The 225,478-nt window shown below is 40.0% G+C and overlaps 8 protein-coding genes across 16 annotated transcripts; 5 read left to right on the top strand and 3 right to left on the bottom strand.

Annotated features, from left to right (window-relative positions):
* Positions 1 to 25,306: 25,306 nt before the first annotated feature.
* Positions 25,307 to 27,452, top strand: LOC128074941 (uncharacterized). Its single transcript, XM_052671321.1, has 6 exons — positions 25,307 to 25,517; positions 26,020 to 26,112; positions 26,394 to 26,463; positions 26,579 to 26,692; positions 26,777 to 27,225; positions 27,361 to 27,452. Exons 1-5 carry the CDS (start codon positions 25,353 to 25,355, stop codon positions 27,130 to 27,132), a joined length of 798 nt encoding a protein of 265 aa, XP_052527281.1. The 5' UTR covers positions 25,307 to 25,352; the 3' UTR covers positions 27,133 to 27,225; positions 27,361 to 27,452.
* A 312-nt stretch (positions 27,453 to 27,764) lies between these two features.
* Positions 27,765 to 29,845, top strand: LOC128074945 (uncharacterized). Its single transcript, XM_052671326.1, has 5 exons — positions 27,765 to 27,816; positions 27,944 to 27,984; positions 28,152 to 28,292; positions 28,688 to 29,572; positions 29,764 to 29,845. The coding sequence occupies exons 3-4, from the start codon at positions 28,208 to 28,210 to the stop codon at positions 29,368 to 29,370; spliced, it is 768 nt and encodes a 255-aa protein (XP_052527286.1). The 5' UTR covers positions 27,765 to 27,816; positions 27,944 to 27,984; positions 28,152 to 28,207; the 3' UTR covers positions 29,371 to 29,572; positions 29,764 to 29,845.
* LOC128074946 (maestro heat-like repeat-containing protein family member 2B) lies at positions 29,750 to 33,349 on the top strand. The gene is made up of 9 exons (XM_052671327.1): positions 29,750 to 29,886; positions 30,022 to 30,177; positions 30,397 to 30,519; positions 30,828 to 30,907; positions 31,165 to 31,300; positions 31,417 to 31,509; positions 31,871 to 31,966; positions 32,131 to 32,254; positions 32,453 to 33,349. Exons 2-7 carry the CDS (start codon positions 30,022 to 30,024, stop codon positions 31,892 to 31,894), a joined length of 612 nt encoding a protein of 203 aa, XP_052527287.1. The 5' UTR covers positions 29,750 to 29,886; the 3' UTR covers positions 31,895 to 31,966; positions 32,131 to 32,254; positions 32,453 to 33,349.
* Positions 33,350 to 36,645: 3,296 nt separating this feature from the next.
* PSPC1 (paraspeckle component 1) lies at positions 36,646 to 94,931 on the top strand. Of its 4 annotated transcripts, none has more exons than XR_008203523.1 (10): positions 37,349 to 37,824; positions 39,595 to 39,896; positions 42,248 to 42,343; positions 43,997 to 44,193; positions 48,222 to 48,306; positions 49,536 to 49,644; positions 67,046 to 67,103; positions 71,060 to 71,229; positions 92,801 to 92,904; positions 93,645 to 94,628. XR_008203523.1 is itself a non-coding variant. In XM_052671319.1 (9 exons), the coding sequence occupies exons 1-9, from the start codon at positions 36,646 to 36,648 to the stop codon at positions 74,608 to 74,610; spliced, it is 2,382 nt and encodes a 793-aa protein (XP_052527279.1). In that variant the 3' UTR covers positions 74,611 to 76,704. The 4 variants fall into 4 exon arrangements, 1 of the variants encoding a protein (XP_052527279.1); XR_008203522.1 differs by lacking the exon at positions 93,645 to 94,628 and adding an exon at positions 94,644 to 94,931 and having other exon boundaries at positions 37,375 to 37,824; XM_052671319.1 differs by lacking the exons at positions 92,801 to 92,904; positions 93,645 to 94,628 and adding an exon at positions 74,425 to 76,704 and having other exon boundaries at positions 36,646 to 37,824.
* Positions 94,932 to 97,195: 2,264 nt separating this feature from the next.
* Positions 97,196 to 115,889, bottom strand: MPHOSPH8 (M-phase phosphoprotein 8). Of its 3 annotated transcripts, none has more exons than XM_052671314.1 (14): positions 115,599 to 115,889; positions 111,957 to 112,112; positions 110,228 to 111,076; positions 107,525 to 107,621; positions 106,257 to 106,502; positions 105,687 to 105,812; positions 105,512 to 105,600; positions 104,629 to 104,769; positions 103,765 to 103,851; positions 101,889 to 102,043; positions 100,457 to 100,611; positions 99,590 to 99,717; positions 98,847 to 98,930; positions 97,196 to 98,559 (listed from the first exon to the last, which is right to left on the bottom strand). In XM_052671314.1, the coding sequence occupies exons 1-14, from the start codon at positions 115,872 to 115,874 to the stop codon at positions 98,518 to 98,520; spliced, it is 2,631 nt and encodes an 876-aa protein (XP_052527274.1). In that variant the 5' UTR covers positions 115,875 to 115,889; the 3' UTR covers positions 97,196 to 98,517. The 3 variants fall into 3 exon arrangements, with proteins under 3 accessions (XP_052527274.1, XP_052527275.1, XP_052527276.1); XM_052671315.1 differs by having other exon boundaries at positions 110,276 to 111,076; XM_052671316.1 differs by lacking the exons at positions 97,196 to 98,559; positions 98,847 to 98,930; positions 99,590 to 99,717 and having other exon boundaries at positions 100,496 to 100,988.
* A 458-nt stretch (positions 115,890 to 116,347) lies between these two features.
* Positions 116,348 to 158,768, bottom strand: PARP4 (poly(ADP-ribose) polymerase family member 4). Of its 4 annotated transcripts, none has more exons than XM_052671287.1 (35): positions 158,557 to 158,768; positions 157,336 to 157,468; positions 155,561 to 155,756; positions 154,482 to 154,605; positions 153,678 to 153,747; positions 152,985 to 153,098; positions 152,207 to 152,356; positions 150,186 to 150,323; positions 148,066 to 148,239; positions 145,204 to 145,364; positions 144,716 to 144,853; positions 142,773 to 142,871; positions 142,367 to 142,550; positions 141,807 to 141,969; positions 141,140 to 141,264; positions 139,058 to 139,189; positions 138,746 to 138,832; positions 138,099 to 138,263; positions 137,205 to 137,251; positions 134,378 to 134,459; positions 133,825 to 133,962; positions 133,054 to 133,249; positions 132,771 to 132,841; positions 131,587 to 131,774; positions 129,059 to 129,158; positions 127,622 to 127,792; positions 127,165 to 127,245; positions 125,274 to 125,354; positions 124,221 to 124,316; positions 123,251 to 123,406; positions 121,654 to 122,259; positions 121,042 to 121,143; positions 119,097 to 119,199; positions 118,079 to 118,211; positions 116,348 to 116,810 (listed from the first exon to the last, which is right to left on the bottom strand). In XM_052671287.1, exons 2-35 carry the CDS (start codon positions 157,459 to 157,461, stop codon positions 116,660 to 116,662), a joined length of 4,848 nt encoding a protein of 1,615 aa, XP_052527247.1. In that variant the 5' UTR covers positions 157,462 to 157,468; positions 158,557 to 158,768; the 3' UTR covers positions 116,348 to 116,659. The 4 variants fall into 4 exon arrangements, with proteins under 4 accessions (XP_052527247.1, XP_052527245.1, XP_052527246.1 ...); XM_052671285.1 differs by having other exon boundaries at positions 158,669 to 158,765; XM_052671286.1 differs by having other exon boundaries at positions 134,378 to 134,456; positions 158,669 to 158,765.
* A 1,886-nt stretch (positions 158,769 to 160,654) lies between these two features.
* On the top strand, positions 160,655 to 177,467 carry CENPJ (centromere protein J). The gene is made up of 15 exons (XM_052671305.1): positions 160,655 to 161,634; positions 162,615 to 162,738; positions 165,091 to 165,223; positions 166,621 to 166,726; positions 167,067 to 168,660; positions 169,977 to 170,109; positions 172,259 to 172,424; positions 173,375 to 173,617; positions 174,345 to 174,444; positions 174,822 to 174,916; positions 175,560 to 175,664; positions 175,766 to 175,906; positions 176,006 to 176,090; positions 176,181 to 176,301; positions 176,888 to 177,467. The coding sequence occupies exons 1-15, from the start codon at positions 161,200 to 161,202 to the stop codon at positions 177,078 to 177,080; spliced, it is 3,774 nt and encodes a 1,257-aa protein (XP_052527265.1). The 5' UTR covers positions 160,655 to 161,199; the 3' UTR covers positions 177,081 to 177,467.
* A 2,626-nt stretch (positions 177,468 to 180,093) lies between these two features.
* Positions 180,094 to 225,135, bottom strand: RNF17 (ring finger protein 17). The gene is made up of 38 exons (XM_052671289.1): positions 224,967 to 225,135; positions 224,755 to 224,843; positions 224,095 to 224,168; positions 222,049 to 222,107; positions 220,500 to 220,555; positions 219,103 to 219,199; positions 217,111 to 217,191; positions 216,177 to 216,277; positions 215,265 to 215,436; positions 213,948 to 214,024; positions 213,214 to 213,288; positions 211,979 to 212,247; positions 209,256 to 209,333; positions 206,888 to 207,049; positions 205,546 to 205,735; positions 204,919 to 205,075; positions 203,588 to 203,778; positions 202,876 to 203,014; positions 202,237 to 202,390; positions 201,408 to 201,523; positions 199,112 to 199,232; positions 198,244 to 198,358; positions 196,415 to 196,636; positions 195,858 to 196,008; positions 193,937 to 194,055; positions 193,009 to 193,099; positions 192,404 to 192,519; positions 191,825 to 192,114; positions 190,536 to 190,699; positions 189,662 to 189,781; positions 188,563 to 188,643; positions 187,780 to 187,905; positions 184,744 to 184,854; positions 183,023 to 183,179; positions 182,162 to 182,297; positions 181,087 to 181,276; positions 180,623 to 180,724; positions 180,094 to 180,264 (listed from the first exon to the last, which is right to left on the bottom strand). Exons 2-37 carry the CDS (start codon positions 224,832 to 224,834, stop codon positions 180,626 to 180,628), a joined length of 4,737 nt encoding a protein of 1,578 aa, XP_052527249.1. The 5' UTR covers positions 224,835 to 224,843; positions 224,967 to 225,135; the 3' UTR covers positions 180,094 to 180,264; positions 180,623 to 180,625.
* Positions 225,136 to 225,478: the final 343 nt, after the last annotated feature.

The following is a 225,478-nucleotide window of genomic DNA, read 5'->3' as shown; positions in this document are numbered from 1 at the left end:
CCCTGTGGTAAAAATAGTATGTGATCTCACCATTGAAGGACTGTAGTATGGTACATATATTCCAGGAGTTTGAATTGATTTTTTGCAAGCAGCTTGAGCTCTAGTGTTCTCTACTTTTTGAAAGTTCTACCTTCTTGTAATCTTAATATTCTCTAAATTACTTTATGAAGTAGTATCCTGAAAGGTAATCCAGAAAAGCACCAACAGAAATTCTATTTTGTAGAAGCAAATTGGCATATCTGGGGTTCATCCAAAAAGTTCAAAACTCAGGAGTTCCTACAACAAATTCTATTGACCTGAGCTAATAGCAAATGAAAGCAGCAGAAAGCTATCATCTGTGACTTCTGTGGAACCCAATCATTAGGAGTAGATAAACTAACGTTTTATGTTGTCTCTTTGCCAAGTAACTCATGAATCCTGGATCCTAATCTGCATTTGAAAGGACCATGCATTCTGAGAGACATGTGGGGGAAGAAGCTTACAAGATCATCTACAGGAGAATGTTTAATCTGAACATAAGATATACTTTTTTATAAATCCCTTTACAACACAGTTGAAGGCCATACATTATAACTTTTTATACTTTACAGACCTTTAATTTAATAGGAAAATTTGAAAAGTCTAGAGATAATGAGAGAATGATGCCCATTAAGCATATGACTAGGGCAGCAGAGGGGGAAATGGTAAGGAATCTGTGAATGGGAAAGGAATGAGTATCAAAGAGTTTTCTTACTCTGTACCTATTAGATCACTTATAATAACAAAACTCGTACTGATGGCATAAGTTAGAGGAACTGTTGCACAATGTGATCCAATAATACATTTTCTATCAGCAGTTTATCTTTGCAGGTCCATTCCAACTGAACTACTCTATTTATAAAATGTAATGGGGAGTCTTCTTTGTTTTCTATAAACTATAAACTAGTTGATTAATACAGTTAATTTGTAAGGACATGTTACATACAGAATGATATGACTGCTTAGTAAGGGGGTATAAGAAAGAAATATGCTTTTTAGTACTTTTACTTGCAAGCTTATCAGTCTGGTGGAAATGTGCCAGTCTTTCAGAGGCCAGGTGGCTCTGTGCTGTCCAGTGCTAACTGGGCCACAGGGAAACGTGGTCCTTCAGCATGCTTTTGTAGGCAAGAGGACAACTATAATCCTTAAAATATGAGTAAAATAATGCTAACAGGTTGTGGTGTAGTTATATTACAATTGTGCAAAGTACTGTTTGTACTGTAGAATGTGGTCCAAAACATGAGGAAAAATTAGAGAATATTAGTGAGAACATTGTGGAGAGCAAATAAAAGAGTGGAGAACTGTCCTTACAACATGGCTTTAATCTCACAGTACTGCAGTATCCTGTAGACAGTACAGTATTTCATCATCTACTTTTCTCTCACCATTGACTCTAGAGGTAGTTGTGACACTTAGTTATTCTAAATGCCAAACTTTTAAATGTCTGAAGTAGCAAATCCAATTTGCTGTGGGATACAACATTGTACTGGGAAGCTCAGCTGGCTCTTGCTTCATACAGATTCTAACTTTGATGATTTCCCATGGGAAACTTATATTTGGTAGTACCAGAGCTCCTTGTGCATTGCTTAGACAATGAAGTAGGACTTGTTAGAGCAAAATAAGGTATATGTTGCACTGGAAGTACTTATCAAGGTTTGTTGTGCATTCTTCATCACTACAAATCTGTGTTTTAATCAGAATTATATATTTTTTTCCCCTAAATATTCTAACCACTCACACAGGAGTTAATTTGGACAAAGTCTTTTGGTCTGTGTTGAGTAGGCAGCCAAGCATCTATTCTGGAACCAATCAGGAGAAGGGATGCAACAGTTCATTCTGGCTTTCCAGTCAAGGAAAACGTCATGAATTATCCTTTTCTCATTTGCACTGGGCCCAGGAAGTGTAACTAGAATCAAGAGTTAGGAAGAAAAGCAGAAAAATGTCCCGTGACAAAATGTCCTGTGACACCTAAGCCACATGTGGTCTAATTAGTTTGTGAAAGGAAGACTGATGAGTTTCTTATTACTATTCATTTAGATGTGAGAATACATATGTAAATGTCACACCAAAGAACTGCAGATCAAAGAATTTAGAATGTAGAAACTACTAGAAAAGGGTTACCATCATCTTCTTTTTCTTCCCTTATGGAAGATAGAATTGTTTTTATGTTAATCAGAATATGTATTTTTTAATTTCTTTGGAAGTACGTGGAATTCCATCAAGAAGTAACTGACTCAGTTATCAGTTTTTCTTCTGGAGGGAAACAAATCAAGACCCAAGCTTGGGTTAACTGCTGAAACTTTATAATGATAATGAGTGTTTTCACTCAGTAGGTTTCTGTTGACCAATTTCTAGGAATTACTCATTTTGGTGACAGATCTTGCTTCAAGGATGATTAAACTCCAAAATAAGCACATTTATAAAGAATGGTTCATAATAAGTGTCAAGTTTTGTTTTATTTTCCAGAAGTTTATCCTGGAAGTTATTTAAAAACACCTCAAAGACAATGCAGACATTGATCAAAATCAAGATGGGTTCATGAAGGGAAAGTCATGCCTTACTAACTTAATATCCTTTTATGACAAGGTTATCCCTAACTAAATGAAGGAAAGATGGGTTTTTGGACTTTGGGAAACATTTTGAGACATCCTCCCTTAGAATCTTGAATAAACTTCCAGCATACAGCTGGGCATGTACAGAATATGATATATGAACAGTTTCTTGAACAGTATGGCTAAATGTTTGGCTTCAAAGAGTTGCAGTAAATGTAATAGCAACAGTCTGACTGCCAATCAGCCATAAAGGCCACCTGGTCCAACCCTCTGCAGTGAATAGGAACACCTACAGCTCGACCAGATTTCTGAGAGCCCCATCCAGCCTGACCTTGAGTGTCTCCAGGGATGGGGCATCCACCACCTCTATGGGCAACCTGTGCTGGTGCCTCACCTTATTGAAAACAACTTTCTCCTTATATCCAATCTAAATCTTCCCTCTTCTACTTTGAAACCATTTCTCCTTGTTTCATCCCAACAGACTCTGCTAAAGACTCTGCTAAAGAGTCTGTCCTCTTCTTTCCTACAGCCCCCGTTAGATACTGAAAAGCTGCTCTAAGGTCTCCCTGGAGCCCTCTCTTCTCCAGGCTGGACAGCCCCAGCTCTCAGCCTGTCCTCATAGGGACACGTTCCTTCTCTTGGATCATTTTTGTGGCCCCCCTCTAAACACTCTCCAGAGCCATAAAAGAATAAAAGGCTCCAGAGCAGTACAGAAGTATTTAATCTTTTCTTTTAGAAAAGATCAATGTGATTTTCTTCTGCGTGGCACAGGATTTTTAAACACAGAAATGCAGTACTGCTTGAATGTGGAACAAAGCTAAACCAGTACATTTTGTGTTGTAGACAAAGAGACATAAAATTTAACCTCTTGCAGCGTTCTTGATTTATATCCAAGGTTAACTAATACTGTCTTGAGATCAACCCTCTTTGCCCAAAATGCTGCATAAATTTGACTTACAAGCTGTTGACAAGTGTTATTCTATCTTCAGTCTAGCTCAAGTGGATAAAAGTAGCATTTTGAAATTAAAACCATATACATGTTAACAACTGTGCGTATTATTGCTCAACAAGCAATAGACCATGTAAAGTAGACCACAGCAAAAACCACAGGGTTTCACTGTAAATGAAGAAGCAGATGCTGAACTCAGGAAGCCAGAACTGTCAAAGGATTTGCCAAACTAAGGAGTCAATTATGAGTTTGTCTGCTGACAAAGATAAAAAGAAGCAAAGAAAGCTGCAGCATGTGCAGGGAGCAGGAATGATATGGTCAAAAACAAGTGTCAGTCCTGGAGTGGGAAGGGAGAGAACACAGGACAGAAAGCAGATCTCAAGGATATAATCAATAAGGACTCAAAAGCAGAAGTCAAAGCCTGATTGCAGCTGAAGTACACTTAAAACAGCGAAGAACAAATAGTACAACTCCAGCACACGTGGAATGTATGGGGGAGATCTTGTAATGCAGGGGACGAAGCTTCAGGGCCAGCTTCTACCTTGTCAGCTTGTCAGCTGTGATCATCCACAGGGTTCTCAGTCCACAAGGTGAGTCCCAAGTAATCTGACAGCAGGGCACAACAGGATGTAATTCTTAACTATTGATGCTATTTGGACCGTTTACTCCTCAGTGGCACAAGTGAGAAACAGCACTTAATCCAAAATGTGTTTTGAAGTGCTCTGAGGATGGTCTTACAGCAAATGAAGCAAAAGGCTTCAAACAAAACAAAAGTTCCACTGTGGACTGTGGCAAAACCGCTGATGAGTTCCATTGGGGAGAAGCTGTCTTCAGTCATTTTGACTGTATAGTATGATTTGTTTCAGTTCATTTCTGGGAATTAAAGTCATTGCAGCAGTTCCATTACTTAACACTGAGACAGAGTAGGTAAATTCAAATGAAATATACAGTCGAGAAAAAATCAGTTGGGCTCAACAGACCAAAGTTTTCAATTATCATTACACTTCTGTAATCCAAAACGATTCTTTCCTATATTACTAAATATTTGCATATACGTTGTCATCATTCTCTGGAAACAGGATAAGCAGTATTTTTGTACATGGGTCACTCCAGAAGTAATACCTCTATTTATTCCCATGGGAACTACAACAGATACAGAGAACACAATAACTCTATTTGATATTATGAAATGTTATTTTGCAACACAGTTGCTAACGCTAATGGACCATTTTTGCTAGCAGTGAACATGGCCCTGTGCTGCAAAAGTAAAAAAAAGGTTGTAAAAATCTGCACCAGAAGTGACCCACAGTCGCTGCTCACCACTGCTGGAATGCACCACCCACCACCTCACAGTGCTCACAGTCACTCTTTGATCTCCACAAACCTTCAGTGGGTGACGATATTTCTGCATAGAGGAATTCAAACCTTTGCTTTATGCTCACTTCCATGTCAGACACCATTGTGTCAGACTGCCCCTCTGCTGCCATCTGTCACACAGCACCAACATGTAATGAAATACTGGTGGGGAGGTTCAATCACTGCTGCCGTACCTTCAACATCTGCCTCCAACGTTGTGGGCCAACATAATAAAATAGGAGGCATTACTTCTGGAGCAGCCCTTGTATATCTGAAGATGATGCTGAAAATGTTTATACTTCTATATTTCTTTCTGTTTCTACAGAAAACAATCAAGTTTAGATTGATTCAGAAAGCACCTTGCTGCATCTGTAGGTAGCGTCTACAGGTTTTGGTTCTCATGGCTAGAGACAGCTCTTATGATGAATGGGAGCTGTATCCATGTCCCCTTTTTATATGCCACATGATAGAAAGAGTGTAGCTCAGCTACTGAGTCGCGGGGAGGGATGCAGGGAGGGATGCAGCTTGGACCTTCCTTCCTGATGTGTAATCCAAAGGAGGAGTTCCTAGAATGGCAGGTGTACCATTAGAGAAACAAGTGAGAAACAGTTATTCCTGGGAAAACTAGTTTTGGGAAATTTATCACAGGGAGTGGTAAAAATGGCAGTCAGTGTCATAAGCACAGTGTAGTATGTTCCACAGATAAGAAGAAGTGACAGAATCAAGGAGAATGACGGCCATCAGACATGCACAATAAGTTGTGCTGCACCTTTGGGAATAGCTAATTACTCTGTAGCAGCCTGTGCACAGTGAGGGATCAGAATGGGTCAGTGTGTGACAGCATGCTGCACTGGCTCTTTTTAGAACATCAAACACACATCCTGGCACTTTCCAGATACTCACTGGCGAATGAACAATTGATTCTGTTTCAGCTACTGTGCTGAATCTTCATATGCAAAAGGTGCCGAAAGTAGTCATAAGTATTTTATGCAAATTCAGACATTGAACTGGAAATAGGAAAGTAATAAGGCCTAAGAACAGGAATTCCCTGAACAGACTGTAAGTGACAATGGCTCACTTCAAATACGAGGAGTTCCAGCTGCTTTTCAAGGAAACGGTATCAAAGTGACACATCAGCCTCTTACCCTCCTGCCATGAATGGATTAGTGAAATGATTCGTTCAGTCATTTGAGAAGGCAATCTGTGCTCCATGCCTGCGTGTTATTAGGCTTCTAGCTCAAGCTAGTTACAAGACAATCGTCTTCTGTAGGAACACATGCTCGTGCTGCTGCTTATAGGACTTAATTTATGGCCTCACCAGGATGTCCTAATCCTTCATCTATAGAAGGATACTGAAAATAAATATTATGACTGACTTGTCACAGCTAAAAAACATCTGAGCAAGGAGTTTTCATGTGGAAAATATATATATATATATATATATATATATTCCAAAGCAATTTCAACAACTGGAATAATTAGGACAGAAACTGGCGCTCTGCTTTACCAGGCTGAAATCTCATAGCACTAATTAAGTTGCAGAGAAAACAAGGAACACTTAGGCTGAAAGGGCTCTCAGGGTCATGCAGTCCATCACTCCAGCCCAATGCAAAATTATTTATATCTTTGTCATTCCTCAACTGCTCTTTAAAACTTGTCAGCTTGATTTTAAACAACCTCTACAAGCTTATAATTTTATTTCAACATCTCAGAAGTTCTCCCTGACGCCCAATTTGACTCTTTCTTGCTGAAAATCAAGACCATTTATGTCTCACCTTGTAAAAATGGACAGAGAACTTGGAGTACTACCTTCCTCCAAATATTGCCCATTGATCTGTTTGAAATCTTATGACGTGTATCTTTCTCAAAACAAATCTCTCCAAATTGTATTCCTAATTTCTTTCAGACCATGTTTTCTACACCTACTTGTTCTTTAGTGTCCTCTAGACACTTGCTAATTGACGTATGACTTTGCTAAGTGCCCAGAACTGTACACAGTATCCAGCTGAGGAGTCTTTAGTGCCACGTAAGATGGGATTATTTCATGTGTCTTGTAGACTGTATTCCTGATCTATCTCAGTATTGTGTGGTTTTTGTTTTTTCTTTTGTTGGTGTTTTTTGGTAGTGGTGGTTTTTGTTTTGCGATGCCATTACATGTGGATAATGAATCAGGAGTCTCACATCCTTCTTTGTAGAACAATCATCTGAGCACATCGTTGTTCTCCATACTATGATGACTTTTGTCCATAGGTAGCAGTTTACACTTCTCCCTACTGGATTATATCCTTTGTTTCCTGCAGGTTACTTCTATAATTTACAAGCACTCTTGAAATTATAAACCTGACTAAACATGGTTAAAATCTGTTCAATTTTGTGTTGCCTGCAAGTTCTTATCTTCTCTTTAACTACTCAGGTGTTTTTCGGAATAGTGAGCCATGCCAGCTCAGCTCCTGCAAAACCCCAGTCAATGCACTCTCCACTCACCCACTTGGACAGAGAACAATCAATAACAACTTTATTAGTACAGTTTTGCATTACAGTAGTTTGATCTAGGCCATAATTCTGTAGGTTATTTATTAGAATTTCCTGACAGGATTATCAAAAACATTAAAGTCAACATGGAAAACTTTGACTGCTTCTTCATCTGTAAGAACAATTAACCTGATATAGTAAGAAATTAAATTATTTTGGTATGGTTTGCTTTACTGGTATGATTTGGCTGTTACTTTTGTTCTTTTTTGTTCTTATGGGTTGCTTATTCCAGTGTTTTTACCCCAAAATGCATTAGGCTGATTGGTTTAGAATTCCCTGATTTATCTTTTTTCTTATTTTTTGCGAGTGTAAATAAGGAGTTTTTCCATTTCAATCTTTCATTACTTTTCACAACCTGTCAAAGATAACTTTAAATATCCTAGATCAAAATTTCTCAGGCATACACTATTTGAGAATCCACAATTTAAAGTATTTTCTGATCCATTTTTTCTAATTTTAGGCTGAATGCTTATCCATAAACTACAGCACTGTGCCACCATCTGACTCAATCATCTGTGGTAGTAGAAACTGATGAAAAAAGGTGTTAACTGTTAGATCTGTTGATCACTTTCTTCTGTATTGCTCAGTGAGCTAATGCTTTCCTTGAGATTTGTGTTACTGCTGATGTCGTTAAGTAGGCACGTACTGTTCCTCGATGTTCTTAGTTCATTATCTCGTTGTTGTTGTTTATGTATGTCCTGGCCTCTCGTTTTTGTATGTATATACTTATGCAATATGTTTTTATTTCATCCTTGGTAATTTGATCTTTTCGGCACTTGCTCTGTGGTTCTTTCTTTTTGGAGAAGAATCATGATTTAACCAGCTTTGTCTGTTTGTACACTCTCTATCTTTCCTATACAATGAAACAGCCCACATTTGAGTATGTAAAATATTTGTTTTAATAACTGGCAGCTTGTCTCCAATTTCTGCTTTTTTTTTTTTTTTTTTTTTGCTAAAGATCTTGGATTCCTACTTTCAAGGTTCTCTTTCCCAAGTGTTCCCCTAACATCCCACTTTCAACCAGTTCCTCACTGTTGGCTAAAGATCTATCTTGTAGAAGCTTCCTTTAACATGCTTTCCTCTTCTATATCAAAGTGTTTTCATCAAAGGGTAGCCTGTGTCCTACTGTGCTTGTTCTCAACAAATAAACCTAATTAATAATCGCTGTTACTATTAAATGGTTGCTCTGAACCACTTGACCACTTGCCACCAATTACTTACAACTTCTGGCTTGCTAATCTGTAATAGGTTCCCACCATGGTAAAACCCATACATATTTCATTTATTCTTTGTCCAGAGTTCTGCAGCAGAAGATGTCCACCTGCAGCTCATGACAAAATTAAATCTTTGCTTATTTCCTTATCTGTCTTTCTGCAACAGGTTTTACCCCATTAGCATTATAGTTTTCTGCACAACTGTACAATCTATCATGCCAATTTGATCAGAACTCAAATCATATATTAAGACTTCCAGGTCTTCAAACACGGTCACTTAGGAATTTTTTGTATTTAGATGGAGAAGTTCATCTTCTAAGCACCATCTGAAGGTTGAAGATTAATTCTTGCTCATGGTAACCATGAACACTCACTGGGGCTTCTGGTTATTTTCAGATCTTCATGTAATCCTGTAAGTTCCCATGCTGCAAGAACCTGGAAGCTTCCCTGTACTCTTTCTGCTTCTACAGTAAGGTTAGAGAATTCCCAGAGAGTTCCTAGAAGATTTGTCTGGCAAATCCTAGTTGTATTGTTCATATATTTTTGTGAAAAGGAGGCTCTCCACAGCTCACACTGCTCTCCACAACTACCTGAAATGAGGTTGCAATGAAGGTATCTTTTTTCTGAGGTGACAAGTGATAGGACACAACGAAACCATCAAAAGTTGCACTAAGGGAGGCTTAGATTGGATATCAGCAAGGATTTTATCATAGAAAAGGTGGCTAGGCACTGGAATGGGCTGCCTGGAGGTATTTAAGAGATATGTGGATGTTGTACTGAGGAATGTGTGTTAATGTTGTACTTGGTAGGGAGACGTGACGGTGGGATTTGAGCTTAAGAGCCTTTTGCAACCTAAATGATGCTATGCTTTTGGAAGCATCTTCTCCTAGCCTTTGAAGTAGCCTATGGACTCAGGTACAGCATGATGCGGGCTCCCAGCAGCTTCACTGGTTCACAAGCTTGGCAAGAACAGTGGCGTAAGCTGTTATCTCCTCTCAGACAAGCCCCAGGGGTGCCTCCTCTCTGGGACAACACAGTGACTGCAGGAATCCATTTCCCTACAGAAAAGCAGGTGTAGGACTTCTCTGCAGCCCTGCTATGTGTGTCTCTGTGTGTGAAAGAAGCCATCTGTGACTTCTTTTGTCTATTCAGAGTTCTTTTTCTAAGTGTTGGTTGCGGCTCTCATTTCTTATTTAGGTTAGGAAATAAAACACCCTCAACCAGTCATACCTAAATCATGATTTTAGTATTATTTTCTTCACAAATACAAGACTGAAAACTTGCTTTGTAAGTTTTAAATACAGCATTTACACTGCTACCAGAGGTAGAGAGCAGGCTCTGGGGTCTAATATCTATGTTTAATCCCAGTCCAGATAAATTTAGCTCTTGTTATCTTAAAAACTTTAGAATGCATTATTCAAATCAGATAGGTTTTCTATCATCCTATTTGGAAGACTAGCAGTAAAATAGTGAGATAGACGTCGTATTTTCAAAAGTGACACGCTCCTGACAGTTTCTAATGCACTTAATGGGAGCTGTTGATTCAAACTACATACATGAAACCATATTTAGAAACTGAAATATGGACATAAGATACTAATTTCAGATTCCCATTAGAAAACTGTCATATTTTTAAGGATCAATAATATATGACTGTACAACCAGTTTCCAGCATACCAAAGAACTTCCATGCCCTGTGATTAAAAAATGGCCTTTGCATGTGGCACATCCTGTTGTGAGAATGAAAATTCACTTTAAAATATCCCTGTTTACTTTCTCAGTACATAAGCTCAGAAGCATTCTTTCTAATAAACTTCATACAGTACTGCTGAAATTGCTATTTAGGTGCTTTAATTTAAAATACTATCCTGTGGCTGATTTCTGAAGATGCTTTTCCTCTGATTGATTCATAGAAACAAGCCATAAGGCCATAGTTTCACAAGACAGTCAATCTCATTCTAGGAAGCCTAGTAGTGGATTAAAAGCATTGCAGATGCATTATGCAAAATCCTGAGTTCATACAAACTCACCATGCAACTTCAAGTGTACGTAAAATATGTGAGGATTAACTTGGTCCTAGAGGATTTGATACTGGAGCAGGTAGCTCACCAGGCTACTTTTGACTTCATGCTGAATCAAACATCTTTTGTCCTGCTGTACACAGTGTAAAAAAGGATTGCTAATAGAAAAGTACCACAAACACTGTAGCAAGTGCTCTTGTAACATGATAGAAATGCCATGCTGTAGTAATGCTTGCCCTACAATAAATTCATACTGTAGGGTGATCCAATATGTATAAATTTGGTACCACATCCTGAGACTTCTGTTGATATTTGTAAGTGATCAGTATTCCAGTAAGTGACTGGCTACTAAACTGCTCTTGAAATACACTCATCGTGATTATTTATACTTTACAACAACTGTTTACATGGGTGAATAGTGATGGGACAAGGGGGAGTGGTTTTAAACTGAGACAGGTGAGGTTTAGGTTAGATATTAGGAGGAATTTTTTCACTCAGAGGGTGGTGATGCAGTGGAACAGGTTGCCCAAGGAGGCTGTGGATGCCCCATCTCTGGAGGCATTCAAGGCCAGGCTGGATGTGGCTCTGGGCAGCCTGGTCTGGTGACCCTGCACGTAGCGGGGGGGGTGAAACTAGATGATCATTGTGGTCCTTTCCAAACCAGACCATTCTATAATTATGATTATGATTCTACGATTACTTAACTACAACCTCTGTTCAAGCAAAACATTCCATCCATCATTTTTTGGGAATTTTAGGAGTGGAAGGTAAGGTAAGGTAGAAAATGATCTTTTCAAATTAAGGGGTCTTAAGTTCCAATCTTGTATTTTATTTGCCTATAAAACTGCATTTTAATATTTTCAGTATTTTGGATCAAAGCAAGTTTACACACATGTCAATACTGTGCTGCACCAGGATTTCTTCTCCATTGTTTAGAACTCAGAGCTAGTCAGTCAAACTTTTCTGACCAAACATATACTAAAGTAAAACACTGCAGGACAAAAGACAAAATTTAGATGGAACCTTAATGGTACTGACAACAATTCTAAAACTGGGTTGCACGTTTCTCTACAGTAAAAGAACAGTGTACTGTAGTAAAATAGCTAGGAGAATGGGAGATCAGATGGTTAAACGGAGGTACAGCGTTCTGCCTCCTAACAGTCAGTTAAGTAACTGCAGTTTCTTTTCACTATATGGTTACCACCAAACAGTCTAACAGTTTCATCTGAGAGGTGAACAGAAATTGATTTGTATTTGCATCTAAAAAAATGTATACCTTTGAAAACCACGTTGTCTAGAATATCTGGCATGTGGGACACCAGGTGTGTCTTTGCAGGTGAATAGCTTTGTGACCAGATCCCAAGGAGACCCATACCAGTCTTTAAATTGGACTAGATGACCTTTGAGAATCTCTTCCAACTCAAACACTTCCATAATTAAATCCACTAAATGGAGAAAAATGCAAAGATAGAACATATAGTCCTAAAAAAACCAAACTGGCAGCAGCTCTAGCCTCCAAGAGTGGCAGCTAAGTGGCCTGATGGATGCTTTTCATTATTTCACTCTGTAGCTCAGGTAGCTGACTGAGTAGTGATGATCACTGAACCATTTTTTGCTACAGTTTGTCATTCTACATAAAACAACTTTGCATATCAAGCAGACCTTTATAATCTTTGCATTTGTTTCTTCTCTGAGACTTCATTCAATCTTAATCCCTCTATGTCATTCATCCATTTATTTAACTTCCTGGAAAGTAAGTTTTGCAATTCATAGAATCATAAAATCATAAAGTCACAGAATGGCTTGAGTTGGAAGAGACCTTTAAGCCCAACAAGTTCAACTCTCTGCTGTGGGCAGGGCTGCCACCCACCAGCTGGGGCTGCCCACAGCTCCATCCAACCTGGCCTTGTGCACCTCCAGAGATGGGGCACCCGCAGCTCTCTGGGCAGCCCTCTGAGTAAAAAATGTCCTCCTCATATCTAATTTCAATATCCCCCTTTTAGTTTAAAGCCATTCTCCCTTGTCCTATTACTATCACATCATGTAAAATGTCGATCTCCTTCCTACTTCTAGATTCCCTTCAAGTACTGGAAGGAGTTTCAGTCTCTTTTCACAACTTCAGAAAAAGAATACTTGCTGCCTTTGAAGGCCTTATGGCATTCCTCCGCATACTGTGGCCCTGTTCTGAACTTCCACAGTGTATTCAGTTTTCTTTTCTTTTGTGCTGTTTGTTCTTCTGATCCTTAAACTTTTCTGTTGTGAGAAATAATTCTTGATTAACTAAAACTTTTGTCACACTCTCAAAACAATCTGCATCTGAGGATATTGGAATTGGCTCCCCTGAATTGATTTTGAAATACACAAAGAGTGTTTTATAACAATAAATACAGTGCTTCTCACAGGCAGCTCTTCCCAAGGCTAAACATTCTCACTGGGTGGATGGACTGCAGTCTGTGTTCACAGATTTAAGCTTATTTTTCAAATGCGGCGTCACCCATTTTGCACAGTATGGTCTTCTGAAAGTTCATTTGGTAAGAAACAGTTCTTACTAAGTATAAAGTGTGAAATCTGGCAGTAAAGTTTTAAATTAAACCCAGCTTTTTCTCATATTACATCCTGGCAACTGCCATCTCACTAAAAAATAGCAATTAGTAACCAGTGTTATGTATAGAGTATAAGAGTGTGTAACTGAGTGCTCATCCTTCTGCATTTAATGCAATTTTATTTCATAAATTATGAGGTCTTACAATGCAGTATTCAGTATACTTGTGCTGGTAACAAGATAAACTGAATAGTATAAAGATATACTTAATGTTCTATGTGATTTGACAGACTTTAAAAATGAATTTGAGATATAATAATTTTTTTGAGAGACTTAATGTTATTTTTATCTCAGCCTTATTTCAAAACATCACCCCAATCTGTCTCATTAACTAAAAAACAATTAAATAGTAAGCATATAGTGCATTACAGTTTATATGGTCTTTGAAATTTTTGAAGTTCAAGTAGCTTTTCTTATCTTCTACCTTTAAAATCATTGTAGAGTTTACACAAGTATGCAGACAAGTGGTAAGAGTATCAGTACATGCCCTCTGTTAGGTGAGATCCATCAGCCACAACCTAAAACCTGTAGCAGTTGGAAGTCCAGATTGTAAGTGCCTCATGAAGCTTGATATAATAAGCTTTCCTTTAAAAGTTATTTTGATGAGTAGCACTTAAAAAAACGTGTGCTTCAAGAGCTGGTATTAAATGAATAAAAGTCAATTGTTCCATCCTTCTACACCCTATGTACAAGGCACACTGAACATGCAGCACCATAAAAACGAGCTCACAGCTCCTGCCTCACTCCATTCTCCTGTAGGGACAATGCTGTCGGGTCGCTGGCTTGCTGGGCACTTGGCATTGCAGCCGTTTCTTTAAGTCAGTGTACCCAGAGCCAGTCTGTGCTGTGCACAAGGCAGCAGGAAATAGGCCTGGAGTGCCTGCAGCCCTCTCTTGAAGGCGCTGTGAATGTTCTCCAGAAAAATATGTTAAATGGTAAAGGAATCTGTAAAATAACTTTATTATCTTTCATTGCCTGTTGCAAAAGCAACGATTCTCTCAGCTGTATAATGCAAGTCTAAGCACCCAAAGGGACAAGGCATCACCAAGTCCAGTGAAGCTCAGCACTGACAGCTGATTGGATTCTGTGCCAGGAAATGGCCACTGGCCCCAAACTTGCCCCAAGTCACCAGCATGGTCGCTGCTTTACTGTCCTAAAACAGAGAATATGTTTCCGAAGACTTGAGTGCTTTCTTCTTGAGTACAAAGCCCATTATAAAATCATGTAAATCAAGCCTAGCAGTTAAAATTAATTGTATTAAATTTTCTATGCTGTGCGTACACTTACTCTCCTAAATTTTACCCTCTTACGAAAATAACGTGGATTCCAGTGTTGTTGAAATCTGCAACCTACGCCAGTTTTGAGATGGTGGCAGGTGCCCATCCCTCACAGCAGGAGGGGAGCCGCCATCACCCGCGGGCCGCCATGTTGGGAGCAGGGCAGCGGTGACCTCAGCCCTGAGAACAAAGGCGCGGGTGGCTGTCCTGGAAGGAACGCTGTCAGCCTGTGAGCTCAGCCTGCTGAGATGAATGGAGGCGTTGGCATGGCGGAAGGGATCAATAATTCATGAGGATCCTTACAAGACCTTGTGTGCCAGCAGCTGCTACAGATAAGCCTGCAGCTACAGGGGGGAAAAGTCACAATTAGAAAATAAATTGGACCATCAGCGCAAAATAAGTATTTTAAAAGACAACTTACGGTAGTACATCTGCTAAAAAGATGATAAGAGATGTGTGATGCTATAGAAGGCTATACAGTTGTAGAGTAACGGTGAGAATTAGTTAAACCTTCTGTCTTGTATGTGTTTAATTGTTTCTGGGAAAGAGGGTAGTGTGATACAGCCCATGCCAGGCAAAATAGAGTCTGCCCTCAATGTAGTCTGATATTTTGACAAACCACCTCCTTGTCCCTCAAGCAGTCTGTCTTGGCAGTAGTCAGCAGCAACACGAAGAGGTAAGAGTGCTGTTCCCTTGCTGTCATATGTAACACTTCCATCCAGCTTCTGTACATGTTGGTCCTCAGCACCGTTCATGCACAATCTGTTTACTTCCCTTCCAAATCAGGGCAGATTACAGTGCATTTGTCATCACTGTTCTACACGTGGCCCTTCTTTGTCTTGACAGGTGAGATGGATTTTCCATTTTGTCATTATTATTGACCTGTGTAGCTTCCTCTTACAATTTATATGACAATGCAGTGTGGAAAGTTCCTGTTTGCCACTTTTAAATGCAACATGATGGCTAGCCTCATCATATGCTCAGCAGTGTGTAGCAACATCAGATCTTTGTTTCTGATCATAGCAGAAAGTCTACTTTGCCTTGTCTTCCTAATTCAAACATACTATTTATGGTTCTTAGTTGTTCTTCCTGAAAATAGAATATCACATTTTTAGCCTACCGATTACCAATTTTTTAGTCCCTGAAAGGATGCATACCAATGGTTTGAAACCACCAAACCAATGTTCCATTTCTCCACTTAGCTTTCAATATTGTCTTGCAGCTTATTTATGGCCAGTTATGCATATGCTCTGATTATGTTCAGTGCAAATGCATTTCGAGTCTGCTGCAGTGGCTGGGAGAGCATACTTTGCCTTAGTGTTGCCCTTCTGGGCCTGGCCACCAGCCAAACTGAGGTAACCTTGTTAGGGCTAGGTTACATAAAGATTTCACTTGGTCACTTCATAAAGCGAAAGGAAAACCAATAGCAATCTTAAAAGAACATGATTTCTTACTTTCTTCTGAGCCGTACTAAATACTGAAACAGAAAACATTTTCACCACAGAGTACTCAGGCTAGAGTCATCAAGTTATCCATAGCCAAACAAAGCAACCTTCTCTCAATAACTCTATTGTCCCTCTGCAGGTTTAGAAAGCAGTATTCCTTCATACCTGGACTCCAGACAGTCCATTTTCCCAGCTCAGCTGGCCTCTCCTTTAGGGGCTGACTAAAGATTGTCTTTGAAAATTTGAAATATGCCCAAGGAGAGTCTCCTCACTTCTTTCTATATTCTAGCACATTTAGTATATTGTGTGAGCATTGGGCTTAGCTTTAGAGCAAGTTGTTCTACTGTTCTGGTCACATCTCTCCTTTGAGTATCCATCAAGAAAGTCAATCTGTAAAAAGCTAAATTATTGACTTTTTGTGAGCACTTCCAGTCTGGTTTGACAATGTCTAATGAAGTTGTACACAGGGCATTGGATATTGCAGGCTCTTGGAATACCACTAAGTTTGTGGTGCTCCTGGATCATCACATATTTTCAAACTGCACAGTTTTACATGCACTGAAACTAGGCACTGATTCCTAGCTGGTAGGTAGAAATCCTTACCTAGGCTCAGGCATGTGTGCATCCTATGGCGTAAACGCTACTGGCTGTTGGTTTTGCATACATGTGGTGCTTTGTACCTTATTTACATCGCACATACTGCAATGTAGGCTGCATCAAGAATGCCTCATTGTGAGGCACTGTGATCACATGGGCTGATTTGTAGAGTTGCAATAGGGAAATCTGGCTATATTTTTTTAATTCTTTTGTGTTCCTACGTGCAGTACATTCAATCCTTTGCCTGATAAAGAGAAAAAAAAAATGACCACAGTGTCCCAATTTTTGTCAGAATTGGAACACCTAGTGAACATTATTTGCTTTGGGCATTGTCCTGCTCACATTGCTCTTATAGAATAACTGGGATTCTGTGTGTGATAATATACTATTAATCATGGGAATTTATACTGGAAGAGTTCCTTTCATTTGAGGATTCAGAGTGCTTAGAAGTTAATTCATATTACATTACATTACCCTTGTGAAGCAAGTAAACATTTCCCTCAGTGCAGAAACTGAGATGTTAAGAAGATGAAGATTTTGTAGACTGTATGTCTTATAGACACCAACATAAAAATGGCCTCATTTTTGAAGGTAGTGAATATTTACAGCTTCCACTAAGATTAACCTCTAGCTTTTGTCACCTGCTATTGAAAATTCACTTCAGTAAATTGCCTCGGTGACAGGGTAATGCAGTAAATGTGTCTGCAGGAAGTGTCTGCCTTTGCTTGATCTGACATTCAAACAAAATCCCTCCCTTTACATTCTTCACTGTGCTTACATTCCAGAAGGAAAACAAAAACAAAAACAAAAACAAAACAAAACAAAAACCCGCAAAAGCCTCATACACATCATTGATCTGAAAGTGATGTTACACATTACTATGAGGTACAATTAGGTACAATTTCTAACAGATTTCTTCACTGCTGGTCAGCCAAGCAGTCTTGCTTTTCTGCAGATGTAACCAGTGACTTGCAGAAACTGTCCTACAGTGTGGTAGTGGTAGGAGGACACATGAGAGCAGCTCTGTAAATGTTGTGTTGGCAGGGAAGCACTCAGGGCAACAACTGCCTGCTATAAGGCTTAAATATGCCACCCAACAAAAAGAACTGGCTAGCTACAGGAGGGTCATCCTGAAGTGAAAGATGTTTTTCTCTAGATCAGGCTATCACTGCAAGTTGCTTGACCTGGAGGCATATAGAGTGGTGATTTACTGTGTTTGTTAACTGAGCTAAACTGCCCCTCCATTTATTTAGGGATTAAAGCTTGCTTGAGAGACTAATAGGGACACCTGTGGTCCTTTTTTTTCCGGTCTGGAAAAAGAGAAAATTATATTATATGAACTATATTGTATGGACCATAACACGGGGGGGGAGGGGGGAGGTAGGTGAGGGTGGAAGTGTGTCTACATTTAATGATTTTAGTGATCTCAAAGTTTTTGGTTAATTTTACTGCAACAATTCAGCACGTTAGATTTCTCTGCAGCCTGGCTGATGGCTGAGCTACTTCCTTGCCAAGGTAACTCTACTTAAATCCATGAAGAGCTGGTAGCAAGAAATACATGCTTCATTTGTTCCAGTTCAGCCTACTATTTTAGCTCATGTCCACTTTGACAAGCTGTGTACCAGAAAGCAGGCAAGAAGTGGGAGAGAGATGGCTCTTACTCTGCTTTAAATTGCAGCAGGATGTGCTAGGCTTCCTCCTCAGATTCCTCAGGTGCAGTTGTTGCAGGGACAGACTCTTTGTCCTGCTCAGACAGACGGATACATCCGAATTCCTGATCTGGAAGGCGATAGCATTCAGGGGCACCTTTGCTTTCGGGAGTGTTTCTTTCCTCTTTGACAAAGGCTGTTTCAGACACACGTAAAATGTGGCACTACATTTATTTATCAGCACCTGTTGAAAACCACCACTCGCTCTTTATCTCCCCCACTCCTTTATTTCTTTAGCTGGATTATTTCCCCAGTCCCATTAATCTGTGGCTCTATAAGAAGCTGAGAAAAGTGTTAAAAAAAAAAACAAACAACCCACCTGAATGAGACAGTAAGAAATATCAGGAGAACAAATGGAGCAGACATTCTTTCAAACAGTGTAAGTGGCATTAGCCACGGTCACAAGATTTAGACTCTCACGAGTTTCATGAAGATGAAATGATTCTGTTCCCTGTACAGTCAGCACTTTTTTCTTAATCATGTGGCAAAAGACAATATGGTGAACTAAACAAGCTTTGGAGCCTCTCAATTACAGCAGTACCTGAACACCTGTGTGCTAAACTACAAACCACAGCCCACCTCAAAAACAGTTCAAGAAAGTGAAATTAACTATGAGATACAATCATCAGAACTGTGTTTCAGCTCACCTAATTTCACATTTCAGAGTTTTGAATAGGTAAAATTTTTAGGTCATTGAATTTTTAGGTTAGTAGAATATTTTGACCTGTAGAAAAATGCCCAGAGATTATAAATACTATTTCTTGTCTGGTGGTAAGAGTGATTGATGGGTAAGAATGAAATAAAAGATACTTAGGTAAAAGCATTAGATAAACTACTGAAAAATGAATTCACACGTTTCTGAGTTAAGTTACTTATCTGTGTAAACACAAAACCCCATCCTTGACTTGAAAATGAAAAAAAAGTATGCAGATAAATATCTCATACTTTTCCAAATCATAGTCACTGCCTACTGCAAAGGTTCTTAGATTATTCAGATTACAGAACATTTTCAGCTCCAGTGGCTGAAGCAAGTCAGCTCACAGAGAAATATTTCCAATTAAAAAGGAAGATGAAAATGTATTACTGTACCTGTATGAATCATGTAAGAAAATTTACACCATAATTTTCTTAATCAGAGATTAGAGAAGATACAAATAATCAAATGCAAGAAATACATTTCTGCAGATTGTGAGAGAAAGAAATTGGAAAAAAAAGACAACACATGATGAGCCATCTACCACATCCAGACTACTAATGAATTGCCCTCTAATTAAATGCAAGCCTTTAAAAGCCAAACGGTTCTCGCAGAACCACGGGGTGGTGGAGGCGGGCAGGAACCTCCGGATCCCTCTGGCTCAACCCTTGCTCCAGCAGGGACGCCCAAAGCAGCGTGCATAGCGCCACATCCAGGCGGCTTTGCAAGATCCCAAGGAGGAGAACGCACTGCCTGAGGGCAGCCTGTGCCAGTGCTCCGCAGAAAGAAGCTCTGCTGGGGCAGAATCCACTCATTAATCTGCATCCAACCACCACTCTTTGATTCAATTCACTAACTCAGCAGTAGTTGATTATGCAGAAAATTTCTGTCGGTTAGTGAGCTAAATAGATGAATCTGCCAAACATGAGCCAGCATGAGCCAGCAGTATGGCCGAGGACGAGAGGAAGGCAGGGAAGAGAGTAGCAGTAGAGGAGGGAAAGGATTGTTTACTCAGTCTTTGCTTTGCTTACTCCTATGATGATGAACTATATCAGATCAGATCCTCTGGTTGTGGAAATGTATCTTAAGCATGGTGTGAGCATTATTACTCGATCACCTTCTTCCTTGCTTCACCAAGGGCAGATCAGTCCTGACCAATCTGGTGGCCTTCTATGATGGAGTGACAGATAGGGTGGAGGGGGGAAGGGCGGTGGATGTCATCTACCCGGACTCTGCAAGGCCTTTGACATGGCCCCTCACCACATCCTTCTCTCTAAATTAGAGAGGTGTGGATTTGAAGGATGGACTGTTTGATGGATTAGGAATTGGCTGGCTGGATGCAGCCAAAGGGTTGTGATCAATGGTTCTGTGTCAGGGTGGAGGCCGGTCACAAGTGGTGTCCCTCAGGGGTCGGTCCTGGGACCGGTGCTCTTCAACATCTTCATCAGTGACACAGACGATGGCATCGAGTGCGCCCTCAGCAAGTTTATGGATGACACCAAGCTGAGCGGTGCAGTCGGTGCATTGGGAGGAAGGGAAGCCACCCAGAGGGACCCGGACAGGCTGGAGAAGTGGGCCCATGTGAACTTGATGAGGTTCAACAAGGCCAAGTGCAGGGTGCTGCACTTGGGTCAGGGCAATCCCAGGTATTTATACAAACTGGGGCAAGATCTCCTGGAGAGCAGCTCTGTGGACCCCAAGTTCTAGTAGATGAGAAAATGGACATGAGCCAACAGTGCGCGCTTGCAGCTCGGAAGGTCAACTGTGTTCTGGGCTGCATTAAAAAAGGGATGGCCAGCAGGGAGAGAGAGGTGATTGTGCCCCTCTACTCAGATTTGTGAGGCCCCATCTGCAGCACTGCGTCCACGGGCACCCTAGCTCAAGTAAGATATGGAGCTCTTGGAGCGTGTCCAGAGGAGGGCACTGAGATGATCAGAGGGCTGGAGCTCCTCTCCTGTGAGGAAAGGTTGAGGGAACTGGGCTTGTTTAGCTTGGAGAAGAGAGGGCTCTGGGGAGACCTCATTGTGGCCTTCCAGTACTTGAAGGGAGCTTATAAACAGAAGGGGGAACGGCTGTTTACGAGGGTGGACAGTGATAGGACAAGGGGGAATGGTTTAAAACTGAGATGGGAGGTTTAGGATAGATATTAGGAGGAAGTTTTTCACTCAGAGGTTGGTGATGCACTGGAACAGGTTGTTCCAGAGAGGTTGTAGATGCCCCATCCCTGGAGGCATTCAAGGCCACGCTGGATGTGGCTCTGGGCAGCCTGGTCTGGTGGGTGGTGACCCTGCACATAGCAGGGGCAGTGAAATTAGATGATCTTTGATTTCCTTTTCACCTCAGGCCATTCTATGATTCTGTCATCAACATATTGTGCAGACTAGGAATCCATCCTTTTAATTAAAGAAACAGAACATAGACAGCTCTTTCAAAGCCCATCATACTTCTTGCCTGCTAATGCAGTGAAATCTTATTCAAAATCACTGGGGCAAGAGAGAAGGCCCTGAAAAGAATTGCACACTCTCCCTGTAAATCTTCACAGTAACAAACTGCGATAATCTATTTTTGGAACAACATTAACATCAACAGTGTAATCACCAGCTATGTCTTATGCTTAGCTATCATTTGAGCATTAATTGTCACTAACATCTCCAGCCTTCCTTCTCCATTTCCAGCCACGCTGTTTCACGCATTTGCCATGATACTCCTCATCATGTTTTGGACCAAACAGTATTTCTCACAGTCTCTCAGTGCAATGCCACAGCTCTCTCCTACTTGTGCTCCAGAGGGGGTGAGTCAACACTTCTCTATGCCCTTCATCTAAATGCATCATTGAGCAAAAGAGCCATGTTAGCTCTGCATCAAAATCTGTGCTGCATTTACAAGGCTCATCCTCGGTGGCTGGTAGCAAAATCCTCATCTTCTGCCCAGTGCCCTTCCTTTATTTACATGATGCCAGTGACAAATTCTTCCTACATCATAAATGTTGTCACAAGTACTGAAATATCCAATGGGTGACGGAGTTAGTATTTCTAAGTGTGGTACCAATGGCAATTTTGAGCGATTATTCCACTGCAGAGATCACTGTAGCAGGTTTCCATCACCATAGCTTGTGATTATTCTGATGGCAGCTGTTCTGCAGAGGTCATAACCACAGGCAGACTGGTGCTGGGTGCTTTCCATACTGTGCAAAACACATAATGAAGAACAGAAGGGAGTTTGGGGATTTGGAGCAGCTCACATCAGGGTTAAAGAGTCAGTCTGTTTAAAGTTTGCCCATGTCACGTGATTGAGGAGGACTTAAGAGATGGGCTTTGGGACCAGAGGAGTGCAGATTTACACAGTAGGAAGTAAAAAGGGGAAAGCCTTGGTTGCCTGCAGGTTATTTTGATCAGGTCAAGTGCCCAGATTTGCAGCAAATTGCAACTGCTTGAGTTTGCCTCAAGTTCTTTTGACAGAAACCACCTGAATAAAGCATGGGTGTGGTGTGGTTTTCTTTCAGCATTCACAGCCCTCTTCCTCACCTACAAATTGCTCCTACTGACTGATCCCAGAGCCTGTTAGGAATCTCTGATGTGCTGACAATGACTGCTTAGAGAGAAATTTAAGGCTGACTGTATTTGGGGAATGCTTCCTAAGGCTTTAACTTCTCACTTTTATTAGTGAGAAGTTCTAGGGAACAGGTAAAGGCTGTATGCTGAAAAATAATAAAAATTTATTGCATTGTATGCACTGATTATAAATAGTGAGTAGTTTTGGAAAATCAGAAAATTTTGTCAGCCTAAATGTCAGTCTGAGATACGTTTTACAGACAAAGATATTTACATATCTTTTCAGTCCTTGTTTTCCTGAGACTTTTAAGGAGTAAGACTGATTTTCAGATTCAGATAATTCTGAAATACTGGATTGTCATTCATTAATATATATACATATAAACTGTATGCCGGCAGGTAGCTACTGACTGTTATGTTACACAGATTATTTTAGAAATGTGATTCATACATTTTTCTCTTCATGTCAACACAACAAATCTATCTTGTTGAAATATGCTTGTATTGAGGAGAAGAGAGAAAGGAGGCCTGCCTACCTGGTTTAAAAATAGAAAATCCAAGTCATCCTGTCCATCTGGGATCAGAGAGATAATTCTATGGTAGGCTTTCAATCTTTATTTTCATTTGATGTATTCCATTAAAGTTCTTGTTGATAATTCCACTGTTTGTCGCCAGATGGCAATGCAATGACGTTATCTTGTAACCACTCTTGAGTCCGAGCAGCAGCCGGGCATTCATCAGGTAATCACACAGTATTGCTCACTGTCAGATTGCATTAGGCATTATTTCTCAATACAGTCACGCTTATACCTTCAGAGTTGCTGGCACTGCTGTGATAGCTAGTGTTTTTAACATTTGTAATGCAACTTCGTAAGAATAATTAAATAATTTAGACCAAGACCTACACCAGGCTTAATTTGTCCATGTATTGCCATGAGGGATATTGCAGACAATCACTGTCTAATTGTAAGAGATGAAGAGTAGCAGCAGCTCCTGCCTGTGCCAGGTCTTGCACGCACCTGAAAGAGGTGTGCCTCAATTCCCTTGCCCACCCTTCTGAATGGGTTCCCAGCTTCTGACCATCAGCCACTGCCTATAGCATTTCCTATTCTTTCAGTGCACAACTTCATGGCTCTCCTTGTTTCTCTCTCCCTGTCAGCTCTCAGCTCTAGAGCTCTACTGCTTCCTGGTATATTCTGTCACGACCTTCTGCTACAGCTTGACTTACAAGTACAAATCCAAACCACAATGTAATGCAGGAAGTAAAAAGAAGAAACCTGGGAAGTAATAAATGTGTTGAACAGTAACCTACTACTTGCCGCCTGATCCAGGGCAATCGCCTCTGATGAAAAGCTGGCTAAGGCAGTAACGCTGCTATCAGTGCTGTTATCTGAGCAATCAATCACTTCGAAATTGTTTCAAGGGTAAATAGATCTAGTTTGTGATTTTTATTGCAGATCAATGTCTGTCTCCTTGATTTCCAGCAGACTCATGCATTTGGTAGGGAACTAATGCTGTGATACAGGAAATGAAAAGACAGAACAGTTGCCTCCGACTGTCTCATATGGCACAAAGCTGGATGGAGTGTGTCTTGGACATGCAACAGAATCTCTGGTTAGTGTTAACACTTCAGCATAGACTGTGCAAACAGAATGATAAATACTGGTGAATTTCACAATTTTACATTTGTTTTCTACTACTAAAATGATCTTGTTCTCATGTGAATAGTGATTGTGCTGTGGACAGCTGTGCATATGTGGAAGATTGTATGTCAAGAAAATAACAAACAGAACTATTTGCTAGATCATAAATCAAAGCTATACATACTGCAGAAAAGGGAGTCCAGTACCTCATGGAAGCGTGGTATATTCCTAATGCAAAAAGTTGCAACCTTTTTCTGGTCTTAAAATAAATTCTATGCCCAAATCAGTTTTGTTAGTACACAATTAGAGATTTCTACTCCGTCCTTTCGAATGTCAAGTTGAATAAAATTAGACTTAAAAGGAAAAAAACCAAAATCCAAAAACCAAAAAACAAAAACAACTCTCTTGAGAATTAGAGGAAAAACAAATTGCTGTGTGATCATAACTGTCATTCCTTCATTCTTCTGAAATGACTTCCTTGCAGTTCATCTGCATACAAAGTATCAAATGCAATACCAAACTTATGGGGTGGGTGGAACGGTTTGGCAGTGCTCCTCACATTATACAATTTGCTACTAGTAAGCCGTAAAAATTGTTATGGATGCTCATAGCAGAAGGAAATCATTGTAATGAAGGATCCATTCTGTCCCCTTTCAAAATGTTTTTTTTTTCTAACTGATGTTACACCTCACCACAAAGACTCTGGGCAGTTAGGCGCCAGGTGAGCTCTGCAGTTGTTCATATGAGCAAATCTTTAAATAATACAGCGTAAAGGAAGGTGAAGAAGTGTTTAAATATAGCAAAAATGAGGTTATTTTTGTATATCATCCTAGAATGTTGACTGCAGTGCATGTACAATGGACATGAGCCAGCAGGGTGTACTTGCAGCCCGTCAGAGGCATCCATGTCAGCAGCTCTATCTGTGCCCAGTGGGCTGAGAGCAGAGGGGTGACGAGAAGGAGTGGGCTGGCTCTGCAAAGGGCCCTGAGCTGGCTCTGTGCTCAGGGCTGGATCTCCCTGCCAGGAAGCAGCTGCATGTCACACTATTGTGGCGGGGACAGCTGGGAATGAGGGTGTGGGGAAAACCTGCCTGCCCATCTCCTTCTGGACATCGGGCTATGGGGAATGGGAAGGAGAAGGGGAAGGGAAAGAGAAAGCCCTCTCTGTAGGAAGGGCAGACCTTCACTCTTTGATGCTGGGCCACTGCCATCATCTCCAGGACAAACAGGCCGTCCTCGAGGCTGTGACTGCCATGATGGCTGTCCTCCTGCAAGAGCTGCACCGAGAGCACGTCTGGGAGCAGCTCCTCTGGCTCGTGCACCCATGTCAGGAGGTCCAAGACACCATAATGGCCAAGGTGAGATGTTGCACAGGGCTCAGTGTGGAGCCCATGCAAGTGCCATGAGGGTCAGAGGGATGCGGGAGGAGGCAGAGAGCAGTTGGAGAAAGAAGGAACAGGTGTTCAAGTGAGGTCTGAGGCTTTCTGAGTTCTTCAGTAAGGAAGGAAACGTGTGGACAGAAACCAGGAGGGAGCCAAGAGTCACTGGGCTCATCTCCTGGGGATGGGAGGCTTCACCAACACCACCGTGGGGCTCTGAGTACCTGAGGAGCTCTGTGCTAACAACTGGGAGGACCACATCCAGTTGCATCTGGTGGGGGAGAAGAGGGCTGCTGGGTGGGAAATGCCTGCAAACAATGCCCAAGCATGGCTCAGTTGAGAGCATAGAGACTCTCTTGGTGCTGCTGGGAGGGGGCACAAACAAGAACACCTGTGCAGGAGCTTCTCCCAGCAGACAAACCACTGGGAAACAGTTTTCCGCTCCAAGGTGGCTAGATGTGGCTCTCCTGGTCTCTTGCAGAGCCTCACTATCTTCCTGGAGGCCTTAGAGGGAGTTGAGTCTGTCATCCCAAAGGACAAGTTTCTGGACATCACCACTGCCGTGTTCTACCAGGTAAGGGGAGCCTATCCTTGCACCTACAGCTGTTTCTCTCTTGCTAAATCTCAGGAGGACTGTAAAACTCCGAGCCTCTGATGGCTGCTCAGCCTTAGCTCTTGCTTGCCCAAGGCTGCACCAGAGCCATGCGTGTGCCCCTAGGGATGCTCTGGGGCAGACTGGGTTTTGTGTGTGTGTCCTCTTCCCGAGAGTACCAAGGGAGATGAGAGCTGGCAGCACAGTGTCTTTTCCATCCTTAGTTCCGATGTGATTTTCTCAAATGGACCTTGTTCCCACAGCTCTCTGATGACATCAAGCAGCACAGCGAGGCTGATAGCAGAGAGCTGACCCACTGCATGCTGCTGCAGGGTAAGGAGAGGAGCTTTGGCGATGCTTGCCAGAGCCCTGGCCAAAACCTCTCTCTCAAACCTCACAAGTGGACATGAGTTGCTCGCTAACATAGTGTGGGATTTCCTTCCTGCAGCCCGAATCTGCCCAGAGGAAACGCTCCTGTTTCTGCAGTCACAGCTGGGCGATGAGTGGGAGGCTGGACGTGTGGCAGCCCTGGGTCTGCTCAGTGCTCTGGTTTGCTCTGATGGTAAGTACCACGAGTTGGTACTTCCAGGGATCCCTTTGCCATCTGGGTTGTGCCTCCATGCATGTTTCTGTGCACCTCTTGCAGAGCCTGTGATAACGGAGATGCTGCCCCAGGTTGCAGAGGCTGTGCAGCGTGTGTGCAATGACTCCAGGACCCGGGTGAGCTCTTTTGGGAAAGGAAAGTGTTTTTGGGGTGGTGATGCTCCTACTGACACGGGCAAGGCAGGGGTGACCAGGGAGGTTGCTGGGGCATTGACCACATGGTCACTATGGCTCCTGTGGGAAGAGCAGGCAGAGAGGAGAGGACGGGTCCCTGTGCTGTGCATGGACCTCTGCTCTTGCTGTCTCTGCTCATGCCCAAAGGGCTGCCCTGATGAGCAGGTGGCTTCCCTTTGCCTTCTGACCAGAAAAATCACACCCACAATTGACCCCTGCAGGTGAGGAGGGCTGTTCTGTATTTCATCAAGGATCTGCTCAGCTTGGGATGTGGTGGGGCACATCTTCAATGAGTACAGCCACGCCACGGGAAGAAGGGTAAGGACAGTAGGCAGCACCTTCTGTTGGAAGACCCCGTGCTGTCAGAGAAGCTCCGGTGGGGCCACACGTGAGCCTCCTGAGAGGCTCCTGAGAACTGAGAGTAACCGGTGTTTCAACACCACTGTTGTGCAGGCAGCCAGAGACCTTTCTGCCCAGGAAGCCAAGGAAGAAGGAGCTCTCCAGGAGCTGTGCATGGGCATCCTGGAGTCACTGGATGTCTCTGTGAGAGGGATGTCCAAAGTAAGTCACATTTGGCCCTCCTGATGCTCCTTGCCTTCGCATCACGTGTTCCTCATCCCATTCCAACACCCCAGGTCTCTCCTCCAACGTGCTCTGAAGCACACAGGACTCAGGGAAACTCACTGAGTCCTCTTCATCTTTGAGCAGAGGCAGGAATGCTGTCATGCTCAACTGCCTCATTCCCTACAGCTCCTGTGGCCTCAGCTGTTGCTGTTTGTGGTGCCAGCCCAGTACAAGGGCATGCTATTCCAGTCTCCCGTTGTGTTCAAGCCCTGGCTGAGAGAGAGGACCTGACAGGACGGCAGATAGCAGATCTGGATCCTCATTTTGTCAGCTCCATGTTTCAAGGTAGGAGCAGAAACTCCCCCATTGAGCTCTGCTGATCTGTGTTAGCACCCAGAAGGGACAGAGGAGGTGATTGTGGCAGGGCATGGAGTGTCTTGGAGTCTTACTCAGCACTTCTTTCTCCTTGCAGGCCCACTGCTGACTCCCCAGACACTGCTGGCACGCCTGTTGGTGAGTAGATGCTCCAGAGGCCAGTGCCATGAGCCCCCCCCCCCCGGAGGAAGCAGCATGGCCATGGGCAAAGCTGTTGGCTGCTCCTTGCCCGCCAGGGCAGAGCCAAGCTGCTTCCCTCTGCTCTTGCTGCAGAAGTGACCCTGCTTTTCCTTGCTCTCGCTGAGATGGTGTCTGGGACCCTGTTGCAGGCAGCAGACTCCAAGTCGCTGCCTTGCTGCTGATGCAAAACCTCCACAAGAGGTTCCACAGAGCTGTGGGGGCCATGTGGGCTGCTGAGATCCCCCTGCTGTTGCAGTGTCTCCAAGGTAAAAAGCGCTGGTGGGGAGGGAGAGGCCAAGGCAGGGAAAGAGGGGGGAGTGAAAATGCAGCTCTATAGCATGGCAGAGGGGAAGCGTTTCCTGCAGCCCGGTGCTTGCTCTGCTGCTGTTCCCATTCCAGGGAGACAGCGCTGAGGCCCAGGGACCTTTCCCCCCAGGGATCTGCCTGTTCCAGAACACGGATGTGCCCTTCATGTCCCCTCAGACAGCAGTCTGAGCAGTTAGTACTGCATTCCTGTGGGGACAGTTTTTGAGGACAGGGACACTGTGGAGGGAGTGTGGGTCCCAGCTTGGCAGCGTCGAGTGCCCTGGCCAAGCCAAGTTTGCAGCAGCTCTTCTGACCTGACCCCAAGTAAAGTCTTTTGCTTCCTATTGCTGTGCAGGGAAAGATGAGAGCTTCCCGGACCCTGCAGAGTGGGAGTGCCGTCTGCTAAAGGTACAGCAGTGCTGGGAGGCGCGGTGCAGAGAAGTGCTTGCCTGCCTCAAGGAGCCCTGCTCCCATATGAGCCACTGCGGGACAGGAACAGCCTCTCAAATGCTGCAGCAGAGCAGCTGTACGCCTTTGTGGTGCTGCCTGTTCCTCTCTGTCCCAAGCCCGGGGGGTGCCTTAGGAGAAGAGAGGCAGGCGGCTTTAATGGAGGGAATGCTGGGGCAGCTGGGAGAGAGACTGTTCTTGCAGACACTCTCCCCAGAAGTCTGCAGCAACTTGGGAGCAAGGGAAGAGGCAGAGGGCAAGGGAACTTTGGCTTCTCCTGTTCTCCAACAGTTCCTGAGGGCGTCGCTGGACACCATCAGTGATGAGGCCTGGATCGAGGCCCTGAGCTGCGAGCTGAGCCGGTGGCTGAGCAGTTCTCCCAGCAGCTCTGGAGAAAAGGTGGGTTCCCCCTGGCTCTACCCAGCAGTTCAGCTGCAGGTGCCCTACTGGGGCTGGAGCTGTGGCTGGTGCTCTGCCCACGTGGGCTGCTCATGCTGCTTCCCTGGTCCGTGCCCCCCAGAGGGCCTTTCCCTGCAGTCTGCCCGGAGGCTGCTAAAGCTTGGCCCTGCAGCTGCTCTCAGTGACTCCTAGGAAGTGGGTCCTTCCCACCTGGCCCTCTCCCAGCAGGTCAGGCTGCTGCCACATCTCGGCTTCTTCCTTCCCTTCCCATCAGGCTTTCCTGTACAAGGCTCTGGGGACAGCACTGGGAGCTTGTAAGGGAGTCCTCCATGTCCAAGAGAAGCTGCTGCAGCACTTGGAGGAAGCAAATGCGTAGGAGCCATCGGAAGCCCAGGTGAGCTCTCCTCTCCTTCAGCTTCTGTGAGCATCCCTGCTCCATCCCTGGGGCAGAGGGCTTCTCCTGGCCCTGCTCCAGGCCTTTTGATCTCCTCACTGCTGCCATTTCCCTCAGGCAAGGACCGGCCCGGTCACCGTGGTTGGCCGCACCAGTAGGTTCAGGCCTGCGCCAACTGCTCTTTTGTGCAGGGAATAATTTCTCTTCTCAGCCATGCTGCTGAGGGCAACTTCCACCCAGTCCTGGACACACTCACCGTGTTTGCATCCAGGCTGTGCAAAGGCTGGAATGCGAGGATTTCCAGGCGCAAGAAGGTGAAGTGTTACGGGTTTCTATCTTGGCATTCTTCTGCCTTATTTTCACAGCAGCTCCTGCCTTGGGAGCCCAGGTGCATCGCGGGGCACTGGGGGCCATGGAGCAAGTGACTCAAGGCATTTCTCCCCACACAGATGGACCTGGACAGCATGAGAGCTCATGCCACACGCAGTGCTCTCATGCTCGCTCATGGCAGCTTGGCACTGCGTGCCTCCAAGGAACAGCTGCTTGTCCACCTGGAGGGAGACATCGTGGGCAACATCCTGATGCTCTACAGCTGCAGCTGCCAGGTGAGAACTTGAAGTGTGCCAGGGTGTCTGAGCACCCGATGCAGCCCCTCCAAATGGGGGGATGCTGAGATGGGCCTTCTCTTTTCAAAGGTCCCTTGGGGGACCATCTGTGCCAAGATGAAGATCCAAGCTTTCCCTTAGCATTGCCCACATGTGTCCCCCTTGCAGCCCTCGGCCCTTCCCGCAATTCAGAGAATGTTCTTCTCTCTTGGGCCTCAGGACTTGCAGAACAACCTTGCGCTGGTGCAGAGCATCACCAACTTCAGCTCAGCCTTGCAAGCTGTGGATGACTCTGCCTGCTTTAACCCTTCCTTCAAGGGCAAGCTTCTGGAGATCCTGATGGTGAGTGCCTAGAGACAGGGCTGTCTGCAGTAGAGTTCCGGGCTGTGCCACGGGGCTCACTTCTCTGGAGGCATAAAGGTCTCCTTCAGCCACGTCTCCAGCTTGTGGGGACCTTGTGTGCTGGCAGGCAGCAGCTGGGCAGCAGGCGAGGTCCACCAGCTGTGGAGATGCTGCATCCTGCAGTGCCACCATGGAAAATGTGGGAGTGATGGGGCTGGTGTGTGGCAGTTGTGTCTGTCTCTGGGCCGGACAGAACAGCTCTCGTGTGCTTCTTGCCCACTTTGACACTGTCTCTCTGGGACTTGCAGGACTTGCTGAAGAAGTACTACTCAGGAATCCCTGTCTCCCCAGTGCCCTTCAAGGTGGTTCTGGCCCTGGAACAGTTGAGGTAAGGTCTGGGGTTGCAAGGCAGGATAGTGGTCCCCATTTTGGATAGCTGCCAAAGGCCTGGAGGGGGTGGGAGTGAGAAGCTGCATCTACAGGAGAGATAGCTGGGCTGTTGTGCCCAGAGAAGCTGAGATTCTGGGCAGGGAGAAATGCCCTGGTGCTTCTGTTCCCTTGCAGGGAAGAGAAGGGAGACCTGGGGTCTCCTTCCCTTCAGAGCAGGAAGTAGTTCACTGCTTTCTCCTTTTTTCCTCCTGTCAGCAAGCTGAAGCCCTCTTTAGAAAGCAAGGATACGCGTGAAATATTGGTTCTGTGCTGCAAGAACATTGTGATGCACCCTTCGGCAGAGATGATGCTGAAGATCAGAAAGTCACAGCAAGCAGCTCAGTACCTGCAGGTAACCTATCATAACTTTCTCGGCCACCTCTTGGTCAGAGCCCTATCTCAGCACACACAACCTATGCTCTGGCAGCAGCCATGATGCTACACCTCAATCCCCTCTTCTGCTTTCAGCTTCAGCAAACATCACTGAAATCTTTGGGCCAGCTTATGGCAGTTCTGCTCAAGACAGAGCCCACCCGTGGCTTTTTCCAGAACACAGTCCATGTGAGTATGTGGGGGGGTAAGGGAGAAAGCATGGTAACTGTCAGCAGCGGAGACAGAGATCTGGGGACTGAGAGGGCAGTCAGAGGGGGAGAAATCTCCTGCTGACACACAGCTCACTGCAAGCTCAAAAATGGGCAGGGAAATGGGCCCTGCAGGGGGAAAGGCAGGAGCCCATGCCTGGGGCAAGCCACAGCCAAGGAAAAGCTCCTGGGTTAGGAGGCAGGAGTGTCTGCAGAGAGCAGGAGCAGCAGTGGTGGTGCGGGGGGCCCTGAGGGAAAGCGTCAGGAAAGGAGGGACAGGGAGAGGGGTGGCAGGAAGGGAAATAAAAGACATCCTCAGTGAGACAGATGCTCTGCCACAGGTCCTGCAGAGATCTATGACATGAGACAATGTGTGGGAGCGCAAGAGGGCCCTGCAGACCTGCTCCCAGCTGCTGACTGTTTGTGAAGAGTTTCAAGTGAGTAAAGAGCCCCACCACGTGCCCTCTGCTCCCGCCCCTGTGCCCCTGAGCTGGAAGGCGAGCTCCATTCAGCTGTGCATGCTGTGTCACAGTGTGGGGAAGGCACAGGCAGGAGAAGCTGGGGCCACCTACAGCTTTGTTCCTGCCTCTCACCCCTGCAGAGAGGAGATGCCTAGGAGCACTTTGGCTCCTTGGTGGGATTGCTGGCACCTCTGACATGTGGCCCCATGCCCACATCCCACCAGTTGGCTGTCACCTGCCTCAGCTCCCTTCTCTGAATCCAAGGTGAGTAGAGCAGGCGTGCGCCAGTCCTCTGCCCTCCTCCGCAGCACTACCAGAGCCCCACGGGCTGGGTCCTGTTTACAAGAGGGAGGAGCTGTGCACAGCTCTCTGCTTGTCCCCACCCTGTCCTCTGTCTTTCCCTTGGAAAGCAGTTCCATTTCCAGAAGCATGACTTCCCTTTTCTCCCTGTGCTCTTTCCAGCCAAAGCAACGAACAGAGACATTGAGACAGGAGACATCAGGAGCCTGTGTGAGGGGCTGCATGCCTGCAGCGCCATCTGTCAGCTCCAGACCTCATCCAAAATGGCAAGGATAAGTAGACCCAAAAAAGGGTGGTGGGATCTCAGTGCATGGGCTTCTGCACAACCCTGCACTGATGACAGCAGAATGAACTGTCACCCTGAGACTGCTTTTCTCAGCAAGTAGCAGAAGGCTCTGAGCTATGCCTGGCCTTCAGGTGCCCAGTGCAAGGAGCTGACTCCATGTGTGCTTGTGTGTGACTGTGGCTGCTGAGAGGTAGGCTTTGCATGTAAGCAAACACCATGGGTGGAGAAGCTGAGAGAAGGCTCAGCCGCCTTCTGTGTAAACAGCAGGGTACAGACAGCAGGAGCATTGTGATTGCTGCATGAATGACTGGCAAGCTGCTGAATTAAGAATGCCCTCAAGACTGCTTTATGTTTTGAAGAGCTGCCGCAGAGCAGTGACAGGATCTCTCTTGCTTCTCATTTCTCTGCAGATCATGTGCAGAAACTTCCCTCTAGAACGCACCGTTGACTTCATGATGGCCATCAAGGAGACCTTCAGGAGAGCCAAAGGAGTGCGTGTGCGTGCTGCTGGGAAGTGGATGACCACCTTTCTGCAGATGTACAGAAAGGATATCTGTTGGGATGTAAGAGACTTTCTTCCACGTACCTTGGACTTTTGCTAGCTGTTGCACTATGTCTTGTGCTGCTTTCCTCTTGTGCTAAAAAAGCACAGCCTGAATGCAGAGCCAGGGCATGGACAGGGTGGCTGGCATGAAATTTAGGCTTAGGCCTTGGCAGCATGTCAAGGGAGCAGGCACTACTCGTGCACTGAATGGCCATGGTTACTCCTTGCAGAGTCAGTGGTCATCCTCACAAGCTGTCACGCAGAGGTCACGATTGACAACTTCTCCTGGCTGCTTGGGCCCACAGACAGGTACTGGCACTCCTGCTTTTGCTGTAGCTGCGGTCACAGTTGTAGCTTGCCTCTACCAGAGAGATCCTGGGAGAAAGCAGCACTTCTTTCTATCTCTCAAAGTCAGCTTGAGAAGAAAATTACTCAAGTTGCAACTCTCCTATTTCTAGTGAGACGTGAAGGAGAATAAGAGAGTTTTCTCTTCAATGGTGGAGCAGGTAGAAGCAAGGCAAGGCGGACAAGCAAGGCAGAAGATTGGGATGGAACAAAAAAGAGAATGAAGAGGGAAATTTAAAAGGAGGAAAGGGGAAAGAAGAGAAAGAAGAGAGAATGAGCTAAAAAAAATTGTATTATTTATTAAAAACTATCTAAATGCCAGAATCTTGGCCAAGATGTGAAGAATATTTTTTTTAAACAAGTCTTCATTTTAATAGTTGCTTTCTCTTCTCCATATCATTTACAGAATCACAGAAGGTGTATAATCAATTAATATTATGATGTTATAATTACAAAATAAACAATAGAGTTTGGTAAATGAAATAATGATAACAAAAAGAAGGATAGAAAGCTTACCCACATCCTGGACTCACTTACAAAACTTTAGCAGAGCAGATCTCCAGAAGACATCTTTCCCTACTTGTAGCCAACTCTTAAATAGGTCTAGGAGGGTTGGAGACTGGCTCCACCCCTGCTGGCAGCACAGGTGAATAACCTTCACCTGTGCTCCTCTGGCTGACTCATTGCTCTCCTCAGGTGATCAATCAGAGGTTCAGGCCGTAACTCAGCACTTCCCATACAGAAGGAACCTCTAAAACTCATCTAGTGCAATCCCCTCACCTTAGCAGGAACACCTGGATTAGGTCATAGAGGAATGTGTCCAGGCAAATTTTGAGTGCCATCAGAGAAGGAGACCCCACAAGCTCTCTGTGCAGCCCGCTCCAGTGTTCTGTTGCCCTCACCATGAAGAAGTTTTTTCTCATATTTATGTGGAACTTCCTATGTTACTGCTTGTACCCATTGCCCTTGTCCTGTCACTGGATGTCACTGAGAAGACTCTGGCTCCATCCTCCTGACACACACCCTTTACATATTTATAAATGTTAACGAGGTTACCTCTCAGTCTCCTCCACGCTAAGGAGACCCAGGTCCCTCAGCCTTTCCTCATAAGGGAGATGCTCCAGTCCCTTCATCATCTTTGTGGCTCTGTGCTGGACTCTCAAGCTCTCTCAAGCAGTTCCCTGTCCTTCTTCAACAGAGGGGCCCAGAACTGGACTCAATACTCCAGATGCAGTCTCACCAGGGCAGAGTAGAAGAGGAGAACCTCTTCCATCTACTAACCATGCCCCTTCTAGGATGCCCCAGGATGCCATTGGCCTTCTTGGCCACAAGGGCACAGTGCTGGCTCGTGGTCACCCTGCTGTTCACCAGGACCAGCCAGGTCCCTTTCCCCTGTGCTGCTCTCCAACAGGTCAGTCTCCAATCTGTACTGGTACCTGGGGTTGTTCTTGCCCAGATACAAGTCTCTACACTTGCCCTTGTTATATTTCATTCAGTCTCCAGCTCCACTCAGGCGTGTCAGCCACTCCTCCCAGTTTTGTGTCATCAGTAAGCTTGCTAACAGCACGCTCTGCTCCCTCATCCAAGTCACTTATAAATATATTGAACAGCACTGGTCCCAGTATTGACCCTTGAGGGACTCCACTAGATACAGGCCTCTAACTAGACTCACTCTGTCCCATTGACCACAACTCTCTGTCTTCTTTCCTTCAGCCAGTCCACCTCACTACTCAATCAATTGTCCAGATCACACTTCCTCAGTTTAGCTGCCAGGATGCTGTGGGAGAAGTGTCAAATGTTACACTAAAACAAAGACACGCCAAATCCACTGTTTTGCCTGTTATCTACCCACCTGGTTACGTCTTCATAAAAGGCTATCAGGTTGGTGAAGCATGACTTCCTCTTGGTGAAGCCATGTTGTCTGCTCCTATTGACCTCTTATCCTCTTATCCTTGATATGCTTAGAGGCAGTGCCAAGGATAAGTTTTTCCATCACCTTTCCAGGGATGGAGGTGACGCTGATCAGTCTATAATTACCCAGGTCCCCCTTCTTGCCCTTTTTGAAGACTGGAATGACATTTGTTTTCCTCCAGTCTTCAGGCATCTCTCTCATTCCCCACAATTTACCAAAGACAATAGAGAGTGGCCGTGGCCCAGCAATGACTTCCACAAGCTCCCTCAGCACCCATGGTGCATCCCATCAGGACCCATGGATTTATGGATGTCCAGATTGCTTGACTGATCTTTAGGCCAGTCCTCATCAACTGAGGCAAACTCTTCCTTGATCCTGACTTCCTCTGGGGCCTCAGGGGGTACGTAACTCCTCAGGACAGCCTCCATCTGCATAGGCAGAGGCAAGAGAAGGCATTCAGTAATACTGCTTTCTCTTTATCTTCTATCACCAGGGCAGTCGTGTGTGTGTGTGTGTGTGTGTGTGTGTGAACCAGCGTGCATGCACGTGTGCACGCCTGCTTATGTGTGCTAGTGCCCAGTGGCAGCAAAGCTCAGACTAGCCCCTAGCTTCTCAGGGCCACGCAACCCCTTAATGCCAGCATCTATGCCATCCAGATACAGGCTGTCAGATTTTTGGAAAGAATCATAGAATCACCAAGGTTGGAAAAGACCCACAAGATCACCCAATCCAACCATCCACCTATCACCAATAGGTCTCACTAAACCACATCCCTCAACACAATGTCCAAATGTTCCTTGAACACCTGCAAGGGCCAGTGACTCCACCACCTTCCTGGGCAGCCCATTCCACTGCTTGACCACTCTTTCAGTCTGATTACAGACTGATTCTTGGCTGGTGCTGCGTGGAGCCAGGAGTAGGACTCGATGATCGTTACAGGTCTCTTCCAACACAGGACATTCTGATTCTGTGAAATTGCTCAGCAACGTGCTCACGCCTGCTGCAGAGCTAACTTCTTCAGTATCACGCTTATTGCTACTTTGAAAAAGAACAGCCCACGTCATGGATTAGCTAAATAAATACTAATCACAGAAGGTTCTCTACAGGTGCTGGTTTTTTTTTTTTTTTTGTAATTGTTATAGCTGTATAAATAAAAAAGTTATTTTCTTCCGAGATCTTGCTCAGGCTACAGTGGGAATTGGAAGCAAGAACAATTTATTTTACCAGGTCCCTCCGAGGCCGCAGGCAGAGCACAGCGCTTTGTCTGAATGAAAGCCGCCCCCTCACAGGGCGGCAGCGGCCGCGCAGGACAGCGCCGCGCCGGCATCCCGCGCAGTAAGGCCTGCCCCCGCAGCCGTGCCGCCCGCACCCAACAGTGGGCGCGTTCCCGCAGCCCGAGGCCCTCCCTCTGCCTCCACAGCGCTCGGCTCTTCGTCTGCCTGCGCCGCTCCCTGCAGTCTCCTCGGCGTCGAGCGCGGGTACCGCCGCCCTCCGCCCTCTGTTCGGCGCAGAGCCCCGCAGGGTGTTCTCCCGCCTCGGTACGGACCGCAGCGGAGCGCGCGCGATCGGAACGCGCCTCAGAGCACCGCTCCGCCGAGCACGGCCGGATTCGCGGCGGGCGGGTAAGGCCCGAGGGAGCCGCACTGGCTGAAAGCGGCGGGGAAGCTCCCGGCTGGGCTGAGCCCCAGGGCCCCAAAGATGCGAAGGCCGTTCTCCCGCGGTCCGACGCGGGCTCGCCCGGCTCCCAGAGCCGAACGGTGACGACGGCGCTCGAAGGAGACAGGCCCGCCACGGCCGGCCGCGGCACCTCCGCAGCCCCGCCGTGCCGTGCGGCGGAGCGCGTGCGCAGCCCGCTCCCTCCTCCCTGCGAGGTGCCGCGGGGAGCGCGGCACGCAGGCGTAGCGGCCGGCGAGAGAGAGCGGCCGCCGGTGGGCGGGGCCGGCCGCGGGGACGTTGCAACTCGTCGGGGGCGGCTGCGGCGCCATTTTGAATCGGCTGCGGATCGGAGGCGGTGGCTGCCGAGCGCGGCTCCGCACCCCCTGAGAAAACCGGGGAGAAGGGAGCGAGGGCTGAGCATGGCGGCGAATCGGAACTTGAAGCAAGTGCGGATCGAGAACAGCTCCCCAGCGGCGCCGCTGGGGATGGTGGGGGGCGGTGGCGGCGGCCTGAAGGGGCTGCGGGGCCTGGAGACGGAGAACGAGGCGGCGGCCATGGCGCTTGTGCCGGGCAAGGAGGGCGGGGATGAGGAGCAGGAGGGCGGGTTCACAATCGACATCAAAAGCTTTCTCAAACCCGGCGAGAAGAGCTACACGCAGCGCTGCCGCCTGTTCGTGGGCAACCTGCCGACCGACATCACCGAGGAAGATTTCAAGCGCCTCTTCGAGCGCTATGGGGAGCCCAGCGAGGTCTTCATCAACCGGGACCGCGGCTTCGGCTTCATCCGCCTGGTGAGCTGCTCGCTGGGCTCTGCGGCCCGCCCTGCCCTGCCCCGCCCCAGCCCGCCCCGCTCTCCCCGCGGGGCGGCCGTGAAGCGCAGCCGCTGCCCCGCGTTCTCTTTTTGTCCTTCGCTGCTCGCGCTGCTCTCCGCCCCTCTCGCCCCGCGCTCCCCAGCTGGAGCCGCGCTGTAAGCCCTTGGCGTTCCCCCCTCGGGGCCGTGCGGGTTTCGGGTTCCTCCCCCGGCCCCGCTGACGTGCTGCTCGCCCTGTTCCCGCAGCTCGGCCAGCGGGAGTTCTTGTGCGATCTGCTCCATTCGTTGAATACACGTAAAACGATTTTTCTTTCGTTAACTGGGAGCGTTTTATTGTACTTTAGGACTCTCGGTGCCGAAGCAAATTTCGATCTGCGCGGTTCTTTATGAGTATTTCCTCATGCAGTTAATTTTAAAGATTGCTTGGATCTGTTTTGAAATACCATTGCTCACACGTATTGAAAGCTCAGAACATGTAATTCACGCTTGTACCGAATTGGAAACTTAGAATTGTCTGAATTTAACGATTCTCGGGCTCATACAATTTAACCAGTATTATTTCAAATCAAGTGTTCAAAAAAGAAATCATCCTCAAAGCGTGTCATGCTGCATTTACATTTTTCAGTTCCATGTGCAGGACTAGTTTTCCTGACTGCCACGTCTAGGATGCTCTGATTTACTGAGTTCAGAGAAAAGCTTTAAAGTGCTTTCTGTGCCAACTGTACTTAAGATTTTTCTGCACGTTTTGCTGGTTAGGCTTTTTTTTTGTTTTTTTTTTTTTTTAAACATCTTTTGCTTGTCACAGGTAAATGTGGCATCCTGCTATCTGTTTTTTACTGTGACAGAGTTCTCGCAACCTGAATTAACAGTTTCCTATAGGGAGTGCAATATATTTGCGTACATTACTCAGTTCTGCACGTAGTAGAGATCAGTATCTACCCAAATGTCCCTTATGCACTATACTAATAGAGTAATATTTTTAAGCCATTTGTGTGGTTGGTCAAGGTGTGGAGAAAATGGCTGCCATTTTGAGAATTATTTGTTTAAATATTTGGGATTGCAGGTATAAAACTAGTTGAGGATTTCTGAGGTGAGAAAAAGGCAGTTATTGAGATGGACTTGTCTCATGGATGTGGGTGCAGAAAACCTGTAAGCGTGAGAGGAATTAATACAGCAGTTGCAATGTGATTTTGTCAAGAAATGATGAGAATTGGACACACGTGGAGAGTTTATCCAATGGTAGCAACAAGCAAGTTGTTTTCAAAGCATATTTTCATCGATTTAAAAAAAAAAAAAAATAATCCCAGAAAGCAACCAGAAGCACTGGCCTTTAGATCTTGTAGTGCAGTCTCTGGGGATACTGTTCTGTAAGGAACAGCTCCTGTGTGAAGCTAAGCATTTCAGTAGGTAAATATAAAAAGGCGTCAAATTCTCAACTCTGCAGAAAGCCTTTACAGTGCAGTGCAGGCGTACTGGTGATGATTACTCTAATGTGTAAGAAAAATGTGCATCTAAGTAACTTTTTTTAGACTAAATCGTACGAGATGAAAAGTGCATATTATGGCAGTCAGTGGATAGGAACTTTCGGAAGGCAAAAATGAGTGCTAAATGACCTTGATGAAAATGAGCTCCTATTAAAGGAAGAAAAAATGCTACTTTTCTGGGGTTTGAGGGGAGGAACAACAGCACAAAAGCTATGTCTGTTGTCTTTGTAAATAAAACATATACAATATTTTGTATCTTGAAAAAGGAATCTAGGACACTGGCCGAAATAGCAAAAGCAGAACTTGATGGTACTATTTTGAAGAGCAGACCACTTCGAATTCGATTTGCTACGCATGGAGCTGCCCTAACAGTCAAGAATCTTTCACCCGTGGTTTCTAATGAGCTGCTGGAACAAGCATTCTCTCAGTTTGGACCCGTGGAGAGAGCTGTAGTTGTAGTAGATGATCGCGGCAGAGCTACAGGAAAAGGTTTCGTAGAGTTTGCGGCAAAACCTCCGGCACGGAAAGCTCTAGAAAGATGCAGTGATGGTGCATTCTTGCTAACAACGTAAGTCCACGGGATTTTGTTTGCGTTTGTGTCGAGTATGCATTTCTCATGTGAAAGAAAAAAGCATTCGTGGGCATTCCATAGTTCTTATTTTCAAATCATGAAAGCCGTGAGATCAGAAATTAAAGGTGCTTTACGTGACTGCCTGAAATACGTTGTTCTCCACACTGGAGAATAAAAAATAAAGCCACTCGTTTGATTACAAGTCTTGTAATTTTGGATTCCAGCCTGTTTAATAGGGCTCTTCTCAATGAGTCTTTATTTTCACTGATTGAGCTCTTCCTGATCCCAGTACTGATACCGTGTAAGGATGTGCTTCTTGGCTAAGGGGGGGGCGCGACTTTGCTGATATGTCTTTAAACTTGGGAAAATGTTATTTGGCTTTTTGTCTTCAAGAAAGCTTTATTTATATCTTTCAAAGCTGTAGGATTTTTCTTTCTAATGTGAACTTGTTTTGCACAAGTTGATGGCAGAAATTTCTGGAAAAATTTCAAGGTCAAGCAAGCTTGTGGATTATGGTACTTTGCTCTACCATCTCTTATTTTGGTACCCAATGAAAAGAGTTGTTAACTGCTGTGCTTTTTTATACGGTAGCTAGGGACAGCTTCCAGTATTTTCATAAAGGCTGAGTGAAATGGTAGATGTTCAGGAATGTTTTTTTTTTTTTTTTTTTTTTTTTTAACCCCATATAATTTGGGAAAATAGGGCTGCAGTTTCACAGTGTCAAGGCTTGCTGCCATACTGTTGGGAAGTTGCAGTTCTGATTCAGGCTGCTTTTACCTTCAGAGCTGTTTGATACTTCCAATAGCCACCTGTGCTTAGTGAAAAAAGGAAAGGTATGTGGCTGCTTTTGTTACGTTCATTTTAGGCTGTTTTAGAAAGTCAAGGTGCTTGCTCACCTGGGTATTAAGAACACCAGGTTCAGCTGAGGATAAGGCAGGAAAATATGTTGCTCTGATGAGATGGCAGGTGGAAAAAGGATTTGGAACTCCTCTTGCTGATAATAATATCATAAATCGTATGTGTGACTGGACTGAATTCTGGTGGATACATAGTAAATTCAGTCTAAGTCTCTGTTATTATCAGTAGGCGCTGGCAGTTTGTGCTTATTTGTTGTGGATTTTCTTGGCATTAGTGTTTGAGTGGAGGCATGGTGAGCCAAACCAGGCAACTAATCTAGTTCAGTGAATGCTATAGTGTTACATGAGTACTATTCTTGGCATGAAAGATGTGGCAGGGGGAAAAAGAAGCTGGATACGAGGGAGGATATTCTTGTTTTAGTAGTTGCTGGCTAGCTTTGTTTGATGGAAGTGATCATCTAACCATGACTTAGTGAATAAAAAGCACTTGATCTTTGTCTTTTAGCTGCACAGTAGGAAACACATCAGACTCTTAAGCTAATGTAATTAATATGAATCTCCTATGATAGTTTTTGTGCTGTGATGGATTTTGTTTTGCTTCAAAATTAGAAACTTGATATTTTAAAGGAGAACTAAAATTTCTCCTTTCTATTCAGAGAGGAGAAATACTTGAAATGCTGTACACTACGATTCCAGGCTGTTCCCCCCTCCCCCCCCCCATGATGCCTAACGATTTTTTCCAGCTGTCCATGTTCTTAAAATACAAACATTTCGTTTTCTGTGATCTGCAAAGGTTTTTTTTTTTTTTTTGTTTTAAAGTGTGGAACAAAATCCAAAGTGCTGGTGTTCTGACAGTAGGACCTTTGTAGCTCGTAAAATTTTAAGATATTATTCAGATGCTCCCAAAACTGGTGTAGTTCTTACATACAATTGAAGATTTTATTGTTATCCATCGTTAGCTAATACTTGACTCTGATTACTTCAAATACTGCAAACTCCAAGAATGCACTCCACATTATGTAGAAGTTATTCTAGAAATAGAAAAATCATTGCAAAAATATCAAGCTGTTTTTAGTTGTAGAGTAACCATAATTAGAATCTGTTCAGAGTGAATACTGCTACCTTTTGGCTTTGCTTGGTGCAGTACTGTTATAGTGATGGTTCCCACACTGTCTAAATAATTTGTAACGTTTTTGAGATTTTTTTTCAGCTTCAAATATTCCTGTATTTCATGGCAGCCAAAACTACATGAAGTTGTATTTTCTATGCAGAATTGCACAGCTGGTTTTGGGTGTAGAACCAGTTGTTACTTTCAAAGATGATTTTTGAAATTAGGATTAATTGGAATTTTGTTATTTCAGAAGAATTTGCGGAACAGGACGGTGAGATAATATGTATGTTAGTTTCCAAAGGTGCTGCTTCAAAATACCAGAGCAGCTTATTTTACTGTTTCTTTCATTATTCAGTTATTCAATTGGAATTCTCTTCCAGAACACCTCGACCTGTTGTTGTAGAGCCAATGGAGCAATTTGATGATGAGGATGGGCTCCCAGAGAAGCTAATGCAAAAAACACAACAGTACCACAAGTAAGTTCGGTTTGACTTTTAACTTTATAAAATGAAGATACTAAGTAAGTATTTAGTAAGGTAATATTTGTATTTCAGGTTTGTGTATGTTTATTTTGTACAGCCAAGAGGAAGCCAGATGTTAGGTCAGTTAACTTTTTCCCACAGAAAAGCGATGTGTCATTTCTGTATTCAGAATTGGCATTAGAATAGTTCAGTTGGAAGTGGCCTTCAAAGATCATTGAGTCCACTGCCGGAGCCCTTGAGGCTGACCAAAAGTTACAGCATTATCCAGCTGCCTCTTGACCACCAACAAGCACAGGGTGTGAACCACCCTCATGGTAAAGAATTTTTTTCCTTGTCTCCCATTAGTCATTGGTTACTAGAGAGGAGAGCCTGGTACCTCTGTCTGCACTTCCCTTCCTTTTCTCTAAACTAGATAAACCGTGTGTTCTGCCACCCATAGGATGTACCCTGCAGTCCTGCCAGCTTTACTGCCTGCCTCTGAATGCTTTTGGATACCTTTGCATCTTTTTTATACTTTATAGCCAAGAGCTACATGCAGTACTTAAGGCTGGGCTGCACCAGTGCTAAATACAGTGGGAGAATCGCCTCATGGGACTGGCTGGCCATGTTGTGTTTAATGCTCCCCAAAAGGTGGTTTGTCCCTTGGCTGCTGGGGCACTGCTGGCTGGTGCTGAGCTGCTGTCACCAGCACCCCCAGGTCCCAGCTGTTGAACCTTAGGATCTTTTAGGCTCCTTCCAACCTAACTATTGTACTGTTCCACTGATTCTAAAGATTAACAAGCAACTCTTTTCGTTTTCCTAATCATAGTAAAATGCAGTCTTGTCGGTTTAGCATTCTGTGATTTTACTGAGGTAGAGATTCCTGGTCTTGTCTGAAATCAGCTGAAGCTTACTGCCAATCACTGATAGTTTTTTGTGAGCTTGGGTTGTGGTCTGATCCTGCAGAGATATGTACACCCACAGAATTTTATCCTCTTGACTAGCACCACCTTCTCTGTAGAGTCACTGGGGTATAAATCTTGGCAGCTTCTGTGATTTGGATGTAATTTTGAGCAAAAAAGAGTCTAGCATGAGGTGAAAGAGGGTTTTCCTTCGTTAGAGAATATTACTTGTAACATTCAGATCTGATTGCTATTTAGAAATGTTGCAGCTTGAAACTAAAATACTTACTCTGGTAAGCAGTTAAACCTGTACAGTAATACTTGAAAGAAAAAAATAATTGTTCTTTAAAGCACTAGTGTTAGAATGTGAATGAAGTATTGGCTCCTTTAGATATTTAAATATTCTTACTAACAGTCTGAACTGTTTAGTAAGCTTTAATATGCATTTAATTTCCTATGTGATGTGACCACTTTAGATTAGCTGGGTTCACCCTTCTAATGTCACAGCTAAATGTTTTGTACCATGGTAATTAAACGTTTCTGTGTTGATTATATAAATGGAGTAGATATTTATTTGCAAGATTTCTCTGATCAGATTACTTACCACATTAACAGCTGAATTAAACTGACAAACTGGTTTGCGACGCAGATCTGACTTGGCATCAGATTACTACATTTGAAGTGATTGTTTGTGAATTCTTTGGCTGTTACAGCTGTTGATCTTAATGTGTCCTTCTGTACATTTTAACTGCAAAATTTTTATTAGGGAAAGAGAACAGCCTCCACGTTTTGCTCAACCTGGAACATTTGAGTTTGAGTATGCTTCACGTTGGAAGGCTCTTGATGAGATGGAAAAACAACAGCGTGAACAGGTTGACAGGAACATTAGAGAAGCCAAAGAGAAACTAGAGGCAGAAATGGAAGCAGCTAGACATGAGCATCAGCTAATGTTGATGAGGCAAGGTAAAAAATCAGATAATGTATTAGCATTAATTCTTTCTTTTTCACAAATTTTCTGTCTGTAGCATATTGAGCTGTTTGTTAAATGCAGAGATTTCTGGCAGATGCTATTTAATTAAATGCGTTGAACCAAGACAAAGGAAGTAGTATTTTTCTGTTTGTGTAGTCTTTGAGGGTTTGCAGTAATGGATTAAGAAGTTGAGAAAGGGGAGGTTGCCTAGATGTATTTTTTCACTTAAGTTTTTGTGCTGTAAATAGTTTATATCACAAGAATGAATGGTAGCCTCAAATTCATCTGTAAAATTTTTTTTGTTGGTGTTGTTTATGATAATAGATGGGACACAGCACTGCTTGTGTGTCCTGGGCAGGAAAAAAAATGTAAAATGATGGCTCATAGTTACAGCTGATCGTGCCTCTCCAATACAATCCAAAATAATTTTACTTTTTTTTTTTTTTTTTTTTTTTAAAAAAAAAAAACATTTGAAACCCAACTGAGAAATCTGTATGCATGATTGTTGTAGGCAACTCAAAGTAAGTGACAGTTGTCATTAAGCTACATTATTCTTGGAAGTATAAAATGGTGCATCACTCTTATTTAACTTTGTGGATATGTTCCCTTTCTGTAGTTTTGGGGGAAAGAAAGTCCTTTAGAAACTGTTTTCAAGCCCTACCTTTGGGAATGGAGCTGAGTTGAGCTTGTATTTCTGTGGCAAAGCAGAAACAGGGCAAGTAGCTGATATTTTCTGCCTGTTAGTCTTTTCCCAAAAAGCTGGTGGCCCATAATTACTGCTGTTTGCATTGCTTTCAGTTGAGAACTGCAGGACACCATTTGATCTTAGTTTTTAAAGTTACTAGTTTTGCTATGACTGGAAGTTGTTGTTAGGAAGAAGTTCACCTATCCTCTTGTTTCTCAATGAGCGTGCTTGCACTAAGTGAGAAACTGTGTTTATGTAAGATCTGGTGCTGCAATACAGAGCATAATAAAATAATAAGAAAAAACAACAAATTTCAAATGCCAAATAGTTACTGTAGCTCCTTTTATGGATGCTGAAGGAAAAAGTTCTCATTTTTTGGAATATTTTTTAAGATCCACTTTTACACAGAAAGAAAAAGACTATTTCTTCTGCTGAAGAGCCACTGGAATAAGGATGTTTCTGGTGTCAATATTCCATTGAGAAGATTGGCTTTTTGTTGCTGTGGGAAGAGGGTTTGTCATTCCTCTTTGATTATAATGGAGCACTTCTTTGGTACTAAACAACCTGGAATTTTGTGCAGGTGCTCAGATTTGAGCTTATTGATATGCAGGAATTTGAATAGCTCAGCTGTCAGCATGTTTCTTGTTTTTTTTTTGTTTTTTTTTTTTCCTCTTACCAGCTCTTTAGCTTCAGTGTATATGAAAGTAACCTGATGAGATTGAATTGTGTGCTTTTTAAGAACGATTGCAGTGAAACATAAAACATCAGAATCAGGAATGACTATTTTTGCATACCTGATGCACAAACGAAATGACTGGTTGCAAAGGTTGTTGAAATAGTTATTCTGAAACATGGAATGTAAAACTATAGCATAGTAGTTAGCAGGAGCTAAAAAGATGAGAAGAATGAGTTTCCTACAATCCATATACTTCAGCAGACAAAGGAGAACGAGTTTTAATGAAATTGCTTTATCAGAGGTGTTGGGACTTGCACTGGAACATGCTGGTTGAAGTACCTGAGTTTTCATGGCATGGTATTAACACTGAAGGTAGAGACTTCATTCTTTCAACGTGTGTGATTTCTCACTTTTAAGTGTCACGTTTTGACAGATTGAGTCAGAAGTAATTTGTGAAGCAGAATACATGCTTCCATCTGTAAGTAAATTGGCATGATATTTCTGATCTGCATATTGCTGGTACGCTTTAGAGTTGTGTAAATATTTCTTCATAATGACAGTGAAATAGTTTGACAAAGTACTAGAAGATTTGACTAGATTTAATCAGAAACTTCATTCTTCTGCATGGAAAGTGGCCATTTGCTTTCTGTTTTTAGAACCTGAAAAATTAGCAGCTAAAACAATGCAACTTTTTGGTCTTGGTATGGCTGCGTGTAGGATTAACCCCTGAGATGAGGGGTCACTTTCACCTTCAGTCCTTGAATCTGCAAGAATTTGAATATTGAAACATCTTTTTTCTTTAGGCATGAGAAGATGAGGAAGGCAATAGTCATGCTTTCCATCTGTTTCACAGCTATCAGCTTCAGTGCAGTTTTTTTTTCTGTTCAGAGAAAGGACCCGTGTCCAATAAATGTCAGTCCAGAATCAGCAGTATTGCAAATCCTCTAATATGAGAGGCTCTGCACAGCCCAAACATCTAGATCTTTATTTTTGTCTAGCTAATGAAGCTTTGTGTCAAGATTCTGCCACTGTTGGGTGGTACCAAACCTAATTGTTATGCTGAGCTTTTAAGTTCTAACAGTTTCAGGAAGGACAGTAATCAGAAACAGGCCTTGAAAATTTTTAGAAATGTGTGAAATTAGGGCTGTAGAGCTTAGAGGGGAGAAAATGATAAATTCATAGCAGCAGTAGAGAGAAGGTAGAAACTGTTGCGGTGTATTAATGTAAGGAAAAAGGGGATGATAGGTAAGTGGGAAATAGAATGAAGACAGGTACCTTTTCCCACAGTGACCAGTGCTGAATGCACAGTGGGTTCATTCGTGATCTCATGATTACTATGAACCAATCTAAATGTTACTTTAAGGAGTCTGGCAGAGTAAGAAGATAGCATTGGCTAAGCCTGCTACAGTATGCACTGTTGTAAGGAAATGGTCCTGTGACTTTTTGATTTGAATGAATCTTTGCTTTAATCATTAGTCCATGTAAATACATTGACTTTGCAAAGTTGGTAAAGGCAGGCCTGCAAAACATGAGAGAAGACTTACACTGTCTGTAAGGATGTTATCTGGTAAACTTTATTAAATATATGGTAAAATTCTGGTGATCTGTGTTAAAAGAAAACAAATGCATGATATTTTGGTAAACGTAGCAGTGTAAAAGTTTATAATAATATGTGCTGCTGCAAGCTTGAGTTTTTTGCAGAGTAAATAAAATGATTTAATTGATGTGGTGAAAAAATGCGTGTAAAAATGTGTGGAGTAGTTGAACTCAAGCATGAAACACATCTAATGGTGTCTGTAAATAACGTGGCCAATGTTATGAAGATGGAATATGCAAACAGCTGCTTTTATTGTGGCAAGAGGTGGAATTAATATTCACTCAAGAATGCATGAGTTTCCAGACAGAAATCAGTGGTCTGACTGGGCAGCATTAAATAGTGCTAAAGTAATTATTATTAGTTCTGGCTTGCTTTTTAAGAGCGTTTTAAAGTGTTTTCTAAGGAAGAATGTGGCTTTTCTTTCTGGTAGTGTTAACAGTTACAGTTATTTCTAAGTGACTGTAAGACCAGTCATGATTAATCGCTCCAGAGGTTCAGATCACGTGCACCTCAAGTTCATTTCACTTGTTTGTGGTGTGTTGTGCAATTGTCTGCAGTAGAATCATAGAATCACCAAGGTTGGAAAAGACCTAAAAGATCACCCAGTCCAACCGTTCACCTATTCCCAATAGCTCCTACTAAACCATGTGATGATGGAGAATATGAATTGCACTAGTTTCCTTGCTAAAGGGACTTGAGCATTATGCAGCACTGTGAGAAAATGGATACCTTGCCAAAGCTGCAAAACCAGGACGTGGTTAAAGTGATTGCGACTTTTTCTTAAGCTCCCCTTCTCCTTGTTTTAGGGCTTCAAATTTCTGCATCCATCACCTTCTTTGGAGGGCATAGCCAGTGCAGTGCCTTAGCGTGTGAGCCTTGGGTCCTTGTGGTTTTTCATATGGCAAGCTTGGCTGAATGGGAGGGAGCTGCTTAGACGTGTTGAGAAATGGCTTTAATTTTAAAATTGATTATTGTTAGAATGGTAATCTGATAGTGATTTTGTTGTTGTTACTGTGTTGTTAATTGAGAGCTTTTATATTCATTATGTTTTGAATCCTGGTAGATCTCATGCGGCGTCAGGAAGAATTGAGACGTTTGGAAGAACTTCGGAATCAAGAACTTCAGAAACGCAAGCAGATACAGTTGAGGTATTTTTGTCTTGTACTGTATGAAGATGTGGCAGTAATTTAAAGTGTGCATCTGCTGTCAGCCCGCACAAGTTTAGATACTTTGGTGTGCAGAGCTTTTAATACAAAATATGAATGTCTACCATTTAAAAACTGTTTTTCAAAATCATAACAGGAAACATTTCTGTTAACATTCTTGCAGAGAAGAATGGTCACTTATGCTAATACAAAAGACTAGTTGCAAGTATTTCTAGTATTTTTTTCATTTATTTCAGCTCAGTTGTTTTGTAAATATGAGTTTTCTAACAAGCTTAGAGATGCTGTAATGTGAATGTTTCATATGATGACTTATTTTTCAATGTGATGGAAGCATAGTTGTAATGGAGCTGTAGTAGAACACACTTGGAAGATTGGGGGGTATTCATCTACTGCGTGTAGAAGTGTAGCATTGCAGATTTATAGTCAAGAGTTTTGGGAGTGTTTTCTCATCTTACAGTAGTGCTTTGTGGCACTTTGTTTTCTGATGTATTGCTTTTCTCTTTAAGAGCTGATTCTTATGAATACAGGGGCTGCTCAGAATGTAATTCCTCCTATCTTATGATATTGGCCCATGATGTCTGAGGTGGATGTTGGTGGTAAAGCAGTAGAGGTTGAACCTTTGCACCAATATTCTGTAACATCTGTGGCTGTGTGAGAGTTGGAGCAGAGGGGTTGTCTGATGAAATGATGTCTGACATGGAAGTATGTATGAAGCTGAGTTGTCATTGAATAACTCTGTACAGAAAAAATGGCACCCAATGACATTCCTTGATGCTTGCTGGACAATTTTGGGGACCAAATAGTGGGTATGAGCATACTGAGGTGCTGGGTGATTCATTTCAGCATTGGTTTTGAAGCAATATATGTATTACTTACAACTACTTATATTAAATGTCTCAAGAAATGGAGAGGATACAAAAGAACAATATACTGTATAGAGTTAGCAGTTTGGCTGTAGGCAGTCTTGAAATATTGTAATCCATAGAATATGAAGAAGAGCAAGAATATTGGTGTTGTGGATACCTGAATACTCGTTAAACAGAAACATTTCAGTAATGTTCAAGCCCATCAGGTTGAGCAGATTAGTGCCTTACCCTGTATTAAAAGCTAGTAGGTAGTTATCTTACGTGCTGATGTTATCTCCTGAGACTGGTTATGAGCCCAAACAGATCATGAGTCTTAATTTATGTAATTCTTGAAAAATATCCTAGACATGAAGAAGAACATAGACGGCGTGAAGAGGAGATGCTACGCCAGAGGGAACAGGAGGAATTGAGACGGCAGCAGGAGGGAGGATTTAAGCCAAATTTCATGGACAACGTAAGTAGAACTTTGACTAAAGTTGAAATAGTAAATATTTTACTGTAGTTTTCAGGAGTTTTTAATATTTTGTCTTATTGAATTGACATCTCATGTGCTGTTTTTCCTTCAGAACTCCGTTATTCTCATGAGTGGAATGGCACAAATTCAGTAGTGTAATTTTTTTGAACTATGACTTCACTATCTTGTAGGAAAATAAGTAATTCAACATTTCAGCTAATTGAAGGTGTTCAAATTATCATTTTCCTTTTTTATTCAGGAAGTTAAGTTTTCCAAGAAATCATTTAGCTTTTTTAAGTGGAAGGTTAGAGACTGGATAGTTATGGGCATGAAGAGGTGCCTTAGTTGAGCTGACAAATTTAGTTTTTAAATGATTCATACTGCAAAGCTTCTTTGATTGCTTATTATGTGTTATGCTTAATTTATTATTAATCATATACTTTAGAAACAGGCAGTGGAGCTTCACATGAAACCTAAAATCCCTTTCTTTGAGACCTTTCTGTTAGACTAGATGAGGAAAACCTCCAGATCTGTACTGAAGATGACCAAAATGTTCAAAGGAAGAAAAAGATCTTTGCCACAGTTGCTACATTAAATAATGTAGCAGTAATGTATTCAGGTCTATTCAGCCTTTGAAGTCTCATGTGGAGGGAACAGCAAAATGGAGATATCAGAGGAATCAGCTTCCTAAATTTTCAGGATGATCTCTTTTGGTCATGGTTATGGTTTCTACCAACCAGAACAGTGAAGTGAGCACAAAACAGTTAAGTGCTTTAATTTTATGTAGTAAAATACTGCTAAAATAGATTTTAGTGGGAAAGCAGTAAGTAATGCACATAGTGATCCTCTGTACAGGTTCAACTTGATGCATAAAATGGAAACGAATTGCTGGTTTCTCAGCTGCTTTCTGATTTGTGCTTTGTGGAAGTAATGTTTATTTTACATGCTATGCAATACCTCTGCCTGTAGAACACTCTGAAGAGTGTGCTGAATATGTTCTGAGACCTCCCAAGAGAAGATAAAACAGGAATCTTTTATTTTTCCTGTTGGATTTAGGATTCTTAGTAAAGATAGAGAGGAAGCAAAGTAGTTCCTTTGTGATGTTACCAACTGCTGTCAGTTGATTTTGCTGATTGTTTGAGAAACTCGCAGCTGGAAATAGGTGGTAATTTATTTCCCTGCGTGCTCTCACTGTAAGAAAAACTGTGTTTAAGCATACGTTTTTGGGGGGATGATGATCTAGAACTGAAAACTTAAAATATCCTTTAGTGCATTCCTGTTACTAAACTGGTAAGTCATATTTTGCAAAACAGGATGTAGCAATCATCTGATGTAATCTAGAAGTGATACTGAAGTGATTCTGACTTCTCTAGAGCCAAGTATGTAATTTCATTTCATGTTACTATCATAACATCTTTTGGGGGCAGTTCGACTTTGTGATTGTGTAAGTTATGTGTCAAAGTAATCCCATGGCTGAGCTACAAGATCCCTGTTGCTCACTGCTGAGAGCTGCAGGAAAGAGATGGCAGCAGCTTCCTTCAGTTCCTTTTGCTGTTGGATAGCAGTGTTTTCCCTGCAGCTCAAGATGGAGGGAGTGCTGGATAATGCTGGTCACAGCAGCCTCTATTTAATTGCTTTTTTGCAGCTCTTTGAGGTAAGGTTACTTAGTCTATGAGCTTGAATTGCTTGCCATCCTCATACTGTTCTGCATATTTAAATTTGGAAGCTCTTCAGAAGCTCTTCAGATTGTGGGCTAGACATAGGAAAATGTCATAGCGTAAGGAAGAAAGAGGAATAGTTCAGGTGGAAAGCATTTCAATCACTGTAATTTATGTGATTTTACACACTGAAATTTTGTGGGAAAAAGAGTTGGAAGGAATTTCTAGAGTGTGTGGAGCTCTCCTACTGAGTTTCGTTTGTGGGGATTTTATTCATTCATCTGGAATAACATACGGTGTGAGATTATATAGATGTAGTTGTGCAGTGAGAAGCCTGCCAAAAGAGATACAGGTCGACTGAAGGAATATGAAGCATAGCCATCTTCTTTTTATATCATGTGAACTCAAAGTGATGTATACAATAATTAATCAGTTTTCCCTTGTTTTGAGGAGTGTTACAGTCATGTGATGACTACTTTGCCTCCAGTTTTAATTCTTCCTCTTTAAGGGCATTGGGAGTGATTTATTGCTTACTTACTTTAACACCTTTCTAATAAGGGCAGCTATGAAACGAAGCATGACATATCATTTCACAAGCATTTGTTACAACATGTCTTTAGATCTGTGTTGAGGTTGTGATGTATGAATGGAGGTTTGAAAAAGCCTTTGCATTTTGGAGCCAATAAGAATTATAAATCTTATCTGGAGGTAGCAAAATGATGCATCTTCTACTCTATTTAATAGAACTTATACAGCTGAAGTTTTTTTGATTTATTCTTAATTTGTTTATTGTAAACAGAGACCATGTGGTAGTTTCATCTAGTCCTAGATTACCATTGTGCATATGTTGAAAAAAGCTAATTTCAGTTTTGAGAGTATAAAGTTGCTTCTTTGTTAGCACAACATCTTACAGAACTGGGGTGTAGTTTTTAATCATATCTGGTCTTGATGAACTCTTTTGACTTAAATTATGTAACACGTTGAAGTCTTCTGCCTACCGTGTACTTAGAAGGCAACCGATAATTTTCTAATGCTTGTTTTTGTTTCTTAAAAGCCTTGAAAAGTAAGCTTCCTTCACTTATATCCTATTCCTTATTACTGTTCAGTGTAAAAGGAGGACATAAATGGTAAGTGCGATGGCAACCGGAGTTGGAACTTGTCATACAAGCTGCTGTATCAGGCTTTCCTGTTTAAAGCTTCTTTCTGTGTCTTTATCCTAACTTGTTAAACTTTTATTTTTCAGTGTGACCTCTTTTAAAAATTTATTGTAATGGAACTTCATGCAATTAGCAGTTTGGTTTAGTTACAGTTGGTAAATGTTTTCTGTATGAGCGTTGTCACTGCTGTAGCATTCATGGTGTTGTTGTATGTATATAAAAAAATCTGATTGCATTGACTGCTAATCCAGTGGGCTTCCTAGTGGTGTCCAGACAATTTATCAAACTAGTTGTGCAGTCTATAGTAGGTAAGCTGTTATTTACATTTCCACATCATTTAGAGTTTTCTACCTTGCTACATAAAGGATGTTTAGTTGAAATCTGCTATTATACCTGACCATATTTATGCATTCTAATAAATGATACGATATCTTTTTCCTATAATTTTTATTTTGCGTATGTCTTTTCTCCTGAAAGGAGAGCTTGGAGATAGTGATTATAAATAAACAGTGTTTTTCAGCAGCACAAATATACTTTAAATAAAAAATATTTATTCTATTTCTAAGTGCTTTTAATATATTATTTGCTGTGCAGTGGTTAGTATCCAATTGTGAATGGCTTATGCAGATACACATTTTTTCTGAATTGGTCTTTTTGCTAAATAATTTCTAAATAATTGCTAGGGAGTATTTTTTTTTAACTGCTGTCATTGATGTAGAAGAGTGAGAAGAGAATAATTTACGTCTTGTGTATTGAAATAGTTCTCAAGTGTTTACAAAAGAGCCCCGAATTTGTGGAAATACTGTTCTTTTTTGTGGAACACATGTTTATTTGCAAAATGATATTGTGAAATGTTATAAGGTAGATATTGTACTTAATGAAACAGTAGCTACAGTATTGTCCTTCAGCAGCTCTTCTTACTGATGGTTTAAAGATAGAACTGAGATTTTTAGATGCCTCTCTCCTCTTTTCCCATTCCTGAATGGGGACCTTCCCCTTTTCAAGTGTAGCTTCACAAATAAGGAATTGTTTTTTGACAAACAGTTTCAACTTCTGAAAGCTTACTGCTCCTTTTGTGGGAGACTTTTTATTCATACCTAATTTTTTACACTTCTTATTTTTGTAAATGAACTCTAAGTTTCCTGTCCTTTTATTTTCTTAGACAAAAGCTCCACTGCTGAGTATGTAGCGTTAATAGCAGAATGAAGTGGCAGGCACTCGAGCAGTGGAGGTTGCTTCAACAGTGCAGATATAATGGATTTGAAAGGTGTAACACAGTGGAGGGTTAAAAAAAAAAAAAAAAAAAAGCCATCAGAAAAGAACATGTCAGAACAACAGCAAAGTTTGTAGTTTGAGGAATGCCGGAAAGGTGGTTAATGCAATTTGATGTCTTTGTCCTAAGAACTCTCTCCCTTTAGAGCAGTTTTTAAATGAAGCTTCCTCCTCGCTCCTATCAACTATTTCAAACCTGCTGTGGTGTATCTGAGGAATGGCTCGTTTCTACATTCCCATACAACTTAAGTGATAGATTTCTTTGAGAGAAGAATGTTAATTGGATTTTCTTACACCTCTGTAATTCAGCAGTCTGTTTTTGGACATCTAGACTCTGCAGTGAACAGAACTGAACAGATTTTGTTCCACCTTCTAATCCATTACCAAAGCACCAGTTAGACAAGAAGTTTGCATTCACACTGTATGCAGAATTCTTTCTTACCTTGTTCAGGAGAAAACGAAGTTAAGGCAGTTTTCCAGTAATAAATTCATTAACAAAAATTTCCAGAGATACATCTTATTCCATAAATTGCTTTGGTATTTTGGAGGTTTAATTAGCGTTAGTTCTGTGACCATTTTTAGCGTGATTCATAATTGACATTCTAAATTGATGTGCATCTAGGAGGTGATTTTTCAGTAATGGAGCAAATTATCATTGGAATGTTAGATTTTATTCGCAATTCCATATTTCAGTATGTGCAAACTATTAATATTTTAGATACATTATCTTTTTTCCCTATGTTAAGCTTTATTATGAATATCTAACACTGTAAAATTTGGATCTTCTACCTGGTGCAGTAATGCTTGCACAGAATGTTTAGAACATACTAATATTTACCTCCTGTAAACTTGTAGAAAGAACAAGAGACCATTCAGAAGTCATTTTTGTTCATTAATGTGCTATATCAAATACGCATAGATCTCCAGTACAGATTTACTTGTAGGCATTCCTGAGCTTGTTCTCATCTACAGTTACTGATACAGATCTTTGTCCCTGGTGTGTTGTTGTTTTTTTTTTTTTTTTTTTTTTTAGGTTGTTTCTGTTTATGAATTAATTTTCAGTAAGAACTGATGGACCAGGAAACTTAAAAGAACATTTTTCTGCAGATGGTTTTTATACAATGGCAAACGGCCATCAGCCTTTGTCAGTCATAGTTTTTCATGAGGCCTTAGAGGAAACAGATGCTTTTTTTTTTTTTTTTTTTTTTAATTATTAATGGAAAGAGTTCAGCTGCCATCTAGTGCTTGTTTATAAAATACTCAACTTGCTTGCTTAGTTTCTCCTTGCTTAATGGATTTTGCAGGTGCAATTTAAAAAGCTCCATTAGAAAGCAAATCTGAGGCTTATAGTCCATATATTTAATGTAGTTTATGAAACTTATTACTGCTCACAAGTTTTAATAAATCTACCTAACAGAGTTCCACAAATACTGCTAACTATCTAACAAAGTTCCACAAATTTTCTGCCTTCTGACATACAAGAACGAAGCATTTGTAGAATAGAAAAAAAATCTCGTATTAATGTAATTGTTTTGTTAAATGCTATACATATTTAAGAGACTAAAATTAACATTTGCCTTAATCATTTTCGTTTTCTTTTCCTCAGCTACTGGACTTAAGTTTAACTTGGAGTTTTTTACATGTGTTTATCCAGACTAAGAAGAGATAACGTTCAGTTTCAGTTGTCTACTCAGTACCTATTTTGGACTTGCATCCACTTGTGTGAATCCTGAGATCCTACTTGAATTGAAACTTGCAGCCAAATAAGTTCCTGTACTTAGCTAAATTTATCTTTATTCAAAGGGTCTGCATTGAAGGAAGAACAAAACACCTAAAGAGTGATAAGTGAGTCCATAGAATTCTAGAGGAACTGCTGGATGTGAGGAGAACTTATTTACACTCCTAGTTTCTCTCTCTTGGGATGCAGTGCCTTTTTTCTCAGTGCGAGCAGTAAGACCTGACCTTCTGCTTAGCCTCTGTTTTGCTTCAGTAGCTGGCAGAATGGAAGACTTCGACAGTGATAACACAGTGCACTGCAACCTAGAAAGGAGCTTGTTTCAGTGAGGCTACCTCTCCATTCATATCAAGCTGAACACTGCTTAATATTCTAAAGTACTTTTTTTTTTAATGAGCCTTAGACAAGTCTAATTGCTGCAGTGTAGGCATCGAGCAGATTTACCTCATTAATTAATGCTTGTTTTGGATGACTAATTCTTCTGTGAACAATACAAAATACAAGTAATATTTTTATTTTCTGTCATATTTTTCTTAAGGTTCCACTACATCTTTCCAGAGATCTGCTGGTATTCTTAGGTACATTGATGTTTTTATTAGTGGTTTTTTTTTTTTTTTTTTTTTTTTTTTTTTTTTTTTTGAAAACACCAGATATGTGCATCTTCAACTGGCAAGTTTAATTAATTTTTTGATTAGTAGAAACTCACTTAGGTAGTTTTGAACGGATCAATTATTTTCTTTACGATTTCTCATTAAATAAGTTTTTCTCAAACATGATTTCTGCAGCAGCTACTGACTTGTTAACTTAGCTTTACTGTTGAGTAATATGGAAGAATATTTGTATTAGTTTAGTTGTGTACAAGACAGGAAGTATGCTGCTTTCCTAATGGTGCTGAAGGCAGTTCTCTTGATAGTTACACTTGTGGCAGGTTAGCTCTTGTTACTTCTAAATATATTCTTGCCCAGGATCTGGCAAGGATAGTCTAAGGTCAAAATTATGTTGCTGGTTCTCTTCTGCATATGTGTTAGAGCTTTTGTGGTCTTTTTTTCACTTGGTTTCGCTTGGTGTGTTTGTTCCCCCCCACGCCCGTGTTCTGAATTACTAAGCATCTATTTATCCTCATGGAAACTTGTATATTCTATTAAAAAAAAACTGTCTGTTTTCTTCTTTGTTCTTATTACGTTGGGATTCCCATTGTCTCTTTTCAACTTTGTGTTCTGTATTGCATATAAACGTAATAGTTGTTTAAATATCTGTTGATGAAGGCAGACACTGTAATTCTCGAGTTACTGTATATATACTTGAGTCAGGAAACTTAACTACAAAGTAGTGCTTTTATAAACCATTCAGATTTGTTCAAATGATCAGTTTCTTAAAGTTCTTAATGAAAGTTCTAGAGCTGTTTAGTTCCATATATATTGAGTTCTTTATTCGGAACTCTGTTTAATCAAATTATTAGTGTACCTCATCTTCCTCCTATTTCAGAGTAAATGGCTTCCAGGTTGTATTAAAATGTTCACTGGGAAGCTTTGCAGAGATATGGGGCCTGATGTTGTGCCAGGATGCTTTTTTTGTTTGTTTTGGATGCATTAAGTGCTGTTTGTGGACTGGTCAGAACGTTCCTGATGAACTCTTAAATAGTGAACGATCCTGCCTGTTAAGAGCATTATAACATGACATAACATATGTAACATTATTTATAAAGGTAGTTCATGTGTTTATTGAAAGTTTTTCGTATAATGTTGAGGAGAACACGCTTTGGTCCTGGATTAAAACATCCACTTTCAGCGTTTGTTTTGTAAATGCTTGTGCGTAGTAATCACCTGTTGCCTCTAAACAGCTACTGAATGGCATCAGCAATTGGACTTTTAGTTACAGTTCAGTTGATAAATACCATATTTACTAAGGGGAGAAAAAATAGAAATACAGAACTCAAAAAAGAATCTTTCTCAGGAAGATCACTGTGGCTGTAATTAGTGCTGTTGTAAAAGTTACTTCAAGGTGATTTTGCAATGTTTTATTTGACATTCAAATTCAAAAACTTATGTTTTTACATAAATATGCACTTCATGATACAGCTATATTCTTGGCTGGTTAATTTGTCTTCTAAGTAATTATTGACCACTTTCACTTAATCTCATAATTAATCTTGTAATTGTAATTCTTGAGAATTGTAATTTTGAGTCATTCAAAAACATTTTGAGACATTCACTGTGATAATTTGCGTAGGGTTTTTAGATGTTCAGTAACAACTGAAATGTAGCATCGTCTTAGAACACAATTTTCAGTTAAATGTTTAGTTTATTTCTACATGATGGTACAGTTAATCTGGACTGGGCTACTGGTTAGACAGCCCTTTAACTCTCCATCTGCCAGGATGAATTGTGGAGTACTTAAGTAGAACTTGCTCTGTGAAAGTAAGGTTTGTTTCCATGGATGTGTCCTAATCTATGTTGATATTTACCTACTCTCGTGCAATTTCTTTTGTTAAAATAACGATATAAGGCCAACCATATATAAAATTATCTAATGTGCCCTGACTATATTGTGAAGTGGTCTAGAATTAGATGTGGATGTTGGCGGCACTGCCTGTGGCTCAGTGGTTGGAGCTTGATGATCCTTGAGGTGCCTTCCAACCCATTCTATGATTCTGTGATTACTCATAGCATTTGTGAACTGGGACGTGTGGTAAATATTACTTTATGTTTTACAGGTAAGTGAGCAAGTAAGTGCCTTAAATTGTTTATAAATGAAAAAAAAAAAAAAAAGGATAATGTTCAGAAGTTGAAATGTATTTCTTGTATTCATTTCATTATCATTTAAAAAATGAAGATACTAGAAATAGGAGTGTATTTAGATACCAGTTCAATGGATCCAAAGTGGTTCATAACTCCTCTGGATCCGAGTTAATTGGCAGAATGTTGTACTGAGGAAGTTACAGTCAAGAGTTAATATATGGATATATGCCTTTTGCGTAGAGGATTTGCAAAGCTGTTAGTGGTTACATTCTTTACACATGTTTGTCTTATGAAAACTATTTCTAGATTTTACACTTAATTATTGGAGAAGCACAAGTTTACCTTCCTTGTGAGCGTTAGTTGTTGGATCAAGGACAAGTTCTGACAGAACACTTCTGTTCCTGTTGCTCTCAAATTGTTCCCAGTGATGGCATCTGAAAAAAGTCTGTCTTGCGGTTGTGCCTCCTGTGCTTTATTGGCATAACTACAGACAGTAAAGGGGCTTGGTAAGCTTTTCCTTTAGTGGAATAGCTGGAGATGATGGTGATTGACTGAAGCGCATAATTAAGTGGATTTTATTCCTAGTCATTCTGGATTATACGTTGTTTGTTTGTTTGCCATGTTTTGCCATTTGTTTATATCATTTTGTCTGCTGAGTAACATTTTCTACAGGTTTTGAAAAAGTGAGGAACTACAGTTAACATGCCTTTTTTTTCTGTGTTGTTGAGTATGCAGTGTTTTGTTGTATAACAAAGAGTGGTGAATGTGGTGGGAATGTGGGAAAGAACTATACATCATTGCACTGTTTTTAAACATAACAATAGCATGCAGAGAAGCAGCAAATAACTGTAAGATGAGCAGAAAAGACCTGAGTATGGACCGTTTCTGAATTTTGGGCATATAATACATCAGTCTGAAGGTATGAACGAAGTTCCAGTAGCTTAGGTGATAAAATATTGTAACAAAAAAAACACAAAATTTTCAATGAACATGTGTTTATATTAGTGCTTTTATTCATATTATTGTTTTTTTTTGCTAATTATAGCATTCCTCAAGATCAGTATGTAAGGTCACTAGATAAAGATGCTGGAAAATTATCTGCTATAGGAATGCAGACAACTTCTTTAATAGTAATGACCAGATTTTAATACTAAACATGGGTGAATGTCTTTGATCAGAATTGGAATCTGAATTATCAGTTGTCTTCACAGTAATTCAGAATTATCTCTTCATAAATGTCTTGAATAAAAACAAAGACTTTTTGCTACCTTTTCTGTCTCAGAGGATGCCTTAAAAAAAAAAAAAAAAAACAAAAAACAGCAGTGGTTATTCATGTTTTTTCTACATTGCAGTTTGTTTCTACTTCATTTGCCTTATTCCATGTAGTTCAGCACAGTGGTTATTTTCTGCTTCTCTTGACAGCAGTGAGAAAATTTCTCCTACCTTTCCACAATTGCAAATATTTTGGTTTGTTTTCCTAATCTATTTTTTAACTTTTTTCCTCAAACTTTTTTTTTTTAAAATCAGATTTTTGACATTATTTAAACTAAAACTGGCAGTTACTCTACTGCACACACATTCCACTCTATGGTATTGGATGTTTTCAGCTGCTTTCTTGAAAGTTGCTTTCTTGAAAGAACCTCAGCTCTTAACGTTGCCTTCTTCCATCAGTATTTTTTCTACAAGTTTTCCTTTCACTAACTGTGAAATATTAGCTGAAAAACACACTCCTAGTTTGGAAACCGTAGTGTGCAAAATGGAAATTGATGAGTAGTGGAGTGTTTGGGAGTTCTTGGTTGTGGTTAAAAAAAAAAAAAAAAATACTGATTTTTGTCATGGTATTTTCATCCATATTTTATAAAATGTGTTTTATTTTTAATTTTGATTAAGCGAATGCTCATGTTCTGCAAGATGTCACAGGTTTACTCTCTTAGAGATGGAATTAACTAGAAAATTTTGGATTTAAAAAGAATCAAATGAGAGAATGAGAGAGACACCTGAAATGTAAGTAAAATCTAGAAGATAAAATATTTGCTCTTCTGCATTATAAGTAAAAGAACAACAGAAAAAAATATTGGCTAATGTGTAATAACAGTAAGTATTAATATGATTGGGTGTGCTTTAGGTTAGATTGTGAGGTAAATCTTACAAGTCATTTTGAAACTAGTCTTAGAATTGCTTGCAGCAAATAAATTTGAGATTTGATAGAATGTGATGAAAATACACAAGAAAGCAGTATTAATGCTTAACAGATAATAAGACTGATGTTACTGATGTGATGTTAGTCACTAATAAGACTGTTGCTGTAGGTGACAATCTTCGAGTGTTAATGTGAAAAATGAGATTGTCAGAATAGTGTTTAGTAGAATTGTTATAGGATTTCTCATTGTTCCTTGGTGCTTACACATTTGAGGGAATCATTAAATGAATCATTAAGGTTGGAGAAGACTTCTAAGACCATGTAGTCCAACCATCTACCCATCACCACCATGCCCACTAACTGTTATATCAGTATTGAACACATTCAGTAGATAAATTGACAGTATAATTTGCATTGTACAGCTAGTCAAAGACTATCAATTTAAAAAAAATTACTAAAATCATATAGTTATATAATTACTGAATTATTAAGGTTGGAAGAAAGCTCTTAAGATCATCCTGTCCGACTATCAACTCATCACCACCATGCCCAATAAACTATGTCCTTCAGTGCCTCATCTACTCATTTCTTCAACTTCTTGGCCAAGATATTGACTCCTCCACCTTCCTAGGTAACACATTCTGATACATAACTACTCCTGCAGAGGAGAAATTTTTCTTAATATCCAAACTGAAGCTCGTGTAGCGCAGCTGGAGGTTGTTTCATCCAGTTGCTGTTATCTGGAGGAGAGGCCAACCCACAACCTCGTTTCACAGAGTTGAGGAAAGCAGTAAGGTCTCCCTGAGCTTGTTTTCCAGACTAAACAATCCCAGCTCCCTCAGCTGCTCCCATAAGCCTTGTGCTCCACCAGTTGGATTTAGCTCCATTCACCACTGCTCTCTGGGCCCAGCTGTCCAGCGAGGTCTTTACCTGGTGAAGACTGTGACTATCAAATTCATGGGCTACCAGCTTCTCCAGGAGAATACTGTGGGTGACAGGATCAAAAGCTTTGCTGAAGTCTAGATTGGTTACATTCACAGCCTTTCCTCATCTAAATGGTGGAAGGATTAGTTGATGGCTGTTTCCTCTGTATTAAATAGTGGTTTATTTCAGGGAACTCCTAAATATAATTATTTAAGGAGTGAGTTGTCCCCTAAATGCCTTGATAAAGTGGAGGATAGTGCAATTAAACTGTTTTATTTTCTGGAGCTGGCAGTGTAGACCTGACTTAAACATCACTCAGCAGTGTATATTGAAATTAGAGTCAGATTCTACATTGAATCTAGCTGTAGGCGAATGACTTAGCAAAACAAAGCACACTGGGAGGGTCAGAGTTATTCAACACTGTGTGCTCTGCCAAAAAATACCAAACATTGCCTGCTTTGGTAAGTAGAAACTAAGCAAAGTGAAGACCTTAACTTGCTACTCAGATAAAGGAAGACTTTAAATTGTCTCCCATCTTGTAAAGATCAGAAATAACTGGTATTAAATTAAGATGAATTTACAATAATGTAACTTCTTTAAAACAGTTTCTTATGAGTCTGTAGTAGAGGTGTGTGATCTCTCCCTCCTGCCATTTCTGTCTACAGTCGATCAGCCTGCACCAACGTGTGCTAAATGATAGTAGCACTTAGTTCACTAGTGCCTAGTAAGTTCTGTGATAAAGTGCTGTCCTCTTTGCTTGTTTATTCTGTATGAAATGGTTATGTTAAGACTGATGATATGATGCTGTCTTGCATGTTTAGTAGTAAATCTAGTATTCAGTACATCTGACTAATGTTTAGATGGGAAGTGATTTTAAAATGTTGCTTAAAATGTGTGTTTCTTAGAGAACAGTTTCATCTTAAATAGCAGTAAATATTTTTGACTTCAAGTACTTTTTTATTCTGTGGTGTTCAGGTGCTGAGAACTGTCTGCAGTGAACTGAGTGTGCCGGACTAATCATGCGTCTTTTTTTCATAAGGGAAATGTGTTTTTTTTTTTTTTTTTGTGAACAGCCAAATAATAATTTTTGCTTTAATTAGGAATATTTTTCCAACATTTGCACATATTTCATGTAATTTTTTTTACTTTTTTTTTTTTTTTCTGACATGATTCTTTAATCATTTAGCTTAGTGAGTCATTTCAGTCAACTTGTCATTACTTAAATCACTGAGGAAGAAACTACCTGTTCTAGGCTTGATGCAGTGTTGTGGTTTGTTTTTTTTTTTTTTTTTGCAGTGACCCAGTCCAATTTGTAACTTATGAAACCTGATTTTATTAAACCATTCACGTATAATGTATGTTTTAAGGCTACATTTACTTTATCTAGTTTAATGCATTTGTATGCATAATTTTACATAATGTAAGGGATCTTTTTAAAACTTTCCTGAGTGGGAGCTGTCATTCACAGAATTATTGTTTGGGCTGAACAAGATCCTTGGAGGAATGAGTAGCTCTGGATTTAACATTGGTCAGGAGTATAAGAAGATCTTGCATTTTGAAATAAAACTGGTATTTTCATGTGACAGAATAAAGGGAAATATTTTGTAATATTATAACTTTCAGAATCTTATGTGTAGGTTTTGATGGAGAAAATCTAAGAGGGAAAGGCTGTCAGAATAGGTTAGGCAGAAGGCTTTTCTTCAGCTCTTCACTGGCAGCGTAACTTCTAGTGAGTTGAAAATTGGAAACACTGGATTGAAATGGTAGAATATTGTGAGGGGAACAGTTTGTAGTCAGAAGTATCCCATGTACTCTTATTTTTGAGTGCCTAATCAGTGATGTTAACTGCTTAAGTAGTCTCTATTTAAAATATAGATGGCTTTGTATAAATGATCTTGTGTGAGGATGGAGGAAGATTACACCAAAATTACTTGGGCTTCCTGTAGAGACCAATGGAATTTTTTTTTAAAAACTGAAAGAAAAAGATACTTTTGAAGAAAGTAATGATTTACACTGAGGCTGAGAAATGTCTTATCCAATTTGTCTACTGTAAAGTCTATAAGGGAGTTGAGTTCATTGAAAACAGATAAATATGAACATTTGCGTGAGTCATATTTTATTTTATATGTAGAACTCGGTTAACTGTTAATATTTCTTAATGCTCAAACTTGAGTTGATGGGGAATTTTTTTATAAGGTATTGTTTTGTTGCTGTGTCCTGTTGCTTTGGTGACTATTCTGTAGCTGAAAGGTGAGTAGTGGTATGTGAATTGTGAAGCTTCTGGCCACTGATACTTGAAGAAAACAGTATGATCTACTTTCTTGATATTTATGTTGGTGTATATCTGGTATGGTCTCCTCTGTCTCTTCTGAACTATCTGTTCAGAACTGTTAATTTCATGGTTTCATAGAGTGCTTAAGAACATACTAATATCTTTTAAAAACCTGAAAATTATCTTGGCAATTTTCTATATGCTTAAGACTACTATCAGTGGAGATGAGGGTGCAAGAACATGGTATGTGATAACGATACAGTGCTTGAGAAATACTGATTGTAGTATTTGAAGAAGGGGGAACCTGTACTGTACTATAAACACAATATATATGCAATTTGAAAACACTGTTAATTTTTTTTGTATATTTGATTTCTACAGCTAACATTAGAAGGAGTTGAAAATGTGAGGAAATAAAATTTTTAATGCTTGCACCTGGAGTGATTAGCAGGCATAGTGCTATTGCTAGTTGTCATCATAGGTTTTTCTGAAAGCAAAATGTTTGGATAAATCAGGCCCTTTAGATTTATTTGTGTTAGTGAGTTGTGAAATATCTTATGAAAGTCATTCAACAGGATTGGAAGTCTTCTGACTTGTAGGAAGAATTGTAAATTGAAAATAGGATATTATTCATTGTTTGCATCCTTTCTTTTTTTGAAAAAGGAGCTTCTCAAATTGTTGTTCATTACTACTCAACTGTTGCCTTAGAGATTTTTTTTTTTTGTCTCCCCTGTAACTGCATGTCATCATTTTTTCTTGTTCTCTTGCAGTTTAAGTTGTTTTTTCCAGGTACCAACTGACTTCGGAGCTTCTTAACAACTTGCCTGTGTATTTCACTAGCAAAAATCCTCTTGCTGCTGAATTTTACCTCCCTCTAATAGATGGTTAGGGGTGGCTTCAGGGAGGGCCTGAAGCAGGCTGTTGCTCAACAGGACAGTGGGTAGTCACATAGTGAGGAAGAGAAGCCCTTAAAAGGCAACCTCATTACCACTGTGTTCAACAGAATCAGCCAGCAGTGATTCAGCTGCTCTATCAGAACTGTCTGCTGATATTCTTTTCTTTGTTTCAAATAAATGATGTGGGATAGTCAGTCAGATTTACCTGTACTCTTTTTTCATACTTGCATAGTAAAAATCTGTTGGTTCACAATTTTTGTGGGGTTGGACTGTATCTGGACTCCTTTGAGTAAAAGCTGTGGTAAATTAAGTAGAAGTTTTTATATTTAATATGTCAAGCATTTAATCACTTTCATGATATACACTGTCAGTTAACGCTGAGTATCTCTTGATAGGGGATTTACTTTAACTGTTTTAAATTTGTGTTAGCTGTATAATTCATGTCCCCATTACGAAAACACACAAGAATGCCACAAATTGTAAGCATAAAACAATAGGAATAATATTTCTTTGAAGTACATAGATCAGATAGAGATTCGAAGTTCATGGGTCTGAAGTCTACACCAGAAATGTTTTTATATAGTAGAAATTCATTGCTAAAGCTGCAAAATGATAATTAACTTTATTGTAAACATTAGCAAGAGACTTAAATACAAAACAAAATGAAATATGGGTATCAGTCCTACCCTTCCTTCCTCTTCTCTTATACTGACTGTTAACTAAAGACTTGTACAATTTAAAGCTGAGAAAAAACAGTAGTTTATTGGGTTGAAGTGTAGTGTGTATTATGTAGTTTGCCCTCTGTCTTTCTCAGGAAAAAAAACCTGCTTATTTCTAGGAAGCAGTAATTTTGTAGCTCTGTACTTGAAAGTTCTCATGTAATTGCCTTTGTATTTGGCTCTGCGTTGTATGACACATTTCAAATTACAAGTAAGCAAAAAAACCCTTGCAGCTTGCAAAGGCATCGCTCCTGATTTGATACTGCAAGAGTTGGAAGCCTCCCAAATTAGATTACATGCAGTAATTCAAAATGCTGTGCATTTGTAGCTGTTTATAGTTTTTAAAACTACGAAGAAGCAAAGTTTTTATTCATAAGGAGACATCTGGGCATGCATTTATGGCATGCCTGGTCTGATTCACAGAAACCTTAGCCATGATACCTACTATGCTGGGTGAGGGATTGATAGGATGGAATATGCTGCTTTGTTTCTCAGAGCTGAGGTTTAGTAGTAGGCTCTTATCAACAAGATTGTATGCTCATTTTGCAACTACATACATTGATCCAAATTGAACAGATGATGATATATTAAAATGTTGATTAACGTTACTCTGAAAGATGTGACAAAATAGTTGCATGTTCTTCTATAACAGAAATGTAATGTGGGTTCTAGAGTCAGAAGAAATCTTGCTCATCAACCAGTCTTTTGTAGCAGGGCCTGGAAACCTGGCTTTATCTTTTAGTTACAAGGCCTTATTTTCTTCATGACCACTCAAAGTCTTATCCCTTTCAAAATTGTCATTTTATATTAAAAATGCTATCATGAATGCATTTTGAAATCACAAATATTCAGTTAAAAATGGCTTTTAACATGCTGGCTTAATCGCTTAAGATAATAAAGTTATTTACAGAGTGTCTAAACTTGTAAATCCTAAGAGGAATGATGTTCAGAATCAGGTAAATTTTTTGTATTTATTCTCAAGATGCATGTATATTCACTTGAGGGCAGAATATATTTTAATGTTTCTTCCAGAACATTCATGAGAATGTATTTCTTTGGTGTAAGTTTATTGTTTTTCATGAACTGTGAATTTCCTTCTTCGTCTTTTTGATATGAATTGTGATACCAGCATCTCTTGCAATCTGTGATAGGTGAACTTTTTCTCGAAGTAATGATTTTTGCATGTTGTTTCACAGCAGGACATGGTCCATGATCAGTAGTGTCAGAACTTCTTAGATGTTGGATGGCTGAGCATCAATTGAATCAGAATCAATTTCACTTATTTCTCTGTTTAGTTTAAATGCATGTTATACTGTTTACGTTAATACTACATTTCTGTATTAGTTTCTGAACTGAGGCAAAAAAGTTGTACCATCGCTTAGTTAAGTCAAAACTATTTGAGCAAAGTAGGATTGGCAGGTTGAATTTGCTTACCATAATGTAACACATCAGACCTTGGTTTCCACTAAAGCAGTTGGTTTAAGCTGTAAAGACAGATTTAATTGTATTATTGAACAGTGGCCTTTAGGCAACAATGTAATGGGACCTTCGTTGGCAGTTTGTATCGCTACTTAATGAGGAACATCAACTGAAGTTGGAGTCATTTGCAGTTGATTATTTAACTTTTTGGGAGCTGAAGATTGCATTTAATAAGAGAAACTTGTTTTATAAGACTAAAGGTTAAATATCACAATTATTCTGTATTGTGAAGTTGAATTTCTACATTTGATTTTATACAAGTAGAGGAATATATTTAACTTTATCCCATGTACATTTTCATAATTAATGGAAACCGTAAAACCGTGACATTTTTCATTTTTATTGAATAAATGGGAATGTTTTCAATTCTAATAATGATAGGTTGATCATGAAAATTATGTTTACTTACAGAGAGAACAGGAAATGAGAATGGGTGATATGGGTCCTCGTGGAGCAATTAACATGGGAGGTAGGGATCTGAAGGAAAAAGGCTTCTGTAATGTAAAATCTTTTTCTTTGGGACTGTACATGTTACTCAAGTGTAATTCATTAGGGGCAACTACTGGTAAAATGGAGTAAACAGTATTGGGAAATAGGAAACAAAAAATTGATTTCCTTACAAACAGCTTTTTTATTTCCAGTTGATGTGTTTTAAATACCCCTGGGACAAAAAAGCTGTGTGCAAGGTGAGAGAAACTAAGAGGCAAGGAAAGATAATACTCTAGAAATTATGCAATGCAAGACAGGAATTGTCTGTTTCAAAAGTGTTCGGTGCTCTTCTAGAGGGATGAGAACAATTGGAACTGTAACTGCGCAGTGAAATGATGCAGTACTTCAAGTAGGTCAGTTCTTGACAAAAGTTTAATAATTGTGCCCTGTAAATTTATTGCGAATCTGTATTTGCAAGTAATTCTCCCTATGCTTTTGTGGCTTAAACTATTGTCACTGCTAAAAGCTTTGAAATTTACAAGAGTACTGGCTTAAGAATGAGTATTTGCCTTTGTACGCTCAGACTTGAAACAGCTTGGAATATTACTCAACTGGAATATCTGCTTTTAAACAAGACTGAAATATAGAATATTAATTTTAAAATATCTTTAGGAAGCTTCTTGACTAATATTAACTTAAAAACACTGAAGTAATCATTTTTCCTGTATTTCTATATTAAATTTGAATGCGTGTACAAAACTTAGGAAATGATGTGGTTTAACTCAGAGTAATGTGAATTGGTTAATAGCCGAATGTACTTGCTCAGTCTCCATTTTAAAATACATTATTCACCACTTGCATTCACTGAAACATTTATAACTGCAAAATGGAAGCTGGCTTATTCATTTGCAGATGAATTTTAGAATTAATTCCAAAGGAAGACAATGTCAAGATCAGGTTTCTTTGAAGTAGTAACCTGGAGCATAAACTGATGACTTTCTAATTTTGTAGTTAAAATTTTGCTTATTGGTTTAGCGGATTCTTGAAAATCTCAAAGAGGCATTCTGAATATTGATATTGTGCATCTTGCCCACCAGCATTAGCAGTTTCCACAAGATATACTTGTAGAAAGGAAAAAAAAAATTCTAGAAATAAGTGTGTGGTTTCAAAATAAGCTATTGTAACAGCTAACCCCAATTTTAGAAAGGGAAAAGTATTCTGAATAGGTAAAAACAGTGCTTCTCTCCACAGTATCTGAATTTTAGGTTAACTCCTGGTAGAGGGTTTTTTTTTTCCCTGGCCATGAACAACATTACCACCACTCAAAAAAATAACCCAAAAATCCCAGGAACCTCCATAAAATTACCAAGAAAGGGGGGAAAAAAACAAAACAAAACAAACCAGAATTTAAACCTTTAAATAGTAGACCTTTAATTACTGATGCTAGCATACTTTCTCACAACATTTCTACTGGAATTGTAATTTTAAAATGGTTTTTACATGTGCCACTTGTGACTTTTCATGATGTGGGGAGCTGAAGTATCTTCAGTAATGGGAAACCTATATGACAGCAGTATTTGAAAGCAAGACACCTCTGAGATGGATTTAACTAGTGATAGACTGACATTTGCTAACCAGTCATTTTTATATTATCTTTAGCCAGTCTGAGAGACTCCATAATACCATATCATAGCACTTAGCTGTAACTGTGATGCTACAGGTAGCTAATAAATATTCATCTAAGCTGGGAAAAACTGATTTCAGGAACTACCTCTGGATTGATGAGAGTTATTGATTTATTGCCTACTGTGCCAGACCTTGGCATGTACATTTTGGACACATAAAATACATTTTTTCAGCCGTGCTCAGAGATGTGCATTAGTCTCTGCTGTGGCATGAGCTCGATAGACTGCTTTCTGTCTGTTTCTATACTGCGTCCAGCGAATAAACTGCCAACATTAATGTGCCTCTGAAAAGAATTAGCAGTTAAGCGATTGGCTCTTAAGATTTGTTAGAGAGCTTTTCTGAGGTATAGAGAAGAAGCTTTTGTGGCCTCTTACGCTCCCCAGCTACCTTCCTTCTATCATAGCTGGCTGAAATTGGCTTAGTAGTACAGAGAGACTTCCTAGCATGGGTTATTTTAGAAGAAGCGTGCATGCATTTGTATGGTAAAGAATCATAGCATCATAAGGTTGGAAAAGACCAGTAAGATTATCTATTCCAACTTCCAGCCAATCACCCATGCTCACTAAACCATGTCCCTCAGTGCCGCATCTACATGGTTCTTCAAAATCTGGGGGACAGTGGCTATGTAGGGTAAGAATTCATTGCTGTTGAAGAATGACTGAACAATATCTGCATGTGTGGCAGTCTGGCTAAGCTTAATGAGCATACTGGTAAACAGGCTTTAACAGGTCATTGAGCATTGACTGGTTTGAGTTGTGCTGAGCAGTGCCATCATTACAGTTATATAGGATATGATTAGCCTTTAAAAATAGAGGTTTGTCCTTATTTTGTCAATTTAAATTCCTCCTTTTCCTTCTACATTTAATTCTTGAATGATTGACATTGAAGAACAGTTTCATGAGATTTTCTGCTATAATTTTTTCTTGGATTATAGCACAATCTTTTACTTGCAAAATGATAAGTTCGTGGGTTGATAAGAAGTATCCAAATTATACATGCCTTTATTTTGGCTTCATGCTGTAGGGAGAAGTCTTGGAGTGTCAGCACCAAGTTTAGGAAAGTACTGCTTTTAAAATTACAAGGTTTTTCTCTCTAGCTTTTGATAACCTTCATATGCACTGCTGCATTGCTTAGATTGTTCTTCCTACGCAGCTTGCAGTTGCCTAAGTCTTAAGTTTTAGCAACAATATCTTAATGTGGTGATTTCTCTGACTGCTGAGATGAGATGGGTGCTCAATACTGATAATAAATATGCAATTTTAATACATGCAGAAAATCAGAGTACTATATTTGCACTGAATGAACTGTGTATAATGATGAACGTGTATATTACTAAAATTATGAGGTGAGAGATTGGTATGTTGGAATAAAAATGATGTATTTTAGTCTGGCAACATGTCTTAATTTCTTGACAGGTTTTTTTTTTCACCTTGTGTATTGCCAGGACTTGAAACATGCTAGATTCCAAAGACGTGTTTTCTTTCTTTGTGAAATTTTGAATGCAGGCTTCTGGTTGAATAGTGTGTGTTATTGTGGGGGGGAAGAAGTTGCATCACCATGAGTCTTAGAGTTGATGACATGTCGTAATAGCAGATATAAATGATTTATATAATCTGATCTTTCTTATAGCAAAAGCTGATGCTGGCAGAGTGGTGTCTTGTAACTCAATATTATAGCTAAATAATCTCTTTGAAAGAAGTTCTTAAGCAATGTGAATCACAGTTTTGGAGAAGTTTTCATCTATAACTTTTAACACCAAGAAATTTTTTTTGTATTTTTACTATATTTCTTCATGTTTTGTTGCTGATAACTCATTATAAAGTTGAGTATCGTCATTGCTATTGTTATTATATGATGTTACAGTATGTTATTTTAACAGCTACCAGTAACATTAGTGCAACATTAATGCTGACAGAACAGTTTTTGCGAATCTGTATTTAATACAGTAATCCTTGAAGAGCCAAGTTGCCTATTGGTGTCAATTACTGCACTTGGGATTTTTTTCTAAATGTAGAGTGCACGGTGCATATATATGCTATGTGAACACTTCATGTTCTGCATGGAAACAGTACAGCTATATTTAGCTGCAAAGTTTAGGCTTCTCAGCCACAGAAGGCAGATGATGTAATACAAAATTAATCTGTTTAAAAGCAGATGATTGAGATAAATGTACAGTCCCAAAGAATACATATTTTTTTATATTTCATGTATTGGAAGTCTGGTACATGTGGGTTTTAAAATATTATAAATTGTTTGTTTATTTTGTAAAATTCAGATAGGACAGCTCTAAGTGTAGATTGTTTTGCATAGATGCGTTTAGCCCAGCACCTGCTGGTAACCAAGGCCCTCCTCCAATGATGGGTATGAATATGAACAACAGAGGAACTTTGCCTGGCCCTGCAATGGGTCCTGGTCCTTCCATGGGACCAGAAGGAGCTGCAAATATGGGAACACCAATGATGCCAGATAATGGAACAGTGGTAATGTATCACAAATTTAATTACTTTAAATAGCTGTCATGTCTCATGACACGTTTTTATTACCAAAGATATTTTCACACTGAATAAGACCACGTTAAAAGTTTTGACTTTGTTAAAAATAACTGATAGACTTGTTCACTGAAATACATTGCAGAAGGAAAATATTTAGTATTAAAATAGAATTAGGAAAATTCCTGTTTCTTCAGGTGAGGAGGAAATTTTTTGATCAGTAAGCAGTAAAATCGAGGTTAGATTGCACAGTATTTGTGGTAAAACTTAGTGTGTATAACCTGCCCTCAAAAAGCGTGATAAAGGGAAATTAGATGTGAAGAAGCATCTGTGTACCTGAGTAATCTGTAAAATTAGGCTTCTGCTGTTTTGTTTTTTTTTCTTTTATAAAACAAGATTGCATTACCGGCTTTTTTTAAAAAAAATAAATAAATACTGGAAACTGTGTATAGTGTGAAGATATCTTTGTGTAAACTACTCAATTTTTTAATGTGACCGTAGTATTTTCTACTTTCTTCCTAGTGGTGTTGAAAGCATAAGTTTGACAGTAATCACTTGGAAAATAAGTATGCCAACAGCTGCTAGGCATAACTGTCAGGTCAGTGCAGGAAAGTAGAATTGACCAGTTGCTGAAGATGCTATGAGTGTAGGACAGGCATCTGGATTTCTTTTATCAAGAGCAGATATGCCATTGGGCTGCAATTAGAGCACTAGCTATTTTTGCTCTGGTCTTATAGCCAGTCATTTTTCCTAGCTGTAATGTCTTATGTAGAGAAACAACCGTGTCATTTTAGATCTCACATTTAAGCATTTTTCTGTAAATGGAGACTTGAGGTGTTCTAGCGGTGGTGTGTTATAAAGAAGTATGAAGTACAGCAGTGATTCCATTATAATTTCATTGGAACACTGAAGCATTTGGTGGCTGTACTTTATGTATGCCTTCTAAACGGTATCAGTCTGTGACTGAGGTATCCATATAATGAAGTTGTGACAAAATCCTTTGTTCCTTAAGGGAAAATGATATTTTGAGTACAAAATGTATGATAAGTCTGTTCTTTCCCAGTGAGAGGAGTTGGTTGTGCTTCATATCATATGATGGACTCATTTTATCAGTTCCATAACTTCTCACAGGGATGGGGGACAGGTCGCACTCTTCAAAGAATACTATTGGCAGAGATGCTTTTACTGGAAACTCCTGTGTTACTGACCAGTCACCTCTGGAACATTATTTTGTGGTTATATAGATGCTGAAAAGGTGTGAGGGGAAAAAAACTGGAGTTACGAATCATGTTATCTATCTGAAATTGTTGTTTTTCTACAAGGTCATTCCAGTTATGAAAATGAAGGGAAGGGCATTTATAGGCTTTACAAAATACAAACTAAATATGAAGCAGTTAGTTTTCATTTTCTTCTATGTGTTACTGAAGGACAATGAGATGCCCTTTCATTTTGGACTTTAAGGGCTTTTAGTCTGGGTGACAGATGCCTGCAGCAGGGTATGTCCTTCTTCTGTTGGCATTGGAAAGACGCTTCAGAGATTGTCTGAGCTCTGTCCCCTGAGGTGCTGTGAGAGTTGTTTTCCGTTTCTCTGGAGAGAAACAGAGAATACGATTTATAGACCAGAAGTGTAATTTTCATTTTTAAATCTGACTTTGAATTTTGTTAAGTAGAATTTTTTTCTTGTTGTTCTACTGCCATCCTTTAAAATGTCTTTGAACATAATGATTATAAATAGCTTTTTCCCTTATACTTTATTGTAGGTAGGTAATTAGTGTAGTTTTCTCTTTAGCTGGTTTGAGTTCTCCTTGTTAGAAAGAGTTGTTTTTGTCCAACAATGAAATGGTAAATATGACCATGAGTATGTGATAAGAATATGTTGAATTTCATAACTGTTGCTACCAAGCTATATTCATTTAAGATACTTTTCTAAACAAATTCCAAATAGTGCTGTAGATTTTAGGCTAATTTGGGACATTAGCAGATCTTTATGCAGCTATTGAAATAATTTTTGATGAGCTTTTAAGTAATGCATATATATATATATATGCACAACCATGATCTAAGTTAAGTAAAATTTCTTTAATATAGATACCAATCTGTGTTTATCATTTAAGTGCCTTTGGAACTCTTGAGCCCTACTGTTACTACTGGAGTTAGACTTTCGGAAGAATTATTCTGTTTCAGGCACATAAATAAAGTGGTAGTTATTAAAGCTCTTTTTGAACTCTCATTCCCCGGGCTGTTGTATGGCTCTCTGTTCAGAGGAATTTCTTCTGAAAGTGTAACTGTCCTCAGTGGCTGAAGAGTTATTTCAAAATCTGTTTGTTCCATACATCTATGCATTTAATGGTTTGTCTTATGCTGAGGTAATGTTTTATACTTCATTATGTAGAATTCTGTTTTTAAACACTTAAATGGTGAACTATAAGTATTCAGATGCATGTTTTCTGTTTCAAGCCTTTATTGCTGTAGCCGAATAAACCTAAGTACGTGTATCTTTATTAATGTTGGATAAGGAGCTAAGGTACACATGGAACATTAACTGGATTTTCATCTTTTATTCATATTTCAGATGATACTTTATTTTTGAATGAAGCATAGTCTATGCATTTTATAACTAGTGTATTTGATTTGGGCTTTGAAAGTCCATTTAAAGATTACTAAGGTTCATTATGAAAGGCTAACTCCAGGTCATGTGGACTGAAACTACAAATAGGTGGATATGTAAGTTCTAAGATTGTTTCACTATTAGAAGAATGAAACTGTAGTCTCTAGAAATAATAATAAAAAAAAAAAGTTGAACTTTTTCTAGTTTAACAATGTTTATGTGCTTAACTTCTTTGATAGAGAAGTACTGTGATTAGTGTATAAGGCAAAAGAAGACTAGGGTATAAAATTACTGTTCACTCTCTTCTGTTACATGGAATATATTACTGCTTTGTGTTGAGCACCGGAGTTGGTCTTAATTAAAAACTTAAGAATTTACAAAGTCAGAGCATAACATTAGCAGTCTCTGATTTCCACATCCTTTTTGATAATAACTAATTGAATTGCTCCTTTCTTCCCTCTATGTGTGATCCTGATTCTGCTGGACTATCTGCTGAACTTCCTGACAACATCACTTGTGTAACTCACATCACTTTTGTTTAACTTACATTTGGCATGTTCCAAATGGACTTGTTCTAGCATAATGAGAGATTCCCTCAAGGAGGTCCATCACAGATGGGCTCACCTCTGGTTAGTAGAACGGGCTCCGAAACTCCTCAGCCGCCCATGAGTGGTGTAGGTACCGTGAGTGGTGGACCTGGTGGCTTTGGTAGAGGAAACCCAGGGGGCAACTTTGAAGGACCTAACAAGCGTCGCAGATACTAAAACTTACTTCATTCCTTGCTGTTAAGAAATTCCAGTAAACATATACAGTGATATGCCTTTATAATTTTAGCTGTTATCTGGAAACGGTTTTATTGTTACTGTAGTCTTTAAAACAGTTTCTTTTGTAAAACTTTTTTGTATTCAGTCATAGGCTTTGTAGTATAGAGCAGAAATTATGCAGATCATTATGTAAGGCAATGTGTTTGTGACTAGCAAAATACAGTGTGTGACTATGCTGTAAAACATGCGGTTATCTGATGACAATAAAATATAAAATTCACTTGAAAGGATTTTGGGAATGTTATTACAATACTGAGTGAGAATAATTTTATGCTTGGTTATAAGTGGCATCATTTTCATTCTTCGTATGCAGTTTCTACTTGTGTGTCGAAAATTCCGTTCTTAGTGAATCTGTTCAGCTTGAAGTGCATGTAGCAGTACATACTATGAACAATTTACATTGCAACTGCTTAAGTTTGCTTCAACTTCTGAAGAGCGTAAAGTTTTATACAAATTGTTCTTATGAGGATACTGTGTCTTTTTATCTCAGCTTCCCTCTGCAAACTTAGTCTGACAGTGTCTGTCCTTTCAATCGCTGGAAAAATTTGAGAGAAAAATAACCTCTGGAAAAGAAACCTGTATGTTTACTTTGTTCACGATGGAATGAATGAATTTATCTAAGAAACATTGTTGTGATGTGTTCTAATGATTGTTAAAGTATCTTGGCATTGCAAGGGAAGGAAGCATTTGTGCAAGCTTGTTTAAAGCCTTCTGATGTATGATGTATCACTGTAGGTATACATGAGTACGTACTTCTCCCAGTGGTTGACATGAAACAAATCTGTTATAACGATTAACTGTTAATTCAAAGACAAGTGTTCTCTGCTGAAATGATTGTTCACTCATAGGTAGACCATTCATATGCTTCTAGAAGGACTGCACATTAGTATATGATTCTTGACGTGGTTTTACTGAACAATGAATTTGGAAAACACTCATTTTCAACGTTTCAGGCTAGCTTTGCTGATTAGGTCTTAAGATGGAACTAATGATAAAACTGCTAGGAAGCTTATATTCAAACTTCATCAGTTGGGGAAGGTGATGGAAAAGGCCTATTGGTTCTATTCCCATACTGGCAAGAAAGCTGGGATGTTTTTTGGTTATACTGCTTTTTTTTCCTGTGAAAGTATTAGTGTTCTGTTTTTATCTGTTCGCTTCATGTTTTCACAAGTAGAAAAGATGAATATTATTTGCATGAGTAGTGGTATTAAATTGATTCAAAACTAATTTGAGGTAATGTTGTTCCCTGATTATATAAGGACAGTATGTATGTAGCTCAAAGCATGAGATGCAAGCAGCAGAGAGCATGCATGTATTATGTTCTAATGTAGCAGTGATGGTCTTGATAAACTGTGAATAAATAGTAATGGGAAAGATGCATTACTGACATCTTGGAAGCACACTGTTTAAATTGTCGATGTTGTATGGCCAAAGATAGAGATTGTTTTCATGGAATTTAAATATTACCATATACGTTAGATACTCACTTGTGGCATTACTAAGCATTTTCCTCTCAATCATGTCTAATGATGTATTTTTTTCTGCTCTCATTTAGATGCATGCCACATCTTTATAGTTTGTATTGCAATAGTAAGATAGATTCAAATTCTGAACTACTGCTCCCTCCTTGATACATGTATCATATTATAGTGCTCATTCTTTACAAACAAACGAAAACCTTATAACCAGTTTTACTAAGTATACTGTTCCTAAAACTGAACATTTGGGAAAACTGCTATTCATTAGGTGTGCACAAGTATTGGTAGCAAATGCTTAAGCTTTCTGCTTTCATGTTCTGCATTCAGTTGAAAATACAGTTTACTAGTGTGTGTAAGTATTAGATTACTTACATCCTATCTCATTAGGCCTTGTTTTGAACATGATGTTTTTAATGGGGGTTGAGAAAGATAGTATTGGTCTGAGTTACTTGGTAATTCTAAACTGCAAAAACCCTAAAAGGGAGCTTGGCTTAAATAAGGTAACCTGTACCATGTTTATGAGTTTTGTTCTGGTTTTGTTTTTGTTTTTTTTTTTGTTTTTTTTCCAAAGAAGAAAACAGTCATTCAGAACTTTTAACCGACTCCTGTATATTTCAGGTGTGTAAACCACCATCCCTGTAGTGTCTGAACATGTTTCAGGAGCCCAGAAAGCATACCAAACCTGCAGAAGTGGTTCGTAATTTCCTAGCCAGCCACAGACTATTTTAAGTGCATGTACTTGTGCTGCATTTTTTTGTTTGCAAGCCAAGACAATTTGAAGATTACTGTAGATTTCAATTGATACTGGTGATTTTCATTCTGTAGTTGAGAGCCATTGTCAGTGTAAAACTGTGGTCTGCTAGTGTAAGACTGCTGCATGCTAGTGAGTTTGTCTGCTGCCCTTATTGCAGAAAATTGTCTAATCCATGAACCAAGCCTTTAAGTTCAGAAAAATACAGAAATGCTGAATTTGGATGCATCTAATGATTTAATGAATCACACAGAATGGCCCAGGTTGGAAGGGACCTCAAGAAGCTCCAACCCCCCTGCCACATGCATGGCCACCAATCTCCCCGTTTAATACCAGACCAGGCTGCCCAGGGCCCCATCCAACCTGGCCTTGAACACCTCCAGGGACGGGGCATCCACAACCTCTCCGGGCAGCCTGTTCCAGCACCTCACCACTCTCTCTGGAAAGAATTTCCCCCTGACATCCAACCTAAATCTTCCCTCCCTCAACTTAAAACCATTTCCCCTTGTCCTGAAGTTATCTACCCTTTCAAAGAGTTGATTCCCCTCCTGTTTGTAGGCTCCCTTTAGGTTCTGAAAGGCTGCAGTGAGGTTACCTCACAGCCTTCTTTTCTGCAGGCTGAACAAGCCAGCTCCCTCAGCCTGTCTTCACAGGAGAGGTGCTCCAGTCCCCTGATCATCTTTGTGGCTCTCCTCTGGACCCTCTGGATTTAATGAATTCCATCTGTAGCTAATGACAGGCTCCCCTGTCTCTAAGATGAGTTTTCTTAGCATTATCTGGCCATAGAATCAACATGATTGTATACTGCTCAGCAGCAAAGGCAATGTTTTTCATTTTGCCATATGTGGTAGTGAATGTAGCTGTATGTATAATGTACATATGTACATATACATATATATGTATGTGTATGTACATATACAACATACATATGTACAGCTGAATGTACAATGAGTATATAATTTCCTCAGAAATTACAGAATTAGAATTTTTTGCTTGAAGATAATGCCCATGCGCTCAAAGCGATTCATCGAGATTAAAAGGAGTTAATCAGTTTTTCTGTGCAAAGATGTGCTTGGGTTTTGAACTCCTTGGTATGTTAGACGGGAAAGAACAGTGAGGTCCTGACTGCTGTGGTCTGTGACAGTGTGAATAAGCTTGGAAGTTGTGTGAGACTGATGAGGAGATTGTTTCTTTTCTTTGTATTTGAGTTCTTAGGTTATTTATGAATTCAATGTAAAATGTGATATATGATTTCAGTACATGCAGGCAGTAAAGCTTTAATATTCCATATAAATAAAACCAAATAAAACCAAACAAAATCAATAATGCAATTCCTCGTAGAACACTACTGTGTATTCTATTTTTATTGGAACAAAATGGAGCACATTTGGGAATAATGAAAATCACTCTTTGCTCGTTTATTAGCTTGTCGTCCGTGAGCTCTTGGTGTTTACAGTGTGACAGCAGTAGGTGGCTGCTCAGATTGGGGGGAAAAAAATTATTCCTGGTTAAATGTTGACAAACATCCAGAGTTGTCTGACGTGGCTCAGTGCATTTTTCCTCTCTAAATATTATGTGGGCAATTGATTTAAAATATTTGAGAAACGCTTCTCTTGAGTACTCTTTAGAAAATTGTTAGGAATTTGTTTGGTTTTGGTTTGGTTTTCTTTGCTAGTGGGTATGGGCATTCATTGCTGGGATGAAAGGAAAGCAATGAGAGCTACTGAAACACTGTGAGAAGCTGTTACTGCAGTTCAGCAGCATTTTCAAATGGTCCAGCTTGTTAATGGCATTTGCGTTTATTGCCATGGTCACTTGAAGAACAGCAAAAAAGTTGATTTGTTTATAGCTCTTCATTCCAGTGTCCTCATTATGTAGAACACGTGGATACCTTGGGAAGCTCAGTGGTGTTTCATATACTTGAACTGCATTTATTTTGTAAGAAGAACATTAAAATTGCTGTGAATTATCTAACTGTTCTTTATTGTGCGCTCCTGTATTCTACGCAGTCGAACCTAAAGGCACAGTAGAGTGAGGACCTTCATGAGGACGGGGGTTGTAACAAATGGCAAGGACTCAATGGGAAACTAAATACTGCATGGACTTAATTTTAACCATGATCTAATAGAAGTTTATAGCACTGACTCGTTGAGTGGTGTTCTGATCTGAAGTATATTCTCATATTTTCAAATTTATACCTTGCTAATTTTCCCTTTGTTTTTTTCTTTATTACTGTAAAAATAGAACAGTAATTAGTGATTCTTTTAATAAAGGAACTACATTAAAGATGTACGAACTTCTAGGAAGTGCTGATTATTAACCTGTTACAATCTGCCTATAGACAATTGCTCAGTAATGCTGAAGTAACTGACCTGAGGGACATTCTCATGTTATTTAAAAAAAAAAAAAAGTCCACACAGCAACGTCACATGTTTTTGGTTTAGATATTCAGCAAAGAAATAGTGTGCTCTGATGCTGTGAGGCTCAATTTTTTTTTTTTTTTTTAAGTTGTGAGAACTAATTTATTGGCATATATCTTAATAAACATATTTTAACAAGTTACATGATAATTCCTTCTCATTTAAGATGACAGGTATTAATATACAGCAAGAGAGCTGTTGGAATAGAAGGGTTGGCCAAGTGGTGACTGATGAAGTCACTTTACACTGAGCCTAGGTGTGAGTGGATTCCGAGTTCCATTCCTGAGGTTTGGAATGGTGCGTTGCCATGCATCTTCTGACACTGTCTGCAGCCGTGATGCCTTGTTCATCATGCCTCACACCGAGACTGTGGGACTTGAGAGAGCATTTGAAATAAGTGTTATTTCATTGTGTTCTTTGGGATTTGGTGCTTTCTTTAGTGCATAGGCTTCTGGCACAGTGTGGTATCACTCCAACTTCCAGATGTGTCAGTAGTGAGGAGGCAATGAGTGTGGCCTTCAGAAATCAGGAGCTGGACATTGCTCTGTGAAATTATTGGTTTGTATGAGACTGGACCATCCCCAAAGCGTTTGTTCTCATTAAAATCAGTTTGATGAAGCATGAGAACTTAATAGCAGGAGCGACTAAGAACATGTAATGCTGAGTCATACATAATTTTTCCCATAGGACTGGCAGTTTGTTGCCTTTTGGAATATGCTGTAAAATAGACATAGGTCGTCTCCCGCTTTGTCCTTCCTCTGCTGTGAAGAAATCTGTTGTGTTGTTTGTTTGTTTCCCGAAGAACATTTTAAAAATTGTAGTTAAAGGCATTTCAGATTTGTTTTGTTTTCATAGTCATCTGCAAAATACTGAAATTTATTAAAAAAAAAAAAAAGTTATCTGTCTAAATGTAATTGTAGGATCAACGAAATAAACTGTTAATTTTTTGTGTAAACAATGTTCTTGGTTTTTAAAGCATGTGAAAGCCAGCCTTGTGTGTGCTCATTCTCAGTGGGATAGATTTAATGGGTCTTTTCCATCTTGAACTTCCTTAAACTGTGTTTAATGTAATTGAAGTTTGGTATTTATTTGAATGACCATCCTGATTTCTAAAACTGGTAATAGGTGGGTGTCTTCAGAAAAGTAATTAAGGGCAGGTCATTGAAGGAGACGTTTGGAACAGTTTTAAGTTTAACGATGAATAGAGGTTATGTAATTGAATAGAGGTAAAATCATTTGTAAAGCTTTTCACAGTTTTTTATATACAAACCACAGTATCAGAAAAACAGCTCTGTAAATGTGAGTAAACACTGATTTGTGTGTAATGCCTGAAATAGGAGACAAAATGCTCACAGTAAGGTATGAGATTTGAAAGGAATTTAGCTGTGTTATTGCATACAAGTGTTGGTAAGACTTATTGCTTTGTGTCAGAAATCAGTTTGCCTACAGCTGTTTGTAGTTTCACTGGCGTGCTTTTATGTCTCCTCTCTCTAGAGTAAAGCATAGCTGTATAATATGATGGAATTGACATGCTAAATGTGTGTGGGGCTTGGAAGAAGTGCAGTCAGAATAAAGATGTCGTTCTTGCCATTGGTTTCTCAGTTTAAAAAAAATCACACAAATTTGAACAGGAGTAAATGTGAAGTCTTGTATGTAAATGGAAAATGGGGTGGGGGAATAAAGAAACATTAAAAACGGGAGAATTGTGGTTTAATTCTACGTCTACGTAAGATGTACAAAAGTAACTTGAATCCTTTTTTTCTGTGAAACCCACAAACTCATTTTTAACAGGAAAGACAGAAATTTCTTGGATTTTTTAAACTAGGAGCTAAGTCTTCTGCCAATGAAATTCGTAACTGGAATAACAGACAATTGGGTTCTTTTTAATATTCGTGAGCTGTAGGAAGGTCGTAGCAATTGGATACATTTCTTCTTCTTTAGAAGAACTTCACCAACTTCTGTAGGACCTGTATTTTGTGGCTGGTTACAGCAGCTGGATACAATGTACAAGCCTCGCATTTCTCTCTTCTCCGACCAGTGGAAATCCAAACTTAAGCTTGTGTATCATTGCCAGCTAAGCAGCAAGCGGAAAGTGTGAAGGAAAGTAAAATAGTATTTACTGTGAAATGTGGAACAGGGCAAGGATATTTTCATTAGATTCTTTTGCTTTTATTTCACTGTAATCATTCATTTATGTGGAAGAGAAAGTAATTTTATTCTCAGTGAATACTTGAAAAAACCAAATGGTTTTCCCTCTTCAGATGACCATATATACTTAAGCAAGTGAAAGATGAAATGTGATAAATTTTGAAAGGTGCAGAAACCATAATTTTTGCAGCTGATTGCTCTTGGTGTCACTGACATTCTAATATGCTTTTTTTTTTTTTTTTTTTTTTTTAAAAGCTCTATTATTATAGATTCTGCTTTGCCTTCATTATTTACTGTAAAAGGATTTATTCTGCCTTGCTGTTGCCAAGCTTAAAATATTTGATCTGGCATAAAATCGCAGAAAGAAGAGCATGCACAGTTACTGTGATGTTGGAGAACACAATTACTCTGAACTCAGAGCTGAAGTTTTTTTTTTTTTTTTATCTTTTAAGCTGCTTACAGATGTTTTAAATGTTTGTATGAGAAATCTTGAACAAATTTGAAGTCTTTATGTACATATAAAAAGAATAAGCACAGTGCCTGCAGACAGGAAGAGCCTTTTGCTACTTTCCTGCTTTGTGCCACCCTTACATCTCTGTGCCCATGCTCACTGCTCTGAGCAGGGTAAGGGAGCCTCATAATGTTACTGATTGTGCTCATTGCATGGTGAAGGAAGGAAGAGCAATGGGAGGGCAGTGAGACAGCACGATAGCACGTGCGCTTGGGTTAGTTTCCCTGTATCTACATACTGCAAAGAGAATGTGATTTTATGTATGTTCTCATCAAGTGAAACTGCCTATCTGTTCAGTACTTCAGTACTGTGATACTTCGAGCAATATCTTAGCTTAGAAACAGATGAGAAATGTATTTGAAGGCTCAGATCTCTGAATAATGTGGTTCCATTTTGCATTGTTAAATACTTGATCTAGGAGGGCAGCTATTCAGAATAATGAGGAATTGGTTTATGCTAAAATGTTGGGCCAAAGTCTATACAAGCTTAGCCTGTCCACTTTCTATGGTTTTTATGGTTGTATGCTAGTCCATAAAACATGGAAAATAGTGTTCTTCATGCTTTCTCCAAGAAAGATAATACATACAGTTGCTTTATGGAAGCAAACCTATTCATATGTATTTTTTTCTTTGAAGAAAACTTGAATTGCAGTTACAAAGATGGGAAATCTTGTCTTTAGAAAGCTGACGTTCTTCATTCTTTGATACAGTAGCACTGCATTGTTGCAGATATTCTTGTAAGCACTTCTAAGGGGCGGAGCATATGAAAGGTAAGCTGCATCTCCCGTTTTAAGCAACTTGAATCAAAACCTTTTCCAGAAAGCACAGAAGGAAAAGTGCAGCAATGAAATGGTAGCTCCTCTTCTGTTTTGTTCTGGCGTGGAGCGTTGTGCTTCTGGGACTCACAGCATTGTGCTAGTTGTAGGTCCACATCTGAAATGTTGAGAACCAGAGCTGTACCAAATGATACAGAAGTTGCTTCTGATTTAGCATGTGACAAATACAGTGATTACATTTCAACAGTGGAAAGTTCAGAATTTTGAAATAAAATCTATGGAGTAATTGTCATATGTTACATAACTGGTCTGTAAGTGAAAATTGTCAACTTGGCAGTTGAAATTAGAGCTGCTTTGTATATGTGCTGGTTGATTGTTGTCATGTTATGCTTTGTTCATAGTTTTTGCAATACAGCTTAATGCATGTTCAGTTTTGTTAATTCTTGCATCACACTTGTGTACAATCTCACTTTGTATTACAGTGCTGAATGCAAAAATGCAGGAGGTGGGAACTAGAGCGTTTGTTCACTCTTGTGTAACTGTTGTTTAGAAGTGTTTTTCCTTGCTAAGCTTGCTTTATTTTGTGTTCACTTTGCTTGTTCTGTGCAAAATACGCTTTTCCTGTTGCATGTGGGGAAAAAGTATCAAGTCATTTTAAGTGTGTTTATTAGGAGAGTGAGCTGGAATTCTGAGGGTGCTTCTTACTGTTTTTAAGCTTAGAATAAAATAATTTGGAATACTTTTCTGCATGTCTACACGTGATTTTTTTTTTCCTGCTTAGGACTATTTCAGTATTAATGTTAATAATAAGAGGGCTGAATTTGCATATATCTGTTTTCAATCACAAGCACGCGTGCAAGACAGTAATGGAATCACGAATGACTTGATGTTTGCTCCGAACAGTGCTGTAACTCCTTGACTTATACTAAATGTAACAAAAATAATTCTATCATTTTTAAATTGAAACATCAAAAAATTGTATTTGAGAGTACAACTGTCCACTGTGGGGAAAAACAGTACAAACTTGTGGAGAAATTATCTTATTTGAGTTGTGTTTTGTTACTAGCCTGCATTTTCCTCTTTGCACAGAACTGTTTGTTACAAAGAGTTAAGAAAAATAACGTTTATCTTATTTTATTTTGTCTCAGTCATTAGGATTAACTCGCTGTAGTGGCATCTGGAAAATAGAATTGGTTGGATTAGGCACACGTACCTGAGTGTAGGTGAAGCCATGAGGTATAATATCATAAATTATCATAAATAGGATAATAGAAATGATGGTAGTTACTGAAGAGTTCTGCTGTGTTTTACTTTTAGGTTGGACAAAAATTGGTCTTAAGCATTAGTGTTACTGTACCTTTGAAATAAAGCCACGTATCTTGTAGTTGACCATAGAAGTGAATTTTTTAGGTGTCTGATATCGCTGGGAAATAAACACTGATTAAAACAACCGCTTACAGTGGTGGTGCTCCATCTGCACTTCTCCTTTATTGCTGTAGTCACAGAAGTGCTCACAGGTTTGAAAGTGTTCATCTGTAGATGTTCTTACGGGAAAGTATGGGATTCTTTCAATGCGTGCTGCTTAATTACTGAGGCCTTAAACTGGGAAAACTCGTAATGCAGAGAATTCTTACTGTAAAAAAAAAAAAAGTGATCTTCAAAACTGCAGTGTCAAGGCAAGCTAATGGTTTGCTTTTCAAGGTGAGAAAACGTTTGTTTTTTTTTACTAGAGATTGTAAACGTTTGTGAAGTGTTAGAGCTCTGGGTTTTCCACTGGCCTGACACAAGGCATTAAGAAGCCCAAATCTTTGGTTACTTTTGGGAGAATTTTGTGTTGGTTTTTTTTTTTTTTTTTTTCCCCTGCTGCAATCCATAGAGCACTGGAAGAAGAGATGTGTGGAGTGGTGTAATAGACAGACTTCAGCGTCAAGCTGAACCACGCATCTTTGAAGGTTGTCACCAGCTTCCTTCAGGTGTCCTTATCCATTACGTTTAGGACTTTGTTCCCTGTTCAGGTTTTATTTATTGTGAAAGGCTGAACTTTTCCTGATGATGTGAGCTGTGTGAAACTATTTGGGTCCTACAATACTAAACTTGATAGAAATAGGTTAGAGTAAAAAGCATTGGCAAGTTACTTGGCAAGTCATTACACCCCAAGTGTTTTATTGCTGTATCATGACCTGATGTATGGTTGAAAGGAGGTTTAACAACGCTTCCTGAGGGGAAGAACGTGGTTCTTCTAAATATGTTTTGAAATCTCTCTGTCTAAATCAGTACACAGAGTTAAGTGACAAAATGCAGGAGAACTTCAAAATAGATAGCTACCCTTTCTTGACTCCTTAGTGCGTGCAGATGGTAATATGGAGAAGTCAGAAGAGATGCTTCCTCTGTCTGGATTTACACATGGAGGGAGATGGCAATGTGGAAAAGCAAGATGATATCTTCTAGTTCCTTACATCTAAAATTCTGGAGGCCATCATAGAAGTAGAACCACCAAATATGATTCCTGAATTCATCTGAATTTCTTGAATGTTATTTTAGAGTTCTACAATAAATGGAACTAGTTCCATGTAAATATGTAAATGAAGTACACACATTAATGGACAGAATAAGTCCTTAGAACTCACATTTCATGAAGATACAAAGACTGATGTCAGTGGCGAGTTGTTCACATTTTCTCCTGACGTTTTGTCTATATGTCATGGTTTTATGGGCTGAACCATGACAGTATATAATGTAAAGGAGGAGAAATTGAAATTTATGAATGGAATATAAGGAAAGACTGCACATGCAAACCAAAATCATGCTGGAGGGGGAAAAAAAAATGCAGAAATAGGTAAAACTTAATTTTCCACTTATTGTAGTAGGTAACTTCTGTCATGAGTTTTGATGAGTTCTTCAAAACACAGGTGCAAAACCTACGTTCTGCTGATTTGTCTTGGTTGTGACCAAACAACCAGAATGGGACTATCAGGATTTCCAGTTATGATTCACATAATTATCTTGCCACAGTGTTACGTTTGAGGAATAGATAATTGAGGGCCAGTGCCTGAGGTGGTTTGTCAGCTGATTGGATATGAAGGCTATTGCACAGCTGTTACTCTGGCAGTCTGTTAGAGCCCTTGCATACCTCAGCAGTTGCTTTACCCACTTCAGGTAATTAAGTTTCTTCATGGCCGTATGGATGCTTTTAAAAGTTTTCTGCCTCTTTGGCTTAATGAATTTAATCTGCACAGTGGCAGCTGCTGCAGTTTGGGTGTTGAGAGTGGTATGATCATGGAGTACTTTGCCCCAGCTGCAATCCATTTGGCTTTCACCTGTTCAGTCACTGCAGTTCACTTCCAAATAATGCTTTTTATGGATTACAGATGTGAGTTCTCAAGGAGGTGTAATACAAAGCTGTTACATTTGTACTGTCAACAGCATAAATTCCTACAGTAGCTTCAGACAGATCACAGAATCACAGAATCACCTGGGTTGGAAGGGACCTCAAGGATCATGTAGTTCCAACCCCCCTGCCTAGCAGGGCCACGCGCTAGAGAAAACGAACCTGGGTGATTATTGTAGTCCAGTTCTCTAATTATATAATAAAATATGAGCTGGTTCTAATTCTGTTTCCAAGTGCCGTTTCATCTCCAAACTATTTGGATATCTGCATTCATTCTAGATTACACACTATGGTGCAAACTAGAATTACTCAAGTGTATGCACAAGCATACCATGAGGCACAGTCAGGTGCTGATCAGATGAAAGATTTTGTAGATCTTGAAATTGAAGCTAACTGAAATAGATCTTAAATAACAGGGAAACAAAGCTTTGAGAAGGCCACAATAAAGAGGAGCAGAAGAGAAAAGCTGAATATGAGCTCTTTTGTTGCTGATCCATAAAAAACAATAGGTGAGTCTGATGCTCTGTTAACACAGTTGACTCGTCAGATGGTGCACTGAGGTTTGGCTTGAAGTACGGACTTTGATGGAGAAACTTCTGCTTGCTTGTATGGAGATTCTTTTCAAAACAGCAAATGAAATTTGCAGTGCTAGATGGATTGTTTTTTTTATTTTATATATTAAAAATGGAAAACAAGTAATGAAGTAACTTCAGTTTTAGGCTATGTTCATACACTTTTTTTTATTAATGTGTTGGTATGTTTGAATTTCTCACTTCTCATACTTTTGATAACTGATTTTAAACATGTGAAAATTACAGCATGAGCTTACATGTTGAAATCAGAATCAACTCCAGTGAAAAATAAGTCAGTTTGTCTTGGACTCAAAACATTTTCATCTTGAATACGATGCCATCTGACCTACCTTTGTATGTAAGTCGATAACAATAGGAAATTCCCTTTTTCTTGTATGTTCTTGGCTTAGCTCTGATCAAACATGGTTTCATTATTAAGGTTTTTAGGCTTCATTGTTTTCAAATGAAGGAAATTGTAGCTAACTGGGTTGTCGTTTTAAGGGATGGTGGGAGAGGAAGGGTTAATTTAATTACTACTCCTAAAAAGTACCGAAGTGTTATGATAGTTAAATCTGTCACTCGGAATTACTATTAATATCATGCTCTTCTCTTCACTAGGTGTTAACAGATGCTTCCTAGCTCTGTACGAGACATGAGACATAACGCTTTTTTTTTCTTTTTCATTTACCTGTCCTAACTTGAGTAGGCTCAATAGCTTTATCCTACAGGTGGAAGCCACCCTATTAAAATAGGGCAAATAAAGAAGCAGTAGAAAGTTGAGAAATGTTAGCACAGCATCCAGTAAAGTACGTCTGATTGTGCAATTAAGGACCAGCTTACCAGATGATAAAGATTGCTTAGCAGTCACAAGTTGAGAATCTCTGCTCATTGGTTTTATATGGTGGAGTTCACCATATTACATTTGCTGCATTAAATTTTTTCACAGATTCCTTATTCTGACTATGCACAGCTTTCAGCCCAGGTCTGAACAGTAATCTGGACTGGAGAAGTACTGGCAAGGACCAGTAGTATTGTATTGAAGCAGATAAGTAATGCCCTCATCTCCACAAAACACAATTTTCATGAAAAACGTTACCTTTATATTCAGCATTGGTTTGTGTTTTCCTAAGCAGGTAAGTCTTCAGGGGACTAGCAGGACATTTGCAAGATACCTTGAAATTTGTTAATGCTGCTTCATCGTCTTCATCTTGAAGTACAGATTCCATTTTCTGTGTAGTACAAATCTAGTGTTTTTCTAACAAGTATGGCTATATTGCAATGGAAGATAGAAGTAGCTAGTCTTTCTTTGTCACGATGAAGCAAATGGAAATAAAAATGGTCACCTGGCAGATTTAAAAGCACAGGGAGGAAATTTCTTAATTGCACAAGGTTTTTTAATAGATCAGCAGCATTGGGCACAAACTGGAGCACAGGAGGTTCCCTCTGAACACCAGGAGCACTGGCACAGGCTGCCCAGAGGCTGTGGGGTCTCCTCCTCGGGGATCTTCCAAAGTCACCTGGACATGGCCCTGGGCACCCTGCTTTGGGTGTCCCTGCTGGAGCAGGGCTTGGGCCAGAGGGACCCAGAGGGTCCCTGCCAGCCTTAAGTCTTTGATGTAAATAAAGCTTTGCTGTTCTTGGTTTGTATGAATCAATGTAACAGGCTTTTAATGTTAAGTACTTATTTACTTCTAATACAAAAGCATAAGTCACTTAGTATTGCTATATTACGTTCTCAAGTGGAATGCTTCAAAGATGAAAGTTCTTTGAGTTCTTTGAGAAACTTGAATTGCAGCTCTAGAAAGACTGTACAACTGCAGCCTTGCCCCCAACGCAGTCTTATGGCTTCAGAAGTTGTAACCCCACAGAGATCACTAATTCTTCTCTCATTTTGGAAGAGGAAGTTAGGACTCGAGCCTAACTTGGCACCTGCTGCAAAAACGTCAGGTAAGGAATCTTGAGGGAAGGGGGGACATTGTGTAAAGGTATATTATGCAGCATTGCTAACATTTCAGAAGTGCTCTGTGCATCAGTTTCATAATTCCTTAGTAGTGCTGTCTGTTTGTTTTAATATTGAAGTTGGATTATGCAAAATCCTGGAAGCTTCCCTTTAAAAGAGATTCCCTCCCCCTAGTTTTCTGAAGATCTAAAATATCCTGAAACTATCAGATGATCACGTCCCAGCTACGTGTAAAAATGCAAAGCTTGTGCTGTTGTTCAGTTGTGTTAAAATGTAAAATCTGAGAACAAGCTTGTAGGCTTTGACTGTATGCATCCTTTGTTCCTTCAAACATTTTTACATGGTTTGTAAACCAGGCTTAGTGAGCTTTGATAAAACTACGCATATTTTCTTCTCTAGATTTTTAAGTGGCTGTTTCATCTCAGCGTTATTGCAATCTTGTTTGGGCAGTGCATAGTACAGTGATGACCTTTGTTGGAGCAGCAGGTTGATGCTGATTGTACTCAATACATGCTACATGCTGATCTAACTGTATTAATTTACAGCAGACGTAATTTGTTCTAAGCTCTGTACGTTATCGTAATTGGCTGAAGTTGCTCAGAGTTTCTAGAACTTAACACAAGTTCATGAAATTTTAACAGTATCTTCAGTGCTGACAGAACTATTTTTGATCAGTCGGGTTTCTTGTCTATATCTCTTACTAGGTGAAAGATATGGTAAGAGTTAAAGGTTTTTCCCTTGTTCCTTCCAGCAGCTTTGTACTTCTTAGCTGCTTGTGATAAGGTAAAGTGTGGTAAAGTGCTCAGGAACTTTGCATTTGTTTTAGAAGTCATGGGAGTTCTGAATGAAGAGAATTGTGCTATTGCTTGGACTCTGCTCCAAGCACCTCCACGTGAGCACTGGCATTGGTAGTAGAAATCTGGACATCTGAAGACATTGTTGCTGAATTAATGATGGTGTGCGTAGAATGGATAATTGTGAAAAACTGGAACCAGATATTCTGGTACTTCAGGTACCAGAGGTGTTAGTGAGCCACGCAGGGGGTGGGCCAGCAAGACAAAGTGTGGGATGGAGTTGCTGTTTCATATAAGATTATTTTAATGAATGTATGACTGCAGCCTCACAGTTCACTAGATTTCATAGAAACAGAATGAAGTAGAATTACTTTGTGCAGTAAAAGTTTGTGATGTTAAGAACTGAAGGACTTAGTTCCCTTCTGCTGAGCAAACATGGAGTTCTTTGCAACTGTAAATCTTTAAATTTTACCAAAAACTGGATTTGCCTTTCTCATTAATTGCTTAGTCTTGCATTTAGTGATGAAATGACTCTTTAAGAAGATTACAGTGCACTTTTGTTTTCAAATTTGGGCTTTGTTTGAGCAGTGCATATGAAATCTTTGTCCTTTTTAAATACTTGCAGATGTTTGTAACTCTCCAAATACAGAAGAAATACCTCTAATTTACATGTGAGTGAAGTTTTGTTACATAGGCCAAACAGGAAAATAAATATCCCTTGATTATAGTGCTGTCACTGATACTGCTATATTTTCTGTTACATAAATAGTAGTGGTAACTATGCTAGTAACTGCCACCACCTTTTCTTTTTGGGAATCTTATTCCAAAGAACTTTCTTTTCTCTGTGTAAGATATAACTGCAGATACACTGTAGTTTATAAATAAGAAATAGTGAAGTAGATATAAAGTGCTTTTAATAGTCAAGGCAAATGAATGGCTTGATGGCTTGGTTCAAGTAGCATTTTCTTTCTAGGAACTAAGTCTTCCTCCTGAGCCTTAGTTTGGTAGTACTCAGTTACTTGTTTCTAGTTGTATGCAAGGATATGTTCTGAAGCAGCATTTTGGGAACATGAGATTAGAAAAGATGACATTGGGTTCATCTCCTGTGATTGCTGGCAGCCATGCAATGACGCCCAGTTAACTGGTTCACTCTCCAGTGTGTTGTTGTAGTAAACGCATGCTTTTATGCACAGCAGTGGCTGTTTATGAGTAAGGTGAGCAAGGCTTGGTCAGACTTGATTAAAAACTGAGGGAATGAAGAGAAGATGATTTCTTGAGCATTTGAAAATGTCTAGCACTGTCTTCAATTAGTATATCAGCCAATGTTGTTACCTGTTACCTTTTGGTAGGAAAACCTGAATGCAGCTCTGTGGATCACCTGTCTCAGGTTCCCTTTTTTTTGTAATATTAAAATATAATCTGAAAGAATGGCAGTCTGCAGTTACAGTTTCCGTTTAAGATGTACTTATTTATTTTTGAGTAGCTGAATTAGCTTCACCATTTGAAGGCACTGGATGCTGTTTGTTACCGTTATTTCTCTAGATGGCTGTTCTAGCCAGACAGCCATAGCTGTGGCAATTACTTGTCTTTGACCAGTTAAGGATTTTAGTATGAGAACTTGCAGAATGGCAGCTTTAGTTAGCAAGGGTTAGTAGTACAGGCTGTGCACCACCTGCTTTGTTAAGAAGATACTCATCCGTCTGTTATGGAACAGGTAACAGCTTTTAAAGTTGGACATGTAGGAAACTGCACTGTGTATATGGGGGGAGGTGGGTAGATGAAAAGGAAATGAGAGAACTGATGAAGTTGTCAGCACTTTAAATAGGACTGAAGGATTACATTTTGTCAGCTGTGCTTCATCTGAGATTCCAGCATCTGCCATTCTTGAGCTGTATCTGATAAGGTAATGTTACCTTCACTATAATGTTCATGGTTGTGTTGCAGTTTGCACCTAAGTCAATTCTGAGTTGCTCTTGGAAGCTATCCTGTAAGTGAAGCCAGCCTAATAGGTATGCCTTGTGTGTGGCTCTCCAGAGTCGTCCTTTGTCTAACATGTATTTTACATGTGTGCCAGGTTTTCTGGTTGTCAAGCAAGACCTCAAGATGGTGGTAAGCTGCTCTAAGGAGCCTTTATCTGAGAGATACAGAGCTCTTCATCCTGTTGTGCTGCTGTAATCAGGATCTTTCCCATTAGTCTTCCTCTGTATGAAGGCTCTGTCGTGCTCCTTAGCCCTGCAGCACGCTTCCAGGTCTGTTTCCCCAGCCTGAGCAATTCACTGTATAACTCATCCAGCACAGCAGCTGGATCTTAAATCTGTGGCATTTGGGGGGTTGTTTTGAAACTTGTTTTGAAACCTGAATGTGTGGCACAGGGAAGTACTGTATTTTAAACACTAAGAGCTTTTTCATGTGGACTGCAGAAGAAGCAACGCAGAGTTCAAGGTGAATATCCTCATTAACATTTTGGGTTCTTACCTACACAATTCTGATTTATTTCCAATAGGTTGTAATTATCAATTAATAGGAATAAAGTTACATTCTGGTTTGCTCCTTCTCGTGTCTGTGCAAGATCTAGCAGATCTGTACTAGATCTATACTAGCAGATCTATATCAAGCAGATCTATACTAGAAGCTTTGAAATAACAAGTCTTAAACTTTTGCATCTGTTTCCAAAATCAGTGTAGAAATACATTTTCATCAGACTTGTGCACAGCTCTGCTCCGAGTTGTTAAAGCAGGACGTTTTACTCCAGTTGAATTTTCACGTATAGCTCTGTTCCTGTTATGTGTCAGTACCACAGCTGTCTGAGGAACAGGGAGGAGGCTGCCTTTCTGCTTATATACCCTCACCACAACCAGGCTGAAAGTAGAGATGTCAGTTATCATTAATAGCAGTGGGCTGTGTGTGTGGATCCTAGTTATCTTAGTGGCAATAATATGATAAAGATGAAGCCTGGATTTGGCAGGCCTAGCAGAAGAACGTGCTTTGTTTCAGTGCTTTGTTTCGTGCTTTGTGTCTTTTAAAACCATACAAAGAGGTGACAGGACTGTGGAACAGAACTGCATTTACTCAAAGCTGAAGTATGATAATTAGGAACTTATGTTCTTGAACCAACTGGTTTTTAACTGCGAGGCAGTAAAATTCCATTTAAAATCTTAAAACCAAAGAAGTGTCTAGGAGCAACTAAGGGTAAGAACGAGTACAGAATAAATGGCTTTTTCTGGTGGTGTGAAGTATTACTGATGTTTATATCCTCATTTTATACACGTGGGTATGTGAAAAGAGAAAACTGTTTTTTCTAGTTTGTGTCACTGCTGTCTCTTTATTTTTTAGGTTACTGTTAACATTTTAAAATGCTGATGAAGACAGCCTTCTGTAGAATCCTTCTGCTGCCTTATGAATACAAAAGGGAATTCTAAACCAAGCTTTAGTACAAGGTATGTATTGTAAAATATTGGGATTTAGTGATTACTGAAATTGGGAGCTGGCTTTGTGTTCACACCTGCAATTTGATGTAGTTCTACTCTACTGTACTTGGCAGTTCCCTGTTGAACGTCATGAGGTTCATGTCAGCCATTTTCCCAGGCTGTCAAGGTCGTCTTGGGATGACCCTCTGGTGTGCCTGATGCCTGTCCCCTCATCAAAATAAAGATTTTGAGAATGACTGGCCCCAGTGCTGACCTGGTGGCATACGCTGCTCATTGCTGGGATCCAAGTAGGCTTTATGCCACTGATCACGACCTTCTGGGCCTGCTCGGCCACTGCTCAGCCCATGTCGCTGCTTACCCAGCCTGTGCTTCAGCTCCTCAGTGAGGGTGTTACAGCAGATAACATCAACCCTTCCTCAAGTCACGGTAGGCAATATCCACTGCTTGCCCTGTATCCACTGAGCTGGTCACTCATCACAGGGGGCTGTCCCAACGAGCTGGTTAAGGCCTTACACATCACCCCTCTGTAAATGCATGCCAACTATTCCCAGTCATCTTCTTGTCTGTTCTGAGTGGTGTTTCATCTCTTTCTCAAGGCTTTTCCCAGTTCCCTGTAGCCCCACTACTGAAGCCAGGAGCGGTTTGCCTCAGGAGCCTCTCTGGCTGCAGCCTCGCAGTGGCACCAGCCCTCTCCCTTGTTCTGTGGTGTTGCTGTGCCTTTTGCTAAGAGGTTCCCTGTTACTTTCTAGGTGCTGCAAAATCACAGTCTCATGTACACCAGGCTAAGGAAAAAAGTGAAAGGCATTTAATTAGAAAATCTAAAAAGTAAAAAAGAAGAGAGTTTTCAGAAAAAGCGAAAACAGGAAAAGGTGAAGAAAACCACTTGATGTATTTCTGCGAGGTCTAAGCCATCATTTTTTTCTCTATCCAGCTGCCTTCTTGTCATGATGAAGTAGCTGTTGGGAACTCAGTCGCCTTCCTTTCCCTCACGCATGGGACTACCCTTGAGCAAAAAGGTTGTTTGAGAGCCTCAGTGCCGGCCATGTTTCCCAGGCACTTCAGCATCTTTCTGTGCTCAGTTTACGCTTCCTTCCTGCTAGGGGAAGAGAGGAAGGCCAGGGCTCCCTGGAGACAGATGTTTCTTTGACTGGCTGAATAGTGACTCCTTGTCTCAGGGCAGTGATGAAACCCTTTCCTTCTCTTTCTCCCACTGTTCATTTGTGTGGGTACCCTTCAGATGGCAGTATGAACCTAGCTGGCAAAGCGTAGTGATACAATTAAATGGCATTAAGAACTCAGACAAGATTAGATTAAAATGTGAGTGATCACATGATATTTGAGGCATTGTGTGCAACAACAAACTTAAAGCAGTTGCTAAGACCATGAGTCGGCCAGATCTTAAACACTTAAAATAATACAACTTACACATGGTCAGTAAAAGATTTCATTCAGTTCTGCCATACCAGGAGGGGTGCCTGGCTCCAATTTAATTCCCAGAGAGGTCAGAATGCTGTCAGTGTGCCTTGTAATCCACATAACCTCAGCAGTGCTAGCTGGGATGAGCATTTCCAAATCCTTTATCCAGCTGTATTTGCCAACGTGTTGCTCTGTAGCTTGCTATTTGAGTCCTGCTGGTTGCTGTACTTTGTTTGCAAAAGTGCTTTTTCAGGATTTTTTTTCTATAATTTCAGTATCTAATGCCTCAGGCTGAGCTACTTATTTACTAACAGTGTTCTTTATTGCATCAGGGTTGAAGGAAATCTTGTGGTGGCCGTACAGCCTTATCCTTGAAGAAGGCTGCATTGAATCCGTACAAGTTCATCTCTTCAAGTTACAACTTAAAAGATCACCTGAGGTGAGAAAAAAGTGATTTTCAGGATAATTGGAACAAACAACAGCGATGCTTGTGAGCTGTGATGACATCTCTTCCCCGTATGCTGGACCATCTGTCTCTTTTGTGTTCTTCCCCCTAGTCCTTGCTCTGTGTGCTCTTGGGCACAAGAACAATGCTGCTATCCAATAAAATAGCAATTAGAGCAGTGGCTCTTTGATCACTTTAGCGATCTCTGCTATTTAGCTTTCTCCTTTGGGCTGCGTTCTTTGTGCTTGCAGACAGGACCAGTAGCCCTGCAAGACCAGCAGGCAGCAATGGGAAGTTTACCAGTACAGGACTGGGCAGAAGATGCATCAGAAAAACAGCTGCTGGCAGCTCCTTGCACCTCCTTGCACAGGAAAGTCCAAACTGCTGATACTGGGATGTTCAGTCTCTAGCATTCAGCTTTTAATGCTTTATATAGCAGAGATGATGGCTGACAACTCAGATGTGTACCTGAGGTCTTGCCTTTCTTTTTACTGAGTGTACTGGGAACACTTTGTTTCTGGCCCTCCAGTACAAGTACTGCAAAAGGGTGCTCATAAAGGCTTCACAGCTGTACGTTCTGGAACAGGAACCACAGTAAGTCATATATTAAAGTATCATTTACATGACTGCTTTTGAATTTAAAAACACTGATTCTGCTTAACTCCAAGGAGGATGATAACATTATTAAACACTAAAATGTGCCAAAACAGAAATAACCATACTTTGCCATATGTGAAGGAAAAACAGTGAATTTGTGTTGAAGTTGCAGCATTCACACAGCACTGAAGCATTAGTTACCTGGAAAACTCTGAACCTGCAGCAACAGCCTGGAAAGTGAGCAGCTGTTACCAGGAAGATCTCAAGTAGTTCCAAGGCTTCACCATCTAGGCAGTTGAGTTGGATGATTAAAAAAAAACCTGTACTAACAGTTCATTAGAAGGAAAAACAATGAATAAAGCAAAATGAAAAACGTGGTTTTTTTGATGCCATGAGGTTCCAACTCCCCATTGTAATACAGCAGTGCTGTAGCTCTCCTTTTTTCAGAGTTTCTAATGAAACTCTTTCATTAGAAACTTGTTACTTGTGTATTAATTTTGTTTCCTGAACTCAAAGACAGTGAATGTGAACTGAGCAGCTGATGGGAACCTCTTAAGAGACAAAGCAAAGTCTTGTGGGCATAGAATAACTTAATGCAGTAGTGCAGCAACATCATGGAAACAAACTGAGGGTCATGATGGCCACAGGGTAAGGATGGAGACCACCAAGGACCCTGCAGAAAGACACCATGTTACCCACTAAGCTCCAGCACCTGTGAGAAGCCAGAGTGCAGCAGTGAGAGCAAATGAGTTCATCCTTTCAGAGCCATGTATTTGTACTGCAGAGAGCAATCCCTGCTGCTCTGCTTTGCTAATAAAGAGCAAGAGAAGAAAAAAGCAAACAAGTATGTAAAAAATACTTCTGCCCAGTGCCTAAGGTGATTTTTATTGTAGCTGTCTCTTTACCCTTTGTCCACCAAAACTTCTCCCTTAGCAGCTGGATAAAAAGGATGTAGTAAAATCATACAGAAGCCAGCACTGAACATTTTTCATATCTCTTCAGTAGGAACCTAAAACTTGAATCACCATCAGAAGAGGAAGACGGCTGCAAAATCCATCCCTCAGTAACAGTGTTATGAATGCAGGTTTTCTTCCTCTTTCCTGTAAGCCTCCCTTCTGCACCTTGAGCTTGTCAAGATAGGAAGAAGTATTAAACCCAACAACAGCCCTAACAAACCAACACCATCCGCCACCCTCAGTACCACCTCTGACAACTTACTTGCTACATCAACCCTTGGAGCAGCATTTTGGTTAGACTGTACAGCAGTTCTGCACTGCTTTGAGATAATTACCCAGACACCTGTTCAAAACCTTTTTGGGCCCACCTGCACAGTCCTTCAGAGCTCAGCCCCCTCCCTGAGGCACACTGTACACATGTATTCCTAAGCACACAAGGCAGGGACAGCCAAGGAAACAGTAACCACAGGAAAGCTGTCATTCCACCCTAAGGAAATGCTGAAGAACATCTCCTATCCACATTCATCTTCAGTGACTATTTCCTAATACCTACACTTTGAAATTCAGAAGAGAACCAGCAGCTGCTGGTAGGGACGGTCCTGATTCTCAGCCAGTGCTTTCTGTGCACTGCAGTGTTTATGCATGGGAGAGGGAGGCATCGCAGGTTTCAGAAAGATAAAAATCTATTCTAAATTCAGACTTGTTAACACATCCATCAATCTGCTTGATTGACTACCTTGAATGACACCAGAAATGAGCATATCATGGTGCTGGTGTAGTTTTACACAGAAAATGTTCCACAGAACTGAGATAGATGATGGTGTGCTTCATTACTAAGATTTGGCATCTCTTAGTATCAAAGTTTTAAACTTTCAAGAACCAGAACTTAAAAGTGGTAAGCTGAAAGTTTTAATATAAAGTCACAGTTCTTAAAAGGGTACAACTGAGTGCTCACCATCAAAATGGTGCAAATACATTATTTATCCCCAATAGTTTCTTAAGCAATATAGGCACATAGTGTCATGTAAACTACTTGTGGCAACCAGAACAGCAAAGGCACAATCTTTCTTTCCTTTACTTTTCAAGATGTTGTTTAATTTACAAAGAAAAATACTCTACTTCAGGCAGAAGTATTACATTTGTATGTTACAGCACAGAACCATTGCAGAACTGCTGTCATCTGATAAAATGGTCACTTAGAGAAATAAAAAGATGGATAGATAGCAGCTCTTTGCACACAGGATCTGAGTTCTGAATGAGGGCAGCACCTGTTCTCAGCAGTCAGGATGAGAACATCTGAACTCCTCTGTACCTTTTAGCCACCTAGGAAAGCATTGCTCACAGTTAAGGTAGCAGTTAACACATCTTCTGGTTTGCTAGTTCCAGCTATTTGTTTTCTCACGTGCCACTTGACTAACAACTCCAAAGTTAAGATGCCTGTATAACTATCAGTTGCTTCTCTAACACAAGATTAGTTTTAAAGCACTGATGTAACTAGGAACCCAACCACAGTGCTCTACTCATTGAGCCTATCTGGACATCCCTGTTCACTCCTGCAGACCTAACTGTCTGTTAAAGGGAATCACGCAGGGCTTTCACACAGGCAATTGCTCCTGCTCTCCCACCAGGAAGCAACTGCAGGAAGAGTTTCGAACCAGAATGTGATCCCCAGCAGTTCATGCTTAAGCGATGCAGTGGCTTTCAGGTGTAATTCCTGCTCACTGCTCTGAGAATACAACAGTCCTGCATTTTATACTGAAACATGTCAGTTATTTGAGTAAGTAGAAAATTGTAGTTTACAAATGAAAAAAGATCCTTCTATTTAAAAAAAAACAAGACATTTCATTTAGTTACCTTAAATAGTTCTTGTGTGCACCATTCCACATTGTGGAAAAGCTGAAATATGCAGTCTGGACTCAACAAGTTAAAGAAAGACAGCATTGTATGTACTGGCACAAATACTTACATCTATGTCTGTACAAATCAAAAAAGAGCTGACAACCCTGTCCCAACCAGCACAGCGTATTCAGCTGCTCTCCAACACGTATTTTTCTATATGACTGCCAACAAACAACATGAAGATGGGAACTTGGGACTAAGAGTGTGGTGCCAAAAAGTTCCAAACTGCTTTGTCAGTCTCTAAACAGAGGACTCAGAAGAATATCCCAGAGGTGTCAGGCCGCTCTCAACAGGCTCGCAACTGTGAGGTCACTGCAGCTGTACTCTGTATGCTCCTATTAGCAGCTTCACCTGTGAAAGCAAACACAGGTTTGACATGAAGATGGGAGCATCCAACAAACCACGTGGCATGTTTAACTGCAAGCACACAGACTGCAGGAGGTATAGCACAGCAGATCACAGAATCATAGAATGGTCTGCGTGAAAAGGACCACAATGATCATTGAGTTTCAACCCCCTGCTATGTGCAGGGTCACCAACCACCAGGCCAGGCTGCCCAGAGCCACATCCAGCCTGGCCTTGAATGCCTGCAGGGATGGGGCATCAGATCAGCGTACACAAGTGAAAGCATTTTGTACCTTGGCTGTAGGAGCTTCTGCTAGCCGGATAAAAAGCTTGTTAAGGCCTGCAGTTGGGCTGAAGGAATAAATAAAGTGACTGTCCTAAAAGAGAATTGATAAAGTTAATGGCAGGATATGGTCCAAAGTGCCGTGTGAGTCAAAGAATATGACAAACTACAGTTGCTTTTGGGCAAATTTAAATAAACAAACAAACAAATAAAATATAAATTTAAATACATATATATATTTAAAAGTTGTGTACATTGCAGAGAACTTTTAGTGCAATCTGAATCACAGAGAAAACAAGAGGACTTCAGTGTGTGGACAGTGATACATTTTATAGAAAAAACCAATAAATTTACATGACTCATAAATGAGAAAGGTCATTGAAAAGATTACACTAAAGAATTTGTGTTAAAAGGCAGAGAAGCAAGGTGAGCTGGGGAAAGGATACTCCTTCAGGTGCTGAATTCTCACCTCTCTGCCCAAAGCCTCAGCTCTGGCATCACGCAGTCACAGGATAGCAAGGCTCTCTGCCCCCCCCTGGCCCAACATATATATATATATATATATATATATATATATATATATATATATATATATATATATATATATATATATATATATATATAAAGTTTCATTTCAAAATTAAAAGACACCACTGTAGTACTCAAAATCCAACTCTAACATCTGGCTCTAATATCTGCCAGGCTGTTCTGCAGACAGTTTTACAGCCAATTAGTCATATGAAAAATACTTACCAAAAATACAGGGAGCTGGAATTTGTCATTTAAAACCACAGCTTGTACACTGCATGGTCCACAGAGCCGAGCAACGACTTCTTTACCAAAGAAATTTGCATGGAAAATAAAGAGAAGAATTCCAGATCCTAGAAGGGAAGGCAGTTCACTCACACAAAGCTGAAATGGGATCCATGATTTAAAACAATTGCAAACACCAAACTTTTGAATGCAAGCAGCGAGGTACCTTTAGTGTCTGTGTAAATATGAAGCTCCAAAGGAGCATCAAAGCAATATGTAAAAAGAAATCCAATCTCGCAAGCCAGTGAGCCCAAGCAGAGAACACAACTGAGCTGCTCACAAGGCTGAGGGGTTTTGGCAGCAAAATAAACCTTATGCAGGGATCAGAAAGGAAAGCAAAACAGATGCATCTGTTTGGGAACATTGTGTACTTTGGCTTATCTTTTCTCTTGGTAGGGAGTGCTAAGCTCAGTCAAGTATGGGTGTTTATGAACTGCGCTGAAATTTAGGAAGCAACAGTATTCAATATATACAAGTACCCCATTTTAGTATGTAAATTTATATAATGCTTCCTAATTCAGTAAAGTGTATCATAAAAAAATGAGAAGATGTTTACATCTCTGAATAAACTGAATAAACCAAATAAAAACTGGACAAACACCTCAAAATCCCAGTTTAAGCAGTATTTCACCCACACTGCATGAAAATATTACTCCTGCATTCCACAACCTGAATATAGGGAGCACCATTAATATCACGTACTGCATTACAACATGCCATGCATTTCATACAGCAGATAATTAAAAGGGCAGATTCTCAACGCACTATTTCCTATTTTGCTTTTTTTTTTTAAGTACAGATCCCTACCTTCTGGCACGTTCTGTGGGGGTTTATAGTTGAAGTCTGTGGAGAAGTCCGGCCCTTCACAGAGACGGTGACAAGCAATTGGGAAGACTGGCTCCAGCAAAACAAGGCGAGCTTCAAAATAGTCCCTGATGGTATCTTCTGCTACTCTTGAGAGTCTACATGAGGAAATAAGCGAGGCCTGTACTTCACACAGAACCATTACTTCAGCAGACAGTCTTGAAGAGAGATTACACAAAGAACGATTCCAGATCTCCTTTCTGCATTCCCAGTTGTCAGGACTTTATCACCTACATTTATGCACAGATGAGCCCCAGGTCCAGACATTTTGTTAATAAAACATTTTCTCAGAGACCTGTTTGTGAAATTCCATCTGTCAGACCTCAGCGTTTTACTTTTGTGGACAAGGACCCTACAGCAGACACCAGAAGTCTCAGTAACCACATACTTCCTTATGTAGAAAGGTGTTGCTGGAACACCAGTAGGCACCGCTGGCTGAATGGGAACAGGCGACTGCTTCCCCCCAGTAAAATGACTGCAAGTGCAGGGTAGAACAAATCACACTTTTTACTGGTTGTACTATTAGTGTAATGCAATTCCCAAATTAAGCTTTATTAAAACCACAGATCAGTAAGGTTGGAAAAGACTACTAAGATCATCTAGTGCAATTGTCAGCCTATCACCACCATGCTCACTAACCACATCCCTAAAAAAAGCAACAGTTCCATCATTCAGATAGTTTGGGATGTGGAGGCTATTTGGCAGGGTAGGGGGGCTGCCTGTACAAGCAGCCAGCATTTCACTGGTAAAGTCGTATGTTCAAGATCTTACAAAACATATTTGGTGGCAGATTTTAAATAGCAGATGAACTGGAGAAAGCATCAAACAGTGAATGAAAGAAAGATTAAGTTCACTGAACAGCACGTGCTAAGCTTTATCTGCATACTTCCTGTTGTCTTCAAAAACCTAACTGAACACGTGTTACAGTTGGTGTTACAGCTACGAAGATTATCGTGGTGAAAATGGGAAAAGAAGCAGGGAAGGAACGCTCACCCGTATCCACAGATCTAGGTTTGTAGGAAAGACCCCACAGAGAAGGGACCTGCAAAAAGAGATCCTTCCCCAGTGGCAGTCAGCCCTTAAATAGGGTATAGGAGAGGTGCAGCCAGGCTCCACTGCTTCCTTCACCTGTGCTCCCATGGCTGACCCGCTCCTTTCCTCTGGTGATCAATCAGTGGTTCAGGCCGTGACTCAACAGCTCCCATACAACATACTGTGATTTCCTTCTTAGAAGGTAGGGAAGAACTGGCACACTCCATACTTTCCGTACTTTCTCCCGCAAACCTCTCCCCCTTCCCCAGCTTAACCCAAGATGATTACACGCACAGTTAATTCACACTTCCCCAGGCCAAACTTCCAAGTACAGTTTACTCACGTTTCCAAATGACTCTTGAGCTGTTCGTACACCAGGACATTGTTAGACTGCTTAGCAAAATGCAGTGCACTGTTCTGATGCTTTGACAAGATGTTACAGTCCGCTCCGCTTTCAATCATAAGTCGCACAATGTCCGAATTTCCTCTTTTACATGCCTGTGCCAAGCAACAAGGGAGAATGGACAACACCACAAATCCCATTAGAGAAGAGCACGACACTGAAGAAAGCAGAACTGCAGAAACACACTTCAATCCAAAGTTCAGTTACAACTCAGAAAACAAGTGTAAGCAATCGCCAGGTGAATGCTAACAAATCACAATGCACCTGATCCCACAGAAGCAACACTGGGGTGACCAAATGGACTTAGTTTAAAAGAAAACTGAGTTCTTTGGAAAGATCTAATCTGCAAGATTACACTACCTATAAGCTGGTCTGAATAAATGGATTTCTGTAGAAGCATTCAGAATGACTGAAGGAACACTTCCAAGTGTCTGTTTCTAAGAATTTCAGTATAAATGTTACTTCAGAAAAGGAATGGAATTTGCCTCACATTGTCACTTTGTTAGACAGTCACTGTATCAACTGCACGCATGCCCAAAGCCTTCAGCATTACCTACAGCAACAATGCCCAGGTGTTTAGGTGAACACTTGAAAAAGGCACTGGAAGATCTACAGAAAGCTTTGTTTTGAAGAATGCAAGCATGCTCTTTACTGCTTTCCAAGTACCTCAATACAGAATATCCTTATTAAGCCTTTCCGAAGTCATCAACTGCCATTTGTTTGAGACCTGAACTTTCATATGCACTCTTTCAATCCACAATCTTCCATCAACAAACAAAACCAAAACCAACATTCGCCCTTAACAGATAAAACAAGAAGAAAAAAAGAGGAACTGTTGAGACTTTTCCCCCCTTTTTAGAGGTAAGAACCAACTCCTACAGTTAAGTAAGAGTGTCCTGATAAATGCAATGGTACGTTTATTGAGACACAGCTAAAGCTGTTCTAGTAACTTACTGGAAACGAAGACACTACTCTTCAAATCTGCACGGCAAAACAAATAAGTGCAGTAAGGCTCCACGGGCTCCAATTAGAGGGCATCAAACACTAAGAAAATACCCTTGAAAAACTATGAAGGTCAAAACTGAGGTTCATGGAGGTGGTCAAATAAGGAGAGATTTTGGACTTCAGTGACAGAGGAAACCACAAGTGCGTCACTTTTCTGACAGAAGACGTGAATCCCCTCAGCCTTGGGCAGGTTAACAGAGAAATAACACCACATTGTCTGGAACAGAAGAGTTCTTGTAATCTCTGCTGTAAACAAACTGCCTTAAACAGCCTTCAAAAAATACAGCAAGTTCACCAGGAACACCAAACTTTGGCGGAATTAATGGGTATAAACCAAAAACCTATTAAGAAGGGCACAGACTGCTTTAAGGGTCTTAGAATTTTCCCATTACAATAAAATAAAAAGCAACCATGACAACCAACCAACTGACAATGACAGAACACCATTCTCCTACAAAGACAGAGGCCAATCACAGTATATTCCAGTGGGTTTTGTCTCTGCAGTTTTTATTTTCCTGCTGACAGACATTATTTCACTTTCAGGACCATCTCCACATTTCTTTGACCCAAGCAGCAGAAGAAACCAAACCACACTTAACCCTGCATTGCACTGTTGAGATACAACAGTAAGTTAGAAAAAAACAAACTACTAGAACACTGCCTCATGTAAGTGAGAGCAGCACTTGTATTTCAAATGTAGTACATCTCCCAGCTAAATCAATTCTGAAAATAAACTTCTGTCTTCTATACACTATTAATAATCAACATAACTGGCAAACTAAATCACATGAGGAGAAGTAACTGAGTTTACCTTCATTAACGCAGTTTCACCGCTGCTCTGCTGCATGTTCACAAATGCTCCAGCCTCCAGAAGAATAGCTACTGTTGTTAGAAAATTCTTTAAGAAAAAAAAAAACAAAACCACAAGATAAGTAGGTATAACATATTTAGTTTTCATTTTAAAATACAAGCACAATGCATGTCAGAATTGATGCTGTTCTCTTTCATTGCTCATAAAGATCAATTCAGACTGGGGCAAATGCCATGTGCATTTACAATTCTTACTTTTTACTTAACCTTGTAATAACAAACACCCCAGGGGAAAAGACCCAAACCCAAACAGTATGTTTGCATTAATCGCCAAACAGGAATCAAGTTCTCTTCTGGCCACAAAGCTCCTCTACTTGGAAAAGTAAGTGAACTGACCTGAAACCACCAAACATCCTTTAACGTAGCAGTCAAGTCAAGCCGGCCTTAGACTGAGCAGAGAGTGTCACTACCTCTATTCCCCTGCTCTCAATTAGCAAACTCTGCTTAATCAGAGATTTGGTCTCCAAGTTTCACAAGTCTGGATCCTGCCTATCCAAAGAAAACAAGCAATTCTACTGCAAGAACTTCAGCCCCATGAAAGGGAAATTTAGAGATAGCCCTTGCATCAGCTTTCCTTCGAAGTTGCCCTGTGACATTCCCTACATAGACAGGCTTTACTATCACCTACAGAGTTTATTTAGCCTACAGTAACCACAGCCACCAATACTATGCAGAGATGGCCATCATCCTGCTGTATCCTGCTAATTATTTAAGGATCGCCCACGGGAGGTGGAAAAAACAGGATACCACTTTTAATTTAAACAAAAGAGTCAGGAACTACAAACACGACAGTGACCGAGCCAACCTTTTCAGCTGCGTGTATCAATGCAGTTGTTCCATTTTTCTGCCTGCCATTAACTTTAGCTCCCTTCCTGATTAGGACCCGGAGGAGATCGTCATGCCCACCAGCAGCAGCAAGCATTACCAGAGTCATTCCACTGGAATCCTGCAACAACATCAATCATCACCATAAAAATCAAATATCTGAAGACAGATCACAGCCACAAAGAATGCAAACACAGCAACAGGTTTCACAAGATTCCCCTCCCCTCTTCACACACGCACAGCTGCCAGACACTGACAAACTATCATCACCACAGACTCCTCTCACTCACAAACATCACACTGAGCTCCAGAAATACAAAGGAAATCAGAATGAGCCAGAATAAGAGGCAGCAAAGTATGTGGCAGCAAGGAAAGAGCGAGACAATGGAGAAAGAAACTGGCAAATGCTGGAGAAAAAGCCCGAGGGCCCGAGCCAGCTGCTAGCACAACACTGCTTTTGGATTATACCTGAGTAAAAATATGAAGAGATTTCTGTGAGCAGCCACTCTCCCCTCACTCGCTTTTACATTTCCACCACACACTACAATTCAAAAAGCACATGCTTGCCTCAACACTTCACTCAGCATCTTCTGTTCTAGCATGCAACAGAAGTTCTAGCATGATGAACAGTCCTTAAAATCTTCAATTCTCAAAAATGGGCAAATTTGGTGCAAGGTGCTTCTATGAAAATTCACTTCTTTCAAGGAAATAGGGAACAAATACTGATGCCTTTTCTTTTGTGCTCCTCTTTCACCCACTGTGCTTTTTGCATTAAATGAGCTACTGGTCAACAAGAGAGAACTTCTCAAACAGTCCAAATTTGTACACTCCCCCACTCAGTAACTCTATTATGGAAAAGTTACCTCTTGATCCAGATTATATTCCTCGCTTGAAGAAAGTGCCATCTTTACTGTCATATAATCTCCACTTTTGACAGCATCCCTCAGGAGTGCTAGAAAATAAATTTAATGCTGGTAAAGCACATCTCACTTTGTGATGCTGGATAAGGAAAGTCCAGTCCTCCCAACAACTACTTACTACTGGATACTGGTTCTGCTGAGATGTGATTCTCATCTTCTCCATCGAGATGCTTCTGAAAGTCTTCTAGTGTTAGCCATTCTAACTGCATGTCCATACCCAAACTCAAAACTTGTTGCTTGCCATCTATCATATTTATAAAAGAAAACAATAAAATAAGTAACAACTTACAAATTACAAAATCATTCACTGCTTGCCATTACTTCAGCACTCAGCAGCACAACATAATATTTTTCATTCAAACGGACTTTGGAACCCAACATGAAATGATTCCAAACAATGAAAGCTGTGTTGCAAGCACAAGAAAGGCTTTTACTTGAAAGAAGCCACTTGTTTGTTCCACGACATTAGGCTAAAGTGATTGGAGATGGCAAACACTGCATAACTGTAACAGCAGAAATATACTGGGAACACACTGATAGGCTCAAAAATTAGCAAGAGTTTCAAAAGAAAATACTGGTTCAGCCTCCTGGTAAGTAAGAACTGGAGCATTAAAAGATGCAAGCAGGAATGGAGTTGGTATTAAATGCAAGCGCTCATCTTTCTCCTAGGTTTGGTTCTGCAGCTCACCAGAGTTCTCCATCTGACACACATCCACTGCTTCTCGAGCACCTCCTGCAGCAGCGTAATTCCATGTTTCTGCTTCATCTTTTATCCTCCTCTCCTTGTGCACTTTGCTGTCTTTTAATTTTAATTCTTCTATGAATTTACATTCTAGTGAGGGTTCTTCTCTTTTGCAGTTATTCTCAGAGCATTCCTTTTTTTCTTCTGAAGCTACGTTACACATGTCAAGTGCACTTTTGATGTCCTTATAGCCTAGAACATTAAGACAATTACCAAGAATGACTTCTTGAGCCACTAAAGGCTTTTACATAACAAAGTTTAAATAAGTGACCAGAGTCCATTTAGTAAAGATCTATTCTCTCTTCCTAAGTTAATCACTGCTGAAGCACAGGAGCAAGCTTAACAAAAAAGCCAAAATCGGGGACAGCTAGTTCACCTTCAGTGACCCTGGTAAGTCTGGGCTCTGACTGCTTTCTACTTAGTATTACCTTCGTAAGAAATTTAATTTAGAATTATGCATTACCACTTTGAAAAAATGTTTCAGTACCGGTGACAACCAAAGAACACGTGCTCTGTACAGAGCAGGAATTAATCATCTGCTGGCTACTTTTCTTCAGCTGTTAGCATCTACTGTCCTTTAAGTAAAAGCTGTTTCTCTGCCAATAGCTTTTGAAGCACCACAGCTCTTCCTATGCCCATTCAGAATGCCAAAAGGAGAAAATTCACTCAGAATTTTCCTGAGATCAAGAGTGCTAACATTAATACCCCATCACACAACTAAGAACAGAAGTCCAACCCAGACCTTTCATGTTTCAAGTCACCTTGTTGTGTTTTTTTAAGGTTTGTACAGTAACCCATTACAGTGGCTAAAGCAAGAGGCATAAAGTTTGCCTGAAGTGAACCTCTACCAGCTAACTCCAGAAATACAAAGTGTGTATTTATAATGATATCAAAATGCTTCTGGAATAGACAATAGTTGGATGAATTCACCCCCAAAAGACGGTTGTCACCGGTGTGATAAAGCGACGTAGTTAACAATACTAAATGAAAAAGGGCAAAATCTTGACTTGTCTATAAAAACATTACAGGCATTATAAACTTTCATGCCTCAGGCAGCCTTCTTGCAAAGCCATAAAAAAGTTGGCTTTCATTTCTTAAAAGAAACTGCTTTTCTAGCATGTATTAGAAATGCTGCTCTGTATCTGCTCTTATAGGAATAAGAGGAGAATGCCTTGAAAGGTGCTCCCTTTCTCTTTTCAGCAATTAACACTTACTTTTTAGGACCTTCTGTTCTTTTCTGCTCTGTTCTTCTTTTTCAGACTCTTTTTTTACAGATTTTTCTTTCATTTCAGTTTTCTTTATTTCTTTCTCCTGTTGTTAAGAAAAAGGATCAAATGAGAGCGGTATGGAGAAAGTGGAAAATAACACTACTGAAATCTTACAGACAACAGACTCACAGACACAATCCTAAGAAAAGAATTAAATGGGTGAGATAGGAGCTGCTCTGGGAAGCCTTCTTCACTAAGAGGAAAAGACCTTCCCAATGAACTTCAGTTTGAGTTCTGCAGCATGCCAGCCATGTGAGGCACTCACACATATCAAAACCAGCATACATTTACAATGAGGCTGTGTTACCATTTCCTAAAATGACACATAGCACACACAAAACACACCAGGAAACCACTGTATTTAATATTCCGAGTCTGAAATGTTAGCCGGGGTGTCATTCATGTCCAAAGCAAGCAGAAACCAGAACCCTCCCTTAGAAGTGTTCTCTCTACTAAACCTGAGATACGACAGCTGAAATCCCAAGGTACCAAATAAGGAGACTACAACTCAAAGAGGCACAAGTAAACACTCACGTCCTTAAATGATCACAGAATCACTAATGACACCATTTCTTAGAAAGGTAAAAAACTAAATGAATTCAGCACATCATGAAGCCTTCCTTCTCTCCCCTCAAAACTCTGCCTTTTGGTGACAGACATCATTCCAGGCAGGTGCCCATAGTAGGAGCAAACAACTGACAAGATTACCAGATACTGCTAAGCACAAGGGCTGTTAAAAAACCTGAGTTCTGTTCCAGATTTCCTGATGTTGATGAGATGCACAGTGTACCTACACGTTTATTTTTAGAAGGTGAATCACAGGGAAGAAAGGGTTCATCATACAAAATGACTCCAAACAGAGAATACTGTACCACAGATTGACATGACAGCGTTCTGTAATCAGAGAAGAGTCAGGCAGCTGAAACCAAGGCCGTGCTTTACTTTCAAAAGAACGATATGCTGGGCCCACAACTTCATGACACACAGCAAACCCCAAAGCTGTGCACTGAGCCCACACACGCAGAGTCCCACAGGTGCTGTGGCCAGATGCAGGCACCACCACTTCAGCATGCAGGAGATGGATGGCAAAAAGCAGAATGCCTTCCAAGCTACACCTAGTGAGGGTGCTGGCTGAAGAGCAGGAAGAAAATCAACCTTCCCCCTGCTGCTGATCTCTTCGTATTTGTGGTGACGGGGTTTGTACACTGTTGGTAATAAACAGAATTCCGAGGATGTATGCGATTATCTGATGCTGCTCTCTTATGAATGCTATGGCCTCAAACTATGAGAAAATACTTGGAGTAATGAAGAGCCATGCCATTTCAGTTAGTTACTACTGCAAAGAAAATGAGTTAAATAGCTGTGTGAAACCAGCTATGCCCCAGAGCTATTGCTTAACCTTGTTTAGAAGAGCTTTCACCACTAAGCTCCCACAAAGAGTACTTTGTGTAGCTCAGCTGAGGTTACTCCATGCAGTATTGCTATTCTCTGTCCAAAACAAATCAACGTGCTTGTGTTAAGGTGCCTACCCCATACAGACAACAGTCTCAGAGGACTGCAGCTGAACCTACAAAAAAAGACACTTGTTACCACAGAATTATGGCCTCAGAAGCAGTGGGACATAATCCAATAAGCACCGAGGTACCGTGGCTGCAGCCCAGTTACACATCAGGAAGGAGTTTCTCTGGGCAGCCAATGATTCTTCTTTACAAACTACAAACTGTGTCAGAATAGTCTAAAGAAGCTGAAAAATATATTCTCCAAAAGCAGATTTTCCTCATAAACATTCTAGAAATACTCCTTTATTCTCCACATACACAATTACATTTTAAAAAAATTATTTTATCTTCTTGTTTTCCTTAAATATTATTGCATTAAATAGCAGAAATTAAATAGTATTTGAGTATTTGATCAGCTCATCTGTTAGAAGGGACACAGCATTTGTAATTGATGTGTCACCAAGTTGGGCAACTCAGAATCTCCTGAAAGCAGCACAGGAATTCCAACAAGACAAAACAAGCTGGGCAATTAGCTGGGAGATCACAGAAAGGCTTGGGTTGGAAGGACCTCAAGGATCATCAAGCTCCAGCTCCCTGCCACAGGCAGGGCCACCAATTTGGGCTCAGGAGCAATTTCAGCATTCCAGTTCTTCTGAAGCCACTAACACACCCAGTCTAACCAGGAGGCTGGCTTCTGAGAGAAATCAAGTGCAGAAGTATACTCCACTGTGCAGTTGGATAGCTTCTAGAAGACTGAATGCCTTACTATGCAAGCAGACAAAAGCCAAACTGAGGCAGCTGTCAAAGGTGGGAGAAACAAGAAGCTAAAAAGGACAACATGCATCTATGGAACAGAAGTTTCCATTTTAAGTACACACACATAGCAAAGGAGAGATTCACATTTTCATACCTAAAAGACATTCCTCCTTCCCAAAGCACTCCCCTCTTTCTAATGTTCAAAATCCAGTTCTTCCACCCTGCCTGTAGACCCTGCAGTGCACCTTTCATTTGCTTTATCCATCCATTAACCTTCAGACTCTTACGTTTCCATTTGCCGTCATAAACAGCAGCCTTTTCAGGCACCTCTGCCTCAGCTGTGTTTGACCTGAACCCCCTCCTCAGCGCTCCCCAACGCCCTCATATTGCTCACCTCCTCTCCTGCCTCCGTGGATTTGCGCCCTGTCTCCTCAGCGCTCACCTTTACAGCCTTCTGTGCCGACACGGGCGCAGCTGACACTTTCTCCAACTCTGCAGCCACCACTTTCACTTTTTCTTGACTTTTCTGCTTTTTCAGCATGCTTTTCTTCTCCAAACCCGTATCTTTGATTTCCACTTTCCTACCCTCCTCTTTGTAATCTTCCATTTTCTGATTTTTTTTCTTCTTTCTTTTAGCCTTAACCTCGACACTATCATCTTCATTACTTGCTGATCCATCAAGCTGTCTGTCAGCAATGCAATCTTTTTCAGCAATTTCTTCTTCCGACCTCTCTTTTTCACATTTTACTCGTTGTTCCTCCTCTTTATTTTCAGAGCATAAGCGTGGATTTTCATTATCAACCTCCTGAAAAAGTGCATCGTCTGAAGTACTCGGCTCTGTGTCAAACTGAGCATCTCCTTGCTTCTCCTTCCGTGACTTTTTACTTTCTTTAGAATCTTCTTTAGTTTTTATTTTTACATCTTTAACTTCCCCCTTCTTTTTCTTTACTTCTTTAGTATCTTCTTTCCTTTGCTTCTTTGGATCCTTTGAATCTTCCTTTGTTTCTGAAGTCCTTTTTTTGGGTTTTGAATCCAACCCCAAAGTGTCTGAGGAACGTTCACATTCTATCCTGGGTTTCTCTTTGACTTTTGCAGACTTTGACTTTTTCTTCTTCAGGTCACTTCTATCTTCTCCTTCTCTTGACTTTTTCTTTTTCTTCTTTGGTGAAACATCCTCTTTTGTTTCGCTTTGCCCATCATTATCAGATTCTGCTTCAAACACATCATCATCTAGAGAAAATTTCTAAAATGTAGGGGGGGGGAAAAAAAGAAAATATTTACTTCCCCATTAAACTGTATCACCTGAATGCCTGAATGCAAGCCGTACAAAAATGGCAGTGCTTGTGTGTGAGAAAAGAGAACTGTTTCTAAACATCCCTTGCAGCCAAAACACAAAGTTTGTAAGCACAATTCTAACTCATTTTCTTACATTACATCACATTACTGGCTACCTGAAAGAGAATCAACATCTAAAGATGCAAAGCAAACCAACTGGATGCCCAGCAGCTCGATTCCGGAACCAAACTAAATTTCAACTCTTTTACACCAAAACCAGTTGCCTTGATTTTGCAAAATTTACGTATGGATTTCTCACAAACAAGGTACCAGCTTTCAAAAACGGTTCTCACATAGGATTTTGAAAATGACTGAGCAGTTAAACAGAAACAAACAAGGGAAAATTGCCTTCCTTCAATAGTTGTCTGTATTATCTGATGAATTACTGCTTTTTAAGCATTAAGTTAATCTGCTTCAAGGAGGATGAAAAGAGCAGACCCAGCTTCAGTGCTAATAAGCCTGTGAGCAGGAAAAGGAGTTTGCTTTTGTTGTCAAAAAATAACTAAAATAGCCATACATCATCATCTCAGTTTCTATTGAAGCCATATTAAATTTGCCATATTAAATGGATTCAGACTCTACGATTTTGAATTGTCAATTTGAAAAAGCTCCTTAACCACACAACAGCAATAATAGCTGAGGTCTGCTGGAAGAAAAAGCCCACAGATCAAAGATCATCCAAGTCATCACTTCCATATCCCAAACATCCTGCTCTCCCATGCCCGCCATTAGAAGAACCCAGGCAGGCAGTTTGTCTTCTACCGAGGACGGCAGCAGGAGAAACACACCTGAAAGTCCTTTTTCAAAGGCTTTGGCTTGGTGTCCACCAGCCTTCTTCTGAATTCAAGCAGCACCTCTTTGCAGTCTTCCAAATGAACCTCTGGTTCCCAGGTATCGTCATCAGAGGTATAGCCCTTCCACCGCACTTTGTACAGAATCACACCCTGTAAGAAAAGAACCAAACACTGAACATGTTACAGCACAGCATTACTCCGTCCACTCAATTCCTGTGCCTTCTCTTTGGTGAAGAGGAGGATTTCAAACCTTAAAATCTGTAATACAGCAGCACTGCTCACTCAGCTCTAAATTGGAATTTATAATCTGTTAGATTCACAATCAATGCCACTTTTGATAAACTGCAGTACCAACAATGAGAAATGAGAGCCCTTCAATGAGATCAAGTCAAATGTAGATTTAGACAAAACTTGAGTACTTGCATCTCTGAGTTACAAACTTATTGGTAAAAGACTGTAATTGCAGCCCTAGATCAATTCTTTCAACAGTATCTGAACTGTCATTGTGGTTTCATCCTAAGTAATTTCACTAGAATAGAAGTCTGTTAGCATTAAGGGGAGAAAAAAGGAAAAAAAAAAAGAGAAAAAAAAAAAAAGGTGGGGGTAATGAGGAAAGCTTTTCACTAAACTCTTGATTTTCTCCTAAATAAACTGAACGGCCCAAATCTCTCGTTCCTCAGGGTGAACTCCTTCCTCTGCTGAGATGCCAGGCTTTAGGCCTGCTGGGCGCACAGCCTGCCACAGCCAGGCACCAGCTCTGTGCCTCCTGCAGCAGCCTTCACTGAATGGCACAGATGCACCTTATGGAGTCAGTGTGCTCACCTTCCTGCACTGACCATGCAGCCTCGTTCAACAGAGGTATGACAGCGACCAGCAGCAAACTTCAGAAGATAAATCTGTTTTCCATTGAACATGTAATAGTAAACACAAGGTAGCAAAACCATCCCAGAACTTATTTTCTAAAAAGAAATTATCATAAGCGCTAACCAGAACGCCTCTGGAGAAGCACAACAACAGTGCCTTTGGCTCACTAAAGAACAGAGTCAGCGTTCCCCAAATCCAGGGGGAACGTCACCCTGCGCCTTGCAGCTTGTCACTTCAGTGGGATTTTAATGCAGTACAGCAGCTTTTGAAACACTCGGAATTTCTGTTGCTATTTTCCTGGATCAGGACAAGCGCATGTTCACCTGCCAGCAGGCAGCCCCCCAGCACAGACTCATCCCCAGAGCACTGTCTCTCCCACCCACCCATCACTGCCAGGCACAGAGTATCAGCAGGGGAACTGACAGGAGCTTCTCTATGTAGCACCCTTCAGTTCCCACAGCTGCAGATGTAGCATGGGAGCCCAGAGCCCGTCTTGACAGCTCTGCGCATCTGTTCCAGCTTTGAAAAGCACCTGAAAAGCATCAGCCTAAAGCTGACTGCACATACTACACCCCATCAAATGCAGCATACAGCTTTTTCCATTCCTTTCAGGCTTGAATGATTACCTGCCATGCCCTGCATGTCTGTAGCACAGGAGCACAGTGAGAGCCCCATTTGAGAGCCCCAGAAAGGGTCTGGAGCAACCACAGCCCCCAGGACCAACACACGTTGGGCAAATAAATGTCCTGTGTGGCCACGTGCTTCAACCTCGTGTGCACAGAGCAGCTGCCACTGGCCTGTACACAGCACAGATTGATCTAGGAGATGTTACTCACAGTATATACACAGAATCACAGAATTGTTTGAGTTGGAGGGGACCCCCTAAAGGCCATCTAAACCAACTCCCCTGCAACAAACAGGGACACCAGCAGCTCCATCAGGCTGCTCAGAGCCCTGTCCAGCCCAACACTGAACATCTCCATGGATCCACCACCTCTCCGGGCAACCTGTGCCAGCGCCTCACCACCCTTACTGTAGAAAACTTCTTCCTTTTATCTAATCTACATCTCCTCTCTTTTAGTTTGAAACCATTTCCCTGTGTCCTATCACTACAGACTCTGCTGAAGTCTGTCCTGTTTTTTACTGTAGCTTCCCTTTAGATATTGAAAGGCTCCTCTCAGGTCACCCTGGAGACTTCTCCAGGCTGAACAGCCCCAGCTCTCTCAGCCCGTCCTCATAGGGGAGGCGTTCCATCCCATGGATCATTTTTTGGCCCTCCTCTGGATGTGCCCCAACAGGTCCATGTCTCTCCTGTACTGAGGACTCCACTTCTGGACGCAGTACTGCAGGTGAGGCCTCATCAGCACAGAGCAGAGGGGCAGGATCAGCTCCCTGAGATATTCCAGTGCTCTTCAGAAGTGTGTGCAGAGCATGATCCTCCTCCCCAAGGAGACTGATTTTTAGATCTCAACTGTAAGAACAGTGCTTGTGCTTTCAGGACAGATTAACTACTGTGGCTAACACCTCATACCTCCACAGCATAATACTCTCAAGCCACAGACATTTCAGCCAAGATACAACTAAACCACTCCAGCATCATAAATACATAAAGCAATTCTTCATTTGAAGACTCCTCAACATCAGTGCCTTGTATCTCTGATGCTCCATGGGGAGCAGGCGGACTTCCACACCCGTGTGATTCTGACTGAAGCCTAGCACCGAAATATGAGCTACTTAAAATAAAGTAGAAAATACAAAAATTGTTTTTAAAAAGCTGTTTGTTATTTTTTGCTTGTGAAGTTTAGAAAATTTCTGAAAGACACTGAGGCCCTGGAGCACGTCCAGAGAAGGGCAACAGAGCTGTGAGGGGTCTGGAGCACAAGGTTTATGGGGAGCAGCTGAGGGAACTGGGATTGTTCAGCCTGGAAGAGGCTCAGGGGAGACCTTACTGCTCTCTGCAACTGCCTGAAAGGAGCCTGTGGTGAGATGGGGGGGAATCTCAGCCAATCGGCCACTGGATAACAGCAACAGCACCAGAGGGAATGGCATTAAGCTGCACCAGGGGAGGTTCGGGTTGTATGTTAGGAACTTCTCAGGAAGAGCAGTGAGGCAATGGCACAGGCGGCCCAGGGAGGTGCTGTGCAGTCACCATCCCTGGAGGTGCTCCAGAAACGTGTGGATGCAGCACTGAGGGATGTGGTCGGCGGGCACGGGCTGACGGTTGGACAGGGTGATCTTAGAGATCTTTGCCAACCTCGGTGATTCGGTGAAGGACTCGTATGAAAACATGCAGGCTGCTCTCAGCGGAACGAGAGAAGGCAAGAGAGTTCTGCCTAACAGAGCCTGGAGGCCACCGCAGCCTTTTTTCAGCCGGAGAAGGTCCGCCTGCTCGGAGCGGCCCTCCCACAGCCGCGCTGCCCAGCCCGGCACCGCCGCAGCTCGGGCACAGCGCAGCGCCCAGCTTCGCGCCGCCGACAAAAAGAAGTTTGCGAAGAGACGCGGGGTTCGACCGCTCTTTCGGTCGACGCGGGAAGACGCGCCGCGGAGCCGGCAGGGCCGAGTAACGCCCGAGCTCTGCACGGCGGCGCCCGGCGATCCCGCACGCGGCACGGGGGCGTAGCCGAGGACGGAACGCGAGCCCGCGCCGGGGCCGCCGCTTGCCGCGGCCCGGTGCTGCCCTCCCGCCGCCGGAGGGCCCAGCAGCTGCTCCCGGTGCCGCCGCGGCCCCCGGAGGGAGGCGAGCGGTGACGGGAGACGGCAACGCGCGCTCACCCCCTCGGTCTTCACGTCGAGGATCTTCTCCACTTCGAACACGTCCTCGTCCTCGTTTTCGTCGTCGTCCTCCTCGTCGTCGTCCTCGTCGTCCTCCTCCTCCTCCTCTTCCTCCTCGCTCTCACCGCCGGCGGCCGCCGCCCCGCCCGCAGCGCCGCCGCCATCCACCACCTCGTTTTCCCCGTCCCCGGCCGCCGCCGCCGCCGTCTCCTCCTCTTCCCCCGCCCCCTCCAGCCTGGCCGCCGCCGCCTCAGCCCTGCTCCTCGCCGCAGCCATTTTGGGCCGAGTTTCCAACGGCGATGGGGAAAAGCGGCTGCGACACCCACGGCAGCCAATGGGCGCCCGGCTGCCGTGACGTCACGGGAGGGGCGGGGCTACCCGTCCTCGGCGCGCTGCGGGCGGCTGCGCCTTGGGGCGGCGGGCTTCGACGGGTGGCTGAGGTGTTCGTGTGGGAAAAAGCGGTGAACCTTTTGTTGCTGCGCTAAGCGCTTCTGCCGGTGCCAGAGTGCCAGTAGAGCTGTCCTGGGAGCAGATATCAAGGAACTCTGTCACTCGTGCTGTCCAGCCCACGTGAAAACTGGCGCTGTTGGCACGGTTGGAACAGAAGTGAGAACTGCCGTCAGAAAACCTGCTGACAAGGCGGCCGCAAAGGGACGTTGAGCGACTGGGAAACGGCCGGAGAAAAGCAGCGTTCTGCTCCTCCGGGGCGCGCGGCAGGAAGTACAAAGGCATCCAACTGAGGGCAGCGGTAGGTTGCATCGTGAAGGTGTTTATTAGGCCTTTGCTAAGCACAGCGGTAGCCATCAGAACACGCTGCGTTACACCTGACGGTGCTGTTACAGAAAAGGTAGGACTTTGGAAGAAATAAAACAACAGAGATACTGTAACAGTACTTGTCTGTACAGAGATACTGTAACAGTATTTGTCTGTGGCTATGAAAATCACTCAAGAATAACTCAAGGTGAAAATTACTCAAAATATGTAAAGCAGCAAGAAAAGCTAACGTTGCTATTGTCTTAAACAATCACAATCATGGAACGATTTAAGTAGGAGAGCTGCTGTCAGTTGCACTCGATCCCCAGTATCTTCTTGGTGGCAGAATCCCAGTCTTTTCCAAGTTCAAGTCGATAGCAAATAGATGCAAATTGTCCCTCAACTCTTTTTACCCACTCTGTTGCCTTCTTGATGGACTCAAACGCCCAGTGAACACCGCTGTGTGTAGAAACGGAGATTTATTAGAATAAATTCTATCATTTGAAAGAGAAAGTACAGCAAACAGCCTACATAAAATACCATTTGTCAGAGAAAACGACATCATTTTCTCTGCCCCATCTTTTCAGAGTCTTCCATATGGGAAATACGCCTATACATAATCGTAATTTGCATTCATTTACACCATTCCAGTCCCCACATGAAGTTCTACGTATTTCATAATGACAAACTTGACTCCTTTGTACAATTGCATGTTAGAATTCTTTCACTTTTGTGGTCTGCCCCACTTGCTTTCATCCCGCAGTCAATGTGATTTTAGTTGTGTTCAGCCCAAATTTTACAATCATTTTTCCCTCTGTCAGGGAGTTTCAGGAGAGGGAGGAAGACTCTGCAGGGCCTTCCTGGGTTCTTTATCCTCTTGTTAAATTCCCTGGTAAAGCATTAAGGGCATTAGCTTCTCATTTTGGCACCACAATCAGCTGGTGTCTGGGGCAATGCAGACTCACTGAAGGCCTATTCCTTCAGGCCTTTTCTTTTAAGACCTTTGCCTTTCCTCTGTAACAAAAAACTTCCCACCTGACAATTATTTGCTTCACTGAGAATGGAAGGAAATTTCCAGATGCAGCAACCCTGTGTTCAAAAGCTAATGGAGAACTGGGACATACAGAAGTAAGTGGGAGTTGTTAGAATGAGCTAACATCAGTATTCCCCAGGGGAAGCGGAAAGTGTGGAAGCTGTGCTGTGATGGATCATCTGCCCTAACAACTTCAGAAGTATTGTATTTCGTGGTGTACACCTGGGAAAATCAACAATGCATAAATAAAATGTTAAAAAGGGATGAAGGCCAAGAGCCAAAGGTGACATGAAGTGAAAGTTTGAAATGATTGATGTCTGGAAAAAGTTGAAATGGTGGAATCTCCATCCTTAAAAATCAGCTGGGCAGGATTTTGAGCAATTTATCTGAGTTAGCTCTGCTTTAAGGAACAGATGACCTGAAGAGGTCATGAATTGTTCAATGATTCTGATAAGAGGTAGAAACCTTTTCCTACTTTAAATACTTCTCAATTTTTGTATTATAATTTGCAAAATATTCTTTCTTCCAACTCACCCACCTAAAAGAAGCTGTGTGCCATTAGTATCAACATTTCCCATTCCCTTTTCTGCAGCTACATTCTGTAGCTTAGTCATTTATTCTCTATAATGAGATTAATCGTTGTTAAGAAGGGTTATATTGCAATATTAAATTACAAGATTTTGTAAAAGCACACCTTGAAGTTGTTAAATTATCCAGTTTCATCAGTGATTTGAAGACTATCCCTTGCAGTTCCTTTGCACAGCGTATGAACTGTAGCACAAGAAGAGTAGCAATCAATTTCAGTAGCTTTTCCTTTCCATTTGTGCCTAAGAAAGAAGAAATAGGAAATCATTTGAATGATTTCTTGCCAGCAGAAAAGAGACTTCCTGCAAAGTGTGTCCCCACATAGCTTTCAAAATTTTTAAGTTCTGATGCTACCCAGTTGTTTCATGATACAGTCAGAACTATCAAGAATATTCACATTAGTGATCCAGAAAATGTAGTGCTCAGACTCTAAGCCTGGTAATGCTTTTTTTAGGATGTCTGCAATTTGTGTTTGCTTGGCTTCTAAACGACTTTGATTTGAATGCATGCAGGAATGGTAAATGTGAGATTTTTGTCCCCTGACGAAGCACTGCACCCTCTAATAATTTACAGAGAATGAGTTGCCTTTTCGTCCCCAAGTTTTCTGGTCTGCTGCCAGCAAAGAGCACCAACTGACAGAATCAAGCAGCAGACAAAGCGTGCATAGGCAGAATGCTACCGAATGAGCTGCAAACAGCATGTAGGGAAAAAAATTATATATTATTCATCTTATTTGAAATGTGAAAAACAGAAGCGGTCTCAGTCTCTCTCCTAGGAGACTTTCTGACTTTCCTTCCAACTTTTTTTTTTTTTTTTTTACAGTAGGTATTAATACAGCAGAAATAATAACTGAAAGAAAAGAATCTGTATTGATATTCCAGCTATTTCACATTCTCCATGTACTTCTCTAGGAGATGTACTTAGCAAGCACGACATTATATTGCAAGAGAAGTTGAGATGAATATGTGTAATTAAAATCAGATGCTTCTGAAAACACAGCTAGGAGATCCACGTAAACAATGAGCATATCTTATGGAAAGTTCCACCAGGCACACAACGTAATCATACAGAAGGATAGGAAATGTAATACAATGCACTGCTGTTTTAATAACTGAAAAAGTATTTACCGAGTGACTGAATGCCTTTTCTAATAAGGAAATGATTAATTAAATAATCAACATCAAATTTCAAGATTTTTCCCAACTGTGGACTGAGATTCCAAGAGCCATCCTGTGGAATAAACAAAGATATGGATAAGCAAAGACTGAGAAGACCGAAAATATATTTGTAAGGAACAACCTAAAACAAAGGACAAGTATTAAAAAATGTTTTTTAAAGCTTTCACAAACACAAATCACCTCTCCGTCAGCTCACCAGAACAGAAGTTCCTGTGATCAATTAGGTGACTCAAATACTGAACTTCAAAAATCTTTGATGTAACACCCCATGTTTCTACTTGACCTGAAAAACTGTAGTTAAGCTATGAAAAAATCAAACAGAGCTAATTTTGAACTCCCTTGTGTACAAACCACGCACAATGACAACACGGCCGCAGCAGATTTATTTCAAACAAATTCCTTCAGAAAATTATTTTCAGTGTGCTCAAAAATAAGCGTTTGTCTTACCCTAAAGAAGCAATAATGGATCTCTCTCCTCTAGAGGGATTGCCAAGTCTCTGTAAAGTTAGATTACTGTTTATGTTAAATATAGTATTAACAAAACCAATCCTATTTCATCTGCCTTTTCCTGCCAAAAATTAAAGAACTGATTAAAACTAGCTGTCAGTTTGCTACTCTCAGATGAGATGGAAGACAGGCTTTCGAGAGGACATTCAACCACTTATTCTTCAATGTCACTTTCAGAACTTTTGTCTGCCCTTGCAGTATGATGTCACAGATTACTATGACTGTAGAGAAATTGATAACAATTTATAGATTCATTTAAAATAATTTAGAAAACGATACATGATTTTAAATGAATCTTTAAATATTAAACATCCAATTTATGTAAAAAGTGAGATTCTGTTAGAATACTAAACTTATTCAGTGCAAAAACCTGTGAGGAACTGTTCTTTCTAAAACTCAGCACTTGCAATTTTGCTTAAAAACGAAAGAAATCTTGAAGCTCACTTTGTGAGTTAAGTCAATCACAAGTCTGTTCCCCTTGTATCCCCACGTGTGGCATTTGGTAATCGTTCAACGTCCAGAAATAATTTGATGAAAGTAACCATCAAAAACATAGGAAAATGTGTACCTCTTCTTGATGCTTCAGTTAGTTATACTTCCCTACTTTTGCATGCAAATTGACATACTGGATCAGAGCAAAAGGGAGTAGAACAAATCACCAATCTGAATGGCTGGTCCCTGTGGACACATGACAGGAGTTTCCACTGAGGGAACACCACAGTGGTTTCTTCACTTGGATCATATAATGCACCTGGAGACCTTGATCATCACATCACCCTCTGGTTTAGTCAGCTCACCAAACTGGTGATGGTTAAGGTGGAACAGGGACTTGTCCCACTGCAGGGGGAATATTCAACGAGGCAAAACGTTACCTGCTTTGACTCCTACTTGCAGGATTCTTGGACACATTGGTTCAATTCTGCTTGCTTTAAATCCACCAGCCATTCAGCTGGTTTAACTATCCTGCAGAAGTTCCCACTGCACTCACTCCAATTCTCCAAACCTCAATTCGTTTTAAGTTTTTTGCTTAATGAGCAAAATTATTTGCATCTACTACTTCTGCCTGTCTTCCCCTACGTGTTTTCATACACATTTTAGGAAGTCCACAGTCTGCAAACTGATGGGGGCTCTAAATCAGAGGTATATCGCTACTTTTGGCTCCAATTTTACAGTTTCTTAGGCACCCATTAATGAGCTGCCTGTGACAGCAATATAACATAACGTGATCTTGAGGTCATTGTGTACTTCTTAAGACCAATTTGTAAGGGAAAAAAGCAGATACATTTACAAAATGCTTATCTCAGGACAGATATAAAGTAAAAATACTTTTTTTCTTCTACATATATTTTACTTTAAGTAATGCACAAAAAGACTGTTGGTACTGTACCTGATTTTGGAGATCAAAAATTTCTTCCCAGATTACAGGAGTAAACTCAAGTTTCTGTTGGCTTCTTTCTTTCTCTGTTGTTATAAAACACCTTGGTTGTACCTGAAGAAGATAATTTTCACTCAGGATCAGAATCTTGTTCTACCACCATTACCCATGCAGCTACTACATCATGGTAAAAAGTAATTGCATTAAAAAGTTTTAAAAGAAACTTCTTTATAAAACAAACTTCTTTTTTTTAAGTTGAAATTTGAAGATTTTAAGTTCATTCTTTTCCACTTAGGAAAGTATTTGCAATTCCACAGTTAATGAGGCATTTTTTCTCCATTTAAAAGTTACCTATTAGAGCAGTGAGGAACAAGTGACAGAATTCGGACTATAACTTATTTCCCTTTAAACAGCAGTAACAGAAAAACAAATCAAAATAACGCGGTTCAGGTCTCTTGAAAGAAGTTTCATTACCACCCTTACCATGTTCTTGTTCTGCTGCACAGCCATGAACCTTGAAACAAAGGTATTTTTATGGCAGTTTTCATTAGGTGAATGCAGCTTGGATTTCAGCATGACGCTCATAGCATCCTGTGTATAGAAGACTCCTGACAGAACACTTACCAGAAGTTCAGCACTCTCAGGAAATTTTTGTTCGGAAGCTGTGGCATCGTGCAGACCTGTTACCATTTTCTTCCTATGCTTTGGCTTTAATTTTTTTCTTTTACAATGTTGGGGAGCAGGAGAATTGGGAGTAACTTGTCGTTCAGTGTTAGTCTTATGAGAAGAGTGTGTGCCTGTACATGAACTTAACACAGTTACATTCGGAATGTGATCAACAAAAGAATTATCATATTTCATTCCTCCAAACAGACTTTGAGGAGAACAATACATGGGAAGTTCACAAAATCTCAGATGGGCAACCGAATCTGGAACTGCAGGTGTTGGAAGTAAATTTTTTTGAGTTATATAAGCTTCTCCTCCTGCTTCTAGTCCAGAGCCAGAAAATAAAGCAGTCACAGAAGATTTACATGGTAAAGATGACATTGTTCTTGAACATTTCATCATTGTGATGTCACCATCATGAAATCCATAGTCCTGTGGTGTGGCTTCTTGTAAGGTGCTTTCTTGATTAACAGAAAGTTCTTCAAGTCGAAATTGAAAGCCTTCAGTTTCACACCTCTCAGTTGTGAAATAATCTGACCAAGCTTCAGAATCTTGCAGAGCTGCCTGGTTAGTAAAATTACAGGGAAATAACATAATAACAGAATTAGTAAAATATTTTTCTCTTCTTAATCAGTGCAGTATTTCTTATGTTGTGCACATCATTATATCCTCATTCTTACATTCAAGATGAAAGTAGTATATCAAACTACAATTCCTACCTTATTCTACCTTACTAAGGTGAAGTTTGCCTGACAAAATACAAAGTGTTGTGCGTTATTAAGATAAAAACAATGACTATAATGATAGTTTGGATCCAAGGAAGTTCTACCATTCCATATTATTTTACATACACAGAGGATGGATTCATACAAACTGAAATGTGAATCCTGCTTGTGCTGTCTCAAGCTGGGAAGCTCACATGATGCACTGCTATTGCTTCTAGTCCTGAGGCATCACTCAAAAGAGCCTGGCTCCCTCTTCTTTGCACCTTTGCTTCATGTTTTCATACCCATTGATAAGTCGCCTTCTTTTGAGCTTAGTTACAGTACAAACAACAGACACAATTCTAAATAATCCACAGTCTCAATACTTACATTACAGACTACAGGTTAAGGCGATGTTTCTCAGTTGTTTTAAATGCACATCATGGTCACGTGCAAGATAATTTAATAAACAAATAATGATTTAAATGATTCCCCTATGAAATGTGGAGAAAGCTTTTACCTGTTAAGACTTTAAGAACTAATAGAGTGACACCTGTTGGCTAGTTTTCAAAGGCAAGAGCTACCATAACTAGCAAACATCCTATTTCACTAGTTCAAGATTTTCTCATCTCATCAAAACCTTGATCTTCCTAGATGGACCCACCCTCCCCACGCACCTCTATCCAACGATCTGCTAGCAGGAGGAAAAAAAGAAAGAAGCATCCAGTGTGGAACTAATTTCTTTCTAGATAATTCAAAAATTGAAGAAATGTCATAAACAATAACTGTATCTTATCACATACAATACAGCACCACAACTGGATAATACACCAGAAATGTTAGTGACATACATCACATGGAGGCATCCCGTAAGGTTCTCCTGAAAATGAGACGCCGGATCCCTCTGGCTTTTGTTCCCAGTTCATGTAAGGTAAAAAATCAACATCTTCTTGAGCTATAATTTCCAGGATGTTTGGAACATTAGCAGAACAAATTTCACTAGTATCCTAAAATAAAATTCATCACAGTTATAAACTCGAGAATTCTCTTCAGTCTTTGTTTAATTCTTAGTTATGATGGCTGTTAGACCAAAAAAATCTGCCATAACAGAGAGTGAGTTTTTTATTTGTGCATTCAAAACATACCGAAAACAGAACAAGCAGATACAGTAGAACGTTAAAAATACTCAGTGTATACCAATAAGCAGCAAATCTAACTTCTGACTGTTGACTATACTGAGGAACAATGTATTCCCAGTAAAGGAATTCCTAATACTATAGGAATACTGATACTAATAATAATTCTTAATACAATCAAGTTGTGGTTTCCTTCTGTGATTGCCACCCAACACAGACTCTCCTCGAATGACTTTTGCCATACAAAACCTATTTCTTCAGTAATTCATAACCGAGGTGGCCAGTTTGCTACAATTTGGTATTGTGACTTCCTTATGAAATTGTTCTGTGGTTATGCATGAAGAAGGATTAATAAGTGCACTTCATATGGTCTTGCTCTTTGAACAATTTGGCTTTCAAGCACAAACTGCAAACCCTTGTGGCAATTCCCAACAGGAACACGCTGACTGACAAGGTTTTGTTGTAAACTGAATACGAGCAATATATGAGAAAGATAACAAAAATAGCTCACTGTATTGCAGAAGAAATAAAAATATTTTCAAAAATCATAGCTTTGTCTCTATTTCTAAACTAATAAACATTGTTCAGCTAAATGAAGATTGGTTTTGATATGTGTAAGGTTAAATAATTTAGAGTCTTCTGACAGATGAGATAGAGGGAGCAAGACATTTAATAGAAAACGTACCCTCTTCTCAACCGCAATGAAGCTTGTAAACTGGGTTATAATCGAGTTCTCCAAACTGAGACGTATAATCATGTTCTTCAAGATTTGCTTCTTCATCTAGATTGTTAACGATTAAATGCAGGAGGTAGAAAAAACATAATCAGATAAAATCAACAGATGTAAGAACTAAATATAGAAACACACCAATGTACTCAAAATAGGGATATGTAAAAGGAAGAGCTTGCGAATATATTGTCCTGCCTAACTGTCTGTGCCTTCTAACTTTCTCTACCCTTACCTCTGGACAGGAGCATGCATTTTCTTTAGTGAGACAACCATTCTAGGCAGCCTATTCGAGTGCTCTGTCACCCTCAAAGTAAAGATGTTTTTTCTCATGTTCAGATGGAACTTCCTGTGTTCCAGTTTTTGCCCACTGCCTTTATCGTGTTGCTGGGCGCCACTGAAAAGAGCCTGGCCCCATCCACTTGGCTGCTACCCATTAAATGCTTATAGGTGCTGATAAGATCCCCTCTCGGTCTTGTCTTCTCCAGGCTGAACAGTGCCAGTCTCTCAGCCTTTCTTCCTAAGGGAGATACTTCAGGGCCCTCATCATCTCTGTGGCTCTCCACTGAACTCTCTCCAGTAGTTCTGTCTTTCTTGAACTGGGGAGCCCAGTACTGGACGCAGAGGAGTGTCATTGTATTCCACCCCATCCTATACAAAAGATAAGGACTTTTCCTGTACTAGTATGAACTACAGGAAACAAAAATGTTATATGCCACAGGGAAAGAACCACCAACAGCCTGCCATGACAAATATAGGTTAGGAAAAATGTATACACATTATGCTCAGAGAAGATATTCTTACAATGGGGAAGAACACAAGACGGTCTCAGAATTCTTCAAAATCTCATTTAGTGGGAAAATGTATTACTATATGGTAACCTTAACCATAAAGTGACACTGAACTGCAACAAAAAAAGTCACATGGCAAAAAAATCTCTATTCGATTGAAACGTTTGCAATTTGACATTTAAATACACATTTTAAATTTTCTGCTTTTAGATTATCAAACCTCATGCTCTGTTTCATTCTCATGAAGAATACCATCTTCATAGTCCCTAATGAAAGCTCTTGCTGTGAGTTTGTGTAGCACCTAGAAAAGAAAACAAATGTGATAATACTGCTAATAAATATATATATATTTAAAATTCTTCCTTTTATTTACGAAATCCCCCATCAGGCAAATAGCTTCCATATGTACACAGAATCCAGTTTTCTAGGAGCAAGGTAATTCTGCATTTAACAAGCAACCATAACTTGCACCTAAGGTGTATTTTTATTTTACTTAATGTTATCAAGCTAAAAGATAATCAGGTCTTCACTTGTTGCACACATTCTCACCAGTCAAGGCTGAGAAAAAGCAAATAAATGAATGCAGAAAATTCAGGTAATTAATCTAATTTTGAAACATCCACCTAAAACAAGTAGGAAGAAAAAAAATATTTTTCTGGAAGAAAAAAAATATCTCTCCAGTAACTGCAAATGGAACTTGGGCAATCACCTCAGACTTAAGCAGGAATATCTAGATAGCTGGGGGTAAATGAGTCCTGTGCATAAAACTACAGAATTCCGGGGAAAAGTACATTGAGTTTAACTTTCAAAGAATCATTAGGTCTACCACAATCAAGTCAGTTTTGACCTGAGGGTTTGTATGCAGAAAAGAGAAGTACTGAACTCTATTAATCAGATATTGCTTTTTAAAATGGAACCACTCTTTCATAGGAAAGAAAAATGTTTTTTTTTTTTTTTGGCTTGGTATATTAAAGGTAACAAAGAGAAAGAGCACCATGGAGGTGACATGGCAAAGTACTTTGCATTCCAGGTTTAATTGCTCAACATTCCTAGTGGCTCATTTTGGAAGAAAACAATAGATGCTGAAGGGAGCCACTTCTTAAGATAACCTCATAAGCAAGTAGTTACTTCTGATCTTAGGTGAACTGGCAAAAGAAACAGGTAGGAATGCTCAGGGTTCATCTAAAACATCAAGAATTATTAGAAATAATGGTTTCTAATGTGGTCCTGTTTTTCAACATTTTGTCATATCACCTGACACCTTTCAAAGCTCTATTTTTTAAACTACATCTGGAATTTGTACTACAGAATTTTTTTCAAAAAACAAAAATGCTTCGTGTTAAGCAAACACATTGCTTCTACTTGCCAGTCCCACCTGTCTGTATTAGAACATGTCCTGGGAAACGAGCTGTTCTAATACTGCAACCCACAGTATTAGTTTTCAAAGTGGACTACACTAAATAGGGAGCAAAATCTTTTCAATCTGAAAACAAATCAGCTCTTCAGTGAGGAAAAGATGACAGCCTTATCAGAATCAATACCGAAGGCTGACTATTCAGTTGGTTTGTGCGTAGACACCCATTAGATTAATAAATGGTTCTTTTTAGCTTGTTTGCCTTTTCAAATGTGTGTGTTTGTTTGTGCTTTTCTCTATATAAATTCTCTCCAGTTATTTATTTCACTGTTACTGAAGCAATTGAAAGGTTAGTAACACTTTAATGTTTTGACATTTTAAAAGATTAAAAACCAGTAAGCAGATTGTCCACATGGAAAAAATTTACAACTCGAGACAGAATGAGGCAGCATGCAGAATTCACCTGAAGAGCTGCCAATGCAAGGGTAAAACTGGAGCCCAAATAAATTATCAGAATAAGAAGTAGCATCTCCTGTTTTGAAAAGTTGAAGTTTTGAGTTAGAAACCTGACATTTGAATGTAAAACAGTTTCCCTTTAAAAGCCTGAAGACTGCTGGTCTGTGCTAAAACATCAGAAGCAAAAATAGTTACTGAAAACAGAAGTTTCAGTTCACTCACAGAAGCACAGTGCAGCATGTTGTTGCTTAAAGCAGCTTCGCTCACTGTTGTATGTACAGACAGTGTTGCACAAACTCACCGTTCCTGTTGTCTTCTGTAATTCAGTAGTTGACACCACAGTTTGTAGTTCTTGGTCATTTATTATCGCCCTTAAGGTGGCCTATAATGAAAAAAAACAAACAAGTTTCCTTCTCTTGTTATGTTGTGCTACCATGAATGCTATCCTGATTCCTGAATGTAACTCAAGTCTGTTTCTCTGCATGGCTATACTTAAAAACATTTCCCCTTACAACAAGGGGACAGTTGCAAAGAAAGGAATCCTGTATTTATCAAAGTCCAGTGACTTGAACATCAAATAAGGGTCCTTTTCCTCTCTGCACTTCACTAGGAAGACTAATAATTTAAATATTGAATTATATTTAGCAGTGAAGAAGCTAAAAGCATGCTGGATAATGCGTGACATAATATAACACAGTACATCTTGCAATCTTTTCAGCTGTGGATTTCCATCCAGCAGTATGTATCCCAGTCTTTACCTGAGTACAGTGAGGGACAAATCCATAGACGAGAAGCCTCTCATTGGTAAACAAAGACTGTATTTGAGCAGGAGCCTGCATCGGCTTCGGTGCATTTATATCAAACTGTTGCCATTTAATAGAAACAGAACTGCATCCTGGAGAAAATATTCTAGATACTTGGCTCTGTATCTGTGTAAAGATCGAAAACAAATTAGCTCTGTTTGCTTCTAGGCTTTTAAGAGAAAATACAATCTCTTGATACAAGAATAACATATTTCCTTTTTCCTTTTCTTTTTCTTTCAATTTTTATTTTTGGTACAACTAAGGGCATGTACTTGTAAAATTGTTACCACATATTGGTAAAAGAGTCTAATGCTTCGAGGTAGTGAGGATAATCACTCAGCCATTATTGCACTGGCTTTTAAGTGAGATATGAGACTGAACTTTCTTCAGGTTGGCAAAAAATTTAGAGAATGTGGTCTGCTACACCCAGCACCTCCTGTGTGGGAACTCTGAAATGTGTGAACAGTTCTGCACATCTCTGTATTCTGCACATCTCCGTGGTCTGCTTTGGATAATTTTGCATGTATCATTCAAATGGCAGCCAGACTAGCAAAAGGATAAACTTACATTTTCAGTCCTTTCCCCTGCCAAAAACGTGCCAGATACTAGCCATGCTGCAGTCCCTTCTATACTGTCACTGTTTCAGGAGGGACCAAATTCAAGGCACAGGACAGAGCTGTAGGCACAGAACTATACTGGGAAACTGAGAAGCACTGCACATGGAGTCCTAGATTGCCTGTATCTTCCAGATGTACCAACAGTCAAAAGTTTTGGCATGCAGTTGCTACAACCCTCCACGTTACAGCAAGGACGATGCTGTAGATGGACTGTGAGCTATGACAGAAGTGAAACTATATTTTTCCATGCAGGGAGAATTACTTACAAAGTTTGAAATTTCATCATCTTTTTTCCAAGTTGGGATTATTGCACTTACTCACAAAAAGTACAGACCTCTTTCAAAGGCGCTAGAAAAATGAACTCATGGCTTTCTTGTTTTCCTTTAACATTCAGTGACCAGTAGGAATAGGAAAGTGGGGCAAGTACAGTGACAAATTCCTTCCCTTATCAAAGAACTTATCAATATTCCGCTGTAGCACATGTTCCTGCTGAAAACAAGGCATGCTCCTGAAACCTTTGGAACACTCAAACCAAATACTTCCCTTTCTAAATGTCTATGCATTTCTATTTAAAATAAGAGAAGACTTGATAGACAAGCATTTCTCCCTCCATATTCTATCAATGGCCTCTCTTTTCTTATTGTAATAAGCCCCATTAACCATGAAATGAAGAATTAGTAACTCCCATTTTGAGATACTGAAAATGTTCAGTATGAGATATTGATATATCAGACAACGATCACATATGGAATACATTCAGCATTTGTAAGTGTACCTTTGCCTCCCAGTTATACTTTGATTTCGAGTCAAAGTATTCAAACACTCCAGCACCATACTGGGACAAAGATCTCAGCATGTGTCGATTTGCTGCGGAACTAAAGAGAAAAACAAATCTTATGTAATTACTGAATCAAATCATTAAGTCATACGATCTCTTTTCTACTTCTCATACCATTGAAGATATCTTGGTTTTAATTTTTACTGCACGTTTTTTGAATTTAAATACTTTTAATTCCATACTTTTTTCAGGATATGGACCAACTGACAGTGACTGAGCCAATGAAGGTGCTGCTGAATTACAGATTTCCCAATAATATTTGAGGAAATTACAAGGCATAGGAGTATCTCCATATCCTACTGCAAGGATGTGAAGAGAAATTAATTAATGTCCAACACTAATAAGGATCATTAAAATGACGTTAACTAATTGATTCATCTAATTAACCTCAGTCTCAGCAGAACTGTTTAGTATGGGGACAATCATCTTACAGCTAAATCCAGTATCAATTAGGGAATCTTACTTTCTGGAAAACATAATTGATACGATAATATTTATCAGCTCTGCTCCCCAGCTCTGACTGCTATGAAGCTATAGACAAAGAGAGCTTTAGGGAGTATTACAGGAGAACAGTTAAGCAGATGAAAGTTATTGTGAGTGAGAAACAGAATATTACGTGTTGATTCTTTGTCAGACAGGTAGATTCAGTCCTGACAGCATCATAGCATTGTTTTAGAGAAACCTACTGAACTGTCACCAAATCTCCTTGAGAAAAAATTGTACAAATAGTACGGCTATGTTTTATAACAGGAATACATAATATCTAGTGGAAGATGTCTCTGCCCATGGCAGGGGGTTGGAACTGCATAGTCTTTGAGATCCTTTCCACCACAAATTATTTTATGATTCTATGATTTTTTTCATTCACTTGAAGAGAACTGTCATAGACAGAACTGTGATAATGATGACTATTCCGTACTAATACAGCCTTCCAAACAATTCTGTTGACACAGAAGTACCAACCATAGAGCCAACTTCTCTTTCACAACTCTTTCCCAATTCATTCTTTAACAATGTAACACATTAAACACAGATCCCACCTCCTGAAAGCAGACTGCTGCACATTAGCACCATCATATTTGTGCTACAGGTCTTGAGGAACTATTAAAAGCCATGTCTCCTTAGCCTATCAGCACTGAGACAATCCATCCCCAGGCCTAATTCTGTCATTACAAGAATATGAAGGTAAACATGCTGAAAATGAACACAATATAAGTATGTTAAAAAGGATGTTAGAATGTAAGGAGGCATGCACCATCTGCTCTTTATTGTGAGCTGATGCAAATTCTGTTATAGTTAGAACGTGTGATTACACTGGAAGAGTACTGGGATGCTTGGCCCATGGGCTGAGGGGTGCTTGAGCAGTGCTGTTAGAGGGCTCATGGCTGTGAGAACTGGGGAATGTTAACAGAGCCATGCAGAAGGTAAAAGATGTTCTAGAAGAACAGGACCCTACCATTGGTGTCCATTGGTCTCTATTTTGATGCATTCCCTCCCATGGAATAGTAAGAAGCTAATACTATCTGACTCCTTCCCACTTATGCCTGGCAATGTGAAATACCCAGCTGTAAGCCTTTTTATCCAAAGTCATTTCAGGTGTGTACATACCTTGCCTTTAAAAAAAAATCAAAACAAAACTGAACAATTGAAGTATATTACAATGAATTTCAGTGAGGTTTTACTTGTTCCTGTGATTGCAAAGAGGTCTTTAACACAGATAGCTTATAACAAATGTTCCCACACTTCATTCTCTCTAATATTGCCATCACTGTAGAAGATCTGAGCTAAGTTACAGTGATAACAGTTGCTCTTGCTCCCCTCCTCTGGATTGGGAGCACACATGTAATAGAGAAATCATGTCTCCTTTCTCCTGTCTCCTCTGGGAGGAGAAAGTGTCAATTTGGATGTTTAGCAAAAAAAGTTGACACAGTCACTCCCTGATTTGCTCTGAAAGACAGAAACTGGTTTGGAGTGGAGGAGGTTCATTTTCACATCATTTTGAAGTAGCTTGCATTCCAGCAGTGAAATGTACCACAGGTTTGGGAACCTAATGCTTACACTGTCTTTACAAAAGAAATGAAAATGAAATAATGAAATTGTACAACTGTTAATGTTACACTGAAATTCCACTACCGAAATCACACTAAACCAAAACATGAAATGCAATGTTTTAAAGTATTAACTCTCATACTTTCTGATTTTACCTTTAAAAAGTAAAGTTGTTATAATGCAGAAAGATATGAATAGGTAAGGCTATCTGAACATAGAATTAACTTTACTGTAGGTATTTTACTCTACGTATTTTTCTTTTTGGTTATTAAAGATATGCAAACATTTCTGCATTTAATCTAAATATATATAGATCTTTAAGATAGCACCCAAGCATCTGGCACTTCCCAGCTTACTAATCTCTCACTTCAAATAAAATACCAGTGCTTTAAAAGAAAATCCAAGGCAGTGCTTACCCAACACCACATGTGAATAACCTCGTATGGTGGACATTATCTTTCACAAGCTGGAAGGTCACACTCTCATTCTGAATGTGTCCATCAGATATCAGAAGAATGTTACGATGTCCTTGAGAAGGAAATAGCAAACTTAAGTAACGCAAGCTCTTCCATAAATCAGTGTTTCCCATTGTTGCTGTAGCAGACTGAAAAGTAAAGTATTAAAATGTTAGTTTGAACTTGATTTATCTTTTCTAAAATAACACCTAATACATAATTGATTTGTTACTTACTATATATTTATTTAACTATAAACTATTAATTATTAATTATTAATTTTCATTTTGTTTCTGCTCTTCCGTAATTATTAGAGGTGGAGCTTGAGGTTGCTGGCATTCGGTATCTTCTCTGGTTTAAGCAATAAACATTTTTCATAGGCAAAATGCATAACAACAACTATAAATCCTCCCAAAATTCTCAGAAATTTCAGTAATCCGTGCTTTGGGAATTTCTGGAGTTTTTATCCAGAGGATAAAAAAGCCAAGAACAAACCAAACCTGTTCATCCTAAATAGTTTACATCTCATCTTCTGATGACAAAAGCATTTTTTTTCTCAATAAAAGTCCTCTGGCCCATCTAAATGCTGCCTTCTTTTCCATAGTTAAAGCTTAACATCAGGAAGCACTTCTTTACTGTGCAGGTAACAAAGTACTGGAACAGACTACGAAACTGTAAACTCTCCCTCCTTGGAGATCTTCAAAAGCCTCCTAGACATGGTGCTGGGCAACCTGATTTAGGTGTCCCAGCTCAAGCAGAGGTTGGAGCAGATGACTTTCTTCCAGCCTCAGCCATTCTGTGATTATATGAAGTAAATAATTTCCCCTCTTCTGCTGTGGGCAGGCAACAAGAAGCATGAGTTCCAAAGGATTATTTTAGGGGGAAACATTGTATTCTTTCCTAATACAGATACCTACTTACTTTCAAAATAACAACTTAAGCGATTACTTTAAACCGTAGTGGAATTAATATTTAGATGTGGTTGTGCTTGTTACTAGGGTAAATAATTATAAAAATTATAACATTATTTTAAAAAATCCTTAGAAGCTAGCCTAAAGAAAAGAAAAAGTTGGGTAACTTTTGTAATGATAACCATTCCTTTCCAAGAAGTGTTCTTTAGAATACAACCAAATTGATTTACTTACTGTAATAAACTCAGTTAGTGATGCCAAATCCTTCAAGGTATTCTTTGAAAATGAAGAAAATTCTGAGAAATCTGTAAATAAAGATAGATATTAAGAGCACTGAAATATTAATATTTATCAACGCTTGGAAACACAAGTTTAAGTTTCACGACTAGAATATCAGGATAGAAATGCATCACACTACTACATGTTCCAAGTCGGTTTGATAATAATGATGCACATAAAATTGAGTCATGGCAAGTAAAAGGTGGCTTACAGTTAAGAAAGAAACAAGGAAACTCACTTGTGCCAAATTTGATTACATTTACATTTTGTCTGGAACTAAGCAATTTTAAGGCATGTAAAGCAATCTGCTTTGCTTGCAGTAGAGCTGAACCTGCCATAGAATTTGAGCAATCTAGTAAAATAATAATTTCACTGGACAGCTGCTCTTCATCAAATGCTGCTTCGAACTCTGGTTGGAATACAAGCATGCAAGCCTACAAAGAGAGAAACAAAATCAGTGCAGTGAACAAACACTTTTTACTGGAAATGTACCCATGCATCTTCATTTTCCTCATTACGAATGAGAGCAGAATAAAGTAATATTTGAAAATTTTACCAAATATATTTCATTTACTTTAAATTCTTGAAAAGTGCAATTTTCCTGTGCTTTACCTATACCTCAAGTTCCACATGAAAAATTGAAAACAGAATATTTTTTGTTTAATTTTACAATCCAATTCACTCGTTGGCAAACAGCATTCAGTTCTTTACTCCAATTTAAAAACAATTTACAGGTATTGTCTTCTGTTGTCATAACTGCCATCATCCACTTAAGCAGTACGGTCACATTCTGAGAAGTACAAGCAGCAGCACAACAGTTTGTTAGAAAAACGTGGTTCAACTGAAATGTGAATGGACACTGTTGAAAATGCACCTCAACCTTCACTCCATTCCAAGGCAAAGGATAAAAGAAAATCACCAAGATTCTGTTGAACACTGCCTATGGTGTCCATCTGTTTACTGTGTTTTAACATATTACCTCATAAACTCTATGACAGGTGTGCCGTACCTCACTATTTTTGTTGGGATGCTTCTCTACCCACATTCGGGGTGCATAGGCATGAGAAATCCATATATCTAGACCAAAGCCACTGCTGTCCAAAGAACTGTTGTCTACGGTCTTAATTACAGCCTTGCATTCTGTTTTCTGGAAGAGATGAAAAAACAGGCATAATCTCAGTTTATAACTGTACAGTGAATATGTTTTACTTGTACAAAATAAAATTGTGATTCGTGAGGATAGGGAATGAAAACAGAACATTTAATAGGGGTAGTAACAGAGATCTTTTCCAGAAAGATTATATTAATCTTTAAAGGTATAGTTGCTATTTACATATTATATTCTTTCAAATATCATTCACTTGAAGACAAACAAAACAAAAAGGATTCAAAAACAACAGAATTATTCATCTGAGAAAAACAGAACCTATCAGGTTGAGGGATGAATACTGCACAAAGTCACACAAATCTTGCACACATATTTCCTAGGATTAAAGTTCCTTTTAAAACGCATGACAGAGAACTTCTAAGGCAGAGGAACAGCTATAGAGAAATTAATTTACCTTTATCTTAAGTTTATGTGTCCAACTGTGTAGGCTTTCAATGCTATATGGCATCTCAATAGACATATCCAAGGAGAATCTGCTAAATAAGGAGAGTAGAAGTAAATGGTGGTCATCTGAATTACAGAATCACAAAATGCAGGGCTGGAAGGAACCTCTAGAGATCCTTCAATCCAACCCTCTCCTAAATTAGGTTTCCCTATAGCAGGAAAGCATCCAGGTTGGTTTTGCGTATCTCCAGAGATGGAAACTCCACAATCTCTCTGAGCAGCCTGTTCCAGTGTTCTGTCACTCTGACAGTAAAGCAGTTCCTTCTTGTGTTAGTATGGAACTTGCTGTGTTCCACTGTGTACCTGTTGCCTCTTGTCCTGTCACCAGGCACCACTGAAAGAGCTTGGCCTCATCCACCCAGCTCCCACTCATTAGATATTTATGAGTGTTGACAAGATGCCCTCTCAGTCTTATCTCTAGGCTGAACAGCCTCTCAGCTCCCTCTAAGGGAGGTGCTCCAGGCCCCTAATCATCTTTGCAGCCCTCTGCTGGACTCTCCTGTGGTTCTCTGTCTTTCTTGAACTTGGGAGCCCAGAACTGGACAGAGGACTCCAGTTGTGGCCTCATCAGGGCAGAGCAGAGGGGGAGGATCACCTCCCTAGACCTGCTGGTCACACTTTTTAATGCACTCCTGTATTAATGTGTGTGGTTATTCCTTCCCAGATGGAGAGGACTCTACACTTGCTCTTGTTGAAGCTCATAAGGTTCCTCTCCACCCAAATAATGATTAATCTGCATGCCAGGATGTCACTACGAGAATGAGCTATGTTTCCTGTCCTATTTAACTGTCTGGATGGAATGAAGAATTCTGAACTACTTCGACAAATTTCTGTCCGAAAGAGTTACCATGCTGATTCCCAATGGGCATTCACAGCTTAAAAGGTCAGAATGGAGAAGAGGTCATTTGACATGACTGTCTGTATAATATGTTATGTAATGCAACCAGCTATCTCTTCATTATACCCAATGTTTTTATTTATCTAAAGCAAAACTTCTTACTAGGCTATTAAACTAGCTTTCAGAGAAGGCAAGTTCATCATATTTCCCTGTGTAACTGTTTCAACAATCTTCACTGCTAAAACTATACTTATTTTTAATTCAGCTTGAACTTTCAGTCTTATCTTCTTCATTTATTTCTGTAATGACATCAAAAGCAACTTGATAGGTGGTATCACAGAAAACAAGAAATAAGATGCATACAAAACACAAGATAGCATATAATGTTTCATGGAAACACTTCCCAGATTGTAGCTGGAGCTCAATGTGTGTGGCCTACAGGCTGTTTTCGTTGGAGGTGATGGGTTTTTTTCTTCGTTGTTTTTTTTAATTTCAGCCAGTCTGGCCTCATAAGTTTATTTTTTCTCTTCATTACTTCTTTGTTAGCACATTTTGGGATTGCATTAGCTACTTTTGCCATATTATCACAATGGTTGTGCATTCCAGGTTGTTTACTTACCACAGTGCTGGGTTACAGATAGTCACTATATTCCAGGATATAATCTCCCAAGCTGTAGGTCTGTAGGGCTACAAATATTTCCTCAGTATGTAGTTTTGCATTAGCCAGCCTTACAACACTTTTGTCGAACGAGTCCCCCTTAAAAAATACTCTTGACTATTTGGAGTCCTAACCTTGGTATTATTGAATGTACGATGGATTTGAGCATCCTTTGCAGTGTGTACGAGCAATTATTTTCTACCTATAGTCACACCTCCATTATCCTTAAGATGCTTGTGGATAAAATGTACAGTGGGTATGCTCAGTCCCAGAGCAGCTGCAGAACCAGACTGAAGCCAGAAAATATATATCACTAAGCATTATATAAATGTTTGCAGCTAACTTGAATGTCTTTGTATTGCTGACTCTAGGACCTGATTCTGGAAAGAGTGAAGTAGTGATACCTGAGCTCAGTCCTCACACAATAACTGTTCTTAAGTGTTTCCCCACTTATTATATTTTCTAGCTGAATTATCATTTCACATCAAAATTAAATTAAATCATTGTTTTAAATACCTTTTCTACAACAGGATGTGTTTTGTAAGAACTCGTAAATTTGTTCTTGATGTATTTATGCCAGAAATGGCACCAGATCTTTAGCAAGTCAGTACAGTATTTCTACTAACCAACAGTAATTGTACTGAATAAAAGCAAGGTAATAATAGGGAGCATTATTTCAGGATTAAATACAAGTTGAGAAAATTGCAATGGATGTGGCTTTGTGCCAGCTTTGCAGATAGAGCAGAGAAGAAACAAGAACATGCTCATGAAAAACTCTTTTCATGTGCTTCTAGTAAGGAAAATTCAATTCCCTGAAAAACATAAGTTTTAACATATTTACTGCTACCTGCATTCCTTGTGATTCTGATGGAGGATGGCCTTATGCAGAAACATTTCTGGGAACATTTTGTTTACAAGAAGTCTTACTTTGACAACAGCATTATAGTTTCAGATAATTGTATTTTTTAAATTAAAATGCAAGTGCAAAGGCTAAAATGTTAAGTGCAGTGATACTGAAAATATGGAGATCATGTAGGCTCATTATGCTTTGTGACTTGGGAATTTATGTATAATCCTTAGTAACAGAAATGTTTCTGAAACAAAGGGAAGTATTTATGATATTACCAATCTAAGGATAACAACAGATAAGAAAGAAAGATGAAATTAAACTACTCTCTCAAGGCAGATTTCAGAATAAATAGAACAAGGTTAAACACACACATTTTAAGTGAATGATTTAAAGGTATAATAAGTAAACTAATATTAATGAAAGCAACTTACTTTTTCAGTGTTTCTACTTGTTTAACACAAATCTTTTTTATTGTATCCTACAAAAAAAAAATAAAATCTTATATTGCACCAGTTATGAAATCTTGGCATGTAATTCCCGATACTTCTGATACTTCAGCTGGAGCTCCTTCTATCACTAAAATGGGATTGCCTGCAACCTTCTTTACGTCATTCATTCATACAGCCTTGTCATCCAAGTATCAGTGCAGCTAAAATTCAGCTGAATTTGCACGTGCTTGTCTCCCAGAGGCACAGTGAACTTCAGAACTCCCAGTAATACAGCTCTGAATCAGAAAGCATGACTAGTCAGACATAAGACACAGCTATATGATCTCATGAGGACTAGGACCACCAGGACCACCTGTGGCTCCTTGCCAGCATTTGAACAGAGATGACCTCCCCTCCCACCTGTACAATTCATGAGCCATCAGGGACATCGAAAGAAACAGATGGGAAACCTTGTCAGAGAAATAAGATGGATAAAAGAGAGTGTTCAGCAGATGCTTAGCTGCTGTTTAATGATGGAGATTCACAATGCCTTATTTCCTAAAGGGCTTTAAAGGAGGAACAGAAGCACAGATACAGCAGATAACTCAAAATACAAAATTTAGTTTAAACATGTTCCAACTCAAGTCAACTTCTGAAGTTCTGCCTGAGTAAATAAATCCTTAGACATCCTACAGGCTTTCCACCAATCACACCACTCCTAAGTTTGTGTTCACAAAGCTTTGTCATAACAAGAGTGACACAAACGATTATCTTTTAATAAAAAGAGAAGAAACTAAAAGGCAATCATGGACTTACACTTGTGTAACTGCAATCCCCTAAGCACAATTTTTTTTGCTTCAAAAGAAGATGCTATTTCAAGATTGTATTCCAACAAACCTGTGTGTTTTCATTCAGTGCTTTGTCCTGTTGCCATGGGGACACAGAAGCAGGCATATGAAAGGTGATACAACCGTTCTGGCAACTCAGTTCAGTGATATAGGTGACTTTGATCAGTACTGTAGAGTTTGGACATATATTTCCAACAGTTATTACAAAAATGTCCTAAAAAAAAAGAAAGACTATCTTTAATGAAATTATTAATGCCCAGGTTGTCCAAAACAATAATTTAATTGATGGTTAAGCACACTTAAACCAAAGGCTAACAAAGAAAATACCACTTGGTTTTGCAGAAGTGTAATGAAAAATGATAGTAAGACAAGAAATGTTAAGCTTTCAACAGCTCTTTGAGATTTCGGGGCAAAACTAATCAAAAAGAACTGAATTTAAAAGTCTGTTATTAAAATAAAAAAAGTTATGATTTACAAAGTTACAAAGGTAAGCTCCTAGGAGAGAAAATCTCTCTTTTATACAAGGTGTGGTGCATGTTTACAGAAAGAGCAATAGTGTCTAAAAGGACCAAATGTACAGTCCAAAGAAATTGCAGCTTCCCAACAAAAACATGACTCACAATCAGAAAAGATTTATCTCTAACGTGAGAAATGCAAAATCTTCAAATAGGTAAGAAACCCTGATTTCCAACATACCGGAGCATCCTGGTCCAGTAGATAAGCTCCATCACCTTCACTGATAGCTCTGCGATATTCTCTATGCGCTTGTTGCTTTTCTTTAACCTACGAAATATTTTCCAAAATGAGTGCTTTCATCCCTGTATGCAGAACACTTAGCCAATATTCTCTTACATGACATGACTACCTTGCAATCCAGTCAAGGGCTAACAGAAAAGAACTTGAGAGAAAACAAAACATTGGTATCGCACATCTTCACTCCTAAACAAGTGCTTTCAAATCCTGAAACTGAAGGAGCTGCATCAAGCTTAATGTACAGTAACATTTTACCTGCCCAATGATGTGTGTTCCATTGACAAAAGCTTCAAATCCACAAACAGCAGCTTTATCATCCAAAGGAAAAACATACTTAGCTTCAATTGGACTACTGTTTTGATTGGTGTAGGTCTGAAACATCACTACCTGAAATGAATATTTTTTTTTTCACAATTCTGCAATTCTAAAACATCAGTATCATCAGTTAGACATCAGTTTAACAGAATAATTGCACTGCAAGATACCAACACGTGTGCCACAATCTAAAGATCTATTTATACATTAGAAACTAAGTTGTAACATGCACTGGTGCTTGACAAATAGATATCTCCTGAACATGCAAGGAGCTGCAGGATTTTTACTCTCTAAATCTTTAATTAAATCTCCTCTAGAAGAAGAGTAAACCATGACCTTATAAAAGTTATCTGATGTACTAGCAGAGCTGGAGCTGCCAAGGTATTGCCTGTCAGTAAGTAGTCACTACTGCCACATGCCTGTAATAGTTTCAAAGCTAGTAACATCTAAACAAGAAGGAAGAAGATACCAAACTGCAAACATCTATTTTTAAGATACTGAAGGGGATGTTTGTGAAAGCCTGTGTTAATTCTGCATGTGTAGCATCTGTCCTCCAGTGACAGAATTTCTGTCTCTGAGGTAGCAGATTGCATCTGACTTTCTTTTCATATCTGCTCTTCTCTTTACTTCTTTTGTGTCCTAACAAAACCCCAGGAATTCCTCATTCCCACTTGCTGCCATTCTTATTGCCCTTTATTATATCATCATTTCTGGTTTATGCTTTGTACCTCAGCTTTATAGGTTGCTTTTTGCTCTGGTGGACTGAGCAATAGAAAAGATGATAATGTAAAGAAATTAATTCCATAGGAAGCAAGACAAGAAAATAAATATAATGCCCATTGAGAAAAACAGAATCAGACCACAGTTGTGTCAGAATAATTTACGCAATAACTCATGCAACAACAATTCTTTAAACTCTTTTCTCTCCTTTTTTTTCCTCTGCTTTCCTTTTTAAGGCTTCAGGAAAACTGAAAATACGATTTGCTCTTATAAATCTACTTTAGCTCTGGAAACCCCTGAACACAGATTCCTGTGCAGAAAGACAGAAATGGCAGAAGTCGGTGGAACTATAGCTTTAGCATGATGAAGACTTAACCAGGCAGAACTCAGTTACAGGGTAGATTGTGGAATTATGGAATTAGGATAGAAAAAGGCAGGTGACTTGATGGAATGTGTCCTTAGGGCATACACAGTGGGAAAAAAAAAAAAGAAACACAAATAAAACCAATCCACAACACCACAGGCTCTTACTTTTAGCCTGCCAGGTTAACATTTATTAGCTAACTTTAAAACTAGATAGCAAGTTGTTTTGTATTAATTGCTATTTTACTTGCAACAGCTATTTTAGGTTTTCCAACCGCTGGTAAAACCAAAACACATAAATATATTTCCACGCTAGGTATTTCTCACCAGTGTCAGGTGGCAAACTCATCAAAGTCTTTAAAAGGGAACAGAATGCATATGCTGCAGTGGAAAGTTTATCTGCAGTTGCAGGAGACAGAAAACTTACAAAAAAAAAGAAAAGCCAAGACTTTCACTGAGCAAGGAGCTTTTGGCACCTGTATGACAATACATCTCTGAGAATTTCAGTGGTGAGTGGAGACAGGACAAGGGGAAACGGCTGGAAACTGCAGCACAGGAAGTTCTGCACAAATGTGCACAGGAACTTCTTTACAGTGAGGTGACGGAGCACTGGAACAGGCTGCCCAGGGAGGTGGTGGAGTCTCCTTCTCTGGAGATGTTCAAGACCTGCCTGGATGCCTACCTGTGCGACCTGCTGTAGGGAACCTGCTTTGGCAGGGGGGTTGGACTCGATGATCTCTGGAGGTCCCTTCCAACCCCTACGATTCTGTGATTCTGTGATAAAAACAGTTTCCACTCAGCTTCAGGACTTCCCTTTATTTAAAGACTGAATTGCCTCTTTTTTTTTTATTTTTTTTTTTAATTGTTTAAACATTTTTTAAGAACTGAAATAATTTTTCAGGTCTGACATGGAAGAAGACAACACACAGCATACTTTACCTGTGCTACAAAGTCTATTATCCTTGCCTTGATATGAACACTTTCCAGAGGAACAGGATTTCCCAGTCTGTCTTGAAGACCAATTTTCACTGTATTTGAAATATTTGCACTGGGTAATTCATAGCCTAAAGAAAAGAGTGTGTGAAATGTTATAATTTTTTTCAAAATGTACATTTGGGAAGCGAGTTTGATAGTAATCCTACATTAATGGCCTGTGTTCATTTATGCAATTCAGAACATGTAAATTGAAAATAACACTCCTTTTCTGTCATGAATGCTTGCACTGCATTGTTGAGCTGTAGGCTGTCTAAGGGATCAAGAGCTCACAGTAGGTCTTTGAGGTCTTACAAGGTCTTTGTTTAAAACCTTGCATTTGAATTATTAAAAGACCATTTGAAGATTCATGCAGAAGTGCTTCCTGTGCTTCTCTTGAAACATGCAGTGACAGGAGGAGCTGCAACAACTGCTGGGAAATCGACCTATAAGGAAATCTGCTAAATAGATGCTATACAGATGCTACCTTGTAATGACTAATTTAGTAACACCCACAAATAAACTGCAAGTTATCTTTTAATAAGTTGGCTGGATGCAAGAATTCTAAAAGTGGTGACATATTTATAGGGAACTCAGGTAGCAAGTCAATATGCAAACAGAAAACATTTCTTACTCTCATTTTGTGAATGACACTGTGACTCCAACTCAGTGTTATGTTGCTCAGTTTGCACCCCAATTTCAGGCTGGAATTGTTTTATTTGATCTTCAGCGAGGCAAAATTTAACAACGTATCTAATTTTAACCTGTGTAGTTTTGTACACAACAAATTCATCATCCTGGTAGAAACAAAGAAAGCTATTTTACAATAAGAACAAAGCTCTAGATAACATTTTTAAAAATGTCTATCTATTATGAGGTAAACATAAATGACATCATTTTTATAACTAATAAGTAATAATTTCAATATCACAGATTGGATACTTACAGGATAATTAAGTAACAATAAATAAAGAATACTAACATATTAAATATTACTTTCCAGCAAGAACTTCCAATCTCTTCATGACTAATAACCTACAGCCTTACCTGTAAACCTGACAAAAATGATTTTATGTTTTATTGTGTAGTGATTTAGTCTGAACTGAGACATACAGGTTATACTACGTCTATTATCTATCAATGGTATAAAAAATCCCAAAGTTGGTGTCTTCTCAACTACTGTAGGATCAGTACCTCAAAGTCTGAAGAGATGCCTGCTGTTGTGCGGACTCCGTGCACGCTGCTGTAACCTGATGGGGCAGCAGTTAATGAAAAATCTCGTTTGTACAAATCTAAGCAGGATCCAAGTGCCACATCACAAACCGCCAGGAGTCGGGTTCCATCCATTTCACTGGGTGAAGAATACTTAATGCTGGCACTGTACGTAAGGAAAGATCATGCATCTGTTATTACAATTGATACTGATGTAAACACCATCAGAATTTCTGCTTACACAAGTACTTCTGAACAGATGAGGAAGAAAAATTAAATTACTTATTATTAAATAGCTGTGAGATTATTAAACATTACATCTACTTCATTTGCAAAGTAAAAAGAATACACAGAGGATAAAGTAAAATGATACTGTCATTATTCAGACCTGACAGAATCACTGAAGTAAATGCCGCTTCCCAGATTCCCAGTGTCAGTTCTTTCCACACCATGATCTTCAACAACCACTTTTGGCATTAGGAGTCCTCTAGACAGAAAAAAATCATTCACACGATGAATGAAGTTCAAGATACTTATGCATAAAGTATGTGGGCTAGTACATACTGTGCAGTCCTTAACCACAGAGGACTACATCAAAATACAGCTTACAGAAACAACAGGAAAATAAAGTATATAACAAAAAATAAATCCCAAAGCCATATGAATCACCAAGACACTGATTATATAAGCAAGTAAAGACTGCTTTTTTCATTTAGCAGAAAACAATACATTTCCTGGACTCATTGCCAAATATTCAAAATAATTTTTTAGATGTGTTATTAGATGAGTAGTTCATAGCATCATAGAATCATGGAATCACCAAGGCAGGAAAAGATCTCCAAGATTATCTAGCCCAACCATTCACCTACCACCAATATTTCCCAACTAAACCATGTCCTTTGTCCCACACCTGTATGTTTCCTGAATACAAGTTCTACATTCCTAGCAGCTGTGCTGTATTAAATTTCAAATAACCTGCATGAAATTTCTATATCAAACCAAAAGAAGATTTTAAGGTAGTAGGGGATGGATGCTCAGAAACTTCTCCAGGGTTTGATTTGCAAATCTGTTAGTGTAGTGATACCATTCTTAGACTGCTCAAGAGACATTTGATTTGCTGCTGATTGATCATCACACAAAGCCTTTTAATACAAAGTATGCAAGAAGACAAAACATTTATCTAAGTTGAACTGTTTTGTCACTTAAAAAATTTGCAATATAAGGAAAACAATGTTAATATGACTTTTGAGATTATTTCAACTTTGATAGCACTGTGTCACACATTTTTTCCAACATTCTTAAATTTTCAGTGGCTGGCATTCATTGCATAAGATGCTGATGAGGATGATAAGATGACGAGGATTTAAAAATGTCAGGCAACTTGTATTAGATTTTAGCTATGAATATTATAACCAGGCCTGAGTGAATTCACAGAATTCAGTAATTAAACCAGATGTTGTTATAACAGAAAATTATCATAATCTAAAAATTTGTCATTTAAAGTGGTCACAGGCAAATCATGGAATCAAATCATCTGAGTTGGAAGGTACACTTAAAGGTCATCTAGTCCAACTCCAGCTGCAGTGAAGGGACACCTACAGCTCAGTAAGTTGTTCAGAGCCCCATCCATCCTGACCTGGAATATCTCCACCACATCTCCAGTGCCTCATCAAACTTCTGTCAAAATCCTTTTTCCTTATGTCCATTGTAAACCTTCCCTCTTTCAGTTTGAAACCATTTCCCCTTATTCTACCACAACAGACCCTACTAAAGAGTCTGTCCCCTTCCTTCTTATAGCCCCCCCTTCAGATACTGAAATGCTGCTCTCAGATCTCCCTGCAGCCTTCACTTCCGCACTCTACAGCCCCAGCTCTATCAGCCTGTCCTTGTAGGGGAGCTGTTCCATCCTCTGGGTCATTTCTGTGGCCCTTCTCTTGAGCTCTACAAAATAATGTATAGAAGTAGGAGGACACCATCAATGGACTTATTTCCTAAAAGAAAATAAATTATCCACATGGCCATCATTCTCCTACTCTCTCAATTTTGTCATCTTTCATCTGGATTTAACTTCTCTTCGTCTTACTCAAACAGCTGCATCTCAATGCTAATCCAACTGTAAGGTAATTACAAAAGGTTGATTTTCCTTCCTGCAGAAGTGTTTAAGTATTCATATAAATGTTGACAGTAAAAATTAATTTAAACATAATGCAAAAGAGCTTCAAAAAAAGCATTTTTAAAGATGAAAATATACAATTAAAGCATATCCACTGTCACACATACATACACACACACACATACAAAAAAAAAAAAAAAGGGAATGTATATTTTTACCTGGAAAGAATTCCCATGAAATTCCTTACAGATGATGCATGGAATAAAGACCGAACATTTCCAAGACTGCCCACAAATTCTGCTGTTTCGCTTACTCTGCCAATCCTGTATACTTGTAAAATTCTCACTGAACAGCCACTGCAAAAAATTTGAGATCTTTGATTTAGAAAATGTGTACCTGAAGCCCTATTAATTACTTTCCAAATGTTTTGTAAAACACTTGGAAATAAATATTGAGAAGGAAAGTGAGCAAAACTAAAACACAAGTATCTTATTCTCCTATAAATAGACATGAAAAACTGAATATGAGCATTTTCAGTTTTTTCAACTTCCATTTGACTCTAGTGTAGGTAAATCCACTTGTTCTGCAATCCTGTTAGCTAATCAGTACTACAAAGTAGCAGAACCTGATAATTCAGTCCCAGAAGTATTTTGTGCATGACTGCTTGCATGCTACTGGAATCACTGCATAACTGTTAAACACTCACTTGTAATTGTTTTTTAACACTTGTCGTTCAACACTGAGAAATTCTTCACTCATTGGATCAATGGCATCAATCTTGCACCTCAGGGCCTGGTATTTGGCCAGAGATGATGGGTTGGGGCACGACATACTTGTTTCCCGTATATTCAGCATGTCTCTCATGAGCTAGGAAATGAAGACAGAAATTCATGAATATTTGATACATTTTAATTAAGAAAACACACAAAATAGAATAAAATTACATGCAGTGACAGTGTAGTAACAATGAAAAGAGCATGCAAAAGAACATTTCCACTTACTAGATAAAAAAGTGGAACTAAATCCCATGAAAACAAATTGGAACTAAAAAGGTGTATGAATAACAGTGATAAATGATTTCTGTACAACTCCAAAGTCTGGATGGAGGCTGTTCATGACAGCTCTGCCACACAGTATTTGTGCTCAGATATCATTTTGCTTTTGCTTCTGAGGCAATTTTTATTTAGACTGCAAACTTGTCATATTGTCCCTGATGCCAACATCCAGTTAGGGCAGTAGCATATGGCATGCATATAATTTTCTCATCAGGAGAAAGAAGGGCATTGAACAAATAAACAAAGCAAAGAAGGCTATACTTCACTGACTCATGGCAAAGCTTTATGAGACATAGTCATTTTTTTTATATCAGAAGTATCAAAAGGTTTTCATTACCAAAAGGTTTCCGAGGTTAAAAGCACTATTAATATTTATTCTTTCAGAACAACGAAGAGCCTCCTCTCTTCCTCTTTTCCCCTTAATTTCTTGTAACTTACAGAAGATTAGCTTGTGAGTGTCTTTTGCCAAAACCAAGAGCTATGGCTGCCATAATCTATGGAATTTACATCATAACTGAATCACAAGGAAGAACATTCCAGTTTGCTCTATAGTTACAACTGTGAGATCAGTGTCAGAGCCCTGAGTGTCCCCCTCCCCTCCCAAGGCTCTGGCTGCTGGGCTCAGGGCCAGTTTTGATGGTGCAGCTGCAAGGCCTGGAAGAGAGCAGTGGGAAGACTCAGTAGAAGCCTGCTCCTCCTCCATTTGAGAGATATCTTTAAGCTGAGGCTTTTGCCCTTGGTCTCTTTGCTGAGCTATACTGCAGATATGTTCAGACCCAGTTCCTGTGGACTTGAGTTCCTTGTCTGACTGCAGACAAGACAGACAAGCCCACAGTGAGGCTCGTCTGACCCTGTCTAATGTCACCAGCAGTCACTGTAATCTGCTCTGCTCATCCTAATTGGGTGCTGTGGGACTGTGCCCCTGCCACTGAAGCGACTGCCCTAGCCTTGCTCTCTTTCACTCCAGCCCTGGCTCTCTGCCCTCATAGCCACCGGGTGCAAGGGCTGCATTTGTGTGCACACTCAGCACACCTCACTGTCAGTCCCCCAGGCAGGCTGAGAATTTCCCAGCTACTTTCTGCAAATGGACTGATTTGCAGCAGAGTAGCTGAACACCCAACTGACTGAACGAGTGAGCAGCTTACAAATGAAGTGACAAATTAACACAGGAGCAGTGGAGCTGTGGGAGAGATCCCTAGAGATGCCCCTAGGCAGAGCAGCTGTGCTTAGGCCTACTGATAGATGCTGCTTGCAGTCCAGGAAACTCCCCTAGGTTGTTTGTGTTGTAAATGTAGGAACAGACCAAACTGTACAGAGATAATTAACTTCAAATTATCTCTAGAAACTGTTTCTGCACAGACATATAACTACCAGAGGGAGTCCAGTGGAAGGCTACAAAGATGATTAGGGGCTTGGAGCTTCTCCCTTAGGAAGAAAGGCTGAGAGATCTGGGGCTGTTCATTCTGAAGAAGACTGAAGGGGGATCTTATCAGTACCTATGAATATCCTGTGTGTGGGTGTCAAGAAAATGGGACCATGCTTTTTTTATGGTGCCCAGCAACAAGACAACAGACGATGGGCACTAAGTGGAACACAGGAAGTTCAATTTGTATATAGTTTATAACAGCCAATAGAAACTGATTGTGTGTGCTGGATGGTTGCCAGCATCAGCAGGATGATAAACATCAGTTCTGTGAGTCTCATTTAATCCAGCTTCAGATGTCATTCATAACAAATGCAGTGGAATCTATCACCATCTAGATGGCAACTGGCCTTCCTCTTCAATGTATTCAGTTCAGTTCCCCCTGTGAATGTTACTCTATTTGTAAGATTCCCCATGGGAGTTGATTGTACCACTGTACTCAGCACTGGCGAGGTTGCACCTCGAGTACTGCGTTCAATTTTGGGCCCCTCACTATGCAAAAGACACTCATGTCTTGGAGTATGCCCACAGAAGGCCCAAATGAAGCTGGTAAAGGATGGGGAGCACAGATCTTACAGGGAACAGCTGAAGGAACTGGGATTGTTTAGTCTGGAGGAGACTCAGAGGAGACCCATCTGTTCTCTACAATTGCCTGAAAGGAGCTTATGGTGAGATAGGTGTTGGCCTCTTCTCCCAGGTGACTAGCAATGGCACAAGGCGGAGTGGCCTCAAACTGCACCAGGGGAGGTTCAGGCTGGATAATGGAAAATTTCTTCTCAGAAGAAAAAGTGAAGTGGAACAAGCAGCCCAGGGAAGTGCTGGGCTTACTGCCCTTGAGGTTTTCAAGATAAGAGTGGATGTGGCACTGAGGGACACAGCGAGTGGCATGGTAGGGATGGGTTGATGGTTGCACTGGATGATCTTAGTGGATCTTTTCCAACCTTAACGATTCTATGATTTCAGTAAATTATTTTTTAAACCCACAGTCTGACTTGTTCTGCAGTGCAAAATATCCTGTTAATTTATCAACTGTGTTCAATACTGGTGTAACAGGGCAGACTGGGGCTTACTAGCAGTCTGGAAAAGTTACCTGGCACAGGTCCTGTTTTCTAGATAACAGCCTTTTGGAAACTTCATAGTCTATTTCAGTTTTGTGATGTATAAGTTGATAGAATTCCATCATCATCTCTTGCAGTGCTGCCTCATCAGCTCCCTCATTGAGTGCATTCTTTACCTGAAGCAAAATACCTTCTGCTTTGCTCACCTTTAAAAGAAGAGATTACTGAACTGAAAAACATTACAAAATTAATGAAAGAGCACAAAGCAATAAATACTGAATGTGAGTGAATTAATTCCACGCTGAAACAAAACTTTAACTCTTTGTTAGTGAAACAAAGTGCACAAAAATTTACTTGCATCTCAGTGTGAAACCAGTTTTAAAATGTTGGATATTATTCAGCCCTCATACTGGACAAAGTACCCCAGAATTGCTAAGATCCAGTATCATAATTCCTCAGAAGTGAAGCAGAGTTTGAATCATGTTGAAAGACAATGACCCTTGACATTATTTCAATTCACATCGTTAGCTTTAATGTATCATCGAAATAACTGCAGAAATAACATGATTATAATAAATTTCTTGATAAATTTCTGTGTGCATTGGTTTATTCTAAATACATAAAGCTGAGCAAAGTACCATTTATAAAACGCAACCTAGTGATCAAAAATAATCTTATGAATCATTTTAGACCGTTTGTATAGACAGGTAGGATATAGATTTGCTTGTGTCTCTGTATATTCATTCTCAATTGGAAATTTTTTCACAGAGTACTCTGTTATTTCATGTTACTATAACCACTGGCAACAGCTTGTAAGATGCTGTCACTAGAGGAAGCACAGTAGTCTTACTGCAGTTCAATACTGACCTAAGGCTGGACTCGGTCTCACAAAAGCCTTTAGAAGAAATTGGACAGTTAATATAACTGAACAGCAATCCACTTCCTTGTTTCAATAACCCAGAGATTTTTTTCTTTCTACACGAATGCTGTTTCTCTTGCCAACTCATTATAAGTGGGAAAAGGTAGTGAAAACAGTTTGAGTACACTCTTACAGACTGATCCATTGGGCTGCAGTTCTGTGATTCAGCTTTTTCAAAAGCTATCAGTGATTGGGCACATTTTATGAAATTATCAAATATTTATCGAATTTCACCTATTTGAAATAGGTGGGATCTTGATAACCAAACCAAATGCACCTCATAAAAAGCATCTACCACACGCAGAATTTCCTTTCTATTTTTACTGTTTTATAAAATGCACTTGCTACTGGGTACTACTTACCCATCAGAACCTACATAAATGTATATTTCCACATCAAAAAGTGGAAGGATTATTTTCCTATGTAAGACAATCGAAGAGAATCAAGAGCCTTCTGTCTTAGTATAAGGGCAAAATCATTCTATGTTTAGGCAACTGCCACTGGCAAAATTTTTCCAGTTTAAAATCAACCTAATTTCCAGGTTATTATTTCCTTCAGTAGTAACAGAAACTAACAAAGTTGCAGTCTTATGCAGCTATAACTTAGATTAAATTATATTATAAGTTAAGTTAAATGAATAAACATTAGACTCCTAAATGTCTAGGAAGGAAAGCAAAACCACCGAAGTAAGTGGAAAAATAGGATTAAATAAACCACAGAGTTAAAGAGGGATGGATAAGCAATTACTCTCATTAACAGTTATACTATATGAAGAACTTAACAACAGTTAATTAAATGCTAATTATGTGTTGTCTGGTAATGCACAAATGCACTATAATTAAAATGATTTTTCTAATACTTGAGAGTGGCTGACTGAAATATGGTTGAAATATATTGGCAGAAGACAACAAACTGCACTATTTTCTGTAACTATCTTCTTAGGGAACTTGATTTATTACGCAGAAGGGATCCTACAATAAACATTGTATTTTAAATTTCTATAAAATGGAAAAGACAACCATCTGCTCCAGGGAGTACAGTATGTTTTTAGTGTCATAATTCTAAAGCAACATTTGAGGTTAAAATTTCTGAAGCATGAATATGTTGTCGTATAGGAATACTCAGTGTAATACCAATTCCAATGTGAAACACAACATTCCTGTTTGCTGGGGAAAAATTACTTATAGCAGCATTCACGTATGTGTTCTCATGGAGTAAAAAGAATGAACTTACATCATTTAGGCTGATGTTGTTTACTGATTCAACTAGTAGGCTGTCCAGGTGGCCAAGAGCTTCTGCCCAGATCAACTCCACAAAATCACTAACTTCTTGACATACAGCACTTGAATTGATGGATTCTTCTAAAAGTAACTGTAGTAAAACAAACACAAATCAGTGTACGGCAAAGATGCAATGTGAGAACTTTCTTGTTCATATAAACTATACGGTTTGCAATACACATTAACGCTTAATTTAATTGCTTCAGTCCCATCAACTTGAAGGGAAAGTTTGTCTTTATAAATTCTTCCAAGTGAAGACCACGGCAGGCAAGTGGCCATGATTTGTCTTTCTGAAATTTCAGATATAACATGCTACAGAATTCAGAAGTTGATTTGCTTGATATCTTTATCATTACATAGTCCTATCAGCCCTACGGGCCTGTTTACACAGCAGATAAAAGAACACATATGAACACTGGAGATAATGTAACTGTAGAAAAAAATTGGAGCAGTAAACTAAAAGGAGAATAGAAGGGCCATGAATATAATTGCAATTCACACATCCAGAAAGAAAACAGATTTTGAGATCTAGGGAGCTCTGTTAAAATATTTACAGAATCACAGAATCACAGAATTGTAGGGGTTGGAAGGGACCTCCAGAGATCATCGAGTCCAACCCCCCTGCCAAAGCAGGTTCCCTACAGCAGGTCGCACAGGTAGGCATCCAGGCAGGTCTTGAACATCTCCAGAGAAGGAGACTCCACCACCTCCCTGGGCAGCCTGTTCCAGTGCTCCGTCACCTCACTGTAAAGAAGTTCTTGCGCACATTTGTGCAGAACTTCCTATGCTGCAGTTTCCAGCCGTTTCCCCTTGTCCTGTCTCCACTCACTGCTGAAAACAGTCTGGCCTCGCCATTCTGCCCCCCACACCTTAGATATTTATAGACCTGGATCAGGTCCCCTCTCAGTCTCCTTTTCTCAAGGCTGAACAGACCCAGTTCACTCAGCCTTTCCTCATAGGAGAGATGCTCCAGGCCCTTCCCCATCTTTGTGGCCCTCCGCTGGACTCTTTCCAAGAGATCCCTGTCCTGTTTGTACTGGGGAGCCCAGAACTGGACACAGTACTCCAGATGAGGCCTCACCAGGGCAGAGTAGAGGGGGAGGATCACCTGCCTCAACCTGCTGGCCACGCTCTTTTTAATGCACCCCAGGATGCCATTGGCCCTCTTGGCCACAAGGGCACACTGCTGGCTCATGGCCAACCTGTCGTCCACCAGGACGCCCAGGTCCCTACTTGAGCATTTTGTCACTGTCATTCTTTAACTCCAGTAACTGCTATTAAAGTTGATGTTGTCAAACAATTCTCATACATTCGAATACAATACTTTACTTGTTTATATAATACTTTACTTGTTTATAAACCATATGGCCCTGCAGTCAGTAGGTGACACGGATGTGGGACTGATCTATTCTCCAGCTGTGTTCTAAAACATAAGTTAGCCATGACAGGAGAGAGGAGCAGATGAAGTATAGTGAGACAGTAAATGGAAAAAAAATTTGGTCAGACTGCAACCATTCTAAACAGCAGTAAACACTGAATGAAAACTACTTTAGAGAGCAGACTTCTGCAGCTATTGCCACTGGAGGGCTTCTGTTACAGATTTTAATGACATCTACACCAAGCCTATGATATCTGTATAGTTTGCAAAACAATTATGACAAAGTCATACAGGACACAAGAATTCTGGTTGCTATCTTAGTACATCCTTTTTTTTTTTCAGTAGGTAATGGACCTACTGAGAATTAAAAGTATGATGAATATGGTTGCATTTGCTTTTAGTGTGTTTAATGACTTACAACATTCAGTCAGTATTCCTAAAAAAAAATAAAAAAAAATCAGAACATTTGCATATGAACAATTTCCTTTAACATATGACTGTGTGACTGTACAAACAATGTTTACCACATTCAGAAAACTGGAAACTGAAACAAATAATGAAGGACAGAAAAATGTAAACACACAAACTGCACAAGCCTTTTGTAACTTTGTAGAAGCCAAACATTCTGCTTCTGGTGGAAAAGTTTCTCTGAGCAGGAAATCCTGGCTCTTCAGGTTTGCAACAAGAATATCATAATTTTCTCTTATTTCTTCAGCAGTCTTATTTATTATGAATTGTTTATTTTTCTGAAAATGGAAAGAATAAAGTTAGATGGAGAAACAGATATACAGATTTGCTGGAACAATTCACCAGACGCTACAGTAAGAATTGACAAATCCACAAAGCTTTTGGGATGTGATTTAACATGCTGCAGCAAGGCACTACTACCATGAGGGCTCATGGGACAGACAGGGAGCTCCACATGCAAACCCCACAGTGACAAGAGAGTTTCATCTAAGCGTGTACTGGAAAACTTGTTCTATCATTTGAGCTATTTCAAATGCATCCTCCTTTGACTCCCAAGAGAATGTCCAGTCTATCATTCTTTGCAGCATTTTACCAGTTAAACACGCCATTCCAGTTTAGTCATTACCAGGCACTTGTATATGAGTATATGAGGCAGGTGCATCCAGGACTATGCTGTGTTGCTGTCAAGTACCAAACAGTTCTTCTGAGAGATTTGCAGGCAAGCAGTGTAAAAGGGGCCAAGTATGAACCAGACCTCTTACTTTAAAGCTAAGAGAATGACCTCCTACTATGTAAATGTGAGAATCAGCCTGCAAGTAAAAATGAAGAACACCCAGTGCTCTCCAGGACAGGAGTGCTGAAGGCATACAAAGAAACAAGCAGGTAATGTCAATAAGTGGCTCATACCTTGGTTCCATTTGAAGCACTGAAGTGTGCATATAATCGAAACAGAAACTCAAACTGTTCTTGAGAACAATGTAATTCAATAACTACAAAATCCTTGCTTCCCTTGGAGTTAATCTGAATGGAGAGAGAGAGAGACCCCAGCTCCCAATGTAATACATAGGCATGTTTCATTCACATGATATTCACATGATATTGCAACACATACTTTCCCCATCCTACTTAATTTTTCAACCCACTTGGAACCATACAGTGGCTAAGAAAACAAGCAGAATTGTTATTATTAGTTTTTATATCACAGTAATAAGCAGAAATTCCTCTCAGGGCTTCACAGTATTGATTGATGTACAATCCCATCATTGTTGTGTTTCAAAAGATTTTTAATAAAAAAAGATTAATGCTTCAATTAGATTTAAAACATAACAGCCATGAGAAAATGTATCCAGCCAGAAGCATGTATGTATTATTCTACTGCAATAACTAGGTGAGAACACTACAGTGATAACAGAGAAGTTTCATTTTGGTAGAATTAGGCCGCACTGAAAGACAGAAAGCACCGAAGTTCTTTTCAATACAGCTCCTTGCATTGCAGGACACAGTAACATTAAAGAGTTATTGCTGATGTGTGTGAAATCATAAAACTTTTACTCATCCACTGATCCTCCTACACTGTCTCACAGTAAGAGACAAGCTTACTTTTTCAAGGACGTTGTATTTTGCAACTTCAAAATCTTGAGGAAAAAAAGGAGCATTTTCACTGTAAAACCTGGAATAGAATCAGAACAATTAAAACCACACGTACCCAGTAAATACTGTGCTATTACAGGCTGCAACATCACATCCTACGGTAAGAATTAATATAAGAACATGAAATTATTTTTAAGCCACAAAATAACAACAAAAAAGTTTTGAGAAATAAAATCCCATCCTGCCAAGCTGCTGACCCACACAAGGAGGCACAAGTGTCTGGTGTGAACCTGAAGATAATAAACTCGATTTCAGACCTCATTCTTTAGAAACACTTTGGAAGCAACAAAGAAATGGATTTCCACTGATTGACTGCATGTTAATTTTTTTAACAGCTTGGTCAGCATCAGCTATCTGTGGTGTCCAGTGCTAAGCCCTCCCTCATTCTTAACTTTCACATTAGGATACGTACATGTAATCATATCATTCAGCATCAGAACATTTAGATCAAACACAAATTCTAGTACATTCCTGGAGAGTAGCTAAATACCTTCTTTAACATTGAACAGCAGCCTCTGAAAGTGAAAGCTGCATTTTATTAATAGATTTAAAAACAGGAGTGTTGGAGCTGGCTCTGTTCTTTTATTTCTACATAGGTATAGAAAATGAAAAAAGCTTTTTCCTCCCCTGCACTGTTTTTAAGGTAACGAATCATCTCTGATGCTGAAACAGAATGGAAAGTGTATTTTTTTCTTTTATATAATTATCTACATAGCTGTATCAATATGCATCTTTAATTTTGTATTATTTTACCTGAGAGTTCCCACTTCAAATTCAATTCTCTTGTCACTTTCTCCTATAACAGTAAGATTGGTATCATTGCTTTCATTTTGATTTGTGGCAATTTTATTTTCAGAAGGTGACAAGTCTTCCAAACCTGCAATCAAAACCTTTATTTACTTCATATAACATGGCTTCACTAATTTAACATAACCTATGATCACCTGCCTTGATCTGCTGGTGATACTTTGCCTAATGCAGCCAAGAATGCTGTTAGCTTTGTTGGCAGCAAGGGCATACTGATGGCTCACATTCATCTTGTTATGTACCAGGACCCTGGGTTCTGTTCTGTAAAGCTGTTTCCAGCTGGGCGACCCCCAGCATGTACTGGTGCACGGGGTTCTTCCTCCTCAGGTGCAGACTTATTGAACCTGAGCTTCCTGTCAGCCTGTTTCTCCAATCTGATCAGGTCTCTCTGATGACAGCATGACTCTGGTCTATCAGCTGCTCCCCTCAGTTATGTGTAACCAGCAAACTGGCTGAGGATACATTCTGCCCCATCATCCAGATCAGTAATGAAGGTGCTGAAGAGGACTGGCCAGCATATTGACCCCTGAGGCACTCTGCTCCTTACTGGCCTCCAACAAGACTTTGCACAACAGGTCCTCCAGGCCTGGTCATTCAGTTTTTGATTCACCTCACTATCCAGACCATAATTCAACAGCTTCTCTATGAGAACCTTATAGGAAGAAGTGTCAAAGGCCTTACTGAAGTCCAAGCAGACAACACCCACTGCCCATCTTTCATTTATGAGACCAACCATTTCATTTCAGAAGCTTATCAAAAGGGTTAGGCACGACATCCCCGTGATGAATCCATGTGAATAACCCCTGATGACTTTCTTGTCCTTCAAGCATTCAGGAATGGTTTCTAGGATTAATTTCTCCAACACATTTCCACCTTTGTTTTCAGAAAAAAATTGTATTTATGTCACCTTTATTTCCAGTGTTTATGGCTGCTGATTTCCTAAAAGTTTATTTGAAACACTGACTTCCTAAAACATTATTTCCCAAACCAACAGGTAAATAGATAAACCATGCAAACACACCTACCATGTCCACCTGGCCATTGGTTAGAAATGTTGCCTTGTGATGTATTAACCTCAAATGCATCAGTTATTAAAAGCTTCCCATTTTCAACTGATTTCCAGACAAAATCTGCATATAAAACAGGCAGCTGATATTTCTGAGTAATTTTTAGATCATGACGACTGAGGACACTGGCATTATCCACAAGAACATGTGTACACTGAAAGACAAGTTACAATTAGAATCGTTATGCACACAAAACTAGTGTTAATCCAAATATTGTTTATTTGCAATTCATGCTGGTAAAATCCTGCAGTCTAAAGGAAACATTTAAAAGCACAACATTCTTGGACAGGATTTTAATTGAAACATCTAATTTAGAGACACAATACCTCTGCATTTCCTCCACAGCCAGCAGAGAGGATTCTTTCAGATGACAGCTCAGATGAGCTAAAATATATGTAAGTTGCCTTGAAAGTATTGCCTCCTATTTATTTTCATGGATACTACAGCAGATACCAAAAGCACAATAATACTATTTGATAGAGCAAATTCTCAGCTACAAAACGTTATTTTTCAACAGTCACCATCATGAGATATGCATTTTTGTCAGTGAGGACAAGAGCTTACATGCTGCTCTTGTAAAAATCGGCACCAGCAGAGGCAGCCCACTGCTGCTGTCACCACTGCAGAAATGCACCACCCACCACCTCACTGTACTCACATCAACTGTTTGCTCTCCAGAAACATTCAGCAAGCATCAATTAATTGAATGGCCCACCTTTGCACTTCCATGTCAGACGCCATTCTGACAGACTGCTCCCTGCTGCCATCTGTCACATGGCAACAAATGCAATGGAATATGGGTGGAAAGGTTCAGCCTCTACTGCCGTACTAACATCAGTCTCTGATGTTGTGGGCCAGCATAATACAGGAGACATTACTTCCAGAGCAGCTCTCGTATGTAACTTCCATCACTGTGCAGTAACTACAGAGACTGAGGGTGACCAGGTGCCCAATGTTCTGCAGAGCTTTTAGAGCACACAGGAGGTCCAGTAACGGGGCAAGCTTTATAGCAGCTGACTAGTTACAAACCAAAAGCTCTTTGGGAGAATGGTAAAAAAGCTGGTTAGGGTCCTTTAGAATCATAACATGCTTTGGTAGCTTTGTAAGGGTCCTTACAGTGCTTTATTGGAATCATATATATGCTGAAAGTTAAAACTATCCACATAATTTCAACAGTAGAGTCACGTCCTGGTAGGAGAAACTGAGGACACCTGGGTTTTGTCCAGCATGGAGGAGGCCAAGACCTCATTTGTCTCTGTAGCTCCCTGAGGAGGGGATGCAGAGGGAGATAGGTGCTGGGCTCTGCTCCTGGAAGCAGCACAAAGCTGTACCAAGGGAGGGTCAGACTGAGCATTATGAGACATTTCTGCACTGTGAGGGTGGACAGACACTGGAACAAGCTTCCTAGAGAGATGGGTGATGTTCTGTGGCTGCCAGTGTTCGAGATGCATTTGGATAATAGTCTCAATTATACGCTCTATTTCCTGGTTACACAGGAAAAAACCCTTCCTGGTTCTTTTGGAGAGAGAGAATATTGCTTTTATTTTTTATTTGTTTTTAAGGAGACATTTCAGTACTATAGAGATAGATGAATTGGAAGCATAAGCAGAATATTTCCAGTGAAATATTGAACAGAGAAATATTTCTCTATATGAAGAACAATTAAAACTCCATAATACTTTCAACATTTGGTATTTTCCTTCAGAGATCTCAGAAATAAATCTGGAACTTACTTTGTTATTAAGCACAAAATTAATTACTCCACCATTTTCTGTTATGCATGCTTTCAGGCTGTTCCTCTTCTGAATGGGCAAGTACTTCACTTTAATAAAGAACACACAGTTTGCAAAGATTGTCATTGCTCTCCTGTTAAAACAGAGAAGGGTTTGTTTTTTTCTTTTGTCTAAGAAATCTTTATTTCCTACCACCCACCTAAGATGTTACTTATGGAGAGAGAACAACATAATTCATTTTAATTTGGGGTTCCAAGAAAACCTAGAAAATCATCGCTATCAGATGCATTTTTATATATGCCTGTGTAATCTGAACTATAGGAAAGGCCAAATCAACTACTGCCCTATGCATCCGAGAGAACCAGCAATGTGCTGGTTGAGGTGAGGCATATAGCAGCTCGAGGATCAAAGAGCACATTAAATTGTTATATGCTTCTATTTTGTGCCTCTTGTGTTTTACTGTCTGGCATTAGCAGTACATTTGTCATAAAGTACTCTCGGCTCATGCACAGAATAAACCCTGTAACTCTTTTTTTCCATAAGGAGGAGGTTTTCACAAGATACTACATTATCTGAGATGCTAACAATCTTTTAAGATGCAGACTTATAACTTGGCTCAAGTAGATTAATTTGAGTCACATAAAAAAGAAAATGTGCCACTGCCAAAAGCTTCCGATATTAAAAGCATAGAGGGCACTGCCTCCTTTTGCACTGATCTCTGCATGCACTGACTTTGCTGCAAATTCTCTACAGCAGACTCTGGACACTGCTGAAATTTCAGCAGAAGTCACCTCTTCAGGAAATAATGGATTCCATTTGCACAGCCTAACCCAAAAGATTATTAGGAGGTTATTGAAATACATACAAGCCGTCACAAGCCCTGCCAACACAGTCCTGGAAACTCAAGAAGCAACTGAATTGTTTGTGGTGCAAAACTCCACAAAAATATTTTATATGACACTTCCTTATGAAAGTTATACTGCTAAGGACTAGGAACAAATACTGAGAGAACTGATCTGTAAGTAAACTTTAAATGAGCCAGTAAGAGGAAAGGAAAGCTTGAGGGAAGGGCAGATTCACTTCCTCAAAGTTTGCCTGCAAAGTGAAGTTCCCCCCACCTAGCAAACAAAGCTTGTCTCTGCTCCCAGTGTGACAGCTGTCCAATGACTCCTGATCCCACTTCCCTCTGTATGTTTTAGGTGAAAGATGGCTTACACTCACCTGCTCAGGCAGTTCCCTGCCTGAAGGACCTCCTGCTTCCCCAGTAGAGCGAGGTGCAAGTGAAGAGCCTCGGTGGTGGGAGGGAGGATGGGCTAAAGCAGCTCACACCCACCTGAACATCGCCCGAGGGGACAGCAGCAACAGTTGTGACCCCGACAAATAAACCGACCAAGTGACATGCAGCCTTCTGCGGAATAAGGAACACTAACACTTCCGGGGCTTGAGGGAGGAGGGAACTCACCGTTAAAGTGCAAGTGAACTTTGAAAGACGCTCCAGACAGCAGGAAGTAAAGCTGAAACCTCTTTAGTCTGTACCCAGCAGCTTTTCTTTCTGCTGAGTGAAGTAGGCTTTATTCCCTCTCATTGCTGATGAATGCTGCCACCCAATATTAGCCCCTCTTCTTTAGCCAATTTCCCCTGAGGATCAAACTTATCAAGGAACTTTAGCAGTGTTTGTCTTTACTCTTCTTGAACTGCAAAGTTTCCAGAATTCAAAATCAGAATAGAAAACAACAATATTTAATGTGAGAGTGAAGAATGGTGAACAGTTTTATAACTGGAATAAGGCGCTGATGCAGCACTAAGTAAGAAGTTGTGCACTGGAGAGTTGCTGACAACTGTCACTGGTTTAATTCTTGCAGTTTTAATTTATCTCAGTGGAGATCCATAAGGCCCTAATGACCTCAGAAGAATTTCACACAGGTACATGAGCTTGTAATTATGATTGGTTTGCAAGTTTGGGATCATCATTAGAGATAGATTACACTTTTGACAGAGGAGAGCACCAAAAGAATTTTGTCCTCATTCAAAAATAGACAAAGAATAACCTGGAACTCAATGTGAGCCTTCAGTGTGCAGGGATACTGAATTTTCATGAGGATGTTAATGCATTAAAGGTGACGTTGTGCTTGAAAAGGAAGGGGTAGAAATCATTGCTTTTTTTTTTTTTTTTTTTTTTTAATATATATTTCCAGCACTGTAGCTTCCCACTCTCAATGCAGAACTCAGCTTCAGGAAAGCTGTGCAGGTGATATATTCATAACTGGCTTAAGTGCAGGAAAGGTGATGGGAAGTTTGGAAAGAGCCACAGCTGATGTGAGATTTAGCAGTCGGCAGCTGAAAGAGCTGCCCTGGTTTTACGCAGCCAGGAGCTCAGTCCTGTACCAACATGCAAAGAGGAGCAAAACCCGGCTCCAGCTGGCAATGTGTCACCAGGCTTTGGAGTGAGATTCTCCACTGTTTGCTGGAGCTCTGAGGAAACTGTTTTGCTCAGTAAGAGAATTCCTAAAGAGCAAAATGTCAAAAACTCTCTGGTGATGGTGACAGAACGTGAGGGAATGGCACAGAGCTGTGCTGGGGTGAGGGGCGGGTCAGGTTGGGAGTCTGGAAAAGGTTTTTCAACATAGATTAGTGGAATATCCTGAATTGAGAGGGGTCCGTAAGGATCACTGAGCCTAACTCCTGGATCTGCACAGGAACAGCCTGCCCAGGGCAGTGAGCACAGCTCTGAGCTGCCAGAGCTCAGGGAGCGTTCGGACAGTGCTTCCAGACATTGGGACTGGCTTTTGGATGGTCCTCTGTGGAGCCAGGGGTTGGAGTCAGTGATCCTTATGGGCCCCTTCCCATTGGGAAGAATGGAAAGAAGCCCAGGTGGTTCAGTGACTCTGTAGGCTTTCTGCCACTTATCCTTCCACTCCGTCCTTACTGCAGCTATTTAAAGATTAAAAGGGCAGAGGCAGCTACAAGGAAAGCACGCTGAAAGCGCACAGCCCCGCCCGCCCAGCAAAGGCACGGCGAGCGGAGATTGCGGGTTCGTTCCGCGGTCACCTCCTCACTGCCGCCCCCATAGGGCGGGAAGGCGGGGAGCGGCCCCTCCCCCAGCAACGGGGCGGGGCAGGCATCACCGCCTTCGTGCGCCTGCCCCCGCCCCTCGGAAGCCTAGGCAGGGCTGGAGGGTTTGCAGCGTCAACCTATTAACGGCATTCTAGCCGCTGAGCATTTTGGGAGCTGTAGTCGAGCGCAGAGAGATCGCTACGGGGCTCCAGGAGGCGGGCGGCGGCTGGGGACTACAAATCCCGGCGTGCCCCGCGCCGCGCGGCGTCCAGCCTGTGGCGGCGGGAGGCTGTGCTATGGCGGCGCGTTTGTAACTGCGAGCGGCGGGAGGTCGCGGCGCTGAGTGGCGGCGGCCTCGGCTTCGGCCATTTGGAATATTGCGCTCTGGGGAAGCTTTGAGCGTTTCGAAATCTGCTCGTACGGAGTTCTGTAGGAGTTCCGGAAGGGTTCCTGTGGGGATCCCGGAGTGCCGCCGGGCGGTGATGGTGGTGGGAAGAGGAGTGAGAAGCGAACGCGCAGCTGTTCGTGGAGTTACCGCAGGAAGGTTAAGTGCGAGTTGAAATATGCACAGTAAAGCGATCGTGTTCACGTGGGCATCTCTGCGGCGTTGCATTAGTACGAGGATTTGTGGCTGGACTGCTTCTTATAAACACGATCGGCTGGTTTTAAGAGTGACTTCCTGATGCTGGGAGTCTCTTCCTGTAGATTTTTTTCTTTTATCTGCTTAATTTCTCGGAGCTAAAAACAAGTGAGCATCCACGCCTCATACTTGTGACTGCACCTTTTACTCCCCTAGCGCTACACTATGTTATGTTAACGCTGCATCAGCAATTGCTTTGGAATGTAATTTACAGGATGCCAACTGTTGAAGATCTGAGTAGTGAACAAAACTTCATTGCACGCTGGATGTCCAGTAATTCCCGTGCTGGTGTCTTATTAGATCCTCATTTTACTGGATTAAAAATCACCACAGAAAGTCTGTTACCTGGACCTGAAAACATCACGGCTTTCCCCGGTGAAGTGCAGAATCTCTTACACAGCTGTTCTGTAAGTGAGGACTCCTTGAGTGAAGAGCAATTGCTTGAGTCTGGCAGCTCCTGTGCACTTCAGCAAAACAGCACTGAAATGTCTTTTCCAGCAACAGCATATAAGGTAGAAAGCTCTAAAGCAGACTTCGGCCACAGTGAAAAGGATGCTCAGAATAAATCTGATTGCAATGATCCTCTCTTACAAAAGCTTGAACAGGTAATAAATTTTAAAAATTCTAGAATTTCTTGATATTCATAAATTAAGGTATATTTTGTTCCTGTGCATCCATGGAATGGAACACCTCTCCTATGAGAACAGGCTGAGAGAGCTGGGGCTGTTCAGCCTGGAGAAGAGAAGGCTGTGAGGTGACCTGAGTGCAGCCTTTCAGTATCTAAAGAGGAGCTACAGGAAAGAAGGGGACAGATTCTTTAGTGGGGTATGTGAAATTAGAACAAGGAGAAATGGCTTCAAGCTTAAAGAGGGGAGATTTAGGTTGGATTTAAGGAAAAAGGCTTTAACAGTGGGGGTGGTGAGGCACTGGCACAGGTTGCCCAGAGATGTTGTTGATGCCCCATCCCTGGAGACTTTCAGGGTAAGGCTGGATCAGACCCTGGGCAGTCTAATCGAGCTGTGCATGTCCCTGTTTGTTGCAGGGGAGATGGACAGATAAAAGAAACTTTAAAGGGCCTTTCCAACTCTAAGTAGATTCTAGTATTCTATAATTCTTCATACCTGAAAGTATTTGTAGAACATAAGCTTAAAGAGCAAGCCCTGAGTCAGTTACGGGTCAGTTGCGTAAAGATTAGTGTCCTACTCGTAACATGCTGTTATTGAGAGCCTAGTTGGTTTTCATAGGCACAGATTTCAGTTCAAAATGAAATTGTTTAGCACCAGCATATTTGCTCTTAGATTCTTCTTACCTCAAAAGGTGAACATTTCCCGAATTGCAGAAATGAGAGTTCTGTTATCTACTATTTGCAGATTGGTCGATTAAAAACAAGTGGCTTGGGGTGCACTAGAAACAGCATGAATTTCATTCATCAAAGCACTTTGTAGGCAACGTGTCATGTTACAGTTAGATAATGGGATGTCTTTAAAACTTGTCTTGATGATGCTTATGTTTTGGTGCATTCTAAGTATACTTACCCCACAGTACATTGATTTTTTTTTTTTTTTTTTTTTAATTTCTTAAAAAGCTGAAGGAATTGCAACAACAGAAACAGGAACAGCTAAAGAAACAACAGATGGAGCAACTTCAAAGGCTAATGGAAGAACAGCAGAAGTTACTTAGCATGGTATCTGGTCAGACAGCAGTTCTTGGTAAGTTGAGAAATAAAGCATAGGATCACAGAATCATAGAATGGCCTGGGTTGAAAAGGATCACAATGATCATCGAGTTTCAACCCCCTGCTATGTGCAGGGTCACCAACCACCAGACCAGGCTGCCCAGAGCCACATCCACCCTGGCCTTCAATGCCTCCAGGGATGGGGCATCCACAGCCTCCTTGGGCAACCTGTTCCACTGCATCACCACCCTCTGAGTGGAAAAAATATGTACTTTATTAAACTGAAGAATGTGATCTATTGTTCTTGTTTAAGTTAGAAAGTATATTCAGTGTTCATCTTAAGACTACTTGATTAGTCAAAGATAAATGCATCATTTTAATGACTGCTGTGTGGTACTGCTGAAGGAATGCTATCCTTTTGCCAACTTTCATTGTAATTAATGATGGGAGCCCTTGTTTTGAAGAAAATACCGTAAATATAAAAGACAAAATAGGCAGTTGCATTTCTTTTCAATACTTCTGATTGCTTTAAGCCATCGCTGTATCCAAATGAGGTGGTGCCTCCTTGTTTGTGCTCACAGTACATGTTTTCCCATGTGATGAACTTAATGGGACTGGGGAACTCATCTGTACTGAGAAACAAACATCTGTAACCTGGATCACTGTTCCAGTCCAATTTAGCTTGTGCACAGGGAGAGGACAGTCCTGGACTGGAAGAAGCCCCCAGAGTTGAGAGAGGGGCATTTTCTCTTGCAGGTAGTATCAGACCCACCTGATTTAAATGATTATATTTCTTTTACGTAGCCTATCTGAGAAACTGAAGTTAGGCTTTAAACAAAAACTAAATTCCCTAATGATTTTTTCTGAGTTGAGAACGTGAGGATGGAGGCTGGCTCTTGCCCTCCTGTGTATGTTTTTGTTCCTGTGAAACACTGGTTTGTTTGAAGGCTGTACTCTAATGGCTGAAGGTAAAAAGCTAAGCTAAGACCTGGGTATTCATTGGGCTTGACAAGTTGTTTTGTTTGGTTTTTTTTTTTTTTTTTTTTTTTTTTTTTTTTTTTTACAAATCAGTCATCTGAGTAAGAATCACAAGGACAACAAAGCTCATGCTCTGAGTAATTGTCTCCACATACACAGAACAGTGAAATTGTAACGAAAGTTAAACAATGCAGAATGCATCTCATCTTTGGACAACGGTTGTTCAGTACTGTCTGCCTGTAAAAAGCAAGGCCCCTGGAAATGCAGAACTGCTTGAAAGGCAGTGGAGGCGACAACTATATTGGTTAAGGCATTTGGAGAAAAATAATTGGGAGTGTGTGTTCCCTTCCCACCCCCCCTTCCCCCCCCAAAGTTACTGAGCATAACTCACTGCTTGTAGTGATGCTTGTATACAAATTTTGGTTTCCTTTGCTCAATATGGTCAGCTCAGAAGCCTCAGTGTTCCTGTGAGTGTTGTTAAAAGCAGCAGGAGGAAAAATCAAGTTCTTCAATCAGCATGATATGTTTGTCTGTTCTAGTAGGGAAAAAAATGGCTACTGCTAAAACTTATGTATGATAAAGACTGGGAAAATGGTAAAATAATGACAGATCCTTGATGGCTGCATTATTTGGTAAGTTAGAATGAACTGAAACCATATTTTCAAGTAGCAATTAGAAAATAGTCCATACGGGGATACAGAATGTCTCCAGACAACTGTGTTGTGAGGCTAAATAACTGAATTGGAATTAGGAATCAAGATGGATTGGCAAAGAGGTGCTATGGCATAGTCATAATGTCCTTAGAGTTGGAAGGGTGATGAAGAATTGTTTATACACCAGAAGAAACGCACCAGAATTCTTCACCTTTTCTTGTTTCTTAGCTGTACCACTGGCACTGCGTTACCATTTATGCTGTTATGACTGGAATAGCATTTTTGGTTTTAAATTTCATAAGGAGTTTGTAAATCCGTAGAGGTTTCAGAGAAAAGAAATGAGAGTGAGTTACAAGCATGAAGTATGATGACAAGCTTTTAATCTTGGTCTAAGGCGATGTGAAAGGATGAATTGATCTTAATTTTTAAGTATAGCAGACATCCAAGCTTCTGTTATTTTACCTTTAAGCCGTAAGTTAGCAAAGATGATGAATCAGAATGGAGTGCCAAGGTGTGTGTCTGGGGGAGAAAACTTATACGTGGTTGGATATTGCTTTCAAAAGAGTGCTCAAATTCAAACAAGAGTTAATTTGGGAAAATCATAGGACTTCTTTTGTGTGGGAATTCAGACTATGTGACCATGAAGCTGTTTTAATCTGGTCTGAATGCCACTTAAATGTAAGCTGAGCTGACTGTTTGTTTGCATGCTTTTGGGAGGAAAAAAAAACCAAATTTCTATTCTGTTGATTTCATAGGAAAAAGCATGAGGTGTCCAGAACAAAAGATGGAAAAATTAACGGAGACTGAAGACCCACCCATGGATCCTTTTAGTGCGGAACTCTCTGAGAACAGAGGAAAACAGTTATGGGTGACTAATGCAGAGGAAAGGTAATTCAGAACGTGATTTGGTAAGAAGTGTAAGTAATTTATACTGCAAGTTTGAATGAATTCTGAATCCCAATTCAGATATTCTCAATTTGTATAGCTTTCTTAAGCAGGGATTACGTTTCACTAGTACAATGGAGAGCAATAGTAGGAGAGGCTCTGGCTTGAAATTGTGACAGATGTGCTGTGCTGGCTGAAGAGGTGCGTGCAGCGTGGGGTGATGGTAGTGTAGAAGCACATTCTGGTATAGGCTTAGTACATCAGCAGTCACAATTACCGCACTCAATCTGATTCATTACAATCTCCTCTCCACTGTTACATAGCAAAAGTAGTGATGTTGACGAAGAGTGTAAGGCCACAACTTTTTAGTTTGTTACCTGGAGTTATGTTTGTTTAAGCGTCTATGTGTGACTAAGAAATAACAGTGCTTGTGGGAGAAGCCTTCTCATGGATGTCAGAAGCTTTTTGTTGTTGCTGTTGTTGATGGAATAAAAGTACTGTTTGGCATTGTTTTGAAGCTCTGCCTTGCCTGTCATAACATGAAATACTTGTTCCAGGCAGTACTGGGTTGATCCCGGGCAGCCACTTGGTCACCTTGCCTCAGAATTCAATGGAGGTGAATTAGAAGTAAAATGACATTTGTGGGTTGAGATAAAGACACTTTATCTTCACAACAAGTGAAGAAAAGAGAGGAAGAGACCCCAGCATTAAGAAGGCAGCCATCTCCCACAACCAGACTGATGCACAGTTGGTCCTGTGTAGTTTTAGAAAACAAGTCTGCAGTTCTCATTGCTGAACATGATATTGTGTGGCATGGAACTCTTGGTCACTTTGGATCAACTCTTCTGGCTCTGCCCTCTCTCTCTTGCCCATCCCCAGCCTATTTGATGGGATGAACAGAGTGAGCAGCATGAGAAACCAGAGAAAACTTGGATGCTCTGCAAGAAGTGTTCAACAACAGCGCAAAAACGTTGGATGTTACCATCACTGTTTTGGTCACAAATCCAAAGCAGCACCATATGGACTGCTGTAAAGAAAGTTTACTCCATCCTAGCCAGACCCAGAATGCAGGCTGATCTCTGTAGGATTTCTATGAATCAATGTGAAGGACATACCATAGAAATTATCAATATGACTACAATCTGAGTGTGAGTCTGATGGCTCGGGCAGAAGAATGGCTGGTCGTAATGGCAATTTTATTTAGCTGTGTATGAATAATTTTGTCAAAAGATAATCAACTATTACTACAATGCATTTTTCAGATTAGCTTTGCCACTCAGTGACTAAAATTCTTCATAATTGTCATCGTTTAGGTAATTGTATCCCAGGTCTTTGATTAGCAGTTAAATGCAATTAAATTACACGGAAATGTTTATATATATTTTTTTTAATTACTACAGACCTATTAAAGCTGCGATTCAGGAGAAGAAACAGACCTTTGAGGAATTTGTGGAAGAACAGATGCAAATAGAAGAGCAGCGTCTGAAGCAAAAACAGAAGTTACAGGTTTTCTATTCTTTCTAACTTGTTTTTTAAATATTATACCATGGTGTGACGGGTGCTTTAAGAACTTAGACAGCAGGTTCTGGCATCAAAAGCTAACGCTGCAATATTCACATCTTAATAATTCATCTTCAAAATAAAACAATAAGTCCTAACTATTTTGTTTAAGATGCTTTCAGAAATCCAGTAGAAGTAAATGCACTTTATAAATTCCTATTAACATTTGGGGTTTATTTGGAAAACAAGCAAAAAAAACCAAGCAAATTCAAAAACCCAGCAACTTAAAACTGCACGAGGGATTTAATGTTGTGTGTGTGTGTTAATTTTCCTTATCCCCTTTCAGGAGACATATGGATCAGCCATTCAAAAACCTGTGATCAAACGACCCTTCCTAAAAAGAGGAGAAGGCTTAACAAGGTTTACTAATGCCAGATCTAAGATAGCAAAATTTCGGGAAAACATGCTGAAGCCTCCACAGAGGGCTTCAGATGACAGAAATGTGAGAGTGGACAGATCACAAATGCAAAAGAAAAGTCTGCCTTCTGGCAAAGAACTGGTTTCTGAGAGCTCTCTTACACCATGTAAAAAAAATAACCAGCCTGACAAAGCCAAACGTCCTCTTCAGAAGACCCTGGTACTCAGAAATCACAATGGAAAAAATTCCTTGCCACTAGAAACAAGAATGCAACCAGGAAAAAATCTTAATGGACAGAGTAAGGTTTCTTTTTTGCCAGAAGTCAACGATAAAATAGAAAATAAAGAGAATGTAGTGGAATTTACTAAGTCTAGCACTGGCAGCAAAATCAGAAACAAATTACCTTACACAGAAAAGCCTCCATTATCTTGTGAGATGGCTGATGCCTTTTCTAATTCTAACTGTTCTGTGACTCACTCTATAAAGGATTCAGAACTGTCTTTTGAAGTTTCATTTCAAAATAAGTTGGAAAATTGGGAAAAAGAAAAGGAAAAAGAAAACCTGGAATTAGATGAATTTTTGTTTCTAGAACAGGCTGCAGATGAAATATCTTTCTCAAGTAATTCTTCATTTGTGCAAAGGATCTTAGATCGAGATCAGCAAACTTCACAAGGACGCAGAATGTCCTCTACCCCTATCAAGGAAAAACAGCAGCAAATAAAGGAATTTGTTAATAAGAAAAAGGCAGAATGTGTGGCTGTGGGAAATAAAAATGATAAAGCAGTTAATCATGCGATGTCAAATTCAGAAACAGCTTCTAGACTAAAGGATCCACTGAATAAAGCAGATAGTGTAACGTTTTCAGCTTCTTTCATGACAGCAGCTCCTGCTTTAAAAAGTACTCAGTGGATTGTGAATGAAGACAAAGATGAAGAAAATGGTAACAGTACTACAGATTCTGAGCAAGAATTTGAGACCACTTTAAAATATGAAAATGAAGATGTTAAGACATCCTTTATAAGCCATAGAGAAAGCGATCCAGAATTGTTAGATTATGGAAGTTCTGCTACAGATATCAGCAAAGAAAGCAAAAATGGAAGTGCCAACCTTGACTCGTCAGACAAAGATGCACAGTCAAACCAAAAGGTTAGAAAAGCTTCAGACCACCAAAGAAGCATGTCTTGTGTAAACAGGAATAAGTTTGAGTTTGATGATGAGAGAACATGGAGTGATCTTGATGAAAATTATGTTCATGATGGTTTACCTGAAATATACACTACAATGACCTCACAGACTGACTTTTTCAGTAAGAATGATACACCTTTTCCAGATAGAGCATTAAAGAGAAAAGTTGCCTCAAAGAGGGGGGAAGAACTGTCTAAACAGCCTGCAGTGGACAGCGATTCAAATGGACCTCCATCAGACCTGATGGTGAAACTGTTTCCCTCACTGAGACCAAAACAGAAGACAGGCTGTGATCCAGAGCACGAAATCAAATCAAATGTGGAACGGGAGTCAGGAGGTGAGAGAACAGCAACTGGTAGGAAATGTTGAAGAATACATGTTTTACAAGTCTTTCCTTCTAAGGCTTAAGCTGCAACTTGACGCTACACCAAAAGGTACAGACTTCTACCGTAGGCACCCTTCATCTCTTCTGGTAGTGTCTGGTGCCAGATGCAGTCATTGCACAGCCTGCAGAATGATAAGTTCAGTGAAACCCTTCATTTATTTCACCCTGAAGGCTAGTTTTTGTCTCATCGCCTCATTCAACTAACTTAATCTGAAGGCGCTTGACCACTGTTTCAAACTCAAGCAAAGAGGCAAAAGCATGCTGAAAATGAAGCAGTGCCTCCCTTTCCAGTGAGTGCATCTACACCTCATTTGGGTAGTGCCATGCACTCCTAGGTTAGATTGTTCCTGTAGTAAAACTGGATGCGACAGCAATGTGTTTTCTGTCTGCAGTGCAGTATGTAGAGAATTCACCTGGAATATAGAAAACAAGTTAATTTTTCTGCTTGTCCCAAGTTGATTTCAACCATTTCAGCTATACGGCTGTGGTATGCAGAAGGCTTACAATCTCTACAATCTCCTGTAAAAGCTGTTGTGTTTGTGCTAGAACAGACAGCATGATGGTGCAGCCTTGCATGTCTTCTCTGTAAGATGGTGAGGTGTCAGTTTCAAACTCTGCACCAATAAATGTTTAGGATTTTTTCTGTTTTTTTGAAGATCATATGAAGCAGAAGTGGTAGGTTTAGTGTTTTATGGAGAACTGTTTTATTGGCTTTCGAAAGAAATCTGCTGGGTCTTGTTGCTGGGAGTAATGGCTAGCAGCATTTACGAGTGATCGAGACAACTAACTACGCTACAGCATCAGTACTTAGGCTCTTTTTGCCTGCTCAGAAGCAGACTATGAAAGCCTTACGAGTGTTAAGCAGTGACTGAACAGGAAACTGGAATGGCAGAGAGGCCCACAAATACTCTGGGCCTCTACAATCCATTTCAAGTCAGTGATGACTTCAAGCAGGCTGTGCTGTGAGTAAACTTACAGCTGGAAAAACTTACATTTGTAACTTTCCTCTTTGATGCTTTGCTCTTATCATATGTTCATTTCTCTACAGGTCCTTCACATTCTGATTTCTGTTATATGTTTAGTTCTACAAATATTATAGATGAACTTGATGAGGAACTTGAGTATATAGTGCAGGATACTTCAGAATGTCACTTCAGTACTAGAGTTTTCTTGCAATGCTACTGCTATCCATAAAATAGTATATATATTTTTAAAAATTAGTGTGTTAGTAATTTTTCAGTCTAATGGATCTGGTTGTTGTATGGCAGGAGCCACTGTTCCATCCCAGACACTGAGAGAGAAACTCATTGAATTGGAAATGGAAATTGAGCGATTCAGAGCTGAAAACACAATTCTAACTAAACTCCGTGAAGAAAGAGAGCATGCCTTGGCAAGCATCAGGTAATCCTGAATTGAAAACCCATGGTTTGGTGCGTTCACTAAAATGGTGTGCTCCTGGCTATCACACTGTGCAGTTTTACTTAGGTACTGTTAAGTAATTCATGTATTTTAGTAACAGTGGAGACATAGATCAAGAAACTGGCTGTTTCTGTATGTATGTATGAAATGTTGTCGTAAAAACAGATTGCCAATCTAGGAAGAATGTTGAGCACTCCTGCTGCTTCAATATGATATCCTTAAATGCTATGCCAGTGAGAATTTTCTCGTGTATACTTCTATTCTGAGCAATAACACAGTCCTAAACTGGTCTCATAAAACGGATTTCACCTGAATGTGATCGATGCTGTCCATTTGGATTGGATGTACAAACGGAGCATTAGTATTCATTTCAGCTAGGGGAATTATAAACAGTAAATACAGCAGAATAATTCTGCGGAGATTTGAAAGTGGCATACCTGGTTCTGCCTAAGTTAATTTTGTTTTGTTTGGATACAGCATCATGTTGCTGGCTAATGTTTGATTTGTGACCTGCTATTAGTCACCGGTTCTTTTACAAGCAGCTTTTGGTGGAATGGTGTTCCACTGCTCTAAGGAATTTTGGCAAGCTTTCATAGAATCTAGAATCATAGAATGGCTTAGGTTGGAAGGGACCTCACAGATCATCCAGTTCCAATCTGGCCTTGAATGCCACCAGGGATAGGGCATCCACAGCTTCTCTGGGCAGCTGTGCCAGTCCTCACCACCCTCTGAGAAAATAATTTCTTCCTAACACTTAGCCTAGATTTCCCCCCCTCTTAGTTTCAAGCCATTCACCCTTGTTCTGTCACTGGTAGACTGTGTACAGTTGGTCTCCTTCCTGCTTTATAGGCTCCCCTTAAGTACTGGAAGGTTGCAATGAGGCCTACCTGAAGCCTTCTCCAAGCTCAACAAGCCCAACTCCCTCAACATTTCTTCACAGGAGATTGCTCCATCCCTCTCATCATCTTTGTGGCCTTCCTCTGGACCTGCTCCAACAGCTCCACAACGTTCTTGTGCTGGGGCCCCAGGCCTGGATGAACAAGATGGAGCCTCACAAGGGCAGAGCAGTGGGGGACAATCCTTTCCCTCTCCCTGCTGCCACTCTGTTTTGATGAAGCCCAGGATACTGTTGGCCTTCTGGGCTGCAATTGCACACAAAGCTTTACTGAATCATAAAATGGCCTGGATTGAAAAGGGCCTCAAAGATCACTTAGTTTCAACCCTCTTGCCATGGGCTACTAGACCAAGCTGCCCAGAGCCACATCCAGCCTGGCTTTGAATGCCTTCAGGAATGGGGCATCCACAACCTCTCTGCAACAACCTCTTCCAGTGCATCACCATCCTCTGTATGAAAAACTTCCTCCTAATATCTAAGCTAAACCTCCCGTCTCAGCTTAAGACCATTCCCCCTTGTCCTATCACTGTCCACCCTCGTAAACAGCCGTTCCCCCTCCTGTTTATAAGCTCCCTTCAAGTACTGGAAGGCCACAATGAGGTCTCCCCAGAGCCTTCTCTTCTCCAAGCTAAACAAGCCCAGTTCCCTCAACCTTTCCTCACAGGAGAGGAGCTCCAGCCCTCTGATCATCTTAGTGCCCTCCTCTGGACACACTCCAAGAGCTCCGCGTCCTTCCTGTACTGAGGGCCCCAGTCCTGGATGCAGTGCAGCAGCTGGGGCCTCACAAAGCTGAGTAGAGGGGCTCAATCACCTCCCTCTCCTGCTGGCCACCCCTTTTTTATTGCAGCCCAGAACACAGTTGGCCTTCCAGGCTGCAAGCGCACACTGCTGGCTCATGTCCAGCTTCTCGTCCACCAGGACCCCCAAGTCCTCCACAGGAAGTTTTGCTAGGTTCTGGATAACTTTTGTGATTAAAGATACAGATCCAGAAATAGCTGGACATCAAACACTAGCTGTATGACAATTGTTGGACTCGATCTTTGAGGTCTCCCAACCTAAACAATTCTATGAGATACTGCTTATAAGCCAATCTTCCAAGGGTAACAGATGCTGGGTTTGACTACAGAATTTAGAGTCTGTTTTCTCACTCCAGGTTTGTATAGTTTTATAGCTTTAAAACAATAGTTTTAAATAGTTTTTATAGTTTTAAAACAATGCTTTGTTTTATAACTGCAGGAAAGAAATTGCAGACTTTCAACAGCAGAAATCCCAAGAACTTGCTGAAATAGAGGAATATAGAAAAAAAGAAATGAAAAAACTGCAAAAGGAACGTAAAGTTTTTGAAAAGTATACCATAGAAGCTAGAGCAATTCCAGACAAAAAAGAACGTGATGAAATTCAGGTATGAAAATAACAGTTACTATTATTATTTACACAGGAATACTGAAATTCATTTAAAGGCAATTGAGAACTAACTTGAAACTAATTATAACTTAGGCCAATCATGTGAAGGGTTGCAATTGGCTTAATTGGGAAAACAATTGCAGCCTTCATAACATTATCTGGTACTTTCAAGGAAAAACAAACAAACAAACAAACAAAACAACAAAGCCAACCTTACAAATATTTTTGTCACGTTTCCATGCATAAAAACTGCATGAGACTATGGTAGAGTGATCTTCAACTTTGATATAAAATGACTATAGCTCATATAACATTGCAAGTTTTGATTTGCGTAGTGAATGAAAATACAAACTAGAACTATGCTTAAATTTTTTTTGTAAGTGTTCCACAGTAAACATAGTTATCATCTATAATTTTCAAAGTTATGTTTTCTGATGATTTACTCGTAAGTCTTTAAATGCCAGTGATAAAGAAACAAGATCTGTTTGTTCCTTCACTGTCAAGATTCATCAGGTACACAGCCAAGTTGTATCAAGCTTCACTTGTGGATATCACTTCTTGATGCTACCTCAACAGACTGAAGTAACGTTTGAAAAATGAGTTACATGGATTCATAAGTATTTTATGTGACTTTGTTCTCGCTGTTTTCTCGTGCCAAGATTTGTTAAGGGTCCTTTTGAGGGTAGCCTTAAAGATAGGCACATTTCTGCCTCAAGTGTGTTTGTGTTGGCCTGACTATGAAGTGTAAAGGAGGCTGAAAGTGTGATGATCACAGGGGCTCCTGTGACTGAAGTTGAGATATTCAAGTTGGTAGTCCAAAGTTAATGCTACTCTTTTCACAAAAAAAACCCTCCCTTCTCTTAATCTTTTCTTGTATTATTTTTCTAGAAAATTTGAAATCTTTTAATATTTAAAAAAAATGAAACATTTTATAAACATTCTTCTAAGGCTTTAAAACAGCAGATTGCAGAGTTACAGGAAGATTTCAAACGGAAAGAAGCAAAATGGTCAACCACCCATCGACGCCTGAAGGATCAAATAGATGCTTTAGTAAATGAGAACATGGAGCTGAAAGAAGAAGTGAAAATTATGGAGAGGTTTCGGTTAGAAGCCTGGAAAAAAGTAGAAGCTGTTGGAAGCAAGAAGAAAGTGGAAAATTCTGGGATGACTTTAAAAAGAACAGAATCTGTAGTAAGTTATTCATCTCAGCGTTTAGGTCTGTGTGAATATTGTGTTTTGGATCGTGAAATTAGAATCTAATAGGCACAACCAGACTTATAATTCACTGATCTTGGGGTTCTGCAGATGGTGCCAGACAGAACTGTTTTTAGTGGCACCTTCTCTCCAAATATAAATGTTCACAGAATGGGTTAAGGTGAAAGGGGCTCTCTGGGTGCACGCTGCCCAGCCCCTGCTCAAGTAGGGACCCTCAGAGCAGGGTGCCCAGGACCATGTCCAAGCAGCTTCTGAAAATCTCCAAGGCTGCATCACCGTGGGCAGTGTCCTTTGTTGAGGAATTCAACTTCTTAGAAATTCAAACAATGCAATTGTAAGCAGAAAAAATACAAAGGCGAGATCTGAGAACCTCTGCACCTCAAGGATCAGCCAGGCAAACCAGGCAGTTCATCAGTGCTTCAAGTAGTTACATTTAATCTTGAAATGTAATTTATTTTGGATTGCTTGCACCAAATAAACATTCTACAGTTTTTGGTCATGAGGCAGCAGACAATTCCAAAATACAGCTTTTGGGCTACATCACACAAGCTCTTCTGATGACTGAATCTCAGAGACGTATAGCTTGTGAAGAAAGCTTGCAGTGAATTTCCTCTCAAATGGTGTACAAATTTTATTGCAACTGCATGAAGAGTTGGGAATAAATGTCACATATAAACCACAAGTGTAACTTCCTTACTTCCAGTGTCCGCAAAATAGAGGCCTGAAAAGTGAAACTGGATCTCTGCTTCCTCCAGCTCAGAAGTGTGGCAAGATAAATGGCAGAGGTTATTCAGAGGCAAAAGGTACACATTTGTCCAGTTGGTTAATTCTTCAACGGAGAAAATAAATGTGGATTTTTTGCATGTGTTTAAAGGACCATCTGAAAATAGGAAATAGCTGTAATGAACTTGAGTGCATAAATAGACATGTCCCAAGGCAAGATTTTGGAGCAAGCTGTTAGGAGCCCATTCTCAGTGAAAGTGCTTCTGGGTGCACTGGTGGCAGATGACTTACCCCAGACAGCGACATATGTTGATTTTTTTTCATAGACATACTATTTTCAGTTTCTGCTTCACTTAAAAACAATGGGTGTCCTGTACAGATTGACCTCATTATATGATTTTAACATTTAATCTGTACTTTACTGGCCAAATTAACTTCACTACATTTATCTGAGTAGGAAAGCTTTCTAGAGGACCTGCATCAGCACCTGCTAAGGACAACAGCAAGTCAGAGACAGTGACGACACTAGAAGATTCTTCTAAAACTGTTATGGTAATAAGTCCTGTATCCTGATTTGGTTTTTAAGGGAGTAGCTTTCAGTACTTAATATTTGGAAGGTGACTTGGAAAGCTGTTGACTCCATCTTTTTATAGTCTTGAATTGCAATGCTGTTATTGTCATGAAAATGGCTATGTTATAGTCAGTGCAGAACACACTACCTGTGGCTGTAGCTGAGGTAAGGAAATAAAATAATAATCTCTTACCCTCTAGAATTTTGCAAAGTTTTCCATTTTAAGAGGCTGGCTGTTTGTATGCTCCACGTAGGGAAACCATGCAAGAATCCTTCATGTAGCTGAATTAATTCTGGAATACTGTAGGTAGCATTTGGTGTTCTAAAACTTTATCAGTTGTTTCACATTGTGATATGGATAACTTCAGCCAGTTGGCACCAAGCCATAGCAATGAATTTCATTTTAGTCTGGACAAAAGCTGATCACACTCTGATTACTGTAGGCCTGAATGCATCACTGTAGTTATACTGGGAGTTGCATAAAACCCACACTGGTTTTATGACTTCCTATATTTGTCTTCCTACTGTCATACTTGTTTCTTAAAATACCTGAAAGCCTATGAAATGAAAGATGAATGAAAACAGAGCTTGATTTTTAAGCTTATATTATTGCTATCATTTCAGGACACTTCTCCTGCTGAAGCTCTCGTGTCTGTGTCAGCACCATCTGAACCTGTGCATACAGACAGTGAAGAGATACAGAGAGAAATTGCTTATCCTGATGGAAGGGTAAAATGAAAGTGTGGAATCTGAAATTCCACGAGAAGTGAAAGATCAATGGATACTTGGATGTGATGTCTTAATACTGACCTCTGTAACCTATTCGTTAGGTCGAAAAGGTTTTGAAAAACGGCTGTCACCTCATATTTCTTCCAAATGGGACGTGGAAAAAAGTGGGTTCTGATGGGAAAACTGTAACAATAACCTTCTTTAACGGAGATGTAAAGCAGATTATGCCTGATCAAACGGTGGTATGTATCCTGCATATTCTGCATTTCTCTATAAATACTTACATGTGTGTACACACACAATTTCTGGCTAGATAAGTTAATTTCAACTGTTTTCTTCAGATTTACTATTATGCTGATGCAAAGACTACACATACTACGTACCCTGATGGCTTAGAGATTTTGCAATTTTCAAATGGACAAATAGGTAAAGAAATCATCCAGCCCAACCAACCCCTGACACTACTGGTGTGATCTGTGTTTATATAATAGTAACTTGTCACAAAATACATTCTAGAGAAACATTATCCTGATGGCAAGAAAGAAATTACATTCCCTGATCAAACTATCAAAAGTTTATTTACGGATGGACAAGAAGAAAGCATCTTTCCAGATGGCACAATTGTTCGCATTCAGCGGTAAGCTTTGTGTTTTCAGGTACCCTGGCCTGTTGATGGGGATGCAGTAGGTAAGAGCTCACTGACAGAGGCAGTACATAGAGATACGTTCTTTAAAACTTACATTTGAATAGACTGTACTGTGAAGATGTGCTTGCTGTTTGACATTTATTTTCTGTAGTGTGAAGGAGATAAAGAAAATGCAGACAACAACAATGCAGTCAACACACTAGCTAAATGACTTTTCTGACTTGTATGTAATACTAGAGAACATGTGAGTACCCAGCTTTATCTCATGCAGGGCTCAGATCCAAACTGACGGTAGTCAAAATATTAAGCTTCTGAACTGTTGTAGCAACAGGATTAGACCAGAGAATGTGTGGTAGAGGCTTTCAAGAATGAAGAAATTGCGTGAGTTTTGCAGAAACGTGCTTTTGAGTATCAACAAAATGGCACGGTATTTACCAAAACATATTACATTTTTTTTTTTCATTTGTTCCTTTAGGCTTATGTCTGTACTGTTTGTTCTGTGAATAAGCTTAAGCCTGTTTACAGTCCTTATAATGGTTTTTACAAAATACATCTTACATATGTGTCTTTAATGCAGAGATGGAAGCAAGACTATAGAGTTCAATAATGGTCAGAGAGAACTACACACATCACAGTTTAAGAGACGGGAGTATCCAGATGGGACTGTTAAGACTGTGTACTCAAATGGACACCAGGAAACAAAGTATGTCTCTGGGAGAATAAGAGTAAAGGATAAGGATGGTAATATTCTCATGGACACGAAGTTGTAATTAGCACTGACTGTTAGTGCAACAGAAATAATGTACATTCCTGTAAATAAGATGACAAATGCCTTTAATTGTATGCTGTGTATATACTTACAGTTTTCTTTAAAATAAACTTATTTTTCATTGGTGCTACTACAACAGCTTTCTCTTTGCCTGGTTCTACTTTTCAGAAGGATTTTATCAATTCACTACTGTCTTGTGTTTAATGAGTATTTTTCAGATCCTTGGCTACTAGTGAAAATGTGTCAAACAGCTGCAGCAGACCTTTTAAAGATACAAGAGAAGATTTTTCAGTTTAAGATAAAAGGTTGTGCTGTTGGAAACCCTGCGTGGCCTAATATAGCAGAATGCTGATTTTATTCACTGTCAAGAGTTTAAGGCCATCTGTGTCCTGAGGTGCACCAGGCCCAGCACCCTCATCCAGGTGAAGGTTGTTCCACTCTGCTCCATCCAGCTTCACCTTTTGGATACCACAATATAAAGATGTAAAGCTGTTCGCATCCAAAAGAGGTCTACAAGCTTGGTGAAGGGCTGGTGGGCCAGCTGTGTGAGGAGGGGCTGAAGCCCCCCGTATGCTCAGAGCAGAGCAGGCTGAAGGGAGGCCTGATGGCAGCTGCAGCTCCTCACACGGAGTGGAGGGGCAGCGCGAGCTCTGCTCTGTATGACAGTGATAGGGAACGGCATGGAGCTGCGTCAGGGGAGGGCGGCTGGGGGTGAGGGAAAGGGGCTGCACCAGAGGGCAGTTAGCCGCTGAAACAGGTTTTCCTGAGCAGCACTCACAGCCTTAAGCTGCCCACATTTAAGGAGTGTTTGGACAACACTTCAATCACAGGGCTCAGTTTTGCAAGGTCCTGTGCGGATCAGGAGTTGGACTCAGTGACTCTTGTAGCCTCTTCCAGCTCAAGATCCTTTGATTTTATGTGAATGGCACTACTGCTTTTCAGTGCATCACCAAAGGAAATACGTAATCACTTGTAAGCTGACTTGTACTTAAAACCTTCTCAGTACTTCTAAGCAAAATATTGCTACTGCTGTAGTATCTGCTGCAATCCTCTACTGCAGTAGATACTGACATTTAACTCACTTTCTTTTGTACAATAGAACATAAGATAGATGACTGCTTCCCCTTGTACTGTGTTTGTCCCATTCCCCCTTTTCTTCAGGGAAAGCAAGCTCCAGTTACGGTGTGTGCACTGGTTTACTGAAGAGGTAAGTCAAACTGGACTAGGACCTATGCTTACTCAACTAGGAGCTGCATGTTTGTCTGCACAGGCTGGCACTCTTCTGGCAGTCTCAGATGGCAGTTCTTCCTGAACTCTTACGTTCTCATGTCACTTAATTATAAACAGCTGTCTTGAACTAAGGACATTACATTCTGAAGGTGACAACAGCTTTGTATGGTATTTTCAAAAGCACACAGGGCACTTCAATACCAGAATACAGACAAAGACCATGAAATGACCTTTCCCCTGCTAGTAGAAACATGATGTAAATGTACTGTGCAACAGTGAGCAAGATGCTGGCTTCAAGCTCTACAGATAAGTTTTGTGCATGTGTGTTCTATGTGGACATCTGGAAAAGCTGTTCTGCCATGCAAGGCAACATGTGAATCAGTGACAAAAGCAACAGCCTAAAAACAGACAATGTTGTCTTTTCTCCATTTTGGTTCATCTTGTTAAACTTGCAGAAAGCCAAGAAATAAAAGCAGCTTGTGCATACAGAGTTCCTGCTCATGAAACAAAAAAAAGGGGGGAGTTAAGGACACCCAGTGACAGCAACCACCTCTACAGAGGGCATCTTCCCAAAGTGATCTTCCAGTTGCAGTAACAGTTATTTTTGCTACCACCCAAACAGGGGCTGTACTTTCAAGGTTTTCTTAACCATTACTTAGATGTATGAATGAAATGATCTGCATAAACACTCCAGGTAAAGGTTAAAAATAACATCACAGGACAGGATTAGCAGCAGTCAATGAATGCACAGTGTGGTGCATGCACTGAGGAAGCCTGTACTGAATGCAGGACTATGTGATAGTTACAGTGAAGAACAGTGGGCATCTTTAAGTACTATGATTACAGTAAGAAAACAAACAGCAGACAGCCACCTTGCTCCAGAACTGAAGGAGGATCAAATTAGCAAATCTGAAGCAAGAGACTCGGACTGAAACCACTCAAGTTTTAGAAAATGTAAAGGACGCAGCTGATTTTAGTGAGATTCAAGACTTGTCTTGTGTTAGATGGAAGCCAGGGAGGTGGATATGTGGATATGTACACTTAGGTACTGGTGAAGGAATGCGTTTCAGAGAGATCTCTGAGAAAGTAAAATAACTTTATTTTGTTAGAAGGCGGCTCTCACCTTCTCCATGTCTAAGATTTCAAGATCTGATTTTTGTCTTTCCTTAGTAATTTAAACAAATTGCTCTATGAGCTGAGCCCTGAACATTAAGGGTATTTAGGAGTGTATGCTACATTACTAATATCTAAGTGCTTTTATATAAAGAGAAGAAACCATCATTTATGCTGAGCAAGCTCCTCTTTATTGTAACACTTTCAACTGAATGCTGCAGACAGGGGAGGAGGAAGAAGTGCAACAACAAACAAAACCCATCCATCTTGTACTGAAACCAAAACACAACAATGCAAACGTGTTTCACAACAACAGCAGTAACATCGCCCTCTCCCACCTGTTCATTCCTAGTTCCAGTACTGCAGCACTGTCACCAAATATGCCTGAAATATAAACTAGTTATACCACAGTATCATCATCCCTTCACCTATTACAATGAACAGTGGTGCCCAACATTACTTCTGTATTTATTTCTTCACTACTTCACACTCATTCCATCTGCTCTCACAAAAATAGTTGAAAGAACAATACTAACGGCTTTAAGGTCAAAAGTGGTTTAGAGTAAGTTCACTTATTTCAAGATTCAGAACCAGAGAAAACAAACATAGATAAAAAGAGTACTCAATAAATGGGAGGGAAAAGCAATACTGAGTTGTTAAAAATAAAAACCAACCACCCCTCCAAAAACCAGAACAAAGCAGTCCTTCAGCGTCTCTGTAGGCAACGCATACTGTAAAGCTTCTCTTTGCTGTGTTTCATGTTTGACTGGATGGACATTCATAAACAATCACAGATGAGAACACAGTCTGAGAACCACTGGCACAGACATTGAGAACAAATACTGAAAATGAAGAATAATTAAAATTACTTGGGAAGAGGATACTGCTGCTCACCTGCAAGTTACCTTCTTCACTGAGTAGCAGGAGTTCTTCCTGTTATATTAACACTTCAACTAACTTGTTTCTTACAGCTATTATGTGGGCTTCAATAATATTTAAGTAATTCCCACTTTTAAACAGCTTTTCATTAGAGAAGTGGGGACAGAAGAGTGTTTTTTTTTTAAAAAAAAAAAAAAACAAAAAAAAAACCGTGTAATTTGCTTGTGGTCAATTCACATTAGATGGCAATTTAGACCTTGGCTTAAAGTTTTTGAAATAATGCCCTACTACAAATCTGTAGTTCTTATTCACTGTACTTACATTTCATTCGTCCAAATCTGCAAGTCCCATTTCTATCAGCTTCATATGAACCAGTTTTTGTTCTTCGCCATACAGGAAAATCGTGACCTCTGGTGAAAGTGACTGAAAATCAGAAGGTGACATTATTCAGTACTGTGATAATAAGCCCTTCACATCTCCAAGCTAATCAATGCTAACAATGACTTCACTGGCTCTATTCGCAGTTCCATGCACGCATGGAGTATTTCTGTTTTTAAAAAGCAGTTTCCTTTCCTTAAAGAAAAGGGATGCTCAGAAGCATCTTGATTCTAAGAAAAAGGAAAGAGCCACACGATTTTCTCTCCCCAACAGCAATTCCTTCATAGTAAATGGTTCACAATTTTAAACAATGAGGGTCCGCAGCAGAATGAACAGGAATTATACTGAGATTGCTAGAAAGAATTTCAGGCTCAACAAGTGTGCAAAGAAATAACAATGCTTCTCACAAGAATGGAAGCAGAGAGCTGTTTTCCTTCTGCAGAGTCCATCATAGTCCACAATGCTTTCACACTCCATTCTGGGCAGTAAGGAATTCTTTCTACACTTGTATCACATAATGAAGGCTTAAAGCCAGCCAACATGGCGTGTACTGCCTGAACAGGATACTTCAGCAAATGAAGAGGTATCTGACGCAACCTGCAACAAAGAAAAATGTTTTCCTGCAATAATCTACCTGTCAATCAAAACCATTATTAAGGACAGAAAGACAGCTCAGTAGTGCAAAAGATTAAAGGTGAGGAGGCTGGGATCAGGGTCACTGCTCTACAATAAACTGATGGTGTCACACCAAACTAATTCATCTGGAGGGCTAGGCTCTCAAAGGACTTCAGCATGGCTGAATCAAGAAGCAGGGCCAGTTCCACACAGAGCCCTCAACCTGCTGAGCACACTGGTTTCATTACTGCACCTGAGGGGAGGCTGAGGCACCCAGTGCAGATCTCCAAAGCTGGTGTATGTGGACTTCTGTGATGCTTCATTCTGAAGTACCCGAACCAGAATACCTGACAGAGCACTTCAGATTTATAGTATCTCTCCATTCATCACAGTCCTTTTATGTCAGAAAGAGTGGAAACTGATCAAGAAGTCTCTCCCCAAGATCTTAACTAGTTCAAGAAGCAGGGCAGCTGTTCAAATCCCCATTTTTCTTGTGTTATCTTAAGCGAGGAATTATAGTTACTGCATGAGCTCAAGAGCACGTCAGCATGACTGAGCAGTATTTATATGAAGAGAAAATACTTCAAGAGAGAAAATTCAAATAAGTTTAGGCAACCCTAAAAGTCTTGAGTGTTTGCAATATCCAGCTGACACCAGAGCATGGGCTGATGCTTGAAAGGCTCTTCCTGGACTGGCTCAGCACCAGTCAGAACAGGCATCTAGTGATAAGCTATCACTTACGTATCTGTATGTTAAGAGTACTGGTATAAATAAACGCTTATAGTAAGTACATACACATGTACACACACACACACACACACACACACCCATGTTATACATGCATTTGTTTTTTTCTTATATATTTACTTGCTTGTTGGGACAACTAAAAAATTGCCATAGTCAACAAACTGAACCAGGATCTTAACAGTGTCAGTTTCTTCAACAGACTGGAGCTTCGCTCTATACCATAAACTATCTTCATACTCTACGAGGCAAGGCATTTCTGTAAAAACAACACAAAAAGTTCAGGTTTTCTTCCATTTCTAACTCATGCTATTACTTTTTCTACATGTCTTCCAACTCCCTCTGAACTCGAATTCACTATCACTGGTATGCAATTATAGTCCAGTTTCTTTACCAGAAGAAAGACTAAAGAGTGCTCAGCACTGGAACTTTACAACTTCGATTCATGTTCTTTAACACAGAAGACAGAGCCTAAAACGTACAAGGCAGATACTGCATCAAGCCCCAAGCAGAATTTTACTACTTGCAGAAATCCAGTGCCAGCACTGACTGGTTTCTTCACAAAGTCTGTCTTTTGCCTACACTGAGAAATTCAGATGAAGTGAAGTGACACTCTCTATGGCCAACATCACTTCAACTCTTGGCTATGTAATCTTTAGATATCTTATTTCTTTCGAGTATTTGACAGAAAGACTCCCACGGTTACAGCTTCAGGGCAGAGCTTTATTACTGTCACATGCAATCTAAACTCTGTTCTTATCAGCTTCAGCAGAAATTTGAGTTCTTTCCATCATTTTCTAGTGGAGAAATATGACAAAGAAGTCTCCATTTAGTGTATCACATAATCATCATACAGTTAGGCACTCTGATAGACTTCTGTTTAAAGCTACACTGAAACAGAATTATTTCTATTACTGAAAAATAATTTCAGGTTTTTGAACATCCACATGGAACAAGAAGGGAAAAATGAACACACTGATGTACCTGTTCTGAAGTCTGTGAGAAGGGGAAGACTATCCACGTATTTATTGCACCATTTCAGGGCTTCATCAAGGGTCTTCAACTCTGAGAAACAGCTGACATCTCCCTCTGTGGCAGACTGCTTGGTAAGGTTCTCAGAAGGAGTAAGGCAGATATATACCTATTCAAGAAGAGGCCTTCTTATGAACTTTGCAGGCTTCTTTTAACCTTCAAATTTCAGTGATCGAGGATTACTGGAAGTGTATTTATTCCCATCTTGGAAAGGTTTCTGCACACAACTCTCTTCTCTTCTTTCAAATAATTTTGTATTCATGTAATTTTTTCCCCCAAATTCGAAGCAAGTAACCGTTGACCAAAACCACATTTCAATATGAAAAAGAGTGAAAGGAACACGTACTAGAAAACATATCTATGTAAGCTTTCCTAGCTGTACCTCATTAGGATTCCTCCCTCCCGCTAGTTGATAAACAATCTCACTTTGTAATGGCAAACCAAAGATTGATTTTAAAACTACTGAAAGAAGAACTTTTGAAACAGTGCTGTATTTGCTATCATCAGCATAATGCTGTGGGTCCAGAGAAGAAAAAACAACTGAAGAAATCCACCTGAGCTATCTCTGAACATCGTATTCTACAGATCGCCCTAATAATTAATGAGTAAGTTACTAGTATTTCTGAGCCAGGAAGAAAATCAATTTTCTAATTTGTACCAAACATACAGTCAAACCACAACCCCATCCTGTAATGGTGCTTAAATAAATGAGTCCAGAGCAGAGTGCAGTGCTTATGATTATATGCTGTGATCAGAAGCAAGAGTTCAAATAATGTGCACAAAATGAAAAAAAAAAAATACTCATTATAATGTTGTTCCCATAAGAGAGGAAGCAGACCAGACAACCAAAGAAAACTCCCAGATACTTCCATCCTGCATTTAGTCCTAACAATGGACTATGTAGAATACATATTTCTGGTGAAGATGCTTTATGTTTATGTAAATTGGATGTGATGAATTTACAACAAAACATAATGCTGAATTTAAAACAATCACTTTAAGAATGCCAAACTTGTTTTTTTGGTTTACCAAAATGATGCATACAAGTACTTGTACACAGATCAACACACTCAAAAAACATTAGATTTTGTAGAACAATCAATTTCTCACTGCTTCCCAGTTTTGTATTTCATCCAACATTTGAAGCCCACACAGGCATCTTTTATTTAATCAATCAATATTCAGCCTTCTGCCCTGGGAGACTAGAGAGGGCAGCTATGTATGGATCACATGAAAACCAATGACCAATCAGAAAACAAAGAAAAGGCTCACAGCGTACAAAATCCCAGCAATTTCATTTTTGGAGAATAAAGAGAAAAATCCTTTGTGTTCTGTAAAACTGAAACCCAATGACCTAGTTTCTTACTACTCAGGGCTAATACATACCACACTACAGTCTTCTATTTCCTAAAATTCCATTTTTTTTTTTCTCCCCCCCAGGTCAACAGGCAATATTTATTTCTCTGTCTGCCCCAGCCCCTAAGAGTATTCCTAGTAAGAGATCATTCAGATAGCTGAACTACTTGACCACCTGGATCAGTAAAATAAGTGGCATTCTGCAACACTGCTTTTGGTATTTTCTGAAATTCAAAGCTTTTGATATCTCCTTCACCAGCAGATGAGACAGCAGTGTTTCCTGTGTGCAATGTATGCGAGATGTTCACAAATCGTACCTCCTTAGGGGTCACAAAATGGGTTACCCTGACAGGAAAGATATCTCCTTGAACAGGTAGCGGCGGCAACTTGTATGAAGGCAAAACAGGAGTGTGTCCTTCCACCAGCACCTACACCAAGACAAACTTCAGTCAAGCATTGTATTTCGTAACAAAAATGCAAACTGGCATCTGTATGATTTCTCGTTCAAATCCTGTTGTAATAACATCATTATAACAATGTAAACAGTGTGCTGCTGATAAACATACACAAAGATCAAGAACACTGTGACAGGCAACCTGATTACACCTAGCTCTGAAGATTCAGCTTACATTTCAGCCTGTTCCCTGCTGGAGCAGAGGTTTGGCCAGATGGACCCAGAGGTCCCTGCCAACCTCAGCCATTCTGTGGTGTCACTTTTCTGTTTTTAAAGGTCTTTTCTTATTGTTAGTAGACTGAATTTAACTACCACATCAGCTGCAGTTTGGAGCTCATCTCCTGACCTAAAACGGACAGACTTTCCCCAGTTTTGCCTCCTAAACCAACAACAAAAGAACAAACCAACAACTAAAAACAACCTGTCAATCCCAGGAGCAGCTTAAGAAGGAACAGAATGAGCAAACCTTTGCTCAGATTAAGAGCTTAAATATGCAGATTTTAAGAGCCTCACAGCAAAGGGGCAATAGGACCTGAGGAATTGGCCACAAGTTGTACCAGAGGAGGTTTAGGTTAGACACAAGGAAGAACCTTTTCTCTCAGAGAGTGGTCAGGCACTGGAATGGCTGCCCAGGGAGGTGGTGGAGTCGCCGTCCCTGGCAGTGTTCAAGAGGCATCTGGATGAGGAGCTACAAGATATGGTTTAGTGCTTGTGGTAGCAGTGGTAGTGGGAGGACAGTTGGACTTGATGGTCTTGCAGGTCCTTTCCAACCTTGTGATTCTATGGTTCTAATATGTATTGGAACATACAAATACAAAAGAAATACATCAATAAATATAGAAATGGTCTGTTTAAGGAATTTTGAGCTGACTTTGTTTCAGAAGTGTTTATGTATAGTTAAATACTATTAAGGAAAAAGATAGCATTTCTAGAAGCCTGGTCTGAGCTCAGAACAAACACGTTAAAAACCTGTCTGTTGCATGAAGCAAGATCACCGCTCCCCATGTCTGAATACATGAGCACAAGGCAGCACCTAGCAGCATGGCTCCACAGTGACATCCAAACAAAACCTGCAGCCCCCCAATAGGATATACAAACATATACATGTAGGTGTGTATATACATACACACATCACACACACATGCATGTAATCATATACACTCATGAACCACTTCTGTACGTAAGACCTACAGTAAGAATCACTGCTCTAAGCTTCCCCAGGACATTTGGGGTGCACTCCCTGCTCCTTACAAGGAAGGACAAGTCTGTAGTCTTAACAGCTCCTAAAACCAACTTCTGCAGCTCTAGAGAAAACTATCTTAAAGACAAGAACACACTGTACCAGGACAGGGGTGTAGTGGACTCTACTTAACCAGCTTATTACCATTACTAACAGAACTAGAACAAAGAAATACAGCACAGTGCCTGTCAGTATGCTTACAGATTAGAAGCAATGAAATGAGATTACAAAACCCTCTAGAACAGTAAAATCTATAATGGATATGCTTTATATACTAATGATATCCTTTAGTCAGTCTATCACCAGGCTTGTGATGATGGCTTTTCAGTCTCTACAGATAAACCCAGAGCTGCAAGTTTCATCTACCTGTTATTCCAAACAGCTTCTGGAAGCAGCCTGAGCTGCAGATGCCTTGCTCCTCTTGCTCAGGAGATGGTACATTTTCCTATAAATTGTTCAGAACAACTTATTCTGGAAAAGGATCTGCTTGAAGAAAGTACTCCAGGCTTTCTGAATTCTGCTCTTTGCTCACAGCTTCCTTCTGAAATTTTGTTTTTCACGTTTCATTTTCATGGTACAATCTCAAGACTCCTATTTAGTTCAATGACAGCTGTGTGTCATGTGCTGACATCATGAAAACACTGAGACTACTTTTCACTATGTTTTTCAGTCCTAATACACACAGACATTCTCTGAACTGCATCATACATTCCAAGACTTGCATTAGCAGAGACTGACAGCACTATACATCACATTGCAGAATTATTTTCTGAAGTAGAGACTCACTTTGGAAAGAAAAATAGTTATCCTTCAACTACTCTTTACATTCTACTTCCTCAAGCACTTCATAAAATTCATTGTAGATATTAATAAACTTCTTGGAAAATAAATACACGGACGTAGTTATCACTTGAATGAAGACCTTGAAGACTTGAAATGGACAATCTAATTAATTCTAAAGATTATTGGGTTTACGTGGAGAGCCCTCACTTGTCACTTGATTTACCTTGCTGGTGACATACTCAACTTTTGCTCCCAGAAAGAAATGAGAGCATTCAATTTCCTATCAGTTTTCCCCTCCTCCTCCAGAGCCAGTATGATTGTCTTGGGACACAGTGAGATGGAAGGAAGTGAATAGCAGGAATTATATGGAGTTAGGAGTGGGGGAAGAGAAAATACTTTCCACATCACTCACTAGACAGGGAGTCCCTGTCTAGATGAAGTCAGTTATACAGGTCGACTTTAAGACACGTATCTGACCTGGAGCAGCCAACTCAAATATGTTACATGAGACAACGAACAACCTTGCCATGAATTTGTGTTTAGATGCTTTTCTAGGATTAACTAATCCCTTCTAAGTGACAGGAGTTTCATACTATTCCCATCCTTTTAAAATTATGTTTTAGAGGAACATACAAATTGAACAGAAATGCAGACTAAAAATCCACTTTCAGCACCAGGTTCAAGAACAAACTTTTGGCCACTCACTGTTCCATGCAATTTTAGCAGTGTATCACACCTACATTTGTTATGCTCAGGAGCTGCTATAGTTGGTCTTGCTGCAAAACTATATGGAAGTGCAAGAAAATAAAAACATCAACATTCACAGTAAGTAACCAGGTATTCCTTCTAACAGTTGCAAGAGACAAAAAACCTCACCTGCTTTGCTATTTCCTGACAGTCATCAACAACACAGTACTTCTTGTCTGCCATGAAGGAAGAAACTGACATTCCACTGAAATACAGGCAGATGGACAGTTTTCCCCAGGGACTATCAGGGAGCTCCTAATTACAAGAGGCAGAGTAAGACTACAACAATAATAACAGCAGTCAGGTTTTAGAAATAGTGGCTAGGAAATTCTAATCTAACGACACCATGCACATACATTCAAAGGTACAAACACAGTGAGGATGGTTAACAGCAACTACAACAAACTGGAGCATGACAGTCTCCCTGTGGAATGGCAGCAGTGACTATTCAGTGTAACACCGAAACATTATCTCATGTTTCTCATTCAATAATAACTACCTTTCACAACTAAAAGTTATGTGAAATTTCAGGTTTTTTGGACAAAATAGCTATTTGTTTATTTGTAATGCTAATATACTAATTTAGACATGCCCATGCTTAGCTATGTCAAAATTTCATCACTTAAAAGCTGTATTTAGAAGAATTTACCACATCAGAATGACAATGGAAGACAAACATCAACAAAAAAATCATTTACATCACAGGGATATATTTTAAGGCCTGAAAACCATTAGAAAGCAATTTTAGTTTTGGATTCTCCTTCCTTCTCACACAAAGACTGAGGATGAAAAAAATGTTTGATTTAAGAAACACACTTCTTGCTACCTTCTTTCAGCTAGTGTTCATAATGCAAGTTTAGAAGTACAAATAAAGATAAGCCTCGTTCCACACCAATGATGAAATTATGCTACCTGAACATGTATTTCAACCTCCTCATTTCTAAGTAGCTTTTGAAGGAGATCCACTGCATCCTGCTGCCAAGAACTTCCAATCTATTTGGTAAGAAGGAAGAAACTTTTGAACTTTCACGTGCTGACAAACAGCATGCTTATATTATTCTTAAAATACTACCACAAAAAGACATGCCTATCATTGAGCAGCTTCTTTGAAAACACACTCTGTTAGCCTGGTTTGTCTAGAACAACGTAACATTTTCTGCTATTTGGTGCACTAAAGCTTACAGGGTAACAATGCTGTGCTGATGCAGCTATTTTCAAATCTTGAAGAGGCTCAGGAAGAGATGGTACCATGTGAGTTACATGTACATGTGTTAAGTTCTGTGAAACATAATCCAAAGACATAGGAGTACACTTGAATATAGCAGAGAGCAGAAGACAGAATACTTCAAATATTAAGCAGTATCTATTTGCTTCCTGACCCACACACCTATAAGCTTACCTTTACTAATCTATCAACTGAACTGCTGAAGTCTTGCAGCAATTTAAGTTTTCTCAGAAGTCAGTTACGTATTTCAGTAGTCTACACTTAAATGCACCTCTTAAAAAATGGGTAACATACGCAAACATCTTCACATGTTTATCATGTGAACTATTTCCTGACTCTAACAAAAAAAGCCTTAAAACTATTTCTATTAGCTTAGCAAAACAAATTGTTTCCCACGCAGCTATGCTCAAATTGACAGAATCACTTTCCCAAGAACTGGAAATCTACAAGTTTCTGATCTGCAGTATGAAAGCCAGGACTTGCTTCTTCTTGCTGCTACTGTAGAACAAACTGCCACTTTGGAGCAGCAAACCACCAGCCACTGCAGTGTCCTGTCTCACAATGACTTCGTTCCAATGATGGCTGTTTTTGAAGCATGGTCACTTCTGAAAGCCATCGAGCACTTTCTGATTGAGAACTGCCCCAATGAAATTATCTTTTCAGCTGCTTTGAATTCTCAGAGGCAAGCACAAATACAAGCAAACTACTAAACCTTTCTATGACAAAACAGTACTATCAGTTTGAATAACTGCCTACTAAGAAGCCTCAAAATTTAGCATTACTCACTGGGGTTGTCTTGTAGAGTTGACATGGTATGCAAAATGGAGGAATAGAAGTATACAATGTAGTTGGATGCAGGTGGCACTGAGGGACCCTCTCTATGCAACCACTGTCTACATACTGTACCTGTATGAAAAAGTTCTTCTAAAATCATTCCTGTTTTTAAGGACAAGTTTAATAGAAGAAAGAGCTCATTTACAGCATCCAGTCTTCTGCAAGAAAAACAACCATTTGCTGATTTGCATGTAATGTGATGAAGTAGAAAGGAGGGAAAAGATTAAAGAACCACCATGGTAGATCAGAATCTAGTCTTACACAAAATCTGCCTCTTGTGTGATAATCTGCAACAGTTTAACTAAAAATACATTATGAACTAGGGAAGTGTCGACTTGCTGTAATAAAAAAGCACATGCAGACTGAAGAGACTACTTAATAGTAGCATTTAAGTAGAAAAAGGAGCTCTATACCACAGCAATAGAAAGATTTCAAACAGACAACCACTACTGGCTGGTCAGATGGAAACTAAAGAAGCATTTTCAATGCATTCTGCTTATGTTCATAACAAAAATGTTAAGAACACAAACACAGGAAATCAAATGAGATTACTTGCAGCTAATCAACGGACTGAAGACAGCTTTTACTTAAGAGCATTTATCATTAATAGGAAAACTATGGGAAAAACTTGAAAACTGAAATAAGCAGACAGAATTCATCTTCAAGATCAAAACAAAATCAGAACACTGATCAGCTTTAAACAGAATGAGCATCTGGACAGTGAAGTCAGCTGAACAGAAAGAGTTAGAAATTTGAAGCACTGAAATATATTGAGAGCACATAAAATAAACACGTGTTTACACACACACGAGACATACAAACTTACCTGCAGAGTACCACCACCATGCTCTACAACTTTACCTCGATACCAAAGGCTATCTGACCCTCTTACAACACAAGCTTCTTCCTTTTTCCAAGAATAGGGTTCCAAAAGACCAAGGCACTTAAAGTTACTTTGTATTTCAACCATCAATTTCTTTAGTTCACTTTCTGGAAAATAAAAGAAAAAAGCAGCACAGTATGAAATTCAAAGTCTGTACGAATTATTCTGATCACTAAGACAGACCTAAAAGAGACAGCACGTTCAAAGACATGTATAAGCATTAAGTACACCTGCCATTCCAAAATGATGTTTTGCAAGATTGTTACAGTAGGTATGTTCAATTTGTATCATAAGCCAATCAGCTACCACTTCAACAAGAAGGAAATCACTGTTCTCATATTAAGCCCATTAGTAATTGAGGATTCTAATCCCTGAAAAGATGGGTCTATAAACTTTGCAGTTGACACCTTGACAAGAGGAATACGAGAATCTCTGCATGAAAACACCAGCAGATTCTCAGACACAAAAGGACAAAAGCCACCACAGAACAGCTGCCCAAAAAATCTTGTTCAGCACTGGACATGCTCTACAGGAACAAGTGTAAGAACACAGCGCTGGACCAGGGGGGTTATTGTATTTGCTTTTCATACAGTTAAATATATTTGTAGAGTGACAAAAGGAATTTTCCCTTGGCAAAATTCTTTCTCCTCAACACAGCAGATTATCATGGTACCAAAGACTAATGCTGCACCTGCCAGATTAAACTGCACCTTTCAATGAGTTCCAGCAGAAAATAAGATACAGAATCTAACGTACCAAAATTATTAAAAAAACCAAAACCCTGTGTACTGGGCTCAAATTGAAGAAAAAAAACTCCAGCAATATAAGAGCACCACACATTAAAAAAAAAAAAAATTAAAATAAAACCCGTGCTGCTTTAGCCAACACGGCGTAGAGAAGACAGGCAGCCTGCCTGTTCCCATGGCGGGGCTCCCGACCTACGGGGCGATGAAGGACAGGACAGCTGATCTGGGTCTGTTTAAGGGCGCCGCGCCACCTGGTGGGGATTTGGGCTTTTTCGTCTGAAAGCAGCAAAGCTGCCATGGTCGGCACAGCCCTCACTCTCAAGACTGAAATCTTAGCGTATCTAAAGCACAGCATTCCCTAAGAGGAAACTTTCTGAACTACGTTTCCATACAGAACACATACAATAGAACACATCTGGCATTTTCTGATACACAAACACGATCGGATTCATAGACATACATGGGTTTCCTTCCATGTAAACTTACCAGATGATTTTGGTATTATATAAAGAGTTCCATCATTTCCAACGCAACTTACTACAGCCTGAAAGTTTCTTTCTTCAGGTATAATGGGGGGTTTGTATGTTTTATTCATTTCCAAAGGCAGTCTGGACTTCTGTTCATTCTTTGAAACATTAATGTCTTCCTGTTCATCAGAGCTGCTTCTTGTACACGCAGGTTCTGAGTTACAAGTGCTCGGCTGTGAGTTCACTTGCTCTAAATGTACTTTAGGATGTTTCACAGGGACTGTATAAGCCACAGCAGCTTTATCAGTTCTAGCACAAGCAAATCATATCAATATATTAACTGATGAACAATGGAAAGCAAAAAAGAAAAACACACCCACAAACTCAGCAAATCCTTGTTCACATACCACCAAATCTCCCATCTACTAACTTAAACAGAAATGTGGAACATATAAAATTCTTAAGTTATGTAAGTTACTTAAGATGGTGTTTCATTGCTACATACAGTGCAGAAGATAATAAGTAAAAAAAGTTTAACTATTTCACCGCAACGTAGATTTATGAGTCTAAAAGGATACAGAAAAGAAAGTATCCAAACCTTGTGTTTCTAAAAGCCAAACCCTTTTCAATAAGGTGTTCTGAAAAATCAATCAGTTGTCCTGCCTCATCCTTCCAAAGGATTTTCACAGGCAATGTGCTCCCCTCAATGGTTTCCTGCAAGAAGTTATGAGAGCTGTAAAACATGACTACATGCATTTTTGCTCAACTTCTGGCACTTCTTGCACTTCATCAGGGCACACTGCCAATGAGACTCTCAACGTCTGTGCCCCAGTCAGAACATGCAAAGTTTACTTAACCCATATCACTGTCCTCATCATTTTACACACTGTTCCAAACATGGCATTGAAGGAAGTAAAAAAAGCTTTAAAGCTCAGCTCTGGATTTGCTGGAGCCCAGAGATGATGAAGATGTAAATACTATTCTTTAGTAACTAAGTATACCTAAAATGTTTTTTTTTCCCTTTATTCTGGGTACATGAATGCTCCAGTGAAAAACAAACGTAAAACAAACGGACAATAAAAAGCCTTAGAGCAAGCAACAACCTAAGCATGTTCCTCTCACGACTCCTAGACGAGTGAAAATACTCAAAAAAGAAGTGAGAAGCTAAATGAACTACTTGCAGTGCAGATCTGGATTACAAACCTGTATCACTACTTTTGCTTCTGCCCCAGTTAGGCAGTAGGAGATACATTCACACACTGTTGCTGTCCACTGCATGCTTCCACCTGTTGGTCTAAGGAAACAGTAATCTCCTTTACTGAAAGAGAAGGCAGTGCACCCAAACTTTATCCACAAAATCCACCCTCTGCTGGCGTTTTGATGCTCTTTTTAGACTGCTTGTACTGCCAGGGGAAAAACAAACCAACAAATCTCAAACTCTATTACAGTCAACCTTTAAAAAAAAAAAAAAAAAAAATTTACTTCGCCTCTCAATCCATAAGACAGAAAGGATTCAAATCTAGACATCCCATACGTTAAACTGAGAACCGTGCACTCTGAAAGTGGGACACCTGTCTTAAAGAATCAAGGAAAATGCATACTTCACCTGCAAACAGCCTTTTATACCCATTCATGGAGTAAGTATTGCAAATACTTCTTTACAGTGTATTACAAAAAAAAATGGAGGGGGAAATACATCGCAGTCCTCTTCCTTGACTGTAGTCTATAGAAGAAAGACCTCCTATATACTTTCAATGAGATCTAATTCATCTCAAATTCCATGTCAAGAAAAACAAGTCTTCAGAGAAAGAAGGAAACCTGTAGCATCTCCCCAGCATTTTATAATTCACCCTATAAAACATTCTTTCTTTGCATATCATATTTTGTGTCACTGTTATCTACCATAACCCTTAAAAAAACCCAACAAAACAACAAACCCTTTACAACAAAAAAAATGACAGGAGGCTCCCATCTTGTCTCTTCTTTATCCAACCCCTCTCTTCTCTCTCTCCCCAACCAAAACCATCATATTCAAATCACAGATCATCAGTACTAATACAGGAAAAAATTAAGTTATATCATTATCAGGTTTCTGATGTTGTTACTTCAGCATAAGGGTAAGGAAGGCTACCTTATATCTGCTAAGGCACACTCTATTGCTAATGTTTCAGTTCTCTTCATGTCTTCCTGAAGTTCTCTCAGACAACTGATATCCACTGTTTTTTCTGCTCCAGAATCATAGAGTAGTACCTGTTACAAACAAGAAATACAATGAAACAAACACACACACACACACACACACACACTCTCCTGGTGTTACCAGTAACACATGGTAAGCTAAAGCATTCCTGAACAGGTAAGCAAGACTGAGACAAATATTACCAAGATTCGTAACAGACGACACAAGAAGAACAGTGCTGGCATTTGTGCAGATGTCTGTCACAGTGCTGAGATGACAAATCACACTGATGTCCTCATAAAGGGTTAAACAACTTCACAAAGATTGTCACCTGCTTCATTTCTTTTCTGCTGTCTCAGTCATGCTGGTAAATGTAAGTGTGTAAATCCAGAAATGCTGAAATAACCCTGCTAAAGTCAAAACAACATCCCTGCTCTCCTCACTTCTGCAAGGCCACGCTGATGAACCTGTCTTGAGCTTGGAGTTATCTTTGAAAATAAACAGCTCTTGGACCCCCGTTCACTGCAGCCGTTCCCTACTGGTACCATTCAAGCAGATTCCCAAAGGAAGCCAAAACTGACTCTCCTGAAGTCCTGGGCTGTGATTCTGCTCTTTGCATTGCTTCTTCCTCTCAGGATCCCAAATTCCATTGCCTTCTGATCGCTGCAGCCAAGGCTGCCTGCCACCCGCTTGTCCCAGACCAGCTCTCACATCAAAAGCATCAATTTCAAAAGAACCTTCCCATGTCAGCTCCTTGATCAGTCATCTATGTCATAAAATTAACAACACACTGCAGAATAAATTCCTCGATTGCTTGTGCTTTGCTGTGTTCCCTTCTAACATATAAAAGCCCCTAAGGATCACAGCCTTAGAGCATGTGGCTTTTCCCAGTTGCATGCTGGTCTCTTCTGCTTCCTCCTAGTTGATCGGTAGCAGACAAGCACCAAATTGTCCATACTGGTTTGCCACTAATCTCAAGCTATAAACTCTAAGCCACATCATTCCTCATCCCTAGGTAAAGCTCTGCATGCTCTAGCAGCGAACTCACATAAAGTATGACTGCCCCTTTGTCATTTCATATAACAACAAGAATTGTTAGCCACCGAATCTGTGCTATAAAAGTGACAGAATAGTGCATTTCCAGCATTTCCAACTGGTATTTTAAAATTGTTTTTTGAGAGTTCTTAGCCTCAGAAAGCAGATTAGCTACTGCGAAACAAGCAGATGAAGTCATGCTTTTGTTCCTTCTAGCAAGTCCCGTGTACATAACGTGGTGAAGCTTGAAAGAACCAGCTGTAAACTAGACCTGGATACTCTGCACAACTGTAAGGCTACTCTTACTTTTGATGCAAGTTGTTACCTATTAATGACCAGCCTCCTCCAGCACTCCTTGTTCTTGACAAAGAAATGCAACCAAATATGTTTGAAACAGAATTATGTGAGAAGGCAGATGTTAGACTCACATGGAACAGGACATCACCACCAGCTTAAGAGTTCAAGGAACACGATTACGTTTCTTCCTGTGGTGCAGCACTCAGTCCAGTTGGCCCCCATTTTTTTAAGCAAGGATCATTAAGTTTGACTTACAAAGACCAGGTTCACATTCCCATTGGAATCTAAGGTAATCTGCTAGGCTATAGCTTGAGAATCTATGCCGTGTTGCAAAGCAAAGTGTAAACACACACAAAGTCAATCTCAATCTGTTTCATTTATCACGTTGCCTGCAAAGAGCATTTGAGCTCTGATGGAGCAGTAATTTTATTTGCAGCTTGACAAAAATCAGAAGGCTGCATGACAAAGTATTAATGCAGAGGATGCAGACTTTAATCGATGAATGCTTACAGATTTTAGGAAAGTAAGAATGAGAGATTACCTCAGCAGTTGTTTCAGAGACAATTCTGCTTATCTGTCCTCTACACCACTGCTTCAAATCACGCACATAAACAGCACAGTGCATATTATTTTCCCATTTCACAGACTGCGGCTGGGATTCTGTGTAGAAGGCATCCATCTTCTCCTGTAAACTAATATTCAAAAATACATTTTTCTAGTGGTAGCATTTTCTCAAATGAGCGATAGGTGTTATTTAGCCAATGACTGGTTAACTAGCATACTGTAAAATTTTATTAGCTGTTTAACAGAAGCTAAGGTTGTAGCTTTTCTTTATGGCACGTTAGAAATAAATGAAACGAAGCTGTGAAACAGACAATGTCCAAATAAATCCCTTCAACATCTGAACTATTCAGAGAGATCACGGACATTCTTATCCCATTATTTGAAAAAACAGACTCCTTTCTTTTGACAACATTAAAAGATGTGGCATTCATTTAATGCCATGACTAATTCAATGGCAGAGTTTATTCTAATTACACTTCAAAAGTAAGTAACATTAATGCTTTAACTCTAGAAAATTTATTTGAATTTTAGTACCTTTTCAGTTTGCTTTCTGATGACAGCCACTGGATAAAAATTTTACTAGGAGACACAACGTGACTAATTATCACCTGTAACTCTTTCTTAGAATATGATCTGAAATCCTGACTCTCCAGGGCTTTCATGTTTACGGGATTTAAAGCTCTCAGTTTTTCAGGAATTTCTTCCAGAGAATTGTCCCACGTTTCCTTGGAACTTGCAGGAGTACCTTTAATGTACCTAAATGGAGTGTAAATTAATCAGGATCCACATATCAAACATTTTTCAGTCAAATATTGCTCAACAGTCAACAGCACAGATATCTATCTATATTCTATCAAAAATACCTCGATAGAAACTTGCTGTAATGGTGTGAACAGAATAAAGCCATCAGAAGTTGGTCAGTATTTGCCCATTTACGTGAGCAACAGCCTGGCCTAGTAAATGACTGGAATAGCATCAACGAAAGACATGTAAAGAGTTGGAAAATCATCTCTAAATGCAGAACTGACTTCTTCCAAGTAACAAAGTCCCAAGGAAACAGCAAGCATAAGCTTCAACTGCATTTCTGGGCTTCCAAGAAGAAACTTTTTCAGAGATCCAGCACCTATCCTGTCCTTCCCGGGTAGCAAACTGCTTTATCAGAGAGCATTCCTTACTGTTCCAGTACTTAAAGACTGGGGGCAGGTGTTTGAAATGAAGTGACACTGGGAGTGAGGCTGAACAGGGGAGGACAGGCATAACATCTGCCAACACCTAAATCTGTAACAAGATATTTATTCTAATCAGCAAGAATCAAGTCAAATTCCCCAAGCTGAGTCTGTTTGCTAGCAACAGTACAAATACAAACACTTTTCCTGTCTTTCATTCTGACTCCATGAGGTCTCTTATTCCTGCTTCTATTTTACCCACAGTACAAATATGGAGAAGAGAGTGAAAACATAAACAAAATTAGTGAAGTTACACAGAAACTTGTATTTAATTAAGGCTAGTAAGGCTTTTAATTATAGCTGAACAGCAATACAAGAAAATACAGTGGTGACAACAATCCTGCTGTTAAGGTTCCAATAAAACCACCTAACTTTACCAAGACTTCTTATTAAAAATTGTCACCAACTCAAAACAAGGATTCCTAGCATTTAATTCATTTCTGAACTAAGGTGAAAATCCACTTACTTGCCATCTCCTGAAACAACAAAAGAAAACAAAAACAACAAAATTCAGGAATTTTCATTTTTGAAATTAAACTCCACATTTAAGAATCTTTTAATTCTCATCAGGTCAATAAAATAAAAAAATAAAAAAATTAACTAAAGAGTAATTGATTTTCATAGTTATAACTCATGGATTGTCTTTTCCAAACACAAACTGTATGTGGCAGTGTAATCTCTGTATCAGCCTCATCCCTCCCATGAGACTTCCCAATTCTTCTCTGTCCATAGCTGGCATATTAGAGTTTCTTGTCTAATAACAGAGATTCCAAAGAGATGAGGTACTTGAGGTGCAGCTCTAGCAAAGGTGGTATTTCTTTCCTTAGTGTAAGGGAAAGTGAACCATAGTAACCAGTCAGGAAAGATTTGGCACATCACAAGCACATCAGAAGCACAATGCAAACACTTTATATCTGCTACTTCTGATTCCATCACACTTTAGCAAAGTATCTATTAAGCAGATTTGGTTTGAGAATTCAGTTATACAGCAGCAGAACCACAACTTATTCCAGTTGATGACTGCGATGAATGTTTCATAAATGTGGTAAATTCCAATCACTGAAGATGATACACTGAAGCCAAACATGATAGAAATCCAGTATTTCCAAAAACTTTTAAACTATGCAGTGTATTTACCCCGGTATGTAGGATGCAAGGTCTTCTCTGACTAGCTGGCAGTTAATACTTGAGCCTCTTCCACAAGCAGCACGGGAGTCAAAAAGTTCAACAGACAAAATATTATCTAACATCTCTGTGAATTAATAACATAATTAACAAATAACAATATTAGCACCAAAGATCCATTAAAGACTATTGGTTCAGAGACATGCCAGATAATATGAAGAAAGGTAATTTTCTGGAATTAACCTGACTGATGACTGCGAAAATCAACAACATAAAGAGCCATAGCTCTGCACATAACTATAAGATCAACTTAAAAAGACAACAATTACTGGAAACCACCTGCTGCATGTAAATTTCATTTACTATATGGACTCCAAACCACTTTGTATGGATGTTGAAAAATAATTACCTATTAACAATAAATAGCATACAGGAAAAAAATATATTATGGCATATCCATAAATTATATAGCACTATATACATACACATACACACACACACAGCAATCCATTCCTGAGGCATACAGGGAGGATGTTTTAGAGCAGCAGTGATCAGACCCACAGAAGCCAATAAAGTCAGAAACTGCCAAGAACAGCTAGGAGGTTTGGAAACAAGCTGATCTTAATAAACCAGATTACTGAAATCCCCTAATACTGGTGTGGCCCTAAATAAACACAAAGAGAACTTTCATCACAGGTACGTCTGTTAGCTCTGCTTCAATTAGTTCCTGCCTGAAATCTCTCACACTCTGCTACCTGTCCCACTTCTGAGTGTAAGCATTTCAAACAAATGCTGTTTTTTAGCTACGAAAACCATATTTCTATAGGTGAGAAAATTTAACAATATGGGAGCAGAAATTGATACACTCTTGGTAACTTACCAACAACTGAGCACAAAACAGATTTATCTTCAGTCATTTCTTTGAACCTTCCTGTTGTTGCTTTGCTCCATTCACCTGCTGCTTCACAAGGTTCAATGTAAGCCAGCCTGCACTTGATCATCTGAAGAATAACTTTCATTAATTCTCTGCGAGCACATAAATCAATTTCATCCTATTGCAGTAAAATCACAGCCATCTAAGACAGCAAAGACAACACGACCCAGGCTTCTGGCTCCACACTATTTGTATCTAAGACCCATGTGATCCTACACCCCTACAGCTGGATGTGAATCTTGCTTGAAACGAGATTAACCCTCCTTGCCCCCTATTTATGATCTTTACAGTCAGACCTAAAATGGACTGCAGACAATGAAAAAGACTAACACAGCAAATGCAGTGACACGCACTTAATGCATTTAAGCTTAATGGCTGTACCACTGTGGAAGTCTGAAGGACTGTATACATAGACATCACAGTACCACAGGAACTGTTAGAACTGCCAGATTTTGGAAAGCTGTTAGGAAGACAAAAACAAAATACAAAACCAAACCAACAAACAAAACAACACACAAACAGGGAAACTGACAAAGTACTTGGATCAAAATAATTATTCCTTAGCATCCTTATTTCAAACATCAGTGGCCACACTAAGGTTCAATTTTAAGTTAACTGTGGATGGCATTGTTCCTTCCTTCTTGTTTATCACACTAAAAGAAAGAACAGTAATGCAGGCAGAGGAAAGAAGGAAAAAAAAAATATAATGGAAATAAGAATATCATGTGAAGGTATACTTAGGATACAGGCAGTCAGGAGTAAAACTGGAGATTTTAAATAACATTAAAAGAAAAGGGCTGTGCATGCCAAACTCAACACTACATTAAGCACTGCTGATTTCAGGGTCAGCAACATTTCTGCAGCAGAAAAGTTCATTGAAATGCCTGCAAACTGTATTAAAGGGTTGAAAGAAGTCCAACTTTTCCTGTAACAGCACAATTCAAATCTCTCCTGTAACAACCAACACCAGACCTACACAAGCAGCCTCGCTGCTGGCACTCCTGCCTTCTGAACGTCTGATTTTGCGATGTTGCGTTCATTCATGTTCAAAGAATTTCAAATCCTTTCTTTTAAATTGGAAAGATTTGAAATCATAGCAACACATAAGCAGGCCTGCAGATCTTTTTACTATCTGTGCTGGAAGTAACAGTGGGAACAAGTTATTACTTCTTATGCAAACTTCTGACTTATGGATCTTGCCAGACTGTAACCTATGGATGGTATGAAGAATGCTGAGAATAATTACTTTCCTTAGTGCTCATGTTCCATTCTGTATCAGTATCTTCATGGCCCACTCTCCCTCATGATCAAAGTGACATGACCCAGTAGTAGGTATTCAATAGTTGAAAAACACCTCACAGATTTTTCTAAAGATTTGTATTTCTTACCTTACAGATATTATTAACCTTAGAATAAGAAACTAACTGGGATGATGAGATAAAGCCTATCAAAATCCCAGCACCTTTATTCATTAATCACTCAGACCTGCAGTATTAAGACATTGCAACAAAGAACATTTGGCAGTTTTCACCATTTCCCTTTCCTTGCTGTCGTAAGAGCTGGATTATTTTTGCTGAAACTTTTCCCAGAAACATTCTGTTCCGCATGTGAACAACCAAACCTATTTTCACTAATAGAAGCTGGCCAACCATCATAGCAGCAATCACTAGTTCTGCTGCCTATGACAGGTAATGAAAGACTACCAACATGCAAAGTTCAGCATCAGAAGTATGAGCAACCAGAGCAGTGGAAGAAAAATAACTATTCTCTGCTTATGTGCATTTTTTAATGAACACTTTCTCGTTTCTTTTTCCACTATGATTTTCTCTTGATAAAGAAGGAGAAACTCCTACAAGATGCAGAAGTTAGGAAGGAGTCAAATGCCTTGAAGCAAACGAAAATGCAATTAGATTAGCTTATTATTTGGAAATGGGAGAATGTAAAAGTTATCCTTTTTATGGTGTAAGAAAAGTTATTTGAATAAATACATACATACGCCACCTACCCCAAGGTAATACTAGATTTCAGTTGAAACCCCAATCATCTTATTTTTTTAATTACCAAAATAAAGTTATAAATCTACGCCCAAAAAACATTTAAAATGTTGTATCACAAACCCATCCGTCAAGGAACTTGCTTCACATTTTATTTACTGCATGACTGTAACAGTTCTGTAATTCCCTTTCTATCCCTTGGGATTCTATTTATTTTCAGTATTTAATTTGGGCAATCACTTGCTTACCTTTCCTGGAAAGCTCAGAAACTCATCTGCTGTGTCACGTATGTCTTTAAGAGGTACGTTAGCAATGCTGCCAAAGTCAATGTACTTTACCACAACTGCTTCAGGATGTGGCAACCCTTCAAGAAAAAAAAAAAACCCACAGACAAAATCAAATTATTAACACCAAGGACTATGAAGTCTTAGCTTAAGCACTAGAATCCTAAAGTAATTTCCACCCCAATGAAAACACAGTATTTTCAAGTACTCCAAAAGCTAATGTAACAACTGTATTATTTTTAATAGCTAGCTCTTTCCAATTTCTGAAACAATAAGATTTAGCATTCTGAACCCAACACATCATTTCCAAAGATGCTGCCACATTAACTACAAGTAGATACATATGCAAGTTTGCATACAGGCAAGTTAAATTTGAGATCACCACAACTAAATGCACTATTCTCCTCTCGCCTCTCATGTCTTGGAGACTAACTGTGGGAAATTATCAACCCACACCAACTGCAATTCCAGATTGGATATAACAGACAAACCTGAAGATGAAACTGTAATGCTCAGTGAAACAGTATTTAATTATATGACAGAATTTCAGCCAGATTCTGACAATGAAAAGTATTTTAATTATTTAAATTAGACTATATAAAACATTTCATTAAGTGAAAAAAAACCAAACAAACACACATCAGTGCTCCTGAACTGACAGACACAGCTATAAGCACAAGACTATCCAGTGGAAAACAGTATCTGTTCCTTCTCATATCTAGAGGGCAATTCTGCTCTAGTATCACATCTGATTCTGAAACTCAGCATTACAGGGAAAGAATCAGTACTTCACCTATGATCTGTGCTCTGTACCAGTTGCCACTTTTGTGTCTTGCAATGCAAGTTTGGCCTTCAACTGGGCAAGCAATTGTCTTGTCTTTGCTATTCCAATGTTCTTGTATTTCTTCAGTTTTCACTGGAAATGCTAAACCCACCTGACTACCTGCCTAAAATAAGAACAATTAAACATTCTGTGATATGTCAAACATTTCTTGATTCTTATAATTCTATTTTTGCTCTTTTAAGGGATACTTTTTTTTCTGGTAATGCACTCAGTCACATCATCTGGGAAGGTAGTTATGGACGTGAAAAATGAACTAAAGAGCCTAAGAATTATTCACTACTGCCCTGTTCAACCACCACTCCAAGGAAAGAAACACTACGTACCCACGCACAAATTAATACAAGAGAAAGAGAGAGAGAAAGAGAGAGAGAAAGAGAGAGAGAAAGAGAGAGAGAAAGAGAGAGAGAGAAAGACGATCTTTGTGGAATTCTAGAAATTGCTGGTTCTAATCTAGGATTCTAGGAATTCATCTGTTAATGCCAGGAATTCTAAACTGATAACAGAAATTAACTAGATATCATATCTCATTTGAAGCTCATAATTAACTCAATATAAAAATATCTGTACAGACCCCATTTCTAAGCTTACCAATTGCAGATAAAAATCACTTGGACTATTAATACGACAAACTGTAACAGAGAACACGTCTCTTTCTTGTGGCATCTTAGGTGCACTACACTGCAACACCGTATTATTCTCTAAGTGGTTGGGAAGATGTGATTTAAACCTAAGGTGAAGAAGATGATTTTAAATAAGTTATGCGAAAACTGAGAAGGAAGACTTTTAGACTCGTGTTGATTTCACTGCAAAGAAACAAATATGATCTCAAAAAAAAAAAAACAAAAAAACTTGTTCCACAGTCACATGAATAGCTTGAACTCTCTTCAGTCTGTGCCACCAAGCCTAATGCTTTTCCTGCCACAGCAATAGTGATGTATGGCAGCTGATTCCTAAGAATATTGTTATTTGGGAAGCAGCACTGTACATTTAAACCGTACTAAAAAACACCACCATCCACTGAATTCCACACTGCCAAAACCATTTAAAAAATCTTCTTTCCCACACTTAGTGCAGAAGCCCTAAAAATCATCCCCCACTACTATCACCACAGCTAGTTACATTCAAATATACACACTTCTCTGTCTGCAGTGGAATTTCCTGAAGATTTGCAGACTACTGTACCCAAACACCAAAGCAACTCCTGCTCTCTTAACCCTCCAAAACAACTTTCTTTGTAAACTTTGCAAGTATGCCATTTTCATCTATGACAGAAGAGCAAAGACCCGAAGAGACCATATACCTTGCCACATCTAAAAAAACCAACGTATCCTTGAGAGACGTGGGCATGTCACTGCATATTTTATTACATGGAGGTTTTCTTAAGTCCACAAAGAGAATGCCATCCTCTTCTCTAAATACCGTCATTAAAACAGCTTTATTATTTACCATTCCTAGAAATATTTTCTTTGCTTCTTCTCCCCAGCCTTCACTCTATGTTAAAAAGAACAAAGAGTTACTGAAGAGGTCTAAGACTGTCAAACAAAGCATAAAAAAAATAAGTAAGCACAGAAGCACACGAACAGAAGAGTGTTCAGTATTTCATGTCAGCACTGATCCGATAGCACAAGACAGTATTTTATGAGGACTTCTAAAATATTTTAACTGTAAAACTGAGTCAAATCTCGGGGATGCAATTTCTGCAATGCTTCTTTTAAACTCAAACCTCAAGATTTCATTCCCCCTGACTTTTTTTGATAGATAAACTTGAACAGCCATATGCTGTTTCATCTCATGATTTGCATTCCTATCTCCTGATTTGTCTGAAAGTTCGTTCTTTTCTTTTTCTATCTTCATACCAATGCACAACCCAATTCAGTCAGTTTGAACATTCCTTCTCTCCACAACACCCTTTTTGATGTTTTATCTACCTTGGAGCAGCCCCTCTAAGTTTACTTCCCTTGGATCAAACTAAAGCATTTCTCATTTGACACTTCACATCTCTCTTTTTTGGATCTTAGGATCCAAGCACATGCACAACATCTTATCCAGACCTGTGAAAACTATTCCTGATCTGTCCTTCTTGAGAGCACTTCAGAAAATATCAGGTTAAAAAAGAAAAACAGACAACCAAGCAAAAAACCTTGAAGAAATGATAAAACAACCCTGGGGTTATACCGTCAGAAACACACAACTGCATCACACATAAACTGTGGCACAAAATTTGAAGTAACAGAAGGAAAACCTCTGAACAAATTATCTTAAAAATCCTGAGTCACTTCACATAGCTGTCAGCCAGGCATGAAATAAGTTCTATAATTTGTCTTTCAATTTGATAAGCCTAGAGCCAAAGAAAAGAGACTGAAGTCTGACATATATCCATAAATCCAGAGGCTTTTAAAGACAGACTGCTGTATGTTTGCTTCCAAATAAACCAGTGTAACCAATCTTTTCAAGTACATATATACATATAAATGCATACATATAAAAACACACACACTGTTAGGAGTTTTCTTTCTTAGGAGTTTACACTGGAATAAGAGAATTATATACTGTTCACTGAAATTCTTTAATATGAATCTTAAAAAAAAAAAAAAATATCATTATCCAGTAGTAGAAACAGCTTTTACTTACTGCATTTTTAGGAACAATATCTTTCAATGAACACAGTACTGCTAAGGGAGGAATGGCTGCAAGTTCAGCCTCAATACGTTGATCAGGCTTCCTCATAAGCAAGCAAATGTCATCAGTTTGCATAGTTTGTAGAGCAGCGAGATCAGCAGGAGCATATCTAAAGCCAGTGGAAATAAAAATAGTACCAACTTGAAAGAAATGCCAAGAAAACCCTCAAAAAACACCTCCCCCCCTTCAAAAAAACAACCCAAACAAAATTATAAACTTGAGAAAAAGGTCATTATTGTAGTAATTGGCATAACACCGTAATACTGAAACTTCTGTAACATCTAGCACTTGAATAAATGCATTTCTCCACTTTTAAGCATTAAGGACTTCCATCTCTGCAACAGATGTCCAAGTTACACATGTTGATATGTGAACATTCGTACACTTGTCTACTTACACAACCTCCCATTTTTCTTCTGTGGGCAACAGCTACGTACAGAACACCAGTGCCACGTGCATACCCCATCAGCAGCCTGTGCTAAGAGTACTGGCTGGCTGAAGATTTGTTTCTTCACAGAGATCCTCTTGAGTACCAACAGCCAAAGGACACTCATTGCAGATGAACAACCCCCACTTTACCTTGAGAAATTAAATACTTCAGAACTCCCAAAATCGATCAGAAATATTTCAATCACTGCGATATCACAAACTCTGCATCTCATTGGACCACCCGTCTTCTGCTTGTTAGTAGCTTTTATGGGAATTAGTTTAGTGACAGTTCCACGGCACCACATTCCGGTTTCCCTCCTCTTTATAAAAGCTCTGACGCCTTTATGGAAACAAATAATAAAAAATGTAAATTAAGGATTTACAGCTATATTGCTCTTTAAGTATTACTACACATCTTCAAAACATTCCACTGCTTTCTACCTTCAATGCAAGAGGTGCTGTTAAAATGAAGACATAAAGATGTTAATAACCTTGCCTTGGTATCTGTCAGAAGCTCTCCCCACATTCATTTACATGGTGTCTGCACAGCTTACAGGTGGCTGGCTTGTACTCAGAAATCATTTCTGGCAAGCGTTCCGCATCTTCTACCGAAATGCCAGAACCAATTAACGTCTAGTTCATTTGCAAATAATACAGTCAAAACTTATATAAAACCCAACTCTTTTAAGAAAAAAGTCTAAACCACTTCCTCATAACATCAAAAGGTTCCAAAATTTACACCTTCCTACAAGTTCCTATTTCTGCATAAAACCGAGAGTTTGAGTGTGCTATCTCCAAAATTCACAAAGAAAATCTCTCCAATAAAATTATTCATACTTTCCAAGGTAATTTTCAGTGAAACTCCCAACTCAGGATTATAAGGTACTTGTCACTTCTCTGAACACCTTCTAGAAATACCAACATGTGAGGCAGAAAACAGCTGTAATGATTTAGCAATGCATTATTCTACTGTTCTTCATTTTTACTTCCAATAGTTTCTCTCCTGTTAGTGAACTGTAAACAAAACCATCTATCCCCCAGAAAGGAAAACAGCTTGCATTAAGACAAAACAGACTTAGTGAAGTATTCAAAGAACTAATCTGGTCTAGTCATTAAAATCTGTATACTGAAAAAGACCTCAGTAGTTAAAAAGTACCACCCAATGCTGGAAAGTTTCAGCAGTGGAAACCTGTCTGTCACAATTTTAGTTACTTTAAGCACTGAAATTATTGAAGAATTGAAGATGCATTTTCTTGTTCCGTAATTTTCTTTTGTACGATTTAAATCCACCTTTCAGAACAGTAAAGAATAATGCTGCCTTCCACTCCCCCATTAATTGCAGATTTTTGAACATTCTACACTGGTTTCCTATGCAAATAAATAAAAAACAGGAAGATATAAGGAACAAATATTTTGCTAAAGATGACATTATGCAAGGTAGTATTTTAAGCTAATTCAGGCTTTACAAAGATGTTTGAAACATTCAATTTACCTGGTTCCAAAACATCCGAAGCCAAGAAATACGAACTTTTATTACAACAGAAATTATTCAATTTCATCTCCAAAAAAGCACCTTCTCTCCTCTGTGAGTATCGCTGAATATAGAAGTGGCACGGATTTACAACGTGACTTACAAACACCAGTTCTGTTGAACCTGAGCAGGACAAACAGCACATAAAACACCATTCAAGTGGTTCTAATAGATATTACTACACACGTGACTAGGCTTACATTGCAATCATGACATAACCACACTTTTCAACCCAGAACAGTTTGCTCCTACTGGTTTCAAATGAGTTATGTACTTCCAGCCAGACTAAATCTGCTCTTTTGATCACTAAGATTTATCTCCCTTAAACTACTCCACAAAACTAAATGCTGTCTCACTTCTTACAAAACGGCCTCTTGATCTTAAGTAGGTAATTCAGATCTTTTATCCCCTTTATTTAACAGAAGTCTAAGAGGCTTCTAGAAAGTAGATTAGAGAGCCTAATACACCTATCTGTAAGAGCAGGAATCATAAGGACTTTCATACAGCTGTTGTGTCACCGTATGAAGATCAAAGAATATCCCAAAGAACATCCTGAGTTGGAAATGACCTACAAGGATCACTGAGTCAAACTTCTGGCTTTGCATTGATGAAACTGCGTGTCTGAAAGCACTGCCAAAAAGCTCCTTGAACTCTGGCAGTCATGGTTGTCCTGCAATTATTTTAAAGATTCTCTTCTGTACAACACTACTTCTGACTCAGCATCCTGATCCTATGTGTTGCAGTTAACTCCTTTCAATTTGAGATGCAAAATACTGAGTTATCCTTTTAAAGCTAGTCACCAAAGGGAGTGGATAGGAATGACTGGTTTAGAAGCCCAGCATCTCAGTTCCTGCAAGGGTATTTTACAACACAATACTTGCAAAGACTGGAGAGCGTCAGTACTACAAACAGCTGCCATCTCTACTGCATCCAGTGTCACCTGTGCAATTGGCTTGGGTGCAGGTAACTGGCAAATCTGAAGAACCCAGTGAGCCACGACCAACCACAGCCAAAAGCAATATAAAGAATTCAACATTCAAAACCAGAGAAAGTACACTGAACTGTACTTTTGAAACTTAGGAAATGCAGCATCCAGAACAGACCCAGGATTATTCTTGGACATCTCCAACAGTGAAGAACAGTATGTAAGTTGAAGTCCAAATGAGTCAGAACATTTAACCTCCAGGTACACTAACTCTTCCATATCACCCATGCTGGAAGACACCATCTTCTAACCATTCTGTCCAGTCTTCTTATAGAGCAGTCAGTGGATTTACAAGTTACTTGAGATTAAATGGATAGGTTAGGAGTGCTTTTACATGATTGTGAGGTTAAAAATGCAGAAACAATGGTGCAGTTTCTTAGTATCTCTTCTTTGCTAATACTGTGACTGAGATCTGCTTCCTCCTCTATCAACTTTCTGTGTCAGTTTCCTTCTTCCTCAACACTGGGATCTCTACTCAACCTTTATCACTATTTCTTATACTCAATGATGCCTACAGAATTTGTGAATCAAGTAATCAAATAATCAGTCTGGTGCACGTTCACTCATAATTCAGAATACTAAACATACATGGAAAGAAGCAACAGTTCATAACTCAATAAATTACTGATTTAAGAAGTGGGTCCAACTGCCCACAAGATCACTGATACACTGAGTGTCTACCATGTGCTGAGAACACTGCCAATGCTGAGCTTCCAAGAGTTGCTTAGGAGCTGATGTATTACATCTTCCAATTAAGTACAAGGTTTAGGTCAGATGCTAGGAGGAAGTTTTTCCACTCAGAGGGTGGTGTCACACTGGAACAGGTCGCCCAAGGAGGTTGTGGATGCCCCATCCCTGGAGCCAGTCAAGGCCAGGCTGGATGTGGCTCTGGGCAGCCTGGAGTGGTGGTTGGTGACCCTGCACACAGCAGGGGGTTGAAACTAGATGGTTATTGTGATCCTTCTCAATCCAGGCCATTCTATGATCTTGAAAGACAATATAGTTTGGAAGTGAGACAATCAAAGAGCACCTTTGCAGAGTAAAAGAATGACATCAGCAAGATAAGCAATGCCCAAACTGGTTTAACTGGAAGTAATTCATATGACCCACTGATCTTACATGTGAGCAAATACACGTTAACAAGCCAAAATCAGAATCTGTTTCTTAGTACATTCCCGATCTCAACTAGAATGCTGATGTGTATGTCTAACTCTGTAAGCAGTTCCACAGCTCTGCCTCGCTGCTTAGAGGGTGCATTTTTTTTTTTTTTTTTTTTTTTTTTTTTTTTAAAGCATCTATCTGTTCACCTGACAGGAAAGAAAAACCAAAACAAAACCAACTGACCAGCTCTGTGCTCAGAGTATGCTTGCTTCTTGAAAAGTTTCTTCCTCTGTTTGTCATGATGATTTCCTGTGGGAAATCCTGTTTCATTGTTTGAGGAAAAAAAAAAGTTTAATGTTAGTTTTTATACACACAGAGTAAATCAGCCAACAAAATAAAGAGAAGTGATGCACATGACAGTAATAAGCTACAAAACCATCAAAATTTCCTAACTGTTGTATCCATGCTACTACACTGCATCTGCTTGTTCCATCAGAAATTATGTTTTCTGCCTTTGCAGCATGCTAATGATACACACTTACTCTACAAAAGTCTCAAAAAAAAAACAAAAACAACCACACCTCATTGTTCTATCCCAAAACAGGCATCCTTTCAACTAACTACAGTTAGTCCATTTTGAGTTTCAAGAAAGGCATACAGTGTTTGTACAGATGTGCATGGAGCTCCAAGGACACTTGTATCCATGACTACAAGCAGCTGTTAAGGCCACCAATGTCACCTAACATCTTCTGTTCTCTCATCAGTCTCTGCTGTTGGCTTTTCACCAGTTTCTTAATGTTTTACAGCTTTTGGCTATTTATTTTGCCTTTAAGTACAGATACTCTGTATTCCAGACTTCCATACATCACTGGAGATTTCCTTGAAGGCTGCAAGAAGGATTTCCTGTCATACCTAAATTGCCTACAGAAGTGACCTTAAGATTCAGCTCTGGGAGAAGCTTGTCATTCCTGTGGGCAACTCAACAGAAATGCCCCTGGAGTGCATACTTCTAGAAGGCACTCTGAAGCATGAACGACCGCATTTATCTGCAGTACAGCACTCAGCGGCTGACGCAGAAGTTTTCATCTACCACATCACGAACCCTTGCAAAGACATCATTTGAGTGACAACAGGCAGCTAAAATCTTCAGCGTTCAGTGACAGGAATAGCTAGTTTCTGGTAACCTCCATTTACCTGCAATTCAATGCAAGGCGAATGGAAAAAAGTGTATTCTCTGAATTCTACTGTTTCAGAGAGAGCACAGAAGCTGCCAACATAGGCAGTAATCCCTCTGCTCTCAGGAAACAGACATACTGGAAGCTGAAGAAACTAATACTCCCTTATGAACAAAGGGGGAAACAAGATCGCTGAACAGAAACCTAAGGGTGTATCATCATCATCATATTTCTCTATCACATTCTTTTAGCTCTGAACAGAGACTAAGAATACACACATTTAGGCCCTGTAGAAAGGCTAAATTATTCACTGATGGAGCACACATGCAAGACCTTTGACAGGTATCAACATCTGTAAAGCACAAATGCCTCAATTTACAATTGAGTGCCAAAGGGCAATGAAAAAGACTACTATCACTCAGTACTGTTCAGAAAAGCTTGAGGAAAGAAAAGCTTTTGGAAAGGATGAGACCCAACCCCAAATATAAAACTTATCTGTTTAGCTAGATTGGCTTCTAGAAATAAACCCTTTCCTGCTCTAAGAATTTTCTTTTAAGTCAGTGAGTCATGCAATACCCTTATTACAAGATGGCAAGCAATCTCATCTACCATTATTGCTCTTTTCCTGTTCATAAAAAAGCCTCTGGCAGCCACAGGCTATGATTCACTACAAACACTAATCAAATCTCCTGAAGATTTGATGTCACAATAACCATTTTCCAATTTGAGTACAGGCAACATCTTCTGCCTGACTGAAACACACTGGATTCAACAGTATCAAATGATAATCTATTTTTCCATAAGCATTCCCTGAGATCATTTGTAACCCTAATCCTAACTTTTTCTTAACAGCCTCTTGTCACTACATCAGTACTAACCTGGCTGTTACTGAAGGCAACAGATCAGTATCATTCAAAGTTCACAGAATTTCAGTCCCTTCCCACTTCAACAGCAAACTATCAAAAAATACTCCCTGGGCATTCCACAAATTCTGTAGCCACTCCATTAATCTCAAAGGACAGTCACTCCTGATTATCAAACTGCTCCACCCACCTCAGTAATATCAGTGGCTTATACTGCCTGAGAATATTCACCTTCCTTGTGACTTCTGATATATATTTTTAAATCTAAATGAGAACTGCTCTTCTCATTATCGTCAGCCATGCCAGTTACTGCTCACCCCTGTAGTATTTTTATTCCTGTTATCTAAGTGGAATTTTTCATGTTCCGAGTTGCTCTTAGTACCTTCTGCTCTACTACTGTGCACCTCCAGGACTCCAGCTTGGTAGGCTCTGCTGGACTCACTCAAGTATGCCAGAGACTTGCAGGGTCCAAAACTGTGTGCTGCACTCCATATTCAGTCTCAGAAGTGCCCATCGGAGGCAGGGTCACTTCCCAGCTGTTTTGTAAATAACAGAGTCCAGAAAAAACCTTACAAACTGTAGAACTTAACTGTACTTGCCAGTTATGACAATGCCTTAGATTCAGAAGCCCAGAGAACTGCCAGAATTGCACCCTCCAAGAACCAGCGACAGAAAGTCTGAGAGGGCCTAAATGACTGAGGAAGGCAAGAAACCGTTCAGGGGGAGGTCAATCGTGACTCCTGCTCAGGAGAACTGGGAGTTTTTGCTTAGCTAAGCTAAAGAAGGACACCAAAAAAAGGTACTGGAGTATTTCAAAGACAATGAAATACAAGTATCATAAAGACTTTGCTCTGAGCTAGCAATAAGCACAACTAATAAAAACGTTTGACATCTGAAAACTAAAAGCATCAGGTATTGAAAAGCTTACTTTCTAGATTATCTTCATATATTTCTTCTATTATTACATCAGGACTGGATGGAGACTTGGATACAGCATGAATATTCTGATGAGGTACCACAGGAAGTGATTCCTTAACCTTTTTCACTCCTTCACAAATACCAAGTTTATTAGCCAGAGCCTTTTCTTTACTTTCTCTTTTATGTGCTGGAACCATATTTTCTACAGGTAACCGGTTATCTGAGCGTGGCATTTTTTCTCTGTCACCAAAGGCAAGAGCACGCTGTCCATTACCTTCACTGCATTTGGGAAAATGAGATAAATTAATCCAGTCTGTTTGCAGAGAAACACAGGAGTCAAAGTGCAGGTTTTATTAAGACAACATCCCCTAAAAACTCTACTCTAAAAGCACTTCATAAATGCTGGCTGAAATGAACTGTATTATATAGTGCTTGAATATCAAGACAGCAGAACAGCAACACAATTTCTGAAACCTAAGTAAGATTGGCACCTATTGGGTACATATTCTTGGGCCCAGCTGAGTACACACAACATGAAGTATTTGGAAAACACTGGCAGCATGACAGACAGTTCACGTTAAAGTCAAAAGGCCTGCCAGATGTCCTACTACTGGCAGTTACAGCATGTAGTAACACTTTTTAATATAACCAGAGCTAACTGGAGGAGCCCTCACAACAAGTCCATTTCATTTTCTCAAGTTTTTGTCTAAGGCTGCAGGAAAAAATTAATCCAAGAGACAAATAACATAAAAGCAATTGTAATCTTGAAAGTATTTTTCTTCTTACTCATCTTAGGTCACTTATTTGTGTCTGTGATAACCCAAAGTTCAGATTACAAAGCAAAAACATTACAAATTTTAGTATTTGCCACTGATTTGAGAGATTTATTTACAGTAATGTGAGCCAATTTCAACATGCTGAAGTGATAAACATTTCTATTGTTATCAATAAACACCAAATCTGAAAAGCACACAGCATAAGAAAAAATACTGAAAGCTTAATTGCTTTAGGGAGATAATAGCTGTACTTCTTTTTTTCCACACAACAGAAGCATCGAAACTGAAATGCTAAGTGGATTAATGAAGTGTTGACTGAAACATAAATAACTCAGATTTCAGTTTGGTTCATTATGTATTTACAAAGCATTAGCTTTTTTCCATTCACTCTCTCTATAGCCACAGAAAGATTAAATGACTGTACTTATTAAATTATTGTACCTATTGCTCTTCATTAAGAAATACTTACTATACCAATGTTTCCCATTCAATCTTCCCCATATTTCGTAAGAACGAAATAATCTCATCTGTGCTCAGGAACAATCTCGAGAGAAAAACCATCACAGCCATCACCACAAATGTCTGTATCACTAGCAGTTTAATACACGTGATGCTTTTTGGCACAAAATTGTCATGCACAGGCAGAAGGAGACACTTTAACACAGGGTCATTCTTTCACTCCTGTGAACTTTGAGCTCATTTGTTTTCACACGCGTAACAGCAATTCTCCTGCCCTCCCTTGCTTTTTATTTCTCATGCACAGGGCACTCCAACATTTCCTTGCTCAGTTTTTGCATCTACCTCACGCATCACCACGGATTTCTTCTCAGACACCAAGAAGCACTCATTTTTGCAGCAGGTTAGGACGGATATCAAGTATAATAATTCAACATTTGCCCCTCACACTTCTAGTCGCAAGGGAAGGGGACGAAGTTTAGAAGGGGCAGATTTCTGTTAAGGGTATTTTCAATACATACGTATTTCTCTACACACCAGTACATTTCACGTGCTTTCTCGTGATGCCTCAGATGAAGGCAACTGTGCCTTTCCAGCATTTGTGTATGTCTGAACTACTATTTCTTAGTACCGTGCAAATGAATCAGCTTGGTTTCTGCTGCTTTACTATTAACAGAAAAGCTTTTACAATTGAAAGAACAGTGTGTCCATTTTGCTCTCAATATACCACCCACTTCAGTCCTTTACCTTGGAACTGCTTTTTCCTTCAAACTCTTCACTTTTGAGAGCTCAGTATCAATTGGAAACGTCAAATCACGAATAACCTGAAATTAGCAAGCGCAGTTTTGGTTGGTATTATACAAAAAAGCAAATCATGCAAGAACCTGTATTTACAATTTGATGAAGTCAGAATGAAATGCCTTTAATTCTACAAAAAAAAAAAAACCACCCAGAAACACACTCATTAGAAGGCAGTAGCCAGCTCTTAGGTAGGTCTTCCTGGATTACTAACACTCAGTCGGGGATTTTGTAACCACAGCATGTAACTGGAAGCAAGAGTTGGATTGTTCTTTTGCACTGACAGCAACTCGGAAGGCAATACTAAACAAAAAGGTGGGCCTATGGGAGGAGAACTGTGGGTGCCAGGTCCCATAGTTTAGGTTGAACAAAGTTAAGAACAAATGCCAAAAAAAAGGTGCAAGGGATAAGATTTCCTTCTTGGGTCAGATGTGGGACACCAAGCTTCTGCACATGGGAAGTGGCATTGGATGCAGAAAATATGACAGTCTAACAATCAAACTGCATGGAAAAATATCTAATGAATAACAAATAACGATTCCACAATTCTGCTTAACACAAGGATTAAAAAGCTCCAAATGCAATAATAAGGTGATCAATTTAGAATAACAGAGGAAGTTCTTCAATATCCATTCCATTTTAAGAATTAAAACATGGAACAAAGTGTCACTACATATGCAAACATACACATGACATACACATGAAGGCCCATGCACTACAGAAATCAACCTTTCAATTCAGATAATCCCTCCACACATCTTTCCCTCTCTGTTGGCAAAGAGAGGTGACCTCACTGTATGGAGCTTTGGTCTGATACAGTACTGCAGGTACCATGCATTTCTGTAACTAACAGTTCTAATGTAGAGGAATTGTGGAAGTGAAGGCCTAGAATCAGGAGGATCTGCAGAGCATACTGAATTTTGGCATATTTCAGTGAGGAGGCTGGAGATCTCCAGATAGGACAAGGATTAAGATGAGTGTGAAATCATGACAACGCTGCCCTTTCACTGAAAAGCTCTTAGTTTCCTCTCATTCTGCTCCAGCAGCCATTAAAGGAAGCACTGTAAAGCACAGATCATCTTTTTTGTTTCATGTCAATAGCAAGATTCAAATTCGTGGCCAAGATCACCCTTGAACTGGCAGGGTGCATGCAGAGATGTACAGAACACATTACTGCAAAAACCTCATTATTTAAGTTAACGAAACAAAAAACAGATGATGAAAACTTTCACGTTCAGATTTGTATTGTTACCTAATTTTCCCTACCTGAGACAGGTCACAGTATGTTCTTACAGAAGGTGTAATTTTTAGTTCCTTTGCGATCCTAATGGCACCAATCAAGCATTTTTTCTTCTCTTCTATGTATCGCTTAGCTGTTGCAATACCAACACTGTAGTTGTCCATGCTCTTCACTAATTCTGCATGCAGTTTCCTTTTCCTGTATTAAAAACTTTACTTTCAGAAATTTATTAAGCACTCATCACATCAGATTCAAACTCTTGACTATGAAATACAATTACTGGTTATACTACCTGGATGCAACTCACAAACACTGTTTTCTTCACACAACAGCATAGAAACCCAATACAGAAGTCACAGAAAGCAAAGAACTTCAAGAGAATTTATAAAGAAAAGCTGTTTCCTTTGGATAAATCATTTTTTTCTTTCCGTATTTAAAATCACAATGCCACTCAAGCCTACAGAATATTCCATAACATCCAGTAGATAACTAAACTGTTGGATTTTACAACTCAAGAGTTTTAAGATCTGCCTTTTAGATGTTTTACTAAGCTTTTGTACAAAGGCACACAGCACTTTAAGTATCTATATATAAATCTGAAATACAAATATTCTTAAAGATGAGGGAATAAGAATCCTTGGGTTTGTCCTTGTCAACATTTGTAGAAAGCAGGTTTTTTTATTTTTTTTTTAAGCTTTCCCTGCTGTTAAAATGATCATTAATACCAGAGATTTTTTTTTTTTTTCTTTGTCTGAAAAACAGAGGCTGCATGTGCTGGTGTTTTCCAACTATGCAAACCAGCTCCAGGAACTAAGATACAATTATGAACAAGTAAAAATACTGCAGAAAAACTAAAGCAGAGATTTATCAAATTGTTTTGAAGAACATTGAAAAGCTCTTGGAACAACTTGCACATCCTATTCAGAAGGGAACACTACCTTGACAGGATACAAGTAGTAAGTTCATCAAGTTTTCTATCCAGAGTTTCTGAAACTTTGCCTCCTTCTTGCTTCACCTCCAATTCCAAGCGTTTCAGTACCTATTTCATTCAGCATGGAATAAACATGTATTTATTTATTATTCACGTTATTTTTTTCCAATTTTAAATTCAGAACAAAACAGAACAGAATCAATTAACAGAAAGACAGTGAGAAGCAGCAGAGGTACATGGAAGTGTACAGCGGTTTCTATAAAAGAAGAAATCAGAAGACGATTACATAAATAATATACAACAATAGTTAGGAGCCTAGTAACCCTTTTTGTTTTCTCTAACTTCTAATTTCAAACAAAAACAGGAACTGGCACACAGGAGGTTTCTTCTGAACACAAGAAGCCCTTCTGTGCTGTGTGGGTGACAGAACCCAGGCGCAGGCTGCTCAGGGGCTGTGCATTCTCCTCCTCAGAGGTCTTCCATAGCTGCCTGGACGTGGCCCTGGGTGGGTCCTAAGGACACTTCAATGCCATGATTACTAGAATGAGTCTGGCTTTAAGCTTTTGGATCACTGAACATTTCTATGCTGTCTATCTTACAGTACACATAAAATATAAGTTAATAGCAGACACAGAAATGCAAGCTTTTCCATGGAAAAGAATGCGTAACGCTCAAGGATTAGCTTATATACGGCTCTGTTTGATGTACAGACTGACCCAGTAACTTCAACTTATGCACAGGGTCAAGTGCTCCATTCAGCCTGGAGCTTAATGCAGTACACCCACAGTAGTAGTGTTAACACCTAAGTACAGGAGATGCTGAAACAAAGCCACTAAGAGCATATCTGAACAACGTGTTTGTGTGCAAGTACTCAGAACAAAAAGCTTTTACCTTGGCTAATATTATATTAAGCAAATCCCAAAATGTTTGTTCTCACCCACCTCATGTGCATCTTGTAAGCAGCTGAGATTACAAACGCCTGCCCACAAAGCTTCATCAATATCTTCTATAGTTTCATTTTCCTAGGGAAAGATTCGCCGATGAATGAGTTGCTTACGCGACTAGGAGATAACATGGGCTAAGCCCATTTGCAGCTTTGACAGACGAGCACTTGAGTTGGCTGCCACTGATCTTCCAAAGGACCGGCATCTACGTCACATTCTGCTGAATACACAGCGTTTATTTGCATGCATGCATGCACACAGAAAAATAAAGAAGCAAATGCATGAAGCGCATGAAGGAAAACCAAAGCAAAATGACTAACACAAAGCAAAGGAAGTATGCCAAACTGAAGAAAGAAAAAAATACAGCAGTCCTCTCAAAGTGCAGTATTTATGGATTTTTTGGAGGGGGAGGGAGAATGGGGGTAAAACCAGGAACAACAACAGCAAGAAAATTAACAAGTTCCCAGTGTGATGCTGATGCAAGAAAAACAAGTATTTGAATTATTGATTGAAATAGAAGCAAATACACACATACAGAAGTGCGTTTTTCTGCCACGAGCAATGCTAAAGCTTGTGTTAAGGGGTCTGTTAGAGCTCTGGCACTTTGCTTAGAACAAAACATCTGCTTAGGATGTCCCAAAAAAGTCAAGCACCAGTAAGTCTGACACTATTAGAAAACAAACTTATTCTGCCAAAATTCAACTTAATATGCAAATATCTTCAATCTCCGAAGAATTTCGTCCTTACCAATTAAGGAGAACAAACACAACAGACAGAGGTTAAAACTTGAGTTTGAAAACCTGGAACAGTTCTGCTTCTAACCAAATGCCAGGGTAGGAGAAAGGAAGCACCACCTTTGCAGCATGATGAGGGAGAGACAAACATTCACACTGACATGTAGTTAACGGAGGACGTTTGTTTATACCTTCATCTCTGGAAGATATTTTCAACTACCTATATCCCAACAGCTCAAATCAATTATGTGTCCTTTTTAAGAGCAGAGAACTGGCAGAATCATAGAATCACAAGGTCGCAAAGTACCCACAAGATCATCCAGTCCAACCCTCCTCCTGTCACCATTACTACTCACTAAGCTACTAAACTGTATCGCATACTCTGAAAACCCTCCAAGTCACACTTCCCTATGCCAACCAACGCCACTCTTCTTTTGAAGACATTGAAATACCATGGAATTACTTAAGATCTGTGACTGAAGGTATTCCAAAGATGACCTAAGGCCATCTGCTTTAGTATTTTGTCAACATTAACATATCGAAGTTTAAGGTTTATTTGGTTTATTTATTATTGGCATTCCAGAGATGTTCAGAAAAAAATTCGAACTTTAATGTGCACTGCTACAAGAACTACATAAGAAACCAAAACAGACACTTTCAACTTAACGTGCTTTCAAAGTAACCTTACAGGATGATTTCCATGCAAAAAATAGGACTGGCAGAAGCTATACCACTAATTCCTATTTAATTGTCAATTTAAAATACATATAAAATTTTTTCACCCCGCCTGAAACTTTACAAATTTCATTCAGCTGCTTAGAGAACTTACACATCTCTCTTAAAACACTGTTTTATTCAAACACTGTTCTGCCTGCCTTTTTGCCATGAGAAACTACTAGATTCCTTTAAGAATGTGCTGCACATGCCCTGCAGCAGCCTTGAGTTTGAAAAGAAAGAAAAAGACCCCAACCAAATAATAAAAAGCCTCAAGAGTGTGTAGGTTTGTAATTTTTTCTCCAAATTAGATTCAAAATACGTAACAGCACAGCCAGCTGAACACATTAACCCTCTTCAGCTACGATCTTGTTAGGTGCACGCAGAATTCACTGTTACCTCATAACTAACAGTTGCACTTGAAATCCACATCAAATCAGAACTACTGAAGTTGTAAACTTTTGTGTTTTAAGTAATGCAGTATTAACCATGCACACAAAAACATTAAGTGCAAATATAAGGAAATGGAACATCAACACACCGTGTCTCCTGGTGGAACGAGTAGTTCAGACTTCTGCCCATTGCTTGAGGAAACCAAGCGCTGAACATTCTTCTCTCCAGTGACAGACCTGAAGGGCCTGCAAAACAAGACTTCAAGGAAAAACCTACACATTCTCAATAAAATAAACTTCCCCCCAAAATTTTAATGGTCAGTTAAGTCTTTCCAAACATTTAATTAAGCACACGTACACAGAGTTGAATTTACATGGTGATACACCAGACGTACTTCATTTTGAAGTTTCCTTCCTACCAGTATCATCTTAAAATTGATCTGTAGCATCTACTATTTTATAGAGCAATTTTGGCAAGGCAAAATAAAAGCTTCCAAGGTAGTAATGATTCTTCACTCTAGATGAAAGTAACATGTATGGCTACTAAAATTCCAGCATTTATTTTTCATTTGTTGCCCTAACATTTTCTTTTAGATATCCCATCAAATATCAATGAAGGGGTTAAAAATCTAATAGATGACAGATTATCTCAAAACAATCTACTGACATTGTAGAAAGGCTCTTCAGTGATCTCATAGTGACATATCCCAGCTCTTCTCCAAGACTCTCAAAAAAGCAACCTACAAAAACCAACCAAACTGCAGAGGAAGGACCAGTTGTTCTTGCACTCAGCTTGTTTCTAATGGTCTGCAAAAGAACTTGGAGAACCTTACTGCAAAGGCAGCCGTAAGTAAGTGCACCTTACTCTGAAGTTCAGCGATATCTTACATGCACTTATATCTTAGATAATTTTTAAGGGACTTTAAGGATCATCTCTGGCTATTTTTATTTCTATCAACATGAACCTCCATGGCAATGGCATTACGGGAAACACACCATCTCTTTAATACTCTCTTGAAGTTCACTTTCAGGTAAGCTATGGACATAAATGTAATTTAAGTGTGACCTTAAGAGAACCTTGCTGTCATCTGACCTTCACAGCTGGAAGTGGTCACCTAAGCAGAAGGTGCAGAGGCACAGGAGGGGCTGGAGGACACACCTCAGTGATGCAGTGCTTGTGGGGTTCCAGCACTTCTCCACTCTCCCTCAGAGTCCTTAACATGGAGTTACCCTTAATAACGTACAAAACCTTCAGATCTAAGAGCCAAACCAGACTTACTCTTTTTGCCTTTCAATGAAATATGACTTGCATTTGAAGGTGAGAAATGCAGGAGGCCCTCAGTGCTTGTCTGATGCCCTCAGTTGTTTTTTTAGCAGCACTGAAGAGCCATACTGGGAACACATTAGTACAAACATGCTTAAATTTTTAATTAAAACCATAGATCCAAGAAGTCAGTCAACAAAAAGCTGCTGAAAACACTCAAGTCATTCCTAACCACCCCCTCCCACCCCTCGTGGCATCTAACCACATGAAAAAAAGGTTTACCTCGCTACCCTTTCTGAGGTGCCATCATACAGTCCGAGTTTAACATCTGCTTTGGTCTACAGTCAGAAGGAAAAAGCAGAACAAGTTCAAATACAGATATAAATCCCAGTAAAAAAAAACAAACATAAAACACGCTACCTGTACACATTTCTATGAGACCAAGCTTCACAGCAATCACTGCTCACAGGAGCAACCAGTGGTGCAAGAAAACAGATCTCAAGCTGAAGTTCTGTAGCCATCATTCTCCTTGTGATAAGTAACGTTCCTAGTAGAAGTCAAATGCTCCTTTCCTGTTTACTAAGTACTTTTCCTTACTACGCAAAACTAATAAATGCTCCTGACAAACTGCATATGTAAACTTGTTTTTCAATAACTTCACTAAAATAACTTCAATAAAATTGAATAAAAAAGGCTTAATGTATTCGTGCTTTGCAATTTGGCCAAACCTGACTTTCACAATGGAAATAGCAGAATGGCCACGTCCTATCTTTCAGATACATTAAAAACACCTAAGAAATATTCTGAGTTTTTGTCCAAAACATGGGTTTCTTCCAAAATGCTATCAGAATGTTGAAAATCCTTTCTGCATTACAAGTACAGCATTTTCTTAAAAAAGCTAGAAGGGAGATATTTGTAAGGCACACACTACTGTTTTAAGTGGCTTTTTTTTGTTTGTTTGTTTGTTTGTTTTTTAATAATTTTTTTCAACACAATCATAGAATGGTTGAAAGTCACCTTTATGATCATCTAGCTCCAACCCCCTGCTATAGGCTGGGTCACCTCTTTGTAGACCAGGTTGCTCACAGCCCCATCTAGCCTGGCCCTGAATGTCTCCAGCAAGGGGGCATCCACAACCTCACCAGGCAACCTGTTCCAGTGTCTCACCACCCTCACAAGAATGAATTTCTAATTGGTCCTTTATCTAAATCTACCCCCTTCCAGTTAAAAGCCATTTCCCCTCATCCTGTTGCTACCTGTCTTTACGAAGAATCCCTCCCCAGCTTTCCTGTAGGCCTCCTTCAGGTACTGGAAAGCCACAATAAGGTTCCCTTGGAGCCTTCTCCAGGCTGAAGAGCCCCAGCTCTCTCAGTCTGTTCTCATATGGGAGGTGCTCCAGCTCTCTGATCATCCCTGAGCCCTCCCCGCTGGACCCACTCCAACAGCTCGTTTTATTTGGAATTGACAGAAAAGGGAGAACTATTATCTATTTTAAACACACACACATCAGTTCCTTTCTTGCAGTTATGAGCAAAATGAAGAAGTGGAATGGAGCTGGCAACAATTAACACTGACAACAACTGTAAAGAGCAGGTTTTCCTAAAACCAGGCTTTGAACTTTGCCAGGTGCTAATTGTATACCTATGCTGCATTTACAGATGTGCTAGCAAAGACTCTGTTGGAGAGCTGGAGGCCACAGACAGCACACATTTATCTCTGTCAGGAGCTGAACTTACTTTAACCACATTCCACAACAACCTAGAAAATCTTGTAATACCACTATTCAGAGCATCACTATGACTTCTGAACAGAAAGCTTTAGATCAACCTACTTTTGTAGAAGAGGAACCCCAGAAATTAGTCTCTTCATTGTGCACAACATCACACAACTCTGCAAAAGCAAGCATAGACAGCACTTGACTGTGAGGATTTAAATTGGAGGGCATCTTAACTACTCAGACAATCAGGAATACATAATCACTACAGCAGTTTTGCACATAAACTTAGTGAAGTCAACAGGAATTTGAACACTCACATTTGTGATGGCATATTATGAAAATCTTAAGTCTGGCACATCCGACACACAGCCTGGCACGGCTCAAGATGCCACCCAAACCCCTGTGAAGTGGCAGCTGTTCTACACCACACAGCAGCACTGGGCAAACACCCATCGCTCAGCAACAACCAAACAGTCAGTGTGCTATTAACACTGTGGTGGCTGAAACCACCGCACAGGGAGGGCAGTGCTGGCTTGAGAGATGGCAAATAGTTGTTTGCATTTTGAGACACTGGCTAAACACAGCGCTCTGAACAGAGAAGAATACACAGCCGTGCTTCCTGTTTTAATGAAGGAACATGAAAAAAGGTTTGAAGATCACAAAAATAAATAAATAAATAAATGTTTTTGACACTGTTTCCAATTGATATGAATACCTGCACATTTTCATCTGGAACATTTAGAGCTGCAATTAGACATTCTACTCAGTAATCCAATCATGTCTCTTTATCAGACTTCAGTTATCTCTTAACAGAAGAGAGCATCTTGCATATTTTGTTAACTACAAGCATCCTTTGCTTCACCACCACGTCTCATTCATGTCATGGCTTTTTGGCATTACACACATACATGAAGAATAATTTTCACGGATGAAATAATACACAGATGAGTAAAAAGTCAAAAATCTCCAATGAGCAGCTTATGAATTAGAATTGCAGATACTTCCACTGAACCAGCCTGACTCATTAGCTTCAAAAAACAAGGTCAAATATCCCACTTGTTTTACATTTTTGATTTTTTTTTTTTAATTTAAAGAAGAACAGTGAAGATTAAAATAAGTTTTGTTACCTATATACACGAGCTACATTTTATATTTTGTCAGGACTGCTTCAAAACTAACGTCTCCTACTTTATGTTGTTGGCCCACAACATCAGAGGCAGACAGTGGTGCTACGGCAGTAGAGGCTGATCCTTCTCATCAATACTGTTACATCTGTGGCCATGTGACAGATGGCAGCAGAGAGGTGGTCTGACAAAATGGCATCTGACATGGAAGTGTATATGAAGCAAGGATCTATCAGTGAATTCCTCCATGCTAAAAAAAATGGCACCCACTGACATTCACTGATGCTTGCTGAATGAAGACCAAACAGTGCATGTCAGCATGGTGAGGCAGTGGGTGACGCATTTCAGCAGTGGTTACAATGGGTCACCTCCACTGGTGCAGACTGTTACAAGCAAAGCACACAGGCTCTTGTTTGTGGCTAGGGAAAATGCCAAGCTCATTGTCGTGACTGCACTGAAAGACAGAGCTCTGCAGCTGAGAATTTGCTCTGTCAAGCATTGTTATCATGCTCTTCATAGCTGTTCTAATTTCCATAGAAATAAATAGGAAACATTACTTTCAGAGCGCGTTTATCCAGCCCAAGACAATTCCTCTTTACCCAATGTGGCCCAGCCAAGCCTGAAGGTTGGACATACATTCTGTAAATCCACACATAAATACGCACAAAAATTATATGGAAACTACAGAAAACTTACTCGTATTTAATGACTAGGGTATTATCTGTATGATTAACTGCATAATATTACTGCTACATACAAAAGTATGAAAGTGGAAATAAAAAAGGCAAAAGAAAACACATATTCAAAATATGCTGCTATATTAAGAAAAACTCATGATTTATGAAGTATCTACACATGCACATACTCAACAGAATTTACTGCTCTTAAGAGAAGGCATCAAAGTAAGTTTAATCACATTTTGCAGCCTACCTACTGTCACTGGGAGACCATAGGGCTGGTGAATGAATAATAAACACTGCACCATGCAAAACTGCTGGAAATAAGAGAGCCAAAAATTTACCTTTCATATTCATACCTTTTGAGATACAACTCAAGTCACTCCTGCAACTTGGTCCTGCGCTGTCCTCTTCTAGAATCTTAAGGCATTGCCTTCAGAAATACAGGTTTAAAGCCATTAGGGACACCAACATAACACAAACACTGGTGATTTCCAGCCCTCTTAGAACACAGCTTGCCCAGTTTTACCAAATGGCATTACACAGGAGGAAGGAAGGTTCAGTACCTGAGCCACAAACCACAAACTAACAGTTCGTCACCCACAAAGGCAGCACTGGAGGTTTTAAGGAACAAGATCACTACAACCACCACTAGGAAACTGACTGTGTAACAGTATGAATCACATTTATCTTGTATAACTGATTTAACTAATTTTAACTAATGATATACTGAACCTACCAACAGAGCTATCTACTTGCAGGATACATTCAGATCAATGTAAAATACTCATATCCCAATACCTCAGTACTTGAAAACATCCCAAGACATTCACAACGCTTTCCCCCAAGTCTCCTAAATGCTAAGTGCTCAAGTATACTTGACTGCTAATGTTACAAAAGAAAGTACTCTCACAGCCCAGCACAGACATTATTATCCACATTCCCTCAGTACTGCTTCCCAGTAATTACACTGTCAGAACTTCGGTCACACTGATCTCACCAGCCTCCAAGGCACACACCTGACAGCATTCAGCTTTCTCCTCTTCTGTTCCTCCGCATTACCGCCATCCACAGGGCTCTCCTGCTTTCCTCGCAGCATGTCGTCACACTTTCAACAGGAAAAAAGAAAAAAATGACAAACGCGCACAACGCACACACACTTCTCATCCAACACTGCTGGATGCATCCCTTGGCAAGGCTTTAAGGGAAGAGACGCAGTTCTAGAAAACACCTGTGTTATCCTTGAAAATAAAGCCTTCTGAATGTAAGAGGAGCGGGGGGAGGCGGTCTCTCCTCTCAGCCGGCGCCCGAAGCCCCACCGCTACCGCAGGGCTGCCCAGGGACCACCCGCGCCTCCACAGCGCTCGTCACGGCGACACCGACCCACACGCCTCACACCGCCGATCGCGCACCAAAGCACTGACGGCGCCACCAATCACCGAGAGCCTCGTCCGTCCTTGCTCGCGGCGCAGCCAATCCCAGCGAGGCGGGAAGGCGGTTGCTGTGGGCCGCGCGGGAAGAGTGCGCCGCGGCGCTGTGAGGTGCTGCCCGGCCTCGCCTCCTCCTTCACCCTTTCCCCACCGTGGGTCGGCTGCAAAGGCTGAGGCTCTTCGGTGAAAACGAGGCGTTGCCAAGGCTAAGAGCCGTCAAGTCATACTTTGGGGTTACTATTTTCCATACACGTTCTCATTTCTTTCAGAACAGGAATCACAGAGTCGTTAGGGTTAGAATAGACCGCTGAGA

This window comes from Tympanuchus pallidicinctus, unplaced genomic scaffold, assembly GCF_026119805.1.
Source record: "Tympanuchus pallidicinctus isolate F22 unplaced genomic scaffold, pur_lepc_1.0 scaffold11, whole genome shotgun sequence".
NCBI classification, from domain to species: Eukaryota; Metazoa; Chordata; class Aves; order Galliformes; family Phasianidae; genus Tympanuchus; species Tympanuchus pallidicinctus.
Note: the sequence above shows the minus strand (reverse complement) of the source record. Positions and strands in the feature narration are given on the sequence as shown.

Excerpts from the sequence above, each read along its gene's own strand:
- PSPC1 (XM_052671319.1), top strand. The coding sequence starts at position 36,646 with ATGAAAGCCGCCCCCTCACAGGGCGGCAGCGGCCGCGCAGGACAGCGC. Across the intron at positions 42,344-43,996 it reads AAAACACAACAGTACCACAA|GGAAAGAGAACAGCCTCCAC; the intron begins GTAAGTTCGGTT and ends AATTTTTATTAG. Across the intron at positions 71,230-74,424 it reads TGCCAGATAATGGAACAGTG|CATAATGAGAGATTCCCTCA; the intron begins GTAATGTATCAC and ends GACTTGTTCTAG.
- LOC128074946 (XM_052671327.1), top strand. The coding sequence starts at position 30,022 with ATGGACCTGGACAGCATGAGAGCTCATGCCACACGCAGTGCTCTCATG. Across the intron at positions 30,520-30,827 it reads AGCTTCTGGAGATCCTGATG|GACTTGCTGAAGAAGTACTA; the intron begins GTGAGTGCCTAG and ends TGGGACTTGCAG. Across the intron at positions 30,908-31,164 it reads CTGGCCCTGGAACAGTTGAG|CAAGCTGAAGCCCTCTTTAG; the intron begins GTAAGGTCTGGG and ends TCCTCCTGTCAG.
- LOC128074945 (XM_052671326.1), top strand. The coding sequence starts at position 28,208 with ATGCAAAACCTCCACAAGAGGTTCCACAGAGCTGTGGGGGCCATGTGG. Across the intron at positions 28,293-28,687 it reads GCTGTTGCAGTGTCTCCAAG|GGAAAGATGAGAGCTTCCCG; the intron begins GTAAAAAGCGCT and ends ATTGCTGTGCAG.
- CENPJ (XM_052671305.1), top strand. The coding sequence starts at position 161,200 with ATGTTAACGCTGCATCAGCAATTGCTTTGGAATGTAATTTACAGGATG. Across the intron at positions 172,425-173,374 it reads AAGAACGTGATGAAATTCAG|GCTTTAAAACAGCAGATTGC; the intron begins GTATGAAAATAA and ends CATTCTTCTAAG. Across the intron at positions 176,302-176,887 it reads ACAATTGTTCGCATTCAGCG|AGATGGAAGCAAGACTATAG; the intron begins GTAAGCTTTGTG and ends TCTTTAATGCAG.
- RNF17 (XM_052671289.1), bottom strand. The coding sequence starts at position 224,834 with ATGCTGCGAGGAAAGCAGGAGAGCCCTGTGGATGGCGGTAATGCGGAG. Across the intron at positions 217,192-219,102 it reads TCGTTCCACCAGGAGACACG|GAAAATGAAACTATAGAAGA; the intron begins GTGTGTTGATGT and ends ATCTTTCCCTAG. Across the intron at positions 194,056-195,857 it reads TCTCTGAAACAACTGCTGAG|GTACTACTCTATGATTCTGG; the intron begins GTAATCTCTCAT and ends TGTTTGTAACAG.
- PARP4 (XM_052671285.1), bottom strand. Across the intron at positions 139,190-141,139 it reads TAATAGACTTTGTAGCACAG|GTAGTGATGTTTCAGACCTA; the intron begins GTAAAGTATGCT and ends TATTCATTTCAG. Across the intron at positions 133,250-133,824 it reads ATCCCAACAAAAATAGTGAG|GCTTGCATGCTTGTATTCCA; the intron begins GTACGGCACACC and ends CTCTCTTTGTAG.
- MPHOSPH8 (XM_052671314.1), bottom strand. The coding sequence starts at position 115,874 with ATGGCTGCGGCGAGGAGCAGGGCTGAGGCGGCGGCGGCCAGGCTGGAG. Across the intron at positions 111,077-111,956 it reads CTTTGAAAAAGGACTTTCAG|AAATTTTCTCTAGATGATGA; the intron begins GTGTGTTTCTCC and ends CCTACATTTTAG. Across the intron at positions 99,718-100,456 it reads CCCACAGAACGTGCCAGAAG|GATCTGGAATTCTTCTCTTT; the intron begins GTAGGGATCTGT and ends CTTCCCTTCTAG.
- LOC128074941 (XM_052671321.1), top strand. The coding sequence starts at position 25,353 with ATGCTGGGCCACTGCCATCATCTCCAGGACAAACAGGCCGTCCTCGAG. Across the intron at positions 25,518-26,019 it reads AAGACACCATAATGGCCAAG|AGCCTCACTATCTTCCTGGA; the intron begins GTGAGATGTTGC and ends GGTCTCTTGCAG. Across the intron at positions 26,693-26,776 it reads TGCTCTGGTTTGCTCTGATG|AGCCTGTGATAACGGAGATG; the intron begins GTAAGTACCACG and ends CACCTCTTGCAG.